At 43.5% G+C, this 248,078-nt stretch overlaps 12 protein-coding genes and 1 pseudogene across 40 annotated transcripts; 6 read left to right on the top strand and 7 right to left on the bottom strand.

The window, feature by feature from the left end:
* Positions 1-23,670: 23,670 nt before the first annotated feature.
* Positions 23,671-70,876, top strand: HNRNPC (heterogeneous nuclear ribonucleoprotein C). Of its 12 annotated transcripts, none has more exons than XM_022587629.3 (10): positions 23,671-23,812; positions 28,311-28,474; positions 28,804-28,829; positions 49,544-49,821; positions 52,795-52,909; positions 53,501-53,548; positions 68,771-68,928; positions 69,473-69,586; positions 69,829-69,989; positions 70,089-70,876. In XM_022587629.3, the coding sequence occupies exons 4-10, from the start codon at positions 49,581-49,583 to the stop codon at positions 70,170-70,172; spliced, it is 921 nt and encodes a 306-aa protein (XP_022443337.1). In that variant the 5' UTR covers positions 23,671-23,812; positions 28,311-28,474; positions 28,804-28,829; positions 49,544-49,580; the 3' UTR covers positions 70,173-70,876. The 12 variants fall into 12 exon arrangements, with proteins under 12 accessions (XP_022443337.1, XP_022443348.1, XP_022443341.1 ...); XM_022587640.2 differs by lacking the exon at positions 28,311-28,474 and adding an exon at positions 24,433-24,477 and having other exon boundaries at positions 52,795-52,870; positions 69,832-69,989; XM_022587633.3 differs by lacking the exon at positions 28,311-28,474 and adding an exon at positions 24,433-24,477 and having other exon boundaries at positions 69,832-69,989.
* Positions 70,877-90,686: 19,810 nt separating this feature from the next.
* On the bottom strand, positions 90,687-140,893 carry TMEM253 (transmembrane protein 253). The gene is made up of 9 exons (XM_089905914.1): positions 138,023-140,893; positions 137,581-137,691; positions 137,432-137,488; positions 136,894-137,004; positions 136,605-136,778; positions 135,509-136,281; positions 126,852-126,964; positions 111,730-111,916; positions 90,687-97,142 (listed from the first exon to the last, which is right to left on the bottom strand). The coding sequence occupies exons 1-6, from the start codon at positions 138,128-138,130 to the stop codon at positions 136,201-136,203; spliced, it is 642 nt and encodes a 213-aa protein (XP_089762040.1). The 5' UTR covers positions 138,131-140,893; the 3' UTR covers positions 90,687-97,142; positions 111,730-111,916; positions 126,852-126,964; positions 135,509-136,200.
* On the top strand, positions 99,989-102,046 carry OR5AU1 (olfactory receptor family 5 subfamily AU member 1). The gene is given in 3 exon segments (XM_030762963.2): positions 99,989-100,868; positions 100,870-101,480; positions 101,482-102,046. Coding segments are annotated over 3 exon segments (933 nt in total). The 5' UTR covers positions 99,989-100,715; the 3' UTR covers positions 101,651-102,046.
* On the top strand, positions 140,272-149,158 carry ZNF219 (zinc finger protein 219). Of its 7 annotated transcripts, none has more exons than XM_089905450.1 (5): positions 140,272-140,878; positions 145,928-147,080; positions 147,150-147,335; positions 147,686-147,817; positions 148,080-149,158. In XM_089905450.1, exons 1-5 carry the CDS (start codon positions 140,435-140,437, stop codon positions 148,682-148,684), a joined length of 2,520 nt encoding a protein of 839 aa, XP_089761576.1. In that variant the 5' UTR covers positions 140,272-140,434; the 3' UTR covers positions 148,685-149,158. The 7 variants fall into 7 exon arrangements, with proteins under 7 accessions (XP_089761576.1, XP_022443330.1, XP_022443327.1 ...); XM_022587619.3 differs by adding an exon at positions 145,543-145,634 and having other exon boundaries at positions 140,789-140,878; positions 145,928-147,335; XM_089905457.1 differs by adding an exon at positions 143,184-145,634 and having other exon boundaries at positions 140,791-140,878; positions 145,928-147,335.
* On the bottom strand, positions 149,106-171,087 carry ARHGEF40 (Rho guanine nucleotide exchange factor 40). 5 transcript variants are annotated; one of them, XM_022587614.3, is made up of 24 exons: positions 170,718-171,086; positions 167,962-168,159; positions 166,090-167,341; positions 165,776-165,943; positions 165,522-165,642; positions 164,859-164,955; positions 164,668-164,748; positions 164,422-164,538; positions 160,158-160,253; positions 159,937-160,052; positions 159,435-159,561; positions 157,688-157,810; positions 157,443-157,586; positions 156,340-156,950; positions 155,979-156,213; positions 155,531-155,617; positions 154,714-154,929; positions 153,827-153,997; positions 152,842-153,019; positions 151,785-151,889; positions 151,410-151,553; positions 150,772-150,902; positions 150,309-150,353; positions 149,106-150,188 (listed from the first exon to the last, which is right to left on the bottom strand). In XM_022587614.3, exons 1-23 carry the CDS (start codon positions 170,718-170,720, stop codon positions 150,312-150,314), a joined length of 4,563 nt encoding a protein of 1,520 aa, XP_022443322.2. In that variant the 5' UTR covers positions 170,721-171,086; the 3' UTR covers positions 149,106-150,188; positions 150,309-150,311. The 5 variants fall into 5 exon arrangements, with proteins under 5 accessions (XP_022443322.2, XP_089761482.1, XP_022443325.2 ...); XM_089905356.1 differs by having other exon boundaries at positions 149,106-150,070; XM_022587617.3 differs by lacking the exon at positions 151,410-151,553.
* Positions 171,083-172,214, top strand: LOC149750235 (uncharacterized; annotated as a pseudogene).
* Positions 171,115-192,924, bottom strand: LOC111181583 (uncharacterized). Its single transcript, XM_089905648.1, is given in 3 exon segments — positions 171,115-182,757; positions 182,760-187,047; positions 189,392-192,924. Coding segments are annotated over 2 exon segments (1,008 nt in total). The 5' UTR covers positions 182,923-187,047; positions 189,392-192,924; the 3' UTR covers positions 171,115-181,912.
* Positions 192,925-193,959: 1,035 nt separating this feature from the next.
* Positions 193,960-196,647, bottom strand: LOC111181594 (ribonuclease 7). Its single transcript, XM_022587110.3, has 2 exons — positions 196,413-196,647; positions 193,960-195,891 (listed from the first exon to the last, which is right to left on the bottom strand). Exon 2 carries the CDS (start codon positions 195,849-195,851, stop codon positions 195,381-195,383), a length of 471 nt encoding a protein of 156 aa, XP_022442818.1. The 5' UTR covers positions 195,852-195,891; positions 196,413-196,647; the 3' UTR covers positions 193,960-195,380.
* Positions 196,648-196,816: 169 nt separating this feature from the next.
* TPPP2 (tubulin polymerization promoting protein family member 2) lies at positions 196,817-215,715 on the bottom strand. Of its 4 annotated transcripts, none has more exons than XM_089905855.1 (4): positions 213,987-215,715; positions 210,254-211,880; positions 209,898-210,051; positions 196,817-209,084 (listed from the first exon to the last, which is right to left on the bottom strand). In XM_089905855.1, exons 2-4 carry the CDS (start codon positions 210,424-210,426, stop codon positions 208,896-208,898), a joined length of 516 nt encoding a protein of 171 aa, XP_089761981.1. In that variant the 5' UTR covers positions 210,427-211,880; positions 213,987-215,715; the 3' UTR covers positions 196,817-208,895. The 4 variants fall into 4 exon arrangements, with proteins under 4 accessions (XP_089761981.1, XP_089761988.1, XP_089761989.1 ...); XM_089905862.1 differs by having other exon boundaries at positions 210,254-214,169; positions 214,796-215,715; XM_089905863.1 differs by having other exon boundaries at positions 196,817-208,109; positions 208,947-209,084; positions 210,254-215,714.
* RNASE13 (ribonuclease A family member 13 (inactive)) lies at positions 203,738-208,201 on the top strand. Its single transcript, XM_089905906.1, is given in 4 exon segments — positions 203,738-205,427; positions 205,984-206,251; positions 206,254-206,296; positions 206,687-208,201. Coding segments are annotated over 3 exon segments (684 nt in total). The 5' UTR covers positions 203,738-205,427; positions 205,984-206,070; the 3' UTR covers positions 207,147-208,201.
* Positions 215,716-215,798: 83 nt separating the features above from the next.
* On the top strand, positions 215,799-223,913 carry NDRG2 (NDRG family member 2). 3 transcript variants are annotated; one of them, XM_022587601.2, is made up of 16 exons: positions 215,799-215,882; positions 216,868-216,934; positions 217,658-217,738; positions 218,513-218,618; positions 218,849-218,969; positions 219,152-219,214; positions 220,163-220,223; positions 220,424-220,510; positions 220,704-220,760; positions 220,936-221,039; positions 221,503-221,547; positions 221,846-221,897; positions 222,138-222,185; positions 222,438-222,473; positions 222,627-222,678; positions 222,923-223,913. In XM_022587601.2, the coding sequence occupies exons 3-16, from the start codon at positions 217,664-217,666 to the stop codon at positions 223,087-223,089; spliced, it is 1,074 nt and encodes a 357-aa protein (XP_022443309.1). In that variant the 5' UTR covers positions 215,799-215,882; positions 216,868-216,934; positions 217,658-217,663; the 3' UTR covers positions 223,090-223,913. The 3 variants fall into 3 exon arrangements, with proteins under 3 accessions (XP_022443309.1, XP_089761734.1, XP_022443312.2); XM_089905608.1 differs by lacking the exon at positions 215,799-215,882 and having other exon boundaries at positions 216,039-216,934; positions 217,658-217,729; XM_022587604.2 differs by lacking the exons at positions 215,799-215,882; positions 216,868-216,934; positions 217,658-217,738 and having other exon boundaries at positions 217,745-218,618; positions 218,866-218,969.
* A 6,431-nt stretch (positions 223,914-230,344) lies between these two features.
* On the bottom strand, positions 230,345-232,469 carry SLC39A2 (solute carrier family 39 member 2). The gene is made up of 4 exons (XM_022587596.2): positions 232,357-232,469; positions 232,038-232,168; positions 231,736-231,783; positions 230,345-231,286 (listed from the first exon to the last, which is right to left on the bottom strand). Exons 1-4 carry the CDS (start codon positions 232,463-232,465, stop codon positions 230,654-230,656), a joined length of 921 nt encoding a protein of 306 aa, XP_022443304.1. The 5' UTR covers positions 232,466-232,469; the 3' UTR covers positions 230,345-230,653.
* METTL17 (methyltransferase like 17) lies at positions 232,464-240,017 on the bottom strand. 3 transcript variants are annotated; one of them, XM_022587594.2, is made up of 14 exons: positions 239,878-240,012; positions 239,572-239,725; positions 239,349-239,483; positions 238,388-238,466; positions 238,072-238,153; positions 237,707-237,780; positions 237,150-237,244; positions 236,715-236,785; positions 236,417-236,524; positions 236,078-236,146; positions 235,322-235,372; positions 234,973-235,065; positions 234,564-234,748; positions 232,464-234,488 (listed from the first exon to the last, which is right to left on the bottom strand). In XM_022587594.2, the coding sequence occupies exons 1-14, from the start codon at positions 239,956-239,958 to the stop codon at positions 234,383-234,385; spliced, it is 1,383 nt and encodes a 460-aa protein (XP_022443302.1). In that variant the 5' UTR covers positions 239,959-240,012; the 3' UTR covers positions 232,464-234,382. The 3 variants fall into 3 exon arrangements, with proteins under 3 accessions (XP_022443302.1, XP_089761700.1, XP_089761709.1); XM_089905574.1 differs by lacking the exons at positions 238,072-238,153; positions 238,388-238,466 and having other exon boundaries at positions 237,726-237,780; positions 239,878-240,017; XM_089905583.1 differs by lacking the exons at positions 239,572-239,725; positions 239,878-240,012 and having other exon boundaries at positions 238,388-238,498; positions 239,349-239,459.
* Between the last annotated feature and the right edge of the window lie 8,061 nt (positions 240,018-248,078).

Below are 248,078 nucleotides of genomic sequence, written 5' to 3'. Positions count from 1 at the left end.
GTGTGGAGAAATTGTCCCCAAAGCTGCCTCCTTGGAATACAGCCTCTGCTTGATCTAAGCAGAGGAAACTACAGTACACCTTTGAGTGTGTGAGTGTTCACTAGTCTAGAGTCAGCTCTGATCTTGTAGCAGCCATTCTAAAACCCAGAGCTCAAAATACAGCTCCTTCCCTGGAAGAAAGAGAGCTCAGAACCTTAGTCCCAGAACCACCTAAGGTACCACTACCACCTCTCCAATCTATCCTTTGGAAATGATGAAATGTAAGTTTAAAAAAAAATAACTTTATTGAAGTATAATTGACATGTATTACCCTGAACATACTTAAAGTGTAAAATCTGATTAATTTTGACATAGGTATGTATCTGTGAAACCATCACCACAATTAAGATAATGAACATATAAAAGAAGAAAAAAAAGATAATGAACATATCCATCACTGCCAAGTTTCCTTGTGCCCCTTAGCAATTCACTCCTCTCCACCCCATCCTAGCCCCAACCCGCACCTTTGTTCCCAGGCAACCACTGATACATATGTTTTATGTCACTTCAAATTAGTTTCCATTTTCTAGAATTTTATATAGTTTGAGTCATCCATTATATACCCAGTGGTTTTTTTTTTCTTTTGGAGCGGGGGATGCCCCCAACCAGGGATTGAACCCATGTCCCCTGCATTGGAAGTGTGGGGTCTTAACTGCTGGACCTCCAGGAGAGTCCCTTTTTTTTTTTTTTTTTGTCTGACTTCTTTCACTCAGGAGTATTATTTTGAGATTCATACGTGGTGCTTCATTTATCAGTAGTTCCTTTTGATTGCTGGTAGTATTCTGGATAAACCATAATTTATTTATCCATTTACTGTCAATGGACATTTGGATTATTTCCAGTTTTGGTTATTACAAACAGAGCTACTATAAATATCTGTGTATAAATCTTTGTGTAACATATGTTTTCATTTCTCTGGGTATATACACAGGAGTGAAATAGTTGGGTCATAAGGTAGGTACATGTTTAACTTTTTTAAAAAATTGCCAAACTGTTTTCCAAAGGGATTATACCATATTATATTCCCACCAGCAGGGTATGAGAGTTCTAGTTCCTCTACATCTCATCAACACTTGGTCTTTTTAATTTTAGCCATCCTAGTGGGTATATAGTGGTTTTAAGTGTATTAATTTGCATTATTAATTTACATTTCCTTAATGACAAATGATGTTGAACATTTCTTGTGTGCTATATGCTATCTGCATTTCTTCTTAAATAAAGCATGTTCAAATCTTTTGCTCATTTTTTATTGTTGGATTTTTTAAAATATTTTTATTTTTGAGTTGTAAGAGTTCTTTGTAAATTCTGAATATAAGTTCTTTGTTATATATATGTTTTGCAGACTTTTTTTCTCTCAGTCTGTCTTGAGTTGGTCCCTCTAGGCAAGAAGCCACCCTTCTGCCTAATTTTGAAGGACCTCTTTATGTTAGGATAGGAATGAGAGAAGATGAAAACAGAGTGGGTAATAGCATGTGTAATCATTGCAGATGAAAATTATGCATATGAAGGAGAAATCTTGAGGTGAGATGAATTCATGGAAGTCAGGGATCTGGCTAGTCTCTGATTCTATTCCTTCCTCCAGCGAATCGTTAACCCTTCTGACCCAGATTAAGTCAGCTGTGTCTCAGATATCTTCCTATGAGGCTAAGACTTCCCACACAATGACTTTCTATGAATAGTCTTGTCTGATTAAATGATACTGAAAGACTGTTTGTTCAGTTAATGACAGTCTTCCCAAGTAGAGAATATTATCTCAAGGAGTTTGGATCTCTATCTATGCAATCTATTTGGTCTCAAGAAGACCAGCAGGACCCCAGCAATTCCTGATTCAGGCAAGTCATCCCCCTCCTCCTTTTTTCCAGTAAACAATCTCTCCCCTCCCACAATACAATCCCTGCATACGAATGATTTAACCTTTTGGAAATCAAGTAAAACTCCCAGGCCTTAGGCCAGGTGCTTGGCTTCCCTTCTGGAGACTTCTTTTCTGCATCTATCTCACATGAATCAACTAGCTTTGGCTCAGCTAGACAGGTTAGCCATAATTGCCACTAGGGTTCATTCATCCTCATATGTTATAACATCTTCTAATTATTTTGTTCCTAAAAGAAAAGCAATAAATAATGTCTCTTTCCTTTCTTTTTTTTAACTTGAAATATAGTTGATATACAATATTATATAAGTTATAGGTGTACAATATATAGTGATTCACAATTTTTTTCACAATTTTTAAAGTCTTTCTTCATTTATTTTCTTATGATTCTTTTAATAAGTTTTTATTTTGAAATAATTTCAAAATTACAGAAAATTTGCAAGAATAATACGCAGAACTCCTATATCCCCTTCACTTAGATTCCACAATTGTTACCTTTTACTTCATTTGCCTTATCCTATTCTTTCTCTCTCTTTCTACATATATCTGTTACATAATATATAATATGACATATATATTTTCTACATATTACTTTTTGGAACCACTTAAAAGGAAATTATAGACACGATGTCCCATTACTTCTAAAGAATTCACTGTATATTTCCTAAAAAGAAGAACATATGTACATAAGCACAGTATATCCATCAAAATCAGGAAATTAACATTAATATCATTTTACCATCTAACCCATAGACCATTCAAATTTCAACAATTCAGGGCCATGTGTTGCATTCGATTGCCATGTCTCTTTAGTCTGCTTCACTCTAGAATAGTTTTTTTAGTTTCTCCTTGTCTTTCATGACTTTGACATTTTAAGAGCACGGAGTAAAGGCCAATTCCTTTGTAGAATGCCCCTCAGTTAGGGTTTGTCTGATGTTTCTTCATAATGGGTTCAGGTTGTGCATTTGGGGCAGGAATCCCACAGAACTGAAGCTATACTCTCCTCAGTGCATTATATCAGGAGGCACATAATGTTGCTATCTCCACCAGTCTCACTAACATTAATGTTAACTTCAGTTATTGGTTAAGAGGGTGTCTGATAGTTTTGTCTACCATAAAGTTAATTGACAAGTCTTTTTAAAACCTATTAACTAATAATTATTTTGTGAGGAAATAATTTTACATTGTATATTATGACGACATTGTATGACATTAAACTTTTAAATTATGACATTATAAAATTTCTACCTATTAGCTTTAGCATTATTTAAAGTTCAGATAGAAATACAAGGGATCCAGAATAGCTAAAATAATCTTGAAAAATAACAAAGTTATTTTTCACATCCTGATTTCAACTTACTACAAAGCTATAATAATCCATGGTATTGGCATAGGATAGGCATGTAGATCAGTGGAATATAATTGAGAGTCCAGAAATAAACCCATACATGTATGGTTAATTGATTTTTGACAAGTGTGCCAAGAAAATTCAGTAGGGAAAGGATAACTTCTTCAACAAATGGTGCTGGGACAACTGGATAGACACATGCAAAAGAATGAAGTTGGATCCTTACCTCAAACCATAGTAAAAATAAACTTAAAATGGATCACAGACCTAAATGTAAGAGCTAGAAGTATAAAATTCTTAGAAGAAAATATGGGAATAAACCTTTGTGACCTTGGGCCATGAAGTATTAGACATGACACTATGAAGTTAGACATGGAACCAAAAGCACAAGTATCAAAAAATTAATTAATTAATTAAAAACTTTTGTGCTTCAAAGGCCACTATCAGGAAAGTGAAAAGACAACCAACAGAATGGTGAAAATATTTGCAAATCATATATCTGTTAAGAGACGTGTATCAAAAATTCATAAAGAACTCTTAACAACCAACAATATAAAGGCAAATAACCCAATTAAAAACTAGGCAAGGGATCTGAGGAGACATTTTTCCAAAGAAGATATTCAAATAGCTGATAAACACATGAAAGATGTTCAACGTGATTACTCATTAGGGAAGTGCAAATCAAAACCACAAAAAGAAAGAATAAATTAAAAAACAACACGAGATACCACCTCAATAACAATAACAACTATTGGTGAGGATATGAGGAAATCAGAACTTTCATGAATTGTTAGTAGGGATGTAAAAATGTGCAACTGCTTTCAAAAATAGTTTGGCAGTTCCTTGAACTAACATAGAGTTACCATATGACCCAGCAATTCCACTTCTAGGTATATACCTAAGAGAAATGAAAACATATGTCCACCCGAAAACTTGTACACAAATGTTCATACCAGCATTACTTACAATAGCCAGAAAGTGAAAATAACTCAAATGTCCATCAACTGATGAGTGTACAAACAAAATGTGGTATTATTATTCAGCAATAAAAAAGACTGGAGTATTGATAAATGTTACAACTTGGATGGACTTTGAAAATATTATGCTAAGTGAAAGAAGCCAGACACAAAAAATCATATATTATATGATTCCATTTATATAAAATGTCCAGAATAGACAAATCCAGAGACTTAAAGCAGATTAGTGATTACCAGGGGCAGGGAGTGGGGACATGGGGAATGTCTGCTACAAGGTTTTTTGGGGGAGGTAATGATGTGTTCTAAAATTAGGTACTGGGGATGAATGCACAACTCTGTGAATATAGTAAAAATTAAGAAACTGTACACTTTAAAAGAGTGAATTTTATGTTATGTAATTTATATCCCAATAAAACTATTATGTATAATATATATGTATTATATACGACATACATTATACATGTATTATTATATAAATATTACTACATATGTTATTTTTTTCTATCTCACACATATAAATGAGGAAATAAAACATATACGGGCAGTTTAAAGAATAATAATAAAGCGTACACATACATACATACCAGCTTATGAAACAGGAGGTTACTAATACCCTCTGTAATTTCCTCACCCATACTATTCCCTTCTTCTCCCAGAGGGACCACTATCTTGAATATTGTATTAATAACTGCCTTGTATTTCTTTATAATTTTATAAAGAAAATTAAATTATTTATTATAAAGAAAAAAATTTATTTCAGTGTATAATTATATGTCAGTGTGTATTTATTTTCTGATCAATGGACATTTATGTTGTTTCCATTTTTTATTCTTATGAACAACACTACTATGAACATTCTGATAAATGTCTCTTGGTACATATATGCAAAAATCCCTGCAAATTTTATACCTAGAAGTAAAGCTGCATGTTCAATTTTACTAGATAATGCCAAGATTTTTTCCAAAGCGATGGCACCATTTATACACCCATGGGCAGTGCATAAAGTGCCCTATCTTTGAAATAAAACTTACAGAAGTGAAATCAAGTGAAAGTAGAATTAATAGTAGCTATGAATAGGACTGAGGGGTGGGAGAGTATGAACAAAGTTACAAAAGCATCTTAAGGTGAGTGGGGAAGAAGCGCTAGTGGGGCCATGCCCTTTCCTTTTATTTTTTTTAATTAAAAATATATATTTATTTATTTGGTTGTGTCAGGTCTTAGTTGCAGCAGGCAGGCTCCTTAGTTGCGGCTCACGGGCTCCTTAGTTGTGGCATGCAAACTCTTAGTTGCAACATGCATGTGGGATCTAGTTCCCAGACCAGGGATCAAACCTGGGCCCCCTGCATTGGGAGCATGGAGTCTTAACCACTGCGCCACCGGGGAAGTCCTTGCCCTTTCCTTTTAAATTGCCTACCTCTGTTTAGTGAGAGTGAAGGGCTGATCACATGGATAGAAGAGTGAGACCCACTCATTTGCTCTTGGTTTTTGTTGTGGTATTTGTGGTGGTGGTATTTATCTTCACCTCCTAAACCCACACAGTAAAAATTTTATTATAAGAATATATGAATAAAACGTTGAGAAGATTGAAGTAAAGACCTGAGAGCAAAGCAGTCACTGTGAAGGATAGCAAGACGCCCGACAATAACAGACTGAGGGTTGTTTTCATTCTAAAAGACATCCATCCTCAGGCACCGAATTTACCTTTTGACGCTGGTACCATCACAGATATCGAGTCTATGTCTCTAACAGGGCCTTGGCTGTATTGTCCACCAGAAGATGAGATGTCGTATCATCTCCCAAGCTGTGAGAGATCCCACAGGACACTAAAATAAAGGAAAAGTTCAGCCAATTACATGCAACTTTGGGATGCCTTCTGCAGGCTATACTTAAGTTGTAGCAGGAATTCCTCAACACTTTCAGGATGGTATATAACATGACATAGTCTTTTTTGTAGTGATGTGGATCACTCTACACTGAAGGGTAAGACCAAGCATTCAGTAATAATGACATTATTTCTTCAAAATGAAATCAATTTTTCTGATTATAGAATTGATGCATACCATTTTGAATCATTTTTAAAGTGTCTGCTCAGCCTGGAAGCCAATGACCATATCCTTTCTCCAGGAAATGAACCTCTGAACCCCTCTCCACTCCATTCATACGGACTGAGTCACCAGTAACCAGTTTATAGTCTATGATCTAGTTCCCACAGTCATTGTTCATTAGACCAGGGGTAGACAACTGACCTAAGCTGGGCCAATCAGATTCTTTTCCCCAGACATTTGGAAATGGGACTAAGAGTTAAATTAGCCTCTGTGAATGGCTAGGACTATTACGTAAACTTGGGAGTTCTGGGATGGCCATATTCTGCTCTGTAGCCTAAATAACTCAGGAAATCCTACCTGCAGGGTCACTTCAAACCTTGGTCAACATTCTTTTTCTTAATTATAATATCCAATCTCCTGGCTTTAAATACCGTGTGTGTGTGTGTGTGTGTGTGTATACATGCTGTTGTTTCCAAAATTTTTGTCTCCAGCCCTGACCTTCAGATTTGTACATCTTCCTGAATTTTAATCATTTCCACTTGCATGACTGCTAGGTATCTCAAATTCACCTGTCTCACACAGGAATTTTAATTTCTCTCTCAAACCTGATCTCCCAGGCTTTCTCTATCTCCATAAATGGCATTACCATCCCACCAGTTCCTAAAGCCTCAATTTCTCCCTTTCTGTCATCCACTAGCAAATCCTCCAGGTACCTCCTAAAAATATATATCACCCTGTCTCCGCAGCTACTACTCTAATTCTTGTCACCAGTGTCCCCTACCTCAACTACCATAATGTTCTCCTAATGCTCTACCCATTTTCCTCTCTCCATCCCCCTCCCACCAATTCTCCCTGAAACATCCAGGGTGCTCTTTAAAAAACAACCCAGGTCATCGCATTTCCTGCTTAAAATTGTCCAGTGGTTTTCCTTTACATTTAAAATAAAATCTAAACTCCTTACTGTAGTCAGCATGGCCTCTATGATCTGACCTTCTTCCTATTTCTCAGATCACTCTTTGTATTTCTCCTCCTCTAGCAAATAACATTCCTTGCCACTGGCCTCCTCTCTGCTCCTGGAACCAGCAAGCTCCCTCTTGCCTCAGGACTTTTGTACTTGGCTGGAATGTTCTTTCCCTTGCTCTTCACATGGCTAGTTCCTTCTTATCCTTCAGTCTCTCAGGATCTTTTCATCTGCCAAGAGGACTTTCTCTGACTTCATAACTAAAGTGAGGACTTCTTCAGTTATACTCTGTCATGTCGCCCTGTTTATTTCACTGGTAACACTTACCATAGCCAGAAACTACCTTCATTTATTTACACTTATTTATTACCTCCTCTTCACTAAAATATAAGGACTTTGAAAGCAGACAATTGGTTTATCTTATTTACCTTTATTTCCCAGCACTTGAACAACTCCTAGAATGTAGTAGGCACCTAATAAATATATATTGAATAAGTGAATAGGTGAATGAATAACAAGTCAAGAGAGAGAATGACACTGAGTGGCTGAGTTAAAAGGTCCTAAAAGCTTCCTATCCTTGATTTTAGTCTTTTCCAAGGCCTGTCTCTGTTCCTGCCCTTAGGTTCTGTAGGAGAGTATTATGTCCTTACAACAAATTCCCCTTTTTGCTGAAGCTAGCTTGACGTGTCAACTTACAAAGTTTGCTCACAAGCTTATTTTGAACAAGCAGAGAAATACAAAGGTAAAAAAGCATGATGGAGAAATTCTATTACTAGGAGAAAACATTAACATTTTGTTGATCTATTTTCCAGACAATTTAACTTGAATTGGGTCATTCATATTTTGTTCTGTGATGTTTCACTTTTTTAAACCACAATAATTGGAGAATATCTTTCAAATGACATAATTTTAAAGGGATCTTTACAGATTTCTATATTAAGGAAGCTGACTATCACCCAAAAGTTGATACGCTTTCACATGTTAGACAATAGTCCCAGGATAAGAACAGAATGGAAGCAACCAAGGAAACCATTTTGTTTTAATGTCAATCCTCACACTGAAAGTAGCTTTTGTAGGTCTGCTATATTACCCCATTTTCTCAGCCTCCTATCATAGAGAAGTAAGATGAAGGGAAAGGAGGGGTGACTGCATCACAGACCTCGTCCTCTGGACCTGAAGCCATTTGCAAAAATGAAGCTGTAGTGGAGGAAGGGATGCTGTGGTTCTTTAATACCTGGACCCAGAAAAGATTGTTCTGGTTTATGACCCTTCCAAAATACACCACCAAAGCTGTATAGCACTATGGAGCCACTGGAAAGCACCACTAAAAATGGTCAGAGAAGCTCTAAGAATGAAATGGAGCCTATCAGAATACCAGAAAAGAAAACTCAGGGGAGAACGTCACTGAAGGTGTGATGAAGGGACATCCAAATCCAATGAATTGACCAGATTTAATCTTTCAGGAAAAAAGGAGTGGAGAGTAGATGTAAGGAAGAAGAATTTATCACTTGTTTTGCACCCAATGAAATGAAAGACAAAAAGAAATCCGTCGCAGTGGTATTGAGTTGCAGTGCACTGGGGCAATGGTAGGTGAGTGAGGGCAAAGAATTAGTCTTTAGTAGTGATTGCTGAATAAAGCCAGTATGATGACATCAAAAATTAAAATCATATAGCCAACTCCCCTTACTCTGATTTTATACTCACCTCTGATTAAAGTTGGAGAAAATGAACTGTAAATAGTGACTGTGGTCAAGAGCCTAGGAATAAGAAAGACAAGGATCCACATCTTTTGCTGTGTGACCATGGACAAGTTACTTAACCACTCTGCTTATTTCCCTTACCTATAAAATAGGGATGAAATACTCATCTCATATGGTTATGATGAGGGTGAATTGAGATAATACCTATAAAAAATTTGCATAATGCTTGGCACTTAGTACAGGCTCCATATTAGCTAAATGTTAGCTGTTTTTTGTTGTTTTCACTGAACTAGTCTCTGGCCAATTGATAATTCTATTGTATTTATCAGTATAAGTTAATGATTTATATTATATATGTAATTATCTTGTATGTTGGTTAGTATAAGTCAGTTCTCTATAGTGTTTATATATCATGTGTCTCTTCACTAGTCTATCAGCTCTTTTTTTGTTTTTTTGGGTTTTTTTATGGTACGCGGGCCTCTCACTGTTGTGGCCTCTCCCGTTGCGGAGCACAGGCTCCGGACGCGCAGGCTCAGAGGCCATGGCTCATGGGTCCAGCCACTCCGCGGCATGTGAGATCTTCCTGGACCGGGACACGAACCCGTGTCCCCTGCATCGGCAGGTGGACTCTCAACCACTGTGTCACCAGGGAAGCCCCTCTATCAGCTCTTTTGAGGATATCTTTGTACCTAACAGAGTGCCTGGTATCTGCAGATACATAATAATTTTTCAATTGATGTATTATTATGATATTGGATTGTGGCAGAAATTGTTTTCCTTTTTAGAGTTGCTTTTAATAATTTTACAAAGTTTTGCATTAATTCTCCCTCACGTCCAAGAACACAGTGAAGTGAGAGCCATAATGGTGTCACTGATTTGAGTAGGAGAGAGAAAAAAGAAGAAAAATGTAAAAATCAGGTGGAAAAATCTGCTCAAAGGAATGTCAGTAGCATTTCAGTGGAGCATAGGAAATGCTGCAAAAATACTCCCATCCTCTAAAAATTCATGGATTAAGTGGGCCTATGCGTCAAAATATAGAAGTAGGGTTTTAGCTATTTTAAATTTAATATGGATTGGGAATTCAGGTCTTCCCATTACTAACTTTAACAGGCCCAACAAACAGTCAAGTCCCTGAAAGGGGGGCTGAAATTAGGCTCCTTCAAATCTGGGGGAAGGAAGGGACAATTTGTGAATAGACTCTTAAAGAAAATAGTTTTAAAATGAGTGAGGGAACTGAGGAGGAGCCGATCTTATGTAAGAGGATAGAAGCAAAGGAGATGTAAGCATTGAGGAAGAAACTTGGAACAGAGATAAAGAGAAGCTATGGAGAAAAGTGTAGTCTCTGTAATTTTAGTGTCGGTTGTATGAATGATCAGAAAAGATGACAGGAACTCCTGGAATTTGGACTGAACTTAATTTGACAAATATTACTGAGTACCCATTTTGTGCAGCTGCTACAAGGAGAAGAAAAATAAAGCTCTCAGATTTGTGGTTACCAGAGTTGGGGGTAGGGGGGAATGGGAATTGGATGAAGACAGTCGAAAGGTACAAACTTCCAGTTATGAGATAATTTCCAGGGTTGTAATATACTATGTGAGAAATATAATTAACACTGCTGTATGTCAGATACGAAAGTTGCTAAGAGAGTAAATTTTAAGAGTTCTCATCACAAGGAAAAATGTATTTATATTTCTTTAATTCTGTATCTATATGAGATGATGGATGTTTACTAAATGTATTGTGGTCATCATTTCACAATATATGTAAGTCAAATCATTAGGCTGTACACTTTAAACTTATACACTGCTGTATGTCAATCATAACAATAAAAAACATAGTTTCCCACAAAAAAAGAAAGCAAAATAAGTGAACAATTAATGAGGAGAGGAGAAATGAGAAAAGCACATTCTTAACTGTAAGGTAAAATATAAAAACTCAATCCAAGGGCTTCCCTGGTGGCGCAGTGGTTGAGAGTCCGCCTGCCAATGCACGGTACACGGGTTCGTGCCCCGGTCCGGAAAGATCCCACATGCCGCGGAGCGGCTGGGCCCGTGAGCCATGGCCTCTGAGCCTGTGCGTCTGGAGCCCGTGCTCCGCAACGGGAGAGGCCACAACAGTGAGAGGCCTGTGTACCGCAAAAAAAAAAAAAAAAAAAAAAAAAAAAGTCAATCCGAGAAGAGCAAAGCAAAATGAAACTGTAAAGGAAGACTGAAATTCACATTTACTTGAAGGATCAGATAAAGCTTTATGGAGGGAGGGTTGTTGGAGTCTGGGAGGGATTTTGGCAGGCGGAGATACAGAGTGTTCTATACAGAGAGAGGAGAGTTTCAATAGAATCAGGGATGGGCAAAGAGCAGGGTGGTCTTCGACAGTAGCAGGTAGGCATGACAACTTTGAGAAAGAAGAGTTGTGGGAATTTAAGTGAAAGGAAGCATATTTTGGAAGATCTTGCATATAAATTAGAGGCATCGTATTCATTCTGCCAATGGGTGAGAATTACACATTTTGAGCACAAGAGCAATAGAGTTAGAGCTGTGGAAGGGCTTTAGGAAGATTCATCTGGCATAAGTGAGTTAGAGAGACTGGCAGAGAAGAACATGGGGATATTGCTGTGGTTCAGGCAAGTGGCCTTGAATTAAGAAGGATGGTGGCAGGGGGATGGAAGAGGGGTATAGATCACGAAGACCCTGAGGAAGGAGAATCAAAATACTTGCCAACTAGTTGGATGTGGTATGAAGTTAAGAAGGTGACAGGATTAAAGATGACCTAGTGATACTGTGTCTGGATGCCTGGGAGACAGGCACAATACAAAATGAATAAACTTATTTCACTCTTTTCAAAAACACCCTAAGGAAAGAAATGAAAGACTATAAATATGTATTAGATATAAACTTACAGTTCTTGCTTCCTCCAGAGAGCTCTCTCTAATTCTTTTCTCTGTTTTGATGTCCTTCAGTCCTATAGAATCCTCTTGTCCTCCTGGCTTGTTAAGAGAGGAGTTAATACAGTTCTGTTTAGCTCTTAAGATGTTAACTCTTTGCACATCAGAGCTTGAAGGCTGTGCTTTTTCCTCTATGTGTGTTGTGGTTGGAGCTAAAACATTCTTTAACATACCAACTTCTCAACTAAAACTAAAGCTGAAAACGTATTTATTTGATTTGAGATTAACAGAAATTTACTGGTGTTGGAGAATGATCTTTAAATCTCTTCCTGAAGGGCAACAACAGTGGGAGATTTTCTGGAGCCCTGAGGATCTCTTTGAAGGGAAAAAACTCTGCTGCATTGGTGGGATCAGTGTGCCTGCTCAATTCATGTGTGCCAGGACCCTCTCAAGTAAAAGAATGTATATAATCCATTTCACTGTGACCATAGTTTCCAAACCAAATATTGGGATGTAATTATGCAACAACAGAACTTGACATTTGAAAATTAGATGTTCTTAAAAATTCTGCATGCTGGTCACTGCATTCATACTATATATTAAGTGAAATATAGTCTAAATCATTACATGAAATTCTCTTTGTTATGCACACTCAGTGTATACATTGAAAAGGGATTTCCAGGAGGGTGAGCACATGTTTAATGGGCCCTGTGTGACTTCCCTATGTCCTATAAATAAAATGAAATAAAATGAGAGAGACAATTAGGATGTATACAAATTATCCAGAACACATAAATCTCCCAGTGAAAACAGGAAAATCCAACAAAATATTTTCCCAGGTCTAAATGACAGACTTATAAAAACTGGCCTTTTCTGCACCCAAGATTGCTTCTTGCCCAAGCAATTTCTCAAGGATCTTGGGTCTTCTCTCCTTTTTCGTATGATCTAACCAGAATTAGTGCTGGGCAAAATTTTGAAGTAGGCCAAGTTTGTGTTGGTAATTTTGCTGTCTTTTTTCTGAATCTCTAATTTTTTAAACATTTCCTCCTACCCCTTTCAGGCAACCAGTTACCTCCTGTTTTTTCCCCTGACAGCCTCATTACACTTTAGAGTGAATTTATACCATGTGATATTTTTTCACTAGGCTTAATGTACTTCTAAATGTAGACTATAGGCTTTGTTCCATGTGGAAGGAATTTCAGTCATCAAGGAGTTGGAGGACTTCCCTGGTGGCACAGTGGTTAAAGAATCCGCCTGCCAATGCAGGGCACATGGGTTGGATCCCTGGTCTGGGAAGATCCCACATGCCGCGGAGCAACTAAGCCCGTGTGCCACAACTACTGAGCCTGCGCTCTAGAGCCTGCGAGCCTCAACTACTGAGCCCGAGTGCCACAACTACTGAAGCCCGTGTGCCTAGAGCTCATGCTCCACAACAAGAGAAGCCACCGCAATGAGAAGCCTGCAGACCACAACGAAGAGTAGCCCCCGCTTGCTGCAACTAGAGAAAGCCCGCGTGCAGCAACGAAGACTCAATGCAGCCAAAAATAAATAAATAAATAAAATAACTTGAAAAAAAAGGAGTCGGAGATATAATAACATTCTTTTGATTACAAAAGTAACACACATTCATGGTAGACATGAACAGAAAAATAAAAAGAAAATTAAATGTATTAGTAATCCTAACACCCAGAGATAACTACGATTATCATTTTGATTTACGTATGCATAAAGGCATACATAATACTTAAAATAAAAAATAGAATCTTTTCTTTTTTAAGTTTATTTTTTAAAATTTAAAAATTTAGTAAAATACTCATAAAATTTACTATCTTAACCATTTTTAAGTGTATTTTCAATAGTGTTAAGTATTGTTAAAAAACAAAATTCAGGGCTTCCCTGGTGACGCAGTGGTTGAGAGTCCGCCTGCCAATGCAGGGGACACGGGTTCGTGCCCCGGTCCAGGAAGATCCCACAGGCCGCAGAGTGGCTAGGCCCGTGAGCCACGGCTGCTGAGCCTGTGCTCCGCAACGGGAGAGGCCACGACAGTGAGAGGCCTGTGTACCGCAAAAAAAAAAAAAAAATCAACTTGAGTAAATTTTATACATCTTATTGGTTTTAATTCAACAATTCATGAATCAGGCAGAATTCTATCTAGCTGACAGAAAGGAGCTCTGAGGAGCTGTACAAAAAGAAAGACTTTTATAGGCAGAAGGGAGTGGGAGCAAGGGAGTTGTACTGGATAAAAGAGTGGTTGGTTATTGCATCCTTTAGGGGATGGCAGGGGTCTATCAGGCAGATTACCTAACGAGTGTGGATTAGGCAATTCTGACTGGCTGGTTTAAGATTCCATTTTGGGGAGAGCTGAAACTGTAATTAAGTCAAGTCTTGGTTTGGTAACATGGGGCTTAGGATAAGCAACTCCATTGTGGGCCTGTTGTCTTATTTTTAACAGTATATTCACATTGCTGTACAATCAATCTCCAGAACCTTTTTGTTTTACAAAACTGAAACTCTATGCCCATTAAACAACTCCCCATTTCCCCCTCCCCCCAGCCCTTGGCAACCACCATTCTACTTTGCTGTTTCTATGGCTTTGACTACTCTAGGTCATTTAGTTTTAAAACGTTTTTATTTTTCATTAACCAATATATAATTCACAATGAACATTTAAAAATATTATTAAATATTCTATTATATAATTTTAAATGGTTGCTTAATAGTCTATTCTATAAATGTATCATAATCAATTTAATCAATGCCCTATTGATGGGCATTTAGACGGTTTTTTATTTTTTGCCATTCTAACCATATCGCATTAAAAACCCTCATAGATAAATCCTTGCTTCCATCCACATTTATTTTTCTAAGATGAATTACTAAAAGTAGAATTGCTGATTCAAAGAGAATGCCTACTTTTAAGGTCTTTGATACTTATTTCCAAACTGTCCAACCAACTTTCAGAAAAGTTGTACTAGTTTACACTTTTGTCAGCAGTATCCATTTCTTCTCATCTTAACATTAGGAGCATCTTTTTTTTTTTAATACCTATTTCATAGACAAAAATACTAATTCACTCTCCTTTTAATATGCATTTCTTTGCTTGCTAGCTGCCTTGAACTTTTAAAATATTTATTATCATTGTATATTTCTTTTAAGAGTCACTGATGTGTTAAGGATACTCGATTTTTTCATGTTTTCTATTTTGGTTATATGTCTGCTGTAAGTGTAAGTATTTTACACTCACACTTAAGAAATCTTAAAACAGATTTAAGAAAGTAATTTTTAACATCATGGAAAAGTTTTATATACTAGACCTATGCTGTCCAAAATGGTAGCCGCTAGCCACATGAGGTTATTAGGTATTTGAAATGTAGTTAGTGTGACTAAGGGATTGAGTTTTTAGTGTTATTTCATTTTTTTTCCTTGTAGCTTTAAAAAAACAACTTTATTGAGGTATATTTTACACATGCCCATTTCAGGTGTAAAACACAATGAATTTTTAGAGTAACTTCACTGACTAATGCAACCATCACCATAAATCACTTTTAGTACATTTTCATTCCCCAATTTTATTTACTTTAAATTTAAAATTGAAAAATGATACTTGATTTAGTTACTAGAAACCATACTCACACAAGCTTAATAAGGCTTTTGTTTACTTTTCAGGACTCAGATAAAAGGGAAGGGACTTTAATGATCTCTTCTCCATTGCTCAAATCTGCCATTTCAAATGCATGCCACCTTTCTTTGTGATAAATTATCCCTAATTCAGCATTTCTTCACATTCTCCAAATTTACCATTTTTTGACTCCTACTATTCTGTTTTTACCACTCCCCAGAAGGGAATGGTAGTCAGGGTTCTTTGAACAATGAGAAAGTGAGCAAGGGAGTATGTTCTAGGTTTTAGTTATCTGAATATAAATTGAGATGACAAAAAGGCAGTATTCTGAGGGTGGAGTTGTGGAATAGGTAGTAATAAAAGATAAGAATCATTCTATTGTAAGAGTTGCCATATGATCCAGCAATCCCACTCCTGGGCATATATCTGGACAAAACTATAATTCAAAAAGAAACATGCACCCCTATGTTCATAGCAGCACTATTTACAATAGTCAAGATATGGAAGCAACCTAAATGTCCACCAAAGAAGATGTGGTACATATATACAATGGAATATTACTCAGCCATAAAAAAGAATGAAATAATGCCATCTGCCGCAACATTGATGGACCTAGAGATTATCATACAAAGTGAAGTAAGTCAGAAAGAGAAACACAAATACCATATGTTATCACTTACATGTGGAATCTAAAATATGACACAAATGAACTTACCTACAAAACAGAAACAGACTCACGGACGTAGAGAACAGACTTGTGGTTGCCAAGGGGGAGGGGGTGAGAGAGGGACGGACTAGGAGCTTGGGATTAGCAGTTGCAAACTATTATATATAAAATGTATAAACAATAAGGTCCTAGTGCACAGCACAGGGAGCTATATTCAATATCCTGTCATAAACCATAATGGAAAAGAATATGAAAAAGAATATATATGTATGTATAACTGAATCACTTTGCTGTACAGCAGAAATTAACACATTATAAATCAACTATACTTCAATAAAATAAAGTACAGAAAAAAAAAGAATCACTCTATTGTAATGTTCCTCAGACATTAAGAAGGTTCTCCAAAATTATGTTTAAAAACTCCCTGAGTAAATTTTATAATGGTCGGTTACATGAAAGATAATTACTATGTGAAATAAAATTTCATATTTGAAAGGATTTGGGCCAGTTCACATAGTATTTTGATAACATTTAGATGTTTGCTCAAAAGGTCAATTTCTACCATCATAGTATAATAAAATAAGCACTGATTATGAAATGTAAGACTTGTCAGCTGAAAAGCACTTTGTAAGCTGTACAAAGATTAGCTTAATGAAAAATTACCAGAGGATAAAATCTTGTGCTTCAGAGCCAGAAGGAGAACAGATGGCAAGAGTGTTAAAGAAGGCTTAACCTGCAAGAAACCAGATTTAGGTCATTGCTGGGATGAAAATTAGAAGAGACGCAAAGAAGACAAAGGAAAAAAAAATGGAGAAAAACATTTAGTAGGAAGGAGAAAAAAGAAACTGAGGAAATAACAAAGAAATAGAAAGTCTTCTTCAGTCATTTATTTTCACAACATTTCCTTGAAGGGGCTGGGGCCTATACTATATAGATTCCATAGTACCCTGTACTTATATTTAGTAGCGCTTGATACAATTTATTATAAGCAATTGACTAATTATTCATTTAATACTTGACTCTGTTCTGAAGATCAGGGACAATCTCTATTTTGTTTACTTCTATGTTCTTGTGACCTGGCATAGTACTTGGCACAATGCTTATTAAAGAGCATGTACTTTATAAATATTTGTTCTATAAATGAGTAAAATTTTTTCACCTTGGCAAATCTTACATTATTAATAACTATGTAATGGTTATATGCACACATTCTAGAATCAGACTTCCTAGAGTCAGAATCTTAGCTCCATCAAAAACTAGCTGTGCCAAAGACCTAAACGTAAGGCCAGACACTATCAAACTCTTAGAGGAACACATAGGCAGAACACTCTATGACATAAATCACAGCAAGATCCTTTTTGACCCACCTCCTAGAGAAATGGAAATAAAAACAAAAATAAACAAATGGGACCTAATGAAACCTAAAAGCTTTTGCACAGCAAAGGAAACCATAAACAAGACCAAAAGACAACCCTCAGAATGGGAGAAAATATTTGCAAATGAAGCAACTGACAGATGATTAATCTCCAAAATTTACAAGCAGCTCATGCCGCTCAGTAACAAAAAAACAACCCAGGCTTCCCTGGTGGCGCAGTGGTTGAGAGTCCGCCTGCCAATGCAGGGGACACGGGTTCGTGCCCCGGTCCGGGAAGATCCCACATGCCGCGGAGCGGCTGGGCCCGTGAGCCATGGCCGCTGAGCCTGCACGTCCGCAGCCTGTGCTCCGCAATGGGAGAGGCCACAACAGTGAGAGGCCCATGTACCGCAAAACAAAACAAAACAAACAACCCAATCCAAAAATGCGCAGAAGGCCTAAATAGACATTTCTCCAAAGAAGATATACAGATTGCCAACAGACACATGAAAGAATGCTCAACATCGTTAATCATTAGAGAAATGCAAATCAAAACTACGATGAGATCTCATCTCACACCGGTCAGAATGGCTATCATCAAAAAATCTAGAAACAATAAATGCTGGAGGGGGTGTGGAGAACAGGGAACACTCTTGCACTGTTGGTGGGAATGTAAATTGATACAGCCACTATGGAGAACAGTATGGAGGTTCCTTAAAAAACTACAAATAGAATTACCATATGACCCAGCAATCCCACTACTGGGCATATACCCTTAGAAAACCATAATTCAAAAAGAGTCATGTACCAAAATGTGCATTGGAGCTCTATTTACAATAGCCGGGACATGGAAGCAACCTAAGTGTCCATCAACCGATGAATGGATAAAGAAGATGTGGCACATATATACAATGGAATATCACTAAGCAATAAAAAGAAACGAAATTGAGTTATTTGTAGTGAGGTGGATGGACCTATAGTCTGTCATACAGAGTGAAGTAAGTCAGAAAGAGAAAAACAAATACCGTATGCTAACACAAATGGAATCTAAGAAAAAAAAAAAAAAAAGGTCATGAAGAACCTAGGGGTAAGACGGGAATAAAGACACAGACCTACTAGAGAATGGACTTGAAGATATGGGGAGGGGGTAGGGTAAGCTGGGACAAAGTGAGAGAGTGGCATGGACATATATACACTACCAAACGTAAAATAGATAGCAGTGGGAAGCAGCCTCATAGCACAGGGAGATCAGCTCGGTGCTCTGTGACCACCTAGAGGGGTGGGATAAGGGAGGGTGGGAGGGAGGGAGACGCAAGAGGGAAGAGATATGGGAACATATGTATATGTATAAATGATTCACTTTGTTATAAAGCAGAAACTAACACACCATTGTAAAGCAATTATACTCCAATAAAGATGTTAAAAAAAAAAGGCAAAAAACCCCCCAAAACTAGCTGTGCCACCTTAGGCAAATGACTTAACTTCTCTGTGACTTAGTTTCCTCATCTTTAAAATGGGGATAATAAAGTGCCAGATGAAAAGTGCTTCACACAGTTATATAAAAGTTATCTATTATTATTATTAACATAATGATGGCCAAAAATACTTAAAATCAAATACTACCCAACCTCAAAACCACTAGATGTCATGATTCTGAATATCTTTAATCTTTCTAATTTTTCCAAACTTTGTAGATAAAGATTTTTTGCTTACTTATTTTTTAATTTTTTAAGCTCAGGGTTTTGGTTATTAAGAAAAAGAGATGAAAGAAGTCCCTGATTACAGATTAATGATGATAATATTCCGGTAAAAATAAGTCCATGTATAATTTTTTAAAAATCTGTAAAAATCTACACCAAATAGTTAAGAATGCATATTTTTGGAGGACAGATCACATAGAAGCTTTCACTCTTTCTGTATTTCAGTTTTTTACAATAACCACAAATTATCAGAAAAAAGCAAATGCGGGACTTCCCTGGTGGTCCAGTGGGTAAGACTCCGGGTTCCCAATGCAGGGAGCCCGGGGTTCGATCCCTGGTTGGGGAACTAGATCCCACATGTGTGCTGCAACTAAGGAAGTCCACATTCTGCAACTAAGGGGTCCGCATGCTGCAACTAAAACATCCCGCACGCTGCAATGAAGATCCCACGTGCCACAACTAAGACCCAGTGCAGCCAAAATAAATAAATAAATATTTTTTAAAAAAGAAAGAAAAAAAAGTACATAGGATATTTCCATTTGGAAAGCTTTAAAGTAAAAAGAGAAAAAAACAAAACACTAGAAGCCTTGAGAAGGTGTATATCCAAAGTGACCAATAATTTTATTATCAGTGTTTAAAACCTTTTTTGCAGAATCTATGCCTGTTGGAGGACAGCAGGGGCTGCCTAGGCATAGGGTCTTGTGGAAGGGATAACACTGATAGGTAATGAGGGGCCAGTCAGGGAAGAGCTGTGAATGAAACAGTGAAAATGGAGGACTGGAATAGAGTGCTATTATAGGATTTTAGTGTGGGAGTCACACAATAAAACTGAACGCTTTCAAATGATTACCATGACAGCAGTTTGCAGGATCAGCTTGGGGGACAGACTCAATGTGGGAGAAACAGGATGCAGTCAAAGAGTAAGGCTCTTGAAAGTGGTGTGTAATATATTTATCATGTCATTTTTCAGGTAGAATATGGTTGCCTATAGCAGATAGGTTGCCAACAGTCAGAAAGGTCTCCAAATTAGTGTAAAGAAGGATAAAGTAGTGTTGGGTATTAGAAAGCTCTGTGAAGTTTTAATTAAGTGCTTTGTCTGGATCCATCAGAGACCACCCCTCACTCTCCAGTGAAGTTGCTTATGATATCCTTGGATGATAAAGGATGTAGAGGAAGAGAAGCAATGATGATTGTACTAGTAAAGACCATTTGACTTGTTGAATGGAATAGGTAGATAATTAGGTATGCTGAGGGTGTGTAGGATGATAAATATTGAGGAAAATATTCAGCTAATAAGTTAGGTAAAAAGCAAATTAGGCATTTCATAGCTGTTGCTGCTTTTCCTTTTGTCTCCTTCCTCTTGACAGGTGGCTTAGAACTTTGAGGAGGGAAAGTTGCAGGAGATACATTATTCTGGCAATACCTCTAAGCCACATAAAGCCTTGTTCAAAGAGAATTACTTCTTGAATTAAAGACAAAAGTACAGTTTTGTTTTTTCTCTTTAGCCCAAGGTAAGGAGTTACTGTTTCTGTTTCCTTATCTCTTCCCCTACTTCCCCTCCATTACTGGAGTCTGGCTCATGGCTTTCTTTCTACATACACAGCCACCTAATAAAAGCATTCAGCTTTAGAAGTTTAAGGGTGTTTAGAGTAAGCAGAAGAGATAAAGGGACCTTCCTCCACTCCATTTCACCCACCTAAGTTTACAGAGCCTTAAAACCAGAAAGTCCTGAATGTTTATCGTCAACATGGTGCTTTGCATTCTGCCTTGTATTATGCTATTTTTGCACTTGTTTTCTCATCCTTAGTAAATTCAAGCTACCTGATGGAGGGACTGGATGTTAATTCCTCTTGTATCCTCCACTTCCACCCCATCTAGCATAGGGGTGAACTCCTTGAAAACATAAATGCTGTCTCTGAAGTACTTCCCTTGCACCAAATACAGTGTTGGTTAGTAAGTAGGTCATGATAAAGATCATGCAGTAAAACTGATTTCTGGTAAAATGAATTTAAGTACTTTTCATTAACATTTTATAGACATTTTTACTCTATGAGAACAGTGAGTAATAAAACATGCTAGTGTTTATTTTTGTTTACTTAAGTCAGGAATTACATGAATTACATGTCAATCAAGACTCACAGCATCTGGGTCCCTCTGAATAAGTGCTATATAAAATATTTAATAAAGAAAGGATAGTCTAACTGTCCTGGGAAAGGAACAATTTCCCCTGATAAATAAAAGCTAATGATTAATTACTTTAACATGAATTTCAGACACTCTGTTTAAGGTCCTAGGACATGTAATAGGAGAGAAAATAAGAATGTACATGTACAGAGAGAAATAAGAATTAAACTCTGCAATCGAAAGACATACTGGGACTTCCCTGTTGGTCCAGCGGTTAAGAATCCGCCTTTCGATGCAGGGGACGTGCGTTCGATCCCTGGTCAGGGAACTAAGATCCCACATGTCGCGGGGCAACTAAGCCCATGTGCCACAGCTACTGAGCCCGTGTGCCACAACTAGAGAGCTCGCACGGCACAATGAAGAGCCCTCATGCCACAAGAAAGGCCTGATGAAGCCAAATAAATAAATAAATATAAAAAAAAAATTTTAAAAGACGTACTATCCAGAAGGGGAGAAGAGATGAGTGTAAAATTAACCACAGTGCTATGAGGTCGTCTTAAATAAATTGCAATGTGGCAATTGAGCTGAGGCTTTAAGTACTTGGAGATGTTTTCCCTCTGATTACTTGTTCTAAGTTGACAATTTGGAAAATATAGAAAAGCACAAGGAAGTGAAGAAAAAAAAGCACACGTAGTTCTCCCACCAAGAGAGAACCACTATTAACATTTTAGTATATTTTTTCTTACATGCTTTTTGGTTTTGCTTTTTAAATCTGCTTAAAGCAATATATGCATATGGCAAATAAAACAGTACCGAAAGGCATACCAACGAAAAAGGCAAAAGGTTCGCTCTCCAAATGTATGTCAAAATAAATTTCTAGGCCCAAGATGGCGTCGCTCCTGCTGGGGGTGTCACATCAGCAAACCAAAACTTCATGTTCCTGTAAAGGCTCAGCTTGACCAGAAACGCAGTACATCCAGTCAGCCAATCCTCAAACGCCATATTTCTGGGCTCTATACTTATTTCCTTGTTCCTTAATCTTTCTAAATAAGGTCATATTCCCAACCCCAGCCAATCCCGCCCTGATTGCCTTGCAGCTTCTAATGCTGCATAAAACTCACTCTTGCTCAAACTCCCTGGGGGAGTGCTCCATGGCTTGTGAGTCACTGTACTCTTCCAACCATGGATTGTTTTCCTTTGAGTAAAGGACATTAAACTCGTTACTAAATTGTCTTAATTTTATCCTTTGACAGGTAAGTTTCCTTGTGAACCTCTCTGAAATTCAGAATTAATTCAAAACTAATGCATACAACTGTATTCACATATGCATATATTCCTTAAAATGTATACAGATGGCATCACATTCTCTAGATAGTGTTCTGCATCTTGCGTTCCCTAACTACACAAAGAAATATCTTTCATTCCTAGCACAGCTGGTCCTATTCCATTGCGTGCATGGCTGCTATAATACAACCAGAGGGACTGCAGTGCAGACGATGCCAGTAGGTGGGGGACGGGCCATTTCAGGGTGAGGGGAATTAAGGGACCAGATTTCGGGGACGGGCAGGGGAGAGCTAGCCGGATAAGCCAATTTGGTTGACATGTAGGGTATTAGTGAGATGATTTGGGGCCAGAGGATGGGTGCTGTAGTATATTCCAGGCCAGCATTTTGGACTTTCTTTACCTTTTGTGGTGGAGAGGTAAGGAAGTCAGTTGTTTTGACCGAGATATGGGTTGTCTGAAGAAGGGCTTGACAGGCTGAGAAGTGTCCAGGAAGGAGCTCTAGGGTTGGAAAAACTGCAGGGCTGGTTAGTTTTCTGGTCTTTAGTGCCCCCTCCCCAATCTAAGAAAAGTGTTTTCTTTATCCACACCGCAGGACAGAGAACTAACTTAGAGAGCTTTTCCTTTTACCTATGCCCAGGGCAAGGGCGGATCCTTCCAACCACTAGCAAACAAAACCCAGCAATCCTTCTCCACCCTTCCCCCGCTCCGCCGCGGGAATTCCGAGATCTGGGCGGGCCTTCTACTAGGCGCTCTGAGGAGCACAGATAGGATCCCGCGGCCGCCAATCAGAACTTCCGGATACCCGGATGTGAAGCGGTGCGCGGTACAAAGGCAAGTTTCCACCCAGCTCTCCGTCAGGTACAGTGGCCAATAAGCATTTCTCAGGTGATAAATGACAGGAAAAATGACCAGTTACAAACTAGTTTCTCTCACGCATGTGGAAATTCGCTAGGTTAGTCTAACCCACTCCTAATTATAATTGGATAGAATTGTGAGGAGCTGTAAAACTGTCTAATTAGAAGCGGGAGCTAGAAAAGTCGCAGCCAATAGGAGGATTCCCAGGAGTGGGGCGGGGGTTAGGCCTTCGCCTCGGCGGCAGAGGAGACGCGGGGGCCATTTTGTGAAGAGGCGAAGGCTGAGCTGTTGCGGCAGCGTTGCGGACCTCGAGCAGCAGTCGGCTTCTCGGCGTAGAACTCGGGAGTAGGAGATTCAGAATCGAATCTCTTCTCCCTTCCCCCTCCTGGTAAGTGGAGGGGGCGAAAGCTGGGGAGGCACTGGGTTTCTCGGGGAACGCGAGGGGGTGTGGGAGAGAAGACGAGGGAACCCTTCCCTCGGTAGAGTACGTAGGCCCCCATTTATTTTATTTGCTTTGGGGGATTAGGTCTTACGCGCGCGAGAGTTTTATAGGCCTCAGCCCTTGCGTAGATTTTTAACCTAGTGTCCTCTAGGCCACAATCGGCAGGGGAAATGTCCCTTTTCTTTTTCGGTCTCCTGCGTTAACGGATGCTGTCCTTTCATTTTCTATGAGAGGACGAAAGGGACGATCGAGATGCTCATTAATGTAGTTCAAGTTAATGTAGTGTCGATGCCTCCTGTTAAATTTAAATATTGAGCGGGGGGTGGGGAAGCGTTATCAAGCAGATATTTATTGTACCGCAAGCTTCTAAATTCTGGAGGGCACCTCACGGTTTAAGAATAGTAAATATTATAACAATAGATTTAATATTTTACTGATTTATTTTATTTTACTCCTTTCTGAAGAAATGATGGACCTCGAAATATTTATTTTCAATTTTATTTTTTTAAATTGTAATCTCATTTACGTATTAACATTAATAATTAAAGGTGGCTTTTTATCTGCAGGTTACAAATCACTTGAAATATATAAGTTAGTGGAACTTGCTTGAGGTGGGTATTACTATCTTTCTCAGACAGGAACCGAGGCGTGAGTGTTGATTGCCAGGGTCATATTAAATCAGTAGCAGAACTAGTAAGGAATTTGGCCACCAGCTTAAGTCAAGTGGCTTTACCTATTGGAATAGTAGGTATTAAAATTACTATATTTGAATCTTTACAAGAACCTAATTACAACAACACTAACGGTAACTGGAAATTCCCTAATTATCTTGGGAAAATGTTAAATTACGAGAATTGCGTTTATTATTAATGTAACGTCCTAAGGTGATAAAGTTTGACTTTCAGGATATTTTGGCATTAATTTTCCAGACCATCCCAACTTAGGCAAAAATGCATAACTATATGCTTTTTTAAAGCAAGTATTACAGTGCTTACTACTTACTAGGTCCTGAAACTTTACTAAAGTTTTTTGCCAAGTTCGTAGAAATTACGTAGGTTTATAAGTGGTATCACAATCACTTATCCAAGAAATCGCTTTTTTAAATCCTTGTCTAAGATTTAGTTGCTTTTATTTTTCATAATGTGTTACTGTCACAAAAAGTAATATTATTAAGTACAGTTTAAACCAATACTGTGGGGTAAATTCACGCTGTAGGGAACGTTTTTGATAGAAACTAAAAGTACTCTTATTCTACATAGCTATGCATTTGTTGACCCCTCACCATGTAGATATTGTAATAGGGATCAAAAGCATTGCCTTTAAAAAGAAAAAGCCTAAGTATATTATTACATGGACTTAAAACTAAAGTTAAGTGCAGAACTGTTAGAGGTGAGACAAGGGCAGTGACTGGTTAATTTAGGAAACCATACACCTAATAGATATATTGTTGGCAAATAACGAGGAATGTAAGAAATTAGTATTTAAGAACAACTATTGATGGGAATTGAAATTAACTGAAGAGCACTTCTCTTGCCTTGAGATGTTAGAAATATGGATTCCTTAGGATCAGCATGTACCAAGGTAACACTTCCTTTGATTTAATATTCATCTGGAATGATTTGGCCACAAAATTAATACCTGAAACAATTCTAGATTTGATTTCAAATAGATAGGCATTAGTAACATTTACATGTTCGTTGGAGAGAGGAAGGATTTAAGAAGGTTGAGTAAGTTACAGATCTTCTGACCTTTTTGTGTTTCCCATGCTCATGCCTCGGGAGTGCCTGGTGGTGTTTTGCTGTTCCTTTGTAAACACACCTTATTATTTGTGATTAGGTCTCTAGAGTGTTTCACATAGCGTTGGACCTTGTTTTGGATGGAATTGCTGTTAGAAACAAGCAAGGAATAAACTCCAAAACAGCTAGTAATTCTAATCTTAAATATTGATTATATTAACTGGTGGATGTGTGAGATTTAAGTGGTGAATGTGACGGTTGAAAGAACCTTGGCCTAGGAGTTAAGAGAACTGGATTTTTCCCACCCTGTTCATTATTACCTGACAGGCAAATCAGTTAAACTTTCTGGAATGCAGTTTTATACTTATAAGGGGGCTTATGCATTTTACCTGTTTTAATTTCTACTTTCTGTAACTCAAGTCATTTGTTGCCAGAAGGCTAAAGGTGTACAGAAACAGTTTTATTATTGACAGTAGTTTTTGTATATTAGTTATTACTGGTAACTGCCTTAACAGTATCTGTCTTCAAGTAATTTTATTAGTTATCTTTGAGGAGCATTATGTGGTCATACTTAATATGTACTGATTCGTTCTCATTGGGATTAGGGAAGTTTAAGGTTTTGTACATAATAGATTTACTAGAGAACTGACTTTGGTGTGACAACTGCATGTATTCTCTTAGATATTGGAAATCTGGGGTTTATAAAGGGGAAAAGGATTACTATAGGGTTTTATAGTATATAGCATTTACTATGATATGTTATAATGTTCTCGTATTTATTTTGTATCGATCTTAACTAGAGGATAGAGATTCCTTATTAAACTCTACACAGTTCTTAAACATGAGCAGACATTAGAATCAACCGGGGGCTGGTTAAAACAGATTGCTGGGCTCTCCACCACTACTTTCTAATTAAGTAAGCCTGGGGTAGGCCCTGCTAATTTGCATTTCTAATAAGTGCCATGTGATGCTGGTTGGCAGCCCTTACTTTGAGAATACCCCTTTAGAAGAAGGATCCAAATCTCCCAGGGATTTGACAAAGTATAAACTAGGTATACTGCTAATTGCAAAGATTACAGTTAGGTGCTAAAGTTAGTTGGTCACTTTTATGAGTGGTAGCTCATCAACTTAACATCTTGGGAGACAGCTTCTTGATTTTGAAAGACATAAATGTTTTCACATTAGCTGCTGCGTTTTTTTTTTGTTGTTTTTTTTGTTTTTTTTGTTTTTTTTTTGCGGTACGCGGGCCTCTCACTGTTGTGGCCTCTCCCGTTGCGGAGCACAGGCTCCGGACGCGCAGGCCCAGCGGCCATGGCTCACGGGCCCAGCCGCTCCGCGTCATGTGGGATCCTCCCGGACCGGGGCACGAACCCGTGTCCCCTGCATTGGCAGGCGGACTCTCAACCACTGCGCCACCAGGGAAGCCCAGTTGCTGCTTTTTAAGCTTATGTCTTGTAACACTGGTGCAAAGGATTTGTTTGTAGATGAGCCGCAGTTACATAACATATCCTGAAATTTTTGAGTACCAGGTTCAGGCTGTGACTCCAAAGACGAAAATTGAATGTTTCACCATAACTGAACATCCCTAACAGTTACTCAGAGGAGATAACATTCAAATAATGTACGTTTTCTATGTACATTTAGTTTAACATTTTGCACAATTTAACACATCAGTCTAAGCATAAAAGTAACTTACATGTCATGCCTAAACTGGTCTGCTACTAAAAAATTTACAGTTATAATTTTAGAGTTACAGTACCTGTTGCTGTTATCATTCATATGTAATTGACTCAAGCAACACCTTCTAAAAGCGCAGCTTAAAATTTTTTAGTTTACTGACATTTGAAAAGGAGAATAAAATCTCATGACTGGATATTGAACCGCAAGTATGATCATTCTTACCTGCTCAAAGACCTGCAATCTAATTGCAAATCTTGTTGTAGCTGATGAAACACCCAGTCTGTCGTGGTGGTGTTATGTATCAGATTCGTAGAATTCCTATCTTGGAATTAGCTGTATGTTCTAGTTTATAAACAGTGGGACCACAGAAATAAATTCTTTAAGGACCATAATTTACTTTTCATCTGTTTTATGACACTAAATATTCAGTAGCCATAATAATCTTTTTTCCTTCATTTGATTTTTTTTCATTCTGTTATTGAGAGTGTTAATGTGCTCCTTATTTAAATCATCTTTCCCCCTGATAGGTTCTGTCAGGTCTTTTGGTTTGACCACTCACTGGTTTTGAAACTAGATGTCATTTCTAGTATGTATCTTCAGGGTAGACCACTCCCCTTCAGTTTGTATCATAGTAAAAGCTACATGGACTTAAAACCCACTAATCTGCTTCATAATCTTGATGTTTGACATTTGCTCACTTCTTCATCTCTGCTGACATGGTTTTTCTATATTTTCTTTGCCCAAACTGCTGATTATCAAATTGAATGTTCGAATGTGGACCTTTTTTTGAGACCCTTAAGGGAATACAGGTGCATATTTAGTCAACTTTAGGCACCTGCTGACATTGAAGAATTGTGAGGACAGTCACTGGTAGAGGCGATGATTCTATAGAAGCTGTCCCCATCCCAGTGGGATGTACGCTTTACCAAAATGTGTTAGATGCAATGGACAGATGTTTCTGTCTTGGGGGTTTAGGGCACAACATTTCTGAGGAACTCTGACTCAATCTGTCCCTTCTCCTTTCACAGGGCAGCAAGGCGAACCCCATCCCTACTCACTGGAGCTCAGCTTTGATTTTTAACCTCCCTTCCCCACCCTTCCAGAACACACACATTCCCATTCCAAAACTGATTTTATAAAGACATTTTAAACATAATGATGCAACTTGGTGTGCACTACGGCAGATTTACAGGTGTTTTTTTTTTAATTGTTTCCAAAAACGGGACTTGGATTTAAGATGTAATTTTTAAATTTCTATTTCTATTTTTTCTGCAGCAGTTGGGTAGGAGGAGGAGGAGCCTTTTAGCCTCTCATAAACTGACCTCTCAACTTCCTCGTGTATTTTTAAGTTTGATTGATGATGTGGAAAGGGCTTTGCTTGTCTGCTACTGAGAACTTTACCCTTGCGGTTTTTGTGGAAACTGCTTTTGGAAAGAGAAAAGAAATGAACTTTATTGACTTGACATTTTTGCACCTCCCGTTTTTCTAATCTGGGCTATTTTTATTTTTGTTTTTTTACAGTGAGATTTTTTTGATCTTCAGCTACAGTAAGTTATTCCATTTTTGTTTTTACATTTTTCCTGACTTTCCGCTGATTTCCTTTTTATTGTTGTTACTAGTTACTATTATTATTTATTATTATACTTAATGATGGTGATGATGATGATGATAATGACACTGATGATTTTTAACCGGATTAAAATCGAGTTTTTCTGAATGTTCATAAGAATTTCTCCGGCCTCCTGATTGACTTTGGAGTTTTGCATCTTGGGAGAGAAAGTGAAGGCATTAGCATTTTTAAGTGGATTGATCACATAAACCTTTTCTCTCCCAACCCCCCCCTCCCCCCCTCCCCACCCTCATCCCCTTCCCCACGCTCGAAAGAATTTTACTGGCTGTTAAGTCTGTGACCTTATTTTTCCTGATCTTTAACTTAACTGTTTTAGAGCATCTCTGGACGTCGTCTGTATTTTTAATTTTTTTATTTTTGTTTTTTTTATTTTTAATCTTTCATTTGTTAAATTTTTAAACTGTGCTGCAATAAAATGTGTGTGGTACTACTTAACACCTAAGTTGGTGATGGCATTTTCCCAGAAAGCCATCTCCCTCCTGTTTCCCTTGAAATCCCATCCTGCTTTTCCTGTACACTACCCCTCACAAACCACAAGCTGCAGCAACATGGATGCCCAGCCTGGAGCAGCAGCAGCCAGGATGACCTGGAGCCAGGGGGGCCTTCGGAACAGATGCACACCCTTCCTGGGTGATGGTAAGAGGTGTGAGGTCCACTTGGTTTCATTGGAAAGACTAGGAAATACACTGGTTTAAGTTTAGTTGATGTGGTGTAGGTGATAACTTCTACCTGGAAATGTTTGGGTTAAGGCTTTTGTGCGTATCTCAAGAGATGTTTCCTAAGGGAGACCACTTCAGGGTTTTGTAAACTAATGGAATTATGAGTGTCAAACTGGGGCTTGCTGAGAGTTTTTCATATATGGAAAGAGCAGCTGAAGTTCGCATATACTTTAGAATGAAGACGACTTGTTTTAATGATTAGCAACAAGACAGACATATTAGGTGGTACTTTTTCTTAGATTATTGCAAATCAGCAAAAATTTTCTGTCATTTAGAGTAATCTTCCTTGGGTCTGTGACAACAATTTTGGATTGTATTCTGTTTAGACTGTTTTTTATCATTAAAATTTAACATGAATCAGACCACAAGAAGCATGCTGTGATACTGAAATGCTATCTCACTGGAAGGTTTTTTTAAAAATAAAAAGATAAATAGACTTTTTAACCTCAGAAAGCAGGAAAATCTGTATAATCTCTGTGTCCAAATCAGGAAAGATCTGGGAGTGACCTCTTTTTCAGTGATGACTTGTGGCCCAGCTAGGTATTGGGGAATCCACTGTGTTCCCAAGGGTAATAAGAAAGAATGAATCTGGTCTATTCACAAGAAAAATGCAGAGATTAATAAGGATGTGGATAGCCAAGGAGTTGAGAATATTAGCAACCTGTAGTATTTTACTGACAACAGTGGAATATTTTGATAACTCACTTTAGAGTTGCTTTAATCGATTTTGAGCTGGGATGGGGCAGGGAGGAGAAGTAGAGTGATTTTTAAAGGTATATTTAGTTCTGTGGGTACTAGGGTAAATCACATTCTTGACTCCTTCCCTTGCTCATTCTGAAAGAGTAAAATCTAAAGTGAACACTGAAGGCAACCTCAAAGGAAAACAGAATGGGAGAAAGTTAAGTAAAATGTCCTGAGGTTATCTGGAAGAGGAATGGAAAATTTTCTTTTATAGGTCCAAGTTTTACTGATACCCTCTTTTGTATGAAAGCTGTTTCTGCCTCTCTGTTTCTGTTACTGTCATTGTGTGGCTGTTGTTCACTATAGGTTCAGCTTAATTTATTTCTTAATTTTACAAATCCATTATTTTATGGGTCACGTTCTTCTGGTTTTGGGGATGCAAAAAGGTATAATAGTTCTTCAGGGATTCATAGCCTTGTGAGGGAGACAGATGGATGAGATAATGTCACCATGTGATAGAGGTGGGCACAGAGGCTAGAGCCATGCAAAGGTGGGTACCTAATTGACTTTTTTAAGAGGTCAGGAAATGCTTTTAAGAGAAAGGGAGCTGAACTGAATCTTAGAGAGTTAAGGCCAGATTATAAAAGTTTTAATGCCATGCTAAGAAGTTTGTATTTTATCCAGAAACCAGTGGTGAACTGGTTGAAAGATTCTAAACTGGGGAGTGACATCAGATTTTCATTTTTAGAAATGTCATCTGATAGCAGTGTGGAAATGGCATAGAGGAGAATAAGATTGGAGTAGGTGATAAATAAGGAAGATACTAAAATAGGAAGAATAATGACCTGGCCTGGCCAAAAGCAATGGTATTGGGATTAGAAGGGGGTAAATTTAGGAGGATTTGGTGGTGGCTGTGATAGGAAGAGTGAGGGATTTGGCTGACGCCCAGGTTTCAAGTTAGAGATGTTTGTTCCTTAAACATTTGAGTGCTTATTCTGAAAATCACCATTAGACTTGGGCACATACAGATGAGCAAAACATACTGTCTCCTGCCCTCTTGAATATTATTGTAGACCATTGAGGGAAGAAATAAAGTGAATAGCACTTTCACAGTTTAGATCCTTGAAGGAAAAGAACAGAGTGAGATGATATTTAAGGGAACCAAATTTAGAATATGGAGGTGGGAGGGTGCTGCTAGCAAAGAGACCTTAAAGGAACTGATGTTGAAATTGAGGTCTGGAAGTAGATTATCTTACCTGAAAGCACAGGTATTGGGGGGGAAATCTTGGTCTCAGAGCAAGAAATACTACTGGAGAATAGTCACCAAGAATACATAGAGTAGCAGATGAAGTTGGAAAAGTAGGCAAGTATCAAGCATAGTGTACAGGTCCTTAAAAGGTCCATGTTAAAGATCTAGATTGTCTTGGGCACAATAGGAATCTGTTGAAGGACTTTGGAGAGATCTGATTACTTTCTTGGAATTTCCTTCAGGCTGTTGTGTGGGGAATGTTAGTAATGAGGACTAAGTGCAAGTAGGACTAAATAGGTTAGAAGACCTGTTATAGTAGGCCACTATCTGTTCACCTCTTGAAGAAAGTAGTAATCGCAGGCCTGAGGGCACTTGCCCTGGTTTTTCCAGATGCGTGTATTAATGAGCAAATGTAATGAGTTTGAAGAGGATAGGTTAGTTAGGCTTTAGGAAGTTACTAGTTATTTCTGCAACACCCCTGTTGGGTCAGACTTGACATAATAGCTTTCCTGTTTGAAAGGAAAAATGAAGTCGAAAAACTTGAATTTCTTCCTTTTGGAAGTAATAGTCTGGGCACTTACCATGTGTCCACCACTGTTAAAGTTCTTGTGTTAACTTAATCATCATCGTAACCTTATGTAAATATTATTGTCTTTCACGTTTTGGAGATGAGACTGTTGAAGCACAGAATTTAAATAATTTGCCCAAAGTTAGACACACTTAATAGATGGTGAGGCATGGATTCAACCCAGGCAGTTAAGCCTGCAGATTTCAACTCTTAGTCATACTAGACGGACTGTGCTTTACTTGACATGTGAAGTATTCTAGGAAAACAAATCTTTAATTTGGTTAAAGTGCCAAAAAAGAAAAAATAAACTGCTCTGGATTTCTATTTTTGGCAAGTTTTAAGCTAAATGTCATTGTTAAATATTTTGTTGTTCAATTCACAACAGTTTAAATAGCATGAAGTATCCAAGGTAATTGTTTAGGTAGATATAGCTTTGTAGTATAATTTTATGGACTCTTTGGATGTGACAGCATTCTTTAGGGAAGTAAACATGTTTAAAAGTGAGTTTCAGTTGGGAGAAAAAATAAATAATTGTATTATTTATGGTTTTAAAAAATATGTAACCCAGAGGGATGTTACTAAATCCAGTGGTTCTTTTTCAGTCCTTATCAATTACATTTGACCTGTTGGTGTGATTTAACCAGTCGAGCCACTTTCTTCCTTAAAACATTTTTTAACTTAACTTGCAGGTTTTTATTTTCTTTCTGGCTATTCCTTCTCCCACTCAGCTGGAGTGCTCTGTGGTTCAGCTCTTCCACTTTTCTGTTCACACTTCCTGGGTCATTTAATCAGTTCCATGATTTTATATACTATCTGTAAACTGATGATTCCCATGCATATATCACCATCCCGGACTTCTCTTTTGAATGACATACTGTCATCTGTCCAGTTACCTACCTGACAACTCCCTTGAATGTTAAGTATATCAGTTTAAAAGTATGAAACTGGGCTCCTGCTGTTCTTCCCTCAAACCAGTTTCTTCTGCAGTGTTGCCCATTTCAGTTAATGAAACTCCAGTTTTCATGTCAGTTAGGATGGTTAGCCATCCTTGACTTTTTTTTCCTCTCATACCTCACCTTTGGCATTGTAGAAAATGCTGTCATCTCTGCCTTTAAAATATAACAGGAATTCTCCACCCATTCTGCTATGGCCTGATCCAATTTCAAGCCATCATTTGTCGTGCGCATTATTGCAATAGGTTTGTGTTTCTTTTGCCCCTCTACACCAATGTGTAACTAGATTGATCCCATTGAAATGTAATGCTTGAAAAATGTATTGCCTGAGTAGTTTCCTTCTTGAAATTCACTTAATAGCTGGCTATTTCAGTGTTGAAGTCAAAATTTCACTGTGATTTACAAGATGCCCTACCTGATCTGTCATGCCCCTCCTCCCTTGTTAATGGTATACTACTCTGCTGCAGCCACACTGGCCTCCTTACTGAGACTTGAACATACTAGATGTTCCTACCTCAAAGCCTTTCCTTGGAATTTTCTTCCCCTAGACATTGAGACGGTTGGGTTCCTCAGTTCGTTTAGGTTCTTACTCAAAAGCCACTGCCTCAGTGCTGTTTTCTCTCACTTAGCCTTCTAAATACTCTTTAGCTCTTTTCATCAACTCTCATGTTACAGAAGTTTATTTTCTACTACGTAAAGATAGAAATATTTGGAAAGTTAGACGCGAAACAACATTGATCGATTACTTCTGGACAAGGGAGAGGGATTTAGGAGGGTTAGGAGAAAACTTTTGCTTTGTGTGCTCAAAGGCTTAATGAGCAACACAGCATTATTTTGCTTCTAATTAAACTTAAAACTCCTTGTTGTAGGTATACATCAACTCTTCGGATTTTGTGTCTGGGTATAAATAGCATAACTATGGCCTGTGTAGTAGTTTAGTAAGCAGTTTTTATAGTTAAGTTGTAAAAACAGCTTTAAAATAGGTTTGGCTGTGATGGAATGAATGAGTCATGTTAGCATTTGAGGGCATAGGCTGCTGTGTTGTCTGTGATGGAGCTGTAATCAAAATTTGAAGAACTTTATCACTTTTTAAAATTTATTCTCCAGTGGGAATGCATCGCTATCTTTAAGAGGTAGCCATAGCAGATTAAAGGACATCTGAGTTTTTCTTCTTACCTAATCTGATTCCAATTTCACCAGTCTGAAATATTCTTCCTGCTTCTTATTTAGATTAACCTACAGCTTTTGAGTTGATTTCAGAACTAATATAACTCCCTGGAAGTTCATTGAACCAGTCTTAGGCTTTTCTAACTAGTCTGGAATGACATTTAGGAATAGTTTAGTAGAATACATGTTAAATGAAAACCTTCCCTTAGCCTTCTAATTAAAATTCTGTATTCTGAAAATGATGTAACCATTCATAGTGTGCTATAATTCCTTATATTAATCCTTTATATAGTCATCTTCACCTAAGTGGTTTTGTGATAACTTTAAAAAACTTTATGGCTAAAATTGAGGTAGCAAAGTGCTTTCTAAAGAAAAATTTTCCCTTGTCCTTGAAATTTTGTTGGCTTCTTATGTTGGAATTACAGTTATTTGTGCTGTTTAAGATGTAGTTTTACTGAAATTAAAGAGGAAGACTAATCAAATGACTTAAGATTGATGTGGATTTTTAAGAGAAGATACCCCCATCTTTATTTTAGGTTTAATCCAAATTAAGCAGTACATGCTCACATAACCTTTAGAAAATGTAATGCAGACCCCTCAAAAAAGACATACTTAACCATCCAAAATAAAAGGTTTTGATGTGTCCCTTTAGACTTTTTTTGCATATGTAGGCGTTTGAAAAAGTAATGTCCTACATATGGCACGTACATTTAAGTAATAATTTTTTTCTTCAACACAAACATAACATAAAATGTTATTAGATAACAGGTCTCCTAAAATTTTTCGTGACTACATAGTATTACGTTGCATACTTGTACAATATTTTACTTAACCAGTACTCTATTGTTGGGCCCTTAGGTTTTCCCCAAATTTTCCCTTTTACAAACAATTTTTATAAACAGTTGAACAGTCTTACAACTAAGATTTTGCTAATACCCTTAGTTATTTTCTTAGAATTATGCCCCAGAAGTACAATTATTTAAGAGCATGAATGTTTTAAAAACTTTCAATCTAGGTTGCTCTCCAGGAAGGTGAAAACAGTTTATCTACTTATTGGCAATGTAAGTGACCACTAATAACTTCTAGTTTTGTGAATTACTTGAATCTTTTGCTTGTGTTTCAGGGTTTGACCCTGAAATTTAAGTGTTCTTGGTGTTTGATAAGTATAAATTGAAGAGTAAGAATATTTATCGAGGTGCTACCAGGTTGATTATATTTCTGTGTATACTTTGAGATTCACGTGTAATTCTTTTTCTCAGATATGTATATATGTGTATATATGCATATATTCAGTGCTATCTTAATTTTATTGTGAAAAAAATTCAAACATGCAAAGAAGAATAGTATAATCAGTCTCCATGAACTTGTCCAGCTTTAGCAATTCTTGGGTGATGTTGTTTCATCTATACCTGCATCCAATCCCTTCCCCTCCTGTGGTTTTGAAGTAAATAAATATTTGATATATTTCATCTTAGCTATTTCAGTGTCTCTTTAAAGATAAGAGCTTTAAAAATAACCAGTCATTATCACACAAAAACATGTAATAGATATTTTAAGAAGGCATTCTCCAGTTGTGTTTTATTTCTGCGGGAATGGTAATGTGGATGATTGTTTTTTGCTTACGTGTTATGTTTTGCTTAGTTCTTCCTAGAATTTGGGAAGTTCTGTTCATTAGAGATAAGTGTAAAAAATTTTTTTGAATGAGAATCTTGGTATGGTTATCCTCGTGTGATAAAATTGAGTTTTCAGGATAGCAAAGATGGGATTCCACTATATTTCATATACATTTTACTATTAAATTCTGAAACTAGAAATAATTCTAAATTTTAGCTGCTTGGATCTGAGTGATGGAGAATGATATAGTAACTTTAAGTCGGGTTTCCTTATTAAAATTTATTTTCTTATAAAAAATTATTTTGCTGTACTTGTGAAGTCTTTTGTTTGCAATTCAGAAATCTATGACAACAAAGATTTTTCATCAGTTTGACAGACTCATTTGATGACAAAACCTGACTTCAATTGACATGAGATTATAATCTGTTACATTTAGTGACTATGCATATATATTAATGCAGAAATATTAATGTATTTTATTTGATAGCTGAATGCTTGCCCAGATCCCACTGGGTGTTACATAGCAGAACCACAGTATTATCTTTGTAAAACCTGAAAAATCTTGATTTTTTTCCTAACGTGTTTCCTGGGGAGACTTTTAAAAGTGTATTTGTTATAACTCAGTGCTCAGTTTGAGTTTACTGATAAAACTGAAGCTTTCTACAAGATAATAAAGAAATGAAGTCTTATGAATAAATATTGTTGATCCTTGCTATTCAGAATATGGTCTGTGCTACAGCAACAGCATATCATCATCATCATCACCATCATCATCATCATCATCATCATCGTCTGGAAGCTTCTTAGAAATACAGAATTTCATGCCCTATCCTTTCACTCCTTTTTATTGCTTGCTTGGGAGTTGGAAATTTCGATAAAGTTTCTGGCAAGAGTGTTTATGATGGTTGGGGAGCAGAGCTGAGGGTCATAGAGTAGCCATGTTTTACATAAATTTGAAATAATGCAGTATTTAAAATGACCATTATATATACAAAATTTGAATAATGACTCTTCCTAAATTACAAATAGAATTAAAAATCAAGTAATTTCCAACAGGCAGGCTGGATAAATGGCAATGCTACTTAAGCAAGTAAAACAGAATAATGAATTTCTATTTTTCACTTAGATTTCCATGTTTGCTTTTTCTTTCAGTGTTTTTTGCTGAAAACAGTCAAGATTTATTGACCTTATTGAAGTAATTTTGAAATGTTAATCTTAATTCTTTTCCTATGAAAAGCAAAATCTTACATATTCCTAATGCTTGTTTGATACTCGTAGATTCAGGAAATTCTTTTTCAAATGGCTTAAAATGTTCCCAGAGTGAATAGATGTTTGTTGATGGGTAGTTTTACTGTATAGAAGCTGCCCTAGTTAAGAGTATGTTGGGTTCTAAAATGCTGTCTCCCCCCTCCCCCTTAAGTGTGATGTAACACTCAGAATAGAGGTGACTTAACATTTAATGATGGGGAAGGGGTCAAGTTAGGAGTATGGGATTAACAGATAGAAACTACTATACATAAAATAAAACAAGGATTTACTGTATAGCACAGGGAATTATACCCAGTATCTATGTCTGTTAGGACTGCCAATGAATGAGAGACCCCAAATTATGGAATGCAATATCCAGTGAAAGTTTTGTTGTCCTAGAGATGCCCATTTCCTTGATTTTATATAGTTCTGAATTGCTCTTGAGGAAGGGAAGCACACAACTTTCTAACTTCTGTTACGGGGTTTATAGAAAAGCTTTGCTGACTTTCGGCCAAGCCATATATTGTAGTCATTAAATTCCAGGGTGGATGAAGCTGTCTTTACAGAATGAAAGAATTATGAAACTAATACGGTATTAAAGACTGAAAAAAAGAGTATTTTAAAACCTCACAATCTTGCCACATCCTGAGATGACTAACACTTCAGTGTATAATCTTCTAGATAACTTGTATATTGTGTATGCTCCTTAACATCTTAAACATCTCTTGGTGTCAATAAGTTATTTTCAAATGTTGCTGCTTGTATCCAGTTAGACTGATGTACTGAAATTCATTTAATCAGTTTCTTAGTATTATGAACTTGTTTTCTCATTTTTCACTGTTAATATGTCCACATCCTTGATTCCTTCAGATGAGTTCTCAGAGTGAGATTACTGAGTCAAAGAACATGCACAGGTTTTGTTTTGGGGGTATTTTGTTTTGTTTTTAAAGAACATGCACAATTTTAAGGTTTTTGATAAAATAGTCCATTTGTTTTCTGAAAATATGGTTACTAGTTCATACTGTCAGAAATAATGTATGGAAGTGACCATTTCAATTTAAAAGTTTTTACTTGTTTGGTAGGTAGAATGTTTGGTTTAATTTTTGTCTCCTTTATGGTGATACTGATTTTTTTTGCTAATCTCCATAGACCTTTAGAATTATTTGTTAATCATCTTTTGTGTCCTTCTGTCATTGTCCCATTTTTTGTTGGTATGTACCAATAATAGTAAATGATGTAGTAGTAGGAGCAGCTGCTGCAGCTACGCTTGCTGTGTGCCAGGCACTATGTTCACTGTTTTCTATACCTTGCTTCACTTACACCTCATTCATACGATTATCCTATGAGACAAGTACTATCAACAGTACTCATTTTATGATAGAAGAATCTGGTGTTTGAAGGGGTTGGCTTTCCAGAGGGGAATGCACACCAGAAGTGGTTGAGTTTGAAATTGAAACAGGTCTGACTCCAAAGCCTCTGAGCTCTTAACCATTAGGATGTGTTTATTTTTATATACAGTATTAAGAACTTGAATTGTGGACAAATATGTATTACATACATTTCATCAGTTTTTTGCTCTTTATTTATGGTATATTTTAGTACGGGGATTTTTTGTATTATGTTATTTAGGAAGTTCTCATCTCAAGGTTAGTCATTACTTTAAACATAGTTTGGTCACGGTGGGTGTGGCATGACTGTGGGAACAGGTATCTTTGTATCTACCTTTTCAGTTAAAAAATTTTTTTTAAAAACAGGTGTATCTAAACATTTACAATTTAAGTTATTAACTTGGGTCCTGTTCAGCAGTAAACCAGGGTGGAGCTTTTCAGTGTACAGACATATGCAGAAGGATTTCTCAGTTGAGATTGATCTTAGTAATTATCACTGTTTCAAAACTAATATATAGCATGAAGAAAAATTTTCACTGTTGAAGGAAAATTGTGTTGCCCTTACTGAACTTTCTAAAAGGATGGGTGAGGCTGCTTACAGTATGTTGAACAAATCAGTGAAGAGTATATAATTGGGAGAGATTGTTAGTATTTTACACAACAAAATCAAAGTTTGAAATTTTCTTCAGGCTGGAACCCCAGGGATTGTGAACTAGATATAAGAGGATTAAATAGTATCTGAAATGCAAAGCCGTGCACTTAACAGTGAATTCTGCATGTGTTGACAATGCCAAAGTTAGCAGACGTTATAGCATCTGGATAGCATCTGCAGTGTGTTCACTCTTGCAAGAGCAACCAAACTTGGACTGCTGTGTTCAGAGGGACATTGACAGGTTAAGTTGTATTCGTTATAATGCACCATGTCTTGTTTTTATGGAAGATAGGATAGGGAACAGTTTGCATAAGATGTTTTCAGTCAAATAAAAATAATTCGAGGGGACTTCCCTGGTGGCACAGTGGTTAGGAATCCGCCTGCCAATGCATGGGACATGGGTTCGAGCCCTGGTCCGGGAACATCCCACATGCCGCAGAGCAACTAAGCCCGTGAGCCACAACTACTGAGCCTGCGCTCTAGAGCTCACGAGCCACAATTACTGAGCCCATGTGCCACAACTACTGAAGCCCCCATGCCTTGAAGCCCACGTGCCTAGAGCCCATGCTCTGCAACAAGAGAAGCCACAGCAGTGAGAAGCCCACGCACCACAATGAAGAGTAGCCCGTGCTCACAGCAACTAGAGAAAGCCTGCGCGCAGCACGCAGCCAAAAAAAAAATAAAATTATTCGATTGCTAATGAATGGGTGTTAAAGAGAAGAGCTAAGGGAGGAAATTAGTTAAGAGCCAACTAAATTTTAGAATTGAGTGTCTTCAGGTTGTGAATTCGGTGACTTTAGTGGCAGTTCATGAAGTTTGGTAATTGGTGAGCAAGGAGGTTGCAAGGGAATTTTAACATCCTCTGAAGAATTTGGGGGCATTGAACTACATGATTTAGTTTTTTCATCATTGAGGTTCTGGGAATATTTTCTTAAAGACTTTCATTTTTTAAATTTTCTGTTGCATTACTTTGACAGGAACAATCCTTTTTTATTATAAAATGCTTATTAAAGAAAACTTGGAAGGAAACATGGAGAGAAGGAAAATATTTACTTACAGCATTAGCGCTCAAAGATAACCACTTTCAGTATTTTGATGTTTTGATCCATTCTCATATCTCATTAGCTACAGATGTACCTGTACCCCTGTATATGTGTTTTTTTCTTTAAGACTTATTTTTTTTTTAAGTGTGGACCATTTTTAAAGTCTTTATTGAATTTGTTACAACATTGCTTCTGTTTTATGTTTTGGTTTTTTGGCCGCAAGGCACGTGGAATTTTAGCTCCCTGACCTGGGATCGAACCTGCACCCTCTTAACCACTGGGACCGCCAGGGAAGTCCCTCCCTATATATGTTTTATATTTTTATAATATATTTTTACCAACATGGAATCATTACTGTATATCGTTTCAGAACCTCTATATTGTAAACATTTTCCACTTAGTAAGTTTTCTCCAATTTTTTTGTTAAGTGGCTGGGGTTTTTTTGTTTTTTGTTTTTTGTCAAAAGGATTTACAAAACGTAAAGATGGTCAAAGTTTCTTTTTCAGTTCCAAAATAGGATAACCTGAAATTTATTTAACATTGTCAGTTGCTTAATTAATACAAATTTGTTGACCTACCCATTGCTTGGCACTTAGGTTTAATTAAGAATTTTCAAATGAACTTATAGAAACGTGTACTGGTTTTACTTAGTTATAGCAGTGGAAGTGCCAGTTTCTTCCTCCACTCCACCGGATGATCATCCTTATAAGCAAATCTGACAGAAAAAATATTTTCTGGGAACTTGCTTAAGAGTGTGTGACATGGTATATATCATTTTAACATTTGCTATAATAGGGTCTTTTTAAAAAACTTGAACAGGTAATATGTACTTTTGTAAAATACACCGTCCTTGTGTTTCAGCCCTCCTGTTCTTGTTTCTGGTAGCAACTGTCTAAATTACAATGTTTGCTCTCTGTATGTTTTTTTCCCTCCTGAATGATATTAAAGTTACGAGAGTGATACTTCACATTGGGAACTTCAATTTCATGGCTGTATTGCCTAAGAATAAAGATAATCTATACTATCAAAGCAATGAAAATAAACATTAGTTCAATATTATCTCGTATACAGTCCACATTAAAATTCTCATTTTCACAAAAAAAGTCTTCCCCACAACGTTGCTTTCTTAATCTAGAAATGGCCTCCTGCTCTTTTTTTGGAGGAGTCCCAACTAGGTGTGTTGTATAGTGTCCCTACAATCTTGAAATTGCCTGATTGTTTCCCTGTTGTATAGGTTCAAGTCAAATATTTTACCAAGAATATTGCATAGGGAATGTATGTTTCTTATTTTGTGGAATCAGGAAGCATATGATGTCAGATTACTTGGTTTAAGTGGTGACCCATGTTTCTATAGTAAAGGTACGTTTTTTTCCCTCTTTTAATCAGTGGGTAGTCTGTTGGGTAGTACTTTGAAACCATGTAAACCGTTTCCCTCCCACCAAGCTTTCACCCAGTGCTTTGGCATACATTGACTGTTGTCTGAATCAATTCTTATACTGATATAATCTACACCAATCTAACAGTTTAAGTGGTCTGTCTTTTTCAATATGCTTTTCTTAAAACAGTTTTTCATATTTATGGTTTATTTTATTCTTGCCCTTATTTTTTTCGGTTACTCATACTTTTTTGGGGACTGTTGAGTTTTTTGTCTTATAGGTTTTGACAGTTGCATATGTAATTTTTACATTTGGATTTTGATCTATTAATGTTTTTGTGTATAGAATGAGATTGGTCCCCAATTTTTGTTTTTAGATGTCTGTGAGGCACCATTTATTAATTTATTTTTCACTTATATTTATAATCTGTTCTTTTTTTAATTTATTTTTTTATTGAAGTATAGTTGATTTACAGTGTTATATTAGTTTCAGGTATACAGTTAAGTGATTCAGTTATATATGTGTGTGTGTGTGTGTATGTATACACACACACACACACACACACTCAGGTACCATTTATTGAATTCTGCATTTCCCCCTAATTTTTATCTTGAATATTCTTAGTTTCAGTTCTTAGACCATAGCAGTTAGCATAGTTTATCTAAAATGGCCAACTTTGGTGTTCTTGTGGCCTGAAAATACCACCATGTACTGTTTTTAGTAGCCTCTGTGTGATAGTCTTTAGCTTGAGATCATGTCTATGTTTTGATGAATAATTATAGCTTTGGGGGTGGAGCAAATTATAGTCCCTTGGTATCTGAGGGGGATTGGTTCTAGGACCCTGACAGATACCAAAATCTGGGGATGCTCAAGTCCCTTATATAAAATGGTGTAATGTTGCATATAACCTATACACAACATCTCATATACTTTAAATAATTTCTAGATTACTTACAATACTAAATATATTATAATTACCTATAATACCATAATGTAATGTAAATAGTTAGAAATACAGTGTAAGTGGTGTGCAGCAAATTCAAGTTTTGCGTTTTGGAGCTTTCTAGAATTTTTTTCCCCTAAATATTTTTGATCCATGATTGGTTGGGATCTACAGATGCAGAATCTGCCGATACGGAGGGCCCACTGTACACTGGCCAACATTTTTTTTTTTTTTTTTTGGCGGTACACAGGCCTCTCACTGTTGTGGCCTCTCCCGTTGCGGAGCACAGGCTCCGGACGCACAGGCTCAGCTGCCATGGCTCACGGGCCCAGCCGCTCCGCGGCATGTGGGATCCTCCTGGACCGGGGCACGAACCCGTGTCCCCTGCATCGGCAGGCGGACTCTCAACCGCTGCGCCACCAGGGAAGCCCCTGCACTAGCCAACTTTTTGCAGACATATGGGCAGTTTATTTTTGCGCTCTGAAGAGGCCAGAGGGAAATAGTTGATGAATGCAGTAAAGACACATAGGAAGCAGAGAACAGGGTTGGGGTGGGGAAGAGAGTAACAGGAAAGTAGTGTGGAACAGGGACAAGGGTCCTTAAGGGGTAAAATAGGAGCTTAAGAGTGTTAAAGGAAAATAATTTAGACCAGGAGATGCTGCTCTAAGTAGGCAGAGATATTTATTTATAGTATCCAAAAGGTACTGAGAAATGCTTGATAAGAAATTGTGGAAAACTGTGAAATAGGAAGTCTTTGGACTTGATTGCCATCATCTTAAAAATTTGCCAACTCATTGCTGCCATCTGGTGACACTTCTCTTTAAAAGGTTTCAAAGAAAGATGGGAAATAGCATATTAGGCATACGGCAGTTGCATCTAATTTAAATTGAATGTAGAGGCTATTTTAGGTTTTAAGGGATAGTGATAAAATTCTAAGGTGGGGTTTTGAATTTCCTAGTCCGAGGTAAGTTATTTCCCTTGTTCTCTAGTTAATATATCTGACATTTGATAAGCTGTATTGATACCATCTTTAAATTTCTTTTTTTCTGGTCCAACGGATAATGTGATATGAGTAAGTATAATGTGAGTAGCCTGTTGAATAGGGCAAACAGGTAGAGGACTGACTGAAAAGCTCAGTAGAAATATCTTGTGGCTGATTTACTTTCTGTTGTGTGTTTCCACCCGCCTCCATCCTCCCTGGAAATATGCCTACATATGATACTGAACACAGTCTGAATGAGTGGCACTGCTTTGTCAAGTATTTATCGTCCATCCCCTTTCCACTAAAGGTGGACTTCCAGTGCCCAGTACATAAAGACCAGGGAGTTGAAAGCTTGATTCCAATTATGAATTGATTCTTGCCCAGCTCCCAGCAAATTCCAGGACCTTCATAACCTACATTTCTGGACCATTTGAAACTTAACATCTCATGATTGTCAGCACAATCTGCCTTTCCCACCTTGTCATATTTCTTCCCAGCAGAATTTACTTGCTCTTTAATGTGAACTTAAGAGAAATGGAGTAATTGTTATAAACATTTCCCAAATTTTAAACTGGATTGACAATCCAGGCTAGGTTTGCCTCTTAAGAGGGCAGAGAGCACAGTAGCTCAGGTTCAGAATGAACAGTTGGAAATAGAATTGACAGGTTTGCTTGCATTCCAATTAGATGTAAGATTTTGTGTTTTCTGTTTTAGGATATGACTGGGATGGTAGAAGTGGGAATAGAAATACATTTCTATAATTCTTGTCCTTCACGCTGCCACTAAAATCTCTTGTTGCTTTTATTGCTTCAACATGAAACATGGTCAAATGGACACATAGATCCTTTGGTGTAATAAAGCAATAAAAGTAACTCAACATTCCTGGTTTTGACTTTTACTCACCAGTCTTAGTGATCCTTTGATGATAAAAATTGTGGAAGTAAGAACCTGGGATGACAACAAAAATATTATGCAAACACATATGCGCATGCATCCATGAGCTAGAGGTTTGAGTACTGCCACCCAATAGCCTCTAGGAAAATACTCAGTCTTTTTCTGTTGTCTGTGCTATGGTGGAATTCTGCTTTTCTGGTAACCAGATCCACTTGATCTCTGCTACTGAATTAAATAGGACGCAGAGTATCCAGGTGACCATAATCATTTCAAAAATCTTTCCCCCTTTGGTTTTACTCTTTGAAACCAATTTTAGGAAAGAAACTGATTCTGTGTATTTTTTATTCTATGTACTTTTATTTACTTAGCTCTTCTGTAGTATTCAGTATTGAGTTTTTAAAAGAATGAATTTATCTTAATGATTTTGCTGAGAAAACTTACAGGGTGTGACCAGAGTACTCAGAAATTGCTGAGTGTTTATGATGTGCAGAAACATCTGATTTTCAAAAAGTGGAAGAAGTTGTGATTTATAAACTCTGGATCCATGAACTAGACATTATTCTTCACGGAGACAGTAGAATAGGTTGTTAAAGTTAAAACTAATTCATGTGAATTAATGTTACTTCATTATGTAACAGTGTTGTTAAGACTGTTAGTGTACATTAGTACATTGGATGTTCTCAAAACATTTGAAAGTTTTTAAAAAATCAATGTTTAAAGAACGTGGATTGTTGTTACTAATGTGACGGGCCCTTTTTTATTTCTCTCAAATGCATTTCCTGATTAGGAGTTAGGTGCTTGACTTTTAAAATGTTTTCCTAAAAAGAAAACAAAAAACTTACATGTTCATTGTAGAAAATTTGGGTAATATAAAAGACTATGCAGGTGGTAACAGTTGATTAACCACAAGAGTACCCATGGAACAATATTTTTAAATATTTCTGCCCTATGTTTCCTAAGCACACAATTATTATGTGGGTAGGTATATATGCCTCCTGTTAAGTATTGTACAATTATATATACTGCTTTCTAACTTAAACATTTTATTGTAATTTTTCGTGTCATTTAAAGTAATCTGTGAATTTTCTAAAGACTGCAATTGCTGGTAATTAGAATACTGAGTTTAAAATCTTTTACAAAAATGTATGTAGAATGTTGGCTTGGCCAAAAAGTTCATTCAGGTTTTTCCATACCATCTTATGAAAAACCGAACGAACTTTTTGGCCAACCCAGTGCAACCTAATGCTACAGCTCTGTATAAAGTAAAAAGCAAAAACTGATCCCTTTCTCTGCAACTTGCTTTTACACTTAAAATCTGATATAGTTCTTTAAGACTATACCCTCTGGGTCTGAGTTTTAACCCAGTCAGAACAGTTTTCTCCCATTTCTTCCTTCACTGATACTATCTTTAAAAAGCTAGGAGGAATTGACCTGTCTTATGAGGGTGACTCCAAAGTGTAAACTTCTGTGACCCATGAGGCAGCTTCAGATACACTATTCCATTTCTGTTAAGTCTTTAAAAAGAAAAAGAAAAAAGCTTAATGAGTTACTATAAAGCAAAAACCCTGCAGTTTCTACTCAAGTTGAGAAAAATACAACTTTGCCAGCAAGGTTTACACTTTGGAATGATTCTGTGACAGTCCAGAAGTAAATGGAATAAAATATTTAAGGAAATAAAATGTTATTCAATTATTTTTATACCCAGTGAAACTGACAAATATAAAGGACACAGGCAAACTGTTACTAAGATGCAAGAACTGATAAACTATTTTCCAAGTTTTTTCTAAGTAATACATTAGAATCTTGAGGGACCATAATCCCTAGAGAGATCTGGTAGAATTTTTGCATTACTGACCACAAAAAGATAATGCCACCTATATATAATCTTACAGAAGTGTTACACATGAGTCTGATCAATCAAGCCTTTGGTCCCAGCCTCCAATTTCTGAAAATACAAAGGACAGAAGTATATGTGGAATTATACTGAGGGTATGAAATTCTGGAAAAAACTGCAGGACAAATGCCCAGGATTCTTCAACAGATAAATTTTAAGTTAAAGGGGGACTTATAAAAAGAGCCTTAAAAGACACATCACGGCTTCCCTGGTGGTGGCGCAGTGGTTGAGAGTCCGCCTGCCGATGCAGGGGACACGGGTTCGTGCCCCGGTCTGGGAAGATTCCACATGCTGCGGAGCGGCTGGGCCCGTGAGCCATGGCCGCCGAGCCTGAGCTCCGCAACGGGAGAGGCCACAACAGTGAGAGGCCCACGTACCACACACACAAAAAAAACCACGTCAAATTTGTTTTAATGGGTAAGACTATACTATGCAGGGATATACGTTTAGGTAATAGAACTATTTTAAAAGGAGGAAAGTGATTTTACTGTAAGGAGTTTTAGGGAGACGAAAGGGATTGAGAAAGGAATGGTGCATATGGGGTTTCTGAGTTGGTATTGAGATTTTATAGAGACTTGAGCTGCTCTAGCACCTTCAGACCGTTAAGCTGCAGTACCTTGTACTCACCCACTATTGGAGCAGGCAAAATTCTCCCTGTTGGAACTGCTTTTCCTGACATTGGTTCCCTTTTCCTTTCCAATAAATACTACCTGGGTGTTTTGGTATTCTTCAATTTCTGGGTCTTTTAGGCTTGACGTTGCTTCTCTTTGCTTCTCCCACAGTGGTAGATACCGTGTGTGTTAGCTGTTGGCTTGCCCTTAGCAGCGTGCATTTTGGAGTTTTGGTTGGGATGGATACTTTGACACAAAGTTCTGTTGTAAATGCTGTCCATGCTTTACCCATGGTTGTTACTCTCCTTAAAACCCAGGGAGGGGGCTTCCCTGGTGGCACAGTGGTTAAGAATCCGCCTGCCAATGCAGGGGACACAGGTTCAAGCCCTGGTCTGGGAAGATCCCACATGCCGCGGAGCAGCTAAGCCCATGCGCCACAACTACTGAGGCTGCGCTCTAGAGCCCACGTGCTGTAACTCCTGAAGCCCGTGTGCCTAGAGCCCATGCTCCGCAACAAGAGAAGCCACTGCAGTGAGAAGCCCACACACCACAACGAAGAGTAGCCCCTGCTTGCCGCAGCTACAGGGAGCCGTGCGCAGCAGTGAAGACCCAACGGAGCGAAGTATAAATAAATTTTTTTTTAAAAAGGGAGATTTTACCTGTAATTGCTATTGGTATATTTATTGTTTGTGAAAAACATTTGCTGAAAACTGGCTTAAGTCCCCACTTAATAGCAAACCTTAAGAGCCAAGCAGAAGTATTTGAAACCAGTTAGGCCTTTTAGTAGGTTTCTGTTTTGATTCCTCTTGGTGTTCTAAGACTTTGTGGTGCTCCCACTTAAGTTGAAAGGCTGTTGGTGATTCTCACTAGCCACTGTGAGGTAAATTTTTACTGCTTAGTCAAAAAATAAACTGTTTATAAAGGTGTAATTTAGAAGGCAAAGTAAAGACAGGCTGTTTCTTGAATTTCAGAAAGGATAGGAGCTTTACAGCTTTAAAATCAGTATGCTTATGAAATAACTAGGTATTTTAAGGGTCAGAATGGTGGTGGTCATGTATAAATGTTATACTGCCTTTTTTTTTTACATGTATGTATATATAAAACATTTTTACATAATCCACGAAAACTAGTTTGTTACGATTATCTTGAGGATTGGAAAGTTAAGAGATACTAGATACTGGTATCTTTTGTTTAATTTGTTGTCAGTACCTTTCAAAGGGATGAATGGGAAATAATCTTAAGAATGTTACTCTAAATCTAAGGCGGGTCCCTCTTAAACTCTTTAACTTTGGTGTGGGAAGGAGCAGTAGACTGATACAAAAGCTAAAGAATGTCAAAACATCTGCACTTTAAAATGATATCATGAGTCTCCATGTAATTACAGGATTGTGCCTCTGTAACATACATAAAGATCATTTTTGTTTTGAAACGGTCTGAGGAAAGTTGTACCCTCTTCCTTGGTTCTCCTGGTTCTTTTTTTTTTTTTATTTAATTTATTTAATTTTGGCTGCGTTGGGTCTTTGTTGCTGCGCGTGGGCTTTCCCTAGTTGTGGCGAGCGGGGGGGGCTACTCTTCGTTGTGGTGCGCGGGCTTCTCATTGCGGTGGTTGCTCTTGCTATGGAGCATGGACTCTAGGCGCACGGGCTTCAGTAGTCGCAGCACGCAGGCTCAGTAGTTGTGGCTCGCAGGCTCATTAGTTGTGGCGCATGGGCTTAGTTGCTCCATGGCATGTGGGATCTTCCCGGACCAGGGATCGAACCCATGTCCGCTGCATTGGTAGGCGGATTCTCAACCACTGCGCCATCAGGGAAGCCCGTCTCCTGGTTCTTTTTTGATTTACGCAGTGTTCTACCTGGTAGTTTTATCATCATCACCATCCAGCATTATTAAATGTTCCAGCTATATTTTGTATTATATTTTCACATAAAAACTAAAGAATCATTACATTTTGTAAAAAAGATGGTATTGATAATCTATGGCATACTATAAATCAGTTGAAGTACCTGGAAATAGATTATTTCCAGAGTGAATGAATTGGTTCTGTTTATTGCTTTTGTATAATAAAGTTAATTACACTTGAAGAGTAGTGTGTTAGGTCCACATTCATCTAGCTGCAGAAGAGTTTGCGGGCAGAATTTGGAGTTCTGTGTATCCGCGGGAATGAGTGAGACTCATTTTAGTAAAAGCAGTGTGCAAGAAGGTGGAGTTATTGATGATAGATGGCAAGAAATAGTTAGGTTAGCACGACTGGGAAGGTGAAAAACAAGAAGTCAGTGGTAGAGAGCTTAGGGGGTTCTAATTTGCTTGAGGACTTTAAAACAGGGAGGTCACTTGGAATTAATAATGCCCAAGAAGATTGTGTTGCCAATAATCTGTGAAGAGGATCCCCCCCCCCCCGCCATAAGGGATAATCTAGCAGGAATATACTACAGAAGAGGAGATTGAACTTCTATAAGGATTTATTCAGGGGGCTCTAGTCTCTGAATAGTAATATACTTGCTGCTATGAGATCCTTTTCAGTTGACTGAAAGTGGTTCAAAATAAGGTAGTAGGTAGTCACAGTGGTTCAAAATAAGAGTAGAACAGGTTTTTATCAAGGACTGTTTTGTTTTTAACATCTTTTCACCTGAATGCCTTTTTTTCTCTCAGTTTTTCAGCTTTGTGAAGCACCTTACCATCAAAGACAATGGCCAGCAATGTTACCAACAAGACGGATCCTCGCTCCATGAACTCCCGTGTATTCATTGGGAATCTCAATACTCTTGTGGTCAAGAAATCTGATGTGGAGGCAATCTTCTCGAAATATGGCAAAATCGTGGGTTGCTCTGTTCATAAGGGTTTTGCCTTCGTTCAGTATGTTAATGAGAGAAATGCCCGGGCTGCTGTGGCAGGAGAGGATGGCAGAATGATTGCTGGCCAGGTTTTAGGTAAGGTCTGGGTTGAATTAATTTTTCATTGATTATATTGATTATATCATTGATTATATAATTCAGATCTGAGAGTTTTTCTGTTCATGTCTTCTCTTTGTTTCCCTCTGCATAAGCTTAACAGTCTGAGGTGTTCTGGATGTTATGACTGACATTAGCCTAATAAAAATGTTGGGTTTATAGGTTTCATAGGCTAAAGAGGATTTTACTTATTAGGCCGTTTTGTGTTAGTAGAGACTGGATAACTCTTAGTTGGCAGTCTTGAGTAAGGTAGGGGAGATAGGAGTGATATTTCATAAGGTACTATTGCTGCTTAAAATGGCTGTGTCTTACTGCACAGTCGACTGGGTGAAGACAGTATAGCTTAGTCATGTATTCTAGAGTTAGATTGCTGGGCTGTATGTTGGGGCCTCACAACTATGTGTTGGGCAGTCTACCTAGTTTGGCTGAGCCTTAATTTTTCTCGTTTGTTAAAATGAAGGTAATAGGACCTCAGTTTATTATCTGTTCTTACCTGAGCAATAATACTTCGGGATTGTCAAGAGAAATTAGATAAATTGAGAGGATTAATTGAGATGTTTCAAGAGAAGCTTCTAGTTCAGTATGTTACACTCAATAAAAGGTTGTTTTAGATATTGGTTCTCCCAGTAGGGTTCTCTGTGGTCTAGCATGTTCAAATTTTGAGAAATGAGATCTGAGCTCTGTTGATAAACAGTTTATATTCTAAACTTTAGGTCGCATTACATATGTTCAGTCCATTGCAAATCATTCTTTAGAGCTCAGGATATTTCGTCTTTGGCCAGTGGATCGATAACCTTTAAGTTGGTTCCTGTGTCCTTGAGACCTTACTCTTCTAATATTGCATTGCTTCCTTGCTTTCTGGTACCACAAGATATTCCAGGTCATCTGTGTATTTCTTGATCTATCCTGGAGTTTGTCCCTTTTTCATAAGACTGTTGGCTCCTTTTAATGGGAGTTATTTAGAAACCTGTTATACCAGGAGTGTTTATCGTTACTGAATTTCAGTTGCATCTTGGGCAGAATAGGGGACACATTACTTTTTTAAGAAAACAAAATGTATGCTTTTACGTGCGCTTTGTACCGCAGTTTCAAACAATCATCAGTGTTTTTACCAAAGTTAAGATTACTAAATGTTATTTTAGATTTGAGGTTCATTTTATTACTATATATTCTATTTTGGATATTGACTTAGTACAGTTTTCCTTTGATTGAACAACATGTGTTTGCACTGCGCAGATCCACTTATACGTGGAATTTTTTTTTTTAATAAATATGTATTACAGTATTACAGGAACGTTGGTTGAACCCCCCAATGCGGAACCATGGATAAGGAGGGCCAACTGTTAAGTTATATGCAGATTTTCAACTGTGCAGAGGGTCAGGGCCCCAACCCCTATGTTGTTCAAGAGTCAACTATACTGTAGTTTAGAATCACATGAAATAATTATTCTATAAGGTTGTATAATCAACTGATACATAATTTAGTTCTGTTTCATTTTATTACATTTTTAAATTGATTTAAAAATTCTATATTTAGTTTTGTAAAATCTTAAGATTCCAAAGTCAAAAAAACTGTAAAAAGCAAGGTTGTTAATAAACATTACATATTAAAAATTAGAAATGTTTAGTGAGCCAAGAACTCTGAAGATTATTCATAAATGTAATGGTGTTTAGCAAATAGACAGTGTACTTAAATGTCTGTTTTTCAATTAGTCATTTAAACTGAGCTTTGGAGAGCTGGCTAGCTTTTGGCTAATTGTTTTTTGACAAATGGCCTCTTCTGTTAAAATACGAGGGAGAACATGAACTCTTTCATAGGTAGTGGGTGGCATGGCAAGCAGCTGGGTACTCTGGCATAGGTATTTTAAAAATTATGCTGTATATGGAAACTAGGATTTTTTTTTTTTGCGTCTTTCCCTTTTCTTGGACTGTGTGTATGCATGCATGTAAAGGTTGTTTACTTAAGCATCTTGCTGTTTGCACGGTATTTCTCTATTTTTTTTAGTAGTTTCTCCAAATAGAGTTTCGTTTGTTTTTTCTTTATAAATTTATTTATTTATTTATAGTTTTGGCTGCGTTGGGTCTTTGTGGCTGTGCACGGGCTTTTCTCTAGTTGCGGCAAGCAGGGGCTACTCCTTATCGTGGAGCGTGGGCTTCTCATTGGGTGGCTTCTCTTGTTGCAGAGCACGGGCTCTAGGCGCGCAGGCTTCAGTAGTTGTGGCGTGCGGGCTTTAGAGCGCAGGCTCAGTAGTTGTGGCGCACGGGCTTAGTTGCTCCGCGGCATGTAGGATCTTCCCGGACCAGGGCTTCAACCCGTCTGTGTCGCCTGCATTGGCAGGCGGATTCTTAACCACTGTTCTACCAGAGCAGCCTTGCACAGTATTTCTTAAGTATTTTATATGCAACTTTTCAGGTTATCCTGTTTGTAAGGAGAATTAAAAATTCCCCTTTGGGGATAATTTTGAGGGTGCCATACTTCAACCATATTAATTCATGAATTGCTATATATTTATATCTCTGAGGTCATTTACTCATTCCTAATATTTGTGCTTATTTTAAATACACAGAATCATTTCTGGAAAGGCAACTGTTGGTCACTGATACTTTTCTTCTTTGATAGTAACTGAGTGAGCACTCTCTGAATGGTGAGAGTTTCTCATTGAAGTGTGCGAGGTGAGGGTAGAAGGTACCAGAGACAAACTTAATGTGTTTTGCATAATGAATGCTTTGTTGGTACAGAACAGAGGACAAAGAAATGGAAGATTAAGTCCAAACCTTGTAAAAAATTCTTGAGCCTATTTTATATGACAAGGAATGGTGAGGTACATCTTTTGACCTTTGTTGATATGTATGGCCATGTACACTTTAAAAAGCTGTAGTTTGAGGACCACCCCACCCCACCCTACCCCTCAACGGAGGTGTCATTAAAGCTTTTGTTTTTGTTTTTTTCAGATATTAATCTGGCCGCAGAGCCAAAAGTGAACCGAGGAAAAGCAGGTGTGAAACGATCTGCAGCGGAGATGTACGGGTCAGTACCAGAACACCCTTCTCCGTCCCCTCTACTCAGGTCCGGAACTTTATTATTTATAACTGCATTGTGTCCATCAGTGGGCATCTTCTCTATCTGTTTTCTGGATGTGGGGAGGGTTAACTGTAGTATGTTTTATATGTGCGAAAGTAATGCTTTATTAATTTTGTGTTAATATACCTCCTTTTACCCCATTTCCCAGAGAATTATTAGAATTCCCTGAGGTTTTTACTATTAAAGAGCAGTTTGGTATTTAAAGCATAAATTACAGTCCTTCAAGAGGAGTTATTTAGCTTCTAAGAAGCTGGGGAGGGAGAGAGGGAAGGAGGATGACATAAAAATGTTTAATTTACTATTGTATTTTTCCATGTTCTTATTTTAGCTGTTAATGTTGTGTGTTGACATTTTAGCAATCTTACACCTAAATTTGCAGTTTGGCCACTGAATGGCCAGTGACCTAAGGTGATTGGAATTTAGAGATCTGTTGTGTAATGATTGGATGTTAGTTCATGCTTATCTATTGATCTATTTGTTGGGTTGGTTTAGCGTGGGTTTTTTTTTTTTCCCATCGGCTGTTGTGAATTTACATCAACAGTTCCAAATTAATCCTCTTTGGTATTTATTTTTCAGCTCCTCTTTTGACTTGGACTATGACTTTCAACGGGATTATTATGACAGGTATGTTTAAAATGTTTTGTCTATTCCAGAAAGAAGCTGTCTAGTGAGAACCATTTTATTTTTCTATTGTGTAGTAATGTTCCATTTTGTAGTAATGAATAACAGACATGTTTTCAAATAAAACCCCCTCTTTCTGCCAGAACATAATGAAAAAATACCTTCCCCAAAATTGTCAGAGGTAGACTAGCTGAGGTGACGTTTCTGTTGATTTCAAAGAATCAGTTTATATATATTGTCAGAGAAAATGTTTTAATTTGTTTGCCACATAAAAGTAAGGACTGACTTGCCTAATGATGAAATGGGACTAAATTAGCAGTATCATGTTCTCTTCATTATTTCCCTATTGCATACTGGCCCCTTGGTTTTGCATTGTAAGGGATTGCAGCAAAACTGTAAAAAATGATTCCTAACCTTAAAAATCCAATAGTCTCCTTTGGGCAAACCAACCAATATGAAATAGGATGCAATAAGCATATATAATGAATTAACAATATAGATTGCTTTAGGAGTTAATGTTGAAGTGTTTGTATTGTAGATTGGGGGTGATGATACAGTTCTAAAAGGCAGGGAGGTTGGAATAATGATTATGATTTCTTGTGCCTACAGAATAGCATTCGTATTTGAAAAAGTCATGAGAAAATTGGTAGATGTGTGGATAGGGATAAGTTATGTATGACTTTGAGTGTATAGAAAATTTTAACAGTGTACACTTCTACCTTCATGAGAATTGTCCTCTGAAGTTTTACTTTTAGTTGTCTTGGTGAGGCAGTGAAACTTTGACCATCCCTTTATCATCCTACTCTAAATAAGTTTGGGAAAAGCTGTTTTGAGGAATTCCAAAATTGAGTAAAAGAGTTAGAGACAGCAGAGAAGAGTGAAATCATTTAGATGTTTGCAGAAATAGCTTCAAATTTCTTACCACTGCTATTTGGTCTTAAAAATTGGTGACATGGGGGCTTTCCTGGTGGCGCAGTGGTTGAGAGTCCGCCTGCCGATGCAGGGGACACGGGTTTGCCCCGGTCCGGGAAGATCCCACATGCCGTGGAGCGGCTGGGCCCGTGAGCCATGGCCGCTGAGCCTGCGCGTCCGGAGCCTGTGCTCCGCAACGGGAGAGGCCACAGCAGTGAGAGGACCGCGTACCGCAAAAAAAAAAAAAAAAAAAAAAAAAGGTGACAACACCACTGTTGGCCTCACTTTTCAGTTTTTCAAGAGGCAAGAGAGACCTTTAGTTATTCTCTGTATTGCTTGATATTATGGAGTGTCAGTGAAAAGGAATGTCTTTGACCTTCCATTCTAATCTCAGCCAGTAGAAAAAGAATTCTGATGAGTGATGGAGTAACCAAATAGTAGCTGGAAAAGAGCTCACTTAAATATATACTGAGGTCTGTTGGGGAAACGAACATTTTAAGAATGGAAAAACTTCTCAGGAAAATGGTATAGTTTTCTCTCAGAAGTCATCCTGAAGATACTTTATTCACAAGATTAAGATACAGTTAGTAACATCCTGAATCAGCTGTTAGATTCTTAAGAAGATGGGAAATTGGCTGTGAGATGTGCTGAAAGCTCTGCTTCCTGTTATGTAAATGGAGGTTAAATCTGTCTACTTAGTCACTTTAGTTCTTAGTCATACCCTGAAGAACATGAAATTCACATGAATATTTCAAGACATAAATTTGACATTTCTACTACCTATTGTTATGTTAGGGAGGCAGCTGATACAGAGCAGAGAAAAGAATAATTGAGGAATCCAAAGACTTAATCACTTAGTGGAAAAGGTTATGACCAGAGTCATATATGTCATCTCAGTTTTCTTATTCCTAAAATGGAGATAATAATGCCTACTAATAGAGTTGTTATGAAGACTAAAGGCAACGTGGAAGATAGATTGCATTATAAAATAACCCTCAAATATTATTATGCTTTTAATCAGTCAAGAATTCCCAATCTTTTTAGAGCATGAATATTCCTGTAATATCAAAATGAAGGGAATCATGAACACCCCACCATTCCTCTCCACAAAAACTAACATCTCTAGCATAATTAGAGTTCTTTATGTGGCAGAAGTCTTCATAGTGAAATGAAGACTGATTGGTGTTTGTTTTCTAGACATGCTGTTTAGTAGTTACTTCAACTTTTTTGTTTACTCTGTGTTATGGAACTTTTTAATTCAAATATACATATATAAGAAAGTAGTATATCAGTAAAAGATAAAGACTGCTTTTATAAACATAACGACAATACCATTTATAATTAAAATAGTTAAAATAATCTCATCAGTGTTCCACAGACTGGAAATTTTTTTAGACCACGGATTTTGCAGGTTGTATTTTGTGTTGTTTAGCATGTTCCTCTGCCACCTGTATTCCCTGTGAACTAGTGGGGTAGATTTGGAGGCTAGTTGAGATTCAAGTGCTATTTTCTTCTTTTCTTTTCTCTTTTTTGACATGGGAGAGGTAGGAGAGGAGACCAGAATATTTCATGATGGTATTATGCACTTTAATCATCATTAGCCTGACTTTTGTTAGAAACTTTAAGAATGAAGGCATTGGGTGTTTCTTAAGGAGATACATATATTTTAGATATCAGGGAGTAAGTGATAAATGATGTTTTGTTAGGAGAATTAGAGTGATTTGTATTTTTGCGTGGGTATTGGTGATCAAGTCCTAAAGGTTATAAATACTCTACCTTTAAAACTGGAGGATAGGGCTTCCCTGGTGGCGCAGTGGTTGAGAGTCCGCCTGCCGATGCAGGGGACACGGGTTCGTGCCCCTGTCTGGGAAGATCCCACATGCCGCGGAGCGGCTGGGCCCGTGAGCCATGGCCACTGAGCCTGCGCATCCGGAGCCTGTGCTCTGCAACGGGAGGGGCCACGGCAGTGAGAGGCCTGCGTACCGCAAAAAAAACTGGAGGATAATCAAATATTAAAATTTAACTGAGTCACTTATATTTTAGTATGCTGTCTTCTGAGGAGACAGCAGATTGGATTCTGTACTCTTAACGCAAATTACCTTTTTCATAAATTATGTAAATTAGGCCTGTCTTTTTATTTCTTCTTAAGGCCATTCCTGATGGAATAGATGTTGGAAGTTCTTAAATGAGTTTAACATAAATTGTGCCAACATACATGAAACTACCACTTTAGATAGAGTTGTTAATGTCACTCAGATACTGTCAGCTCTTTCAAATATGCTATAAACTGTCATGCATAGTTTATAATTACTCAAAGATTTGTTAACATTTTTTTTCTGGTAGGAATACAAGGCTAAAAGTTGGGTGAATATTCATGGGGGTCTGTGTATAAAACTAGGAGAGTTGTATCAGTTACCCTTGAGTACAAAACATATTGTTCATTGATGTTGAAAGTCTGATAAGTCCTGTAAGCTGACAAAGATCCAGTTCGACTTGTGTCCTGTTGAATCTTGTTGCTTCTAGGGAAATTGTTGCTGGAATAGTTCCTGTTAGAGGACTTCTTGTGTGAAGCAGTTCCTTTGAGTGTTTTTTCTTTCAAATGCTTAAATTAATTTCTCTTTATTTATTTTAATTCTCTTTCCACATTGATATTTAGTCATTTATTTTTGAAATTACTGATCATTAGAAGGCACATTGTGCTATTGTACCGAAAGTGTTGTAATAAAAATAATTGGCACATTGTTGGAGATATCTAACAGGCATTAAAGCTGTAGTTTTTGGTATAGCACAGGGAACTCTACTTGATACTCTGTAATGACCTATATGGGAAAAGAGTCTAAAAAAGAATGGAGATATATATATGTATAACTGATACACTTTGCTGTACAGCAGAAAGTAACACAACATTGTAAATCAACGCTTTTCCAATAAAAAAAATTTTTTAAAGCTATAGTTTTTGAGGAATCCTATCTTTCACGCAAGAGGATTGGAATATACTAAAAGTAGATCTGAAAGTTCTTCGGTAGGCTAACACGTATGAAATTGTTTGTCACAGCTAACCTGGCAATATTCTTATCAAGCTTGATTTATAAGTGTTTCTGATTTCTGCCACAAATATTTACAGTGTTTTCTTAAGTGTAAAAACATATCCATTTTTAGGAAAAGCTTTCAGATGTACTTTCTGTAATCAGTTGTAGTCCCGCTTTTCTTTCCCTTATAAGATCACCCAGGGAAAATGTTTTGGAATTAGAGTGGTGATGATAGCAGAAATTTGTGAGAATACTAACAGTCACTGAGTTGTACATATTCAGAGGGTTTATTTTGTGGTTTGGTATGCGAATTGTGTCTCAATTTGAATAAAAGAAATATCAGTTATGGACAGTGGAGTAATTCTTTCTCAGTCATTCTTCTATAAAGAACTTGGGAGCACTTAGTCAGATTTGATAATAGGCTATAGTATGATAGCTGAGATATGTTAAACACCTGGTAAGCAAAAGATCTGGTTCAAAAGGACCCTGGTTTTAGTTCAGTGGTCTTTGAGGACTTTATAATACATAACTTATCATAAGTTGCATATGGATAATAATGTCAACAATGTATAAGTGACTGAACTGTGAAGTTGTTCCACTAGAGATTTTTCAGAGTGCTGTTATTACTCCACATACAAATATATTAAGTAAATATTGCTAGTACACCATGAATAGAGGAATGAAGTAAATCTACAGGCAGATCAAATATGGTACATGTATGATATGTACTATATTATACAGTGAAGAAAGTGCTATGAAATTAATAGGGGCTGCTGTGTGTCCTGCTTTGTACAGGATTGTCTCATAGAAAGGTGAATTGTGTTGCCCTTTGGGGAGCTATAAGCTCCCCTGTTAAAATTTAAAGAGCTCCAGGTAGTTTCACAAAGGGCAGTATTTGAACCTGCCTTTGGTATTAAGCAGGAGGTTTTTTAGGCGGATAGGGTGAGGGTACATCTTTATTAGGATACACAGTTATGAATATCCTTAGCATATTTGGGGAAGCAGCCAGCTGTGATTGGAAAGAATGTTGGTTGTCAAGGACAGTTGTATGGCATATTTAGTTGTGTCATATTAGCAGTGATGTCTTATAAACAACTCCATGACTAGAAAAGAGAAACTGGAGGAGGAAAAGATGTGTAGTTACCATTGTAAATGTTGGAATGGGGAGAAATTTCTGAGGTAGACTGCTCTTGGCATGATTTATTGGGTCAAAGTTATGAGAGCAGGTGCTTTGTAGGGAGAAAATAGTCAAGTAAAGCTGAGATTTTTATCTTTTATGACTAGAATTACGCCATCAAAGGCATAACCTTTTTGCTAAGTGACAGGTGTTTGGAAGCTTTGAGTTAGTCGTTAGAATTTTGGGAAATAAGCAATTTTGTTGATACTTACCCTACAGATCTTTTCCACTAAGGTATGCTGGTGGTAGAGAGTGGAGAAAGGAAGTTGAGGTGGGGGAATCTCCATTGAAATGCAAGACAGGTAAAAGAGACTGACCATCATCATATTCCTTAAACTAATATTTGAGCCCTTATTTTGTTCTAGGCATAGTGTTTTAGGTTTTGAATTAAGAAGTCAAAAAATACAGTACATGGATTGGAGGCACCACCACCCATCTTACTGGTGTTAGAGGAGCTGTCTTCTTGGCTCCCTCCTTTTCTTCCAATTTTCTGATATTCCTGAGCAACACTGGACCCAAGAGATGGGCTTTGTATGTGTGTATGAAGGAAGAGTATATGAAATATTTAGGTTTTGGAGAACTGAGTGCGACCATCTGCTTGGAAAGGGCATGTGATTCAGAGAGCAAGAGGGTTCTTGGCTACTTGGAAAAGCTAAGAGATGCCTCTTTAGGTGACAGTTTAGATGTCATTTTAGGCATAGGGTGAAATTTTTCATTTGCTTAGAGCCCTTTTGTTGGTTCTTTCTTACGGGAACCTGATCATGTTGCAGTTGGCAGAAAGATTTTAGATGCGTGCATATATTAGTATGACTATACTTTGAACATAAATATGATATTATTGGACTTAAATTTGTGTCCTGGACTCTTGTTGAGTAAGTGGGAGATATTTATTTGAAGGGGAAGCATTTGAGTCTAGATCAAAGAATCTGCTTTGGCTCTGAATTAAGTGGTGTTTTGGGTACATTATTACCTAATGGAAAGGTAACCTCTGCTGTTTTAGGAATCTACTTCAGGACATTCTCCATCCGGGTATACTTTGTCAAGCTCCTTGATGTTAATTTTTTCTTTTTTTAAAACCTAGCTTTGTTGAGATGTAATTCATTTTACAGTATACAGTTCAATTTATATATTCAGAGTTGTGCAGTCATGACCATTATCTAATATTAGAACATTTTATCACCGCAAAAATAAACAACTTACTAGCAGTTGTTCCCTATTCTTCCTCTATCCCGAGGCCTAGCATCCGCTTTCTATCTATAAATTTGCCTATTGCGGACATTTCATGTCAGTGGAATCATATGAGATGTCTTTTGTGACCAGTTTCTTCCGTGAATTTTTCACAGTTCATCCATGTTACACCCTGTATTAGTACTTCATTCCTTTTTATTGTTGAATTATATTCCATTGCTTGGATAATACCACATTCTGTTTATCCCTTCATCCGTTGGTAAACTTTTGAGATGTTTCCACATTTTGAATAATGCTGCTCTGAACATTGGTATACACATTTTTGCATGGGCATATGTTTTCATTTCTCTTGGGTGTGTACCGAGGAGTAGAATTGCTGGGTCTTAATGATAATTCTGTTTAACTTTTGGAGGGACTGCCATACTGTCTTCCAAAGCATCTGTACCATTTTACCTTCCTATCAGCCATGTTATGAGGGTTTTAATTTCTCCACATCCTTGCCAACATTTGTTTTATCATGTATCTTTGTTGTTTATTCTAGTGTGAGGATTATCCTATTGTGATTTTGATTTGTATTTTCTTAAAAGCTGATGTTGGGTTTTCATGTGCTAATTGCCTGTTGTTCATCTTTGGAGAAATGTGTTCAGATCCTTTGCCCAGTTTTATATTGGGTAAAGCTTTTTCATATATTCTGGATATAAGTCTCTGGATACAGTATCTAATATCATTTTTGAAGTTTATTATTAATCTTTTTAGCTTTTTTTAATAGTTTCACCATTTTGTTTTGTGGTCATAGGAGATGTGTAACTATCAATTTATACTAAGGACATTTAGCTAGTTTGTTATGTTTTTGTTATAGACTTAAAGTTATAGAATTCTAGGCTCTCTTTGGAAATTATATATAGGTATAGGTAGATGTCTGGAAGGAACAAGCCAGAACAGCGCTGTCCAATAGAACTTTGTGTGATGATTCTATATGTGCACTATTGTTGTGGTAGACAGCCACATATGGGAAATGTGGCTAACATGACTGCAGAACTGAATTTTAAATTTGTTTTAAATTAGCCACACATGGCCAGTCACTACTCAGCTGGACAGTACACGTCTGGAGTGCTACAAAGTTAGTCCTAACTAGGTATAACAAATTTTGAGTAGTGTTCGATATGAGAAATATAATGAGTGAAGACTGCTCTTACGGAAGTTAGAGAACCCAGACTGTAGTTTTGGAACAAAGCTGTTGGGAATAGTGAAAGAATATCCAGGAAACTAATGTTATTTTTCAAGGAAAGAAAGAGGACATATCCTTTTGATAAACAGGATAAGATTTTACTTTGATACCCTCTTAAACTGTAATCCAAGGAATAAGAAACAGAGTCTACCAAATAGAATTTGACTTGTTTAGGTGGATAAACTTTTTTCCGGGACCTTTATTACTTTACAGTGATAAATGTGCTATTACTGTGAGATTAGTAGAGTTTAGCAAGGGGAACAGATTAATAAGGTACAAAAAGTATAATAGCAGGAAAAACTCATCTATGGAAAATTGTCTTTGTGATTTCCTTACAGGAAGCATGGCATAATAGGCTCAAATTACATACATTATAGGCACAAGATCTGATTTTTATTTTGTAATAAATAGCTTGAAAAAGGATTCGGTTTTGTGGTAGATTATTATTCAAGTTTTGTCTGATTTTCTTAGGGAAAAACTCTCCCAATAGTCTTTATAAAGCTAGAAGAAAGGCAGACTAATCCTACTGGCTTTCCTTAAATGGGCAGGTTTGGTTTGTTATCTGTTGTTGATGAATTGTGATAAATTCTTTCCTAGAGGCCAGTTTAGGAAAGTCACTTATTTTCTCAACAACTATTTGTTAAGATATTATGAGGCATTGTTGTGTGCACCAGGGGTACTAGTGGAAAATAGATGGTCTCAGAGAAGATGAATGGTTTGAACACATATAGAGCACTGTTAAGATGTTGTGTATCTTTAGTTTTTACTCTGAATGAGGGGGAAGGCCATTGGAGAGTTGTGAGCAGAAAGGATCTTTTTTTCTTTTTTTTTTTTTTTTTTTGCGGTACACGGGCCTCTCACTGTTGTGGCCTCTCCCGTTGGCGGAGCACAGGCTCCGGACACACAGGCTCAGCGGCCATGGCTCACGGGCCCAGCCGCTCCACGGCATGTGGGATCTTCCTGGACCGGGGCACGAACCCGTGTCCCCTGCATTGGCAGGCGGACTCTCAACCACTGCGCCACCAGGGAAGCCCAGAAAGGATCTTAATTGTAATGTCTTAACAAGATTATTCTGAAAATAGATAATAAGTGGATGATGGAATTATCTATACAATCATTTGGGGAAGGATCAGGGAGGTGACAGTGGGAATGGTGAGAAGTAGTTGAATTTTGAAGTTAATGCAGACAGATTTGCTTCCAGATCTATGTGAGGGCTAAGAGAGGAATCAAAGATGTCACCAAAGTTTTGGCTTGGAATTTATAGAAACAGTGGATAGGGAGAGAACATAGAAGGAACCAGGGTGAGGGGTTAATATAAGAAATGAGTTGTGGACATGTTAATTTAACCTCCTTATTAGATATCCACTTTGAGAGATGTAAAGTAGGCAGTAGCATGTGTGGAAATCATTAGTGATAAGGGTAGGTTTTGATAATGGTGGGGGCACAAAACTTTACAAGGAGATTCAAGAGAGAATGGAAAGACAAATTGTGGAGACAATTTAGAAAACTTTTTATATATATACGGTAAAATTTACTCTTTCGGTGTACAGTTTTTACATGCGTACCCATGTATCTACCAGTACAGTCAAGATACAGGTAGTTTTATACCTCCAAAAATTCGCCATGAAGCTCCTTTGTAGTCAGCTCTTCCCTCCACCCTATCCCCTGGCAACCACAAATCTGTTTTCTCAGACAACTCCTTAAAAGAAATTTTATTGTAAGTGAAAAGAGAATTGTACTCTGACCTGGCTTGATAATATGAGAATATAGGAATGAATGAGCTTATATGTTCTTAACTTACTGTTTATAAATAGTATTTTTCATAAATACTGTTTTTAATTTCAGCTTTTTAAAAAGTAAAAATTGGACCACACTGAGTTTAAGACATTATCTTTTGGATATGTTGAGGACATCATGACACATGAGTAATAGTATAATTCTTTGGAAATTGAGGAGTCTTGAAAAGATTATCACCTGGATGGAAAGTTTGATAAACAGAAGCAAAGCCAGGGATTAAAAAGGTTTTTTTCCTTAATATTTTCTTGGATCCAGTCCTGTTTCTAAAAAGATTGATTTAGGACTCAAAGCAATCTGCATTTTATCACCCAGATTATTTTTTTTCAAGTGAATTTTCAAATTGCCTTCCTATGAAACATATAGTTTTATGTTAACATAGCTTTCCTATGAATCCATCAAGAAAGTTCAATATAGTTGCTTAATTTTAAGAAGCAACTTTTCATATTTTAAAAGTTGTGAGATTGGATGCATCTTAAAATGAGTATGTACATTCGGTATTTCTTCCCTCTCTTGCAAAACTGTTTGTAAAAATCAGTGGGACAGGGCTTCCCTGGTGGCGCAGTGGTTGAGAGTCCGCCTGCCGATGCAGGGGACACGAGTTCGTGCCCTGGTCCGGGAAGATCCCACATGCTGCAGAGCGGCTGGGCCCATGAGCCATGGCCGCTGAGCCTGCGCGTCCACAGCCTGTGCTCCACAACGGGAGAGGCCACAACAGTGAGAGGCCCGCGTACCGCAGAAAAACAAAAATAAATAAAATCAGTGGGACAATTTTTAATCAAATGTATCTTTGAATTTGCAAAAATATCTCTTAAATACTAATATCAACAGTTCTTTTCAAAAGAAGATTGCAGAACCAATCATTGATTGCTACCATTGGTTCTACATATATAGAGGCTGTTGATTCCTGCTCTTTGTAAGCAGCAGTGCATGTGGTGTTCCCCAAACTTTGGGCAAGGTTCTTAAACCTTACAGAGGTACTAATAACCTCTTTATGTGTTTTTTTTCCCTTTAGTTAAAGAATTGTTATTTAGTTAAATTTTGATAGTTTGGGTGACCCTATATATTGAATGAATCCTGTACAGCAGACTGGTTTATCATTTAGTCCCTTTATCATTTAGATAAGAAGTACTTGCTGTTACTAATTTTAACTGTCATACAGATAATCTGTATCCTTAAATGGACCATAAAGGGCAATTTGAAGAAAGTTAAAGACCATAAAGTGCAACTATGCAAATTTACCTTGGTATTTGGAACTCTATCTACAAATTGTATTAGCAAAACAAGTGTTAACCCTTGTATCTAGTTTGGCTTCTCCCAGACTCCTCAAGGCAACGTTTGGGGAGGGGTGCCTACAAATAACAATTTTCGAAATTGTATCTTAGAAATAAAACACAAATTCTAAGAATTTCGCTAGTTTATTTTAAAGCTCAACAGGATGAATTCCAACTACATCATGAAAATGGGTTTTGAGGATCAGTATTTGACATAACACAGTTTCATATTTTCATTTTAATACCTGAATTAAACATGTCACATTGTCATTTTTTGCACTTTTCCCTTATGTAGTTAAAGTCAGTAGTCTACTCATTTGTAAAATAAAGCTTTGACATTTAAAGAAATATATACTATTAAAATTAGATTAGGGTGAACTTAAAAAAATTAGTTTTTAATAAGTATTTATATGTTAGAATTGTATACCATAGTCTTCAATAATAAATTTAAGATAATTTCATTGTGTTGATTACTAAAAAAAGAATGGTAAGATACAAAGTCTACTTGATGGGGTTGTACCGTCAATATAATCCGGTGGAAGTTTTGGTAGTTTTAAAAAAGATTGCAAAATAGTTAACTAAATCATTCAAATATGGTTTCTCAGAAGGTTTTATAAAGAGTGAGGAAGAAATATCCAGGAATACATTTATAATGTTCAAAATGCCAGTTATTGAAGGCCTTGATTCTTGGAACAGTTTTTTAAATTCTGGTATTCATGAGTATCAGTAGTTGATATTCTGCTCATGCAGTATAATGCTTCAGTCCACACAAGGCCAAAGATAAATAAATTTTGTAAAGTCCTTTTCTACAAAACTGTACAGCATAATGTTACGTAAGGGGAGTGTTCTGAAGGTTTACTCTGGATGATATACTGGGAAACGTACAATTGAAATTGTAGAAGTTGTAGATTGTTCTAAGTCGGAGCATTCACAGAATTTTAGCAGACAATTTCAGGGAGTCTCAGACATTGTAAAGCCCCAAAACATAGTACCCTATAAAATCAATCCCTTTTCTAGGAAAATCAAAGGTAATGAGGAAGAAACTTCATCTTGAAATTTTTCTGTTGTAGATGAAAAATAATGAAGTGGAAGAAAAAATATCTCCTAACCCTTGAATGAAATTATAATGAGATTGCATGTTTAAAGTGAATTTGATAAATCAGTATTGTCAGTGGGGGGGGGTGATCTTACTAGATTGCTGTCACCTATAAATTATTTCACATTATGGCTTTTTTTTTGCTGTATGTGGGCCTCTCACTGTTGTGGCCTCTCCCGTTGCGGAGCACAGGCTGTGGACGCGCAGGCTCAGCAGCCATGGCTCACGTGCCTAGCCGCTCCGCAGCATATGGGATCTTCCCGGACCGGGGCACGAATCGTGTCCCCTACATCGGCAGGCGGACTCTCAACCACTGTGCCACCAGGGAAGCCCAATGGCATTTATTTTTTATTCACATTTTTTTGTGGGCAACGATACCTGAAAATTAGTTGGTTTTCAGAATTTGATAATGAATATGCCTAAAATTATTTTTTATCTATCCAATTTTTAAGAGTGGAAACAGTTACAGTACATTAAATAAACATTCAGGAGAACATAGGTTTTTACTAATACCTTTTTTTTTTTCTGCATTGGTTCTTTGTTGCTGCGTGCAGGCTTTCTCTAGTTGCAGCGAGCGGGGGCTACTCTTCGTTGTGGCTTCTTATTGCGGTGGCTTCTCTTGTTGCAGAGCACGGGCTCTAGGCTTGTGGGCTTCAGTAGTTGTGGCACTCGGGCTCAGTAGTTGTGGCACGCAGGCTCTAGAGTGCACGCTCAGTAGTTGTGGCACACGGGCTTAGTTGGTCCGTGGCATGTGGGATCTTCGCGGACCAGGGCTTGAACCTGTGTCCCCTGCATTGGCAGGTGGATTCTTAACCACTGCACCACCAGGGAAGCCCACTAATACTTTATTCTAGTTGTTTCTATCAATACTTTCGTAGTGGTTGAAATGTATTATTATTAATCAGGGTTTTTGAGGCTGAAGATCACTATGTGTTACATCTAGTCATTTAAAAAGCTTGCCTTTGAAAACCTGTACATTTAATAAATGCCTTGTAATGCTTATGTTTTAGCCTGGAGATTAGGATTTTGTCTTATCTGTTTATGTTATTAGCTAATGTGTGTCCAGAAATGTTTTAATTTCTTTAAAATGGTATTTTAATTGCCTTTTATTTCTGACTAGTTTTTATACCAACACTTAGTGTCCAAATTTCTGATTCAAGGTGCAGCCATAATTCTCTTAGTGTTGAGTGCTTGTTCCTCTGGTAATAGTGAAACTTTCATGAAGATTGGGCTTTATCATTAGAGGATCAGCAGCTGTTTTGATGCCTCCTGTGATTTATTTGTATAGCTTTCCTGTGGGGAAAATGGTTACTTAATTTGTAGCTGGTTCTTGAAGCTTTTATACTGAGCTTCCTCTTATCTATTCCTTTGACTTTAAGGGTTATCACAGTAGGTATGGTTTCTCTCTTTGTGTTTTTGCCTCATGTTTTCACATTGATGCACTTTGGCATTTTATAAGGCAAGGTCTACTTAAACTTCCTTAGAGGAATCTTTGTGAGTTTTTTGAGAGCCCATTTTTGCTTAACCAGCAGTTAAGTTCTGTGGCACTAAAAAGCATCACCAGTTGATCTTTTAAAATACACTTTTCTTTAGAGAACTAGAGCATTTGACTTCCATTTGTGTTCAGGAGGCCATTACATAGATTGAAAGTAGACTGCATTTCTTCATTTTTGCTATGGCGATTTACCCCGGTTAGATGAACTAGTATGGTTCAAAAGGAAATTCCAATGCCTTGGCGTGTAGGGAATGTGGAATGGCTAGCTCATTGGTTTGGAGACTGATGCCAGTGAGAGAGAGTAGATTGGAAGGTGGTTAGATCTCTGAATTCAGCAGGGCTGAGGCATGAGATGTTCCATACCTAAAGATGTGGATAACTCACTTTTTTACCCCCAGAAATTGTACAAAGTAGCATCACCTTACACAAAGGAAAGTAGTTTCTGAACACTGATATTTTATAGTTTCTGGATCATTATACTTTGGAAAATTTTGGGCCAGAAGATGAAAAGCTTTACATAAAAATGGAAGGAGATAGTGATAATAAAAAGTTACTGTTGGGGACTTGCCTCGCAGCCAAAAAACCAAAACATAAAACAGAAGCAATATTGTAACAAATTCAATAAAGACTTTTAAAAGTTGTCCACATCAAAAAAAATCCTGGGCTTCCCTGGTGGCGCAGTGGTTGAGAATCTGCCTGCCAATGTGGGGGACACAGGTTCGAGCCCTGGTCTGGGAAGATCCCACATGCCGCGGAGCAACTAGGCCCATGTGCCACACTACTGAGCCTGCGCATCTGGAGCTTGTGCTCCACAACAAGAGGCCGCGGCAGTGAGAGGCCTGTGCGCCGCGATGAAGAGTGGCCCCCGCTCGCTGCAACTAGAGAAAGCCCATGCACAGAAACGAAGACCCAACACAGCCATAATTAAATAAATAAATAAATAAATAATCCTAAAAAAAAAAGTTAACTGATGCATTATAAAATTTCAGAGCTTTGCGGTTAGGCAGAGAAACAGTGGGTGGGTTGTTAATAGCCAAAAAGGTTCAGAACTAGAATTACAAGTTTTTTTCCTACAGGTATGTCTTAGCTTCATATGCTGCCACAGGCTTTTGTAAAAGTAACAGCATGGAATAAAGAGACTGTCTAGATCTGATGTCCATGTGGGAAGTTTTTTTGTTGTATTTTGATTTTTCTCTTTACAAATGGAAGCTTCAATACCAGGCCATCACTTCGGTATATCTTTAGCAATCACTGGGATACTTATCCAGTGGAAGTAGCAATTGAGCAGTCAGTGATTTTTGAAAGCTAAATGTGTGCTAGGCAGTGGATTTAGGCAGTAGTGAATAGTGAACAACATAGACAGTATTCTCTGTCCTGTTGGAGCTTTGAGTGGAGAGTGCTAAATGTTGTTAGAATTGATAATGCTATGTACACCCAGCTAACAACACATGAAATACCGGTTTCTATAGGCCAAAAATGGTTAATATTGGCAATTTTATATGGTTTAATGTAATACTACAAACTAGTGATAATTACTTGTATGCTTCTGTGGGTGAAAAGATCAGGGATTTAGCGACCAAAAGCTCTGTTTGCAGACTTGGTTAATTGCAGTCTTTTGTAAGTACTTTATTTGGCTTATATGGATTGCTTATTGTAGTGTATATGTGAAAAGAATAAGATCAAGGTAAAGGCCATTCATTGTAAAAAGTACAAAGTAAAAAGTAGAAATACTGTAAAAAGTATTCTGTTAATACTGCCATTGTACACAGAAACCTTTTATGTCCAGTGCTTAAGGCAACCAACCGTATCATTGGATATGTGTGTATATATGTAGTATTTTCTTGAAGAAAAGTAGCTGCAGTATTAAAAATATCAAAGAGTAAACTGGCCTTTTGAATGAAATTAGCTTAGCAAAAAGAAATAATTGCGGAACAATGGACAATGATTTATCATTTTACAAGGACACCATTGTTGGAATCTTCCTGACTTATTTTTAGTTGTGAAGGAATTCTGTTTTCCTTTTATCCAATAGGATGTACAGTTACCCAGCACGTGTTCCTCCTCCTCCTCCTATTGCTCGGGCTGTAGTGCCCTCGAAACGCCAGCGTGTATCAGGAAACACCTCACGAAGGGGCAAAAGTGGCTTCAATTCTAAGAGTGGACAGCGGGGATCTTCTAAGTCTGGAAAGTGTATGTATTATTATTGCAGCTTTGTGATTCTGATATTTCTTGTATGTTGAAATATGGAAATTAGTGCAGTTAATGTTCAGGTTTTGTACAAATAACTTTGCATAATCAAAATAATAGAAGATGAGACAATAGTGATTAAGGGGCCAACTCTAGGAAGCCTTCTATCCTTAAGACCTTGGTAATTTGAAAAAAGTCATTAGATTTTAGGGAGTTGAGGGGCGCCCATTCATTGTGTAAAATATGTTGGTAAAGTGCTTTTAAAATAGAGTTGAGGTCTTTAGCAAACCTACAAAAGTAAGAATGCTGTTGCTAAGGAACTAGGCACATTAGATTCAGTTTTCAGCTACCAACTAAAAGATCGGTGGACCCCATAACTAGAACAGTCTGGTACAGGCTCCATTTCTCTCCGAGGATCTCATGTTGACTACTGTTGTATAGTCTAGTGGGGGAGTGTGTTGTATAGTCTAGTGGGGGAGTGTGTGTATAGCTAACTGGTAGCTTCTGGTACATTTGATTCTAATCTAGGGTTTTGTTTGTATTAAAGTGAAAGGAGATGACCTTCAGGCCATTAAGAAGGAGTTGACTCAGATAAAACAAAAAGTGGATTCTCTGCTGGAAAACCTGGAAAAAATCGAAAAGGAACAGAGCAAACAAGGAGGTAAATGGTCCTTTTGCTTGTTGGGTGTAAAGTAGAGGTAGCTGTCTAAGATAGTTGAAAGTGTATGTTGGCATAGTGGGATATAAAGCAGTTTAATTGGAAACTTGTGGAATTTGAATTGGGAAGGACATTTGTGTGGGAGGATATAGACTTGTGCTGCAGTTCTATGATCATCAGCGGGGATTGTCTACATCCTGTGGACATTACTTGCCCCTAGACAGACTTGTCCTTCTCATCCGCAGTAGAGATGAAGAATGATAAGTCAGAAGAGGAGCAGAGCAGCAGCTCCCTGAAGAAAGATGAGACTAATGTGAAGATGGAGTCTGAGGGGGTGGCAGATGACTCTGCTGAGGAGGGGGACCTACTGGATGATGATGATAATGAAGATCGGGGGGATGACCAGGTGAAAACCACGGGAAAGGAAAGAAAGAGGTGGTGGAGGGGGGATCAGGGACACATGGAGTGCCTCTAACTCCATCCTATTTGTGTCTGTTTCTCACAGCTGGAGTTGATCAAGGATGATGAAAAAGAGGCTGAGGAAGGAGAGGATGACAGAGACAGCGCCAATGGCGAGGATGACTCTTAAGCACATAGTGGGGTTTAGAAATCTTGTCCCATTATTTCTTTACCTAGGCGCTTGTCTAAGATCAAAATTTTCACCAGATCCTCTCCCCTAGTATCTTCAGCACATGCTCACTGTTGTCCCCATCCTTGTCCTTCCCATGTTCATTAATTCACATTGCCCTGCGCCTAGTCCCGTTTTCACTTCCTTTGATGCTCCTAGTAGTTATGTTAAGTCTTACCCTGTAATTTTTGCTTTTAATTTTGATACCTCTTTATGACTTAACAATAAAAAGTATGTATGGTTTTTATCAACTGTCTCCAAAATAATCTCTTGTTATGCAGGGAGTACAGTTCTTTCCATTCATACATAAGTTCAGTAGTTGCTTCCCTAACTACAAAGGCAGTCTCATTAGTTGAGTAGCACCTGAGAACAGCTTTGAATTAGAGGTGTGCGTGTTATACCCCACATAAGAGCTGTGTGGGGCTGTTCAACACAAATGTAACAATGTATTTTTGTGAATGAGAGTTGGCATGTCAAATGGATCCTCTAGAAAAATAATTAGTGTAATAGTCTTAAGATTTGTTTTCTAAAGTTGATACTGTGGGTTATTTTTGTGAATAGCCTGATGTTTGGGACCTTTTTTCCTCAAAATAAACAAGTCCTTATTAAACCAGGAATTTGGAGAAAAAATAAACACCCTGGTTTTTTATTTTTGTATTTTATAATTGTTTACTTCAAATTCTTTGTTTCACAGCGGCCTCCACAAAACCCCTAGAATATACTAGATATATTTTTCTTTGAGTCATAATTATTATGCATACCAACATACACTACTCAAATTGTGTTTCATTGGGGTGGGTGTTGAATTAAGGAGACAAGTAACTTTGATGTGAAGTGGAGATTCTTTTGCGAAAATGGCTTTTAGATCCTAATGAAAAAGTTCGGGAACTGCATTAAGCCTTTTCTTCAATGTTTTGTGGTCCAGTTGGCACCTTTTTTGAGTTTTTTTCTGTCGTGTGCTGAACTGTTTCAACCTTAAATAGAAAGAGGCTCAAACATGTCAAGATTTTAGGGAAAGTGAAACAACTGAAGAATAAAACCTGTATTTTCTTCCATTTTGTTCTTTTAATTGCTGTTTATAGCCCCAGTTACCAAATGGATTCTGAGTCTGTGCCTCAGTGTTACTGAAAATAGGAGAGCTTTTTATTTCCTGGTCTTTTGTAGCCTGTGCCTTCCTAGGTAACTGAGGACACAGAGTTACACATTTATTTCACTTTCAATTAATTCTATCCATATAAACTAATTTTAGGCATGGTACTAGTTAGCACCCAAACTTCTAAGGCTGGATTTATTAAACAGCTTTCAGTTTTGTGATGCTTGCCTTGTCCTGAAAGGTCCAGTTTATTTGTTTTATACTTCAGTTTTTCCTGCAGAGCAGGACAAAAACAGTTAGTTTTGGGCTGTTATCACTCACACAAACCTTGGATTCCCCAGAAAGTTGCTGCTGTTTCAAAGGTGTTTATATACAACCTAGTATGGGCAGAAGTCATATCCTATTTATAAAGATTTCATAAATCATATAATAGGTGACAAAGTAGAATAGAAGGGAAAGGCTGATCTGTGGACTGCCCTTGGATCTCAGATTCACAGTATATACGTAGCTTTTGTGTGATGATTTGGTCAAAAATACTTTTAACCACCTTGTTTTCTAATCTTATATGTTCTCATGTTAATACAAACTCACTTTTAGCACATAACTGATGACAAGAAAATAAACTAGATGCTTAGAAGAAGAGTCAAAGTTCTAAGACTAACATGCTAATAAAACCTGTTTGAGATTATGTTAGCCATCAGTATTTAGAAGTACTGGACCAATTACCCTGGGCGTGCAGTTGTCTATTTTTAATTGCATATGAAACCAGGTATTGAAAAAATTGTGGAAAGCTCAAAACAAAGTAAAATACGGTGATGCGTTTGTTTGGATATAAATTTTAGAATAATGGGTTTTCTCAGTATGCCATGAAATCTAAGAAAATAGCCTGGAAGATTTTAAGAGTGCAGTTTCCAACAAAGGTTGGAATGCAAGAGAGGAGGTTGGATGATTGAAAAGAAATCCCTTTGAAACATTTCTAATGGTACGTAATTTTTAATTGGTAAACTGTTCTTTGGAGCTCACTGGCTTAGGGTACTTTGTAATTTGCTGTTATCTAACCAGTGAAAGGAGCAAACTTGATGTCCAGTTGGGGTGGATGACAAATTTGGAATGCTTGGAAGGGGGTTCCCATTAGATTTCAGTTCAGATGTTACTCCAGCATCTGAAACCTGCAAGGATTATAAATAGACCAGTACCAGTCAATGTATGTTTTAAAGCCCCTGTTTTATAGAGGGAACTGGATGTGAAAGAAAAGGGAAATAATGCAAACAGGGACAACAAGATTATGGTAAATTGGAAGGGAATAAACTGAAGTCAGATGAGGATTGAGAATGTAATGGAAAGAGTAGAAGAAAAATAACCATCATTTGAGTCATACAGTAAACATAAAATATCCATACAGGAATCTTCTGGACACCTTAGCAGTATGTTCAAAAGAATAAGGGATAGCAAAGCCCCAGGGGTATGATACAGAAAATAAAGAAACAGGACACAATCCATACTTCACAAGTACTAGTATTTTTTAGTTAACCCAGATGAAATGATGGGATGTGTTATGGAAATAGTTGGGAATAGGAAATAGCTGTATATTTAAAGAGAACAGTTTAAAAATGTACTTTGTTCTGAGAACACGTGGCTGGCCTGTGACCGCATTGACTGACCATTTATGGGCTAATTTTACTTTCAGGAGAGAACCAGGAAGCATCATTATTGACTGTGGTGGCCTGGGAGAATGAAGGACTTAGCCAGATAAAGTTCAGTGACAGTTGACCTTTTTATTTAATATGAGGAAAATATGAGGAGAATGCAGTTGCACCAATGTCAAGTGGGGTTTGAATTTTGGGACCCTAGTTCAGATCAGCTTGACCAAGAAAATGCATTTCAGTTGAATTTAGAGGGATCAAAGAAAAAGTAGCAGTACCCTGATTACTTGCAGAAACCACTTAACAATAGTAAACAGATGTGACATAGAAATTAGTGATGAGTAAATGTTATATATAATATGTGGAGTAGGGCTACTAAGTAACTTAAAGTACCTCACTTGCTTTATCAATGCTCTGCCTCACAGAGAACAGGTATTTATACCATGGTGTTTATTTGACTAATAAGGGACGCTATGTTGGAGAACTTTCCGTGTTTAGAAAGACCTTAGGAATAAAGTAAAAACTTGGCAGTTAAGCTGTGTAGAGAAAAGGCTGGGTATATATATATTCTGGGATGACAATTCCAAATGTTCAGAGAAGAGACTAAATTAGGGGTTTTGGAAGTTCGAAGTTATTCTGATTTTTCTAATCAAACTAATCACTAGAATTAAAGTAAATCAAGGAGAAAGCCTCAAAACAGTAGGTGGGGGCTTCCCTGGTGGCGCAGTGGTTGAGAGTCCGCCTGCCGATGCAGGGGACACAGGTTCGTGCCCCGGTCCGGGAGGATCCCACATGCCGTGAAGCGGCTGGGCCCGTGAGCCATGGCCGCTGAGCCTGCATGTCCGGAGCCTGTGCTCCGCAACGGGAGAGGCCACAACAGTGAGAGGCCCGCGTACTGAAAAAAAACAAAACAAAAAAAACAACAGTAGGTGGTTTCATTAGTAACTTTCAAGTTTATCAAAAAAATTTTAGAACCCCAGTTAAGAAAAGCGGGACCTGTTTAGGCAGTGTTGAAGAATTAAAGCCCTGTTGTGAGCTACATTGGGACTCTGCCCCCACCACTTAAATTAGAACTATAAAACACAGTAGGAAGAGAGAACGGATAATGTAATGCCAAATAAGACAGAGCGGTTAATAGGAAGGAGTTGTAGCCCAAGGTGTGTGGGGAATAAGAAACTGCAGCATGGTCCACTAGAACTTTATGTGATGATGGAAATGTTTCATCATGCATTGACCAGTACGGTAGCCCAGTGGCTGAGGCCTTGAAATGTGGCTAGTGTGGGGAATTCCCTGGCGATCCAGTGATTAGGATTCCAGGCTTTCACTGCTGGGGGCCTGGGTTCGACACCTGGTGAGGGAACTAAGATCCCGCAAGCCAAACAGCCAAAAAAAAAAATGAATTGGATTTTAATTTTCTTTACTTTTAAATAGTCACATATAGTATGTGGCTACCTTCTTGGGTAGTGTAGTATTAGAGAATACTGAGCAGTTTCTAAACAAGTACAGATACAGATTACTAACAAACTTATGTGAACAAATGTGACTGTTTCCAAGATGTTTCATATCCTGAGTTCATTATTTCCAGGCCCTAGGCACTAGCATTGAAGACTTCCCTAGAACATTGAACATTGCCTGGAACATCCCTAGACCCTAAATTGAAGATTTCCCTAGCATGAGAACATCTACAACTGCAGGCCTAATCCATGTTGCTCACGCCTTGATTTAGCGAGGCCTCTTGTAGCATAAAATATATTTTTAAGTGGTAAACTGACTTGGCTGGGTGGACCAAGGCTCAGGCAGATATTACCATTTATAGAGAGTTTTAAATGCATCCAGCGTGTTGCTAGGCAAGCCTTTAACATATACAATCTTACTTCATTCTCACACAGTTCTATTACATATGTATGGAAGTGGTAATTGCTGTTCCAAAGGGTTTCAGAGAGATTAAATATTTTTAAAGCCCCATAGTTATTAAATGATGCCAACATTTCAATCTGTGATCTGACTTAACATCCATGGATTTCGGACCTTAGGAGAGGGAATGGTGTATTTGAACCCACATCCCAAATCCTAGAAAATGACAAAACTATTTCCAAATTACAGTAACCTACTGTCAGCACCTACTCTCTTAACAAAAGGGGAAAAATATCTTCATTTTTCTTTCCTTTCTGTCCACTGAGTACTAGAGTGGTTCATAGACCTAATCATTGGAAAAGCACATTGTTGAAAAATGCCTGGCTAAGAGCTGAAATGCTGCTGTTTTATGCTACATGGGTGGGCTTTAGAAATGTAGGAAGAATACAGAAAATACATTCTCTCTCACCCATTTTCTTTTGCTGTTCCTGGGGCACCCAGAACCCCTATTTTAGACCATTTCTTCCACTTCAGACAACATAAACTTTCCAAATACCTTGTAAAAATTTATTCTTTGTCAGGATAGTACAATGACTACACATCCCTTGAGGCTGCATGACTCATAAGCACCTGGCAGCGCCATTGCAAGATGAGTCCCTCCCAAAAGGACTTCTTCATCTGGAAGGGGTTCAATGACACAGATTGACTCACCTTTGCAGACCCACACAAGCCACAATAATGAGTTGCTGGCGTGGCTATGAGACACATTGGGGGTGGGAGGAAGGTGAGCCTGCTGATTTCCAGCTTGGTCCTTGGTTAGCAGCTTTACTAGTTCCCATCCAAACTTAGAAGTGGACCTTGACGTTTGATTTTTTTTTTTTATTTTGTTTTTTGCCTGTTTTGTCTCTGCCTTCAAGGATACTTACTCCAGAGTTATGAATGTGATACTTCAAACACTGTCTTGGTCTTGCTGGGAGAAATTATGCTAACCAGAGAGCTTGTAGTGGACCAGGTGGTCTGCTAAATGACTGTCTAGAGCTAGCTTCCAGCCCAACCTCACCCACAAAATTCCTCTCTCTGCTTGGAACCTGCGTGTGATGACTTTTTGTTAGTTTCCTCATCCAGCCAAATTTGTTCTTTCCCCAGAATTTTATATGCACTCTTCACAAAAGCTGTTGGGTAGCAGCAGCTAGGTCATTCCCAGGTCCCAGAAGTTGCTGGCGTTTAATTGCCAGGAAGTTGTCTGCATAACTGCTGGAAATACTGTGATGGTCTGCACTGTCCTTTCCAGGTCCCCCATCTTGGACTGACCCGCAGTGTTTTTCCAGCTAGAGGTATTAATACCCAACTCTCTCTGCTTTGGGCAGAGGAACAGCCTTTGGCAGCATCTACTCCCCCAGGGGAAGTCTGGCAGCATCCTCACTTTGTTTTCTCATGACACTTTTGGAGACAGCCTCAGTGTTTGCTGTGTTTTCATCCCCTCTTAACTGGGCATACTATCCTGATCCATTCTGGTGGGGCCCTGCTGTCTCCACCTCAGCCTGGGATCAGGCACGTGGCAGGCACTTGTCTGAAGTTGTACTGTCTTGTCCTCCTAAGCATCCACCTGAGTGTAAGTATATACATCTTTCCTTCAAAATATTAACACCCTCAGCAGAGTCCCTCACTTTCTCAAGGATTCTGCATTCTTCCTGCAAATGACTCAAAGGTTCGTTTTCCCAAAATCTCTACAGACCTTGAGAAGTTTTGTCTTAGCTTTGGTGTATGTGGAGTCCTGTTTCAACATTTTTCCACCAAGATGGCAGCCTCCTGCCTGCCCTTTGTACACTTGTTTTTCATTTTGCCTCCCTTGCATTGTGCCCTTTGGCTGTTTTTTTCTTCATTGGTGGTTCCCTAGCCATGTTCTCCCCCTGCTCCCTTTTTTGGCAACTTTATGGCAATCTTCAATTCTTTTCCTTAAGCAATATTGGTACTTAGCAGCTTCAGAATATCCCAGGCACAATTCAGTTGCAACATGGCCACACACCTTTTTCCTAAGAAATGTGCTAGTGAAACAATAACAACCGAAGTTAACAATATGTATGCTTTTGCATCTAGCTATGTAAGCACATAATTCGTTCAGAAATAAAGATGACACAGCACATTTTAATAGCTACTTTTAAAGCTCATGTGCCTCCTAAATATCTGTTCAACTGTTCTATTTCTCTCCATCTTGACTGCCACCATCCCAGTCCATGCTACCATCACCTTTCTCCTGGCTTAGTACCATCCTGTATACCCACATCCACTGTGATCCTTTTCCCGTCACTTCACACACCAGCCATAGTAATCTTTTCAAAACACACATGTAATGATGGCACTTCTCAGCTTAAAACCCCCCTGGCTTTACTTGTCCTTAGGATGACGACAAAACTTCTTAACACAGTGTACATGGACAAAAATGGTCTTCCCCTGTCGATCTGTCCAGCCTCTCTACCATTTGCTCCTGCACTTTGCCTTTTGCAACCATATGGGACTTTTCTTTGTCCCTCTTATTCCCCATGCTCTCTCCCTCCACCTTTGCCCATTTGTCCCTAGCTAACTTCTATTCATCCTTAGAGTTTAGCTCAAGTGTCACTCCCTCCCTTTCCTCAGTAGACCAGTAGGCTCTCAAAAACCAGGAATCTCTTCTCTGTAGCACTGATTACAGTCACACTCATCAATCTGTATTGATTATTTGATGAAAAGTGTTTCTTTTAGAATGGAACTCGGTGAGCGCAGGAACCACATCCATTACTGTTCAGCAGTATATCCCAAGTGCTTAACATAGTATCTGAAACACAAATATATGTTGGATGAATGAATGAATGAAGAAGGGAAAGGAAGAAGGTGGGGAGGGTTAGCCCTGAGTGAGGCAGTCTTGGAAACAGGCAGCAGAAATGCCAAGCAAGGCTGAAGAACTGACTTCACTGCACACCTGGAAGAATGTTGTAATGCCTGTGCCTGTCTCAAGGAGGTGCTTTCCTAACAGGTGAATTTCGGTGCCTTTGCTTCCACTGTAATGTTTCACAATCCTCTCCCAGTGTCAGCCTGCAACAAATCCCTCAGTAATCTGTGTCTGATGCCAAGGATGAGAGAGAAAGGGCATTATCCAGAAAGATGGATGTACCTATTGCAATTAACCTTTCAATACCTTTACGTCTGATTTCCCTTACATAGCCCACTCTCCCATTAGTAAGCATCTCTTCTACTCCTCAACACCTGCATTCTTTAATTTTTAAAATTATACACATATACTATAAAATGCATACATTTTAAGCATACAGTTTGGTGAAGATTTGCAAAGTGAACATGCCTGTTTAAGCACCACCCTGATCAGGATATGGAACATTACCAGTACCCCAGAAACTTCCTTCATGCCCTCTCCAATCATTACAGCACTAGGTAACCACTATTCTGACTTCTGTCACCATAGATAGATTTTGTCTGTCTTTGAACTATGTGTAGATGTAATAGTATTGTATCGTGGAAGTTTGGGCTCCCCCGAGAAAACACTTGGATGCAGTAGTTTATTGGGGGGGATGATCCCAGGAGACAGGAGTAATGAAGTGGGGAGAGAGAGACGGTTAAGAAGGAAACGCCAATATAAAGGTGTGTTATTGAGATTGGACACATAATGCTTCCCAGAATTATCTGAAGGTTGGGAGAATGGGAGGCTGGTATACTTATCCATGGGCTCCTCTTCCCCATTCACTGAGGGATGCCACAGGAAGGTTAACTTCTATACAATTCTGGGCTGTAATTGATCTTAGGCTCCAGCAGCAATGAAGGACATTTGAATTATTTTCAGTTTGGGATAATGTCTTTGGAGAACACATATGTACACATTTGTACACATTTCTGTTGGGTATATAATTGGGTGGAATTGTTGGATCATATGCTATGTGTATATTTAGCTTTAACAGATATTGCAAAACACTTTCCCAAAGTGATTGTACTAATATATATTCTTACTAGCTGTAAACAAAATTTTCAGTTGCTCCACATCCTTGCCAGCACTTGATATTGTTAGTCCTTTTAATTTTAGGTTTTCTTGATGAGTATGTAGTGGTATCTCACTTTGTGTTTGTTTGCTTTTTGGTAAACTTTTTATTGAAGTATAATTTACATATAGAAAAGTGCACAAATCATGTGTATAGCTGTTACTTTTCACACACTGAACACACACACAATAGGTAGAAATCAAGAATTGGAAAATCAGCACTAGAGCCCCATACATGCATGCCCTCTTCCCATCACTATACCACCATCCCAGGAACATGTTATCCTGACACCATAGATTATTTTTGCCTGATTTTGAACTGCAAATAAATGGTGTAATATATAATATTATGTAGTTTTTTGTGTCTGGCTTTTTGATCCAACATTATGTTTGTGCAATTCATCTATATTGTTGCATGTTGTAGTTCATACCGTTGTATAGTATTATGTTGTAAAAATATATTGCAATTTATTCGTTCTGTGAATAGGTATTTGGACTGTTTTTGATTTTAGCTGTTATGAATAAAGTTGCTACGAACATTCTAGACCATGTCTTTTTGAACATATGTATCTATTCTGGTTATGAAACTAAGAATGAAATCACTGGGATAAAGAGTATTCCCCACACCCTTGCCTACCTAGATTCTCTCTAATTTTAAAGGTGCCTAGTGGAATCACATTAAATTTTTTTTCTTTTTTTTTTTTTTTTGCCGTACGCGGGCCTCTCACTGTTGTGGCCTCTCCCGTTGCGGAGCACAGGCTCCGGATGCACAGGCTCAGCGGCCATGGTTCACGGGCCCAGCCGCTCCGCGGCATGTGGAATCTTCCCGGACCAGGGCACAAACCCGTGTACCCTGCATCGGCAGGCGGACTCTCAACCACTGCGCCACCAGGGAAGCCCTATTTTTTCTTTTTTTTTAAAAAAAAGCTTTTAATGTTGAAATCATGTTAGATTTACAGAAAAGGTGCAAAGACAGTACAGAGAACTCCTTGTGTATCCCTCATCCGGTTTCCCTTAATATTAACATCTTAACACTACCATGGCCATTTATCAAAACTCAGAAATCAACACTGGTACAATACTATTAAACTCCAGACCTCATTCAGACTTCACCAGTTTTTACATGCACGTGTGTGTGTGTGTTTCTGCACAATTTTATCACATGTATAAATTCATGTAACCACCACCACAATCAATATAAAGAAGTGTCCCATCACCACAAAGGAACGCTCGTACTATTTATTGTCTCATCACACACACACACACCCCATCCTCCCACTACCATCCCTAACCGCTGGAAACCACTAATCTGTTCCTGGTCACTATAATTGTGCCATTTCAAGAAGTTATATAAATGGCATTGTACAGTGTGTAACTTTTTGAGAATGGCTCCTCCTTACCCCACAGCACAATGCCCTTGAATTCCATCCAAGTTGTTAACGTGTATCAATAATTTGCTCCTTTTTATTGCTGTGGATGTACCAGTTTGTTTAACTATTCATCTGTCGAAGGACATGTGGGATGTTTCCAGTTTGGAGCTATTACAAACAAGGCTGCTATGAATATTCATGTATCAGTTTTTGTGAACATTTGGTGGTGATTGGTGAGTAGTATGGTAAGTATGTATATGTTTATTAAAAAGTGCCAAACTATTTCCCAGAGATGCTGTATTACTTTACATTCCCATCGACAGTGTATAAGACATCCAGTTTCTCCGCATTCTTGCCAGGATTTGGGATTATCACTAGATTTTATTTTCACTTTTCTAATAGGTATGTAGTGGTTTTCTGTTTCTGTTTGGTTGTTTGTATTTCCCTAATGGCAAATGCTGTTGACCATCTTTTCATGTGCTTATCTGCTATCCATACATCCCTCTTTGGTGAAATGTCTGTTCATGTTTTTATCCATTTTATAATTGGATTCTTTTTAAACTGCTGAGGTTTGAGAGTTCTTTATATATTCTAGATACATGTCCTTTTGATGGTTTGCAAATATTTTCCCCCAGTCTGTAGCTTGTCTTTTCATCTTCTTAATAGAGCCTTTTGTAGAACAAAGGTTTTAAATTTTCGTGAAGTCCAGTAATCAATTTTTTTCTTTTATTGTCATGCTTTTAGTGTCATTTCATTTCATTTCTTTTTTTAATATTTATTTATTTGGCTGCGCCAGGTCTGAGTTGCGGCATATGAACTCTTAGTTGCAGCATGTGGGATCTAATTCCCTGACCAGGGATGGAACCTTGGCCCCCTGCTTTGGGAGCACGGAATCTTAGCCACGGGACCACCAGGGAAGTCCCTTAGTGTCATTTCTAAGAATTCTTCACCAAGACCTAGGTCCTGACAATTTTCTCCTATGTTTTTCTCTTAAAAGTTTTATAGTTTTACCTTTTAAGTTTAAATCTATGGTCCATTTAAAATTTTTTGTATTGGTATAAGACGTGAGGTTTAGATTGAAGGATGTTATTGTTTGTTTGTTTTTAACCTATGTCTATTCAATTATTCCAGCACCATTTGTTGAAAAGACTATCCTTCCTCCACTGAAATGCTTCTGCACCTTTGTCAAAAATCAGTTGAGCAAAAAAAAAAAAAAAAAAAAAAAAAAAAAAAAAAAAAATCAGTTGAGCATACTTGTGTGAGTCTGTTTCTGGGTTCTCTCTTTTGTTCCATTGTTCAGTGTATTTATCCATTTGTCCATATCATACTTTTGTTAACTGTAGCTGTATAGAAAGTCTTAAAATTGGGTAGAATGTTTCCTTCCACTTATTCTTTTATTTTTTTCAAACTTGTTTTAGTTATTTCCTTTGCATTTCCATATACATTTTAGAATATGCTTGTCTGTATGTTAAAAATCTTACTTGGATTATGATAGGATATGTGTTAAATCTGTAGATCAATTTAGGAAAATTGACATCTTTACCACGTTGAGTCCTCCAATCCATGAACATGGCATGACTTTCCATTTGTTTCGATCTTTTATTTCTTTCATCAATGTTTTGTAGTTTTAAGCATATAGCAAAGCAGATTCTGTACAGGTTTTGCTAAATTTACATCTAAGTATTTTGGAGCAATTGCAAATGGTATTTTATTTTAATTTCAGTTTCTACATGTTCATTGCTAGTATGTAAAATATAGTTCATTTTTATATCTTGATCTTGCATCTTGCAACCTTACTGAACTCTCTTATTCTAGGAGTTTTGTGTGTTTTTTTGTAGCTTCATTGAGAAATGAATTTTCTCAATGCATTGAGAATTTTGTAGATTTATCTGCCTAGACAGTCATGTCATCAGCAAATAGGGATTTTCTTCCTTTCCAATATGTATGCCTTTAGTTTCCTTTTCTTGCATTCTTGCACTGGCTATGATTTCTAGTACTATGATGCATAAGGGTGGTAAGAGCAGACATCCTTGCTTTGTTCCCAATTTTAGGGGGGAAAATACTCAGTCGTAGTTATGATATTAGCTGTAGGATTTTCACAGATGCTGTTTATCAGGTTGAGATAATTTCCCTCTATTCCTAACTTGATGAGAGTGTTTTTTCATGAATGAGTGTTGAATTTTGTCAAGTGCTTTTTGTGCACCAATTGATATTATTGTGTGACTTTCTTCCTTAGCCTATTAATATGGTAGATTCCAACGACTGTGTTCCAAATAGTGAACCAATCTTGCATTCCCAGAATCAACTTAGTCATAGTGCATAATTCTCTTTATATATGGTTAGATTCTGTTTGCTAATATTTTGCTGAAGAGTTTTGTGTCTATATCCTTGACAGATTTTTTTTAAGTATGGTCTTTTTCTTTTTTTTTCCATTTTCCTTTTTTTTGTTGTTTTGTTTGTTTTGTTTTTGGTATTATGGTAATACTGGTCTCATAAAATGAGTTGGAAAGAGTTTCTTGTATTTTCTTGAAGAGATTATGTAGAATAGATTTGAATTCTTATTTAAATATTTGGTAGAATTGTCCACTGAAACCATCTAGACCTAGAGTTTTAAGGATTATTTTAAACTAGGAACTCAGTTACCTATTTTGTTTTGGGTGATTTTAATAGTTTGGTTTTTTTTTAAAGAATTAATCCTTTTTTTTTTAAAGAATTAATCCATTTTATTTAAGTTGTTGAATTTATGTGTGTAGAGTTGTTTGACCTGTTCTCTTACTATCCTTTTGAAGTCTGTGGGCTCTGTAGTGGCCACTGTTTCATCCTTGATGTTGGTAATTTGTGTCTTCTCTCTTTTTTTTTCCCTTGTCAGTCTTGCTAGAGGTTTATCAAGATTGTTGATCTATTCAAAGAGGCACTTTTTTGTTCAATTTTCTCTTATTGTATTTTCAATTTCATTGATTTCTGCTCTTATCTTTATTATTCGCCTTCTTCTGCTTGCTTTGATTTTGTTTTGCTCTTTTTCTAGTTTCTTGAGATATAAGTATTTACTGCTGTAAATTTCCCTTTCTCTCTGCTTTAACTATGTCCCACAAACTGTGGTATGTTGTATTTTCATTTTTATTCAGTTTAATGTAATTTTAATTCCTCTTGAGACTTTTTTCATCCTTGGATTATTTAGATTTGTGTTGCTTAATGTCCAAGTGTTTGTATGTCTTCCTATTATCATTCTGCTATTGATTTCTAGTTTGTTGCCATCATGATCAGGGTGCCTATTCTGTATTATTTCAATTCTTTTAAAGTTGCTGAGGTTTGTTTTATGATCCAGAAAATGGTCCATCTTGGTAGGTGTTCCATTGATGCTTAAAAAGAATGTGTATTCTACTCCATTGTTTGGTGGAGTGTTGTATAAATTTTAGTTAGGTCCTGTTGGTTAATGGTGTTATCCAGATATTCCATATCTTTGTTTTTAATCTAATAGTTATGTACATTGTTTAGAGAGGGATATTGAAGCTTCTAACTATAATTATGATTTTATCTATTTCTCATTTCGGTCCATCAGTTTTTTGTTTAATAAATTTATTTATTTTGTTTATTTATTTTTGGCTGCATTGGGTCTTCATTGCTGCATGCGGGCTTTCTCTAGTTGCAGCAAGCGGGGGCTACTCTTCGTTGCCGTGCGTGGGCTTCTCATTGCAGTGGCTTCTCTTGTTGCGGAGCATGGGCTCTAGGCACGTGGACTCAGTAGTTGTGGTGCGTGGGCTTAGTTGCTCCTCAGCACATGGGATCTTCCTGGACCAGGGCTCGAACCCATCTCCCCTGCATTGTCAGGCGGATTCTTAACCACTGCGCCACCAGGGAAGCCCGGTCCATCAGTTTTTGCTTCATGCATTTGAACCTCTATTATTTGGACCATACATGTTTAGGATTGCTATGTCTTCTTGATGGATTAGACCATTTACACTTAATGTTATTATTGGTAGGTTAGGGCTTTAATCTGCTTTTTTTTTTTTTTTTTTTCTGTTTGTTTCCTCTCTATTTTGTTCTCCCGACCTCCGCATTTTCCTGACATCTTATGGGTTACTTGAACACTTTTTAGAATTTCATCTTGATTTAGCTCTGGTAGTTTTTGTGGATAATTTGGTTAACTTAAAATGTTTTTAGAAATAGTCTTTTTTAAAAATTGTGGCAAAATATACATAAGATAAAATTTATCATTTTAACCATTTTAAAGCATATAGTTCTGTGGCATTAAGTACCTACATTCACACTGTTGTGCAACCATCACCATCATCCATCCCCAGATCTTTTTCATCTTCCCCAGCTGAAACTCTACTCATTTAAGTACTAACTCCCCTTGTCTCCCTCCTCCCAGCCCCTTTCTGTCTCTATGAATTTGACTACTTTAGGTACCTCATATAAGTAGAATCATACCATATTTGTTCTGTCATGACTGGCTTATTAGCATAATGTCTTCAAGGTTCATCTATGTTGCAGCATGTGTCAGAATTTCCTTCCTTTTTAAGGCTGAATAATGTTCCATTATATGGTGTAAAGTGTTTCTGACACTAAATATATGTGTCTTTTTCTAGCACCAACCAGTTCATTCTGGTTCTCCAACATTGACTGGATGTCCAATAATTCAATTCTGACGGTAACTCCTGGAGTTAGTGCAGACCCCCACAGGTTAAGTACTTAATTCCAGAAGACTGCCCCAACTTCAGACCCCAGCTGAAAATGCAGTGCCCAAATTAGCCACTCTCTGCCTGGCCTATTGAAAATTTGGGGGTTCCAACAACCCTCACCTCCTGCCTCAGGTTCAATAATTCACTAGAACAACTCACAGAATTCAGGAAAGTGCTATGCTTACTTTTACTGATTTACTATAAAGGATGCATACAACTCAGGCACAGCCAAATGAAAGAGATGTATTGGAAAGACGTGGGGGTGGGGTGATGCAGAGCTTCCCTGCCTTTACCAGGTATGCTACCCTCCCAGCACATTGATGTGTTCACTGATCTGAAAGCTCACTGAACCTTGTTGTTTAGAGATATTTATGAAGGTTTCATTACATAGGCATGATTGGTTAAATTGTTGGCCACTGACGCTTGAATTTAATCTCCAGCCCCTCCCCACTCCCCAAGGTTTGGGAGTGAGGCTGAAAGTTTTAGCCTTCTAATTAGTTGTTAGTTTTTTTGACGACCAGTCCCCATCCTGAAGATATCTAGGTGCAACCCCCCACCCCATGAGTAATCTCACTTGCATCCAAGAGACACTCTTTTCACGTAGGAGATTCCAAGAGTTTTAGGAAATCTGTGCCAGAAACTAGGAACAAAGTACAAATATTTATTTTTTATTATATCACATATATATCTATACATACATTGCTTTAAAAATTTTTATTGACGTATAGTTAATATACAATGTTGTGTTAGTTTCAAGTGTACAGCAAAGTGATTCAGTTATTCATATATATTCTTTTTCAGACTCTTTTCCATTATAGGTTATTATAAGATATTGAGTATAGATCCCTGTGCTATACAGTATGTCCTTGTTGTTTACCTATTTTATATATAGTAGTGTGTGTATGTTAATCCCAAACTCCTAATTTATCTCCCACCCCACCCCACCCCTCCATTCCATAAGTTTGTCTGCAAGTCTATTTCTGTTTTGTAAATAAGCTCCTTTGTATTATTTTTTTTAGATTCCACATATAAGTGATATCATATATTTGTCTTTCTCTGTATCACTTACTTCACTTACTATGATAATCTCTAGGTCCATCCATGTTGCTGCAAATGGCATTATTTCATTCTTTTTTAATGGTTGAGTAATATTCCATTGTATATATATGCCACATCTTCTTCATCCATTTATCTATCAGTGGACATTTAGGTTGCTTCCATGTCTTGGCTATTGTACATAGTGCTGCTATGAACATTGGGGTGCATGTGTCTTTTCGAATTAGGGTTTTCTCCAGATATGTGCGCAGAGGTGGGATTGCTGGATCATATGGCAACTCTACTTTTAGTTTATTAAGGAACCTCCATACTGTTTCCATAGTGGCTGCACCAACTTACATTCCCATCAAAAGTGTAGGAAAGTTCCCTTTTCTCCACACCCTCTCCAGCATTTATTATTTGTAGACTTTTTAAAAATATAAATTTATTTATTTATTTTTGGCTGTGGTGGGTCTTCGTTGCTGCGCGTGGGCTTTCTCTAGTTGTGGCGAGCAGGGGCTACTCTACATTATGGTGCGCAGGCTTCTATTTTTGCAGAGCACGGGCTCTAGGCACATGGGCTTCAGTAGTTGTGGCTCGCGGGCTCTAGAGCACAGGCTCAGTAGTTGTGGCACATGGGCTTAGTTCCTCCATGGCACGTGGGATCTTCCTGGAGCAGGGCTCGAACCCGTTTCCCCTTCATTGGCAGGCTGATTCTTAACCACTGTGCCAACAGGGAAGCCCTGTGGACTTTTTAATGATGGCCATTCTGACCGGTGTGAGGTGATACCTCATTGTAGTTTTGATTTGCATTTCTCTAATAAATAGCAATGTCAAGCATATTTTCATGTGCCTGTTGGTCATCTATATGTCTTCTTTGGAGAAATGTCTATTTAGGTCTGTCCATTTTTTGATTGGGTTGTGTTTTTTTTTATATTAAGCTATATGACCTCTTTGTATATTTTGGAAATCAATCTGTTGTTGGTAGCATCATTTGAAAATACTTTCTCCCAGCGTAACACAAGGTCTTTTCATTTTGTTTATGGTTTCCTTTGCTGTGCAAAAGCTTTTAAGTTTAATTAGGTCCCATTTGTTTATTTTTGTTTTTATTTTAATTACTCTAGGAGATGGATCCAAAAAAATATTGCTGCAATTTATGTCAAAGAGTGTTCTGCCTAGGTTTTCCTCTAGGAATTTTATAGTATCCAGTCTTACATTTAGGTCTTTAATCCATTTTGAGTTTATTTTTGTTTATGGCGTTAGAGAATGTTCTAATTTCATTCTATTACACGTAGCTGTCCAGTTTTCCCAGCACCACTTATTGAAGACACTGTCTCTTCTCTGCTGTATATTTTTGCTTCCTTTGTCATAGATTAATTGACCATAAGTGCATGGGTTTATTTCTGGGCTTTCTATCCTGTTCCATTGCTCTTTATGTCTATTTTTGTGCCAGTACCATACTGTTTTGATTACTGTAGCTTTGTAGTATAGTCTGAAGTCAGGAGGCATGATTCCTCCAGCTCCGTTCTTCTTTCTCAAGATTGTTTTGGCTATCCAGGGTCTTTTGTGTTTCCATACAAATTAAAAAATTTTTGTTCTATTTCTGTGAAAAATCCCAGTGGTAATTTGATAGGGATTTAATTGGATCTGTAGATTGCCTTGGGTTTTTTTTTGGCTGTGCTGCATGGCTTGTGGGATCTTAGTTCCCGACCAGGGATCAAACCCATGCCTCCCTGCAGTGGAGGTGTGGAGTCCTAACCACTGTACCTCCAGGGAATTCCTGGTCGTATGGTCATTTTAACAATATTGATTCTTCCAATCCAAGAACACAGTATACATAATTCAAAAAGAGTCATGTACCACAATGTTCATTGCAGCTCTATTTACAATAGCCAGGACATGGAAGTGACCAAAGTGTCCATCGACATATGAATGGATAAAGAAGATGTGGCACATATATACAATGGAATATTACTCAGCCATAAAAAGAAACGAAATTGAGTTATTTGTAGTGAGGTGCATGGACCTAGAGTCTGTCATACAGAGTGAAGTAAATCAGGAAGAGAAAAACAAATACTGCATGCTAACACATATATATGGAATCTAAAACAAAAAAATGGTTATGAAGAACCTAGGGGCAGGACAGGAATAAAGACGCAGACGTAGAGAATGGACTTGAGGACATGGAGGGAGGAAGGGTAAGCTGGGATAAAGTGAGAGAGTGGCATGGACTTATATATAACCAAATGTAAAATAGGTAGTGGGAAGCAGCCACATAGCACAGGGAGATCAGCTCGGTGCTTTATGACCACCTAGAGGGGTGGGATAGGGACGGTGGCAGGGAGACGCAAGAGGGAGGAGGTATGGGGATATATGTAAATGTATAGGTCATTCACTATGTTATAAAGCAGAAACTAACACACCATTGTAAAGCAATTGTACTCCAATAACGATGTTAAAAAATATATATATATATAGGGGGAAAAAAGTCAATTCTAAAATAAAGTTCTTGAAAAGGTGAAAAAAAAACCAAGAACATGGTATATCTTTCCATCTGTTTGTGTCATCTTTAATTTCTTTCATCAGCATCTTACAGTTTTCAGAGTACAGGTCTTTTGCCTCCTTAGGTAGGTTTATTCCTAGGTATATATACCACTTTTTTTTTTTCATATACCACTTTTGTTTATCCATCTGCTTAATGGACACCGGTTTGCTTCTACCTATTGACTATTGTGAATAATGCTGCTGTGAACATGGATGTACAAATATCTATTCAAGTTTCTGCTATCACTTTTTTGGGCTATATACTTTGAAGTAGAATTGCTGGATCATATGGGAATTCTGTTTAATTTTTTGAGGTGTTGTCACACCATTTTCTACAGTGGCTGCACCATTTTTTGGCTGTACCATGCGACTTGTGGGATCTTAGTTCCCCAACCAGGGATCAAACCCGGACCCCTGGCAGTGAGAGCACCGAGTCCTAACCCCTGGACCACCAGGGAATTCCCTTGGCTGCACCATTTTAAATTCCCACCAGCAATGCACAAAGGTTCAGATTTCTCCACATCCTCACTAACACTTGTTATTTTTTTTCTTTCTTTTTTTGATAATAGCCATCCTAAAAGATGTGAAGTGGTATCTCAATGTGTGTTTTTTTTATAGTCTCTTTTTTTAAAAATGTTTTTTATTTTTATTTATTTATTGCCACACCACAGCATGTGGGATCTTAATTCCCTGACAAGGGATCAAACCTGTGCCCCCTGCAGTGGAAGTGCAGAGTCCTAACCCCTGGAGTACCAGGGAATTCTGTGGTTTTGATTTGCATTTCGCTAATGATTAATGATGTTGAGCATTTTTGCTGTGCTTATTGGTCATTTTTATATGTTCTTTGGATTAAGTCTATTCAATTCCTTTGCCCATTTTTTAATTAACTTGTTTGTTTCATTTTTGTCGGGTTATAGAAGTCCTTTATGAATTCTGGATATCAGTTCCTTATGAGCTATATTCAAATATTTTCTTTCATTTTGTGGATTGTGTTTTCACTCTGTTGATAGATTTCTGTAGTGATTTTTAGAGATTGCTTAGATATTACATTATACATACAAAACTGATCACAATCTACTGCATTTAAAAAAATTTTATTTATTTTATTTATTTATCTTTGGCTGTGTTGGGTCTTTGTTGCAGTGTGCAGGCTTTCTCTAGTTGTGGTGAGCAGGGGCTACTCTTTGTTGCAGTGTGTGGGCTTCTCATTGTGGTGGCTTCTCTTGTTGTGGAGCACAGGCTCTAGGCATGCAGGCTTTAGTAATTGTGGCATGTGGGCTCAGTAGTTGTGGTTCGTGGGCCCTAGAGCGCAGGCTCAGTAGTTGTGGTGCATGGGCTTAGTTGCTCCATGGCATGTGGGATCATCCCAGACCAGGGCTCCAGTGTCCCCTGCATTGGCAGGCAGATTCTAAACCACTGCACCACCAGGGAAGCCCACAGTCTACTGCTTTTATTTTACCATTTTGAGCAAAATTTTGAAACCTTATTTAGATCCCTTTACCCTGTTCCTTCATCATAAAATTGTCTTAAATATTTCCTTTACCTGCACAGAGAACCACATCAGACAATTTTATTTTTGCTTCAACCATCAAACAGAATTTTTTTTTAATTCAAGAGGAGGATAGTGTATTACCTTTAGTCATATTTTTACCCTTTTCATTTTCCTATTTTTCATTACTAATATTCCAAAGTTTCTTTTTCAAGATCCTTTCTTTTTCAAGAACTTGCTTTATTCTTTAGAATAGGTTGGTTGACAAAAATTCTTAGTTTTACCTCAGTTGAAAATGTCTTTATTTAACTTTCCTTCCTGAGGGATATTTTCCCTGGATAAAGATTCATGGCTGACCATTCTTCCAGCACTTGAAGTGTGCCACTCCTTTCTGGCTTCCATGATTTCTCATGAGAAGTCTAATATTTGAATTCTTATTCCCCCATAGGTAATGTATTTTCTCTCTAGGTGTTTTCAAGATGTTTTCTTCATTCTTAGTTTACAAAAGCTCTGATTATGATGTTCTCTGTGTGGATTTCTTTGGGTTCATCTTGTTAGGAATTATTTGCTAGGCTTCTTGAATCTGTAGGTTTATGCCTGTCACCTAATTTGGGGGAAATTTAGCTTTTTTTTTTTAATTTAAAAATTCTCATTCTCTTTCTGTTCTTCTGGGACTCTGATCATACAAATGTTAGATCTTTTGTTATCGTCCCACAGGTACCTGAGGTTTTGGGGATTTTGACGTTTTTCTTTTTTTTTTTTTTTTTTTTTTTTTTTTTTGCGGTACGCGGGCCTCTCACTGCTGTGGCCTCTCCCGTTGCGGAGCACAGGCTCCGGACGCGCAGGCTCAGCGGCCATGGCTCACGGGCCCAGCCGCTCCGCGGCATGTGGGATCTTCCCGGACCGGGGCACGAACCCGTGTCCCCTGCATCGGCAGGCGGACTCTCAACCACTGCGCCACCAGGGAAGCCCTGACGTTTTTCTTGTTTTCTTTAGCTGTTGTTGTTGGTGGTCTCTTTGTTTGTTTAGTTTGGGGGTTTTTTTGGTCCCTTTTCTCCCTGTTTATTGTTTAGATAGGGTAGCTTCTATTGTTCTATCTTCACATTCACATATTCTTTCCTCTGTCATCTGCATTTGTACTATTTTAGCCCATCCAGTTAGTCTTAAATTTCAGTTATTTTTAAGTTCTAAATTGGAAATTTAGATTTCCATGGAAATGGAATTTGGTTCTTATTTATATCTTCTATTTCTTTGCTGAGATTTCCTTTCTTTCACTTGTTTTACGCATGTTTATAATTTCTCATTGAAGTATTTTTATGATGGTTGCTTTAAAATCTTTCTAAGATAATTCCAACAGTGTCATTTTGGTGTTCATTTGGTGTTGCTTCATTGAAGTTGAGGCTTTCCTTGGTTCTTGGTATGACAACTGTTTTTTTTATTGTATCCTGGACATACTGGGTATTATTTTTTGATTTTCTGGATCTTATTTAAATCTTGTCTTTTAGCAGGCCTCCAATGACACCTTGCTGGTGGGGTAAGGGAGGACACCTCTTCTTTCCACTGGGTAGGGGTGAAAGTTTATGCTCTCCACTCAGCCTCTGCCTACATGGGGAGAAATGCTTCATTACTGCTGGGTAGGGGTAGAAATTTAGACTTTTGATTCAGCCTCTACTGACATCATGGGTATCCAGAGGGGCGCTTTGTTACTGTCAGGCAGGAATGGAAGTCTAGACCCTCCACTCAGCTTCTGCAGGGAGGGAGAATGGTGCCTCATTACTGCTGGATGGGTTGGAACTCTAGGTTCCTCATTTGGGACTGCTGACTGCAATTTTTGATATGGTGGTTTGTAGTAGTGTGAATATTGTCCAAAGATTTTCTATTCTCCTAGGCCACCCTTTGCCATTCCTTTGGCTAAAGAGAGGATTTGGGGAGGGCCTTTTTAAAAAATCTGTAATAATTTTTTTTTTTTTTGCGGTACGCGGGCCTCTCACTGTTGTGGCCTCTCCCTGTTGTGGCCTCTCCCGTTGCGGAGCACAGCCTCCAGACGTGCAGGCTCAGCGGCCATGGCTCACGGGCCCAGCCACTCCGCAGCATGTGGGATCTTCCCAGACCGGGGCATGAACCCGTGTCCCCTGCATCCACAGGCGGACTCTCAACCACTGCCCCACCAGGGAAGCCCCAAAAAATATGTAATAATTTTTAAATCAGCTTGCAATTTCCAAAGACAAACTGCTGGGAATTTGAGTGGGACTGAATGTAATCTATAGATCAAAATGGAATGAATTTTTATAATTTTGAATCTTCCAATCTATGAAAATAATATAACTATTTATTTAGTCTTCTTTAGTTGTTTTAGTATTATGTAGTAGCTTTCATATACATCTTTCATTAGAATTCATTAATTTTGGATACCAGTAGAAATGCTATCATTTGATGTTTCATTTTCTAATGATCTTTTCTAATAATTTATTTTTTATGCATTAACTTTGTATTCAGGTCCTTGTAAAATTAACTTATTAATTCTGTAGATTCATTTTGGACTTTCTATGTATTCAATCATGTCTGTGAATAATAAAAGTTTTGTTTCTTCTTTTTCAATACCTCTTATTTCTTCTTCCTGCCTATTACACACTATTGAATACAAATTGTTCAGTTCAATATCAAAACAAAATTGTGATAGAGGACAACCCTGCTTCATTCCTGATCTCAGGGAGAAAACTTTTACTATTTATTGGATTTTAATAAAGCCAATAAATATGATGCTTGCTGTAAAGTTTTTGTATTTATCTTTTGTTAGATTAAGGATATTCTTTTTTATCACTAGTTTGCAAAGGTTTTTAAAAATCATGAGTGGATATGGAATTTTATCAAATGCTTACTCTCCATCAATTGTGACAATTATATATTTTATCCTTTATTTGGAATTAAAAAAAAATTTATTGGAGTATAGTTGATTTACAATGTTGTGTTAGTTTCAGATGTACAGCAAAGTGAATCAGTTATATATATACATATATCCACTCTGTTTTTAGATTCTTTTCCCATATAGGCCCTTACATAGTATTGAGTAGAGTTCCCTGTGCTATACAGTAGGTCCTTATTAGTTATCTGTTTTATATATAGTAGTGTGTATATGTCAGTCCCAACCTCCCCGCCTTTACCCGCAGTAACCATAAGTTTGTTTTCTACATCTGTGACTCTACTTTTGTTTTGTAAATAAGTTCATTTGTACCCTTTCTTTAGATTCTATCTTGAATGTTAAATCAACTTTGCATTCCTAGAATAAAATCAACTTGATGTAAGATTTACCTTTTTTATATATTGCTGTCTTTGCTTTAGTAATATTTTATTTAGGATTTTTGTATCTATGTTCAGGAGAGAAATTGACCTGTAGGTTCCTTTCTTACAGTGTTTTTTAAGTTTCGTGGTCAAGGTTATGCTGGCCTCTTCCAATGAACTGAACAGAATTTCGTCTTTTTCTATCCCCTGGAATTTTTTGTGTAATACAGATGTTATTTATTCTTTAAATATTTGGGAAATTTTACTGATAAGCCATCTGGGCCTAGACTTTTCTTTGTAGGGAATTTTTAAAAATTTATTTATTTAATTTATTTTTTTGGCTACATTCGGTCCTCATTGCTGTGCACAGGCTTTCTCTTGTTGCGGCGAGTGGGGGCTACTCTTCCTTGTGGTGCGCAGGCTTCTCACTGCAGTGGCTTCTCTTTTTGCGGAGCACGGGCTCTAGGGTATGTGGGCTTCAGTAGTTGTGGCACGCAAGCTCAGTAGTTGTGGCTCATGGGCTCTAGAGCGCAGGCTCAGTAGTTGTGGCACACAGGCTTAGTTGTTCCACAGCATGTGGGATCTTCCCGGACCAGGACTCCAACCCATGTCCCCTGCATTGGCAGGCAGATTCTTAACTACTACGCCACCAGGGAAGTCCCGGGAATTTTCAATAATGGATAAAAATTTTTATTAGCTTTAGGACTATTTTGATTATCTATTTCCTCTTTGTTTTGGTAAGTTATGTTCTTTAAGAATGTTTTTCGGACTTCCCTGGTGACGCAGTGGTTAAGAGTCCACCTGACGGACTTCCCTGGTGGTGAGAGCCAAGGTCTCTCAAAATTCTGACCAGCAGAAATCATGTGAAATACTAAGTGTTTATTGTTCTTTTAAGCTGCTAAATTTTAGGACAATTTGTTACACGGCAATAGATAAGTAATACAGACTTTGGTACATGGAAGTGAGACATTGAAAAGTTATAGTGTCTTTGACAGTACGGTGGGAGGAAGCTGAAAGAACTTTGAGGAAAGTATCAGTGAAAGTCTAAAAGGCTTTGAGGAGACTTAGCAAAATTCAGATAGCCTTTGAGAAGGCTGCCAATGGGACTTAAATAAACCTGAGGATAGTGTTATTGGAAACTGGAGAAAAAAATTCTGTGTTATGCAGTGGCAGAGAGTTTAGCAACTCTGTTGTTACAGTAATGTAAGTGGTAGAAAATGTACCTAATGAAATGGGTGATCTGGGAATTCCCTGGTGGTCCAGTGCTTAGGAGTGCATGCTGTCACTGCCCGAGGGCCCAGGTTCAATCCCTGGTCAAGGAACTAAGATCTCGCAAGCTGCGTGCAGCCAATCAATCAATCGATCAATCAATCAATAAATCAATAAAGATGAAGCTGAGGGTGACAGTAAAATCTTTCATTAAGACCTTAGGAAGATCCAAGGTGGTGCCTCAGAGAACAGTTCAGACAAATGATAGGACTTCCAGGAAGCTTCAGAGTGTAGGCCCTCAGCAGTCTCAGCAGAGGTTCAAGGTAGAGCGTTATCTCAGAGATTTGTTAAGTTTTTAAGAATGTCATGGTGGCAGAATCACCACCAGCTTGAACTGTAAGACAGTAGAAAATGAAGAGAAGCCTTTCAATCCCCAAACTCCTTCAGACAGGAAGCAAGCTAAGAAAACTACTCAGCTACAAACACAGGCTAGCTTTCATATAAAATGAAGGATAATTTAGTGGGCAGAGCTATAATCTCAGAGTGGAGCCAAGAGCCACAGAGAATTATTCCTAGGATTTGAGTCCTAATCAAGGACTTGCCAACAAGTGTCTTACTGGATTTTAGAATTTTTGTGACTCAGTGACTCTTGTGTGCCCACCTTCCTCTACCCCCCCTTTTTCCTGTAGTGGTTTTCCTATACCTGTCCTGCCATTATGTGTTTTGTGTGTGTAGAAGCCAGATGTAACTTGTGTGTTTAGCTCACCAATCTTATGACTGAGAGGAACTGTACTCAAGAAACTCTATGTAAGGAACCACATATGATGCACTTCATCCATACCTGTACCTGATTTAGATGATGTGATTGTGGACCTTGAGCTGATACTGTAATGGAACGTGACTTTCGGGATTCTTGGGAGGGGGTGAGTATATTTTGAGGGTATATTCATGTGTAAGTTGGACGTGAATCAGTGAGGGCCAGAGGGAGGACTACGATAGCCAGTCTTTGAGATGGCCCCAGTGATTCTCAGCTCCTGGTATTGATGCCCTTGTGTAGTCCACTCCCACAGTGCATGGGGCTGACCTGTGTAACCAGGAGGATACTGCAAAAATTACAGTACTGTGTCACTTCCAAAAGTATAAGAAAATGAATGTTTATTGAGATAATCTGTTGTGTGACAATAGATAACTAATCCAGTGACCAATTAATTTAAATATCATCATGAACTTATGGATTTAAGCATATTTGATAGACTTTGTTAAACTAAATATTATTGTTGGATATTTAAGGATAGCTACTAATAGAAATAGAGGAATCAGTAGAAGGGGAAAAACATACATTACAAAACAAAGAAAACTTAATCCAAAAGGAAACAGGAACAGGATCAGAGGGTGGGGGAGGGAAGCAAATTGGGAAAAGTGTGATAAATGGAAAACTCAAGGTGAGAAATAAAACAAATTCAATATACCTGAAAGCCCCAAAGGTTGAAAAGCAAAAAACCAATACCCCAAAATCTCACCTATATAAAAACAGATACTCTGATTAGTTAAAAGAGAATATTCTAGATATATGCTGTTTACAAAAGCCACACACACCTGAAACTTTGAGTGTTGGTTCCCCAAAGTGATTTTAATGTGAAACAAGCTAACAGACGCAAATAAAGGGCAAAAATTTCTTTACTGTAAGTAAAGGATGTGAGAAATCAACTGAATAAAGACACCTGCATGGAGAAGAAGATACAGCAGGACTCTATCAAAGTGACAATCATCTCTGGCTTTCAGGGCTCCACAAAGGCTGCCTATGATACCATCCCATCCTTTGCAAAGTTGCCTTTCACAGGGTTTGTTTGATTTCTGCCTAGCCCATACCAGCTCTTCTGATAAAGCCCCCAAATATTTCTGAATGCTTACTGTGTGTCAAGGTACATCTGAAATCAATTTTCCAGGCATATCATCATCCTAGAAGACCAAGATTTCAGGTCTGCCTGGGGAAATTCTGCAAACGTAATGGTGCAGAAAAGTTGGGACTAAAGGGTTAGCAGTAAAGAAATGAAAAAAGATATACCACGCTGAGTAATCAAAGTAAAACTGTAGTGACAGTATTAATTTCAGAAAAGTATGTTTCAGAGCCAAAATATTAGCAGGCATAAAGAAGGTCATTTTATAATGTAAGTGGGGAAATTTATCAAGAGGACATAACAATCTTAAATGTTTATGCACCTTATAACAAAACTTCAAAATACATGAAGCAAAACTGAAAAACAGCAAGGAGAAATCAACAAATTCACAATTACAGTTAGAGATTTCAATATATTCCCCTTTCAACTCTTGATAGAACAAGTAGGCAGAAAATTAGAAAGGATATAGTAGACTTGAACAACACTATCAAGGAACATGACCTAACTGACAATGATAGACCATTTGACCTAACAACAGCAGAATATAATTCTTTTCAAGTGGTCATGGAACATGCATCAAAATACACCATATTCTGGGTGGGCCATAAACAAATCTCAATAAATTCAAAAGCATTCAAGGCATACAAAGTATGTTCTCTAATCACATGTTATTAAATTAGAAATCAATAACCGAAACATCTCTAGAAAATCCCCGAGTATTTGTTAAGTAAATCACATACCTCTAATTTTATTATGATCTTGATGGGTATAGAGGTCCTCAGCTGTAATCTAGGTCCCAGTGTACATTGGGTAACTGGAATAAAAGAAAGAAAAACTGTAAAAACTTTGTTTTCCAGTGTAGAAGAAATACAGATAATAATTACACAAGAGTTCAGTTTGGGGTTGAGGTAGAGAAGTCCTTTGGGGCTAATGACCAGTGTATTGTCAGGGATCTGGTGTGGAACCATTCCCTTCATTTCCAGTTTCCCAATCACCAGATTCCTCAAGGGTAGAGGAGCTAGTAACTTTGCAAACACGTTAATGGATCTACATGGGGCCAGTTATTCTCGCTTCCTCACCTGCCTGCTAAGCCCTCATTAATGAACACATCGTCCTCCCCAGCTGTGACCTGATGGGCCGCCCAGAGGAAAAGGTGGCTCTGGGGTGTCTCTTCCCAGTACAGGATAAGCTGTGAGTGCCTCTCAGGGAGGGAGCTGCCTCCCTCCCCTCACCACGTGGGAGGTTAATGTCAGTAGCAGGCTCTGATCCCCAGACTCAGTCTATGGACCGAATGAGTCTGGCTTTGTCTTTACTGTTTTTCTAATGAAGGCTTGTGTTCCGACCCCAGAACAATAGCTCTGCCACCAAGTCACATGCTTTGTTGGAATTAAATGGTTTGCTTAAGGACATCTCAAGCAACCTTGAAGGAGGAAATTCGCTGGTGTTTGATTATCACCAGGTAATACTCAGATTTCTGGGAACTGTTAACTACTGACACATATTCTGGAAGGAAGAGAATGTCCAGGACAGCCATCCTACCCCACAGGCTGATCTGATTTTCCAGGACATGGAGAATTCTAGCAACTTAGAAAGGATATTTATATGTGGCTCAGGGGAAGTTAACCCATGGTTTAGTGTTTCTTAAAGTATGGTTCAGCAACCACCTGTTTCAGATTCACCAGATTTGGGGGCCTGGCTATAGACTTACTGGCTCACATTTTCTGAGGTTGGGACCTGGAATCTGCACAGAAACAAGCTTCTCCAGTGAACCTTGGGCAGGGCACCTTAATGTTTAAGAACCCTTGCTTCGGATCACTGCTGCTCAGAGATACTGGCTGCTCCCTCTGACTGCCGGCTCTCCGTTGTACTCCCACTCTGCTAGCCCAAGGAGGAGGGCAAAGAAGCAGGTAGAAATAAAATCCCTTGCTTACTTCTCCCTCATCTACAGGCCCCAGGCACCTGCTCTCACTCCTAAACACTCCACTCCACAATCCATTTCCATATGATAAGACCACTCAAATTTTCTTCCTCGTTTTCATTCACAGGTACAGACTGCAGCCAACAGAAATAGTGGCTACCCCAGCATCCTCTGAAAGACTGTCAGAGATGTCAATTTCTCCACAATCTCTTGCTTGACTAACTCTCTATATTCTGAATAGTTTTGAATTTAGTGCAGGCTGGAGAAGAGAGATGAGAGAGGAAAGGGGAGAAGAATAGAAAGAGAGAGTAGATTTAAAGCAAGTAATAAATCAGAGGCTCTGATCAGCTACCCATTGTATTAACCACGACCCTACCCTACCCTATTCCAACCCACCTCCCTGCCTGAGTGTTGGCCACATTCCTTCTCTTCTCTGCTTTTGTCCATTCTTTTAATCAGAGAGGTACTTGCAGACCCATTACCCACACTGAAAGAGTCAACTGAGGAAGAAGATGTGAAGCTGCGTCTTAAGAAGTTCTGCTTCACTCTTAGCAACAATTCCTCAACTTCCTTGAAGTTCCTGTAAATTATTCCATCCTGGGATTTTTACAGTCAATTCTTTGAAGTCCTTGTAATTTGCCTTGAAGCTGAGTTGCCTTTTGACACCAATAGGGCCAATGACATTTGCAACCCAAATCTAGGGCTGTCCACATTCCTGCAATAATGGGGTTTATTATAAACTAGAAACTGTTGGGTGTAGAATGGCTGAATATTACATCTCAGTGACCAAATAAATCAGTTATGCTCCACGTGCTCTAAAAGAAGTTACCGAGGCTCCAATTTGGTATTCAAATTTGCCCTCGTATTTTGTGTCTTAACTTCATCAGGGCATGTTACCTCTTCAGGCATTATAATGCTTTCTTCTTGTCACCGTTCACCACTCACAGTGTTCTATCAACAGCCATAGTGCCTTCATTACCTACTTGACAGATAAATTTAGTCAACCCTATGTCCAGAGTCTTCCGCTGCTCTGGTAGTTTGCTGATTCCGGAAAGTCTGCCAGTGGGATAAACTAGAATCTTTTGCCTGTTCATTACAGCTCTTTCCTCTCTGGAATCCTCCCAACATCTTTCACAGCTGTATTATTCATTTACTCTCCTCAAGGCAGAAGGAGGGGGCTCAATTTTGTTCCTTTCTCTCCTACCCCAATCACATCTGCTGGTTTCAAAACCTTCACAACTGAAGATCCTCACCAAAGAGCACAGGGTACTTGACTGACTCCAGAGCCCAGAGGTAATTCAGGAACAGAGCAGCCAATGCGGCAGAAGAGAGTGTGGTGCTTAGGTGATGCATCATGGCTTTGTTCATTCTCTGAATAGAAAAGGCATTTTTACAAAGCCCTAGCCCTAGTCCTAGGGAGGGGCTGTTCCTTCCCTGCTGGCCCAACAGCCCTTGAGAACAAGGTGATTCTACTCACTGGAAACGACGGTGACTTCGTGAACGATGGGTGGCATTTTCCCTCTGGCTGATGCTCCCGAGTGCAAGGTCTCAGCCCTCTCTCTACAGCCCTACACCATCTCCATCTCTCCACATCCCGACCTCCATCACCTTTAGAGCCCATAGTAGTGTCTGGCTTGGGCCAAGTTCTGAGTGGCAATTTTATAGCTGAGCCAATGAAACACCTTTAACTCCTCTAGAACACTCAGGATCCTCTGAAGGCCTGTGTAGTCACTCTTGCTTAGTACACGTGTCTCTGTCTATTTTGTTTGGTGGTAGGTTGCTTGCCAAATCTTGTCATTGTTTCATTTATTCATTTTATTGTTGTTTAGTTTTGTGTTAGATCTATCTCTCCAATAAGAATAATCAAAGCTAACATTCTTTCTCAATGTGCCAGGCTTTGTTCAAGTGCTTTACATGAATTAAGCCATTGAATTTTTACAACAAGCTTTTGAGATTCGTGCTATTATCCCTATTTTACCGAAAACTGAAAATCAGAGAGGTTAAGAAACATTCCCAAGTTTACACAGCTAGTTAGTAGTGAGGTCCCGGCTTGGAACCTTGACAGTCTGACGCCAGAGCCTGTGTGCCTGAACACAAAATATACTGTCTCTAGAATATGAACTTCCTGAGGTCAGACACTCTTGAATTCCTGACAGGAAGGACACGGAGCTAAGCATATGGCAGACGGTCAATAAATACTTGGTAAGTAACTGTTTCATTATTTAGAATTTTTTAAGATCCTTAAGAGAGCAAACTGTGTATATTTCTTTTATATTTTCCGTTGCTGCTCAAGTCATGCTTCCTAACTAACCAACCAGCCAAGTAGTGGAGAACTTCTCTATGATAAAGTTCTATCGACAATCTTCAGAAGGCTGTCCTTAGGGCAGAACTAAACCAGTGAGAGCCCCTGGGTGTTTCACCTCATTTCTGGTGGTCCTCTCTTTCCACGTCGCAGAGCACTGGAGAAATATGGAAAGGGCAAACCTGAGCCGAGGGATTGAGTTTGAGCTCTTGGGCCTCACCAGTGACCCCTGGCTCCAGAGGCTGCTCTTCATGGTGTTCCTGGGCATGTACACTATCACGCTGCTGGGGAATCTGATCATGTTCATTATGATCCACGTTGAGTGCCACCTTGCACACACCCGTGTACTCCCTTCTGAAGAGCCTCTCCTTCTTGGATTTCTGCTACTCCTCCACAGTTGTCCCCCAGACCCTGGTGAACTTCTTAGCCAAGAGGAAGGTGATCTCTTATCCCGGCTGCATGGCTCAGATGTTTTTCTATGCGGGTTTTGCCACCAGTGAGCGCTATCTCGTTGCTGCCATGGCCTACGACCGCCATGCGGCTATTTGTAACCCCCTGCTCTACTCAGTTGCCATGTCTCCTGAGGTCTGTGCCTCTCTGATCGTGGGCTCCTACAGTGCAGGATTCCTCAGTTCTCTAATCCACATGAGCTGTATCTTTAGTCTGAAATTCTGTGGTGCTCACGTGGTCACTCACTTCTTCTGTGATGGACCGCCCATCCTGTCTCCATCACGTGTGGACACTTCGCTGTGTGAAATCCTGCTCTTCATTTTTGCTGGTTTCAACCTTTTGAGCTGTACCCTCACCATCTTGGTCTCCTACCTCTTCATTCTCATCACCATCCCGAGAAGGAACTCAGCACAGGGCAGGTTCAAGGCCATTTCCACCTGTGCTTCCCACTTCGCTGCTGTGTGCCGCTTCTATGGCACAACACTTCATGTACCTGCGCCCCAGGTCCAGCCACTCCCTGACCCAAGACCGCATGGTTGCTGTGATCTACACAGTGGTGATCCCAATGCTGAACCCCCTTATCTACTCTCTGAGAAACAAGGATGTGAAAGAAGCTTTAAGAAAGGTTTGGGGAAGGAAAATAATGGAATGATCTTCTCAGTTCATCACCATATATCTTTAGAAAACTGAGGGTACTTTATGTGGTGCCAACCTGAGTACAATCCCATGCTCACCCCTATTTATAGGGGGCACTCTCTGGTCTGCAGGTGCTTCTGCATCTACCTGCCACAGAAAGAATTGATGGTGTCATAGAGACTAAAAAGAAGCAAGGAGTGTCAGCTTGTTGCATAATTGGACTCACTGGCAATATTTAGTCATGCCTTTGTTCAGATGCTTCATTCATATTTCCATGTTTGTGAATATTTTAGTTTATTATTACAAACTGACATTTATATTCTTCATAATGAAATTCTTCCCTTGACTAACTTGAAGACCTTCACTTCTTGGGGAAATCCTCCCCATTCTTTACAATCTCTTCTTTGTAAAGGCTGACTCCTTGACTTAAATTTTTTTTGATTGACTAACTATTCGAATGATACTATAACAACAATTTCAAAAGCTCAGATGATGTTCTATTGTCTTTACTGACTTTTTTTCCTGGCTAAATAGCTACTTAGTCACTTCCAAACTGGATAAACTTGAGCAAGTTACTTGGCTTTTCTGAGCCACAGATATCTCATCTTTTAATTGGTGTGAGTTTTAAACTAAGCATTCAATTAGATATTGCAGGTAAATCATTCAGCACAAGATAGGCATTTGTGGACTTCCCTGGTGGTCCAGCAATTAAGACTCTGCACTTCCACTGCAGGGGGAACGGGTTTGGTCCCTGGTCAGGGAACTAAGATCCTGCATGCCACACGCCCCATCTTTTCCTTTCTATCAGCCCCTAAGTTCTCACAAAGTGAGAGAGAGGAGTACATGTTCTGCCATTCACAAAGGTTTGTTGTCCCTGCTTGGTTCTTGGTAGTTTATAAGTTGTGATTGAATCAAATTAAATCTTTTTAAATAAGAAGAATCACATAGAGGGAGCTCAATCAAACATAATATTCCTGGGCTCTCTGTGCTCATTGACACACTTGAGGAAAATAAATCAGGCACGCTTGGCTAGTCCCCTGACAAGGGGAGACCTGCCTCGGGCCGGTGCTTCCATGACTGGGTCAGCAAGGTCTGCCTAACTCTGGAGTTTAGTTTCCAAAGTCCATTTCCCACAGATGCAATCCATGAACTCTAATCTAGCCTTTAATGGTAATATGATTGATATTTTTCTCCCTGATTACATCTTATGCTTTTTCTACATTGTTCAGAATCACAAGGGAAAGAATGGTGCTATATATATTGACACACCCACACAAAGATCCTGACACTGAACTTGTTTCTGAATTTTAATGGAAATTTCACCTTTTATTGTAGAGTTTACTGTTAGCCTTCAATAATGAATGTTGATCATATTTAAGTATAGTGACTTTTTTTTAGTGCTAATTAGAGATTTTCTTAGTGGCAGTGTAGTCTAGCTGATAAGGATGTGGGCTCTAGAGAAACACAACCTTTCGTCAAATCCTGGCTCCATCATTTCCTATATGTGGGACATTATTTAACCTCTCTGAGTTCAAGTTTTCTCTTTTGTAAAATAGCAATAATAATGATTGCAGCAATACAGTTGTTAGGAAAATTAAGTACGTTAATGCAAACAAAGTACTTAGAACCGATGCCTGGCACATAGCCAGCACTTAAACATTAGCTGTTATTATTAGAAACGGCTGCTGACAATGCCTTATATCACTCAATATAATCATGTGATCTTCCTCCTTTATTTTGTTCCCATGGTGAATTGAAGACATCGGTTTTCTAATGTTAAACTATTACTGTTTCCTGGAGTCCTACTTAGTCATGAAATGATTTTCTTTTAATAGACTGTTGGATTTGATTTGCAAAGATTTTATTTAGACTATTTGCATCTGTATTCAAAGATAAAGTTCATCTATTATCTTTTCATATTATCTTTATTATGTTTTAATATTAAGTGTAGGCTAGTCTTATAAAATGTATTTTAAGTTCTTCTTTTCCTATAGTGTGGAATAATTTAAATAAGATAGGAATATCTGTTCTTTAAAAATGATATATGCTCTGCTATAAAACCATCTGAGACTGGTATGTTTTTAAAAGGTAGATCTTTAATTACTCTTCTAATTTCTTATATGATTATTGGTTTCATTTTAGGTTTTCTCCCTGCTTATTAAGTCAGTTACATCATTTGTATTTTGCTCAAAAATTGTTTCCTTCTTCTGTGTTTTCAAATTTATTGCCATGAGTTGCACATAACATTCTCTTATAATTTTTGTATTTGTTCTTTAGGTCAGTAACATCTGCACTTACTCTTCTAAGTCTCTCCAGAGAGTTTGTTCCATTTTTTAGGACAATCCAAAAAAAGATCCTCTACCACAAAATGAGAGAAATGGATTAAGTGGTCTGTAAGGATCTTCTGGACTCTAATAGTCTATGAGATAAACATTTGAAGAAAGACAATGTTGAGGAAGGATTAAACACGTATACTGCCTAGATTCCAATCCCAGATCTGTCACTCACTAGCAATGTAAACTTGGGGAAGTTCTTTTACTTCTCTCTGCTAAGTTTTTCTCATTTGGGAAATAGAAGTAACAATAAAAGCTATCTCATGTATAAAACTGTTGTGAAAATTAAATGACATAATACTTATACTTGTGGAATTTAAATGACGTAATATCGAAAACATTGTCTGACACATAGTAAACCTTTCCTAAGTCTGTATTAGCTACTTTTATTTCTTTTGTGTGTTTCTGTGGTTATATTGCCTTATACATTCTTCATATATTTGTTTGTTTTATTTTCTTTAATAATGCTTAACAGAAGATTTTATCAACCTTCTAAAACATTCTGTTTTCTGGTTTTTCTTCTTATTTCTACAATGTATCAGCTTCCCATTTTATTAATGTCAGGTTTTTCTTTATTAATTCCTTCTTTCTGTTTTCTTTTCATTTATTTTGTTTGTTTTTGTCATGTTATCGTTATTAAATACTGAAAATCCACAAAAGAATATTTTAAACATATTCATGTCTATCTACCGTACAGTGATTAAAAATAAAATACAGGGCTTCCCTGGTGGCACAGTGGTTGAGAGTCTGCCTGACGATGCAGGGGACGTGGGTTTGTGCCCCGGTCCAGGAAGATCCCACATGCCACAGAGCGGCTGGGCCCGTGAGCCATGGCCGCTGAGCCTGCGCATCCGGAGCCTGTGCTCTGCAACGTGCTCCACAACGTGCTCCACAACAGTGAGAGGCCCGTGTACCGCAAAAAAAATAAAAAATAAAATAAAATGCAATCACTCACAATCCAGCTAAAGAGACAATATTACTGATTCACTAAGAACTATTCTTGTTTATCTTCTAGTGAAACCACTAGGTGGCATTTCGGAGGGCTCTGGTCCTTTATGTCTCCGCACAGAAAGAATTCAAAGCAAAGTGATAGATAAGTGATTTATTAGAATAGGACGCTTGTGAGGCTTACAAGCAGACAGGTGAGCATTGCGCTGCCCTGAGTACTTAGTGGGTTACATTTTTATAATCAAAGGAAAAGTGGGGAGGGGGAAAATACCACCTTCTTCCTCATTCTTGAGTAGATGTCACGCTTCCATCATCATCTCCTCCTCCAGGTTGGGCAGGGGAGATTTCCTGTCCCTACATGGTCAAGCCAGGACTGTCATGGCATTATGGAAAAATTATTTCAGGTCTCAGTACAGTAAGGGTCTTTCACTTTGAAATGTCACCTTTCCATAAATTATTGTTTTCTATGTGTGCAGAGAGCATGTCCTAGGAGTCATTAACTTACCGAGCTCACTGGGCAGGATGTGGGTCTCATGCCACCATTGTTTTATAATTTGGGGGCATGTCTCATGCTTCTGTTGCATGGTTTTGTTGCTAAGCAAGCCTGCTTGATTTTGTGGTTAAGCAAACCTGCTTTCTTGAGTGATCATTAACTTACACGGATCTCCCATACTTTTTCTTTATTTACAATTCCCTAGTGGGATTAACTATTTAATCACCTACTTTGTCCCTTAACTCTGTGCCTATCGCTAGGGGGTGCTTATTCATAAGTTACATCTTTTTTTTTTTTAGTTTTTTGTATGCTGAAAACTAATCTTTTGTTGGTTAAATGTGTGGCAAGTACCTTCACCTAGTTATGTCTTCTAAATATGTTATTTATTTTTACTTTCTTTATGATGTGTTGATTAACAGAAGGCCTTAATTTTAATATGAGCAGATTTAGCAATACTTTCTTTTCTGGTTTGAATTTTTTTAATGTGTATCTTAAGAATCTTTCCCAAATGTAAAATCATAAAGATATTCTCTATGTTTTCTTCTAAATGTTTTTAAAAGTTTTGCCTTCACATTTGTTTTGCTGTTAGGTTGGGATTAAATTTCTTTTTTTTCAAAATCGATACCCAATTGTCCCAGACCATTTCTTGCATAGGCACTCAATACCTCATGGATCTGCAATGCCAGTTCTGTCTAAATCAAATTCCACATATGCATGAGTCCTTTTCTTGGTTCTCTATTCTGTTTTATTGGTCCATTTGTATTCCTCTGCACTGATACCACACTGTCTTAATTACTTTATCTTTACAATAAATCTGTATCTTGTGAGCACATATTCCTCCTCCCCCCCATTTTCTATATTTTCTTTTTGTCTTTATCTTTCAACAGGTTTATTATGATGTGTCTGTTTTTGAATCTCTTTGCATTTATCCTAGTTGGAATTCATTAAGTCTCTTGGGTGTGTAGATTAGTATTTTCATCAAATTTGAGAATGTTTAATCCATTATTTCTTTGTATATTTTTTTTTCTCCATTCTCTCACTCCTCTTCTGTTTGTACTCCAAGTATGCATATGCTGGTGCCCTTAAGTATGCCTCACATTTTCTGAGTCTCTGTTTATTTATCTTTATTTTTTTTCTCTCTGTTCTTTGGATTACAAAATCTCTATCAATCCGTCTTCAAATCACTGATTCTTCTGCTAATTTAAAGATACCATTGGGCTTCTCTAGTAAATTTTTCAGTTTGGTTATTTTACTTTTCAACTTCAGAATTTCCATTTGGTTCTTTTTTGTAATTTCTATCTATTTATATCCTCTACTTGATGAGAAATTGTCATCATATAATCCTTCTTTAATCATGACTTTCTTTGGTTCTTTGAATATGTCTATAATAGCTGCTGCTAAGTCTTTGGTTGCTAAGCCCATTTTCTGGGCCTGCTCATAGGCAGTTTCTGTTGCCTCCCCCTCCCCAATCCCACCCTCGGCCCCCCACGTATGAGTCACAATTTCCTTTTCTTTACATTTCTCATAATTTTGTTGTTGTTGTTGAAAACTGGATGTTTGAGATGATAAAGCAATTCTGGATACTAATGTCATCCTCCCCATCCAAGGCTTGTTGTTGTTTGTTTAGTGACTTGGCTGGATTATTTTGAGGATGTCTATTTCCTCCACAGCATATAGCCTCTGATGTCACACCCTGAAGGGTGCAGGCTTAGGAATATGGATAATCATCTTGGGTGTTTTTAGCAGGGCTCTTTTTGACTGTTTCCCTGATCTCTCTATTCAGCTGTCTGCCTCTATATCATACCCAGCTCATAGGCTTCACTAATTGGTGGCTGATTGCTTTATTGTTTTTGACAATGCCCTAGGGCATAAATTCTTCCAGTCAATTAAATTCAGGCCTCTTCCTACAGGTGGTTTTGAGGCCAGTCTCTGGGTTTGTTCTGAGGACTCTTTATAGCTGTCTCTTTCCGTGATTCTGGTAAACTAGCTGGCCTACAGTTTACTTTGTTCCTTTCATGGAGCTTCCAGCCACCTCTTAATGGCTTACAATTTAAATCTCCATTGTTTTTGACCCTCACATTATTTTTGATGCTATTGTGAATGGGGTCACTTTTTCACATAATTCATTGTTAGTGTATGGAAATGCTACTTATTTTTGCATGTTAATTTTGCATCCTGGGTTTCCTTGGTGGCGCAGTGGTTAAGAATCCGCCTGTCAATGCAGGGGACACGGGTTGAAGCCCTGGTCTGGGAAGATCCCACATGCTGCAGAGCAACTAAGCCTGTGTGCCACAACTACTGAGCCCGTGTGCCGCAACTACCAAAGCCCGTGCGCCTAGAGCCTGTGCTCCGCAACAAGAGAAGCCACCGCAATGAGAAGCCCACACACCGCAACGAAAAGCAGCCCCCGCTTGCCACTAGAGAAAGCCCATGCGCAGCAACAAAGACCCAAAGCAGCCAAAAATAAATAAAAATAAAATAAATTTATATAAAAAAATTTTGCATCCTGCACCTTTACTGAATTTATTGATTAGATCTAACAGTTTTGTTTTTTGTGTTTTTTTTGGTGGAGTCCTTAGGATTTTCTATACATAAAATCATGTCATCTGCAAATAGGGACAATTTTACTTCTTGCTTTCTAGTTCTGATACTTTTTATTTCTTTCTCTTGCTTGATTGCTCTGGCTAGGACTTCCAGTACTATGTTGAATAGGAGTGGTAAGAGTGGGCACAACCTTGTCTTGTTCCTGACCTAAGAGGAAAAGTTTTCAACATTTCACCATTGAGTATGATGTTAGCTGTGGACCTGCCATATATTGCCACCATGCTCTTTTTTCAATTAAAGTCAGTTCACTTGGGGAGAGTGCCACAGCCCTTAAGAACCACCCCTGCCACTGAGAAAAATCTCAGCCACTGCTTCAGGACTCGGGTGGAGATAGTTGCCTGCTTTTCTTGGAATGATTCCCCTGCTTTATTAGCAGGCCACAGGGTAGAGCAGTAATCTCTGGTCTTCTTGGCTTGCCTCTCTTGCTGTGGAACTCCACCATAACACTACCCTATGAACACACTGGATGAGGCTAATTGGGGTCCCAGTATTCTCAGCCTGCCATGCCTCAGGTAGAGCCTCTGCTCAATGAGTGGGAACCAGGTGGAAGAAGGGAGACTTTGATATCTTGGCACACTTGTCTCAAATTTAACCTCTGCAACATGGAATTTGGAGAGATGAGAAATGCTGGCGGCATGTCCCTCCCAGTGAGATACGATAGCCATTGGCTGAGATCTGGGGGAAGATGGTACCTGTCTTACTGGCCAAACCTGCTTGGAATGGACAAAACCTGCTTGGTGTGGAGAAAAGGGAACTCTCTTGCACTGTTGGTGGGAATGTAAATTGATACAGCCACTATGGAGAACAGTATGGAGGTTCCTTAAAAACCTAAAAATAGAATAACTATATGACCCAGCAATCCCACTACTGGGCATTTACCCAGAGAAAACTGTAGTTCAAAAAGACACATGCATAACACTGATGAACACAGATGCAAAAATCCTCAACAAAATACTAGCAAACAGAATCCAGCAGCACATTAAAAGGGTCATACACCATGATCAAGTGGGGTTTATCCCAGGAATGCAAGGATTCTTCAATATACACAAATCAATCAATGTGATACACCATATTAACAAATTGAAGGAGAAAAACCATATGATCATCTCAAGAGATGCAGAAAAAGCTTTTGACAAAATTCAACACCTATTTATTATAAAAACCCTCCAGAAAGTAGGCATAGAGGGAACTAACCTCAACATAATAAAGGCCATATATGACAAACCCACAGCCAACATCATCCTCAATGGTGAAAAACTGAAACCATTTCCACTAAGATCAGGAACAAGACAAGGTTGCCCACTCTCACCACTGTTATTCAACATTGTATTGGAAGTTTTAGCCACAGCAATCAGAGAAGAAAAAGAAATAAAAGAAATCCAAATTGGAAAAGAAGAAGTAAATCTGTCACTGTTTGCAGATGATATGATACTATACATAGAGAATCCTAAAGACTCTACCAGAAAACTACTAGAGCTAATCAATGAATTTGGTAAAGTAACAGGTTACAAAATTAATGCACAGAAATCTCTTGCATTCTGATACACTAATGATGAAAAATCTGAAAGAGAAATTATGGAAACACTCCCATTTACCACTGTAACAAAAAGAATAAAATACCTAGGAATAAACCTACCTAAGGAGACAAAAGACCTGTATGCAGAAAACTATAAGACACTGATGAAAAAAATTAAAGATGATACAAACAGATGGAGAGATATACCATGTTCTTGGATTGGAAGAATCAACATTGTGAAAATGACTATACTACCTAAAGCAATCTCTACAAATTCAATGCAATCCCTATCAAACTACCACTGGCATTTTTCACAGAACTAGAACAAAAAATTTCACAATTTGTATGGAAACATAAAAGACCCCGAATAGCCAAAGCAATCTTGAGAAAGAAAAATGGAGCTGGAGGAATCAGGCTCCCTGACTTCAGACCATACTACAAGGCTACAGTAATAAAGACAGTCTGGTACTGGCACAAAAACAGAAATATAGATCAATGGTACAGGATAGAATGCCCAGAGATAAACCCACACACATATGGTCACCTAATTTACTACAAAGGAGGCAAGAACATACAATGGAGAAAAGACAGCCTCTTCAATAAGTGGTGCTGGGAAAACTGGACAGCTACATGTAAAAGAATGAAATTAGAACACTACCTAACACCGTACACAAAAATAAACTCAAAATGGATTAAAGACCTAAATGTAAGGCCAGACACTATCAAACTCTTAGAGGAAAACATAGGCAGAACACTCTATGTTCACATAAATCACAGCAAGATCCTTTTTGATCCACCTCCTAGAGAAATGGAAATAAACACAAAAATAAACAAATGGGACCTAATGAAACTTAAAAGCTTTTGCACAGCAAAGGAAACCATAAACAAGACGAAAAGACAACCCTCAGAATAGGAGAAAATATTTGCAAATGAAGCAACTGACAAAGGATTAATCTCCAAAATTTACAAGCAGCTCAATATCAAAAAAACAAACAACCCAATCCAAAAATGGGCAGAAGAGCTAAATAGACATTTTCCTAAAGAAGATATACAGATTATCAACAAACACATGAAAGAATGTTCAACATCATTAATCATTAGAGAAATGCAAATCAAAACTACAATGAGATATCATCTCACACCAGTCAGAATGGCCATCATCAAAAAATCTAGAAACAATAAATGCTGGAGAGGGTGTAGAGAAGAGGGAACCCTCTTGCACTGTTGGTGGGAATGTAAATTGATACAGCCACTATGGAGAACAGTATGGAGGTTCCTTAAAAAACTAAAAATAGAACTACCATATGACCCAGCAATCCCACTACTGGGCATATACCCTGAGAGAACCATAATTCAAAAAGAGACATGTACCACAATGTTCATTGCAACACTATTTACAATCGCCAGGACATGGAAGCAACCTAAGTGTCCATCAACAGATGAATGGGTAAAGAAGATGTGGCACATATATACAATGGAATATTATTCAGCCATAAAAAGAAACGAAATTGAGTTATTTGTAGTGAGGTGGATGGACCCAGAGTCTGTCATACAGAGTGAAGTAATTCAGAAAGAGAAAAACAAATACCGTATGTTAACACATAAATATGGAATCTAAAAAAAAAAAGAAGAAATGGTTATGAAGAACCTAGGGTCAGGACGGGAATAAAGATGCAGACCTACTAGAGAACGGACTTGAGGACATGGGGAGGGGGAAGGGTAAGCTGGGACAAAGTGAGAGAGTGGCATGGACCTATATATACTACCAAATGTAAAAGAGATAGCTAGTGGGAAGCAGCCGCATAGCACAGGGAGATCAGCTCGGTGCTTTGTGACCACCTAGAGGGGTGGGATAGGGAGCGTGGGAGGGAGGGAGACACAAGAGGGAAGAGATATGGGGATATATGTATATGTATAGCTGATTCACTTTGTTATAAAGCAGAAACTAACACACCATTGTAAAGCAATTATACTCCAGTAAAGATGTTTAAAAAAATGTATTACAAGAAAAATAAGTCTGTTTAAGTAGGTTTTACAGGCACATGATTAAAAGCATTAAAAATGTATTACAAGAAAAATAAGTCAGGTTCTGTGTTAGTTATCTAACACTGTGTTAATGAATTACTGTGAACTTAGAAGCTTAAAACAACACACATTTATTATATCATTTTCTGTGTGTCAGGAATATGAGCATGGCTCACCTGAGTCCTGGGTGTGGCTCATCTGAGGCTCCTCTGGGAAAGGATACCAAGCTAACATCACTGTTGCAGGATTTGTTCCTTGTGCTTGTGGGTTACCAGCCAGAGGTATCCTCAGTTCCTTGGCATATGACCTCTCTGAATGGCTGTTTACTTCATAAAATCCAGCAAGTGTGAGGTTCAGTAGAGTCTGCTAGCAAGATGGAAATTACAGTCCTATTTAGCATAATCACCGAAGTGACATCCATCACTTTTGTTGTATTCTATTGTCTAGAAACAAGTTGCAGATCCTGTCCACACTCGAAGGGGAACGGATTACACATGGGCATGAATGTTAGGAGGCAGAGATGATTTGGGACCATTTTAGAACCTGTCAGTCACTGCCTCCCACTCCAGATCCCCAGTCCCTATATTCAGGGGGCAACTCCTGTTACCTATTCCTTGTGAACTCATCCAGATATTCTATGCACCTGTGTGAAGTCACCCCGCCCCCTCCAACAATCAAAAATTATAATCTTGTATTCACAGTGCTCAGCACCCAGATTTTTTCATTTAACAATGTATGTCTTGAAATCTAGTTCATATTAGTACCTACAGATCTGCTTCGTTCTTTTTTATAACTGCATACTCTTCCATTGTTTGGATATCCTATCATTTATTTAACCAATTCCCTCTTTCATGGATATTTAGGTAGTTTCAAATCTTTTGCTATTACAAACAATGCTGGAGGATACATATTCCTGACCAAATAGTATATGCATTTAATATTTTGAGTTATTGCTAAACGGCCTTCCTGAAGAGTTGAACCAATTTACACACCTATCAGCGATGAATTACAGCACCTATTTTCATTCACAGTTTATGTTCTAGAAATACTGATCTATTTTGTATTTTCCCATGCTTTCTCAAGCCTTTTTTCTTTGCCTCACACTGTACTTTTTCTTTGCTTGTAACATTTTCCTTCTGTTCGCTTTCTTTGAAAACTCCTACACATTCTTCAAGTTCTCTGCTCGCATGTTACCTTTCCACGAAACAGCACTTTGCCAAGGATCCTATATACTTAATGACCTTGTGCATGGCTCTATTAAGGTATGCAACTATCTTTATTTACAGTATTATAATTATAATAGATAATTCCTCTCCTCCTCCACTAGAGGGCAGGGACAATTCCTTTTTTTGTTTTTTCCCCTGGTACACAGCACCACACCTAGCTTACAATAGCCACCCAAGTATTCGTTGAGTTAATTAAGATGAACGTGAACCCACAATGTATTCCAGATCCTTTCCCAGGGATTATTGCATCGATGACACTAAATCAGCCTCCTTTAAGTTGTACAAATTTGGGGGTTAAAAATATCTCTGGGCCAACCCCTCCTTTCAATAACAATGCAATAACCTCCTCCAATAACTACAGGAACTTGTAAAGAACCAGAAAACACCAGCAACTGGCAAATAAGCTCAGGTCACTGGCTTTTTCCTCTAAAATCAACCGTGGAGAAAATGTAAAGTAAGAGGGAAGCATAGAATCCAGGAATGAACCACCATAATCACTACCTCTGTGAGAAACCCTTAGGGAAACTAAAAAGTCTGTCTTGAATTAGAGTGTGTGGGAAGGCGGGGAAGAAGATGGGTACTGAGGAGAGAAAGAGAGACTGGGGGCTACACTATGGTGGAGGGTAGCAGTGAAAAGGTAGGTGAAGAAAAGCTTCTTAAAGTTCTGTTCTTTCCTTCTGCAGAGTTGCTTTGAGACAGACAGTCACTGCCTGTCCCTTCATGGTAAAACTAGCGGCAGCATCCTAGACCACTGGGGATGGTATCCATGGGGTTGTTTCCATGCACGGCATGTCATGATTTTATCTGCTGTGTTCTCTTATCCACCCTACCAATGCTGCACACCAGTTTACCTCCAAATTCCCTGCCCGTATTCCTTCAAATTATTTCTTTTTCTGCTTAAATCAGTGGTTAGTTTCTGTTTTTTGTAACTATTAATCCTGACCATCAGTGGAAACAAGCCTGGAGGAAGGGAAAGGGTTAGAGGTTATTATAATAAACCAGATGAAAAATAAATAAATAAACCAGATGAGAGGCAATGATGGTGTGGGCAAGAATGTTGGCGGTATAAGAGGTTATTGGATTGGAGATATATTTTGGACATTAAGTAGACCAGACTTTCTAAAGGATTGGATGAGGAAGGGGAGGAAAATAAAGTAATCAGGGATGACTCTGAGGTTTTTGTCCAGCAGAACTGTGTGAATGGTAGTGCCATTAATTGAAATGGGAAAGATTGAGGGAGAAGAGAAGACTTTTTATAAAGGTAGGAATTAGAAGTCCTGTTCTGGTCATGTTATACTTGAGATCCCTATTAGGCATCCAAATGGAGATAATATATGAGTCTAGGATTCACGACAGAGTCATGTCTGGAGAATAAACTGATGGGATCGGCAGCATATAGAGAGTATTTAAAGTCATGGGACTGAATGAGATCATTAGGGAAAGAGAGTATATAAAGAAGAGGACCAAGAAATGAAGCCTGAGGCAACTGATCTTTAGAGATTGGGAAGAGAAGGAGGATCCAGTAAAGGAAATTAAGAAGCAGCCAATGAAGTACAAAGAAACTAGGAGAATGTGGAGTCTCTGATGTCAGATGAAAGCATTGTTTCAAAACTAAGGAGGGGTTAGTATGTCCCATGTTGCTGAGAGTTCAATAAGATGAGAACAGAAAATTTAATATGAAATTTGAAAATATGGAAGTAACTGGTGAACTTGGCAAAACCATTTTCAGTACAGTGGTGCAGAGGAAAGCCTAGGATTTACTTCTTTAGTCCCTCCTCCAATTTTCTACTTCTGTTTGCCTGGAACATAGATAAAATGTCTGGAGTACAGTAGCCATATTGGGTCATGAGGTAATATTGAGGCTGGAAGTTTTACGCTAAGGATGGCAGAGCAGGAAGACAGAGGAGCTTGGGTCCCTAGGGACAATATGAACCCATAATATCTACCTCTGAGCTTCCTTTATATAAAAGAAAACAAACCCTGCCTTATATATACTACTCTATTCTGGATTTTGTGTTATATGTGACTAAACGTAATTCACACTGACATTGACATAGGAGAGCAGAGAAAATAGGCAGTGTCATGGTAGAAACAAATTTTTTTTTTCTCCAAAGATGGGAGATACTGTAACATATCTGTAGGTTATAGAGGAAGAAATTGATGGCGCAGGATAGAGGGTATAACTAGAAGAGCAGAGCCCATGAGTAAGGAAAAGGGATTGGAGTCTTGTACACAAATGAGGGGATTGGCCTTAGATGGTAGTGAGAATAGTTCATCCATTGTAACAGGAAAGAAGGCAGACAGGTATAGGCCCAGGTAGTTCGGTAGCTTGGTGAAGAAGATGAAGTAGTTTTTAGTTAGATTTTCCTATTTTCTCAGTAAAATATGAAATGAGTCATAAACTTAATTCTAGTTCATCTCTAAAATGTGGATACTTAGGTACATGAACTCTAGAGCAGGGACTCCTGGATGTGAACTTAATTTTCCTGTGCTTTATTTTCCTTAACTGTAAAACAAGGATAATAATGCCTGCCTTTTAGGGATGTTGTGAGGATTAAGTGGGTTAAAACACTAGAAGTGCTTAAGACAGGGTCAAGCGCAGAGTAAGCGTGACAAAGGCACATGTAAATATTATCATTAGAAATAAAGGTATTGGGGGCTTCCCTGGTGGTGCAGTGGTTAAGAATCCATCTGCCAATGCAGGGGACATGGGTCTGATCCCTGGTCAGGGAAGATCCCACATGCCACGGAGCAACTAAGCCCGTGCACCACAACTACTGAGCCTGTGCTCTAGAGCCCATGAGCCACAACTACTGAGCCTGCGTGCCACAACTACTGAAGCCCGCGCGCCTAGAGCCCGTGCTCCACAAGAGAAGCCACCACAATGAGAAGCATGTGCACCACAATGAAAAGTAGCCCCCGCTCTCCGCAACTAGAGAAAGCCTGCGCACAGCAACAAAGACCCAACGCAGCCAAAAATAAATAAATTTAAAAAAGAAAGAAAATAATTATTATTATAAATGCTACATGACTGCTCATAACTGCTATTTTCTCAGGCCCCTTCTGAAGGTTTTTTCATGAACACAAACCACACTTGCAACCCATATGTCTTGCAACCCAGTTGGCAGCTGTAGTCAGAGATCACAGATTTGGTCAATAGTTTTCTAATTTCTTCCTGAGTTCTTTTTTAATTCCCTGGCACTGTTTGTTACAATCTATTGCAAAAGGAACTTCTAGTCTGTACCTCTTAATATGATTCTGTTGAATCTTTATTCTCTTTTCTTTGCTTGCCTTTCTCTTTTTGAAAGGTATTTCTCCCCTGCAATAACAACATCTTTGACTCAGCTATAAAAGAGATTTTTTTCCTTTCTAAGCAAATGCTTACTTGTCTCTCTGAATGTTCTCTTCCACCATAATTTTAGTAGTTTCCAGATTCTTTGGTGTTATTTACCTTTAAAATTCTATCAATTTTTCCCCAACTAAAGGTTTCATTTAACAAGTAAAATGAGTTTTGGTCTCAATATAAGGAAAACTTTTTTTTCCACTTCAAGTTGATGTAACTTTCATTTTTCAGTTTGATTGGGAAATGGCATATTAATTTAATTTTATTTTTTTAATTGAGGTAAGTTTCATGTGTACAACATTATAATTTTACTTTTGAATACACAACAGTGTGCCTTCCACCAAAAGTCTAGTTTCTATCCATCACCATACAGTTGACCCCATTTACTTATTTCACCCTCCCTCTCAACCCCCAACTAGTAACCACCAATCCGTTCTCTGTGTTTATGTGGGGTTTTTTTGAGGTTTTTGGTTTGTTTGTTTGTTCGTTTGTTTGGGTTTGTTTGGCCATGCCATGTGGCATGTGGGATCTTAGTTCCTGGACCAGGGATTGAACCCTCACCACTTACAGTGGAAGGGTGGAGTCTTAACCACAGGACTACCAGGGAAGTCCCCTTGTTTTGTTTTGTTTGTTCATTTATTTATTTATTTTTTATATTCCACATGAGTGAAATCATACAATAGTTGTCTTTCTCCATCTGACTTATTTCACTTAGCATAATACCCTCAAGGTCCATCCATGTTGTCACAGATGGCAAGATACCATCTTTATGGCTGAATGGTATATATATACCACATCTTTATCCATTCATCTGTCGATAAGAACATAGGTTGTTTCCATATCTTGGCTACTGTAAATATGCTGCAATGAACATAGAGGTACGTATATCTTTTCAAATTAGTGTTTTTGTTTTCTTTGAATACCCAGAAGTGGAATACCTGAATCGTATAGCAGATCTATTCTTAATTTTTTGAGGAATCTCTATACTATTTTCCACAGTGGCTGCACCAATTTACATTCCCACCAACAGTGTATGGGGTTCCCTTTGCTCCACATCCTCTCCAACACTTGTTATTGCTTGGCTTTTTGATAATAGCCATTCTGACAGGTGTGAGGTGATATCTCATTGTGGTTTTGATTTGTATTTCCCTAATAATCAGTGATGTTGAACTTATTTTCATTTGCCTGTTGGCCATCTGTATGTCTTCTTTGGAAAATGTCTATTCATAGCCTCCGCCCATTTTTCAATCAGGTTTTTTTGTTTTTGTTGAGTTGCATGTGTTCTTTATATACTTTGAGTATTAACCCATTATCAGATATATGATTTGCAAAAGTCTTCTCCCATTCAGTAGGCTGTCTTTGTTTTGTTGATGATTTCCTTTGCTAGGCAGATGTTTTTAGTTTGATGTTGTCCCATTTGTTTATTCTATTATTATTATTTTTTGGCCACGCCACACTGCTTGTGGGATCTTAGTTCCCTGACGAGGGATCGAACCTGGGTCCTTGGCAGTGAAAGCATGGAGTGCTAACCACTGGACCACCAGGGAATTCCTACCCATTTGTTTATTTTTGAGTTTGTTCCCCTTGCCTAAGAAAACATATCCAAAAAGATTACTAAGGCCAATGTTAAAGAGCATATTGCCTATGTTTTCTTCCAGGAGTTTTATGATTTCAGGTCTTACATTCAAGTTGTTAATCCATTTTGAGTTAATTTTTGTGTATGGTGTAAGATGGTGGTCTAGTTTCATTCTTTTTCATGTGACTGTGCAGTTTTCCCAACACCTTATTGAAGATACTTTCTGTTCCCCCATTGTATGTTCTTGACTCCTTTGTCATAAATTAGTTGCTCATATATGTTTGGGTTTTTGTCTGGGCTCCCAGTTCTGTTCCATTGATCTGTATGTCTGATTTTCTGCCAATACCATGCTGGGTTTTTTTGTTTGTTTGTTTTTTAAAATTAATTAATTAATTTATTTATTTTTGGTTGCATTGGGTCTTCGTTGCTCTGCATGGACTTTCTCTAGTTGTGGCCAGCAGCAGCTGCTCTTTGTTGCAGTGTGCAGGCTTCTCATTGCAGTGGCTTCTCTTGTTGCAGAGCACAGGCTCTAGGCACACGGGCTTCAGTAATTGTGGCATGCGGGCTCAGTAGTTGTGGCGCACGGGCTTAGTTGCTCTGCGGCACGTGGGATCTTCCCGGACCAGGGCTCAAACCTGTGTCCCCTGCATTGGCAGGCAGATTCTTAACCACTGTGCCACCATGGAGGTCCCTACCATGCTGTTTTGATTACTCTAGCTTTGTAGTATAATTTGAAATCAGGGAGTGTGATACCTCAGCTTTGTTCTTTTTTCTCAGGATTGCCTTTGCTGTTTGAGGGTTTTTTTTTTTGGTGGTTCCATATAAATTTAGAACTTTTTGTTCTATTTCTGTGAAAAATGTCATTGGGATTTTGAAAGGGATTGCATTGAATCTGTAGATTGCTTTAGGTAATATGAACATTTAAAAATTGTTCTTCAATTCATAAGCACAAAATATGGTTCCATTTCTTTGTGTCTTTTTTTTTTTTTTTTTTTTGCGGTACGTGGGCCTCTCACTGCCGTGGCCTCTCCTGTTGTGGAGCACAGGCTCTGGATGTGCAGGCTCAGCGGCCATGGCTCACAGGCCCAGCCGCTCCGTGGCATGTGGGATCTTCCCAGACCGGGACACGAACCTGTGTCCCCTGCATCAGCAGGCGGACTCTCAACCACTGTGCCACCAGGGAAGCCCTCTTTGTGTCTTTTTCAATTTCTTTCAACAATGTCATAGTTTTCAGTGTACAGGGTTTTCACCTCCTTGGTTAAATTTATTCCTATGAATATGGATAACCAACAAGGACCTACTGTATGGCAAAATAAAATAAAATAAAAATTAAAAAAATTATTCCTATGTATATCATTCTTTTTGTTGCAATTGTAAATGTGATTGTTTTCTTAATTTCTCTTTCTGATAGTTCATTGTTAGCATATAGAAATGGAACTGATTTTTGTATACTGATTTTGTACCATGAAACTTTAGTGTATTCATTTATTATCTCTAATAATTTTTTAGTGGAATCTTTAGGGTTTTCTATATATAAAATCATGTCATCTGCAAATAGTGACAGTTTCATTTCTTCCTTTCCGATTTGGATGCTTTTTATTTCTCTTTCTTGTATAAGTGCTCTGGCTAGGACTCCCAATGCTATGTTGAATAAAAATAATGAGAGTGGGGACTTCCCCGGTGGCTCAGTGGTTGGGAGTCTGCCTGCCAATGCAGGGGACACAGGTTCGAGCCCTGGTCTGGGAAGATCCCACATGCCGTGGAGCAACTAAGCCTGTGCACCACAACTACTGAGCCTGCATTCTACAGCCCGTGAGCCACAACTACTGAGCCCAGGTGTGCCACAACTACTGAAGCCTGCGCGCCTAGAGCCCATGCTCCGCAACAAGAGAAGCCACTGCAATGAGAAGCCCGCGCACTGCAATGAAGAGTAGCCCCCGCTCGCCACAACTGGAGAAAGCCTGGGCACAGCAACGAAGACCCAAAGCAGCCAAAAATAAATAAATAAATTTATTTTTTAAAAAAATGATGAGAGTGGGTTTCCTTGTCTTGTTCCTGATCTTAGAGAGAGAGCTTTCAGTTTTTCACCACTGAGTATGGTATTAGCTGTTGGCTTGTCATAAATGGCCTTTATTTTGTTGAGGTATGTTCCCTCTGTACCCAATTTGTTGAGGGTTTTTATCGTAAGTGGACGTTGAATCTTGTCAAATGCTTTTTCTACATCTATTGAGATGATCATATGATTTTTATCCTTCATTTTATTAATGTGGTGTATCACGTTGATTGACTTGCAAATGTTGAACCATCCTTGCATAACTGGAATATATCTCACTTGATCATGGTGCATGGTCATTTAAATGTATTATTGTATTTAGTTTGCTAATATTTTGTTGAGAATGTTTGCATCTATATTCATCAGTGATATTGGCCTGTAATTTTCTTTTTTGTGTTGCCCTTGTCTGGTTTTGGTATCAGCATAATGGCCTTGTAAAATGAGTTAGGAAGCATTGCCTCCTCTTCGATTTTTTGGAATAGTTTGAGGATTGGTATTAAATCTCCTTTGAATGTTTGGCAGAATTCACCAGAGAAGCCACCCTGTCCTAGACTTTTGTTTTTTGGGAGGTTTTTTATTACTGTTTCAATCTCCTTGCTAGAGATCAGTCTATTCAGATTTTCTATTTCTTCATGATTCAGTCTTTGTTGTATGATTCAAAGGATTTATTTTTTAGGTTGTCTAATTTGTTGTTGTATAGCTGTTCATAGTATTCTCTTATAATCTTTTGTATTTCTGTGGTTTCTGTTGTAATTTCTCTTTCATTTCTGATTTTGTCTGAGCCTTCTCTATTTTTTATCTTTTCAAAGAGCAAGCTCTTACTTTCATTGATCTTTTCTGATATCTTTTTAGTCTTTATTTCATTTAATTGCATTCTGATTTTTATTATTTCCTTCTTTGGCCATCATTTGTTCTTTTCTAGCTCCTTTAGGTGTAAGGTTAGATTGTTTGAGATTTTTCATGTTTCTTGAGGTAGGCTTGTACTGCCACACACTTTTCTTTTAGTACTGCTTTTGCTGCATCCCATAGATTTTGGTATGTCATATTTTAATTTGTCTTCATATATTTTTTAAATTTCTCCTTTGATTTCTTCATTGACCCAAAAGTTTTTCAGTAGCATGTTGTTCAGTCTCCAAATATTTGTGATTTTTCCAGATTTCTTCTTGTAACTGATTTCTAGTTTCATACTGTTGTGTAGGGAAAAGACGTTTGATGTGATTTCAGTCTTCTTAAATTTACTGAGAGTTGTTTTGTATCCCAACATCTAGTCTATCCTTGAGAATGTTCTATGTGCACTTGAGAAGAATGTGTATTCTACTGCTTTTGAATGGGGTCTTCTGTGTAAGTCTATTAAGTCCATATGATTTCAGATTGATATTTTCTTGTTGAATTTCTGTCTGGATAATCTATCCATTGATGTAGTGGGATGTTAAAGTCCCCAACTATTATTGTGCTACTGTCAATTTCTCCTTATAGGTCTATTAATAATTGCTTCATATATTTTGGTGCTTCTATGTTAGGTTCATATATATTAATAAATGTTATATCTTCTTGATGGATTGTCCCCCTTGTCATTATATAATGTCCATCTTTATCTCTTGTTACCTTTTTTCCTTGAAGTCTATTTTGCCTGATATGAGTATTAATTATATCCACTTTCTTTTGGCTGCCATTTGCTTGGAGTATCATCTTCCATCCCTTCACTTTGAGCCTGTTTGTCTTTAGAGCTGAGCTGAGTCTCCTGGAGGCAGCATAGAGTTGGGTCTTGATTTTTAATCCATCCAGCCACTCTTTGTCCTTTAATTAGTGAATTCAATCCATTTGCATTTAAGGTGAGTATTGACAGATGAGGACTTAGTCCTGCCATTTTATCTTTTGTTTTCTGGTTCCTCTTTATCTCCATTGTTTCTTTTTCCTTGCGTTTCTGTCTGTCATTTTGGTTTGGTAGTTTTCCATGATGTTTTTCTGTTTCCTCTTTTTCATGTTTCATATCTCTGTTCCAAATTTTTTTTGTGGTTACCATGAGATTTGTATAAAACATCTCATAGATAAAATAGTCCTTTTTAGGACTATAGTTTCTTTTTCTGCTGATAGCATCTTGTTTTCATTTGCCTATACAGATTTTGTCCTATTCCTCTTCCCTTTCATGTTTTTATTGTCACAAATTGTCCTTTTTTACGTTGTGAGTTCATTACCAAATTGAAGTAGCTATAGTTACTTTTAATACTTTTTCCGCTTTAACCTTTATGCTATAATTGTTTAACAATCTATAATCTATTCTGATATAGAGTTATAATTTTCTTATACTATTTGTCACCTTACTCAAAGTTTTGCGTACTTTTGCCTTCTTGTTTCAGGTATAAGAGCTCCTTTCAACATTTCTTGTAAATAGGTTTAGTGGTAATGAAGTCCCTCAACTTTTGTTTTGTTTGTCTGGGAAAGACTTCATTTCTCCTTCATATCTGAATGATAACTTTTCTGGTTAGCGTATTTTTGGCTGACAGTTTTTATCTTTCTGTATCTTGAGTATGTCATTTTGCTCTCTTCTGGCCTGTAGAGTTTTTGTTGAGAAATATGCTGATAGCCTATCGGTTACTGTCTTTTTTCCCCTCAATGACTTTAAAATTCTTTCTTTGTCACTGACTTTTGACAGTTTTAATATAATGTGTTTTGGAAAAGGTCTTTTTTCATTGATATAATTAGGTGTAGTATTAGCTTCATGAACGTACATATCCAGTTCCTTCCCCAGATTTGGAAAATTCTCAGCTATTATTTCTTTAAATAAGTTTTTTGCTCCCTTCTTCCCCCCTTCTCCTTCTGGGGTACCCATTATCCTTATATTGCTTTTCCTAAGGTAGTTAGATAGTTCTCATAGAATTTCTTCATTAAAAAACAAAAGAAAACACAAAACTTAGTTCTATCTCCCCTTCTACATGAATCATTTCTAGATTTCTGTCTTTGAGCTTGTGAATTTTCTCTTCCATATGGTCTTCTCTATTTCTAGTGCTTTCTAATGCATTCTTCATCTCATTTATTGAGTTCTTCAGCTCCAGATTTCCTACTTAGTTCTTTTTTAGAGTTTCAATCTCTTTGCTAAAATATTCCTTCTGTTCATTGATTATATTTTATTTTATTTATTTTTTTTTTGGCCACACCACCTGGCATGTGGGATCTTAGTTCTGTGACCAGGGATTGAACCCATGTACCCTGCATTGGAAGGTGGAGTCTTAACCACTGGACCACCAGGGAAGCCCCTGTTCATTGATTTTATTCCTGAGCTCATTGAGCTGCCTTTTTGTGTTTTCTTGCTGAATTTCTTCATGACAGCTATTTTTGAATTCTCTAATAGATTAAAATCTTCTGTGACTTTAAGTTTGATTTGTCATTTTCTTTTTTTTCTTTTTTTTGATACTGTGTTAGCATGTTTTCTTTTATGGTGCTTGATGAATTGGTCCTCTGCCAGCGTATCTGAAGTAGCGAAAACCTTTCTTCTTTAGGTAGTTTTGTTTACTTTGATTTTAACAATTTAACAGATTGGTCACTAGAAGGCCTTTCTTATGTTTTTCAGTAGGTGGCGCTATAGCACAAGTTTTTGGTTTCTCTTACCTGAGTTGTTCTATATTTGAGAATCGGCACTTTCCATCTTCCCCTGCCTCTGCCAGAGGTGTCACTGGTGCCCTTGTCACAGATGCTTGTGCCTCTGGCGTTGCTGGCGTCGCCACCAGGGGCACTGGGATGGCGGGTACCTTTGCCTTGTCCAGGGTTGACTGGGTTGCAGGCATTGCCACCACAGTGAGGGGAGAGGATTGGTGGGGGATCCAGGGTCATGGGCACCTCCGCCATGTCTGGGGTTGCTTGGTTTGCAGGCGCCGCTGCAGTGGGCGAGGGTGGGGGAGGGGGGGAGAGTTGTGGGCGTCACCACGGTTGGAAGGACTGAGTCTTGGCCTCACCTGTGCTGCTGCCCAGTTTCCTGCACCCATAGGCACTGGTGCAGCCAGGAGGCTGAAGCTGTGTCTGCTGCCCCTCCTCCTGCCACAGGGTTCTCTGGGGCTCTGGGTTCAGCTGCTGTGGCTGGGGAGCTGGGATCATGGGCACTGCCTCCGCTGTTCCCCCCACTTATGCCTCCTCTATGTGTTCCAATGCACCCACCTTCACATGCAGATGTGTGGATCTCTCTAGCATTCTGCTGTGTTGGGTAGGGAAATTTTCTTGAGTTAGGGATGTTTTACTAGTTGTAAATTGAAGGGGTGAGACAAAGGGAGCTTCTCACACTACCATGATGCTCATGTATCCTCCAGGAAAACTTTAAAATAATATTTAAAACCCAGATTGTGGAGGTAATATATATATATACATATTCACTGGAAGAATTTTGAAAATGTATTTTTTAAAAGTAAATAAAATTCACCTATAATCACCCCCTGAAATATAACCATTAATATGTTGGCATATATACTTCCAGTAGGTTTTTGTTCTATGCAATATGTCTGTTTTTACAATAAAATTGGTTTTGTTCAAATATACTGGTTTGGATGCACCCCAGTGCAGCATTATTCACAGTTGCCAAGAGGTGGAAGCAACCTAAGTGTCTATCAACAGATGAACAAATAAGAAGAAATGGAGACATATGGGAACATATGTATATGTATAACTGATTCACTTTGTTATAAAGCAGAAACTAACACACAATTGTAAAGCAATTACACCCCAATAAAGATGTTTAAAAAAAAAAAAAAAAAAAAAAAAAGAAGAAATGGTATAAATGTTCAGTGGAATACTACTCAGCCTTAAAAAAAGAATGAAATTTTGCATTTGCAGCAACATGAATGGACTTGGAGGGCATTACATGATGAACGCTCCTCTCTTTCATTAAATATTATTCTATAGCATGTTTTAAAAAGGAGTCAGGTAATTGAGGATTATTGTAGAAAAGTTAGAACATTAGTCCTAAATGACAACCATGGATGACCAGAGTAGTTTGATATTTACCCTTCTACACTTTTTTTCCTATGCATATACTTCTAGAAAAACAAAACCAACTATACCTGCTGTTTTGTAATGCACTTTTTGTATTGTGGTAAAATTCACATAATATAAATTTCACCATTTTAACTATTTTGAAATATACAATTTGGTGGCATTTAGTACATTTACAGTGCTGTGCAATCATTACCAATATCTAGTTCCAGAACACTTTTAGCATCACAAAAGGAAACCTCATAGCCATTAAGTAGTCATGCCCCTGGCAACCACTAAAATGCTTTTTGTTTCTATGGATTGCCTATTCTGGATAGTTCAGATAAATGGAATCACACAATATGTGACCTTTTGTGTCTGGCTTTTTTCACTTAGCATAGTTGCTAGGTTCATCCATGTTGTACATAGTGGAATAAGAAGTGTTTCATTATATGGATATATACCACATTTTGTTTATCCATTTATCAGGTGATGAACATTTGAGTTGTTTCCATCTTTTTGCTATGAACATTTATGTGTAACGTTTTGTTTGAACACCTATTTAGTATATACCTAGGAGCGGAATTGCTGGCTCATATGACGATTCTATGTTTCACCTATTGAGGAATCACCAAGCTATTTTCCACAGCAGCATTTACGCTCCTACCAGCAATACATGAGAGTTCCATTTCTCCACATCCTTGCCAACACTTGTCATTTTCCATTTGTTGCTGTTGTTTTTATAGCTCTCCTAGTAGCTGTGAAGTGGTAAAGTAGTGTCTTGTTGTGGTTTTGAATTGTATTTCCCTAATGACTAATGATGTGCCACATCGTTTTCATGTGTTTTTTGGTCATTTGCAAATTTTTTGGAGAAATGTTTATTCAAGACTTTTGCCATTTTTTAACTGGATGCAATGTGCTTTTTTTCTTTTTTTTTCCACTTAGGAATATACCATGGACATCTTTTAGTCTTTTTATGCCAGTATAGTATAGTATAATATTTCAATCTCTACATTTATTATACTTTAAAGATCAACTACCTTATTGTTAGACATTTAGAACTGCTTGTACTTGAAAAATTAATGCTGTACTGAACATTTCAATAGGTAACTCCTTATACATGTCCAAAAGTATTCCTGCAGAAAATTCCTAGATGCAGAATTGCTGGGCCAAGGGTAGGTAATTTTTAACCTGTATATACAAGATGTTAAATTGCTTTCCATTACAGTTGTACCAATTTACCGTCCTATCAGAGGTATAAGAAAGTGCCTATTTCCTTGCACACTCACCAGTGATGGGTTTTATGCATTTAAAAATAACAATGTGATTGGCACAAAATGGCATCTTACTGTTTTAAATTGCATTTATTTAGGTACTTCTCTGGTGGTCCAGTAGTTAAGTTTCCACGTTTCCACTGCAGGGGGCACAGGTTCAATCTCTGGTTGGGGAACTAAGATCCCTCATGCTGCAAGGTGCAGCCAAAAATATAAATAAATTGTATTTATTTAACTACTATTAATATAAATCATCTTTCATAGATTTATTGGCCATTTAAATTTCTTTATTTGGTAAACTGGCTGTTTTGTCTTTATCAGTTTTTCTATAAGAAAAGATTCAATATTAATACTAACAATCTTTTAGCTATATGTTACTCTCAGTCATCCTTTCTTAAATCTACATTTGAACTTTATCTTTATTGTAATTTTTTTTATAGAAAGCCTAAAATTTTTAATGTAAAATCAATCTTTTTCTTTTTAGTTTCTGCTATTAGTGTTATATCTAAAAGTTCTCATCTGCCCCAGGTTATATAATTACCTATATTTCTTCTCATATTTTTATGGTTTTGATTTTTTCCATTTAAGTCTAGAATTTATTTTGGTGCATGGAGTATGATAGAAGTGTAACTTAGTGCAAATAGTTATGCAGTTATTCCAACATCACTTATTGAAAAAAATTAGTTTATGATTAACTGACAGATAAGAAATAGTGCTACTAAAATATATTAAATCTTTGTATATACTTGAGCTCTTTTTTTGACTCTATTCTATTCCATTCATCTATCTGTCTATTCTGATGTCAATACCATAATGTTTTAATTTTTCATCTTTATAATACACATTAATAACTGATAGACCAAGTCTCACCTTATTACTCTTCTTGTTAGAAGCCCGTTCTTCCTTCTTTCTCCCTTCCTTCCTTCCTTCCTTTTCTTTCATTATCATTTGTTTATTCTTCCAGATGCACTTTAGAATAACTACTGAAAATAAAACAATACAAAAAACTTAAAGTAGAAGCTGTGGAAATTTAGAACTGCCAATAGTAGTATTATGGGGTTCCCTTTAGGATCTAGTTGCAGTTTGAGATCATGAATTTTTTGTGGCACCAGCTGCCATGTTTGAGTAATTTTCTCTAGTAGCACCATTACTGTTAATGTTTTAGCAGAGACTGAATGACTATCAGAATGTTGCACAGGAGTTTCTGTGTTGAGTAGAATGCCTTCTAAGACTCCTTCTGATTTAATTTATTCATTCATTCAGTAAACATGTATTGAATGTCTCCTTATGCCATTCACTTAGCTATGTTCTGGGGTTATAAAGATGAATAAAACACGGTTCTCTCTTCAAAGGTGGGCACATAAATGATAATTTCAATTGTAGGGGAAGGAAAAACTTTTCTCTACCCTCTTTGGTTTAGTAGCTGGTGCTTGCAAATTAAATTGACAAAAGGCAAATTAACAGGAGAAAAGGCATACACATTTCACTTGATGTTAATATTTCAATTTTTATGTATACAGAGGATCTTCACAGAAAAGAAATGAAGTCTCGGGGGTGATTAGACACAGGGTATTATATAACTTTTTTTTTTTTGCATTGGGTCTTCATTGCTGCGCATGGGCTACTCTTCATTGCAGTGTGCGGGCTTCTCATTGCAGTGGCTTCTCTTGTTGAAGAGCATGGGCTCTAGGTGCTCAAGCTTCAGTACTTGTGGCACGCAGGCTCAGTAGTTGTGGCTCACGGGCTTAGTTGCTCTGCAGCATGCGGTATCTTCCGGGACCAGGGCTCAAACCCGTGTCCCCTGCATTGGCAGGCGGAGTGTTAGCCACTGTGCTACCAGCAAAGTCCTATATACCATTTTAACAAAGGGTGAGAAATTGAGGAGAAGTGACAAGACAAAGGAATAGCATTTTGGGCTCCTAGGGGTCATAGATTGCAGGAAAGTAAGTATATAGGGGAAAGTGATGGAAGGTAAGTGTGATTTTAGTAAGGTTTGTTTGTATAGACCCATTCATGGTGCTGACTCTCTGTCTGCAGTGTAATAGTTGTTTTTCTTCCTCCTGCTATGAGAGAGGGCGGGGAAGACCTTCACAAAGGGAAATTTACATCCCATTTTTACTCAGATAGGGGGAAGGCAGAGAGCATTTTCTGAGTTTACTGCTTCTTATTTGTCTTCCAATAAAAACAATCCCCATGCCAATGTGGCACATTTTGGGGTGGTGCATTCTGATCCTCTTCACAATACGTATAGAACTGTGTGTAGAGCACTGTAAGAGTACAGTCTTGGTGGTGATGGGAGAGGTCAGGGAAGCTTCCCAAAGTAGGTGAAGACTAAGCTGAGTCTTAAAGAAACAGTACCAGTTAGCAATATGGGGTTAGGACTAGTTACAACAGCTTGAATAAGGCATAGAAGTAAGAAACATATGTGCCATTGACCCAAGAATTCTACTTCTAGGAATTGAACCTGCTGATAATACTATGAATGTATGAAAAGATGCATGTATAGGAATGTTCAATGCAGCATTATTTGTAATTGCAATAATAAAAATTACTAAAGGTCCAAAAAAAAAAAAGAAAGAAAGAAACATATGTGCCAAAGTGAGATGTTTTGACGTAGCTATTTTGACATGACATGGCTTTGACTTATCACTGGTATTTTAATTGTTCTGACTTCTTATTAATGTGAGCAACAAACAGCCCTGACCCCCACCCCGCCCATCACTGAGTCATTGCTGTCATCATCATCATCCTTGGGCTAATCAGAAAGAAAAAAAAAAAGAGGGAGAGGGTAAAGCTCAAAGATGGGGTGGAAGTGTTTCTCATACATATTAACTAATAATTAAAACAAGATTTTAAGGCTGCACACCAATGCCACCTTCCTCAGATTGCTGTCACTGAAGAGTATAGTGCAAGGGAGGGCATGTGGAGATGACACTGCAAAGGCGGGGGCCAGATCACAGGGATCATTGCACCATTTAAAAAAGCTTGGAGCTGATCTTCTAGGACGGAGATGACTGAAGAGCTTTTAAGCAGGGAAGCTATGTGGTCATGTTTATGTGGCTATGTGTAAGATCCTCCAGGAGGATGATCCTGGAAGCACAGAAACTATTTAGGAAGCTTTTTCTGTAGTAGGTGACAAGTGGTGGGGGCCTGAACTAGGGCAAGGATGGTGGTGATGAGGAGAAGACTGATTCAAGAGCAGGAAGAAAATCTATAGAGTGTGGTGAGCATTTGGCTACAGGAAATGAAGAAGAGTTTAGCATTCAGCTTATATGACCAAGTGATAACACCAGTTAAGATGGAAAATTCAGGGGCTTCCCTGGTAGTGCAGCAGTTAAGCATCCGCCTGCCAATGCAGGGGACACGGGTTCGATCCCTGGCCTGGGAAGATCCCACATGCCGCGGGGTAACTAAGCCCGTGCACCACAACTACCGAGCCCGCGTGCCTAGAGCCCATGCTCTGCAACAAGAGAAGCCACCACAATGAGGAGCCTGCACACCACAACGAAGAGTAGCCCCCGCTCGCCGCAACTAGAGAAAGCCTGTGTGCAGCAATGTAGACCCAATGCAGCCAAAAATAAATAAACAAAAAATAAATAAATTTATTTTAAAAAAAAATGACGGAAAATCCAGAAGGGAGAATGGGGGCACAAAGAGAAGATTTAAGGTTTTGAGTGTGCAACATGGTTCTTGCAGGTCTTTGTATGTTCTTTTTAAATATAAGAATCTTGGAGAAGTTAAACACTAAGTTCTTGAAATCTTTCTGATCATATCTCTCTAGGGCATTGGTTTTCATGCCCTATGGGGGGGCACTTTTGCTCCCCACGGGATATTTGGCAATGTCTGGAGAGATTTTTAGTTGTCACATTTAAGGGGAGGAGTGCTACTGGTATTTATTTAGTGGTTAGAAGCCAGGGATGCTGCTAAACATCCTACAATGCAAGGGACAGCCTTCCACAACAAAGAATTATCTGACCCAAATGTCAGTAGTGCCACAGTTGATAAACTCTGTTCTAGGGACTAGAGGAATACTTTACACTTTCGCCCAGCACCGGTCATTCAGATTAGAGAGTATGGATGGGTCTACTAAAAAAACACCACCACTGCTGAGAAACCAAATCTTAGTGTTGGAGGAGAAATTAAAGGTTATCTATTCCAACCATTCAAGTGATATTTGAAAACTTGCTTCAACAACCTATCTGTGCAGAAGCGCATTGCACAAAACACCTCAAACAGACCCAGAGGTTGACAGCCTAACTTCAAAGCAGCTCATCTTTTGAAAGGTGTTCAGTTTCTCTTTTTTGGTCTAAAACTGGCCTGTCTATAATACATAACCATTGGATCCAGCTTCACTTCTTAGGTTCACAAAGAACAGCTTCTCTTCCTCATAATTATTTTTGAGATTTACAAAGACATCAATCCTGTTTCTCTTATGCCATGACTTTGAGTCCTCTCACTTTACCTAAAGCATAAGAGTGGGTGCAAAGCATTTTCCTTATAAAGCGAGCATCTTCAGTATAAAGTGAGCACATAATTATTAAGAAGCAAAACAAATTAAATCATATCTGGGGAGCTTGGACTTGTGGAAAAATATTATAAACAAGAAAACTTTATAAAGGCAAGGAAAAACAAACAAGAATCAACAAAGACGACTCATTCCCTCTGGACAGAACACAGGAAAAGTTTCTGATAAGAAAAATAAACCAGAGATTCAGATGATAAGTAGAATCAAGAATAACATGCAACACAAAATATAAATATGGCTGAAAAAATGTATGCAAAGAAGGAAAAACAAGAGAAACAGAAGACAACTCTCATTAAGTAAGTGGCATCTGAATTTTAAAGAGCGGCTATGCACACCAGTTTTAGTAGCCTAAGAAATGGCGGAGGCCATACAAGGAGGCCCGCCCCCCTGAATTTTTTTTTTTTTTTTTTTTGCGGTACACGGGCCTCTCACTGTTGTGGCCTCTCCCGTTGCGGAGCACAGGCTCCGGACGCGCAGGCTCAGCGGCCATGGCTCACGGGCCCAGCCGCTCTGCGGCATGTGGGATCTTCCCGGAGCGGGGCACGAACCCGTGTCTCCTGCATCGGCAGGCGGACTCTCAACCGCTGCGCCACCAGGGAAGCCCCGCCCCCCCCACCCCGAATTTTTATACAGGGAAAAGCAGATTAAAACAAACACTAAAGGCAGCGGTTTCTCCTCCCCCTCCTCCTCCTCTCTTCCTTCCTCTTCCTCTTCCCCTTCCTCCTCCAATTCTGGGGTTAGGGATAAGGGGGGCCTGGTAGAGTCAGGGCTCTCCAGAAGAAGCCAAACATGTGTAAAGCATACAGGTGGGGTTAACAACTAAGGGACAGTTCTACACGTTTACTTTAACAATTGGAAGGTTTTAAACACATTATTATAATGAAAAAAAATTAGCACCAAATAAAATTTTCCTGCCTTTCCTCCTGCATGAGTCACTCACTGCTCAGTCACCAGTAACCCAGCTACTAGGGCAGTCTCCTAGATTCCCTGTGCCCTGGAGATGGACCTCTGATCACTACAGTGCTCAGATCCTGTCATATTTATAGGAGACGCTGCCTAACAGTGACACATTGCCACCGTCCTGCTCAATCCAGCAATCAAACATCGAAATTGAGGCAGCACCGCTGGGCAAGTCAAGAATGAAGCGCATGTACACAAAGCAACCCAAAATGGGCCTAGACAAGAAAACGAAATCCAGAAACCTGACGGGGTAATCATCTCTTTTCACTAAGATAAAGAATATCCCAGCCCGGGATGGCGAGTGGCGAGAGGCTGCGGGGCATTCATCAGGCCAAGCAGGCGAGGTCAGCTCCGATTACTCCTGGGTAGTTGAGTTTACTGATTTCGTGGCTGGAGTCCAGGATTGCATAACACATAGAGGCCCAAGGGGCTGAGAATGACCCGGAAGGGCCCTGCGCCTCCAGCCTACTCGAGACGCACCAAGCGGCATGTGTGGCTGCCCAGGTGGATTCACAGCAGGGGAGGGATTTGGGAGCACGCCCCGCAATGAGCAGAGGCTCCTCCAACTAAGCCGATGACACACGCCATTACCTTGCGGGAAGGCCCTTTGTGAGACCTCGACCGGGGCAGCAAAGAGGCCACGAGATGGCAGCAGAGGACGCAGCCCAGGACACAAAACCTGAACCATCTGCAAAAGCAGATATTTCATTGCGGAAAGGTCACTTGTCTATAATCATGTATTCGAGGCCAGAATGCATTACTGAATTTCAAAGAAATGAGGGTAAAATTCATCAACATGGAGAATTTCCCAACCACCACAGAATTCAGCTGCATATGAAGCCACATATTTCTCCAATGCTTAAAGCACGGATAGGGGTCAAGGCCTTTAAAAACTGACGTCAGCAGGAACCTTGTCACAGTCACTTCTTTTTGTGAAGTTCCAATGGGCAGCAATTCAAGTAAAATACCAGTGACTTTCACAGAGGCTGCCAAACTGATGAAGGGGTAGATACAGAGGTTGCTGGGCAGCATTGCAGCAAAGCAGAATGCTTTCACGGAGCAGCTAGGGACTCTGGCAATAGGCAGTGTTGGGTGGGATGGGGGGTGGGCATAATGAGGCCCACAGGCCAAGTCTCACAGTCTTCACTTGCAGTTGGCAGAGGATAATGCACAGGAAAGGGGGATCAGTAGTACTGGGGCTAAATCTCTGATCTTCCAACTTATCACCTAATGCTCCTTTGGTTATATATTCCTCCTCCCCCCCAAAGCTGTCACTACCAAAAACTACCAAATAACCCCTGGGGGCAAAATGCCCCCTCCCTGAGAACCAATATGAGAGGGATATGATAAAAAAAAGGTTTTAAGAACCTAATGTTAAGTCTCTCCAAGACTCTTGAATTTCAGAACAGGCCTCAAGGGCCTACAAGAACCATACTGCATATCTAAAACCTGAATTTCTACCTATGTTTGTATAATGGAGAGACAATAACTGAAGGACTATAGGCCAAATCTGGTCCTCAATTTTTAAAAAATCAGTTATCAACATTTTAAAATCAGAAGATTTCACATTTAAAAAGTCAGAATTTCTGACTTTTATAGGAAAATTGGAACAATGGCAATACCAAGCCCACAGTCCCACATGGCAATAGGGTAGAGATGAGTGCAGTTAGTCTTTAAACAGAATGTGGGCTCTCTAGTTTGCCATAGTTCCCACCACGCCCTATTAACTCATACCTAATCTGCTTCACTCATTTACACCACTTCTTGTCCCTATAGGCAATTTACTTTCAACCTCTGAAGTGCTTTATAGTTTTAAAGTATTTTTTCATGTGTGATTTTATTTGAGCCTTGGTACTCCAGTAAGGTAGAGAGAGTAAATATTATAATCTCCATTTAAGCAAAATGTAGTTCAGAGAGGTCTGACTTGCCCAAATTTACACATCAAAACAGAGTCTAGATTTCCTGACTCCCATTATTATTCTGGGAGGAAAATTTCTATTTAGAACTTCATTTTAGGGGCTTCCCTGGTAGCGCAGTGGTTAAAAATCCGCCTGCCAATGCAGGGGAAACGGGTTCGAGCCCTGGTCCGGGAAGATCCCACATGCTGCAGAGCAACTAAGCCCGTGTGCCTCAACTACTGAGCCTGCACTCTAGAGCCCACGTGCCACAACTACTGAAGCCCGTGCGCCTAGAGCCCGTGCTCTGCAACAAGAGAAGCCACTGCAATGAGAAGCCCGTGCACCACAACAAAGAGTAGCCCTCGCTCACCCCAGCTAGAAAAAACCCCCCACGTAGCAACAAAGACCTAACGCAAACAAAAATAAATTAATTAATTAAAAAAAAAAAAGAACTTCATTTTAGTGGTTCATGGAACAAAACCAAAGAAGTAGATATGGGCATAACTGCTGGAATGGATGAATTTCAACTGCTAAGCTGTTCAAGAATCATTGCAAATTACTACCTCCCCTTCTTTTAATGAAGTATTTCTACTCCCCTCCCAGGCATATGAAGAGATTGCCCTTCTAACCATCCTGAAATTGCGTGCGACTACATGACTTGCTTTGGCCCATGAAGTGTGTGTGGAAGTGATATGTATCCCTTTGAGGCAGAAGCATTTAAGAGCCCACGAACAATTCTTCATGCTTACTTCACAACTGGGGAAGGGGGTGGGGATAGGGGGTATTAGTCTCATGGTTACATGATAGGATCTCAAAATGGTGGCACTCCATGGGCTTGGTTACCTGAATCACCTACAAGGAGCAGAGCAGACTGCCAGACTACCCTAGACATGTAGTGTGAGAGCTACGTTTGCAGTTTTAGGCCACTGAGATTTTGGCATTTTTACCACAGCATAACCTAGCCTAACCTGATACAAGGTTCATCTGCATGGTGACTGAACTTCTCCAAGAACTAAAATGCAATTTCTAGACATCTGATCATATCACTAAAAGCTGTTGCTCCTAAGTGGAAGACAGTGAGAATGAATTGATTTTTACCCCCAGCTTCCTCAGCTACCACCACCTTCTGATTTTGAAGAAAGCATTTTGAGTCCTTCACAGATGAGCTCGCCATTATTCTGGCATTTAGACTGGGAGGAGGAGAAGGGGGAGGCCCAGATCTTGTTTTCACCATTCCAGAGCCTAATCCCAGAACTGTCCCCACCCACTAATGGTCACACAATCTTGTCATAGGGCGACTATTACCCAAGGTGTCGCAAACAGAAAGGAGCTGCCGCTGGCGCCACTGCAATGTCAGGGCAACGCAGCCAGGCTGCGCTCTTTCCTCACTGGTGCCTGGGCTTGGCTAAGCCCGGAGAAGCAGCATTCTCTAGGGAAAGAAGCCTTCTCAAGTGGGAACAAAAATGAGTGTGAGGCGCACACCCATCCTGGGCACTATGTGAATTTGGGGTGAGTTCTCTTAGTACTGCAGCTCTGGTCAACTTCTAGTTTTTCTAGCCGCTAGTAAGCTGTCGGGCTGGTGCTACAGGGTGCCCCCGTTTTCCTGGGCTTTTCTCAAGCCCACCTGAGCCTGCCATCCTTGCACACTTGCAAAGATCATAAACGGTGGGGTTTGAGCAAAACCAGAACTTCAGCAACCGCCCCGCAGCTGGGATCAAAGGTCGGCTGGGCTGCCGAGAGGCTGAGCCTGCGCAGTCCCGCTCCCACCTTGGAGAGAAAGGGTGGCGGCAACGCGGGCTCCTTACACCGGCGTGCTCGCAAGAGGCGGGAAACCTTAGGTCGGGTCGCCGTGTCCCTCCCTCTTCCTGCCCAGTCCACCCGTCTGCCCAGCCAGTCCGTCCTCCTCAGGCGCGTAGGCCCCGGGGGAGGGGGATGAGAAGTGCTCTGGGCTTCTGACTCATCATCTCCAACCCCTTTCTCGCGCGCGCTCCAAGTCTCAGGACTTTGCACCTGGGCACTGTGGGAGGGGGCACGGCGACAGCATCTGGGAAACCCTAGCTCTGCCGACGGCCAGCCCTCAGCCCCTGCCCGTCTCCGAAGCTGCCGGATGTAGGAATGTAGACCCACAATCAGCTCTCCGTTACCGAGGTTGGGGTGGTTGCGCCCCCGCGTAGCATAGCCCGTCCGGCTCCTCCCTGCACGCTGGGCCAGTGGTCGCGTCCGAAGAAACTCTCAGCTAAGCCCCGACTTCCAGGGTTTCGCGTCACTTAGCCGATGCACAGCGCCCCTACCGCGGAGGGAAGGTTCTTTATTTCCCAGCGGGCCACAGGGTAGCTGGGCATCCTGGGATTTGTAGTCTCCGCTAGAGTAGAAAGGAACCGGATCGAAGCGAGAGAACGAAAGCACCCGTTGTGAATTGATTTCAGAGAGTGGGCGTGTACGGGTTTTTAGTGGATGGGATTGTGAAAGGTGGAAATCTTGGAAACAGTGAGATGAGGCATATGTGAAGCAGGATGGGGAGGCAGTGGGGAAGGAGGGTGAGGATAGAAGGGAGAAAATGGGTCTAGCTGAAAGTTGGTTTAAGGATATCCTGCAGGCGGGCAGATTTTCAGGGCGGTGAGGTGGTTTAAAACTCGGTCTAGGTATTGCTTTCCGCAGCAGGGGAGGAAAAAGAAAGGGGCCTAGTGTGAGTGAAGATTGAAGGCACTCCACAAGACTTCAAGTAGGTCTCAGGGGACTCCATCTAGTTTGAGTTCGGTGGGATGGGGTGCACGAGGGTCTGGAGAATGCCCCCGCCGGGTAGGAAAGCAACACCTGTCTGCTTCCTCTTGCCAGCTCACTCATTTGTTCTGTTTGCTCTGCTAGCCACCGTGGGACCAGTCTCCAAATCAGGAACTTCCTCTAATTCTGAGAGACCCTGAAAACCAGACAGGTGTGAAGCAAGCAAACTATAAGGGTGAGAAATGAGGAATCCCAGACAGATGCAGCTTCCTCCTCTCGCATTTTTTTTTTCTCGTGTTCCCATAGCCCTTCCAATATTTACGCAGATTTCTAATGCTCTCCCACATTTTTAGCCCCATTTAGATACCCGATTCACTCTTACCCACCACTAGGGGAGAAATGTCCAAAGCCAGAAAACCAACCAGTTTCAGTTTAGGACCCCTTCCTCTCCGGGCTGCCCCATTGTTTTCCCTTAAGTACCATCGACCAGGATAGCCAGTGAAAAAATGAACTGCTAGCTAGCTGCTTCCTCCCTGCCCTCAGTACCTCCTGCAGCTCCTGGTAGTGCAGATTCTGGCTCCAGCAGCATCCTGGCTTCCTCTGGCTCAGCAGGAACAGGGAGTATGCTGAGACCAGCACTCCGCCTAGGGTGAAGGCCTCAGCACTGAGCTCCAGCACCAGCAAGCCGGCTAGCTGTAGGTAGATAGGGCTGAGGGTGTGCTGCAGGGGACCCTGCACCTATTTGCCCCTGCCCTTTCCCCTCCTCTGGCTTCCTCATCCCCCCACATTCTCCTTTATTCACTTGTACCTGGGAGGGGACAGTTGGGGCAGACATCAAGGCTGTCTTCACCACTTCGACCGCCAACGCGATGAAGCCCAAGATCAGATTGAAGGTGTTGAATAGCATCATGGCGTGCACCTGCCAGTGAGTTAATTCAGCCCTGCCCAGCCTAGGGGACTCACTGCAACCCCAAGCCCCACCTGTAGCCTAGCTGAAAACAAAACTCAGCTCCTGGGCTTCCCTGGTGGCGCAGTCGTTGAGAGTCCGCCTGCCGATGCAGGGGACACGGGTTTGTGGTCCGGAGCCTGTGCTCCGCAACGGGAGAGGCCACAACAGTGAGAGGCCCGCGTAACCCAAAAAAAAAAAAAAAAAAAACAGCTCCTATTCTTCCACCTCCAAACGGGACCATCAGCCCTCTAACTTTCTTGTTTCCCTCCTCAGTCTTTTAGACCAGTCACGGGCAGATAACTAACACAGTTAACAGTTAGAAATCCACTTCCTGGGCTGAGGTGTGTGTGTGTTTTAGGGGGTGGGAGAATAGTACTGCATTCTCTTCCCCTCTCACCTTCCAGAGACGGGGTGCTCTGCGCAGCTCAAGGGTTACAATCCCAGTGAGGAGACCCTGAATGATGAGAAAGGCAAGTGGTGAGCTCTGGCCCATTAGGGAGGGGCCTCCAGGACCTTCTTTCCACCCTCCCGTATGGTAGTTCTTACCAGTACGCCAGGCCCAAGTGGCAGTGCTGTGGCCATGTGACAAGCAGAGTTCAGGCAGGCAACTGAGATAGCAAAGGGCACCACAGCCACTGCCAGCCATAGCTGGCTCACCTGGAGGCCGGGTGCAGGGTAGTTGAAGGAGAACTGTTAGGGATTCCCTTCCTTCCTCCCAAGTGGTGGAGAGTAGTCAACCAAGAGCCATAAAAGAAGGGAATATCATTTAATTTTTTCTGCCTCATGTCATAGTTCAGTTACTTAACTATGTGTTTTCCCCACATGATGGAAGCTACTTGGAGATTAAGGGTCTTGCATTGTTTATTCTGTTTCCTCCACCCTCCTCCCACTCAGAGCCTAGCACAGTTTCAGACAGATGCTAGGTGCTCACTAAACATGGGTGGAATTGAACTGGGGTACAAGTTGGGGTGGGGCAGCCTGGCCTCACCGCCAGCACCAAGAGGTGCCCACTCTGCCTGTGCCTGGCCCAGTGCTGTAGCTTTTCCAGACGAAGGCTGGGTCTGTCTTGCTCTCGCTGACCAGCTCTCTCCTCCATGGCTCCCTTGACCACTAGAGCTCAGTGCTTCCTAGCCTGGGAAAAATTCATTATGGCACCTATCAGGAGACAGGACATACAGCAACATCTCTTTCAGCTGCCCCTCTGCCTGCTTCCAATATCCAGGGAGTTGAGGCTCAGGGCCTCACACTTACCTAGTCTGAAGCAGCTGCTCCAAAGGGATGGGTCCCAGCTGGCCCTGGAGCTCCTGGTAGGGCCTGGTAGCTCAGAGCAGAAGACAAAGTTGTCCTGGCAGAGACAGGCTATCAGGGCTGGGGTGTGGTGGGGCAAAGGTCCCTATGAGGGCCTCAGGATCCAGGGAGTGGTGCTGGGTAGACATCAGCCTCAGTTCACTCCACAAGACACCCAGCCCTAACTCATTCTGTTCCTGTTTCCTACTGACCCCATCTCTGCCCATCCTGGGTTCCTCTTCTGATCACTCACCTCATCCACTCACCTTATACATGGACACTACCACCCTGGGCCCCAATTTCTCCCCCATTTCCATCTAATCTTTCTCCTTTTTTTAGGGGGCTTCCTCCTCAAATTACTTGCTGTTCCCTAGGGAAATCCCACATTACTCTCTGAATTAGTCCCGTCATTACTGCTTGAAGATTTGTCCCAAGACCAGCCAAGACCTGGCTTCCTGTCTCTCACTTTCTGGACAGTTTCTCCTCTCTCATTCCTTTCTTGAAGGATTTACTCTGGATCGGACACTGACTAAGTGGATGGAGAGCTCTATTTATAGTAGGGATTGCTTTTGACTCAGTGATAACCTGCAGCTAGACATGTATAGAAGATGGTCCTTAAATGGTCAGTCTCGGGAAGAACACTATTGCAACAATTAATATTTTTGAGGGACAGAAGTTGCCTTGCAGCCAGGCAAGCTCTGCCACTTTCCGAGCTGTGTGGCCTTGGATACATTATTCTACCAATTTGAACCTCAGTTTGTTGAAACTGAGTGATTAAAAGGGGGATAATAATATGACTGTGAAGGGTTGTTGACTCAGGTTAGGTGTATAATAACCATTAATGGTGCTGATGAGGTCATACTGATGTACCTCATATACTACAGGGCTTATTCAGAAGCTAAGCTGGGGTCATTTATTCATACAATAAGCAGAATCACGTGAGCCCAAATATATATTCTGTACATCAAAAATAGGAAAAGTCCATGTTGGTGCAAAGCCTGAGGTCTGGGGGCAATGAGACCTATGTTCAAAGCCCAGATCTACCTGGGTGACCTTGGGCAAGGTACTTAATCTCGCTGTTTCCTTATCAATAAAGGGAATACCAATCTCAAGAGATTGCCTTAAGTATTAAAAGAGAAAATGCATATGAACCAACTCAGTCCAGCACCTGGCACATACATGTTCAATAAATGTTAGTGGCTATTATTATTATTGATGACAGAAGACGACTGAGCCAGAAGACCCCCAGGAGTTAGTACCAGGAGGCAGGGTCCTGGGAGGCAAGTGGCCTTTGTAAGCCACTTCTGCCCTGCTCAGTGCTCGGCCAACACTCACTGGAACACTGTGCCCACTCTTCTTTCCTGGGGAGCGGAAATCACATTTAAAGGGACCCTGAGAGCTGTTGTGTATCTACCCTCTCCTCGATCCTTACGTACATTAATTTTATTTTGTGGCAATGGCCTGATAGAATGTGAGATGTTGGGCTGAGTATCCCTGAGCTGGTAGGCCAGTGGAAAGCGACTCTTTTAGCCTCATTTCCCTTACCTGTAAATGCAGACCAATTATATTTCACAGTGTTATTAGAAAGATTACATACTATTAAATATGTGAACAGGCATTCGGTAAATATTGATTAAATCTAAGTATCCTACTTACAAGTATCCCTGTCTGGATTACAATCTCCTCCAGAGAGGGTACTACATTCCCCTCATGTGTACATCCCCCACGGCGCTGAGCATTGGTGCCTGGTACTTAGTAAACACTCAGTAAATATTTGTTGTATTGAAGAGCCATTAAAGTGACTTAAGGAATGAAAAAATAGAATTCGAGAGGAAGGGGTAGGAATTGTTTATCAAGAAGAGAAAGGACCGGAGAGTAACTTTAACAATGTTTCTTATACGGCAGACATTAACTATCTCTATAATCGCCCCTCCTCCTCCCCCAAAAGAGAGACAGAAATTGTAAGGGAGAGGCTTTGAGATAAAACCCCAGGAAGAACTTCCCGAGTCTGTGCATGTTGGGGCAGAAAGAGCGGCAGAGCCAGCTCCTTCCCTGGTATGTCCGGGTTTAGGGTGGGAGGGGCAGTCCGCTTGGAGGCTGGGGGAAGGACGAGATGACCTTTCAAATCTCTTCCAGTCTCCTGTTGGAATCATCCGTGCGCCCCACCCCCGCTCCCTCCCTCCTTCCCTCCGACAGCGCCCCCAGTCTCCAAACGGCCCGCACCCCGCCCCTGGCGGCCGCCTCTCGCTGCTCCCGGGGTCCCCAGCTCCCTGTCCCCGGAGCCAGAGCCCCGCTCCCGCTCTCGCTCCCGCGCGGCTCCCAGCCCCGCCGCGCCGCCCCCCGCATGCTAATGGCCGGGCCGCCTCCCGCCGCACACAATGCGGGCCAGGGCCGGGGGCGGGGGACCGGGGAGGGGGCGGGGGCCGGGCCGGGGGCGGGGGGGCCGGGGCCCGGCGCATCTCCCCCGGCCCCACGTAACGCTGACGCCCGCGCCGCCGGCCCGCCGCCCGCCGCCGCCGCCGCCGCCGCCCGCTCCGCCGCCGCCCGCCCGGGGCTCGTGAGTAGCCGCTCCCCCCACTCCCGGCCCCCCCTCCGCCACCCGGCCCCCGCCCCCGGCCCCCGCCCCCCCCTCCCGGAGGGGGGGGCCGTTACGCGCTCCCGGCTCGGAGCAGGTGCAGGGGGCGGGGGCGGGGGAGGGGCGCCGGCTCGGCCCCAAGCAAACTTCGCCCAGAGCTCCTGGGGGGGCGGGGTGGGGGCGGCGGCCACGGAAGCCTGGAGAGCTAGGGGGGCCTCGAGGGAGGGGGGGCAGGTGGGGGAGCCGGGAAAGCGGACACCAAAGGGGAAAGGCCAGCGGGGGCGGGGGGGGGCGGGCGTCTTTGTAGGGGCCCGAAGGCAGGGCGCGAGGGGCCTGGGGGTGCGGGGCGGCAGAGCTGGGAACCAGAGTGGATGAGTGCCCCCCGGCCCAGGTAGGGCTGATGGAGGAGGGGGAAGGGACCCAAACTCTCTGGGAGCGGGGGGTGGGGGAGGGGAGAGGATGGGGGTGCTTCCCTCTCTGCGTCCCAAACAAAGTGTCACAAAGAGCTCGGCCGGCGGCAGCGGCGGAGGCGGCTGCAACTCAGCTTTTGTTCTCCCGGCCCGGGTAGCTGAGCCCTGGCCTCCCAGTCTCCCAACCCTGTCCCCCCATCATCCTTCTGGTTTATCTTCCCCGGGAGGGGTCTGGGGTGCTGCTGGAAGAACCTCTTGCACAGGATGAAATGTCTTGCCCTACTTGCCAATCTACTTCTGGGAGGGAGATTTTCCCAGAGGCTCTCCTACCCACTCCCCACCCCCTAATCTGAGAACTGAGGTTCATATGGGTGCCAAGACTCTGACCTTTCTAGGGTCAGCTCCAGCTAAAGGGGCTTAGGGCTGGCTACATGCCCCCTCCCCCAAATCCAGGTGTTCCAGAACTTTCAGAAGAGGGGTCAAGTTGGGACATGCCCCTGGGATAAGATTCTCCATGGTGGGGTGGCAGTAGGTGAGCAGGTGTACCTTCCTCTCACCTCATGCTGTACATTTGAAACCCATGACTGAGGTCTGTAACCCCAGCTCAGGGCAGTGAGGATGGAGGGAAGGAGTCTTTCCCAAGAACTCAATCTAAAAGGTGGGCAAGCTATGCTGTGGGGTCAGTTTGGGGGAGCCACCTGAGCAATGAGGTTCAGAGGGCCATGGAGAGGAGACCATAAAGGTGAACTACTGGCATGTTTGTGTGATAAAGGTGGTCTTGACTCTAGACCACCTAAGGAGTTCCCTTTCCTTTTAACTCCACCTAGTGCAGCGTTAATCGATTGTTAGGGGACTTGGAAGGTGTAAGGATTCTCAGAGGGAAAAACATCAAGTACAATATTAGAAATGACCAGAGGCGGAGACCTAGTCACAAATATACTTCAAGTCCTGAACACTTGCCCCTTACACTTTGACCCTAAAAACTTTTGAACCACAAAGCTTGAGGGACAATCTTCATGGTCCTCCAGTCAGCAGATGCTTCTATGTACTTGTCCCAGTTGTTTCTAAGAGTCTTCTCACCAACCCTTCCATCCTTCCCTACTCAGTAAGGTTTGATGGTCCACACCAGCTCTCCTAGCACATAAAAGGAATTGGCCTGTTGCTTTTGAAAGATTTTGGATCCCTATCCCTGGCCCTGCATCCCTATAGAACCCAAATAAGGGTAAGATAACCCTTGATTTCCAGTGGGGGTAGAAAGTAGGTCAGTGCTACTGTCTGGCTAAGTCTCATGGATGGTGTTTAGGCCTGACTATAGAAGTTGGCCTGACTATAGAAAACTCTGACTATTGCCCACAGGCAATACATGCATAATCTAGGTTCTAAGTCAGTTCATAAAATCTGGGGCTCTGTCAGTGTTTTCTCCTATTGAGAAAAACTCATGGGATCAGGTTCTTGGGACCCCATTTGGTGAGGAGATGATTCAGGAGATCTTGACTGGGCCTAGGAGGGTCTCAGTGGTTTTGTTGATTTGAGGCCACCCTCTGGGGAAACTTTCACTTCTTGGGAATTCAGCTTCAATTTGGGCCTTCTTGTATATCACTGGATTTCCATCCTGGAAACTGCTATGTGCAAAGCAGGTTTTTTGTTTTTGTTTTGTTTTGGGGGAGGAAGCTTTTGCCCAATTCCTACTCTACTTGCCTTGGGTATGAGGTCAGCCTCCCGTGAGGTATTTTGTTTACTATCCCATAGGCAGTTTTAGGGGCCCTAGAATCTTCTCAGAATCAGAGTATGTGCCCATAGGTTAGTCAGCTATGACCATGCAGTATTCCCAGCCTCCCCCCTCCTCCCCCACCATCTGCTTCCTCTGAATATACCAGATTGGCTGTACACCAGGATGTTCCGGGAATCCCCAGGAGAGCAACAGAATGTGATGGACCCAAATACGATGCCTCAGTAACTCATTCCAGGATGTACAAACTGTAACTGTCAGAACACTCCTTATAGCTAATTAAAATTCTTCTAGTTACATCTATTTTCTATTATATCTGTCTATTTTCAGTGACATCCAAAAGGCCAAAATAATCCCTCTGGTACCACTATTTTTTTCCCCCCTCTATGGTTTCCAGATAGGAATTTTTACAAATCCTCTGGCTTTTCTCAGTGCCTTATCTGTGGTGCTAAAATGGCAAATGTGGCCCCTCTAGTACTTCATTGCTCTATGGTACGGAGGTGGCCAAAGTGGCTCCTCTGGTAGCCCACTGCACTCTCCATGGTACTGAAGGAATGACCATTTGTTTCAGCATCTCTCTGGGGTCCAGAAGAGTCCTGTGACTCAGAACCACAAAACTTTTGAACTGGAAGGGACCATCAGTATAAATTAGTCCAACCCTCTTATTTTACAGATGAGTAAACCAGGAGGTTAAGTGATTTACTGAGGATTGCAGGGGCTATTAATGGTCTGACTGGGCCCACAGTAGTCTTGCACCCCTCAGTCGTACTCTAATTCACCTTTCATTATACTACTCAGCGAACTTGGCTAGGCTCTTGGTCTCAGTAAAGGGGCTTATTTGGAGGATCCAGAAAGTGAGGGTGGATGCCTTAATTTGGAGCTACAGAAATACAGATATTAAAAGTGGTGCTGGAGGTTGTTTACTGATCCTTGGACAAAGACATTTTGTTAATTAATCTCTTAATAAAATTCCCATAATGCAGATTCCAAATGTAACAGGTACCTGCCCCTTCATAGAGTCTTATCCTATCTACTAAATGTCAAAAATTAAAGAAGCCTTGGATCTCCAGAGCCTTTTCTCGTTGCAGGGCTGACTCCTGGCTCAGTTCTCTTCTATTAAAGATCCTTAAGCAAAGTAATGCTGAGTCCTTTTCTTTCTCAGTAACCGATTTCAGTTTCACAATGCCTATTGTAAGGAAGTTCTTTATATCTCAAATATTCTTTGTCTCAGGCAATTAAAAAAAAAAAAAAAGGTTAGGCCCACATTTGTCTAGCCTTGACCAGATACAATTCTGTATATAAGTAAGAAAGATAGACTGGATGATTTCTGGTCCATTCTCCTAGGCCTATTTCCATGAATCTTAATTCTGGGGTTGCTTCTAAGTCCTAATGCTAACCTCCTCTGCAGCTTAGAATCAGGAGATTCTGCCCCCCCGCCCCCACTGGCCACCAAGTCCTCTTCCTCTCACTGCTCTTCATCCTCAGAACTGGAGCTCTGTACATCCCAGGCCCAGAGAATTTTAGCCTGGAGAACTTTAACCCTTTCCAGCTCAGAGTATGTGCTGAGCCCCTATCTGTGCAGATGGCCCAGCCCCGCCCCCCATCCCTCACTCCAGCCTCTTGAGCTCAGAGCCTGTGTAATCCTCCTCTTGTGTGAGGGAGCCTCTCCCCTGCAGAGAGGAGGAAAGCCTGCTTTGGAACAGCCCTGGACAAAGGGGCTGAGATGCCCCATCAAACTGCAGGCTCCAAGGTTTGAAACAAGGGGATGAATCCTATCCGGTATTTGCAGTTTTTAACCCCTTCCCAAAGCCAGCAGCGCCCCTTAACTTCCACTCCTCCCCCAACTCTCCATTCCCTCTCCCTCTGGCTCTCTCCCCCTTCATGCCCCTCCCCCTCTGTCTGTCTCCAGACTCTCTGCTGCTGGGAGGTGTTTCTCTCCCATGCATGAATGAGTCTCTGTAATGAATGGAAATGAATGGATCAGGAATCCAGGCGGAGGGAGGAAGAAAGAGGGGGAAAGACAGAAAGACAGGGTAAAGGCAGAAGGAAGAACTATGGAGCCTGGAAGAATGGTTGGCTGGCTGGTCAGTTAGCGGTCTGAGAGCAACTGGTCCCACTTGGATAACTGGGGAGCATGGCAAGCCCACCCCATTTGCTCTTCAAGCTGCACAGCCCAACCTAAATGAGAGAAGGGTATACTGTGATGGTCTTCTCCACCACGAGGGTGGAGAGGAAGTTGGGGGGGGCGACTTGGTGGTGGTAGTGGTTGTTCTGGACAAGGCATTTAATATGAATAATTTGGGGGAAGAAATCTGGGTTATCAGGGAGACTTGTGGACAAATAACGAAGTACAAGTTTTGAAGACAGCAGCCCCCTCCTGTCTCAGGATGGAAGGATGGAGAAGGGATAGGTTTCAGAGTGCTAAGAGTCTGGAGTTTGGGGTGACTCTTCCCACTGCTGAAAATCAGGGCTCACCTCTTCCTCCAAATCTGTCTCTCTTGCTTTAGCTCTTCAGCACCTGTTGCCTTCACTAGCAGCTTTTCCTCCTCCTCTTCCCTGCACTCCTCAGAACCAAAGAATGTGAAGGGGGTCCATGGAGGTGAGTGAAGCTCTGGCCTGAACCTATGAGTACCTGCAACTATACTTCCTCCCCTCCCTACCTCTCCTTCTCTCTCTGTCTGGCCTCCCATTATCAGAAGTTGTTTTCGTGGTCCTAACAGCTCAATTCCCATTCATCCCCCAGCCTCCCCAAGGTGAGTGGGAGGGGCACCCGGTGTTCATGGTTCAGGCCCTGACCCACCCTCCCTCGGGTTCCTCTGGCTCTCCATGCCCTTGCTTTCCCCATAGCTCTCCCTTCTCCACCTTTTGCTCTACTCACATCTTTCTCCACAGGGCTCACGTCCCCGCGCCCCGGGCGGCCACCTAGCGCCGTCGCCACCGGCCTTCGACGGCGAACTGGATCTGCAGCGCTACTCCAACGGGCCAGGCGTAAGCGCCGGGTCTCCGGGGATGGGAGCAGTGGGCTGGTCTGAGAGTCGCACAGGCGAACGGCGCTTCCCCTGCCCTGTATGCGGGAAGCGCTTCCGCTTCAACTCTATCCTGGCTTTGCACCTACGGGCGCACCCAGGCGCCCAGGCCTTCCAGTGCCCGCACTGCGGCCACCGTGCTGCGCAGCGGGCCCTGCTGCGCTCGCACCTGCGCACGCACCAGCCTGAGCGCCCGCGAAGCCCCGCCGCGCGCCTGTTGCTGGAGTTGGAGGAGCGCGCGCTACTGCGGGAAGCGCGGCTGGGGAGACCCCGGAGCTCAGGGGGCCTGCAGGCCACCCCGGCCACTGAGGGCCTGGCGCGGTCCCAGGCTCCTTCGTCGTCCGCCTTCCGTTGCCCCTTCTGCAAAGGCAAGTTTCGCACCGCGGCGGAGCGCGAACGCCACCTGCACATTCTGCACAGGCCCTGGAAGTGCGGCCTGTGCAGTTTCGGCTCCAGCCAGGAGGAGGAGCTGCTGCACCACAGCCTGACGGCCCACGGAGCTCCTGAGCGCCCCCTGGCGGCAACCTCGGCTGCACCCCAGCCTCAGCCTCCACCCCAGCCTGAACCCAGATCCGTCCCTGAGCCCGAGCCGGAGCCTGAACGTGAGGCAACCCCCGTCTCCGCGCCTGCTGCTCCCGAGGAGCCCCCCGCGCCTCCGGAGTTCCGCTGTCAAGTGTGTGGCCAGAGCTTTACGCAGTCCTGGTTTCTCAAGGGCCACATGCGCAAGCATAAGGCCTCCTTCGATCATGCATGTCCTGTTTGTGGCCGCTGCTTCAAGGAGCCCTGGTTCCTTAAGAACCACATGAAGGTGCACGCCAGCAAGCTGGGCCCACTGCGTGCCCCGGGGCCTGGTTCTGGGCCTGCCCGGGCCCCCCAGCCTCCTGATCTGGGCCTGCTGGCCTATGAGCCTCTGGGCCCCGCGCTCCTCTTGGCCCCGGCGCCCACCCCGGCTGAGCGCCGTGAGCCTCCGAGCCTCCTGGGATACCTGAGTCTGCGAGCCGGCGAGGCCCGGCCCAATGGTGAGGGCGCTGAGCCTGGGGCTGGCCGCAGCTTTGGAGGCTTCCGCCCACTGCCCTCTGCTCTCCCAGGCCGGGCTCGCCGGCACCGCGCGGAGGAGCCAGACGAGGAAGAGGAGGTGGTGGAGGCAGAGGAAGAGACCTGGGCCCGGAGCAGGGCGGTGGGCCCTCTGGCTTCACTGCCCCCACGCCCAGGCGAGGGCCCAGGGAACTCTGCGACTGCTGCGGGGGCCCCGGCGAGGTCCAGCGCCACGCAGGGTACGTAAGGGTCTCCTTTCTCTGAGGATTTCGGCATCCTGGGCGCACTCTGACGCCACCACTGCCCTCCTGTCCCCTCCTTTTTAAAAAGGAGGGGACAGGAGAGCAGTTTCTTATTTCTTATTTTTAAGAATTTTCTTATTTCTCAATTTTCCTACCCTGGAGGCTTTACAACCTTTTGAGGGTACATGTCCACTCACAGCAAATCAGACCTCTTAGGTTCCTGCAAACATTCTGTTTCCTTCCGGGCTGGGAGGGGAAGCAATCCTGTGGGTGGGTATGGGGACACATGGCCCTAATAGGGTTAGGGCAAATGGTCCCTCTGACTTCTTTTAATGTGTGTATTGCAGAAGAGAATGGGCTCTTAGTTGGAGGGGCCCGGCCTGAAGGGGGCCGGGGGGCCAGCGGCAAGGACTGCCCCTTTTGTGGAAAATCATTCCGCTCAGCGCATCACCTCAAAGTGCACCTGCGAGTGCACACAGGTGAGGGGGGCAGCCTCCGGGGTGGGGAGGGGACTGGAGGGCAGGAAGGGGGGTGAGAGGGCTATGGGAAACGCCGGGAGATGACATTCGGCAGCCTTCGGATTGTCTAGATGAGATCGTTAGGAAACGCCTCTTAATTAAACGAGAGGGGTGGGAGAGGCGCGGTTTTCTTCCTGGCCCGGAGGTCTGTACGCGGAGTGAATTGCGGGTTAGGGCTGGCGGTGATTGTGACTCGGGCCCTATCGCACCCCCCGCCCTCCAGGAGAGCGCCCCTACAAGTGTCCGCACTGCGACTACGCGGGCACCCAGTCCGGGTCGCTCAAGTATCACCTGCAGCGCCACCACCGGGAGCAGAAGAGCGGGGCAGGCCCCGGGCCTCCTCCAGAGCCGCCACCCCCTTCCCAGCGGGGTGCAACCCAGTCGTCGGGAGCCAAACCGGCTGCGCAGCCTGCGACCTGGGTGGAGGGCACAGCGAGCTCCCGGCCTCCCTCGAGCGGCGCCGCGTCGGGGTCCCGTCGGAAGCCCGCCAGCCCCGGGAGGACCCTGCGCAACGGGCGAGGCGGTGAGGCCGAACCCCTCGACCTGTCCCTGCGGGCAGGGCCGGGAGGCGAGGCTGGGCCGGGGGGTGCCCTCCACCGATGCCTCTTCTGTCCCTTCGCCACTGGAGCCCCCGAGCTCATGGCCTTGCACCTGCAAGTGCACCACAGCCGCAGGGCTCGGGGCCGAAGGCCGCCCCAGGCCGATGCATCCCCGCCCTATGCCCGAGCACCGTCCGGAGAGACCCCTCCCAGTCCTCCGCAGGAAGGGGAGGAGGGCCCCGGGCTGTTGCGTTCAGGAGAGCCTGGGCTGGGGGGACAAGAAAGGTAGGGAGCCCTCTTACGGGCTATTAGCTTAGTGAGTTTACCCCGCAGGAGCGGGGCTGCGCTAGAGGTAGTTGGGTAGAGCAGCCAGCAGGGGGCAGCGTGGGACCCATATCCCAGCCCCGGGCAGACCAGAGGTGGAGGGGGCAGAGGGCGTTAGGAGGGTGGGTGGGCGATACCCACCCAGCCCAAGAGAGAGTCACAGTGCCTTAGAAGTGGCAGGGGTGAGGATCAAAGAACGGGGTCCCAGGGCTGGCAGGAGTGTTCCTGGTGAGGGGCAGCTTTGCCAGTCTTTGCTGGTCCATAGGCGTGAGAGTTTATTTTTGTACAATGGGTGGGGGTGGGGGCACTGTACCCTTCTAGCCCCTCCAGGGGCCCTGTAGACGTTGCTATTTTTGGTACGATTTCTGTCATCCCTGTTGCAGAGTTGTGTCCCCAATAAACAGGTGTCTTGAGGCACAGGGCACTGTGTCTGCCTGCCTATGTCCTGTCCTCCTTGGGCCACTGTGTCCAGAAAATAGTCATCTCTTCAGGCACTTTTTATCACCCAAAGACCTTGGTAAGAAACTTGGGCTTTACCTTCAGGCTTTGGCTTAAGTAGCTCAGGGGTGGGGCCCAGGAACTAGCATTTAACAAGTAGCCTAGGGGATTCTTATGTACTGTGGACCTCTGAGGACCTCATTTTGAGAACTGCTGAATGGTGCTGGACCCCACCTTGACTGTGACCAGCTCAGCCTCAAGAAGTGGGTACAGCATGAGAGCAGGAACTTCAAAGGGTGCATTGAGCCTCTGGGGGCCACTCCTCTGGGAGGGTGCATATTCACCCAGGCATGGGCCCAGCTTTGGCCCAGTAAGGGGTACAGGGTACCTTGCAGCCTTGGTTTTATTTTCTGTGTTCTAGTTAATGGTTGGGTGAGCGGAAGTGCTCAAGTTAGTGGTATCACCTCAACCCTGAGGTCTGCTCTAGCTCTTCGGAGACAAAGTGTGAGTAAATATATTTAATATAACAATAGTATTAAAATAATAGTTATTACATATATAAAGTTTGCAGTTCCCTAGCCCACCCTTCTATAATGGTTTGCATAGCTCCGTTTCCTATGACACCCCAGAATGGAGTCACCAGGAACTGGCAGAGATGAGTCTTCTCAAGGAGGGGCAGGGGGCAGGACGAAGGGGCGAACACAGGCTGTCGGGGAAGGGCTGACATGGAGCGGTGTCTTGGGAGTATGCAGTGGCCCCGGATGGGGAAGGACTGGACGAGGGATAATTTCCCCACCTCCAGGGTATGAAGGCAAGCAAGTGTGGACACTCTGGTTCCTGCAGGAAGGCACCTGGCTGGGGAGAGCTAGAGACAGCAGTAGCAGGGAAACACACTGGTCCTTTGACCTCCTTTCTGTCCAAGAAGCAGAGGGAAGGAATTCAATGCTCTTCCAGTCCTCCACTATGTCCCCCCAGCATCCCAGCCCAAAGCGTGCTGAGAGGAGGGGCTGTAGCCAAATTCCGGATCTTCTCTAGAAGCCAGGAAGGAAAAGGGAAGATGGGTTGGGAGAGAGAAGAAGCTGACTCCCAAGCCGCTGGGGAAGGGAAGAGGGAAGGCTGTAGGATGTGGTAGAAAGCGGGTACCAACTCACCAGTCACAGAGGTGTGGTGGGGTCACTCAGGGCTCGGGCATGACTCTGAGGGAAGAGAAACTGCAGTGAATTTAAAGGATAAGAAATGACCTCTTATAATATGAGAGGTTATATAACCTTTCTCTCTCTCCTAAGCCTGTCAATTAGTTCACCCCTCTTTCCTCCCCAGCGTTCCTGAATTTTGCTGATTTAATCCAAGTCTAGGCTGTTGGAATTCTCCCCTTTCTATCACTCCTGCTCTCCACTCCTTATTAAAGATTCACTTCTGACCTTGAGCCCTCTCAGCCAGGCCTGGGGAAGAGGAGAAGGGCAGACTGGACAATACATCCCTCCAACCTGTAGCCTTGCTGGGAGCACAGGCTCACTGGTCCCCCTGCCCCTCATGGGTTGAATGATCAGAAGAGCCCACCCAGAAAGTGTCCGAAGAGACTACCCCATTCTCAGCCCTATTGCAAGGACTTACCTGTCGGGAAAGCCCTAAGATCCCTCCACTGGCCAGGATGGGAGTGCTGCTCCCAGGGTGTGGGCGTTGCAGGCTGGGACTGTTTCTTGGTCCTGGGGACACATCTCCAGAAGAGGCAAATGTTTCTGGGGCTGGAGGGGAAGCTAGGGTGAGAGCAGGGTATAGAACCCCTCTAGATTACCTTAAGTAACCAAGCTGCTCCATCAGGGAAGAAAAAGCTCCAGAGCAACAGGAAGCTGTAAGTCACCATAGCAATCCAGTTGCAAGAGAACCCCCCTACCAAGAGGCAGGAAACTCTCAGCAGCATCATTAGAGCAACCAGAGAGGAAGCGACAGGAAACTATAAGGATTGCCGTGGTGAACCAGGAGGGTACAACAGGAAGCTGAAGCAGTTTCCATAGAAACCCAAGGAGAGCTAGAGAGAGAGAGGTACAGAGGAAGTGCTTCTTAGCAACAGGCTGCTGTAAGCATTACCCTAGCAACCAGATGGAAGGCTCTTTTAGCAATGGGGAAGCTGTACATAGTTGTCATGGCAGCTGGGCCCCTTGGCTAGAGAAAGGAATTGCTCAGCAGCAAGCAGCCTGAACATCACCATGATGACCCAGCTGTTGGGAGCCACCCCTTGAGAGGTGCCTCACCCAGGGAAATTTGCTTGACGTCCAGATCCCAGGCCTCCTCCTCGACGCGGGCAGGCAGGGAACAGGCTCCCGGGGAAAGACCGGGAAGGGAGGGGCCGGCATGCTCAAAAGATGACACGGCCACCGAGGCCCGGGTGCGGGCGGCTGCAGAGAGCGGGGGGTGGAGGGGTGGGGTGCTGGTGTGGGAAAGCCCTCCTGGCTCCCTGAAATGACCCTGAGCTCATAGAGGGCCTCCCAGTCACTCCCACAGTTTCTGGGAAGACATATCCACTCATGACCTTTCCTCATTTTCCACCATGCCTCCTCACTGTGCTTTCACTCTCAAGGTCTTGACTGCTGGAGGCCACCCCCCACCCCCAGCACTGTGGCCCTCACCTCTTCCAGTGAGCAGGGCACTCAGCGTCCGCTCCCCAAGGGCTTTGATGTCCAGGAAGGGTTTATTCCCAATGCCCATGGAGACCATCTGCTGCACTCGGAGCTCTAGGGAACAGAGACCCTGTTACCAACTTCTTTGCTCCTTCCCAACTCTCATTCCTCCCTCTCATTCCTCTGGTGTCTCGTTACTCTTCCTGTTGACTGTTATGACATGGATGGTGATCGTGTCCTCGACTTCCCCCTCAGACTTCTGTCTCTTCTCTCCTATATGTTGCATCCTGCCCATTTGTCATTCAGGCTTCCCAACTTCTTTTTTTTTTTTTTTTTTTTTTTTTTTTGTGGTACGCGGGCCTCTCACTGTTGTGGCCTCTCCCGTTGCGGAGCACAGGCTCCGGACACGCAGGCTTAGCGGCCATGGCTCACGGGCCCAGCCACTCCGCGGCATGTGGGATCTTCCTGGACCGGGGCACGAACCCGTGTCCCCTGCATCGGCAGGCGGACTCTCAACCTCTGCGCCACCAGGGAAGCCCCCAACTTCTCTTCTAATACCTTCTTCCCTTTATCTTGGGCGTTAAGAGCAAAACTCATGTTTTTACATACCTTTACAGTTTATCAAGTGCTTCCATATATATCACCTTATTTAATCCTTCCTATCATACCAAGATGTAGATGTTACTTTCCATTTTTCAGATTAGTGGAATGAGGTTCAGAGAATTAAAAACAAAAACTAGCAAAAGACCCCCCAAAACAAAACAAACAAACTAGTCTTGGTAACACAGCAATCAAGTTCTGGAAGGCAGGTCCGGTGAGCACCCTCTCACTCTCTTTTGCCCAACCGTTTGCGCTTGCCTCCCTGAAATCTGCTAGCTTCCTCTTTCCTTTTAGTGCACCTTAGATTAAGTTCTGTCTCAGCAATCTCTCTCACGTCAGATCTTCAATCTTCTCATACGTCATTCTCCATCCTACACCCTCTTTCCCCTGGGCACTCCCCACACTCTCCAGCTAACCTGCCATAACCTTGATCCCAAGCACACCCTCTCCCAGCTCTGCCTGGTACCCTTGTTGTGGGCCGCCTGTCTCCACAGCAGCTGGGCAATAGAACTCGTCCACTTGAGTTTGATCTCTGGTGAGGCTGCTTGCAGAGTGTACGCCTCTCGTGCACGCCGCCGCCGAAACCACAGCTCAAAGCAGAGCCCACTGTCCCCGATGTTTTCTGTTAGCCCCATGTCAGCAGTCTGAGAAAAAGTGGAGGAGAGTGGGTGAAGACGGAGTGCATTCTGGCTAGATGGTACCACGTGGAAAAGCACTACACTTAGCCTGGCATCTGGTGGATGCTTAGTAAATGTTTGCTCAACACCTACGGTGCGCCAAGTGCTCTGCATTTAGTCTTTATAACAAGCACGATTTACAGAAGGGTGGTGCCCAGACACACAAAGCAACTTGTCCAAGGGCTTATCATAGCTTATCGGAGAAAGAGTTCAAACTCATGGCTATGTTATTCCAAACGTAGGCTTTTTTCTCTATACTGGGCTCTGCTGGAACTAGTGTAGGGGGACAGAGTCAGAAACTCTTAAGAGTCATGCCACAGCGCCTGATCTGGGACGAGGCCGCTATTGATGTTTATCTGGATATCAAGGCTGTTTCCCTAAAGCAAGGCCTCCCTCCTCTTGGGTTCCTCAGTTCCGTCAAGTTAAGCTATATTTATAGTGTCCTTTCTCTTCCTCCCCCAGGGACCATCCCTAACTCAGAAAGCATGTGTGTTCTTAATGGGAAAGGTCCTCCCCGCTTCTGGTTTGGAATGCCTCATGAATCCCCTGCATGAATAAGGAGAACCCCATGGAGGAGACCAATGACAGGGACTTCTGTCACCTCGACACCCTAACCTGATGTTTGATTACAGGCCAAAGCCTGTTCTAGATGATATAGATTCTGAGCCTGGGTTGGGATTGAATTTCCAGAACACCCTGCGTTCCCAAGAAGAGCATGACTTCCTGTCCCATCCCCATGGTTTCCCAGCCCCACCCCACCGCCAGGCATCGTACCTTAAAGGCCTGCTTATAAACAAAGGTCTCTGACCCCCCCTCAGGGCCCTTGAGCTTGCTGAACAGGAGGAGATGCTCAAAGAGAAAGACGTGGCGAAGGCACTTTTTCCGGCCACAGATGACTGTGAAAGGGTCCCGGTGCAGGAGTTGTCCCTGCTCCTTCAGATCTATCTGCGGAAAGCAAAAGGAAAGGTCATTGGCCCCAGAGCCCTTTGTGTATATTTTACGGGGAGTCAAAATGGGATTTATAGGGCCAGGGGCCGAATGCACTGGTTCTCAGGCAGAGTCAGGAAATCGGGGAAGCCCTTGGCCTAGAATCCATCCACTGGTCACCATGCACAGCACACCTGGCCCAGCAGCACAGCCCTGCCTCTGAAGATAGAAGGTACATCACACAGTAGGGTTTATAGCCTCCAATGGGTAAGCCTTTGCATGTTGGGGACCAAAGCACCATTTTGCCCCAGGAAGAGAATCAAATCAGCAAAGAACTGAAGGGAAAAGAGGTCTATCCTAGAGGAGGTAGGTTTCCAACCTGTTCTGGAACCTCAGGACTGGTAAGAGACTAAGGAGAGGAGAATAAGGTATATGTTGAATGTTGAGATACAGGATGAAGTGCAGGGTAGATAGAAGAATTAGGAAAGGAGTAGGAAAGCACAGACAGATATAGGGTCACAGGATGTTGGGCAGGACATAGCTTCTTTATTTATAGACGAGGAAATTGAGGCCCAGTGAAGTTCAGTGACTTGACCAAAGCTATCCAGCTGGTTAGAAATTACAGCTTGGAGCCCTCTGACCTTGAGTCTAGTTTTCTGGTCACCAGCCCACACTGCTTCTGAGGCTACAAGGCTAGGCAGCCCGAGCTGGAGTGTCTGGAGCCACGGCCTCACCTCGCAGCCACGCACCGCCTCCACAGCCAGCAGGTCTTTGCCGCGGGTCTCTTGTTCCCGGAGCAGTTGCATGGCAGCCCCAAGGGCCTGGCGCTCAGAACTTGGTTCAGGCCCAGCTTCCCTTAGGAGCTCCTCCAGGAGCCGCCCATACCTGGCCAGCTGCTCCAGGGGCTGCTGCAGGGCCCGGGGCAGATGAGGGCCCCCCTCCATGGTGCCCTAGTTTGGGGTGGAAACAGATAGGAATGAGGGGAGGGGCTGGAGCTGTTCGGGTCTGAGCCCTTCGGGGAAGATGCGTGGTACTCCGGGTTTTTAGGGGTAGGTCAAGCCCAGATACACCCAAAGGTAAGGCGAAAAACCTTCCCCCAGAAAGAAAGGAGGCAGGAGGGCTGCAGGAGATTCAGCTGTCCTCTATATCTTGAGGGAGAGTAGAAGAGGAATACAAGTAATCCCTTATATTCTCTGGCTTCTAACTTTTGAAATCACTTTCACATCTTTTGATGTGAGGCCTTTTGACCCTCAGAGCACTCTCTTAGTTAGCTATAGTGAATACTGCCACCATTCACTAGATGAAGAAACAGCGGCCCAGAGGAATCAATACTATTGCCCAAAGTCCTCAGGTGGGTTGGATAAGAACCGGGGTTCACCTGGCTTCCAGTCCAGTGCTTGTCCCACCCTCAGCAATTCTGGGAGATTATTGGTAGGTGACATTCCTGGGTATATCCAGGAAAGCTTTTTTTCCCTGAGAGATTTTGAGGTTGGGTGGATTTTAGGTCTTCCTGGCCCCTCCCCTTCTCATGAGGGTTGGAGAAAAAGTTACCTTGGTTGGGGGACTGAGGGCAGCCAGACCATTCTCCAGTTTGTGCTGGTGCTTCACATAGTGGGCGTAAAGGCTGAACTGGTCCCCCTGTGCCGGTAGGGAAGCGGTAAGTCATGTCCAATGAGGCCCTGCAGACAAGCCTCGCCCTTTCCTCCTCCACATCCTGTAGAGCCCGAAGGAGGGACAGGCCACCAGGGAACACTCAGTCTGCTTGGGGAATGACAGGCTCCCGTGGAGAGAGCGAAGGCCGGGCAGCACTGGACGTCGGGGACACATGAGCTGAGTGGATCCAGGAGCCCAGCAAACGGCAGTAGGCGCTGGCGTTTGGGGCCACACGTTCTGGTGGTGGGTGGGGTCGGGGGGCGGATACTGAGAAGGAGGGACAAGCAGATGGGGCTGAGACATGTGAAGGGAGAAGCCCTGGAAGGAGTTTCAGAGGCTGACTCACATGGCGAAGGAAGCAGGCCCCAATGCGCAGGGGGTGGGTGGCGCAGCCCTGAAGCTCCCGCAGAAAGTGTGTCCGGTGGAAACTGCGGAGCCTCTCCCGGGCGCTCAGGGCCGCGGCCCAGGTGCCCCGCAGTTCAGGGGTCAGCTCAGGCCCAGCGGGTGGCACTGGCTCACTCAAGGTGGCCACGTACTCCTGCTCACAGGCAATCAGCTCAGACACCAGACGCTGCTGGGCGCTGCAGGTACAACGAGGAGTGACAGGGGAGGCTGTGGCATGGGAGGAACATGCCAACAGTATCATATTCTTTTCCTGCGGGCCAGCTGGGCCTGCCTCTTGGGCACTAGCTGGGCTGGGCTCTCACCTGATGCTTCGCTTGCGCTCCATCCGGGGGGTGCCTACTCCCCAGGGCCCTTCTGGGCCCCCGGCCCGGCCCAGCAGCACGTGTTCCCGGGGTGAGCACGTCCTGTCTACCACCTCCGTACTGGTGACCTCCAGGCCTCGGATCAGCACGGTCCTCGGCGGTCTGCCCTCTGCTTCCGGAGCCAGCTCGGGGCCCTCGTCTTCATAGTCCTCCCCACAGGGCGCCAGGGAGCAGTGGGACGGGGCTGCCCGCGGCCCGGGACTGCTGGGGAGCAGCAGGGAACGGAGGCTGGGTGAGGGGCTGTGGGAGCCCCGCTGAGCCCCTCCACTGCTGGCACTGTCTGCCCGTCGTCGCCGGTGGCCCCGTGGACTCGCCTCCACTCCCAGCTGTTGCTGAACCCTCTTCTCCAGCTCTTGGCAGCGGGCCCGGCAGCGGCCCCACTCTTGCAGAGCCGCCGGGCTACCCAGGTCCAGGGCCAGGGCCCGCATCTCCTGGAAGGTGCCAGCGCTGGGCTCCGGGGTGCGCCGCAGGGCCAGGGCTGCCAGCACTGCTTCCCGCCCCGGCCCAGCTCCTGCTAGCCTCGTGGAGCCTTCGTCCACCCATTCATGTGCCTACAAGACCAAAGGGGTGGGGAGTGGCGAGGGGAAGGAGTAGCCCACTCCCACACGCTGCCCGATGACAGCTCCTGTCCTCCTTCGCTGATGGCTTCCCAAGGCCCACCACACCCCAGTCCTCTTAGAACACCTCCCCTCACTGTCCCGGCATCATGGCCTAGCGTGTCACTCTGAGCTGGTATGGAGACAGAGGGGCCTAGACGAAAGGATGGCCGATACTTACACAGAATTTACAAGTGGCAGACTCTGTACTAAGTACCTGTTACATACTGCTTACGTAATCCTCACTCAGCCCTGTAAGGTAGGTGCCACGAGGCACACTCAGGTTTAGTATCCTGTCCCAAGTCATGCATCAAGTAGGCGGCAGAGCCAAGAGTCAAAGCCCAGGAGACGGCCTCCTAAGTCCCTGCTTCTAACAACTACCTGATCAGCTTCTCCAGGCAGAAGAAAGGCAGTGGTGGGCATAGAAGGAAGAGGCTCAGCACATACCTGCTGGAAGAAGCGCTGTAGCCGCAGAGCCCGGTGGAGGCCACTCTCAACCTGCTCCAGGCGCTGTTCAAAGATATCCAGAACCTTCTGGGAGGCAGGGTCCTCCTCCAGGGCCAGGGCCTCCCTCGCCTGAGCCAGGCGCTCCTGGAGAAGGGAGGCCGCTCTCAGACCTGGCCCTCAGTCCAGTCAGTCTCCCCTTCCCTCCCCGCGTGTTTCCTCTCACCTGCCCCTCTCCCGCTTCTCACCTGAACCTCAGCACTGAAAGCCCGGAATCGTAGCTCTGTCTCCTGCAGGGCAGACAGGGAGTCCCCGGGCACAGCAAAGCTCACCAGCTGCTCCTCCCCCGGGCCTGAGAGCCACTGCAGCACCTGGGGCAGACAGGGTGGGAGAGCAGGGCCATGAGGAAGAAGGGGCCGTGCAGTGGAAAGGAAAGCTGAGATCCAGCTCTGACCCCACCGCCCCACCCTGTAGAACCTTGGGGGAAACCATTTCATCTCAGCTGTAAAGTGGAAATGATAACAGGGAATGGTGGTAGTTTCCACAAGGGTCAAGTAAAGTGAGTAAGCCATCTTTGTAAACACCAGTTGAAGGGGAGGCTGGGCTGGCAGGAAGCACTGAGAGACGCATGCTAGGGTTCCAGGGCTATGCCTCCAGGTGAAATAGATGAAACTGGGGTGAGCCAGAGGCACGAGGGCCAGGAGAAATTTCACATTCATAGAGCCTAGTGACAGGGACCAGGCTTGGAGAGACACCCCAGGCGTGTGTGTGTGTGTGTGTGTGTGTGTGTGTGTGTGTGTGTGTAGCTCCAGTTGCCTATTATGGGGCTCTAGGGACTCTCGTGTTGGTTCTGGGATATCTGACCAAAAAGGGATGGTAATTCTTCCCTCTGAAGAAAGGTTGGAATCTGGGGCGAGACAGCCTGAGGACGGGAAGTTTGAGAATGTTCCCAATAACCCATGCCAACAATAAACACTTCTACAGTCCTTTGCTGAAATCACTTGATCACCTGAACACCCTTGTGAAGTAAGCCTTACTATCACCCCCATTCAGCAGATGAGGACTTGGGAACTCAGAGATGCTTCCAGACTCGTCCAATATCTCACTCCTAGCAGAGAAGAACTCAAGCTGAACACTTTAGACTCCAAATCCTGTGTGCTAATAGTTTTTACACAGTGGGAAAACAGCTAATAAACAAACAGGAGATACAAACCTTTGGATGTTGGGATGGAGGAAGCTAAATATGCAGAAATCTCAGGAACAGAGAGCCCTGCCCCCACCCTACTTTAACACTGACCCTGAGATGACCTTTCCCCTGAGGCCACATGCAGGTCCACGAGGTGTTCACTTACCACACTTAGGAGCTATGGAGGAGCAATCAGATTGCAGTGCCCCTGCTACCCCACAAGGTAGGGTGGAGAGCAAATCCCTATGGAGTTCTTAACCCCAGGAGAAAAGAATCAAGGCTCAGAGAAGCCAGCTTTATTCCTGAATCTTTCCCACAAAGAGGCCTTGGTTTCCAAGTCCTTTAGCAGTTTCCATTGTCCTCTCCTTCCAAGGTGGAGGGAGGTGGGACCTTTCCGTCCTCAGGTTTGGGGATGACATTGCATAAGGGGTGGAGGGAGCTGGTATCGATAGACATTTGTTGCTTTTAAGCTAAGGAGGTAGGAACTCAGAATCAGTCAGCTCTTCCCAGAATCCTCTAGGGCACCTAAGCATCTCTCACAATCTCTAAGGATCCTTGATCAAACATCAGCAGTGGGAGGGGGAGATCTGGCTTCTCTTCTTTGCGGGTGCTGAGATGCTATCTCCCTCTTGTTGAATCTCACACTGACCGTGATCAACTTCCAGGGGAGACGAGGAGAGAGGGAGGGCCATGCGACCAAGCCAGGTTAGGAGAACACCATCAGCTGTAAGTTATCAGTGGGAAAAGGGTGCTGGAGGCCAGGCCCCCAGGTGGAGTTAAGAAGCATGGGGGAGGAGGTCCTGGCTCACCTGCTGGAGTCGGTGCAAGCGTTGCCGCTGCTCCTGCTGTTGCACATGTAGGTTGGAAAGGCGCACGAGCTGGTGAATGGCTTCGTCCACCTCCTGATACAGTGTAGCTGGGCCTGGGCCCTCCAGCCTGGGTAGGGAGGGGGGGCAGAATGAACCACTGCCTTTGTCAAGCCTGCCCCGCAACCCCATCCCATCCTAGCATCCCAAGTGAGGGGTGGCACAGCATCCTGGGTCACAATATGGGCCTGGATCTGAATCCTTACTCTTCCATTTACTGACCAACCTTGGCCAAGACATTAAACATTTCTGATCCTCCAAATCCCCATTGATAATCATATCTAGCACCTAGGGATGTTGTGAGAGTTATGAGATAAGTGGAGAAGCATATCTTGTCCAGATACATGCTTAGTAAGAATAATCTGGCAGCTAAGGTGAATTGGTGGCCCTCTGCTGTGTCTCCATCCTCCACGTCCACCTGCACCCACACACCCATCCCTCGTACTTGCTGCTGTGGGTGGAGCGCAGCCTCATCAGGATGGCTCCCCCATCCCTCTGCAGCTCCGTCAGCCGGGGATCTGCCAGTACCTTCTGTAGGGGCTCAGGCATTCCTGCCGCCTCCTGGGGGCCAGGGAGAAGTTGACAGTTGGGGTTCCACAAGGAGGTCCTCAGCTCAGCCCAGCCCCATCCCCACCTCATCCCCTTTTGTCCCATCTCATTTCCTACCTCTCCCTCTGGATCTGCTGCTCTCTCTAGCTCCTCAATGGCTCGCCGTACAGAGCCCAGCACACCTCGGCACAGGCGGCACAACCTTTCCACTTCCTGAGACAAACACACAGGAATGGAGTCCAGGGACAGAGTTCAGGATAAGGGGCCTAAGCCCTAGGGTGGAGGAGGGGCAAGCCCAGAGACTTTTATGGGGGCAATGCTGGGTTCAGTTCCTGACTTTGTCGCTTACTAATTGTATGACCTTAGGCAGGTCCAGAAACCTTCCTGAACCTCAGTTTCCTCAACTGTAAAGCCATGATAAGACACACTGGATTTAAAGGTTTAAAGAGATGATGGTAGGTAAGCAGCTATCATGGGCCTGGCACATTTTACACCTTAGTAAACATGAATCTCCTTTCCCTCATCTGCACTGGCTCTTGACCCTATAAAACCCTTTTCTCTGCCTCTTCAGATGCACTTCTCCTTTGATCCACAGCTTAGAGACCATGTTACAGATCCCCTTTAATACTTGGCTCAGATCATGCTCATACCTCTTTTCTTGAATACTCACAGAATTTAGATTCATAGAATCAGAGATTATGTCACAGTTGCTGTACTGTGAGGGCAATGATCTTGAGGCTGGAATGCTGGTGCAGGGAGCAGGTACAGAAAGGCACCATCTCCGGAAGTAAGGTACATTACCTTGCTCAAGGTCACATGGAACCAGAACCAGCCTCTCTGACTCTCAGCTCTTTCTAGAACCCCAGTGATACTATTTTGCACTCTTCTCCAGTTGTTTCGGACTTATCATCCACCAAAAATGATATGCTGTTTAATGCCATATTAAGAATTGCAAAAAGAGAAAATTACAGGCCAATATCACTGATAAACATAGATGTAAAAACACTCAACAAAATACCAGCAAACCAAATCCAACAGTACATTAAAAGAATCATACACCATGATCAAGTGGAATTTATTCCAGATATGCAAGGATGGTTCAACATCTGCAAACTGATCAACGTGATACACCATGTTAACAAAAGGTAGGGTAAAAATCACACGATCATCTTGATAGACGTGGAGAAAATTTTTCACAATATTCAGCATCCACTTATGATGAAAACTCTCAACAAGGTGGGTAAAGAGGGGACATACCTCAACATAATAAAGGCCACTTGCAATAAACCCACAGCTAACATCATCCTCAATGATGAAAAGCTGAAAGCATTTCCTTTAAGATCAGGAATAAGACAAGGATGCCCACTCTCACCACTTTGATTCAACATAGTTTTGGAAGTCCTAGCCACAGCAATCAGAGAAGAAAAAGAAATGAAAGGCATCCAAATTGAAAAGGAAGAAGTAAAATGGTTACTGTTTGCAGATGAGATGATACTATACATAAAAAATCCTAGAGACACCACCAGAAAATACTAGATCTCACCAATGAATTCAGTAAAGTTGCAGGATACAAAATCTATATATAGAAATCTGTTGCATTTTTATACACTAATACTTGACTATCAGAAAGACAAATTAAGAAAACAATTCCATTTACAATTGCATCAAAAAGAATAAAATACCTAGGAATAAACCTAACTAAGGAGGTAAAAGACCTGTACTTGGAAAACTATAACACAGTGATGAAAGAAATTGAAGATGACACAAACAGATGGAGAGATATACCGTGCTCATGGATTGGAAGAATTATTATTGTTAAAATGTCCATACTACCCAAGGCAATTACAGATTCAAGGCAATCCCTATCAAAATATCAATGGCATTTTTCACAGAACTAGAACAAATAGTTCTAAAATTTGTATGGAAATACAAAAGACCCTGAATAGCCAAAACAATCTTGACAAAGAACAAAGTCAAGGGAGGTATCATGCCCCTGATTTCAAACTATACTACAAAGCTACAGTAATCAAAACAGTATGATACTGGCACAAAAACAGACACATAGATCAGTGGAACAGAATAGGGAACCCAGAAATGAATCCACACACATATGGTCAATTAATCTATGACAAAGGAGGCAAGAATATACAATGGGAAAAGACCACCTTGGCAATAAATGGTATTGGGAATACTGGACAGCTACATGCAAAAGAATCAAACTGGACTACTTTTTCACACCATGCACAAAGATAAATTCTAAATGAATTAAAGACTTGAATATAAGACCTGAAACCATAAAACTTCTAGAAGAAAACATAGGCAATACACTCTTTGACATCTGTCTTAGTAATTTTTTTTTTTTTTTTTTTTTGCTGTACATGGGCCTCTCACTGTTGTGGCCTCTCCCGTTGCGGAGCACAGGCTCCGGACGCACAGGCTCAGCAGCCATGGCTCACGGGCCCAGCCACTCCGCGGCATGTGGGATCTTCCCAGACTGGGGCACAAATCCGTGTCCCCTGCATCGGTAGGTGGACTCTCAACCACTGCACCACCAGGGAAGCCCAGTAATATTTTTTTTGAGACTTCTCTTTATGCGAGGGAAACAAAAGCAAAAATAAGCAAATGGGACTACATATAACTAAAATGCTTTTGCACAGCGAAGGAACCATCAACAAAATGAAAATACTGCCTACTGAATGGGAGAAGATATTTGCAAATGATATATCTTATAAGGGGTTAATATCCAAAATATACAAAGAACTCACATAACTCAACATCAAAAAAAACCAAACAACCCAATTAAAAAATGGGCCAAGGATCTGAATAAACCTTCTTCCAAAGAAGACATACAGATGGCCAACAGGCACATGAAAATATGCTCAGCATGACTAATCATCAGGAAAATGCAAATGAAAACCACAATGAGATATCACCTCACACCTGTCAGAATAACAAGTGTAGGTGAGGATGTGCAGAAAAGGGAACCCTCATGCACTGTTGGTGGGAATGTAAATTGGTGCAGCCACTATGGACAACAGTATGGATATTCCTCAAAAAATTAAAAATAGAACTACCATACGATCCAGCAATTCCACTCCTGGGTATTTATCCCAAGAAAGTGAAAACACTAATTAGAAAAGATATATGCATCTCTGTGTTAATTGCAGCATTATCTACAATAGCCAAGTTACGGAAGCAATTTAAGTTCCCATCAATAGATGAATGGCTAAAGAATATGTGGTATATACATACAATGGAATATTACTCAGCCATAAAAAAAGAATGAAATCTTGTCATTTGTGACAACATGGATGGACTAGAGGGTATTATGCTAAGTGAAATAAGTCAGACAGAGAAAAACAAATACTGTATAATTTCACTTATATTTGGAATCTAAAAACAAGTGAACAAACATAACAAAACAGAAGCAGAGTTATAGAGAGAGAAGAAACAAACGGATGAACAAACGGATGGTTGCCAGAGGGGAGGGGGGTGAGGAGAGGAGAGAAATAGGTAAGGGAGATCAAGACATACAAACTTCCAGTTGCAAAATAAATGAGCGACGGGTATAAAATGTACAATGTGGGGAATAGAGTCAATAATTATGTGATATCTTTGTATGGTGACAGATGACAACTAGACATTATGGTGAAATGCATAGAAATATTGAATCACTATGTTGTGTACCAAGAAGTAACATAGTGTTGTAGGTCAATTATACCTCAAAAACAAACAAACAAAACAAACTCATAGAAAAAGAGATCAGATTTGTGGTTACCAGAGGCAGGAGATGAGAGGGAGGGGGAATTGGATGAAGATAGTCAAATTTCCAGTTATAAGACAGGTAAGCACTAGGGATGTGATGTACAACATGATAAATATTAATATAATTAACTCTGCTGTATGTTATATATGAAAGTTGTTAAGAGTAAATCCTAAGAGTTCCCATTACAAGGAAAAAAATTTTTTTCCTATTTCTTTAATTTTGTATCTATAGGAGATGATGGCTGTTCACTAAACTAGTGGTAACCACTTCATGATTGTAGGTAAGTCAAATCATTATGTTATACACCTCAAACTTGTTCAATTATATCTCAAAACTAGAAGGAAAAAGAAAGAATTTATTTAACATACTCGTCTCATCTCCCTGGTAGCCCAGGGCACATGCACAGTCTTTTGCTCATAAATACTTGTTGAATTGAATTTGCTCATAAACACTTGTTGAATTGTGAACCATAAATATTTATTGAACTAAATGGAAGGGAAACCACTTTTTCTCAACCCCTTGGTCATGTCTCAGATCTGTCCTCTCTCTCCTAGAATGTCTTCTGCTGGGTCACTTCTGGCTCCCAGTGTCCTGAGTGGGGGAGGTGAAGCTTACCTTGTGTGTCTCTACCCAGTGGCTGGGAGAGGGGTCCCTGTGACCTCCCAAGTCCCACTGCAGCTCCTCTGGCTTGGACACTCTTTTCAGATCACTCTCTGACAGCAACTCAGCACCCTGTAGACATGTGAAGGCAGGGGGTTTCTGGCCTGGGCACCTAGGGATTCAGGGACTGGCCTGGGGCTCCAGCCAGCCTCTTCTCTCTCCACTACTTATGGGGACTAGGTGGGAGTGAGGGGCTCAAACCTGAAATCCACGGAGTTCAGTTGGAGGGTCATCATGAGTGAGAAGCACCAGCCGCTGAATGACGGGAGGGTCTCCTGAGTCCTGAAGGCAGAGAAGAATAACCCTAAACTGTGGGCAACAGGGTGGCCTGGAATGACGACTAGGGAAGAGTCAGGACCCAGAAGAAGTACTTGTCTCAAGAGGTTGCTTACCTGAAGTTGACTCAGGACAGGAATGAGTGCTGGAGGCAGTGCGGGTGCCTTGCGAAGGTCCAGCAGGACGGACAGCCCCAGTACCTGTAGGTCAGGCCTGTGGGGGCAGAGGTTGTGTGTGTGTGTGTGTGTGTGTGTGTGTGTGTATGTGTGTGTGTGCGTGTGTGCGTGTGTGTGTGTTAATGTTACTCATCCTCAGGAGAAGTTAGTTCCTGGCGATGGGCAAAGTGTCAAAGTCTCGGACATGTGTCCAAGAGGTAGTGACCTAGCAATTAGGAGTCTATATTCACATGGCTACTGGGTCATGGGATCAGGGATTAAACAGTTAGGAATTCTGTGCTCTGGAAGGGTATGAATTCAACGCCAGCACCTAGCATACTGCCTAATAGGTTCTGGTGCTCAAGAAAGAGTTGTTGAATGAGCTAATCAAGGCTCTGATAAACTAGGTTGTGTCTTAGGATACTGAAAGTCAGCAGTGTTGATTTTGAGGATTGATGAAGATATGCTGCAAGTTGGGTTGGTAAGGTCAGAGAGCAATGACTTGAAAATCTAAGGGTTGAAGAAGTAGATATCCTAGAGGTCAATGTCTTGAGGAGAGAGGAGGGCAGGGTGCTCACGACCCAGGAGGTTAGTATGCAAGCTGCCAGCCTGGGCCTCAGTTACCTGAGCAGTGAGTGGAGGTAATGAAGAGCAGTGCTCAGCACGTCTTCGGAGGGTGGAGGCTCCTCAGGAGGGCACGGTGGGGTAATGGTCAGCAGAGCTCGCCCACTCTGATCCACCCCTCCTAAAGACACAAAATGGTCCTGGCTGGGGGCAGGCCTTGGCTACCTCCCATCCACCCTGCCTCCCTCCCCAGCCCACCCTGGAGGCTTCTCCTTCCTCGACCCCTTTCCCTTCAGCCACTGCTGCCCACTGACCAGTCAGGACGAGACATCCAGACGACATTAAGTCCCAAGCTACACCAGGGTCATCAGAGCTGGAGACTGGAGTGGCCTCTTCTGGGATGCTGTCCCCTTTCACTTCCTGCACAGTCTCTGGGGATGGTGCCAGGGGGTCAGACAGGAGCCCTTCTGGATTGCTGGGCCCTGCAGGCACAGGCAGAGCTATGGGCCTGAAGTAAGGACAGGTCTGGCTACTCTGCTCCCACCCTCACCTCCGCTCTTCCTGCAGCCCCATTCCCTAGGCCTCACCTACCCTGGCCCTTGCCCCACTGGCCTCGGTGTCATCTCACCTGCCACGCGCACCAGCCTCGGCCCCTCCAGCTCTCTTTCTCTGGCCCTCTCTTCTACAGGCCCACAGGCTTCTGGGGGCCGAGGCTCTTCTTCGTCTGCTGGTTTGAGCTCCTCTCTCGGCTCAGGGTCTGGCTTCCCCGAGCCTTCGTGCTCCTCCTTAACTGGGCCACATCCTGGAAGCTCGTGTTCACTTGGTGGGGGCGGACTGACAAGGGCTTCCTGGTGGCTGGTCTCTTCCTTGTCCCCGGGGCTCAGTGGGGCACTGTCTCCTCCTCGGTTAAGAGCCCCTCTGCCTGCAGCTCGCTTCTTTCTCCTGTTTCCTTTGCCTGCTCTCCGAGGGGTACCGGGTGGCCCTTCAGACCCCTGGCCTGCTCCTCCTCCAACCTCCCCTGGCCTCAGGGGGCAAAACTCAGAGGCTTCCCCCAGCGCCTCTGCTGGGGGCTCAGACACCTCCAGGGCTGCTGCCTCAGGGAGAGCCTCAGCCTCGGCTCCCGGGGGACACGCAGGGGAGGCTCCAGTGCTGCTCCCCTCACCCGGTGGGCGGGCTCCGTCCTGGTCCCGAGGCCCCAGGCCCTTCTGGTGCATCCACGCCCGGTGTCTCCGATGCCGGCCCTTCCCCCCAGCACCCTTGCGTGTGGGTACCGTCCGGGTCCTGGAGAGGCCCGAGGAGCCGTCAGCGTCCGTGGGGCTCCCCCTCACAGGCAGCGTCACCTCCAGCAGCTCCACGTACTCGCCCTCAGGTCCTTCAGCAGGGGCATTGTGCCCATCCCCGGGACTCCGAGTGCCCAGGGCCTCCTCAGGGAGTGGAGGGCTGGGGAGCCCTGGGGGGCCGGAGGGCGCTTCTGGGGGAAGTGTGCTTGGCCGATGTCCAACCATGAGGCCCCCTTTGTGTACAAATCGAGGGCAGATGAGCTCGGCCCAGGGCAGTCGCTGAATCCCAGAGGGTGCAGACAGAAGGCAGGTGCTGAGGCGACCTGTTGGCCTGTCCTTATTGACGCCTTGTAGCCACTCAGGTGTGAAGAGGTAAGCACAAGCCTCATTGGGCACAGGCAGTTCCTGCACTCGCCCACCCCCTGGGGCCAGGCACTTGAGTGCCAGGCGGGGCGCTTGGGCGGCTGAGGGCACCACTTGCAGGTAGAAGTCTCCCGGGCGCAGCAGCTGCCAGGGGAGTGCTGCTAGCTGCACCACCACCTGCTCGTGCAGGCAGAGGGGCCAGCCCTCGTGGAAGAAGAGGAAACCGCTGTACTGGGCCTGGGGAGAGAGGTGGCAGGCTGTGCTCAGGCCTCTGCTGATGGTACCAGCAGGAGCGGGCAGTTAGAATAGGGCTGCCCTAGGCAGGAGTGGCCTTAGGCCTGGTGGGTTATAACCCCAGGGGAGCGGGAGGAGATATCTCGGGGTGTGCATGGGACAGAGGAAAGGATTGGGACGGATCAGTTTTCTGGTGGTAGGAAGCTTCTCCAGGAAGCTAGTTCCATGAGTGGGAGAGTAAGAACTGAGTCAGGATAAAGACACGGTCAGCAGATGCCATTGTCTTGGAGGAGCCGGAGACTCTTGGAAGTTCTTTATATCTGTAGAAGTGACTCTGTTGAGTCATTTCTGGGGGAGTTAGTATCTTGAAAAATTGATATGAGGAGGGAATGTCTGGAATTGGGTCTGGAGGGTCAGGGTCTTTGGGAGCTGATGTTTCTAAGGGGTCAGTATTTGGGGAAGATGAGTGTCTGTGTGTTAGCATGCTAATGGCACGTGCCTATGGGGGGACCAGTATCAGGGGAGGCGATGTCTCTGGGTGAGGGGAAATTAGTCAGTCTGACTGGTGTCTCGGGTGAGGTAGTGGCTCTTAGGGGAGATAGAACAGGGATGCATTCACTCACACAGGCTTCCTGCTGGACCTTGGCAAGCAGGTGCTTGGCGGGCACCAGGAAGTCCAGCGTGTACCTCAGCGCATCCTCTCGATAAGTCCTCTCCACCACCTGGAACACTTGGCCCAACAGTGTAGGGGCTGTTGCCTCAAAAGGTGGGTACAGGGCAGCCAAAGTACTCTGCACACAGTCCTCTACTGGCTCAGGCTCCTGGGAGAGACAAGACCAGGCTGCAGATCCCTAGAGATCCCCCTGGAGGCTGGCTGTGTCCCTCAGGGGCCCCATCACATACAGAGTGTGTGCAGAGAGACGACAGGAAATGCTGGCTGAATGAGATGGGAGTGGGGCTGGCCCAGTCGGAGTGCACAGCCCTAGCAGTATACTCTGAGACGCTGGCTCTGGAGATCTGAGGAGACTCTTGTGAAGGACTTTGATTAGGGCTGCCCCTGGTTCTTGTAAATTGCAAGGATTGCATAGGCCCTCCTCAGGAAGAGATGGGCCCCTGGGCCATCAGGGAAGTCACTGATGGCTGAGAGCTCTGGAGGGTGGAGCCCTTTTACACAGCCCTCCTGCCAGTCCCTCTTCTCAGGGCCTCCCACAGAGACTCCCGTCTTAAGTAGAGGTGCCACCACCCATGAACAATAATATGCTAGAGATGTTCATTGGGTGGGAAGAAGGAGGACTGAAGGGCTATCTGTCTTGAGTCTTTCGAGCACCCCTCATCCTCTCCCAGAGTGGCTCTAAAGCAATCACCCATTCCCGGAGCATGTGGGATTGGGTTACAAAGACTTGGGTGGGGACAGTTGAAAGAGGAAAAAGTCACAAAGGGAACTTGTAGGGAAGGGAGGAGGAGGCCTTGCTGGTATGTATTGGAGCTGAAATATTTTCTGATTCCTGTAGGGCCTCTCCACCAACCTCCACCCGGAGCCACTATCTCAAAAGTCTCAGCCTTGCTTCCTCCAGACTTGTGTCCCTAAGTGAATCAGTTGGGCCGTCCCTCTGGCTATTCCTCTGCAAACCTATTTGTCTTTCAAGGTGGCTGTGAAATTCCTTTTATCAGATTTCTTTGCTGTGACGGGGCAAGGGGGAAGCTCGCTGAAGTGTTTATCTAGTTCTCTACTCCCCATTGCAACCCGCCCCCACCGCCCGCCTTCGCCCTGAGGACAATACTGCATATTTCACTTTAAGTCCTCTCAGGCCTGAGTGTTGCCTGCCTGTCCCGACCGTCTGAGAAGCGAGGCAGCCACTCCGGAGACCGACAGTCAGTGCGTCAGCACAGAGACCCGGCCCCAAGGTGTGTGGGCGAGCAGACAGACCCCCCAGTGTTCCGGGGACCCGGCCAGCGCTGGGAGCGTGGGTGGGGGGAGGGTGGAGATGGGCGGGGGGGAGGGTGGAGATGGGCGGGGGGGAGGCAGAGTGGGCCGTCCTCTCCGAGGCCTGGAAGGGGGAGCTAGAGTTGGAGCTGCGAGGCAGCTGCAACCCATTAGGGGCGGTGAGCTCATGGCTGAGTGAGAGTCTCAGCCACAGGAAACGGCAGCGGCAGGAGGGGAGGAGGGGTCTGGGGTGGGAGGGGGCGGGCAGGAGCTCAGAGACCGGCCTCCAGCCGGCCCGGACCAAAGAGGAGACCAGAGAGACTGAGTCAGCTCTCCCTGGCCCAGTTCCTCTTTCTTCTTGTTCCAGCGTCCCTGCCAGGGGGTGCCCTTCCTTCTGTAGAGGAGCAGCCCCGGTTGTTCTCCTCCCCCTCTCCACCCTGCGGTGAGCGCCCCCTGGCAGGGCCTCTCCCCCTCCTCCGTTCCCTGCGGTGAGCGCCCCGTTGGCCGTGCCCCCCCATCCCTCCCGCAGTGGGCGCTCTCCCTGGCAGTGCCCACACCTGCAATTACTCTTCAGAGAGTACTTTTGGAGCGAGAGTTCACAGGATAGTGTCCACTCCTGTTGGCATGGACGTCCCTTAACAGCGCCCTCCTGCTTCCTGTGCCCTGAGTTGCTGCTGCCAGGGTCCCCAACCCGCGGCAGGGAGCTCCTGCCGGTGTCCCCTCCCCTCTGCAGCGGGAATGCTCTGGGACAGTGTTTCTGTTCCCTGCAGCGTGAGCTCGGGGGCACTCCTCTCCCCCAGCACCGCATCTCGTGTCGCCTCTGGCAGCGTCACGCCCCCGGGCACTGTGAGCCCCCTCCCCACTCTGTCCACCACTCTGAGGCAGCCTCTTTTTCTCCGCGGGAATTTCCCTTTTTGGCCAGGTCCCTGGCCCCAGCCCAGCCACAGCTGTGGCCGGTCCCCCAGGGCCGGATGGGTGGGCCCGGCTCACCGGGCTGGGGACTGGGATGGAAAATGGTGGTGCCAGGCAGGTCAGTTCTCATGACCCGAGCCCGGGCCCCTGCCAGGGCCGCTGCAGCCCAATCCCGCAGGGGTCTCCCGCGGGTAAGGAGCTGGGACCGGGAGGGGGAGGGAAGATCCTGCAAAGGAAGGCACAGGTCGGGACAGAGGAGGGCGAGGGGAGGTGTGTGGATTAGAGGGAGAGACCTAAGGGAGGTTGGGGGAAGGGGCGGAGAAGAGGAGGAAGAAAGGAGTGAGGGCAATACCCAGTGGGGACAGAGCCAGACAGTGGGGCAGACAGACAGATCAAAGAAAAGAAGGGGGGATGGGAGGGAGGAGAGTCCCAGGAGCGCTCAAGAGTTCCAAGCAGGAGCGAGAGGCACCCAGCTGGGGGCTGGCGATCCACAGCGGGCTGCGGGAAGGCGGAGGGGACACCGGGTTGCGACGCGGGACTCACCATGGCTCGGCTCGGGGCCGCGTCCGACGCTCGGGCGGGCAGGCGGGGCCGGGCGCGCCACCGCCTCCCTCCCGCCGCTCGCGTCTCGCCGGGTCTGGCTAGGGGACAGCTCCGGCCGCGGTGGCGGCTCGGCCAGCTCGGGCTCCCAGGCCGCGGGGCCCCACCAGGGAGGGTCGAGACGGCCGCCCCTCCCCGCCCCGCCCTTCAGTGCCCGCCTCCGCCTCCGCGTCGGACCCCCAGCCGGGACTCCCTCTCCCGCGCCTTGCCTCTGGCCGCTCCCCCTACGCCCCCACCCGATCTGCCCAGCTCTCCCGCAACCCTCTTCTTCCTTCTCCCCGCCCTCCAGCCGGTAGCCCCGACCCTGACCCTCGGAGGCCCGTCCCGCCGAGGACGCCCCTCTTTTCCCGCCACCGCCTAGCTCCCTACGGGATCAGTTTAGTCTCCGCAAGGGACAGTCCAGAGGCTGGGGCGTGCATGAAATCTGTGGGGTCCCCAGCCTAGGACTGGAGTCGTTTGATGGCCGGAAGCCTCCTGACTCCAACTCGCCTGGGAACCTTTTCACCCCTCCATTGCCAGACTTTGGCAGCACCTGGGGCTCAGAAGAGACCTCCCCCCAAAACCCCTGCCCTCTTCCCGTGGAGCCGAGGGCAGGAAAATCGGGGGATTCCTCCCACTCTCCAGGGCCTTGCCCGCCTTCCTCCTTCCCCTCCCATCTCCTCGGGCCTCGAGCCTTCGGGCTCCGACAATGGGCTCTTCTGTGCGGCCTGGGGAGGGCGGAGGCGTGGGGGAATTAGGGAGCGATGAAGGCCTGGGGAGGGGGGTGGGTGTCGAGGCTGAATGCGCGCAGGGTCCCGGGATCAGGATCCTCCTGCAGGGGCGTGCGCTTCGGCGGACGTTTTCTGAGTTCTTTCCTCACTGCCCCTTCCCCTCCGCATCCCCTATATCTCCCTTAGCTAGCGGAGGGAAGGCACCAGACCCCCCGTTCAGCCCCACTATCCGGTACTGGATACCAGACCCTTCCTTCTTATGGGGTGGCGAAAGAGAGTCTCCCAGCGCCGCTAAGGCTCTTGGCGGCGGGGATGGCTGTCTGACGCAGTAGACAAAGGGGGTAGGCTAGTTAAGAAAGTTCTATTCTCACCCATCCTCCACCGCGTCTGGATGGGAAATGAAGCACTGGCGAGGGTCCCCCAGGAGGGCTGGGGGAGGCTTAGGCATAGCAGGGAGATGCCTTGCCCCTCCTCTGAGCAGGCACCGGGAAGTCCTGCAGGGGTGGGGGGCGTGGGGAGGGGCGCTTCTAAAGGATGGGCATTGTGAGAAGATAGGAAAGCCAAATAGACCCCAGAGACTGACGTGAAGGCAAGTACCACTGCGACTGCGGGGTAGCGTTTAGAAAACGTCCTGAAGGTAGATGCAGCTCCTACGAAGCCAGGAGGCCGGAGCCTCAGGGAAGTCTTTGGCACAGAGGCGGGCGGGAGGGAAGCGGGGGGGGGGGCACGGCGTCGCCTAGGTGATGGGCTCTTCTCTCACCTCCTCAGAAGGCTAATTTCCGTCCTTTCTCCACTCCTCCGGGACTGGAAAAGAGGAGAGAGAAAATGTTCATCTTTCTTGGAGGCAAGAAGATCCCTCTGCTCCATAGCATCAAAAAAAAAAAAACCAAACATAATCTAGGGCATCAAACCTCAGTGACCATCTTCCCAGCAGAGTTAGAGGCAGGGAGCTGGAGATCTTTTCCATCAATGGGTTATGGGCCCTCTAGTCATCCAGACTCTCCAGCTTCCTTATAATTAGTGCCGAGAACTGGGAGAGTGAGATTTTGCTACCCCCTGGTGTCCACTCTGTAAATGCTGCCCAGTGGTTGGTTACAGAGACCAGAATTTAGGGAACTCTCTTAGGGGGTGTATTATGAACCTTATTCACTTGTTTCAAACCCAGCTCGCCCATTCCTAGTGTTGACAGAGTCTGAACTTTCCCTTACCAGGTCTTACATTCTTTTTTTTTTGCGTTACGCGGGCCTCTCCCTGCTGTGGCCTCTCCCGCTGCGGAGCACAGGCTCCGGACGCGCAGGCTCAGCGGCCATGGCTCACGGGCCCAGCCGCTCCGCGGCATGTGGGATCTTCCCGGACCGGGGCACGAACCCGTGTCCCCTTCATCTTCCCGGACCGGGGCACGAAACCGTGTCCCCTTCATCGGCAGACAGACTCTCAACCACTGCGCCACCAGGGAAGCCCAAGGTCTTACATTCTTTATACTCAAGCAAATCGGGGAACAGTTGGTAGAATCCAAGGTTCCCACAATTGGAAGTGGCATACAAATTAAACTGGCTCTTGGATTCCGTGGACTCCTGGGGAAAAAATGAGTGGATCATTTTTTTCCCCATGGGAAAAAGGGAGTTATTGAAAGTTTTTGAGCCTATGGGGTGAGGGATTTTGGATGCAGCATCTGGGATCCAGTTATTCCTTACCAGGAGTTTTAATTTGTGCTAAATTAGAAAGGTTTATTTTATTAAATAAGGTGACAGACATGCTTACAGTGGTTAAATACTACTTTCTCCAAGAATGTAGGCTCTTACCTAAGAGTGGGTGTATGTGTGTGCTACCTGTGTGTCTGTGCAATAGAGTGTGTGTTGATGTGTATGTTTTTGGGGAGATGTGAAGTGGAAAGATTAAAATGAAGGAAATAGAGGCTGAGAATAGACCAGATTTAGAAGCTCTCTCCAGTATTCACAAACAATTCTCACTGTATTTCTCCAATTTCAGAGCCTTTGGAGCTTATCAAACTCCCATTTTACAGATGAAATTCTGGCTTATTGAAATTAAAAAACTAGCTGTAAGCTACACAGTAAGTGGAGAAGCCAGGATTTGAACCCCAGCAGTCTGACGCCAGAGGCTTCATTCTCAACCACTAAGTTATAAGGTTTCATGTAAGCTGTCAAGGGTCCATAAAAGAAGCATTTTGAGCACTATATCACCTTTTCCACCACCTAACTGTCATGTTAAAAAGTGTTAACTTTATAGCTGATTCACTTTGTTACAAAGCAGAAACTAACACACCATTGTAAAGCAATTATACTCCAATAAAGATGTTTAAAAAAAGTGTTAATTTTTGTAGTAGCCAGTGCTGAAAGAGTTTCTAAAAGTGTTAAATATGTCACTGTGGGTCAGAAATTGAAACCGTTTCCCCCCAGTCTTGTTCTAGAGTAAGTAATAGTTAAAATAATCCCCAAGAAATTTCCAATATGGTTCTTATGGGGAAGTAGTGTTATGCAAACATGAGAGATGGTGAAAGAAACATTTGTGCCTTTAATGTTTATTACCTGGCTTATGTGCACCAAGAGCTGTAATGGCCATTCTACATAGGGTTGGGACTTCAGGCTGCTAACTACTTGTCCACTTGGAGAGTAGCAGTGACTAGGGCTCTGCTTGAGCTGCATGCCTCAAGTTAAGGGGGAATTAATGAAGGACCACAAAGGGGAATTTGGGGGACAGGAAGGGACAGACTTGAGGGAACATGTTCTTGTTACTCATGCCTTCCAAGGAAACTGGGGGCCAAACCTTAGCTATTGCAGGATAAGAGATCTGTGTAGTATACATACGTTGATTCTATTTTTTGTTTAATTTCCCCTTAGTTTTGGTTTTATTTTATTGCTAATATTCCTTTAAACATTTATATTTAACTTGTCTGCTCTGAAGTGGATGTCGCCAAAGCCCACACCACCACCATCTTGCCTTCACTAGTGCATTAGTTTCCATACTGGTCTACATGCTCCGCTCTCCCCACCTGAGAAGGCGTTCCCTGCACCCTCACTAGAGTGATCTTCTGAAAACCTCAATCAGATCACATCAACCCTTTCTAACGGCCTCCCATTTGCATCATGACTCCTTTTCTCCTATCTCTCCAGCCTCATCTCTTACCACGACCCTGTTGTGGGAAGCCACTAGTGATCCTCCAGCCGTGGTGGCCTTCCAGTTCTTCACACAGGCCTTGCTTATTCCTAATTTGCGGCCTTCTTACTCTCTTTTCCTTCTGTTTGGAGGCTTCTTTTCACAATTCTAAGGGCTGGCTCTCATCCTTCAGATCCTAACTGAAGTTTTACATTCTCAAATGTCTTCCCTGACCTAAAGTGGACTAAACTGGTCTCTCACCTGTTGTCCCTCCCAATAATGTATGTTTTTGTTTTGTTTTCCTCACAGCATTTATCTCTATTTGATTATGTATTCATTTCTTTGGATAGTTCTGGTCTCTCATAATAGGCCCACCTCTGCCACCACATATCATTTGAAAACAAGCTTCGTGAAGTCAAGGACCTTGTCTGTTTTGTCACTGCTGTATTCTAGATAGTGTCTGACAAGTTTCCAAAAGCTGTCACCAATCCAGGTGAAGACTGTAAGGGGAGCAGAAATCCCCATATAATAAGAATTGTGGTGGGAACAGGTGAGAGAGAGAAACCAGGAGCAAGTGGGGAGGCCAAGGCATGGAGTCTGCTGCTTAGCTTTCCTTTCTTCCTGGCCTTAGCTCTCACAAGTTCTTTGTCTGTTGGTTGATATTTGCAAGTGGAAAATGCACAGGACAGAATTCAAAAGAAATGTGGGGTGCAGCCCTTATGGAAAACAGTATGGAGGTTCTTCAAAAAATTCAAACTAGAACTGCCATATGATCTAGCAATTCCACTTCTGGGTATTTGTCCAAAGAAAATGAAAACACTAACTTGAGGAATTCCCTGGCGGTCCAGTGGTTGGGACGTCTTGCTTTCACTGCCAAGGGCCCAGGTTCAATCCCTGGTCAGGGAACTAGGATTCCCACAAGCTGCTCAGTGTGGCCAAAAAAAAAAAAAGAAATGAAAACACTAACTTGAAAAGATATATGCACCTCCATGTTCATTGCAGCATTATTTATAATAGCCACAATATGGAATCAGCCCAAGTGTCCACTGATAGATGAATGGACAAAGAAAATATGGTATGTATATACAATGGAATATTATTCAACTGTAAAAAAAGAATTAAATCTTGCCGTTTGCAACAGTTTGGATGGACCTGGAGGGCATTATGCTAGGTAAAATAAGTCAGAGAAAGACAAATACTATGTCATCTCACTTACGTGTGAAATTAAAAAAAAAAAGCTCATAGATACAGGGAACAGATTGCTGGTTGCCTTGCCAGAGGCATGGGTGGGGGGCGTGGTTGTGAAATGGGTGAAAGGGATCAAAAGATACAAACTTCCACGTATAAAATAAGTCATGAGATGCAATGTACAGTATGGTGACGATAATTAATAATACCGTATCGCGTATTTGAAAGTTGCCAAGAGATGAGATCTTAAAAGTTCTCATCGCAAGAAAAAATGTTTTTGTAAATAGGTATGGTGACAGATGTTAAGTAGACTTATTGCGGTGATCATTTTGCAGTATATACAAATATTGAATCATTATGTTGTATACCTGAAACTGGTATAATGTTATATGTCAATTATACTTTAATTAAAAGAAAAAAAAGCACATGTGGAATGTCTTCTGGGTCAGATGTAGGTTCACTGGGCTAGATGAGTCTGGAGGAAGCATTGGTTTGGAGATGGAATTCTGGAAAAGTCCAAATTCACTTATGGACTTTATTGGTGTACAAAACCAGGGATTCTTTTACATAGTTGTAATCCATTTGAAAATACGGGGTTTTTTTTGTTTGTTTGTTTGTTTTGTTTTTTTGGCCACGAGGAATGCAGGATCTTAATTCCCTGACCAGGCATTGAACCCGTGCCCCCTGCAGTGGTAGGGCGGAGTCTTAACCACTTAACCATTCTTAACCATTGCCAGGGAAGTCCCCTGGAAATACAGTTTTATGTTCTCTTTTCTTCATGTAGCACTGCCTACACACATTTCCATGCATCAGTGTAGTTTCTGTGTATTTGTCTTCAGTTAAAGTGATGACTTGACACTTCAGTTAAAGCACTGTTAAGTAGTTGCCCCATCATTTTTTTAGTCACTCTCAATTTTGGGGAATTTGTATTATTTCTAAGCTTTTTTTTTGGTTACAAAAGGAAAAGTATAAATGGGTTGCACAAGTTTACTCCTCCTTGCTTTGAGTTAGTTCCATTTAGCCTATTTTATTAGGTAGAATTATTGGATCAAACATTAGAGGCCATTTTATAGCTTGTGCTGTTGTTTGATGAGGCAATTTTGGAGGGCAAGGGGCATGAAACACTCTTGAAAATATTTAAAAAGTTGAGTGTGATGAGGAATTGGATTTATTCTGAATGGCTTAAGGTGATCGGGCATCAGTGAATTGCTGTAGTGACGGAGATATAGATTAGGTTCTGTATAGGAGAATTTTTAATATTTAGAGCTGCCAGAAAATGGCACAGGCTGTCTCCATAGGTAGTAAATTCCCCCTCTCTGGAAATTTTAAAGCATAATAAGAGAGTTTTAAAATAAATTGTTTTATAAACTTTCCAGAGTTGTGATTTGTATATTTTCCTAGCCCCATTCCTTTGCTCTGAAAACAAATTGTGTTCAATGAACATTTATTAAGATCTAAATGTGCCAGGTATATCCAGTGGCAGCTGAAGCTCTTATTGGCAGACTCCCAGCTGAGCCTCCAGGGGCCGGCAACCTGGGAAATACAAGAGCATGAAGTCATACCTCCATCCCCACTCCCAACCCCCCAGTCTTCAGAACTGCTAAGCAGGTGGGTGCAAATTTGTCTCCAGTTCCTTGACATCTCGTTTTCTGTGCTCATTTTCTTCCACATCTCTGCCCATATTCCACCTATTTTTAAGATATTAGTTACAAAACTTTCAGTACACTATGCAATGCATCCAAATGCTCCCAAGCCAAATGCACCAGTACCTAAGTGATTGATTCCAAGTAATTGTTACATTATCTTGTTTTTTATTTCTGCCAAAAGATACTTGTACTTCAAATGAGGAGTTTTGGTCCCCAAAGAATCTGTAATTGGTGGAATATAGCACTCCTAATTCCACTAACATAACTTCTCCCCACCATGAGCACGTGTGTTTACACACACACACACACACACACACACACACACACACACACACTTCCAAGCAAGCAGCCTGATTTATTGAAGGAACCAGTTGCTTAACAATCTGTTGTTTTTTTGTTTTTGTTTTTTTAAAGCCACCTTACTTGGAAATATGTAGTCTCAAAACTTCAATTTTGGCCAGGGAGGAAAAGTCCCTATTGAGGATGGAGACTCAATTATATAGTCTCTGAATTTTACTTTTTATTAGAGTATATTTAGCTGAACTCCTCTGCAACAACCACACCGGCCACAGGGGAGCCCTGCTCCCGTCTCTCAGTTCTTCCACAATGCAGTGGGAGACCCTCTTCAAGTCAGCAGAATGATCCACCTGGAGGCGGCACAATGCAGAGAAAGGGGGGCGCTGGGGAGAGATAGTTCCGGGTTCAGTTCCAGCGCCACCACTGCCAGCTCTGTGCCCGAGCCCTGGCTTCAGTTATTGCATCATCAGAGGCCACTCTCTTTTCTGAAGGCTCAGTAAAACCAGCAAACATGGGAACACCAGGAAATACAATCAATGAAACTACTCTGCACTGTGTAGATGAAAACAGTCCAGAAAATGGACTGGTCTCGCAGTGTCAATGCGAATTTTTAAAATGTTCTTTTGTGCCCAGGAAAGAACGTTTAGGGGGCTACTTTGGCTTTTTCAAATGTATGTTCCCTATGTTAAAGATACAAATCAGAAGCTCAGTTCTTCCTTAAGCTTTTATGTTTAACTTACAAACAAGTATATTTTAATAATCACTTTAAATGGTTGTATTTGATGACTATTTGGTACCATTTATAAATGTAGTTTAAAATACTCCTTTGAACATTTAAAAATATACTTTATAAGTTTAACATAGTCCATGTCCTTACAAAGTAATTCAGTTATCTGTGCTAACCAACTACACATTCCTGAATACCTAAAAAAATTCTTAGAAATCTAAAAATGTATGAATATGGTGATTAAATTCCTGTTTTCTTAAATGTTCCAAAACTAATTTTAAAGGAAAATTCTATTTCAAACCACACATCTAAACTAATTAAACGTTTAAAATTAGAATGGCGGACTTCCCTGGTGGTGCAGTGGTTAAGAATCCATCTGCCAATGCAGGGGACATGGGTTGGAGCCCTGGTCAGGGAAGACTCCACATGCCGCGGAGCAACTAAGCCCGTGCGCCACAACTACTGAGCCTGCGCTCTAGAGCCCGCGAGCCACAACTACTGAGCCCACGTGCTACAACTACTGAAGCCCTTGAGCCTAGAGCCCGTGCTCCGCAACAAGAGAAGCCACCGCAATGAAAAGCCCGCACACCGCAACGAAGAGCAGCCCCCGCTCGCCACAACTAGAGAAAGCCTGTGCACAGCAATGAAGACCCAACACAGCCATAAATAAATAAATAAATAAATGTATTAAAAAATTTTAAAAAATTAGAATGACAAGACTAATTTCTTACTGTAACAGTCTAAATTCTCTTAAACACTGCAAATACCTAAAATACCAAATATGCACAAAGTCCTTAATACAGACACATTAATGCCATGTATTTGATTCACGTAAATATTTTTATCCTTAATTTAAAATTTTCTGGATATTAAAACAAACTTACCCACTAGGTAATAATTATGTCATCTTAAATATCTGGGAAGTTCCTTCCTGAGTGACTTTTTTGCAAACACATTCTCAGTGGCTCAGAGAGTATAACCAGCAGAGATTTAGTCCCAAGGCTTTTGGGTAGCTCTTCTCAGGCCCCAACTTCCCCACTGGGCCCTGTTTTATGGGTGCTGTGTCATCAGTCTCTGAATGGGCCAGTTTCATAGTCCATGGCCCCTAGATTCAAGTTACACTCCATCTAATTCTTCAGCCTACACACGGAAGTCAGAAACTCCTACCCAGGCTGCTACACCATTTGTTAGGATATAATTAATCTATTTAAGGATCCATTCTATTCTGGATTCTTTCCACACTCTTGCCAGCTTCTGGAGCCACAACTCTTACAGATATTGAGTGGTTTAATTTCTCCTGGTGTTGCCTGACCCTTGTTACAGACCTAACGTTATGTCAGAGACATGTATCAGGAATATTAACATTTAACAGGGAACAAGGTTAGGATGAATGAAACCCTGGGAGAGGTGGGAGAAAAATGTTACAGAATCCATTTGATTCATTATACTCTTCTGTTATTGTTTGATAGTGTTTTAAAGGTATTATTTTTTCTTGCCTCCTAAGCTAGACAGTAAATCCTTGATTGCAACCACCTAGGTGTCTTTGCTTAGCTTCAATTCACAGCCCCCTCCAAAATCATAATGTGTGTTGGACCCATGTTAGGAACCCAGTGATATATGGAAAAAAGAAAATCCAAGAACTTTTGTGCCCTCCTAAGGTAGTATCTGGGATAGATGGGGAATTACTGGAAAAGTAAGCAAACAAAAAAGAATGAGTAGACACAGGTGTCTCTTAGATTAGGATCTTGAATGGTTGGCTCTGATGTTTCCCCTAACCAAGACTGAGAGATGGCAGGAGGAGGGGCAAGTTTGGCAGCCAGGCAGATGTGAGCCCAGTTCTGAGTGTTTTTGTTAAGACGTCTGCAGGATGCCGAGGCAGCTAGTAACAGTAGGGAGATGGATATACGTGCCTGGAACTTGGGAGACTGGAGCTGGGGAGGTGCTTTTGGGAGCAGGTAAGTGGCACTTGAAGCCATGGAACTTTCAAGTCACTCAAGAGAGTACAGTGTGGGAAGAAAAGAGAGCTAAGAATAGGACCCTGAGAAACACCATCATTTAAGGTGCAGACAGAGAAAGTGGAGCCTGCCCACGACACTGGGGCGAAGCCAGAGGAGTAGAAGAATGTTGTTTTCCTCTCATTTTCAGTACGTCTTCCTTGGTCAGAAGCACAGGGTGGGCGCAATAGTGATAGTGATGGGCAGAGTGTGGTATGGCAGGGCCGCCTGGATGCTGTTGGGGAAGCTATATTTGGGATAGGATAGTGTGGGTGTGGTAGGTAGCAAGGAGCTCTGCCTTAGATCTCTTTCTAGAAAGCAGGGAGGCGGGCTGGGAGTCAGAATTTTTGGATTCTCTGCTTTTCCTGCCATTTCCCGTTTCACCAATCATCCTTTCTTATTCTGAGCCCTAGTCTGTGTAGGAAAATCTCTTTCTAAATATGGGAAGGGAAGTGTATGGGGGAGGCAGAGTCAGAAGAGGGAAGGACAGTGGTTGCCTTATGGTTGAGTGTGTGTACTTGTATACGTTCATTTGTATTGTGTACACACGTGCACGTATGTGTGTATGTGCCCCTGTGTATGTATATGTGTGTGGGCATGTATGTCTTATGTCGGTGTTTAATTTATATGTGTACATGCATATTTTTTCGCTGTGTATCTATCATGATAAGTATAGAAATTGAGAGAAAGCACTGAGAAACTTTTATGCCAATCTGATATGCTGATTTTATGTTAACTGAATCTAATAATAAAAAATTTGGCCTTGTGTTTTCTATATCTGTATGTTCTGTTTCATTTTTCCAGCAGTTCATTTTATTGTATTTTATGAAAGTGCTGGTCTATGACAGATTGCATATAAAACTGCTCCTTCACCACAGTTAGTTGGAGAAGCACCAGATCAGGATTTTTAGAAGGTCCTGATTCTGAAATTTCCAAGGGGGGGAAATTCACTTCAGAAGTCTGAGGTTCCTGCTCTGGGTCATACCAATGAGGCATGAGGTCAGGTCTTGAGCGTAAACAAGGGGGTCCAGCCTCAGGTCTGACTGGCATCCCAGGGCTCCGCCTGCCCTTCCTTGCCTTCCTCCCCTTCATATGACATGGGACCACCAGGCAATTTTCAAGGGGATGGAAGGCAGAGCCCAGGCTGCTCCTCCAAGCCCAAGCCTGCTCAGGGAGCTGCCCTCCCTTCTGCCTGCAGGGCATGTGATACTGAAGCTTCACAGAGATAAGGAGGGGTTTCCAAACCTCCATACTTTCACTTGGATGGTAATACACATACTCAATCAGGAAAAGCAGAGTCTTTTATTGCAACAAAATCAGACACATTCCTTTGCCCAGCACAGGGAACCCGGCACAGATTCTCCGGCCCTCCTTCCTTAGGTAATCTCTGCCTCCCCCGATGGGGTTCCCTCTGAACTGTCCAACCACAGCTCTTCTAAGGTCCTGACGGTATTCTTCTTCTTTAAGATGGTCTCCAGGGCTTCCCTGGTGGCGCAGTGGTTGAGAGTCCGCCTGCCGATGCAGGGGACACGGGTTCGTGCCCCCCGGTCCGGGAAGATCCCACATGCCGCGGAGCGGCTGGTCCCGTGAGCCATGGCCGCTGACAGGCCTGCGCGTCCGGAGCCTGTGCTCCGCAACGGGAGAGGCCACAACAGTGAGAGGCCTGCATACCACAAAAAAAAAAAAAAAAAGTGGTCTCCAAAACTGCATATGCCATAAGTCCCACAAAACCTGGATCCACCTCTGCTAAGAGCCTTAGTGCTTGAAGGGCCACATGGTATCCACACTCAGAAAGCAATGTAAGCAACAGTGAAGGGCTAAGGAGAATCACCTCTCTTCCCTCACCATTTGGATCATCCACAAAACCCCGTAAGGAATTAAGAGTATGTGGAGTTGGCTGCGTGGGAGAGAAGTGGTATTTGCAAAAAGGGTAAGGATTAGTGAAGAACTCAAGGGAGGAAATGCAGCTGTAGTATCGGGAGTCTGCAGAGCTTGAGGTAGGGGAACACCTGGCCTTAGACAACATTATCCAAAAGCACAGGATCAGCTGGTACCTTAGGCCATCCTTCTGTTGTGGAGGATCACAGGCCATGATGCAGAATGCATCCAGTTGCTTCTCCTTGTACCTGCAGTCTGAGCACCTCCCTGAGATGAGCTTATACGTGGTCAGGCATACAGGCTTCTGGCTCTGGTGGCAGTTTTTACAGCCATTCTTGCAGGTTATGACGGGAGTCTCCATGCTGGAGAAGGATTCATGCAGGAAGGTGTTGAGGCCTTTGCAGCTTTTGGAGTACTTGCTGATGTTGCCATCGCAGCATTGCATCCCTGAGGCCTGGGCTGCACGTGCTGAGTTTCAAACCACCGGGCTGAGGTCATGTTTCTGGGCTTGGCACCAACTGGGTCCTTGGCCATCCACAGCCCCAGCAGCAAGAGCAGCATCCGAGGGCAGAATCCTGCCCTGGCTGGTGCCATCTCTCCCAAGGGGCACAGTGGCACAGAAGAAGTGGGAGGTATGTGACTGGGTCACCATGGGTGGTGCCCTGCTAGCCCTTCTAAGAATCTCATACTGTAAGTCAATTATTTCAGGGCTCCTATAGCCTCAGATATTTAAGAACACTACTGGCTCTTTATTGTTCAGTCCCAGCAGATAATGTACATTTTTATGCCCCCAATAAACACTTATACTGTTTTTCCCTCATAAGAGATTTATGAGGTATGATTTCTTTCTTTCTTTCTTTTCTTTTTCTTTCTTTCTTTTTTTTTTAATATATGAGCAAACTGAGACTCAGAAAATTTAAGAAAATTGCCCATCATCACACAGCTAGGGAGTGTCAAACACAGGATCTGAATCAATGCTTCTTGGCTTCCAAAACCCCTGTTCTTTCCACACTCCCATGTTTCTTGTTTGAAACTCTGAGAAGTCAGACCACAAAAGGAAACTAATCTTGGAAGAAAAGTAGGCCAAGCGTCCGTACCTCACTCTCCCAGGCTAGCTCAGTCATTCCTGAAAGTCAGTATTAAGATTGTGGAGTCAGGCTAATTCCTCTCTGCTCTGTGGTCCAATTTCTCTCTGAAGCTAGAAAAAGTCACTCTCACTTCTCTAGCCAGCAAAGCGGTATGGTGAGTTGGGTTCTTTCTGTGGCTGACATATTGGTCTATTGGAGAAAGTCTTGGAATGATAAAGAATCAGAGCAGAAGAGTTTTTCAATCAACTCTATTTTACAGATGAAAGGGGCTGGAGGGCCTGAAAGAGCAACTGCCCTTCCGAAGGCCACCAAGTGAGTGGCAGAGCTGGGGCCAGAGCTTCTTGACTTTCAGCCCATCCCTTTGGTCTAGTGCCAGGCTGAAAAGGGAAGGAGGAAGTGTTTCCCGTAGAAACAGAGCGCAGTGAGTGTGTCTGTTTGTGGTTTAAATGAAACATGAACATTGCTTTCGGTAATTCTCTTCTAATCCTTCTGATGACATTTAGAAGAAGGTCTCCTATTAGAGCAAGAAGGTAAGCCTTTGTTTCTCCCCACTTTTCAGTACAGACAACAGACCCCAGGCTGAGTCTTCAGCTGAAAGCAAAATCTGGATAGAATTTTTAAAAATTGGATGGCATTCATTATATTTATTCTTACTTCTATTTATTAAGTGACCCTAGTATTCTTTGAAATATGATGTTACACAGTTTCATTTTCAAAGAACTATTTGAACTAAATGCATACATACATATTTAGTAAATTATTATACTGGCAGTATTGCAGCAATTATCAAGGGCGGAAGCAAATGACTCAAGTGAGGGATCTTGCTTTGGCTATAGCCTCTCAGGTTTTTGCTGGTGTGTTGAGCCCTACGCAGCATCTTGACCTCCATGTGACTTCACTGCCTTTGAGATAAAATGCTCTGCAAAGTGACAAAAATCACTTAGGCTCCTATGATCTGCATTGCCAGATGGGAAACTTCTGAGATGTTTGCCTTTCTGTCTCCAAGGTGGAGCCAGGTTCATCAACAGAGCTCACCGTTTTCATAGTGGGGAATCCCTTCCTGCACTCCTCCCCACAAAGCTAACAAAACATTGATTTTTCAACCCAGGAGAACATTATCTAGCAAACAGTTGATTTGGGCCTCAGAGAGCAAATATATATATATATTTATTCAGGAAGTCATTTCTCTTTTGCAGGCCCTCAGCTGAGTCTTTCCCATTGGGATGGAAGGATTACCATGTGGTTATTCATTTACAGTTGCAAACCCAAGCCTCTGGGCTTTTGTGCACGAGGGTAGGGATGGCAGCAGGAACCAAGGGTTGGCACGAACATTTCGTGCCGACCAAGATGACTGACCACAGACTTTGCAAGCTCTGAATCAAGTTAAGTTGCAAACATGCTTTTCCTCAAGTAGGTGCTGACCCTGCAGCTGGCCAGCCCCACTCGGGGAGGCCTGAAGAAGGGGTTCCTTTGATTGTGTATTTGATCCTAGTTATTCATCACATGTCTTCCCAACTGCTACAGTCTCAGGGCTGTTTTATCCATTAAGCACTAGAGGCCCAGTGACTAGGGTCTGGGAGGTTTTCAAGGGCCTACAATATTTGAGACTAGAAAAAAAAAAATTGGCTCCAATATAGGAAAAGTCAACTATAAAATCAAATTTAAAGTATTTACTTACGTGCTACCACAGTCACGTGGTGGTAGCAGGTAAGTTGATTTCACTTATTTTGGAATTTGGCACCCATAAGAAGTTTATTATGTTGGAAAACAATCTTAGGTTAGATTTTTTTTCTCCTTTTATGGGAATTCTCAATACCACAATTGCAGAAGGAGCAGTGCCAATCCCAAATTACTTGGAGTCAAACAGTTTCAGAAGTAAAACTTTAAAAATCATTTCGGGTACACATCTGCAAGAATGATATTGAATGAGGAACATACATTTTATATATTCAATATGGCGTGATAAAATGTTAAAATGCCTAGTGTGGTATGGGGGTATTAAACATAGCCCTTGACATTCTAGGGCCAGTTGCCTTGAGTATGTCACTTACTGCTCTCCTAAAGTCAGCCAGGAGAATACACGCCACCTTACTTTAGGGTCAGGTCAGCATAGGGCTGTACCACAGCTGCAGGAAGAAAGGAATACTGCTAACCACCATTTAGTGAACATGTAATATGCGCTTGGCACGGTGCTAGGTAATTGGTTACAGATATTAGCTTTCATTTAAAAAGTGCCTTCTGTGTGCCAAGGCCTTGTGCTTTATGTGTAATGCTATATGCAAAACAATATTGTGTGTTCCATGTTATTATCTCCATTTTATAGAAAAGGAAACTGAGGCTTGGAGAGGCTAAAGTCACAGATGTGTTAAGTGACAGGCCCAGGATTGAAAATGAGGGAGGTCTGCCTCCAAAGCTATTGTTCTCTTCCTGCCACACTGCTTCCCTGTTTACTGATAGTTACCTTATGGGCTGACAGTCACTCTGTGACTATTCTAATAGACAGGGCTCCTTTTCATCTCCCGGACAGGTTTTGCTCTCTTCAACTTTACTTCTGTTTTTCTTTCTCTTCCCTAAGGGCTCTCCCTCAACTATTACCATCCTTCAGATCTCCTCTTGGTCCTATGAGCTTGTGCATCACCACTTGCGTGAACCTTCCTGTACAACTCTACCTCTGGTGAACACTTCCTGAACGTAACCTCCTTCGGCATTAACTCCCGGTACCACTCATTTGGGTGCTACATCATGTACTACCTTGTTTTGTTATTTGACTCTTACGTGTGTATCAGGTCTTCCCAACTAGATGGTAAACTTGTGGGAAAGAAATCAGGCCCTTTCTTGCTTCTGTATCTCCATAGTGTCAGGCATATGGATAGCTCAGAGGGATACTCAGTAACTGTGTGTTGAACTGAATCGCCAATCTGGTCCTCTTAGTTTCCTCCTCATTTGTAACCCAAAGAGTTTCAGCTGAATAATTTCTAAAAAGCACCCCCCCCCCGCCCGCTTCTAAGACTCTATGAGACAAGATGAAACATCAAAGTGCTAGTGGCCAGACTAGAATGTGAGGAGAGGCCCTTCAGGAAGACCCCAAAGGTAGCCCAGAAGAGGGGGAGTAGAGAATACGCGATGATCCTGTAGAGACTAGTTTTTTCAGGATAGCCTAGAGACATATGAGTGAGGGAGCCAGAAAAGTCTGTCTGGGTTGCTGGCCTGAGGTAGTCTTTGAACTCCAAATGCCACCTCCAGTATGGCTGTCAGGCTTCCCTCTGGAGGTGAGAGGTAGCTTCTTCAGGAAGAAGCGGGTTCTGGAAGAGCGGGGCTGGTGTAGGAGGGGCCGGGGCCACTACAAATGACCAGCAGTGGCGAAGGAGAGAACCGGCTGTGCATTTTCTGATCCTCTGCTTGGGTCCTGTGTGAGATTGTACAGAATTGATTCCTGGCCCCTCAGTAGAGGGCACTGGTGGGATTTTTTCATAGAGGTTGTGTCCGAGGACAGGTTCCACTGTGAGTAACCAGCTGGAAGCTTCGCTGCTCCGCTAGGTTAGTCCTGACAGCCTGTGAGAAGAGCTGTTGCTGACGCCGCTTTCCGCTTTCCGTAGGTGCCAAGGCTGAGACGGGCTGGGGTGCAGATACCCTGAAGTGAAATTCACCGGAGAGACAAGCTGAATGAAGGTGTAACTTTAGCTTCAGGAGGCAGGTGGCTGCTAATAGTCTTCTGTTTCTTTGAGCACAGCACAGAAGATTTTCAGCTAGCTTTCTGCCGAACAGCTCACACATCCATGAGGACCACCTAGGGCTAGGACAGCTGACTGGAAGCAGCACTTACTCCTAATGATGGATGCCCTGCCGCCCTGGCATTTGACTAGCTCTGTTGTGAAACACTGTTGCGATGCTCATTCAGAAAGGAGACTGAGACTGTGAATACTCAGCTCCTCGATTACTTTGTGAGTATGTATAAGGATATCCCCAGGAGAGAGGGAAGAGGGGAAAAAAAGAGAAAAATGCAAATAGAACGACAGTCCAGGAAGCTGGGTAGAGGAAAGCTCTGGCTGGAAAAGCCCAGAGGGAAACGAAAAGGACGGGCAGCCTGCAGGGCAGTGTCCTGCTCCGGAGCAGCTCTGGAGGACAGCAGGGCTACCTTGCCCCACTTCTCTGAACGTCCTCCTTGCTCTCCTTGCTGAGACCTGTGGTCTTGGCAATAAGTCAACAGCCAGGCCAGAGGAGTTGGGCTGGTCTCAGATTGCCAGAAGCTTTCACAGGGAATCTCTCCAAGAACGAGTCTCCTCCAAGAGGGGTCCCTGACTCTGAAGGCCCATGGCCATGAGATGTTCTGGATCCTGGTTTCTAAACTCTGAGGCTCAGAGCACTATCACAGGAAATCTGGTTGCTGCACTCCTACTGGGAAGCCTCCTTCCGTACCCAGTGGCTGACCCTCTCTCCTACCAGGTCCATTTTTCTTTACTGTGTAGCTCTTTGGGGCCTGCTCAGGGAGACCAGTGCCACCATGATCTTGCTTCAGTGAGTGGAATGCCTCCCTTAGCTCCTGACTATAGGATCTGTCCTCAAGAAGGAGAGGATGTAGTCTTCAGTCCAGCCAGAGTGGAGGCATGTGGCTCCCCTCACATGTGTCTTGTTGCCTTTGACTTATTTCAAGCCTGTGTTCAGTGTCTGGACCTCCCAGGGATGTTGATGACAATGATAAAAGCAGAGCAAACACTTGCTGAGGGGTTTCTAGGTCCCAGTCACTGTTGCAAGTGTTCGATGTCTATTTTCTCATTTTTTAGCGTATGAGGAACCTTCCTATTGCCCTGGCTCCATGGCTACCTTATCTTCCTCATTCAGTTCCTAAAGAGAAATACTGATCAGAGGCATAGCCCATAGCGAGCAATTTAAGGAAAACCTCATTAAGGCCAGTACACTCCTATCCTAGGTTGAATGCAGATATGCATAAAGTACACACAAAGCCACAAGATAAATGTCTTCTATCCCAATTTTACCAAAACTATTTTTTGGGGGGAAAGGAAGTAATTTAAAACATTGTTTTTATATAAAATAAAACTTTGATGGAGTATATTGAAAAATTCAAACCAACTACTTAAAAAAAATAATTTTAAATGGTTCTGATTTGAAATAATTTCAAATTTATATATGTTTCAGAAATGGTACACAGAGCTCCCTTATCTACTTCACCCAAATTCCCTAATTATTAACATTTCTGAACTATATGAGACTAAGTTACAGACAAAATGCTCCATTACCCCTTTATACAGAAATGAGTATTTCCTAATTACAAGTACTCTTGCCTACATAACTACAGTACAGTCATCAAAACCAGGAGATTAATGTTGATCTATTATTACCACAAATGATGTTTGAAGATAACATATAAAACATCTTTGGGGGAATTCCCTGGTGGTACAGTTAGGACTCGGCACTCTCCCTACCAAGGGCCCGGGTTTGATCCCTGGCTGGGGAACTAAAAATCCCACAAGCCTCGCAGTATGTGGGGGAAAAAAATCTGTGCATTTGGTTATTTTATAAATATTAGTTAAGCAAAAGAAAGAGGCTTCAGAGAAAGCTCATTCCTTCTGGGCATGACTTTAGGTGCTTAATTCCCCTCGGCCATTACTAGCACTTCGGGGAAAAGTCTGAGAAACATTGCTCTGTGGGCTCTAGTTGACCATGAAGACCCAGTCCTGGATGTGCCAACTTTGAGGGTAAAGAATGTTGATCCTACCTAGAAAAATGGTACAGACGAACCGGTTTGCAGGGCAGAAATAGAGACACAGATGTAGAGAACAAACGTATGGACACCAAGCGGGGAAAGTGGCCGGGGGTTGGTGGTGGTGGTGTGATGAATTGGGAGTTTGGGATTGACATATATACACTAACATGTATTAAATGGATAACTAATAAGAACCTGCTGTATAAAAAATTAATAAAATAAAATTAAAAAAAAAAAGAATGATGATACTTACCAAAGATAAAATATTTTGGATGTTTCAGGCCCATCTGGAGGTCCACCAAATGGGATCTCTGCAATGTTTTCACCCTGGCCCCAAATAGCAGATGGGAAGTGAAGACTTTTGTTCTTGCTGCATGCCCTTATTTATGTCTCCAAACAGCCAATGGCATGGTCCGGGGACATGCTTGACTAGTTTACCATCAAGTTATTGGGTGCTACTTTTTTTTCCATCTCACTGATACAATGTGAGCATTCAGGTGAAGGGGATGTGGTCCACAAGTGAGAGGCAGAAATGTAAACACCTCAGGATCATGGGCACTGAACACTCTTTCTTGAATGAACATGCTTTTGTCTCAATCTGGGAACCTGCCCATTTGCTGATTGATTTGCCAGTCCAGGTATAATGAGTTTGACCTTGGAAGATGTCTGAGATCCATTTGGGACCATTAACTAGAATGACACTTTGGGAACATCACTAGACTGGTTCAAGAAACCTGAATTCTCACTTAAACTAATCATGTGATCTTGGGTCCCCTCGGTCTTATTTTTCTCATTTGCAAAATGCGGAGGGGAGGACTAGATGATCTCTGAGGTCACTGGATACAATCTCTTAAGACATGATTTTATGAATATCTACTGAAAGAGCCTAAAGCTATGCAGATGTGAAGTTCTGTCTTGTGCTAAATGCCATGGCCCAAGCAGGAATTTGTATTGATTCTCACTAGGTCAGTTTGTTTGCTTGTTTGTTTTGTTTGTTTGTTTATAATGGAAATATAGTTGATTTACAATGTTGTGTTGATTTACAATGTTGTGTTAATTTCAGGTGTACAGTTTATGTTTTAAATGTGTAACTTCAACTAAGTTTCTACGTGAAGAAAGTAACAAGTGTGATGTTTTCCCATTGTAACCAATCCATTGGAAAGCAGTGGACCACCATTGGTGGTAGTCTTGTGTAATGGAAGACAAACTAGGAAATGGAGCTGAATCAGAGGGTGAGAAAAATACAAGTGACCTTCCGCAAGGGAGGTGAAGGGACAGTAAGCTTACCTAAGGACTAGTTTAAATGACTCAGGAGGGGAAGTTGGAAATGTCACTAGAGCTTTCTCTCCATCAGCTGCCGTGACAGTTGAACCCTTTGGAGAGGAGCTGGTAAGGAGGACACCCTCAAAAGTTAGTGGCCCTAAATCCTCTGCCTTCTTTCCATATCTCTGGATTCATGGAAGGTAGAGATGAGAAAAACCCCCTTAAGTAGTCTTAATATAAATACTCAGTAGCCTTTGTTCCCCCTCTAATTGAAAGCATTGCCCCTACCCACCCCACTCCAAATTACCTTACCTAGAGAAATTAATACATATTGTCCTTTTTGTCTGACCTTGAACCCTACCTTATATACTCTTGGCTGGGAAGTTCTTTTTGGCAAGAGGAGGCCGAGGGGGAGTTTGGCCTCCTTTGTTTAGGTCCCTGGTTCTTCTGTCATGGAAGTCAGGCCTGCTCCATCCATCACAGGTTTGGCCTCTCAACGTTTGACATCACAGTAATAAATATAAATGATTACATCTCTCAAACTTTTCCTACACACCAGCCACTGTACTAAGCCCTTTATATATGTTGTCACATTAATCTGTATAATACTCTATGAAGTAGGTGACCTTTGCATAGATGAGGAAATTCCAATCTCTCTAAATCAAGAGGACTTTTCATCATGGGTGTATTTCCATTATGGGTAGACATCTTTCCTTATCTCACCTCTTGTGGACTTCCTACAAGACCTCACTAGCAATGTTTTCTCATGCCCCCGTGGCTTCATGGATGCTCCCAAGCTTACTGGCTTTGGAGTCCTGCACAGGAACACATCCTGGTAAGAGCTCTGACTGCTCTTTCTATCTCTCCATGGCAGAATGCGGGGGTGGGGGTGGGCGGGTGGTGTAGGAGGAGGACTTCAAAATGAGGATCTGGAGTCTTCGAAGCCCTTTTGGTAGGGCCAGAGACACTATGAAGAGGTCTGTCTGAATCAATGTGAGCAAAAGGGTTCCAGACTCAAGGGCACTTCCTCTTCCTACACGCTGCCCTTGAGATCAGGACCCTTCTCTCTCTGTTGACTCAGCTGGTCCTCTTCATAGTGTCTATGGGTCATTTTCTTCAGAGTATGGAGAATTTGGGAACTAGGGTCATGTAGAAAAGTATCCTACCTAGGCTATCTCAGATAGTCTCACTCCTAGAAAGCTAGTTCACACTAGCTCCAGTTCTTGGGTTACATTCTTTACAGGACTCTGTTTCTGCTCCTTAGATCCAGGTCGAAACAATTCTCTTTAGAGCCATCTACACAAGGCTGGGCAATACTCCCCTAGACACCCTCCTCCCCCACTCCAAGCTCCCACCCCCAGCAACAGAAATCTCATAACTAATCAGTCTCCTTTTCCCATTTTTCAGCCTTTAAGTAGGAATGTATCAAGATGCAGCCTTGGTAACTGGCGCAAACCTGTTACTCATTTTGAACCTCAGCTTCAGCCTTTGAAAGGCCGAATAGCCAAATGCTTATTTCAACATAATTCCTGGCATCCCTGAACTTGGCTGTGATCAGGATCATGTGAAGGAATGGGTGACTGTCAAATCTAATCTGTTAAAGCATCTGTATGAAAACAAGGCAGGTCATTTGGGTTCATTGTTAATATCTGAATAATCTCTTTCAGATATTGGTGAGTACTCTGAATGTGACTGGAAGTGAAATTCTCCTTATGAACTTTAAAAATGTTGAAATCCTATCAGTCAGGGGAAATATAAATGCATATTTATTATTTTAAGAAAAATGTTGTAATAATTAATGGTTGTAAAAGCTTATACTACATATAAATTTTATTAAGAATTTTCACATAGTTAAATAGGAAAATTAGTTGACAGTTATACAACTAATAGAAGAGCATGGATTAGCTGGATAACTTTAGGAAAAAACCTTATATACTTTTTGAACCAAAAATATTTACAACAATTTAATAATTAGCACAACTACTATTTAATTTAACAAATAGTACAAAGCAGAACAATAGAAATTAGATTAGATCATGAGTCCATGATTTCATTATATTATAATCTTTGTGAATTGATATATTAGCATTTCTCATGTTAAACAAACTAATCCTTAAAAACTGTACTTTTTTAGGAAGATTTTTAAATTGAGGTATAATTTGCTTACAGTAAAGTACACAAATCTTAAGTGTACAGCTCAATGAGTTTTCACAAAGTAAGCATATCTAGAGCAAGAATAGAACATTTCCAGCTTACCTCCTACACCTTGCCAGTTAGCACTTCCCAAGGTTACCCCTATTCTGACCGCTATCACCACACCATAGATTGCTTTAGAATTATGTTTAATGTTAAGTTATTTAATACTATTTAGATCATGAGTATTTAAAGAAAAAGCCATATTTGGAAATTCTTATTTCGAGAGGATACATTAAAAGCATAATTTTAGGGCTTCCCTGGTGGCGCAGTGGTTGAGAGTCCGCCTGCTGATGCAGGGGACACAGGTTCGTGCCCCGGTCCGGGAAGATCCCACATGCCGTGGAGCGGCTGAGCCCGTGAGCCATGGCCACTGGGCCTGCGCGTCCAGAGCCTGTGCTCCGCAACGGGAGAGGCCACAACAGTGAGAGGCCCGTGTACCGCAAAAAAAAAAAAAAAAAGCATAATTTTATCCACTTAAAAAGTTTGTGAGGAGGATGTCTCCAAAACCATAACACCATAAGAAATATCATCAATAAAGAATAAAAAAAAAAAAAGAATAAAAAAAAGAGTTGTGAAGAAAGAATAAAGTGAAAAGAAAAATCAGCTACCCCTAAGAGACTTGGTTTTCTATGCACCTCAGTTGAAAATCATGTATTTAGAATTAATTATGTCCAGTACAGTGACCACAGGATATATAGATTTTACATTCAGTCATTTGGCATTTGGCTATAAAGTATACTTATTGCCCCTCTACTTTCAAGACTCATCAACGTATTGGCCCCTCACTCTGCTTGAATTGAATTGTTCAATGCTCTGCTCCCCTTTCTTTTCATCATCCCTTCTCTACCTTCTCTCCTCACCATCTCAAACCACCCAGCCCACCTAGCAGGACTCTGCCTGCAGACTTATTCTCCAGCCTACTCATAAACATCATTCTAGCAGAAGAAAGACCTCAAGGAGAATTGAATGGGGTATTTGCCAAAGGGTTATCTGTGTGTTTGCCAAAGGTGAATATGACTGGACAGGGCTATTCCTACTGTTACCTACAGCTAGCTATCATTACTGAATGCTTATCAGTGCCTGGGTTTGACTAAGGCCTCATAAATGTCATTTCTAAATCTTCCTGAAATCCTGTTGGGTAGGTAGTATTACTCCCATATATGGAAACATAGTTGCAAAGAGGTGCAGTTTTCTTGAGGTCATGTAGCCACAAAGGACTGAGCCAAGATTTACACCCAATGGTATCTGGCTCCAAAGCTTACTCTGACTCTGGTAAGGCATTAAGGGAGCACTGGAGTGTGGGAGAGGGATAGGTAGAGAGTAGACTCCACAGCTGGGAAGGGAAGGTCTAACAAGGTAGTATTTGGGTGCTCAAGTAGGGTGGGCGTGGGGCGGGCATGGGGCTTAGTGCAGTTTGTCTGGGACTGAGATTAAGGAAGAGAGAAAGGGCTGGTGACGGTCAAGGCTGCAGGCAATGCTGGGTGTGAGCTAGGAGTGGGAAGCTATCAGGACCGAGTCTACATAAAGCCATAGCTTCTCCAGTTCTGCTCACCAGGAAGGGAGAAGTGGTGTCTGCAGGCGGGGTTTGGAGGGGTCGGGGGGAGGACGGGGAGATGGCATTTCCACATCTCAACCCCTCCGGTCTGGGCGGACTGCCAGAGCAGAGAGCCAGGGAAGCACCAAGGCAGGAGAGATCATTTATCGGGAGGAAGGAAGCTCTGGCAGCTCCCACCAGCTTGTTTGTGACAAGCGGGCACTGGGCCACGAAGTCCCTTGAGGTCAAGGGAAATGTGATCCCAGAGCAGGGAGATGAAGTTGGGACACTCCCCTGACACTGTGCCTTCAGGGCTATAGGCAATCAAGCCAGAGCCAGGCCCAGGGCCCCGGAAGGAAGAGCAGTGGACTAGAGAAGGGGAACGGCAGAGAGGTGGGGTGGGGCAGAGAGAGAGAGAGAGAGAATTAAGATCCTTGGAGCATCTCATAAACAGTCCCTTGGCTAGAGAGGTAATGACCTTTACTGCAGCCAACATGGGGTAACTGGCTCTTCAGAGCTCTCGGGACATTGTTTCACTGGTGAAATCTTACCTGGTTCCCCTGTGGTCCCTGCAGAGGACTCTCCTTTTCCGCCCAGTGGTAAAGTAGAAAATGCGCTTTCTACTTTAAAGTCCAGCTGCTGCTACTAACCAACCTGACAAGCTCTTTAATTAACAACTCTTTCTGCAATCTCAACATCCTCGTCCCTAAACAAGATGAGTAATCCTAGTCATGTCTATCTCACAAGGGAGTCACGTGGACACACTGTGAAAAGCATGAAATGCTATGTAAATATGAAGTGGTGCTGCTTTGTCTTCTTGCCTTCAGGCCACCTCCCTGCCCACAAGCCACGTCACTGCCAATCAGAGCTGGGGAAGAGGCCTAGTTTAGGAATAGGAGTGGCTCTCGCCATAAATCCCCTACACTCCTTTTCCATTTCTTTCCTCCTCTCGTCATGCTGCCGTGAGAAGATGGGGTAGGGGAAAGATGTAGGAGGCACAGACCAAGGAACCCACACCCCTAAGCTAATGAAAAAACAGCAATGAAAAGTTGAGAGATCGCCATCTCTTCTGGAGTTTAGCCTACTAATGTATCACCTCAACTCCCCACAGCCCCACCCTCACAGAGGAGCCTGAGCTAGGAAGGGCCCCAAGAGATGTCAGAAGAGAACTTTCTGGGCTGAGGAGGAGTGGTCCAGAGGCCTGCAGAGGGATTTAAGGTGCGGCCCAAGCACGTGGCTGGCTGGAAACCTAAAGGACATCGTCCAGGTGGACAGGAACCAGCTTGAATTTCCTAGAGTCCCCTTTCTGGGGAGGGTCACAGGCCACGATGTAAGGAGCACTCAGTTGCTTCTCCTTGTACCTGCAGTCTGGGTACCTCCCTGAGGTGAGGTTACACATGGTCAGGGATACAGGCTTCTGGCTCCGGTGGCAGTTTTTACGGCCTCTCTTGCAGGTTATGCTGGGCGTCTGACAAGTGGCGGCCACACCGGAGAAGGATTCACGCACGAAGGTGTTGAGGCCTTTGCAGCGATTGGAGTACTTGTTGATGTTTTGCATCGCCGTGTTGCATCTCTGAGGCCTGGGCTGCACGTGCTGAGTTTCAAACCACCGAGCTGAGGTCATGTTTCTGGGCTTGGCACCGACTGGGTTGTCGGCCATCCACAGGCGCAGCAGCAGGAACAGCAGCAGAGGGCAGAATCCTGCTCTGGCTGGTGCCATCTCTCTTAGGGGGAACAGTCAGAAGGGAGGGCTGGGGTCTCTGGGCACAGAGGAGGTGGAAATTAGCCTTGCTAAACCTGCTCCTTCTAGCTAATCACCATCTCCCTCCCCTGCTGTCTCCTTCCTCCCTCACCCTGTGTCTTTCCCCTCCCTTCCCCTCCCTGTGCCCCAAACCACTAAGACCCCACCCCCTAACCCTAGGGCTCCATCCCCCTCACCCTGAATCCCTATCCTCCTTCATTCTGTCCCTCATGCCTCCCACTCCTTGCTCTATCTCCTCTCCCTCAGGTCCATCCCTCTGTGTCCCCATGTCCCTATGTCCTTATTCCTTTCTCTGTGTCTCACGCCCTCCATGACCCCATCCCCATCTCCTCCATAGCCCCATTTTGTGCCTCCATCCCTCAGCATCTCTCTCTTCTCTCCCCTGTGTGTATACTCACCCCCTCCACATTGAGTCCCTCCTTTGTCCACCTTGTCACTCACCTGAGTATACTGTTCTCTGGCCAGAACCCATCCCTTCCCTGTCCTCTCTCCTCACTCATGTCCCGCCACAGGCCTTACCTCCTCCCCAAATCCTCGTGTTGTGGCTTCTGCTCACCGGGACGCACCTGCCTTCCGCCGGGCCTCAGATGTCTGAGGGCCTCTTCTCACCACCGAACTCCTTAAGAGCTGGCCTGGCTTGTGGTGCTTCTGTGTGGGGGCAGGCTGGGGAGTAGCCGTGGATCAGGAAATGAACCAGGTTCATGCCTCTTCACTTACATGTCCCAAGTAAGCGGATACCTGTGGAGCTAGTACATCTGCCTAAACATCTTCAGCAGTGAGGAAGCTTGAAGCCTGAATCCTCACACTCAAAGGCTAGACCTGGCCCCTAGCCACATGGTTCTAATGACTAATAAGGCACCTGACTCAGGTGTCAACCCCAAATGAGAGCTGCCATTTATCATCTCCTATATATACACCTCTGGTTCTGATTCTGGGAAGAGCCAATCACTGTGGTGGTAAGGATTGCTTTTTCTAATCCGAGATAAAGATGGAATAGCCTAGAAAGTTACTTCCTGTCATCAGGACTTACTGCTGATCTTTTGGAGGAGATGGAGGAGACAGGGAAGTGGACCAATCACCAGAGTCACAAGTCACAGCACCATCCCACCTCAGCTATTCTACAATGATTCATCCCTCTGGGTCCCTCCCATTCCAGGGTCAAGCAAGGTCATCTGGCTTTACCTGGAGATGGCGCCCAACACCTCTCACCCTTCACTCTTTCCCTTACTACTTTATTAAAATTTGCAACGCTTAGTGTCCTAATTTGAAAATGCTATTGGTGGTGGTGTGCTCTACAGCCAGCCTAGACCTTCCTCTACTGTGTATTCCCCGTTGCTTGTGGCAGTTACAGTTGTGCGGAGAGCTTGGGTCCGTGCTGCTCCGGCAGCTCCAGTGAGCTTGGCACGGGAGACTCAGAAGAACTGAGACACTGAGGAAGAGAAGCATCACTATCTGTGGATGGGAAGGCCTGGAAAACTGAGGCGAACAGTGTTCTTGTTTTCAGGTTGCACCTGTAAGTAGTAGGTGGTCTCAGAATAGTGGGTTCAGGCTCATTCACGTAGTCAATATTTATTGAGCATCTACTATGTGCCAAGGTGCTTGGGATATATCAGTGAATAAAAGATACAAAAATCCCTACCTTTGGAATCCTTACATTTCATTGGAGGAAAGGCAGTAAAAAATACACCATTGCTAAGGAAAAAAGAACAAATGGAGATTAGTAGGCAGTGATTTTTATTTTTATTTATTTTTCATTGGAGTATAGTTGCTTTATGGTATTGTGTTAGTTTCTACTGTACAGCAAAGTGAACCAGCTATACTTATAACCCCTCTTTTTTGGATTTCTTTCCCATTTAGGTCACCACAGAGCAGTGAGTAGAGTTCCCTGTGCTATACAGTCGGTTCTCATTAGTCATCTATTTTATACATAGTAGTGTATATATGTCAATCCCAGTCTCCCAATTCATCCCACCCCTCCCTTCCTCCTTTGGTATCCATACATTTGTTCTCTACATCTGTGTCTCTATTTCTGCTTTGCGGATAGGTTCATCTATATCATTTTTCTAGATTCCACATATATGCATTAATATACAATATTTGTTTTTCTCTTTCTGACTTACTTCATTCTGTATGACAGTCTCTAGATCCATCCATGTTTCTGCAAATGGCACAATTTTGTTCCATTTTATGGCTGAGTAATATTCTATTGTACATGTGTACCACATCATCTTTATCCATTCCTCTGTTGATGGACATTTAGGTTGCTTCCATGTCCTGGCTATTGTAAATAGTGCTGCAATGAACATTAGGGTGCACGTATCTTTTTGAATTATGGTTTTCTCCGGGTATATGCCCAGGAGCTGGATTGCTGGATCATATGGTAATTCTATTTTTAGTTTTTTAAGGAACCTCCATACTGTTCTCCACAGTGGCTATATCAATTTACATTCCTACCAACAGTGCAAGAGGGTTCCCTTTTCTCCACACCTTCTCCAGAATTTACTGTTTGTGATTTTTTGATGATGGCCATTCTGACCAGTGTGAGGTGATACCTCATTGTAGTTTTGATTTGCATTTCTCTAATAATTAGTGTTGTTGAGCTGCTTTTCATGTGTTTGTTGGCCATCTGTATGTCTTCTTTGGAGAAATATCTATTTAGGTCTTCCTCCCAGTTTTTGATTGGGTTGTTTGTTATTTTGATATTGAGCTGCATGAGCTGTTTGTATATTTTGGAGATTAGTCCCTTGTCAGTTGCTTCACTTGCAAATATTTTCTCCCATTCTGAGTATTTTTTCCTCTTGTTTATGGTTTCCTTTGCTGTGCAAAACTTTTAAGTTTCATTAGTCCCCATTTGTTTATTTTTGTTTTTATTTTCATTACTCTAGGAGGTGGTAAAAAAGATCTTGCTGCGATTTATGTCAAAGAGTGTTCAGGCAGTGATTTTTAAATAGGGTCATTGAAGTAGGTGACTCTGGGACAAAGATTTCAAGGTGAGAGTGAACTTATGCTTGTCTGGGGAAGAATGCTCCAAGCATAGAGGACAGCACTGTAAAGGCCCTAAAGCAGATGGATGCCTGGGGAGTTGGAGGGACAGTAAGGAGTCCAGTGTGGCTGGAGCGGATGAGTGATGGGGTCGGAAAGGGACCAGAGGCTAGATCATGGGAAGCCTCAGAGACCATTAGGAGTTTTGCTGTGCACACAGTGGGGAGCCCTAGGAGGGTTCTAAGTAGAGGAATAAAGGGAGTTCCCTGGTGGTCTAGTGGTCAGGATTCCAGGTTTTCACTGCCATGGCCCAGGTTCAATCTCTGGTTGGGGAACTGGGATCCTGCAAGATCCCACAAGCCGTGCGGCATGGCCAAAAAAAAAGAGGAGGAGTAAAAGCCCTATCTGTTTAAAAATACCCTGGCTGTGGGACTTCCCTGGTGGTGCAGTGATTGAGAGTCCGCCTGCCAATGCAGGGGACACGGGTTTGAGCCTTCGCCTGGGAAGATCCCATATGCCACGAAGCAACTAAGCCCGTGAACCACAACTACTGAGTCTGCGCTCTACAGACCACGAGCCACAACTACTGAGTCCACGTGCCACAACTACTGAAGCCCGCACGCCTAGAGCCCGCTCTCCGCAACTAGAGAAAGCCCACGCGCAGCCACGAAGACCCAACGCAGCCAAAAAAAAAAAAACCCTGGCTGTTGCATGGATGTGACTGCAGAGAGGCCCACGCAAACCATATGGGTCATACAGTTTGTGTTCCGGTCCAGAAGTTAGGATTTTGAGTCAGGAAGATGGGTGTTTGTTTTGAGGTCAGGGGACATCATTTTAGCAGATAGAGAGCACAGCTGTGGGTCAGGATGAAGTATCTTTGGAATAAAAAAATGGTGTTGGAGGGAGAAGCACCACTAGGTGGCAACAGAGAAGCAGGAGCCAGTTCACACAGGCCTCTTGCTCCTCTGGTTCCCGCTCTGTGAGGCCTTGGCTGGGGTGCAGCATTCACTGCTTTGTTCAGGTGCCTGAATCTTTGTAGTTGGAACTTCTGGGTAGAGAATTATGCCTCTGCTGCTGTAGAAATGCAAATGTTTGGAGATAAAATCCATGGTTTAAAGCAGACTGTGGACAGAATGTGGATCAGGCCAGCCCTGGACTGGAGGCTGGGGTGAGAGGAGTGGGTGGGAGGCCAGGACCTCATTTGGATTCCTCGCCTGCCCGGACTCCTCCTCACTTCTCATTATTCTAGGGTGAGATGTTTCCAAACCATGGCTTGAACTGCCCTCTGCTCTTGTATTTTCCTGTCATTATAATTATCCCAGTTTGCCCTTTAACTTCATCATGCGGGGTTCTCCAGAAGGCTTCCTTAGTGCTCTGTGAAAGTAAACACAGCCATGCTGTCCCAGTTCAAAGGGAAGAGGGAGTAAAGGGTTAGGTTTGCGTGTGAAAACTGAAAAGTCGAACCTACTATTTGCACAGTTCAAGCTGAAACCCTTATTTCACCTCCATTATTTGGATAAGGCAGGTGATTTTGTTTATTTTTTCGCTGAAACTATCCAGCTTCCAAGATCCACTTCACTTTGCACTCGGTAGGATAATTTTGCCACGTTTCCTTCGCTACATTCATAGGGCGACAGGAAAGGATGGAGGAAGGGGAACAGGGTTAGGGAGAACAAAAGGAGTCAGGCATCAGGCCAAGGACTGGGCAGGGAGTCTGGCAGAAGAGAGAAGAGAAAAATTAAAGAAGGGAGAGCAGAAGACAAAATGGTGGGAGACAGGCTTCCCTGGTGGCGCAGTGGTTGCCAATGCAGGGGACACGGGTTCGTGTCCCGGTCCGGGAAGTTCCCACATGCCGCGGAGTGGCTGGGCCTGTGAGCCATGGCCGCTGGGCCTGTGCGTCTGGAGCCTGTGCTCCGCAACAGGAGAGGCCACAACAGTGAGAGGCCCACGTACTGAAAAAAAAAAAAAATGGTGGGAGAGAAGATGGGAGGGAAGAAAGCCCCTCACATGGCAGCCTCTATCCAGGGATGTGAGGTAGCTCCCCAGCCTCCTTCTCCTTCTAGCGGCATAGTCACTGCTCTTGGCCTAACCTCTCCCCAGGCTGCTGCTGCTGGTGTGTGTGTGTGTGTGTGTGTGTGTGTGTTTAAAGTTGTTCGGGTGGGTGTTGTGAAAATGCCAATAGTGCCAGGTGGACCTCTGCCTGTCTTCCCCTCAGGACCACAGCTGCTACTTCCTCTAGCCTGCATTGGGAGGGGGTGAGGGGGGCTGGGAGAGACGAGGGCCAAGCCTGGATTGGTGCCCACCCTTCAGAGCCCAGCCTCTCTCTCTTCCAGAGTTCCACACAGCCTCTGGATAGCGATGGAAAGCCCGTGAGAGTTTCCCTCCAAGCAGGAGCAGATCCAAGTTCTGTTATCCTGATTGTGTTGCTCCCAGGATAAATAAAGGTAGTGGACTCATTTTTGTAGACGGGGAAAGTGAAAAAAACAGCAAGTCGGGGTCAGATGTGGGATTCACTTTGGGTCTTTGAATTCTCATGACCTTTCCTGGAACAGCTGTGGATCTGGAGGAAGCAGCAGGGACAGAAAGTTGGAATCTTTGGCTCCCAGACCAATGCCTTTAGACAAGCCAGGATGTAGCACTGGGGGACCTGGTCTGGGGTTGAGAGGCCTCACCAGGTCACTCTGTCTCATAAGCCATTGCCAGTTCCTCATTTATCTCTAGAATAAAATATAAATTCCTTAGCCTGATATTCAAGGTCTGCCGTAATCTGGCAAACCCGTCTTTCTAACTTTATCTCTGACTTTTCTCCCACTGATTGCCTCAACCCCAGCCAGGCTGGTTTTCTCTCTTTCCTCAAACATACCTTTCATAATTCTCTTTATCTCCACTTAACTCATCTGTTCCTTGAGATGCATCCCGAGGTCCCAGGTGACTCCCTCTCTCCCCAGAAAACTTTCTCTGACCCTCCTAATTCAGAGGGATCTCTCTCACCTCTAAATTCCTACAACATTTACTGTCTTCAAGATGTATAATTTTCTGCCTTGAATCATTGGTTATTTCTTCATATATATGTGTTGCTTTCCTCCCGTTTAGACTGTCAATTCCCAGAAGACAAGGACCATCTGTTATACTACTTCTGTACCTCCCACAGGATGTAGCATAGTGCCTTGCATATAAGGGACCCTAAATGATTCAAATTCTACGTTAGAAGGCATTCATTCTGCCCTTGAATGATCCCAGTCCCAGTTGAGGAACTAACAAGGCACCTCCTGAACTTTAACCCTGGGGTGGAGGTGAACCTATGACAAGAAGGTTGAAATGGCTGAAGCAATCCTTTGGGTTCAAGGAGAACCCAGGACACAGTTTGCTATTTGAACAATGTGAGTTGGACAGGGCAAAAGTGATGCCACTGAGGTTGTAGTGAGCTCACGTGGGGCAAAATCTTGGGGCACCCCCTCAATCATAGGGAATCATCCCTGCACTTGTCACTCTAGCCAGTGGTTCTAGAAATCCTACCATTGGGGAGGGGAGGAGGGAAAGAATGTGTAGACGGCTATATGCAGAAAGTCACTTCTACGGGAAAAATAACAAAAAGTTGTTGCAATGATGAACTATCAATAATCCTTTTGCTGGTAGAAGAACCAGCACCATCACAAGCAAAGTCTAACAAAAATATTTCTAAGTCTTGGATATTTACCAATCCTTTTCAATATATAAAGTATAAATAAGTCTGCTTTTGCTAGGAAATCTGATTCTCTCATTAGGCCAGAATTTCTCAACCTCAGCACAATCTACATTTTTGTCTGGATACTTCTTTGCTGTGGGAGCCGTCTTGTGCAATGTAGGATGTTGAGCAGCATCTCTGGCCTCTACCCACTAGATGCCAGTAGCACCTCCCAGTTGTGACAACCAAAAAATGTCTCCAGATGTGATCCAATTGCTCCCCGTTGAGAACCACTGAATTAGACATATGACCTCAAGCAAGCTACCATCCCTCTCTAAAACTTAGTTTCTTCATCTCTAGGATGATTCTTGCATATGTAAAGTCCAGTATAATGGGGTAACAATTCCACAAATCTAAGGCTTTGTCAGAATGGATGAAGCAATCCTATGGATCAGCTCCTCTGGGATAGGATTTTAAAGACCAGACCAGTAGGACTGTAGGTTGGAACCTGAAGGCCATCGCACACTCAGCACTTTTCCTGGTCCCATGCTCATGCCTTTGTAACATATGTTCATACGTGTGTTGTTCCTACTGAATTGTAAATTTAATCTGGACTGGAACTGTCTTATTTACCTTTCTATTTTCCCCAACATTTGTCATAGTGTTTTCAGATAGTATTCAGCAATTTAAAGTATTTAAAAGTAATCAACGTGGGGCATGACTAATAGAAAGCTTGGTGAAGATGAATTTTAAGTCAGGTGTTAAAGAGGGCTCTAGATTGGCAGAGTGGGGATGTGGGGAGGTCACTTGGCTCATTTGGGGAATATAAGACCTTACAGGGCTTCCCTGGTGGCACAGTGGTTAAGAATCCGCCTGCCAATGCAGGGGACACGGGTTTGAGCCCTGGTCTGGGAAGATCCCACATGCCACGGAGCAACTAAGCCCATGAACCACAACTACTGAGCCTGTGCTCTAGAGCCCACGAGCCACAACTACTGAGCCCATGTGCCACAACTACTGAAGCCCGCACGCCTAGAGCCTGTGCTCTGCAATAAGAGAAGCCACTGCAATGAGAAGCCTGCACAATGCAAGGAAGGGTACTCCCCACTTGCCACAACTAGAGAAAGTCCATGCACAGCAACAAAGACCCAATGAAGCCAAAAATAAATTAATAAAATAAATTAATTTTAAAAAGAAGGCTTTGCAGATGTTAAGTGAGTTGGAGAAAAAAGTGAGTTGTTATAAGACCTAGGAGACCATATCCAGTTTTCCATTTATATATTGTTTAATGGCTAAAAGTCACCTCCATATTGACCATCTCATTTTATTCTTGCAGCCTCATGAGGTAAGGAAGGCTTCCATTTTATAGAAGAGGAAACAGAAGCTCAGTAGGTTATCTGAGATCAAGTCCTAAACTCTTTACTATGTGCTGTTCCATCTCTGTAACACTGTGTGCAGAGGTTAGCGGTGGTGGGTGGGTAGGAATGAAGAAAGAAGACCAAGAAGCATGAAAAGCCCCTTTCTCTTCCAAGGGAAGCTGCAGCCTTGAGCAAATAAGGAAGAGGTAGCACACTCTGAGTCTGGGGCCACAAAGTGCTAGTAGCTTCCTCAAACCAAAGACTTGAGTCAGCCGGGCTCTGGCACCACCCTGCATGGATTCCCACCGGGTGTTGGCTGATACACCAGCCTGAAGGATACAGATGAGCCACCTGCCTGTGTGGGCTTTATCCTCACTTACTTGGCTGTGCACACTTCCCTGGGGAGGTGCCCTGAGCAGACGCTTCTTAAATAGGACGTCCGGGCTGATCTTCACATGAGCTGGCCCAGCGGAACTGACAGGGGTGAGAGCGGGAAGAGAGAGCAGCATGCTGGGTAGAGGAGATAACGTGAGCGAGAGGTGGTGGGCACCACTGGGGGAAGCAGGCAGAGATGGAGATGCAGTTGGAGACATGATGGCGGCCAGGTCATGGAGGTCTTCTGTCCTATGAGGTGTAGAGTCCTCCTGGAGTTGGAGAGTGTGTGGTGTCCAGGAGAGGGGAAAGCCTGAGCAGGGGAAGAAATAGGAACGGAAGAGACTGGTTCGGGAAAAGTTTTAGTTAAGATTGTTAGGGCTGGGACTTCGCTGGTGGTCCAGTGGTTAAGACCCTGTGCTCCCAATGCAGCGGGCCTGGGTTCAATCCCTGGTCAGGGAACTAGATCCCGCAAGCCACAACTAAGAGCCGCATGCCACAACGAAAATCGCATACGCCGCAACTAAGACCTGGCGCAGCTAAACAAATAAATAAATATTTTTAAAGAATTAATTAAAAAAAAAAAAGATTGTCAGAGCTGCGTGACTGATGGACTCATGCTCGGATTGAGTACTCACCGTGTGCCAGGCCCTGGGCTAAGAGCTCTTGATATACATCTTAACGAATCCTAAGACTGCCACGAGGTACAGAATATTATCTTCATTAACTGATGAAGAAACTGAAGCTTATACCGGTTTAGTGAACTTAGACTGATGGTGTACAGCCTGGAAGCAGTAGAGCCAGGATGCAATTCCTGGTCTGTTTTACTCAAAAGCTTTGCTCTGAGCCACCATGCGGTACCGCCTCCAAACAGGTGGGATTAAGGAGAGGGCGGGGTCGAGGACCACTCTCAGATTTCTTGCCTAAGTAACTGAGGAAAGGGACAAGGCAGGAGGGAAAGTGAGGTGGGGAAGGATGGGCTCAGTTTTGGACTCTGCTTTGTGATGTCAGAAAGAGCAAGTTTAAGGGGGCTGTGAACGAGGAACACCCATGCGACTCTCTCATGCGCCCCCCACCCTTCCTGAACTACACACTGGCCTTGGGACACTCAGCATTCTCTGTTTTGACTCCCTTCTCCCGCTCTCCAGGGAGAGAATGGTAAGCTGTCCAACCTGGACAACAGGTGCATGGAGGCAAGGCTGAGACGCCTGTGGGTGTCAAGGACTGTGGCTGGCAGGCTCTGGGGAGCTAGCTATTTGGTTCTGATGAAGGGGCAGGTGTTGATGAAAAAGAGTTAGGAGGCTGGCCCTTTTTTCCAACATGACAAACTACAGCAAGATCAGCTGGACACAGGCGGTCCACACCCCCTCAAGTCCAGGCTGTGTTGTCTAATCCCACCTGACAAGTTTGAGGCTTCGGGGTCGGCATGCATAGATTTCCAGGAGTGCTGTGACTCTGAGAGGGCCTGAGTTTACAGGTGAGAGTGTCAGTGTGATCACGATTGGAGTGAAGTTGATGGTGGGGGGAGCGGTCCACACCGAGGTCTTTGATTCTCAGCCCGACACTCAGGCGGGAGGCCCTTGCGTACCTGGCCTCCGGGGATCTAGTGAGTGGGATGAGAGAGCGGAAGACCCTCTGTTCTCTGAGGGTCAGGAATAAGCAGCACTTTGTTCCTCAGGAACATGACGGTGCTTTCCTTGTCACTTTTCCACAGGAGCATGGCCTGTGAACCAGAGAAGACATCAAAGGAAACCCAAGAACTTCGGAACTTCTCGCAAGGAGGCTGGAACTAAGTGTTCTGATGACACCAGAGAGGAGGAGACCAGAAAGCAATGTCTCTTTCCTCCCCCCCATCCACCCCCGTCATCACAGGGGCTCCTCAAACCCAGGGGACAGTCCTTCCTCTCAGACTGGTCTTCATCCAGAAACCTTTCTAGGCTCTTCTTACCTTTGGGCTGTCCTTGGCCTCAGGAAGGAAGAATCCCACCCCTGCCCTGCTGTCCTCCAGCTCCTGTCCTTCCACTTCAGTCAGAGAAGTGTAGCTGAGCCTGTCCCTTCTGGACTCTCTGCATTTTTACCAGAAGGATTAACTGGGCCAGGGATAAAGGGGAAGCGTCTCTCACCCAAGGACCAGTTGGACCTCATATTTCGTAAGTGTTACAGCTCCCGGACTGGGTGAGGCTGAGACCCTAAGGTAGACCAAGCTAGAGGTGGCTGACCAGATGGGTGACCTTGGGCAAATGTCTCCTCTCTCTGAGGCATGAAGGCTTGGGCCGGATGATCTCTGAAGCACAGTCCGGCTTTGAGGGCATAGGGGAAGGCACATAGGGGAGACTGGGGGCACACTGGAAGCTCTGGGAAGGGGCGGAGAGCCACTCGAGACCCACCTCTGCTTCCAACCACCTTAACTCTGCCAGCAGGAAGAATGGCACACCACCTGTGGTCCAGCTCCTGTTCCTCCAGCCAGCTTTGGTCGAAAACATCCAGCTACAGCTTGCCATCAAGAACTTCCGTACCTTACATATCGACTATCCCAAGGTTAACTACGCAAAGGGTTTCCGGGGCTACTGTAATGGTCTGATGTCCTATGTATGGGGCAGACAACAAAGCTGGTATTGCCCAAAGATCCATTATGTCTTACATGCCCTGTGGACCGCCATCAAGAAGTTCTGCAAGTACAGCGAGAGCTTCTGTGAGAATTACAATGAATATTGTACAGTCACCCAGGACTCCTTCCCCCTAACAATCTGCTCCCTGAGCTCCAAGCAGCCACCCACCAGCTGTTACTACACCAGCACCTTAACCGACCAAAGGCTCTATCTGCTCTGCTCCCAAAAGTATGATGCTGAACCGATAGATATCATGGGCCTCTACTAGGGATGGGACTAGCCCCCACTACTGCCGCTACAGACCAGCCTGTCCCCACTCCTGAAGCTCTGATCCCTGGTACAAGGCTTCCTTCCTGGCTTCAAATGTAGGCAGGATCCCCTCCCAAGAGACCAGGGAGATAGGAAATATGTCCAGAGCTTTGGTCACCATGCAAAGTTGTACTGTCTTCTAGGCTCTTTCTAACTTGTTTATCTCCCCCCATCACTCCTGCCACCACCCTCCCTCTCCCACAGACAGTTTCACCCACCCAAGAAGCTGACTGTGTCCAGTTGGCAGTGACAGTCCATCTACTGGGCCAGATCCTGTATCGTGGCTGGAGGCCCAGAGCCTCAGCTCACACCATGGTACCAGTTCCGAGTCTCAAATCCCCATCCCTGTCGCCCTTCCCTTCTCAGTCTTCCCCCTTTCCCTTATGATTCCCTCTACTCCCTCACCCACATGGTAGGTATCTCCAGCTATAGGAACCTCCGTGAGAGTCTTAGACTCGTATTAGCTTCATTTCTCCAGGCCACGCTCCCTCCCCCGAGCTCTCAGTCTGTTCCTCTCTATGGAATCACTGATTTCCTCTTCATGTAACCTGTCCTTTCTGTCCTCCTTCCACCACGGAGCCCAGTGCAGTCTCTCCCCTACACACCCAACCTCTTTAGTCACCCTTTATTCTTCTCTGACCTCTTTTCCTTCCATCTGTCTCAGCTTGGTTCACTGGATTTCCAAATTATCTTCTCTGACCTATTCCCCCCAGATTCCTGCATCCTTTTACTTCCCAACCTCCTCCTAACATCCCCCAAACTCCAGAATCTGCCTCTGACAAGGCAGGGGTGAAGTGGGCCCAGCTGTAGTCACAGAAGGTTTTAAAGCCATATCTGAATTATGTAAGATATAACCATTGGATGAAACTGGGTGAAGGATACATGGGACCTGTCTGTACTTTTTGCATCTGCCTGTGAATCACTGCAAAATAAAAAGATAAAAAAACACATCTGAATTAGTTCTGATTTCATTCCTTTTTCCTCAGTGCACCAGAACTCCTGCTCTCAGAGTCCTGGAGGCCACCCACCTCTGGCCATCTTCCTGGGCTACCCTTGGCAGTCAGTAGGATCTTCCATTCCATGTCTACCATGATGGAGGTGGGGTGGGGTAAAACTCAGTTCCAGGCTGGGTGTTGAAAATGGATTCTCCCTCCCCGTCAGCTCTAGAATAAACTCATAACAGGAGTTAGGCTAAGTAGATCTTTGGCCCACCCTCTCTGGTTTCTATTTCTCCCCAAACAAAACATTCATTGCAACACATTAGGAAGGTGGAGACCGGGAAGTGTCTGGTTGCTAATACCTGGGTCCTACTAGCTCCAATCAGGAATTTCTACTCCCCTTTGGCAGGTCGAAGGGGATGGATATCAGTATTATGTGAACACAAGTAGCAAATACTTTTGCCTCCACATCTAGCTTCTCTCTTATCTCCAAATATATTCCTCAGCCGTGTTCTTAGAAGCTGCTGTTGAAGGGGATGCTACCTAATGGCGGGGAGGCCAAGTAGAGTAAAGGGTGTGGTGCTGAGAACCCCCATCCTTGGGTTTCTCAGCTCCTCTCTCTGTCTCTGCACCAAGGGGCCCCTCTTCCCTCACCCTGGTGGAAAACAGAGCCCATGAGCTGCCGCACACACAGATGTTTATTGTCCCCCAAGCTCCCCGGTGTTAAAGATGCAGCGTCGAGGGCCGGCAGGCTAAGATGACGCTACTCCCTAGTTGCTGCCCTTCTTATCATAGGTGCCAGCACCCTTGTAGCCACTCACGTAGCCTGAGTTGTCAGTCATGTCCTCCCGTCCCGCGATGCCTTTGCCCTTGCCGCTCTGGTCAAAGCGCTCCTTGTGGGTGCCCGTGTACTTGCTGGTGTCCGTCAGCTGGCTCACCCCTCCCACCGTCATTGCTTTCTGCAAGCCAGAGGATGAGGCGTCTGAGCCCTCTCCCTTCCCCTCCACTGTCACGCCCCTTCTCTAGAGATGGCCTTCTAGTAGTTCGACTAGTTCTCAGAGCTCTTGTTCAACCCTTGGCATGGTGCTGCCGCTTAGGGCCCAGGTGCAGCTGTAGGCAGGAACTATAATAAGAACCACCCACTTGTGAGGAAGAAATCTGGTTTATGGGAATAAGTGTGTGTGTGTGTGTGTGTGTGTGTGTGTGTGTGTGTATTTTTCTGCTTCCAGAGGAGCTAGTTTGACTAGGCTGCAGCCAGAGGACTTCAACCCCAGACCTAAAACACAAAGTCTGTCCTGTTGGGAAGGCCCTATTTGAAACCTAGAATAGGAAGAGCTTTTAGTAGAGAGGGGACAAGTAGGGAGCAGAGGGCGGGCGAGAGGGAGGAAGTCAGATATTTCACCTTACATAAGAGCAAGAAGAGGAGTGAGGATCAGGTACCAAGTCGTCTGCACTCAGTGTCCCCCCAAAGCCGCCAGGCCCTAGTTGCCTGGCCCAGATCCTGGACGCTTGGGAATGAGTCTAAGTTTTACTATGAAAATAGCTGTGGTCCTTGGGTAAGTCATTTCCTCTCACAGTTTCCTCACCTCTGAAATGACTCGATGATCTCTAAAGTCTATTTCAATACCAACAGTGCCCAGAGGCCTTCTGCCCTATCTCCCTGCAGTGCTGCTATTGGCAGGGGTTAGGGACATCGGCATGGAGGAAGGGACACAGGAGCAGCAGGGACTCAGGGAAGTAGGGTCAGGGGTCAGGAATGAAGACTCACTTACAGTAACACCGGCGGTAGCTGGGTCCTTGCCCTCCATGAGTCTATAAATGTTCTCCAGGGCTTCATCCGGGCTTTTCCCCTTGAACTTCTTCTGGCCCAGTTCTTTCATCGCTTCCTGGAACTGTTGGAAAGTGATGGTTCGGGCATTCTTGGCCCTGATCAGTCAGACAGAAATCCAGGAACTCAGGAACATGAACTCATCACCTTCCAAGGTCCAACCCTCCCCTTACTCAGACAGGGCCTCTACACACTGAGTGCCTTGACGACAGGGGCTAGCACAGTGCCAGAAGCCCTCCCGCATCCCACCACCTCGTTAGTTCTACTCACCACCCCCCGCTCCCGTCTCTGGTCCCTTACTTGACTTTGCTGAACACGATGTCCACGTCAGTGGAGGTGACCCTCTTGTCATCCATGATGCCACAGTCTTTGCACAGCTTGGAGAAGTTCTTGTTGTTCATTTCAGTGCCACTGCTTGACGATCCTCCAAAGACAGCAAACCGCTGGAATGTTCTTTCTGCTTCTGATGCCATGGTCAACTGGAGGTGGGGGAGGACAGTATGGGGGGAGACTCGGGGGTGAGGGAGGAGGGGAAGGGAGGACTGAGGAGTAATAATGATGAAGGTTAAAGTAAAATCAGGGGCTTCCCTGGTGGCGCAGTGGTTGAGAATCTGCCTGCTAATGCAGGGGACACGGGTTCAAGCCCTGGTCTGGGAAGATCCCACATGCCGCGGAGCAACTAGGCCCGTGAGCCTCAACTACTGAGCCTGCGCATCTGGAGGCTGTGCTCCGCAACAAGAGAGGCCGCGATAGTGAGAGGCCCGCGCACTGCGATGAAGAGTGGCCCCCGCTTGCCACAACTAGAGAAAGCCCTCGCACGGAAACGAAGACCCAACACAGCCCTAAATTAATTAATTAATTAAGAAAAAAAAAGAGTAAATCCTATAAAAACAAAAAAGTAAAATCAGAATCAGCAACAGGAACAAACCCCCTTTTCCCTCTCCCTCCCTCCCCCCTTCCCTCTGATTCCCATCTGACCTACTGTTCCCAGTACAAGGGATACTAGTGTGGATCCTACATACTGAATAATCACCACCACCACCCACTGCCCCATCACTTCTGTGTACCTGAGAGTACCCAGATGGTGTCTGACCCTTCCCAGCCTTTGTAAGTAAGTGTGTGCAGATCTGTGGGAGCCGGCTGGCTGGGGAGACTGTGTGGCAGTGGGAAGACTGGGGAGAAGAGGGAAGTTTCTATGACCTCAGCAGTGTTTCTGTGACATAATTTTCAGCCCTTGCTACAGCCCTAACCTTTGGGGGTGGGGTTCTTAGGTCCCTACCTTGCATGCTGCATTGAGCATGTTGCCAACCTCCTGATCTCTGCAGGTGATCAAGCTTCCCTCATGGTTTCAGCCCCGCTTGACCCAGTCCTCTGGGTCTTGATCAAATTGCCTTATGTTCTGTCCCTCAACAAAAGCTGAGGAGAGCTCAGGGAAGGAGTTAATGGAAACAGGTTGACATCAGTCCAACATTGTCCTTTTTTCTAGTCTCCAGGCCCAGGTTCGTGACCAACGTGGAGAATCCCGCTGGCTTTGGCAGACCAGGTGTAATAGGAGCTTAAATGGCTTCCAAAGTTGGGCCCCACGTGGAAAGAGCACGGGCCTTGGAGGGTCACACATCTGGGTGGGTCAGGGTGAGGTTGAGCCTCAGACTCTAGATAATTTTCTGTGCAGGTCAAGGATGTTCCTTTTTTGTTTGTTTGTTTTGGGCTGCGTCGCATGGCTTGTGGGGATTGAACCTGGCCCCGGCAGTGAAGGCACTGAGTAACCACTGGACCGCCAGGGGATTCCACCCCCCACTTTTCTTTTAAAGTAATGCTATAATTTTATTCAGTTTTTTCTAAATGTGTTGTTTCTTCTTTCAGAAGGGGTTTCTCTTTGGTCTTTTCTCTGGCTGGAAACCATACAGATGAATGAACTTCAGGGCCCCTAAAAGAGAGGAACTAGATTGGCGACTTTCCTCTCCTTCCCATCTAATCAGTCACCGATTCCTATAATTTCCCTTGTCTTACAAATCCACTCCTTTCTTTCCATTGCTATTCCTCCCACACTTTATTCAAGTCCCTGTCATCTCATATCTAGTTGATTATCCTAACTTCTAAATGACCTCTTTCCTAAGTCAAATGCTTCACCCTTATCCACCCCATAATCCATCTCTTTTAAACCCCCCATCAGATTAATTTTCACAGAACAATTATTTATCCATTGCTCCTACTCAAGAACACTCTATGGATCTTCAAACCTTTCTGAAATGCCAAACCTTTTTGCCTGTCATTCAAGGACCTTCACACTTGGCTCCACTCTACCTTACCAAACATCACCCACCTTTCATCAACATTACTCTTCATCTGGGGCCATAATGGCCTAATCATTATATGCTTCAGAAGCTACCTGAAGCCTAGTGGAGAGAGAATAACCTTGGAGTGGAATGAATCTGGGGATTTCAGTCTTAGATAAGTCATCTACTAGCTGAGTGGCCTTGGGCAAGTCACTAAACATCTCTGAGCTTTAATTTCTTCATCTGTATAGTGAGGACAATAGTACTTACTTTATATAGTATTAGGGGATAATATATGGGAATTACCTTGCACATAGTAGCTACTATTCAATTTATCCTAGTAACTTGTGTATTTCTGTCCCAAAACTTTCCTTCATGATCTCTCTCTGCCTGGATAGAATGCCCCTCCTTACCACTCAAGTACTCCATTGTTGTACTCTTCATAGGGTTTACCCTAGGAACAAAACCCTTTTCCTGGGACTTCCCTGGTGGCACAGTGGTTAAGAATCCACTTGCCATTGCAGGGGACACAGGTTCGAGCCCTGGTCTGGGAAAATCCCACATGCCACAGAGCAGCTAAGCCCTTGCGCCACAACTACCGAGACTGCTCTCTGGTGCCCATGAGCCACAACTACTGAGCTCACGAGCCACAAGTACTGAAGCCCACGCGCCTAGAGCCCGTGCTCCGCAACAAGAGAAGCCACCACAATGAGAAGCCTGTGCACCGCAACAAAGAGCAGCCCCCACTCGCCACAACTAGAGAAAGCCCGTGCGCAGCAACAAAGACCCAACGCAGCCAAAAGTAAATAAGTAAAAAATAAATTCATTTAAAAAGCCCAAAATGAAACAGCTTGAGCACTGGTTGCTTTAAAAGAAAACCAACCCTTTTCCTCCTCTGAATTATACTAAGATAATGGTTCCTAGCCTGTGGGCTGCAGCCTCCTGGGGCAAGGGTTTCTGAGTTATTGCAAGGACCTCTGCAATCTGTATGTACACAGAAGACTGGTTGTTGAGTAAATAATAAGCTTTGCACATGTAGGTGCATAGATGCATAGATGTTGCGATTATCAGAAGACTGAACAAATTTATTTGAAAGTATTGCTGAATTCACGGTTTGTCCCCATCAGGGGATTCTAAAACCTTCATTTGGAAATGGAAATCTCTGATCTCCCACTTGAAAAGGGTGGGAAACTATTGCTATAGGACTTATTGTCTAAACAATTAATTTATATTTACATCACTTCTTAATTTTTTCTATCTTTATACCTTCACTCAACTACTGGATCCTATGCTCTAGAGAGGGTATGACTAGACATCACACTTCTTTGAATTCCATCTATACAGTGGCTTGTATGGAGCAGGTACTTAAAACTGTGGCTTACTGGAAGGTATAGTTTGAAGCTGTTTCTGGCCCAAGAGAAGGAAATTAGAGACAGAAGTATTCTTGTCGGGCCACTGACACTGGGCCAGGCTGAGACCTGCCCTGACAAGGAGGAACCCCATCTTAGATCAGAAGCAGCCTCATTACTGCCTGTGGCAGGCTGAGACCCCAAGCCTAGGAAGCAAACAGATCCCAGTGGAAATTTCCCAACTCCTGTCTGCCCTACGCCCCTGCGTTGGCCCCTTATCAGGTTCCCCCTGAGTCATCCTGACCCAGAGACGAATTTAGATGCTGGAACCTCCAGGTCCTTCCCTCCCCCACTCCAAGTAACACTACTTTAGACACATCAGAGGAGGCTGCCGGCAGAAGCTCTCACCCTAGGCTCTCTTTCTCCCCCAGTTGCAGTCGGGCTGGAGAAATCTCTCTTCTGTCTTATGCATCTTTATCTACAGTCCCAATTCCAGCAGGCTTTTCCTTGTCCGGGAGAGTGTTAATATGACATCCAGAGGGGAGAGGGGACTAGGAGAGGAGCCAGGGTACCCAGCTTCTGTGCCAGTTTCTGGGTAAATAGTTATGAAGGGAGTGAGGGAAAGGAATGGAGGAAAACTTGGGTGCTCCAAATTGGGGGATCTAGGGGAGATCCTTTAGATGTGGGGCTGCTGAAAGCTGGGCTTGATCCTGACCGGTTCTACTCTGGGTCACCTCCTCCCTTTTGGGCCCTCCTTTCCAACAGACCCTGCCAAGTGGGGATGAAAGGGGCATTGATGTTCCTTGGATGGGATTGGGTCGTGAGTGGTGAGGGTGGTGGTGGTGGGCAGTTCCCAGGCAGGAGGGGGCAGGCAATTTGGGGGTCTTGGTGGGGGCAGTCTGAGCTGGTGTTGCAGTTGGCAGCTCCAGTTCCATTGGCCATTGTTCCCAACTGGCCTGGCGCCCAGCCCCCGAAATGGCAACTTGGGAGCCAGGCTGAAGGAGGATAGGGTGGGGACCTCAGGGGGGGAGGGGGCCTGGAAAGGGTGCAGGTGGGGAGAAATTCAGACTGGTGTCCTTTTGTCTAAGACAACTTTGAATCCCTTTAGCCACATAACGATCCCCTTCTGGGTGGATTTCCTCTTAGGGGCACAGGGAGGGTGCATATAAGTGGGGGGGAGGGCAGGGCGAGTGAGGGGTCCAGGATGTCAAACCCACCCAGGCCCTGAGAGACGCAGCAGTGCCTGAGAAACCAGCGCCTGGGCAATGCGATTCCGCCGGGCCGAGCTGGCCTCACCGTCCTTCTCTGGGCCAGACTAGAAGGGGTTAGCTCGGAAGCCACAGGGTCTCTTGGGTCCCAGCCCAGGACACTGCGTCCTCCCCAAGCCCCCACTCCACCTCCACAGAGTTAACTCCACCCCTGCGCCTGTTTACCCAAGAGTCAGAACCCCTGGGGGTCCCTGGCCCCTCCTCCGCCCCCCCTTGGGGCCTTGACCCGGGAGTCCCCGTTGGCCATCCTCTCCCTGCCCCCCCCCCGCTCCCGCGATCTCCCTCTATTTATAGCAGCCCCCCGCACTCCCCGTCCCCCCCTCCCCGCCTTGTTTTCCAACTCCTCAGGGAGCGGCCGGAGAGAAGGCGTCGGGACACTGCGGAGAGAGAGGAGGTACCAAGGGCCCTGGGAGCCCCCGAGCTGGAACTCCTGCGCCCTCGACGCTCCCACCTCCAGCCCCCACCGCCCAGTCCGCGCAGGCACACCTTCCCCTCCCAGCGGGCGAGACCCCCGCCTCCTCAGCAGCGATCCTCCCTTAACCTAGTACTCTGTTTCCGGACGGGTGGAGTCAAATTCGTGGGATGCCAGCGCCCTGGATTCGCCTCCCTTTTACCCGTCCCCACCTCGGAGTCTGGGGGCGAAGTAAGGAGCCTGAGTGCGACAGGCAGAGCCAGGTCACGGGCGGGCGCAGTGCTGCGGGCGGGCGTGGGGATCCCCCGCGGGATTAAGGGATCCCCGCGTACCCCACAGCCGCCCCGTTGCGGGTAGCCGGGACCGGAGCCTGGACGCACCCAGCAGTTTGCTTTCCTTAGAGCTCCCTTCGGGCCCCCAGCACAGTCCCTCCCAGAGCGGCAGGCAGCCTGGGGCGGGGGGAAGGGGGGCGTGTTTACAAGGGGATCTGGGGCGGATCTGCTGGGATCCGGCGGCCCGTGGGCGGGCGAGGGCGGGCCGGGGGCGGGTCTGTGGGGAGCCCGAGCCGGGGCGGGCCGGGGAGTCAAAGGCAAGTGAAGGTGGAAGCGGCCGCGGCAGCGGCAGGTAGGGGGAAGGGCGGGCGAGGGGCCGCGGGGCCTGGCTGGCGCCGAAGGGGCCGGTGGCAGGCGGGGTGCGGTTTGATCCCGCTCCCTCGGAGATGACGGCTCGCGGGAAGGGGCCCGCCGGGAGGGCCGCTGGGCCACCGCGCACAAAGGCGGAGGCTCCGCGGGCTGCAGGGCGTGTTTGGGGCGTGCGCGAGGTTGTGTCCGGGGTCCAGGGCGCTCCGCGCCAGCCGCGCGAGCTTGTCAGTCCCCACGCGGACGCGCAGCGGAGGGACTCGTAGGGACAGGTCCCGGGGGCTGGGCCCAGTCAGTCCCTTCTGTCCTACTCATCCCTTCCCAGCCGGCGCTCGGCCTTTGCAGGTCGTCGGGGCAGGCTGGGAAGAGATTGTGGGACCGCCCCTCACTCCCCGCTGCCTCACCCCTTCTCCACTCGCGGACCCACACCGAGACTGGGTGGAGGAGAGAAGCGAAGGCACGAGGCTTAAAAAAAAATTTTTTTTTAAATAGTGGAGAGAAACAGCCGTGCTCTGCTACCCCATCTCACTCGAGAGCTGTCAAAAATCTTGGGGATCCCCTAGTCCCCACTTGTAGTTTGCAAATGAGAAATTGAGGGCAAGAGTAGTGACAGGCTGAGCCAAGGTCACACTGGTAGCAGCAGAACCTCGGACTAGAATCCAGAGGTTCTGACACAAGCCATGCTCTTTCCTCCACATCAGCACTTCCTTGTCTCCTCTCCCAGCCTCCCCCCCGCTCCCCGCCTGGACTGATACCTGCTCTCTGTGTTGCCCCGAAGACCCCTCCAGCCTGTACTGATTCTAGTTGAAGCCTAGGGAAGACTTGTTCACTGGACTTGGGGGTACAAATTGGGGAGGGTTAGTGACCTGGCAAGGGTTGGTGACCCAGGTAGTCCAGGTCTTGGCTTTCTGTCCCTAAAAGACCCAGGGTCTGTCTCCCATGTCATTCACCTCATTGCCTTGTTTTCTCAGACCCCAGAGCCAGGAGGAGTGAGAACCCTGACCCTTAACCCCACTGCATACAGCCAATAGGAGCCCAGTAAGTGACCCCACCCCCAGGCTGCTGGCCCTTTACTGTGCTGGTCTGCACAGGTGCTCTGCTCCTTGCCCTGGTCCCAAAGATTGAATATATGCTAATTTATTCACAGTCAGGAAGAAGAGTCTTGAGAGGAAGGGAGGCACTGAGTCAGTTGGACACAGATGTCCCTTGTCCTTCTGTTCTTGTTTCCCCCTCCCCCTCTTGGTCATGTTACTCAGGTCATTTTTAGCCCCTTTCCCTTTGCGCTGCTGACTTTGGGGCTTTAGTTGAAGGTCACAGTCCATGGTGAACTCTCATTACCCATCCTTAGTATCTTTAGAGTACCCAGTCACTGAGCCACGAGTTTCACCCCCTACCTAACTAGGAGTGTGGGGTGGCCCCTAAATATAGCCTGGGACACCCGAGCTGCACTGCTGCCCCACTCTGGTATTTCCATCCAGGACAGGGGAGAGGGGTCCGGAGGTGTGGGTGTTGAGGGGTGTTGGGGGTGGCCAGGCTAAAAGGAAGTGGTGTCCTGAGCCCTCCTGCACAAGCCCTCCTCCCCAGCTGCCTGGATCTGGAGCTGCGGGCAGGAAAGGCTCTCTCTGTGTCCCGGAGTAGTCCTCAGCTCCTGGGGCCCTCTGCGCCCTATTGTCCAGGGCTGAGAGAGGAAGCCAGCTGTTCGAGGAGGTGCGGGGGTATGGAGCCAGCCTCCCCAGTCTCCGTGTTTCCTCACCCTGCCAGGCCACCATGGCGGAGCTGCAGGAGGTGCAGATCACGGAGGAGAAGCCGCTGTTGCCGGGGCAGACACCTGAGGTGGCCAAGGTTATCAGAGACCCTCTGACTCCCAGGCCCGAATTCCAGACCTTCAGGCATCCCCCTCACTCCTTACCTTCCCAAATCCATGATCTCCGTCTAACCACACCCCTGCTTTCTCCACGTCTACCCGCGTTTCTCTCCCCATACACCACAGTTGAGAGTCCAGGCTTCTGTCCTGTAACTACGCTAACCTTCATCCACTACGTGTCTCTTTTTGTTAATCTCTTTCTGTCTTTGGTCTCTGTTGTTCTCTTTACCTACCTTTCTTTATCTGTATCTGTCTCTCCATCTGACTCTGCGTGGCTGTGTGTTTCTGTGTGTATCTGTCCGTGTGTGTCTTTCTCCAGGAGGCTGAGTTAGCTGCCCGAATCCTCCTGGACCAGGGACAGGTAACAGCTTGGGGCAGCCGCAGGTGGGAGGAGGGGCTGTCCTCTCCCCAGGAAGGAAAGGGCCGCTACCTGGCTCTCTCACCTCTCTGCTTCCTCTCCTTCTATTCCAGTCCTTTCCTGTCCCCATCTCTCCCTTTCGTTCCTTCTCCTCCCTTCTCAGAGTTCCCTGATGCTCTGCGATCTTTCATTATTCTTTTCCACCCTCAAAATCATCTTCCAGTGTCATTTTTACCTAAACTGAATTCTTGCCGATCCTGTTTCTATTTTTTGGTTCCCGTCTCCTCTCTTTTCCCCCCTCCCCTCAACTCCCTGACTTTTGTGGAGGTTCCTCCCCTGCCTCTTTTCCTCTTAGCCTAACTCCTACCTGATGGTGTGACCTGTTTTCCTGCAGACTCACTCTGTGGAGACACCTTATGGCTCCATCACTTTTACTGTCTATGGCACCCCCAAACCCAAACGCCCAGCGATACTCACCTACCACGATGTGGGACTCAACTGTAAGGACCTTCACTTCCCCTCCCATTTCTTTCTGGGAAGAGGCTGCGGGGAAGGGTAAAACCCTGGTCAGTGTGAGGGGAAGGGTCAGTATGGGAAGGGAGCCATGTGGCATGTCAAGGAAAAGTTCTCTCCTAGCCTGACTGTGGCATGAAAGAAAGAGGGTGGGTTCTGACTTGGGGATATTTTCCCTGTCTAATTCTACTCTTGGGGCGATGGGGATTCTCTTTAGATAAATCCTGCTTCCAGCCGCTGTTTCAATTTGCGGATATGCAGGAAATCATTCAGAACTTCGTGCGGGTTCACGTGGATGCCCCTGGAATGGAAGAGGGGGCTCCCGTGTTCCCTTTGGGGTGAGAATTAGCTCCTTCCCTCCTCATCAGACTGTGAGGCACATGGCAGGCATGGAGAAGATTGGACCGGGGAAGAAGGAAGGGAGGGCGAGTGGTAATTCTGGGAGAGGAAGAGTAGGATACTTGAGGTGGGGGCCGTAAGGGCAGGTTGCTATTTTCCTCAACATTCCTTTCTTCCCCAGATATCAGTACCCATCTCTGGACCAGCTTGCGGACATGATCCCTTGCATCCTGCAGTACTTAAAGTGAGAGGCCTGGGGACCCCTCCAAGCCAGAGTTCTCTTTCCAGCACAAGGTGGCCCTTAGAGCTCCTGTGCCCACCATGGCTCCTGGGCGAGTTCTGTGTGGACTAGAAGTATCCTCCCTTCTCCACGCTCCAATCTGATTGTTGAGAGGAAGTGGGTGGGTGTGGAAAACTGACTTGAGTCAGCAGAGTAGCCCTAAGGGATAGAGGAGAAGAAAAGGAAGCTGTGTGCCTGGCCCTGCCTCAGGCTGAGGAGGGGCTTCTCTGATCTGGAAGCTAGAGAAGAAAGAGGAGGGGGTGACACAATCCCCGAGGAACCAGACAGACCTGTCTTTCCCTCCCACCCCCTCTGCCTCCTCCAGACACACACCTGGTGCCCTCGGCACCGTGTGTGTGAGGGGAGTGGGAGAAGGAAAAGAAAGAAACCAGGCAAGGCCTCCCTGATGCACATTTAGTGCTGGTGATGTGGGGCTCTGTCCTTGGCTTGGCTTTTCCTGGGCACCAGGGCCCTGGGCAGCTCTGGTTCACCCTTTGGCTCTCTTTCTCCCCATTCTTCCTGTTGTTCACGAAAGTTGTATCTTTTATTTAACATCTTGCTTCAAGTTCCCTTCTTCCCAGTTCTCTAGAGGAACCAGGAACTAAAACAGAACAAGTTGAACTAGCTCCTGAAAGTTGAGGATGGACAAACAGCTACATAGGAAACAGTGTCTGCTTGGTGTTTCTTTTCAAGACACTCACTCTCCCAGAGGGAGCTGGGGGAAGACTTCAGGGACTGACGCTGACCACCAGTGTCCATTTTTAGCTCCTTGGCACCTTCTTTTTCAGCATCCCCCAAAGGAAGGTCCCTTTCTGTCCTTTGTGCCTGTGGCCTTGGGAAGGAGGGTGAGGAGTTTGGAGAGTCAAAGTTTTGGACACCAGGACCCATTAGACCTACATTTCCCTTTCACAGTTTCTCCACAATAATTGGAGTCGGTGTTGGAGCTGGGGCCTACGTCCTGTCGCGATATGCTGTAAGAAATAAAAAACCCCAGACGAGGGAAAGGCAGGTCCAAGGCCCAGGCAGACTACTGTTTACTAGTGTGTGCTTAGGGGAGGACGTGCGTAAGAGGGTGGGGAAACAGGCCCCGTGCAGCCTGGGGTGGATGGAGCTCACCGGGGAGGGGTAAGGCCATGTATGCCTCTGATTTCCGTTCCTTCTACTGCCCCTCAGCTTACCCACCCGGATACTGTCGAGGGTCTTGTCCTCATCAACATCGATCCCAATGCCAAGGGCTGGATGGACTGGGCAGCCCACAAGGTTTGGAGGGGCCTGTGCGCTGAGATCTAGGGCGGGCTTCCCCCATATGGGTCCATTCAGGCTCTAACAACATAACTGATTGGCCTGTGAGCTTCAAGGAGGGAGGATGGAGCAGGAAAGAAGCCATGTCACTTTGCCTAGGTTTCTTCTCCACCTAATGTCCTGAGCTTTCTTACCTGCCCTTTCCACGTAGCTAACAGGCCTCACCTCTTCCATTCCGGAGATGATCCTTGGACATCTTTTCAGCCAGGTAAGTGGTTGTGGAAGTTGGAAGAAGTAGAGGGGACCAGCAGGGACTGGAATGCTTGGGGTGACTTCCTTACTTGGGATAGGATCTGGGGAGGGAAGAGGGCTTGCCTCTTCGCATCCAGTAACTGTTGACTTCCCTTCCCAGCCCTAATTATTCTCCCTCTTCTTTCCTTCAGGAAGAGCTGTCTGGAAATTCTGAGTTGATACAGAAGTACAGAAATATCATTACACATGCCCCCAACCTGGAGAACATTGAACTGTACTGGAATAGCTACAACAAGTGAGTGGGCATGTAAGAGAAATGTAGAAGCAGTAACGGGGGTCATGGGAGGCACAGAGAAGGGGAGGGGAGGCTGGGAAGTAGGCCGTGCAAGGCAGGCAGGATTCGGTGGGGAGCTGGGGCAGCTGCAGGACAGACCCAAGGGGGAGAATTATGAGGAGCCGGCCCCCTTGCTCCTGTTACTTCCTTAGATTTTTGGATTCGCAGAAGTTAGATGATCTCGTGTCTTTGTGCCCTTCATCCCCTTCACTGCCCTCTGACCAGGGACCTTGGGTACAAATGACCACAGGGCTCATGCTTGAGGCCTGTCTGCCACCTTCTCCTTCAGTTCCCACCTGTAATCACCAATATTTGACTCTAATTTTGGGGAGGAAGATAACTTCCTCACGGGGGACCTGGCTTCTGTCTGGATGGATAGCACTACTTGCCTAAAATTCCTACTCTTCCTTTGCACCCTCTTTAGTCGCCGAGACCTGAACTTTGAGCGTGGAAGCGATATCACCCTCAAGTAAGACTTTAAGGGATAAAGCTTTGCCTCTCTCCCTGGATCTTCCCTAGGTGCTTCCATCCTTTAGAAGGAGAGTCTTTTGCCAGGGAATTTTCTTGTCACCTGCCCCCCCGCTCCATCCTATTTAGCAAATCACGACCCTCTAGGTCTTACCACTTTGAACCCTGTTAGTGGGGTCAGTGAGGTTCAAAAGGCTGTTTCCTCTTTGGAGCCAACATCTTCCAGCTGCTCTTCTGGGAGAAGACGGGGGAGGGAGTGCCAGGGGCTCACCGCCGACTCCTCGACACTATGCCTCTAGGTGCCCTGTGATGCTGGTGGTAGGAGACCAAGCACCCCATGAAGATGCAGTGGTCAGTAGGGAATCTTGGGGTGGGTGAGGGAGGGTGGCAGTCAGAGGGCTGTCTTGCCAAGAGGCAAGCTCTGTTTGGGACAGGGAGAGCAACTTTGGGGCATAAGAGTTTGATTCCTGGTAAGAAGGAGATGGGTAGGGGGCTGATAAGAAAGAAACTGGGTCTGGGTCCCTGGGTTCCTTGTTTGAGAGGGGCCACAGGGAGTGTGGCCTCATTCATTCAGCCTCTTCCTTACTCCAGGTGGAATGTAACTCAAAACTGGACCCCACCCAGACTTCCTTCCTCAAGGTCAGTAACCGTACTCCACGCCCAGCCTGACTCCTGGCCCCCTGTCCAGAGGCATAGATCCTCTCTACATTCAGCTGCTAGGCTTCCAGGGTCCTACATGGGAGCAAGTGGGTGGGTGGAGTAAAAAAAAATAAAAAACACCCTAAAGGCCTGGAGTGGGGAATCTGGGGAAGAGAGACCCTCTTCTACCTCTCGGCATGGCTCTTTATTTATGTGTGTATCACTTTTTCTGGATGGCTGTCTCCTGAACAGATGGCTGACTCCGGAGGTCAGCCCCAGCTGACTCAGGTGAGTACCCCTGCCATCTGTGGGGTGGGATATTAGTGGCCCTGAACTATAGCCTTTGCCACACACCCCATCTCTAACGTGCCACGGCCGTGAGCTCTAGCTCAGCTTCTAACCTCCCCTCGCTGTCTCCCTCTCCTTGTTTTACTTTTACAGCCAGGCAAGCTGACCGAGGCCTTCAAGTACTTCCTGCAAGGCATGGGCTATAGTGAGTATGTGGGTCAGAGGCTGTCATGAGGACAAGGGATGTTGGCACAGGAGGAGGGAGGGGCGCTGAGGGGAGCAACCCATTTAGGCTTATTCCTGGATTTACAACCATCTGCAAAATCAAGCTCATTGACCCCCTGGCCCCATCTATAACTCTCATCTCCAGCCAGGTACCCCACTCTTGAGTTCCCAGCCTCTCTTCCCCTCTCCTCTCTGACTGCCTGCTTCTCCTCCTGTCTCCACAGTGGCCTCGTCATGCATGACTCGCCTGTCCCGGTCTCGCACAGCCTCCCTGACCAGTGCCGCATCCCTGGATGGCAACCGATCCCGCTCTCGCACCCTGTCCCAGAGCAGCGAGTCTGGGCCTCTCCCTTCAGGGCCCCCAGGGCACACCATGGAGGTCTCCTGTTGAATGACCCTTGTTGCCCTGGGCGTAGGACCCAGCCCTCATCTCCCCCAGCACTAACCTGGGAGGTGCGTAGGGCACTGGGCCAGAGTGAGCAAGGGAAGCGGGGCAGATCGTGTGCGGAGAGGAACTTGATCTTTGATTGCTACCCTAACCTTGACCTCTAACCTGTGATTCCCCTCAGCTCCTGGGAGAGATGTCCTAATATCTCTTAGGGACCCAGACCCCTAAATGACCCCCCTCCATCATGGTGTTAAGGCAGAGAAGGCACGTATCCCCTCTCCCCACTCTGGGTGTCTGTAGCTAAGGGATAAGAGGTTGTTGTAGTTGTCCATGGCGCCTCCTCCAGACTCTGCCTCCTTATGCCATATTGCAAGAGTCGGGGGCTCGGGGCTGGGGCACCACTCACCAAAGCTGATATGGCTTCTCATGAACCCTTCAGACTGCTGAAGGGCATGGGCCTAAATGAATGTGTGTCGGGAGAACTGCTTCTGGGTTCGTGGTCCTCAGGATGTGACAGAAACATTCAGTGTGGAAATGGAAGCTGGAATGGGAAGTGGTGGGCAGTGAACAAGTGTGACAGAAGGATTGGAGCTGGGCAATAGGAAGGGGCCTGGGGCCATTGGCTGCTCTAACTTTGGTAGCTGTCTAGACAGTGTGTGTCTAGAGTGGGAGGCGGGGAGGGAGCCAAGCTGGGCAGGGCTGCTTGGGGCTTGGCATCGCGGTGGGAAGGGCTGCCTTGGGGTTCTGACCACAGTGCATTATGTGTGTGGGGCGCCCTCCTGTCTCCCACAACTTCTGCTGTAACAATAAACTGTAGAGGAATCCGAGTTTCATTATTCTTCTTTGTCCGAGTATGCCTGCCTCATGCCCCTTTCCTGCCCTCTCCCTGCCCAGCTCTCACATTCTCTTCTCAAAGTGACAAAAACCATGGGAGAGGGCTTATATAGCACAGACACACCACAAAATGTGACCTCATAGTTACTGGTCCCTATTCCAATAGAATGGTATTGTCCTCGATATTGATAGTATTTTCAAGTTTGGGGTGGGAGGAGCTACTCGGATCTTAGGATACTTCGTATCTGTGGAATGGACCATTGAGAAATGCCACAGGATTTCAGAGACGTCACCAACATCGTGATCTTAAAGAAGGAAGCATAGAAAGCTGACTGAAGTGTTCAAGGACATCTTATGACTCATTTTCCGGCAGGATCCTCCCTAGGGTCACCAGATTCCATTTTAGATGGTTCGATACAATCAGTAGACCAGGCCTCATGCAGTTGCTAGAGGCGTTGGGTTGCTCACAGTTGATCCCAATAGGAAGACTCCTTCAGGAGAGTCACAGCAAAAAAAAAAGACTTCCTCTCAGAAATCTCTCCTTTGAATCAGGGAGTTAATTAGACTATGTTTGTGATTTTCTGAGAAGCTTTTCAAGTATGAACAATCATCAAGAGGACTTCAGATATTTTGTGGCTGATGCAGGCTGATTCTTGGGCTCTTGGGGCACAAGAAGTAAAAATGAGGGCTTCCCTTGTGGTGCAGTGGCTAAGAATCCGCCTGCCAATGCAGGGGACACGGGTTCGAGCCTTGGTCTGGGAAGATCCCACGTGCCGTGGAGCAACTAAGCCTGTGTGCCACAACTACTGAGACTGCGCTCTAGAGCCCGTGAACCACGACTACTGAGTCCACGTGCCACAACTACTGAAGCTCACGTGCCTAGAGCCTGTGCTCCACAACAAGAGAAGCCACTGCAATGAGAAGCCTGTGCACCACAACGAAGAGTAGCCCCTGCTCACTGCAACTAGAGAAAGCCCGTGCACAGCAACGAACACCCAACACAGCCAAAAATAAATAAAAATGAAGATAAACTTAAAAAAATAATAATGAAGTAAAAATGAGACGGAACCATATAGCATTATTGGCAAGAGGATTGTGGGTAGACTATTACAAGGTCATTTGCCAGACTGCCTTATAGAAACCCCACAGGCAGTTTCCTCAGTGGAACTGAGCTGAGGACTAATGCAGCTTGGTGTCTGGTGCCAACACACTGGCATAAAAGTGGAGCATGGAATACGTTCTTGAACCTTGAGCTTTTCCTCGCGCTCTCTCCCAGGACCGAGTCTATTTTAAATACAGTAGGCCAGGAGCAGAAGGGGGCAGTATTAGGTGACCAGCAGAGTTATACAAGTTATAGAGCTAGTTATTGATGGTGAGGGTGTTGGCTAACCACACACAGGGCAGACAGCAAGCAGTGCTTAAACGCCACACTAAAGAAAAGAAACAGCATCATTGGACTCAGTGGACCAAACAGCTCCTAGATCAACATGAGGAAAAGGCAAAGAACTCACAGCCTTGACCGGCAATAGCTGCTGTTGCTCGTTATGGAAGGGAAGGCAGGTCCTCTCAGTACATTTGCCTAAAAAGATAACACTGTTAGGGTAATCTTTTTTTTTTTAATTTTTTTTTTTTTTTTTTTGAGGTACACGGGCCTCTCACCATTGTGGCCTCTCCCGTTGCGGAGCACAGGCTCCAGATGCACAGGCTCAGCGGCCGTGGCTCACGGGCCCAGCCGCTCCGCGGCATGTGGGACCCTCCCGGACCGGGGCACGAACCCGCGTCCCCTGCATCGACAGGCGGACTCTCAACCACTGCGCCACCAGGGAAGGCCCTGTTAAGGTAATCTTTGCAAGAGGGAGTAAATTACAGTTGGGCGTACATAGGTGAGAGCGTGTGTATGTATCTGTCATGGAGGATGTGTGTGAAATGGGTGGTGACTGTGTGTGTCTCTCTCCTACAGATGCCTCTGCATCTATAAGAAACCCACGAGTTAGGTAGAGGGAGAGATGCTGTCTGCTGGGAGCAAGGGAGAAGGGCTTTGCTGTCCTTGACTGACCTCTCTACTTTGTTGGTCCTGCACACTCCAGGCTAGCCCATGGGGATTCAGTGCCCCCCTGTGGCTGGCATGGTTCTTCCTAACTTTCCCCAGCTCCCAGGTCCCTTCCTGAGTCCCCCACTGTTCTTTGTGATTCTAGCAGTAGCTATGGCGGGAGGGCCTGATACCATGGTCAGCAGTGGTCTGTGGCTCCTGCCCATTCTCAAGATCGGAGCTCAGAGGCTCAGAGGAGAGGTGGGGCGACTTCACAGATGTTGAACCGCAAACTACTGCCCTTTTGTCTCGGCTTCAGGCTTAGGACTCTGTTTCTCCCTTCCTCTCATTTTCAAGGAATGTTTCCCTGACTTTAGGAACAGAAGCCCAAGATAGCTAAGCAACGGTGCTATGGGAAGGAGATTAAAACTAGAAGAACACGGTCATGAGAGCCTTGGGTTGTCAGCTTGAAAATTCTGGAACTCATAAAGAGATATTAAAGGGTGATTCTCTAAAGGAACACACAAAGCAGTGAAACTACAGCAGGAGGGATAGATGTTAAGCTTTAAAGAGTACTCCTCTAATAGGGAAAAGCCAAAGTGGGAGACATGACCTTTCTAGAGAGATTTTAGCACTAACTGGAAAGTGAGAGTCTATTCTGACCAGAGGCCAGGGGTGTGGTCAGGGTAAACCATGCCCAGAACAATGTAGTCGTTTGCACACTTTCTCCTCACCAACATCAGAATTTTCGGCCAGTTGGATAAATATACAGTAAAAGTAGAATGCTTTCTGTTTCTGACATTCAGTGAGTCTAAAGACAGTAACTCAGAATAAAACTGAAATAAAAAGGAAAGCATTGACAACTGGCGTCTTTAGATTTAGTCCTTAAGCACCCCCACAGACTGGGGGTGGGCATTACCCGTCTGCACCCCTTTGGCTTCACCTTTGCTGGGAACCATGGCGCCTCCTCAGGTCAGCGGGGGGAACGTGAGGGCATGTGGCCGATCGGCACCCTCACACGCGCCAGCCCACTCCAAATCTGGCAGCTGTTTCTTGTACCCTGTCACCCAGAGCCAGGGACCGCTTCCTCTGGTGAGGGAGACAAGACACTGGAAAGCTGTCGTTCGGGGGAGGGCGAAGTGGCATGAATTGTCCCCTAAGAATCAGTCTGGAGCTCTTTGGTTTTTGTTCCTGGGTGTATCTTGTTGACGTTGTGTTCTCTAACTGGCCTCCCGCCTGGCTCTGGGGTATTCACGAAACTCTGGTTTCCCTTTGATGCTGTTCCCCGTCTCCCTTTCTTCACAAATTCTTATCTTACAACTGCAATATCCAAACCCAATCCTCAACTTGTAAGCAAAGGAAAGGTGGAAAGCTCCAGGCGGTTGCTTCAGAAAATCATTTATTGGTGCAGAAATGGAAAGCTGGCTCAAAGCGGGAGGGCAATTGGAGGTCTCATTCTTTTGTTTTTGTTTCTGTTTAAATATAAAAAAAATAGGTGGGGTGGAGAACGAGGGGTGGGGAAGGGACACAGGAGTTGAGAAGACTTGAAAACTGATTCACATAAACTCTCTTGTGACTATTCCAACTAGCTTCCCCTCTTATCTGCTTTCCTAACCTGTATATCTTCGCTCCTATTTTTATCTTTCAACTCTCATGATTCTAATTTTCTTCAGTTACAACCTATCTCTCAAGGCTGAGACAATCAAGGTTCACTCCTGAATCTGGCTTCTAGTCACCATGCCCCAGCTGACTCAGCTGTCCCTCCTGTCCTATGGTTCTCATGCCTGTTCTTATTCCATTCTTCCTCATTTCCAGCTCATTCAGAAATCACGTTCATCTTCCGCTCCCTTAGAGCCCTCTCTGGCTCCTTGCTGGAGATTCAGAGCTTTTGAAAATGATCAAGATTGCTCCTTTTTCTGATCCTGATGTTCTCTCTCTGCAGCATTCCCTAGCTCTATTCTAGCTCTCGATACAATATGGTTCAAACTAAAGATGGTTCCAGTCCTGCTTGGTAAGGATCTTGGGAAAGGAAAAGGAAATGGTCATTGGAAGGATGGCTGAAAGCAGAGGCTACAGGGGAATCTACAGGCCCCTGGGATGGGAGGGGGCAAAAAAATGCATGACCCATCCATGCTTGAAATCTCCAGCCTCTGCTCACTGACCTCAAATGCTGATAGCATCAGTGACCCAGAAACATGTGAAGAGCCTCGGAATTTTTTTTTTTTTTTTTTTTTGCGGTATGCGGGCCTCTCACTGTTGTGGCCTCTCCCGTTGCGGAGCACAGGCTCCGGACGCGCAGGCTCAGCGGCCATGGCTCACGGGCCTAGCCGCTCCGTGGCATGTGGGATCCTCCTGGACCGGGGCACGAACCCGTGTCCCCTGCATCGGCAGGCGGACTCTCAACCACTGCGCCACCAGAGAAGCCCGAGCCTCGGAATCTAATGTGCTTCTCCTCAAGCCTCCTTTCTATAGTCATACAAATCCTCTGTACCAGAAATAGCTCTCTAACTTCCATATAATCATGTCCCTTCCAATTTCTCCTTCCAAAGTCTGGGCAAGATCACTGGAGTTGAAAGCAGCAGAGAATCGATGGTGTGTGGGACATCTTCTGTTTGCCTCCCCAGACTTCTTTAGGATCTGTACCTCACAAGGCTAACCTGTCTGCAGTGCACCAACAGACATTTTCATCCTTGGCTTCTTTGGTTTGGCTTCTTTCATTCTTGGTTTGGGTATGGCCAACAGGAGACGTTGGCAGTAGGTCAGAGAGTAGAAGGAGAGTGAGGGTATTCCTCTGGCTTCCTCCTGGTCAAGTCCCTGCAGGTTGCTTGCATCCCTGCACCAAGGCCACACCTCTTACTGGATGGCCCTCTAGTTTCTGGTAACTGCTCCCTCTGTTCAGCCTAGGTAACAGCATTATTATTCAGCCCCAGGGAATTATACCATCCCTTGTTGCTCTGTCTAAACCCTGCCCACACCTTTCTATATACTCCCTTTATTAAACTTGCCTCACTTATCCAATGTGTTCTTTGCTTTCTTATGAGACCCTAACGAAGAAGATGGGGAGGGAAAGGTAAGGAAGAAGAGAATCTACATCTTGAGCTTTTCTTAGAATCACAGAAACACGGGTTTGAACCCCAGCTAGCTATCAAGTCATTTCACTTTTCTAAATGCACTTCCCTAGACTTAACAGGGATAAGATCTACCTGGCAGGGTTGGGAAGGGGAGATAATGTATGGGAAAGCAATAGCGCAGTGCCAGGCGCTCAATGTAGAAATTCTATTATGACTACCTGTGAGTGTATTCCATGTGAGAGCATTTAATACTGAAGGGAAAACGGAATAGGATGGTGCTTCCGGGAAATTATTTCCCATGTCAGACATTTTTATTTAGCTTTGCCTGAAGCTTGCCTTCTCACTGATCCCTGTGTGTGTACGCTGGGCTGCTGAGGAGGTTTGTGTATCTTAATTTATGGCGAGGGGAATGGGATGGACAGAGGACAGACTGAGACAAGAATGAAACTCAGGAGACCTTGTCCATGTTAAGGCCACTTGGGCTTCCACACCGAAAGTATAAGAAGGGGCAAAGTGGTAAGCTGTTGAGCCCACAGGGTACACCTTCTCTTTCCCAATTTCTCCACTACGTCTGATATATTCCTCCATCTCGTGGGTCAGGGGCTGGGCAACAGCCACCCTGCTCCTCCTCAGTTGCACATAATGTATATGTCCTTAGCAGCTTTTAAGAGAAGCAACACATTGTGGGAGTTACTCAACTGAAAGGCAAACTGTCCAACAGGGAGGGGCTGGAGCCCTAGCAGCAGGTCAGGCATGCAGAAGGAAAAGCGCTAAGTCGTGGCAGAGCCAAGTGATCAACCCAGGCATTTCTCTGCTGCCTTTCTCCCTCTCCAAGCACACTGCTTCTTAATCCCTCAGCACAAGGCAGCTGGAGGGAGACAGAGATGCAAAGAAGAGCAAGAGTGGCCCTGAAGCCACACAGGGCTCAGCGTGAAACGTAGGAACCAGATGGAAATAGGCTCCATTTAGCCTTATCTCAAGAGTCTGTTGGACACTTTGTGGGAGACTGGGAGTGGGGTGGGTGTGGTTAGCATAGGAAAAAAATCTAGATCCCTGTGGTTTCTGTTTTTTAACCTCTTCTCTCTAAATGCTGGGAACTCTGGCTCAGTTTCTCAACACCTGTACATAAGGTGGTAGTAAGTCGTTGGAATTTCAGAAACGCTCCCATGTCTCGAGAGGCATGGCCTGCAACTGACAGAATGGCTGGGGGCCCAATTCCAGAAAAGAAGACTGCATCCCACACTCACCCTTCCCGCTCTCCACTCCACCACCTCCTGTATCAGGTACCTCCTAGGCAACCCGGAGAAATGAAGTATAGCATGGCTGAAGGGGAAGGATAAAATGGACATTTTATTACACACAGTAGGATAAACGGGACAAGAGTCAAATCTGGAGTGATGGTCTTTGTATCAGTCCTCCAATTTATAGGCACTCAACTGAAACATCCTTTTCTCAGTCCTGCATGAGAAATGGCATCTCACGTAGCGAAAAGCTGGGGTCCAGGTTACGGAATGATGCCTAGTGAATGTCACTTTGTCTCAGTGAAGAAATGTCAGAGGGCTAAGGTCATTTGGGAGGCATCTCTTGGGGGTAGGGAGGTCATCTTAGATCCATCAGAAAAGTCAGGAATCTCTCAGGCCCACAAGGCAATAAAGGCCATGAAAGCAAAACCGGCAGCTACACAGCCCCACTTGGCCAGAGGGGCTTCAGGACCTGCGAGCTCCCGGGGCAGAATTTCCAGGAAGGTGACATACAGGAAGGTGCCAGCTGCCATGCCTTCTAACACAGCCTGGGCCAAGCCTTGCCCCCCTTCAGAGACTCCCTGAGGCACAGCCAGCCCTAGGGCTAGGCCCAGGGGGGACATGAGAGCTAACGACAGTATGGAGAGCATGGCCCAACGTGATCCAGTGCCTACCTGCACCAGCCGCAGTCCTACACCAAACACTACGAGCCCCTTGTGAGCCAGGATGGCAAGACAGAGCTGCACGGTAGCTGCGACCGTTGGCTGCAGTCCCACAGCTAGACCTTCAAACACGGAGTGAAAGGAGAGCGAGAGCAAGAGGACGAGGGCTCGCAGGGGACCTCGTGATGGTGAGGGTAGAGGTCCGTGGCTATGGGGTTCAAGGACATTAGCCATACCCCATTCTTGCTCCTGTACTTTTGATCTTCCAGCAGCCCCAGGACAGCACTGCAATGCCAGTGACTCCAAAAGGAAGACAAAGAAGAAGCCCAGGGAGATGATGAGCTCTCCATAGGGATACTCCATCTAGGAACAGAAAGAGGGGTTGTGAGATGGGAAAGGAAGGGAAGAAATTGCATTGGATGGACATGGGATTGGGAGGCTGAAGAGAATGGGAAGTGTGGTAATAGAACGAAAAAAAGGGAAATGAAGCCAAGAGTAGACACGGACATTCGACAACAAGAATACCAGAGGGACTAAGGGAAATAATATCAATAGGTTTAAAAATATGGGAAAATGATATGAAGCATGTCAAAGCGTCCAGAGAAAGAATGGAAGGCTAAACAAGAGTTCTTTCTGGGGTTTCATAAGCCCAAAAGGATTGGGTGGCTCCTCTTTTCCCCCACAATGCCGCAGCTGAGGAGCAGAAGGAATTCCTGGAATTCCACACTTAAGTCCTCTCAAAAAGGTCTGGGCATTAAAGGCATCTCTGGTTCTCCTTAATCTCCAGGTAGGGGCTGGTGGGAGATACTTACATAAGCTGAATCAGCATCATCAGAATTCCCCTCACTGTTTGTGCTGTTCTAGGTAGAAAAAAAAGCACAAATTAGACGAGGGAAAGAGCAGCTCAGCTTCCTGTCCTGTGCCTTCGGCTCCATCACTTTCCTTAAAGGCCAATCTGACCTGTTTCCATCATTCCGCACAAGAGCTGTCATCTTCCCTGTTGTTCCTCCTGTGTCCTTGGCTTCATTATTTTCCCCCTTTCTTCGTTACTTTCCCTGGTTCTGTTCATCATTCTGGCCTCACAGCCCTGCAGCTCAGCAACTCTGCTGCTCACCTGTATCACCAACTTCTGGATCTCTGATTCAATTCCCTCCAAGGCTTCAGCAGTCATGTGCATGAACCCCACTCCCAGGAAAATGCCAGCAGAAGTGCAGCTCAGGAGGCTGAGGACCCGGCGGTGACGACCTAATAAACAGCAGGAGTTACAATCCAGCTGGCAAAGGGGAGACAGACAACAATGACTAAAGAGCCACAGGCAGCACCCCATGTCCCAAGCTTGGGGATGATGAGAGAATCAGAGCAAGATATCAGGATAGGGTGACAAGGCTGAGTCAGACTTAGGTTATGGGGACAAAGACATGGTCGGGCTGTACCTGTGGCAGTCTGGAACCATTTGAAGCAGATGGGGAAAAGGCCACAGACCAGAGTGAGAACCAGCAGGGAAAACAGGCAGCCAACTTTTACTCCTAGTAGTGGCTCCATCCTTATGGTACAGGGTAAGTAGAGGCCTCAGGATAACAAATGGAGTGACAATCTTCGCAGCAGGAGTGGTGTCTCAGGTGGTCAAAGCTGGAGCCTCCACTCTTCTCAGTTTCAGAAGGCTATTGGGTCTTCTTTCTGGTCTGTGTGGCCTCTTCTTGCGCAGCTTTGCATAGAAAACTTGCCCAGCCCCAGCTTCCCGCCCTTCCCCTACATGGAGGCCCCTCCCCTGGCTGACGCCTTCCTGAATTTAGAAATCAGAAACTCCGGACTCCCTGCCAGGCACAGCCTGGTGCTGTGTCTTCTCCTCCTTTTGAATGCTCTGACTAAACCAAGGGCTGTAGAGTCTTAGTTCTCATCTGGGGCTGTTCTAATCCAAAAAGGGAGTCTATGGTAGCTCTCCCCGGCTGTTTTGTGTTGGGGACAATCTGGTCCTGCCTCACTCAGGACATTTGATCTAAGCCTTCCATACCCTCTCAACCCCACCTCAAGCCTTATAGGTTGCTATGCTGATACCTGAACTGCACCTTTTCAGAGGGGATTTGGGGCCACTTGGGGTGAGGAGGAGGGCCTGGGAAGTGGAGCTGCCAGCACTCTGTGGGAACTAGCAGAGGAGGGGGACTCCCCTCTCCTGTAACCCCAGAAAAATAGCTCCAGGCATGGAAATGTCTAGAAGGAAGATTTCTAGTATTACAACATCAATACTGTTATAACTTTTGACTATGCCTGTTTCCTGATATAAATTATAGGAGAGGGACTGAGAGTTTTAGGACAAAGAAAGTTGCTCTAGCTCTGAAACAGCAAGGCCTAAGGGAAAACTGAAGGCTCCTGCCTGGATATATGAGGGTGGAGATAGATTCAGGCCTGAGGGGAATCGACTCCTGAGAGAAATTTGTGAAGTGAACTCTGAGGGAGCTGAGAAAGTTGAAAGGAAAGGAGGGAGAAAACACAGAGGCCAAGCAGCTGCTGATCCCCTATTCAGGTGGCCTGACAACCCTGAGGCCTGTTGAGCCAGTTCTCAGGGAGCTGGGGATGGCTTCCCCCACTACTCCAGATTATCTCCAGGCCTCCGTGCGAAGTCCTGGAATCTGGTGGAAGCAGCAGGATTCTTCCAGGACAGGGTGAGCTGGAGATTTGTGTGGGAAACGTTGAAAATCTGAGGATTCTCTTCATTATAGGATAGGCCATGACAACAGACTTCTACACCTTTTAAGAATCACAAGATCCACTTCCATTCTTTGAAAACTTTTAATTATTATTAAAACCTAAGCAAACACAGCTATATAGGGGTACCTGTTGCTGAAACTCAGCCTCTGTTCACCAGTGCTGAACAGAGACACAGAGACAGAGTTTTCAGTGAAGTATAAAAGAGTAGCTTTTATTGCTTTGCCAGGCAAAGGAGGCCACAGCAGGCTAATGCCCTAAAGACTGTGCCCTCCCTTAAGAGAGAACAGCAAGGGGTCTTATAGTTTGGAAGTGGAAAATAGGGCCATAGATAAGGATCAGGGTAGATGCAAGCTTGCATTCTTCACTTCTGGAAAATTTCAAAGCTCGTGTTAGGTGCTCTCCTCTCCGGACTGGTTCTGGTGGTCCTTGAGATTATCACACGGTGACCTTCTTTCTGGAATGAACAATGCTCACAAGGGAAGGGAGTGTTAGGGAGTGTTTCCTTGGAGGAGTAAACACTAGATGCATAATACAATTCTAGCTAGAAGGCAATCATTTGCAAAGTGCAATTAAACAAGAAAGAAAAGCATCTGTGAAAGGATGGCCGAGTGAGCTAAAAGAATAAGGCTTACTATAATGGAGGCTATTTTAACTAGTTTTTTGCTGTAAAAGTACCAGCACTCCCATCCTGGATACCAGGTAGCTTCAGCCTTGGCAGTCACGATAGAAGAAAACACATGTTACACATCCTTGTCAACTCTCAGGGGGATCTTGAGCAGGTGATGGAGGAAGCTCAGATGGCGTGATCACAGGTAAACGATCTCCCCAGGAGCTGACACGGGCACAGCGATACAAATCCCTATATAAAACAGAGGGTCAATGTGGGCTGCAGGTTCTTGCTACCTTCCACTAATTTTGGTCACACCCTCTATACCTGCCATGTCTGCGGGCTGTGATCACAGCATGCTGCATATGCCCATCTGGACAGCACAGGTGACAATGCACATGGCGTGGCCGTTTAAGAACAGGCTGAGTGATTCGGGGCCAGCGATTAGCCTCCTCCGGAGACCCTCGGGCAAGGATTACCATCGAGAACTTTTCCTCCTTTGGCTTCTTGTTCTAAGATAAGGATATAGAGATGGCTTAGAGGTAAAAGACAAGGGAAAAAAAATTTTTGAACCCCATTCATACAGCGCTTTTCATGTTCTATAAGTCATGCACATTCAGGGCCTAAAATCTCCAAGCTATTCTCTGAATTTTCCAAATCCTCCCACCTCTGAGTCTTTTTCATTGTGCCCTCCCAGGCTACTTACTCCCTACCACAGTATTCCCAGAGTACATACCCAGCTGAAGGGGATGGGATGGTAGGCCTGGGAAAAGCTACAGGCCAGGGGCTTAGAGGCTGTCAACTGGGGACAGGGAAGTTCATGGGGACACTGTGAACACAAACAAAAGACATGACATAAGACAAAAGAACAGATCATAAAACCGAAAAACTAAGAGTGAGAGTCAAGAAGGGCTAGGGATAAGGGAGCACAGGAGCAGAGGGTAGGAAAGCCAGAGGAATCACTAAGAAAGAAACTGGATAGGGACACAAAGTAGTGGAGGTGGCTTAGCTTTACTCTCTTACTTTTCCTGGCCACAGCTGAGTTCAGATCTTTGCGTGCTGGGAAAGGGAGAAGTAATACTCACCGGGGCAAAGACAAAACCAGGTCGAGGGTCCAAAGGTGACTTCTCTTTTCCCTGAAATCAAAGGAAATCAAAAAAATTAGGTTGGGCCTGAGGGGTCTATTCTCATAACTCAATCTCTGCACTCAGTAAATTGAGGACTCCTCTAACATTCAATTCTGGTAATTATTAACTATGTTCTTTGAATCAAGCTGGCTGCTTCTTTAATACTCCAGACAAAGAACTTTCTCTTTGCAGCAGGAGAAAGGCAGAAACTTGGCACATAGTATGGTGCTCTCCCTTGTCAGCAACCTCCACTCTCAAAAAGATCCCACTCTAAATAAAACAATTAAATTTATGATTATACACTGGCTCATACTGTCCCAAAGAGATAAGGTTCTCGGCTCAGAAATGCCCTGGATCAGGAGTCGGCAAACATGTTTTTTTTTAAAAGGCCCAGAGAGTAGGCAAAATCTGTTTCTTTCCTAACTATTCAACTGCTATTTGTACTGTGAAAACAGCCATAGACAACAGACATACAGCCACAGACATACAAACAAACACGGCTCATATAAAAACAGGTGGCAGGCTGGATCTGACCCACAGGCCCAAGTTTGCCAACCACTACCCTATATCATAATGACTTCATATGCCTACTATCTTGAGAATTATCCTCACCATTGTATGACAGAGTCCCTTCAGTTTTCACAGGCGTGCCAGTAACTGGTGAGAATAGGTAGGGTATGGAGGGTAAGGTGAAAAAAGGAGAAAGAACCTTACGTTAAGGACCAGGTCCCTGGCGTCCATGAGAAGGGAGTGCCCAGCTTTTGTTCCATTCTCCACCAATATCTGATTACAAAAGCGGAAAATAAGAAGCCCCAAATTACATGAAAACATAAATGTCAGTAGCTCTGTAAGAACATTCCCAGATGGAATAGGGATCCTAAAGAAATGGGCATTATATGTAAGATGTGGATGGGGACCCTACAAGAGGGACAAAGGGATCTATATAAAAGAAAAATGGTCAAGAATGAAGACAAGCTCCAATGGGGAGAAGGAAAGCCATGAAACCCATGAAGCTGCTTTAAAACTTGAAGGGAAAAAGGGGTTTCTACTCACCAGAAAATGACCTGTCTTGCGCCACAAGGTTTGGACTACGTCAGTGCGGTTGGCCTTGCTGGGCAGTTCACTGAGAGAAAAGGCTGATACCACCACATCAAATTGTACCTGGTGCACAGGACAAGGAACATGACAGACCTGACATCTCCCTCTTCTAAGAGTACAACAAAGGTCTATCCCACTAAATTTCTTCTGCTTTCTTTTATTTTCTAACACTTAATGCTAGGTTGCAAAGCCAAGGCCACAGTTTTCCATGTGCATACTCCACATTTAGCATACTTTAAACATCGCCACTTGCCTTGGGTGATACAGGTAGAAACTGTCTGAAAAAGACACCTGGCACATAAGGCATCCCAGATCCTGAACCACCTGTAGAAGTAGAGATGTGGCAACTATGAGTGTACAGGTGTAAACTGAAGTGACATTCCGATAAGAAACATGGCCCTGAGAACAAAGAAAAACGCTAGCTGAGGGTGAGATGCAATAGAGTAAGCAACTATAAAAAAGGGCCGGGAGAATATTGGGTCACCTGTCCTGTTATTCTTGTCCTACCCATTCACAGTCCAACAAAGGCCTCCAGCACCTTCTGCTGGACTATCGCATTGGAAGATCAGACTCATTTTTAACTTTTAGCCCTCTCCTCTACTCCCCAATAAAAGACCCTCTCTTGTACTCCTTTGCTTTTTTAATTCCTTCAACGCTGGAAAAGCCCTTCCTTATACTTTGTCCTCACCTTTCAGTAGCTTTTCTGCCAATTCCAACATGGCCGCTGAGCTGTCCACGCACATATATTCCCGTAGGCTCTGGCCCCAAGTACTATGAGCAGCCCTAAAATGGCAAAAAATATATCGCCAGCTCTCATGACAGAGTCACCCCTGCAAGAGACCCCTCTGTTCCCAACCCACCCCTGGAGAAACACAGTGCTATGTTAAAATAGTTGGAAAAACGAATAGTGTTATTTTCTTATTTCATTTACAACTCCTTAAAAAAAGGCAGACTCAAAAATTATTTGTGCACAAGAAAATCTTGATGATATGTAAAACCTCCACCCTAGACTAAATTCCTTTCCTTTTTTATCCTTCTAATCATGGATCTTTTTTTCACTTGACATTTCTTTATGTTCTGGCCCTAATCCATATACCTTCTCATGCCTTGTCTAATGTGAGGGAAGAAACATTCCAGTCCCCAACTTTCCTATTCTCCCTCTGGTTCTCCAGTCTCCTGATACTGACGTGGTGTAAGCATGGCTCTCTAGAACTAGAAGTGACAGAGAAAGAGAAAGAGACTCACCAGGTGACAGAGCCAGTACCTGAGCCAAAGTCCATCAAGGTTTGTGGCTGGAACTCTGGAAGTCGAGCTTGGATCTAAAGAAATATACAACACCCCACAGTAGACGCTTGGTAAACATGAATTAGGGGACCACAACAGAGAAAATGAGATATGAATGCCTTCTAAGATTCAATGTAAATGCTTTATAGAATAGAAAGCTCTTAAAACAGTGCTTCTAAACCTTTCTTGGGTCAAAAATTCCTTTCAGAGGATAGAGAACCTCCTAAAAAAAAAAAAAAATGCACATGCAACGTCCCAAGTATCCTACCCCAGAAGACTACTTTATGAATAAGGGAACTGACGGTAGGAAATTGAGCGAATTTCACCTCATGGAATGCCCTGGAGACTGCTGCAAAGCCACCATCCAGTCTTGCTGCCATATACACCAGGCTCAGTCCCTCACTGTAGCTGCCAGAAAAACCAGAGTCATACCACTGGGAAACAACCTCTATCCCGTAGCTACCCTCTGACTTTTAGGAAGTGAAATCTTTGGAAAGGGCTCTTCCAGCTCAACACTTTCACTTCTCAACACAGAAGAGTCCTAGGGAGGCTTACAAGCCAGGTCACTTTTTTCAAACACAAAATTGTGTAACTGTACTTCCCCCAGTCTCCTTCTTCTGCAGCCCTTCTAGTCTCCCTTACCTCAACTCTTGCCAATGATAGGTAGTTCTACGCAGAGCATGCAGCACTTCTCCACAAAGTTTTTCCATCTGACATGAGTCTGGGGTGAGAACAAGGACTGGAAGTGAGGACCTAGGAAGAACAGGGCTCAGATCCAATATCTGAATAGACTGCCTGCCCATTCATCCCCAATTCCCACCTGGGAAAAGCCTCAAAGCTTAAGAGAGAAGTCAAACCTAGAGAAAACTTTCAGGTAAGAATAACAATGACCACCACCACCACCAAAGTGTATCAGATAGTATATTTCCTCTAACAGCAGTTTATTCAACTCAACCAACTCTATCCCACAGGTTTGTTCTATATTAAAAGGAGGTGTAACAAAAATTTAAAGGATAGGATAAACACAGTATTTTGTGGATTTCTTCACCTCCCCAAAACTTAATATCGTGACGTCTCCAATCCTCCTATAGGGAGGAAAGGGGCTTGAAAAACTAAAGTCTCATGATTGTGTTTTGTTCAGTACTATCTTATCTACCGAGCACCTACTATGAACCAGATCCTATGAGAAGTTCGGCGAATACAAGATGAATAAAAGGCAGGTCTCTTAATAAGAGACAACTCATAACCATAAAAATAACCTGATAGATTATTCTCCTTTCCCTGTAGTGGGTTTTAGTACTGGACATGAACTTTATATTACTTAATAAAAACTTAGATGGTCTTGATCCAGTGAACTTGGAGGACAAAGCCAAAGATCTAAGTTTCGACAGGATACTGAAGCACTCACTGACTTTTACTCAAGCCCCACGAGCAATCTCTGAAATAATGTCTTCTCTTAGTAAGGCATCATTGTAATAACTACTCTCGCCAGAAAGTCACATAAGAAATTGCAGCATCTATTTAAGAGGCTGCGAAATTATTTCTTGCTCTTCATTTCCCTCTGCTTTTTCAATTTGGCCTACTCTTTATTCTTAAGCCCTACCTGCGTTTTCCAGGAATTTTTTCTCAAGATGGACAGCCCGTCTTTGCAACTCCTCTGGCTCTACAGGTAAATGCCGACTCCAGAGATAATTGGTCAATGCTTGCACGTGCTTCTCCATATTGGGCATCGAGCTCTCTAAGGACCAAAGATGAAAAGTGGAATCACTTGCACGCAGGCCCACTTTCCGCTTCTTCTCGAGCCTCCATTTCCCCCCGTTACTCACCCAGCAGCAGTAACTGCGCGGCGTCAACCAATACTTGCGGCAGCCGCACGCGCGACAGCTGCAGGATGCCGGGGTGTCGGCGATGGGACCTCTTCCCCAGGAAATCAGACTGGTTATCCACCTGGGATACGCCGGGCACGAGGGCAGCGAGCGCCTGCAGGCCGGGAAAGAAAAGCTGATTGCGGGGGCAGAAAGCATGGCTGCGGACGCTGGCTAAGGGAGGGGCGGCCGAGAGCGGTCCTCCTCGGAGCGGAGCTGTTTCTGGGACGCACAGCCTCTTCGACAGCAGGGAAAGTAAGCACTCACTCGGGACTGGGTAGCTATTCCGAGGCCGCCGCGCCATCTGCCTAATGTCAGCAGATACGCCGGTCCTCTAGCGGTCGCCATGGAGCCAGAGGTGAACCGGATCCGGAAATTTAGGTGCAGTGACCCTCTCACTCGCCGCGGCGAACATCCTCCGCGGAACGTCGGCGAGGGACAGAATCAGCCAATGAGGAGAAAGAGTGCTTGCTAGTAGCCAATAAGCAATCGATATGTAAAGCTCCTTGAAGAGCGTACGTGCGCCTCAGTTCGGACGTAGCGAGCCGGAAGCGAGGTGCCCTCGACTCTGTGTTGGGATTTGTCTCCTCCTCCAGGAATCTAGAGGGCGGGAGGGGGAAGGGGCGGGCCCTTTGCTGCGGTCTCTAGAAACGCGTCAGAGACCCGCAGAGTTTGTGTTTGTATTAACTACCTGTGGTTTTTTTTTTTTCTCTTCTGGAGAACGCTGAAGTCTTGGGATTTTTACCTCCTGTGTGAAACGGAGAGAATGCAGTATCGGAAAGGTGAAATAAGGAAAGCCAGATTTAGGCGTCCGAATTTAACAGAATAATAGGTAATACTAGATTTAATGTTTTTTGCATGTTAGATTCTCTTAATATTAAACCAGTACTCTTAGATAAATAGCCACCATGAGAACATTATGTTCCAGGTAGTGTGGCAAGCACTTTTATATGGTACTACCTCATTTAGTCCCCACAATTCTATAGGGTAGGTTACTTTAACCCCATTTTGCACCCAGTGAAAGTGAGTGTTCAGGTGGCTATTACGCCCAAGATCACAGAGCTTGTTAGGTGAAAACAAGATTTAAACCTCGGCAGTCTAATCGTCACCTTTAAATATATGCTCTACTGCATAATGTTGGTACTTAGAATGCAAGTTGCCAAGTGCCAACTACAGGTTGGCACTTGCCATCTACCTCTAGAAGGATTAAATCATGAGCTGCTGCAGCTGCTGAACTTTAACACTCTCTGAAAGGAGTTCAGGGTGGAGATCAAGAATGAGGCACTCTGTGCTCTGGGAAGAGCTGGCGGAGAAGACCTTCAGAGAGTTAGATACTTTCAGGAGATGATTTTTATGAGCCCAATTCTTGCATCTCCGCATATCTAGAAAAGCACTAAAATATTTCTTGGCGAAGTCTGCTTCTCATGACTAGCAGTGACCTTCACAAAGTAGCAGCAACCTTCTGCAAAAATGTGTGCTTGGGACCTCCTGGCGGTCCAGTGGTTAAGACTCTGTGCTTCCACTGCAGGTGACACGGGTTCGATCCCTGGTTTGGGAACTAAGATCCCACATGCCGTGTGGCTTGGCCAAATAAATAAATAATTTAAAACGTGTGCTTGATTGCAGGTATCCCCCGCACCCCTCACCAAAATCACATACATACTGACCTAACCCCCTGCCTCTTTGGATCTGAGCTATCTGAAATGCTGTCTCCCGGGCTATACTCCTCATTTTGCCCCCAAATAAAACTTAATTCACAACGCTCACATTGTGCTTTTTTTTCAGTCAACACAAGTTAACTAAGAACAATAAGCTAAATGTTCTGAAGTATTAAATTAACATGTAGCATTAAAAAGAACTTACCCAGTCTAACCTCTTGATTCCTATAGCAAACACATTAGTTAACTATGGTGTATTTTAACCTTTTGGGATAGAAATCTGGTGGCTGGAAGGGTAGCAGTATTGTCTTTGGTGTAATTGCAAGCGTCCAAATATGAAAATTATGTGATAAAGTATGGGGAACTATATCAGTTGGAGAGTTAAATGTCTGGTTTGCATTTGGGTTATTAAACTTTGCTTCTAATAAAGGAGGCCTTTCCATAATCTGAGTGCTCTGGAAGGAGACTTAAGGGGCGCTTAAGACCGCTGTTGTAAATGCCCCACTCACTGCTCTCCTCCCTTTCAGGTTCACCTTCTCTCCCCACCACCCCACCGCTTTGATTCATGCTGCCACACTTAGTCTCATTTCTTGTGACACTTTGTTTTACTTTATATTGCTGGCTCAAGTGTTAGCAAGATAAACTATATCACTGTAGGTTAGCTATAGCATAAGATTGGCTATATTATTTTTTGACATAGCGTGGTAGCAGAACATAGGGATAAAGTGCTTGGCATCTGGAGCCTGGCAGTCTGAATTTGAATTCTAGAGCAGCAAGACAATAATAGTTGCTATCTCACAGGGTTATTGGAGTGAGGATTTAATAAGATAATGTCTGGCCCAAAGTAAATGCTCAATGTGTTTATGCTATTATTATTATCATATGTATTTGGGGAACTTAAAGGGACATGATCACATTTTAATTATTATGAATTCATGTCTTATTTCCAAGACAAACTTGAAAATGGGGATATTTGGGACCAAGTAAGACAAGGCACTGGAGACTGAGAAGTAATGAGCAGGAGAGCTTGGTGGTGCCTCTGAATGTCCCTCCTGCTTCTCCTTTAGAACTACCAACATAGATGTGGCTTCATTTATTTTGACACTGGCCTAATTAGGATTGTTCCCGTCCTTCAATAATACAACATCTCAAAAGCTGACATAGTTCTGAGTTTATGTGTCTTTGTTCTTAAGCCAAAGTGTTGTTCATAAAAACAAAATAAAACAAAAACCTCCACATCAGCCTCCTCAGGGATCAAGGATGTCCTTAACACATCTAAAACAGTGCACATAATTTTTTGTACATTGATAATGCTTAATCAATATTTGTTGATGATGTTAATAAAGTGATATATTTGTTTCCATGCTTGGAAAATCTCAGCAGGATAGACTAGGTTGAGGAGCTGAGTCTAGTCATTTAACCAGGTCACAATCCCATAAAGCATAGATGAGCCCATTTCATACCTAATCCATGAATTCTACCAACTTAACACTGATCATACTTTGACCTGGGTAGTATTTCCAATTAATGGCTCTACATTTAAAAAACAGATAAAAGTGTGGAGAAACTAGACAATATTAAACAGAAATACCCCCCCCAATTAAGTAAAGGAAAATAAGAAAGATTCTTTGAGGAAGGTTTGGATAAGTTGGTTAGAGATGGATAATGAGCAATGGAAAGAGCTAATAATTAGATCTAGAGAAAGTCTCGGTAATGAAGATGTGAAGCAACTGGAATAATACCTTGGGAAGTTAAATTCTACCGTCAAAGATCCCAAGTAGTGCCCTTTTTATCGCTTTCTTCTTGTTGTTTTCCTTTTTAAAATCTTCTCTTAAGGCATTATTTGTTGTGTTTATTTGCATTTGTGTGTCTTCTAGATTAGTCTTTATCTTTTAAACAATTTTCACTTTTATTTTTAACTTTCCTGAATATGTCACCCTTTTTTCTGAATTTTTTATTAATTTTGATACATGTTCTTTCATGTCTTGTATTATTTTCTTAGCTTGTTTTGAAATCATGGATTACAGTTTTAATCTGTTTTGTGGACAGGTCTATGTTGGTTTACATTCTTAAAGAAGCAGACATTAAGATGGAATTAGATTTATGTGAGATTTATTGGGAGAATGCCTGTGAGGGGGAAAGAGAGAGGAAGCCAGAAGAGGCAGGAAGAGCTGTCAGACTGTGATGCAGGTCTGACCTCTGTGAAATAGGGAGGGAAGGAAAACAGGTTGGATAGGCACAGGTCTAAAAGTTTCAGCCGGGTTAATGGAGGTTAAGGTGGCCATCAGAGGAGTCTTGCATCCTGAGAAATGGATCTGACTTAGTATCCCTGCTACACTCAGTCATTGTCTGAGACAGCCCATGGGAAGCGTAGCAGATTCAGAGGGTGGCAGTTGGGGCCATCAGTTAATAATGATCCCCACAGCAGGAGATCTGAGTAGTTCATTTCCACAGCTGCCCTAGAGCCACACAGATCGACTTCTCCAGATAGGTTCAAGAGACAATTCCTTCAAGCTTTGTATGGGACTCTGTTTTTGAAGAGAAACTTAGAAGATGGAGGTTAGTGGGGAAAATTATAGTCACTGTTACTGCATTTGATCTCGGGGCTGCAACTGGCACCCATCCTCTCCCTCCTTTACTATCCATTCTCATTTCCCCTCGCCCCCAACTATTATGTCTTAGTGGCTTGTCTGGTGTTATGACCCAAACCCTTGTTCCTGAGTGGTCCAAACTCTTGATAGTCATATCTTTCTCTGGCTGACGTTGCTGCACATGTACACTCACAGCTACAATGGAGCATGGGAATGCTGGGAAGCACCCAAGTAGAACACTTGGGTTCCATCTGAATTCTTCTCTACTCCCATTGTGTAAAAACAGCGCTACCTCTTCCTGCTAACTAGGGTTACTTAGCCCTGATAGTATGGTAACTCCTCTTCTCATCTGCTGCTCCCTAGACCCAAGAAATCCGAAGTGTCATGGCAGTAGCTGTAGCTTGTAGTTCAGTGAGACCCTTGATATATCCCCTGGCAAGGGTGCATCCTCTTTGGGGACCTGGACCTTTGACCCTGCAGAGCCCAGAGTTACAGAGATGAAAGCATGAAATTTCTGTGGGTCAGTGGGAGTGATGGTAAGTGAAGCCATTCCTGCTTCTACTTCTTGATTACCAGACCTGTGTATTCTTCCTTTTGGGGACACAGTGTCATTTAGAGGTTTCTGGTTCAATAAATACACTGCATCCTGAAGGACCATACCCCATCCTTTCAGAATGTTGCCTCCAAACTGTTGCTTCAGCTGTGCCTTTAGAAAGCCAGCCTGTTACCCTCCCGTCTCCTCCCCTTCCTTTCCCTTCCTTCCCCTTTTCTTCCTCTCCCTTCTTCCCTTCCTCCCTCCTTTCCTCCTTTTTTCTTATCTATCTATCTATCTATCTATTTTGGACCTGGAGTGACCTTCACTTTCTCTTTTGTTTTGAAGTAAATACCAATGAACTCTTCCCATTAGTCCCTTATTTTCCTCTAGAGGTAAGTGATATTGTTGAAGTAACTTCAGCAGAAGTTAGGGGAGCTCTTATGGACTGTGATTAAATAGAATGTGGTAGTTTAGCTAATTCTCCTTGGTTATAGCCCTCTGTATCTTTGATTTTACTTATCAAGCCAGCAGAGCCGCCTGGTGATGACTGCACTACCTTTTCGTCTTATGATATTTGACTTCTGTCTTTTTCAGATTGGATAAATAATTTATCCTCACCTGATTCACTGATGCAGGCCACATAGGAGGCCCCAAGCAATAGTCTTGATGCCAAAGGCAGGGTCATTCTTCCCCTTGCAGTGTCCATGGTTATGGTAATGAAAGTGGGCTCTCACTGCGGGTATTTAATTGCTGCAACAGAAGGATTTTCTCTTCTTAGTTCAAATATACCCCACTGAACTACTTTGAGAAATATCCAAGGTATGTGGGTGAAACCAAGCGATGCCCTGTGGGGCTCCTGAGCACGGAGGCCCTTTTCCTGCCCTGTTTCTTGTAGGCAAGACTCCAGCCTCCAGGACCTTCCCTGAGTTCCAAAGGGCAGATTCAAACAGTTGCTAATCAAGGGAGGAGCAGCCAAGAAACCACCTGAGGCCAGATTAAAGGACCAGAGGAGCTCATCCAGATTAGGGGACCGACCACCTGAGACAAGATGAAGGGAACGCAGGCCCTGCTCACCCCTGACCTTGTCAGAGACCCCGCCCTTGAACCGTTGCTATAAAACTTCTCCTCCAATCCTCCCGGGTTGGGACACATAGTTTTCAAGGACAGGAGCCCACTGTGTCCCCCTTTGCCTGGCAAAGTGATAAAGCTATCCTTTTCTACTTCACCCAATACTCTGTCTCCAAGATTTGATTCGGCACTGGCGTACAGAGACGTCGAGCTTTTGGCATCATGGGGACAAAATTTCTAAAATGCAGGCACCTGTCTGTTTGCTCACTATACGCACAGCACTTAGAATAGCGCTTGTCACATCAAAGACACTCAGAAATGTCAGGAGCTTCCCTGGTGGCGCAGTGGTTAAGAATCCACCTGCCAATGCAGGGGACACAGGCTCGAGCCCTGGTCCGGGAAGATCCCACATGCCGCAGAACAACTAAGCCCGTGCACCACAACTAGTGAGCCTGCGCTTCAGAGCTGGTGAGCCACAACTACTGAGCCCGCGTACCGCAACTACCAAAGCCAGCGTGCCTAGAGCCCGTGCTCTGCAACAAGAGAAGCCACGGCAGTAGCCTCCGCTCGCCACAACTAGAGAAAGCCCGAGTGCAGCAACAAAGACCCCACACAGCCTAAAATAAATTAAATAAATAAATAAATTTATTAAAAAAAAAAAGAGAGAGATAGCTTGTGCACAAGGGAGAAGATGGGGGAAAAAAAGTGCTAGCTCCCTGAGTAGAAGGGGCAAGTTGCTTTTATAACAAAAAGGAGGGTTTGTCTCATGATTACCAGTAATTTCCAGAAATCATCAAACTTCTTTGATCAGCAGCAGGTGGCTCCATGATGGCCAGGAACGGGGAGGCTAACCACACACAGGGCAGACAGCAAGCAGTGCTTAAACGCCACACTAAAGAAAAGAAACAGCATCATTGGACTCAGTGGACCAAACAGCTCCTAGATCAACATGAGGAAAAGGCAAAGAACTCACAGCCTTGACCGGCAATAGCTGCTGTTGCTCGTTATGGAAGCGAAGGCAGGTCCTCTCAGTACATTTGCCTAAAAAGATAACACTGTTAGCAGGGTAATCTTTTTTTTTTTTTTTTTGCGGTACACGGGCCTCTCACTGTTGTGGCCTCTCCCGTTGCGGAGTACAGGCTCCGGACGCGCAGGCTCAGCGGCCGTGGCTCACAGGCCCAGCCGCTCCGCGGCATGTGGGACCCTCCCGGACCAGGGCACGAACCCGCGTCCCCTGCATCGACAGGCGGACTCTCAACCACTGCGCCACCAGGGAAGGCCCTGTTAAGGTAATCTTCGGAAGAGGGAGTAAATTACAGTTGTGTGTACATAGGAGAGAGCGTGTGTGTGTGTGTGTGTGTGTGTGTGTGTATCTGTCATGGAGGATGTGTGTGAAATGGGTGGTGACTGTGTGTGTCTCTCTCCTACAGATGCCTCTGCATCTATAAGAAACCCAAGAGTTAGGTAGAGGGAGAGATGCTGTCTGCCGGGAGCAAGGGAGAAGGGCTTTGCTGTCCTTGACTGACCTCTCTACTTTGTTGGTCCTGCACACTCCAGGCTAGCCCATGGGGATTCAGTGCCCCCCTGTGGTTGGCATGGTTCTTCCTAACTTTCCCCAGCTCCCAGGTCCCTTCCTGAGTCAACCCTGAATTTGTTTTCTAGTTACCACGCCCCAACTAACTCAGCTCTCCCTCCTGTCCTATGGTTCTTATTCCATTCTTCCTCATTTCCAGCTCATTCAGAAATCACTTCTGTTCATCTTCTGTTTCCTTAGAGCCCTCTCTGGCTCCTTGCTGGGGATTCAGAGCTTTGGAAAATGATCAAGATTTTTCCTTTTTCTGATCCTGATGTTCTGTCTATGAAGCATTCTCTAGCTCTGTTCTAGCTCTCGATACAATATGGTTCAAGCTAAAGATGGTTCCAGTCCTGTTTGGTAAGGATCTTGGGAAAAGAAAAGGAAATGGTCATTGAAAGTATGGCTGAAAGCAGAGGAGGCTACAGGGGAATCTATAGGCCCCTGGGATGGGAGGGGGCAAAAAATGCATGACCCACCCATGCTTGAGATCTCCAGCCTCTGCTCACTGACCTCAGATGCTGATAGCATCAGTGACCCAGAAACATATGAAGAGCCTCGGAATCTAATGTGCTTCCCCTCAAGCCTCCTCTCTATACAAACCCTCTGTACCAGAAATAGCTCTCTAACTTCCATATAATCATGTCCCTTCCAATTTCTCCTTCCAAAGTCTGGGCAAGATCACTGGAGTTGAAAGCAGCAGAGAATTGATGGTGTGTGGGACGTCTTCTGTTTAAAGGAAGCAGGGCAGACAGATCGACCTTCTAAAGGCACAGCTGAAAAATTTTTTTTGCCCTCATTTCAGCAAAATCACTGTGTTGTTACAGTCCAGATTTCTACATAATTTATGTTCTTTGGACAGCAATTGATGTCAAATTAGCCAGTTGTTCTTGAATCATTGTAGTTATTAGTTTTTAAAAATTAATGTAATTTGAAAATATTTTGCTCTGTTAAGTCCATAGCAACTGGTATTGTTAATACCGTCCTTAAAGCAATACTTAGATTTGGAAATGAATTGGTAGTTTTATATACCGTGTTCTCAC

This window comes from Delphinapterus leucas, chromosome 2 (genome assembly GCF_059928025.1).
Source record: "Delphinapterus leucas isolate spDelLeu-1000000601 "Yukka" chromosome 2, BTC_Dleu_Yukka2, whole genome shotgun sequence".
NCBI classification, from domain to species: Eukaryota; Metazoa; Chordata; class Mammalia; order Artiodactyla; family Monodontidae; genus Delphinapterus; species Delphinapterus leucas.
This window is presented reverse-complemented; position numbering and strand designations above follow the sequence as displayed.

Excerpts from the sequence above, each read along its gene's own strand:
- HNRNPC (XM_022587628.2), top strand. The coding sequence starts at position 49,581 with ATGGCCAGCAATGTTACCAACAAGACGGATCCTCGCTCCATGAACTCC. Across the intron at positions 53,549-68,770 it reads CAACGGGATTATTATGACAG|GATGTACAGTTACCCAGCAC; the intron begins GTATGTTTAAAA and ends TTTATCCAATAG. Across the intron at positions 68,929-69,472 it reads ATCTTCTAAGTCTGGAAAGT|TGAAAGGAGATGACCTTCAG; the intron begins GTATGTATTATT and ends TTTGTATTAAAG.
- TMEM253 (XM_089905914.1), bottom strand. The coding sequence starts at position 138,130 with ATGGAGGAGAGAGCTGGTCAGCGAGAGCAAGACAGACCCAGCCTTCGT. Across the intron at positions 137,005-137,431 it reads GAGCACCCCGTCTCTGGAAG|GTGCACGCCATGATGCTATT; the intron begins GTGAGAGGGGAA and ends ACTCACTGGCAG. Across the intron at positions 136,282-136,604 it reads GGGCAGGGAGGAAGCAGCTA|GGTCTCTCAGAATTAGAGGA; the intron begins GCTAGCAGTTCA and ends TCTGGTTTTCAG.
- ZNF219 (XM_022587622.2), top strand. The coding sequence starts at position 140,435 with ATGACCTTTCAAATCTCTTCCAGTCTCCTGTTGGAATCATCCGTGCGC. Across the intron at positions 140,879-145,927 it reads CCGCCGCCCGCCCGGGGCTC|GGCTCACGTCCCCGCGCCCC; the intron begins GTGAGTAGCCGC and ends CTTTCTCCACAG. Across the intron at positions 147,818-148,079 it reads GCACCTGCGAGTGCACACAG|GAGAGCGCCCCTACAAGTGT; the intron begins GTGAGGGGGGCA and ends CCCGCCCTCCAG.
- ARHGEF40 (XM_022587614.3), bottom strand. Across the intron at positions 157,811-159,434 it reads GCTTGCACCGACTCCAGCAG|GTGCTGCAGTGGCTCTCAGG; the intron begins GTGAGCCAGGAC and ends TGTCTGCCCCAG. Across the intron at positions 155,618-155,978 it reads GGGCCTGCTTCCTTCGCCAT|GGGGACCAGTTCAGCCTTTA; the intron begins GTGAGTCAGCCT and ends CTACCGGCACAG.
- LOC111181594 (XM_022587110.3), bottom strand. The coding sequence starts at position 195,851 with ATGGCACCAGCCAGAGCAGGATTCTGCCCTCTGCTGCTGTTCCTGCTG.
- TPPP2 (XM_089905850.1), bottom strand. The coding sequence starts at position 210,426 with ATGGCATCAGAAGCAGAAAGAACATTCCAGCGGTTTGCTGTCTTTGGA. Across the intron at positions 210,052-210,253 it reads ATCGTGTTCAGCAAAGTCAA|GGCCAAGAATGCCCGAACCA; the intron begins GTAAGGGACCAG and ends CTGACTGATCAG. Across the intron at positions 209,085-209,897 it reads CAGCTACCGCCGGTGTTACT|AAAGCAATGACGGTGGGAGG; the intron begins GTAAGTGAGTCT and ends TCTGGCTTGCAG.
- NDRG2 (XM_022587601.2), top strand. The coding sequence starts at position 217,664 with ATGGCGGAGCTGCAGGAGGTGCAGATCACGGAGGAGAAGCCGCTGTTG. Across the intron at positions 222,474-222,626 it reads GTCAGCCCCAGCTGACTCAG|CCAGGCAAGCTGACCGAGGC; the intron begins GTGAGTACCCCT and ends TTACTTTTACAG. Across the intron at positions 222,679-222,922 it reads CCTGCAAGGCATGGGCTATA|TGGCCTCGTCATGCATGACT; the intron begins GTGAGTATGTGG and ends CTGTCTCCACAG.
- SLC39A2 (XM_022587596.2), bottom strand. The coding sequence starts at position 232,465 with ATGGAGCCACTACTAGGAGTAAAAGTTGGCTGCCTGTTTTCCCTGCTG. Across the intron at positions 232,169-232,356 it reads ATGGTTCCAGACTGCCACAG|GTCGTCACCGCCGGGTCCTC; the intron begins GTACAGCCCGAC and ends GCTGTTTATTAG. Across the intron at positions 231,784-232,037 it reads TCCAGAAGTTGGTGATACAG|AACAGCACAAACAGTGAGGG; the intron begins GTGAGCAGCAGA and ends TTTTCTACCTAG.
- METTL17 (XM_022587594.2), bottom strand. The coding sequence starts at position 239,958 with ATGGCGACCGCTAGAGGACCGGCGTATCTGCTGACATTAGGCAGATGG. Across the intron at positions 239,726-239,877 it reads GAATAGCTACCCAGTCCCGA|GCGCTCGCTGCCCTCGTGCC; the intron begins GTGAGTGCTTAC and ends CCCGGCCTGCAG. Across the intron at positions 237,245-237,706 it reads GGTACTGGCTCTGTCACCTG|GGCTGCTCATAGTACTTGGG; the intron begins GTGAGTCTCTTT and ends TTGCCATTTTAG.